At 42.8% G+C, this 248,018-nt stretch overlaps 8 protein-coding genes and 1 long non-coding RNA gene across 17 annotated transcripts; 3 read left to right on the top strand and 6 right to left on the bottom strand.

Annotated features, from left to right (window-relative positions):
* The first annotated feature begins 31,195 nt into the window (after window positions 1-31,195).
* eva1ba (eva-1 homolog Ba (C. elegans)) lies at window positions 31,196-44,645 on the top strand. Its single transcript, XM_086153709.1, has 4 exons — window positions 31,196-31,514; window positions 41,798-41,934; window positions 43,138-43,223; window positions 43,306-44,645. The coding sequence occupies exons 3-4, from the start codon at window positions 43,157-43,159 to the stop codon at window positions 43,734-43,736; spliced, it is 498 nt and encodes a 165-aa protein (XP_086009835.1). The 5' UTR covers window positions 31,196-31,514; window positions 41,798-41,934; window positions 43,138-43,156; the 3' UTR covers window positions 43,737-44,645.
* Window positions 44,646-49,067: 4,422 nt separating this feature from the next.
* Window positions 49,068-59,971, bottom strand: mnmip1 (manchette microtubule inner protein 1). Of its 3 annotated transcripts, none has more exons than XM_086153706.1 (17): window positions 59,819-59,971; window positions 59,361-59,521; window positions 59,213-59,270; window positions 58,911-59,020; window positions 57,691-57,790; window positions 57,541-57,602; window positions 57,422-57,461; window positions 56,594-56,688; window positions 56,201-56,302; window positions 55,878-55,929; window positions 53,023-53,073; window positions 52,819-52,936; window positions 51,819-51,984; window positions 50,954-51,034; window positions 50,681-50,874; window positions 49,799-49,862; window positions 49,068-49,648 (listed from the first exon to the last, which is right to left on the bottom strand). In XM_086153706.1, exons 1-17 carry the CDS (start codon window positions 59,850-59,852, stop codon window positions 49,616-49,618), a joined length of 1,521 nt encoding a protein of 506 aa, XP_086009832.1. In that variant the 5' UTR covers window positions 59,853-59,971; the 3' UTR covers window positions 49,068-49,615. The 3 variants fall into 3 exon arrangements, with proteins under 3 accessions (XP_086009832.1, XP_086009834.1, XP_086009833.1); XM_086153708.1 differs by having other exon boundaries at window positions 52,819-52,924; XM_086153707.1 differs by having other exon boundaries at window positions 59,361-59,518.
* A 3,664-nt stretch (window positions 59,972-63,635) lies between these two features.
* thrap3a (thyroid hormone receptor associated protein 3a) lies at window positions 63,636-81,614 on the bottom strand. 3 transcript variants are annotated; one of them, XM_086153703.1, is made up of 12 exons: window positions 81,477-81,614; window positions 73,815-73,894; window positions 73,568-73,729; window positions 69,547-70,425; window positions 68,493-69,173; window positions 67,895-68,067; window positions 66,617-66,728; window positions 66,286-66,370; window positions 64,737-64,918; window positions 64,477-64,642; window positions 64,249-64,389; window positions 63,636-64,158 (listed from the first exon to the last, which is right to left on the bottom strand). In XM_086153703.1, exons 3-12 carry the CDS (start codon window positions 73,699-73,701, stop codon window positions 63,925-63,927), a joined length of 2,787 nt encoding a protein of 928 aa, XP_086009829.1. In that variant the 5' UTR covers window positions 73,702-73,729; window positions 73,815-73,894; window positions 81,477-81,614; the 3' UTR covers window positions 63,636-63,924. The 3 variants fall into 3 exon arrangements, with proteins under 3 accessions (XP_086009829.1, XP_086009830.1, XP_086009831.1); XM_086153704.1 differs by lacking the exon at window positions 73,815-73,894 and having other exon boundaries at window positions 81,477-81,613; XM_086153705.1 differs by lacking the exons at window positions 73,568-73,729; window positions 73,815-73,894; window positions 81,477-81,614 and adding an exon at window positions 72,399-72,493.
* A 40,184-nt stretch (window positions 81,615-121,798) lies between these two features.
* map7d1a (MAP7 domain containing 1a) lies at window positions 121,799-167,968 on the bottom strand. Of its 4 annotated transcripts, XM_086153699.1 has the most exons (19): window positions 167,630-167,968; window positions 154,422-154,613; window positions 148,717-148,785; window positions 148,215-148,235; window positions 144,080-144,243; window positions 142,963-143,074; window positions 141,524-141,628; window positions 140,360-140,482; window positions 139,382-139,527; window positions 138,479-138,609; window positions 134,739-134,977; window positions 133,503-133,686; window positions 133,016-133,196; window positions 132,092-132,196; window positions 130,629-130,679; window positions 130,484-130,541; window positions 126,570-126,648; window positions 126,159-126,376; window positions 121,799-122,552 (listed from the first exon to the last, which is right to left on the bottom strand). In XM_086153699.1, exons 1-19 carry the CDS (start codon window positions 167,646-167,648, stop codon window positions 122,542-122,544), a joined length of 2,208 nt encoding a protein of 735 aa, XP_086009825.1. In that variant the 5' UTR covers window positions 167,649-167,968; the 3' UTR covers window positions 121,799-122,541. The 4 variants fall into 4 exon arrangements, with proteins under 4 accessions (XP_086009825.1, XP_086009827.1, XP_086009826.1 ...); XM_086153701.1 differs by lacking the exon at window positions 141,524-141,628; XM_086153700.1 differs by lacking the exon at window positions 148,215-148,235.
* Window positions 167,969-178,881: 10,913 nt separating this feature from the next.
* LOC147230362 (mitogen-activated protein kinase kinase kinase 5) lies at window positions 178,882-201,003 on the bottom strand. 2 transcript variants are annotated; one of them, XM_086153697.1, is made up of 28 exons: window positions 200,634-201,003; window positions 200,406-200,545; window positions 197,890-198,077; window positions 197,643-197,811; window positions 197,061-197,167; window positions 196,798-196,968; window positions 196,603-196,715; window positions 196,335-196,494; window positions 196,116-196,266; window positions 193,511-193,615; window positions 193,194-193,243; window positions 192,635-192,724; window positions 191,267-191,351; window positions 191,010-191,143; window positions 190,318-190,445; window positions 187,233-187,369; window positions 187,029-187,134; window positions 186,791-186,948; window positions 185,907-186,099; window positions 185,103-185,271; window positions 183,894-184,059; window positions 183,047-183,232; window positions 182,856-182,961; window positions 182,538-182,778; window positions 182,178-182,284; window positions 181,564-181,661; window positions 181,388-181,464; window positions 178,882-180,906 (listed from the first exon to the last, which is right to left on the bottom strand). In XM_086153697.1, the coding sequence occupies exons 1-28, from the start codon at window positions 200,980-200,982 to the stop codon at window positions 180,810-180,812; spliced, it is 3,981 nt and encodes a 1,326-aa protein (XP_086009823.1). In that variant the 5' UTR covers window positions 200,983-201,003; the 3' UTR covers window positions 178,882-180,809. The 2 variants fall into 2 exon arrangements, with proteins under 2 accessions (XP_086009823.1, XP_086009822.1); XM_086153696.1 differs by having other exon boundaries at window positions 197,643-198,077.
* On the top strand, window positions 189,584-196,281 carry LOC147230363 (uncharacterized). The gene is made up of 3 exons (XR_015106690.1): window positions 189,584-189,957; window positions 195,975-196,041; window positions 196,118-196,281. It is a non-coding gene; the product is annotated as an uncharacterized LOC147230363 (long non-coding RNA).
* A 2,963-nt stretch (window positions 201,004-203,966) lies between the features above and the next one.
* Window positions 203,967-206,980, bottom strand: snip1 (Smad nuclear interacting protein). Its single transcript, XM_086154372.1, has 4 exons — window positions 206,700-206,980; window positions 206,388-206,514; window positions 205,341-205,882; window positions 203,967-204,706 (listed from the first exon to the last, which is right to left on the bottom strand). The coding sequence occupies exons 1-4, from the start codon at window positions 206,843-206,845 to the stop codon at window positions 204,454-204,456; spliced, it is 1,068 nt and encodes a 355-aa protein (XP_086010498.1). The 5' UTR covers window positions 206,846-206,980; the 3' UTR covers window positions 203,967-204,453.
* Window positions 206,981-207,523: 543 nt separating this feature from the next.
* dnali1 (dynein, axonemal, light intermediate chain 1) lies at window positions 207,524-211,181 on the top strand. The gene is made up of 6 exons (XM_086153695.1): window positions 207,524-207,661; window positions 208,695-208,831; window positions 208,909-209,078; window positions 209,896-210,074; window positions 210,611-210,775; window positions 210,851-211,181. Exons 1-6 carry the CDS (start codon window positions 207,581-207,583, stop codon window positions 210,884-210,886), a joined length of 768 nt encoding a protein of 255 aa, XP_086009821.1. The 5' UTR covers window positions 207,524-207,580; the 3' UTR covers window positions 210,887-211,181.
* A 420-nt stretch (window positions 211,182-211,601) lies between these two features.
* Window positions 211,602-222,138, bottom strand: gnl2 (G protein nucleolar 2). The gene is made up of 16 exons (XM_086153694.1): window positions 221,936-222,138; window positions 221,666-221,750; window positions 220,825-220,919; window positions 219,905-220,044; window positions 217,166-217,350; window positions 216,983-217,049; window positions 216,743-216,901; window positions 216,544-216,657; window positions 215,338-215,466; window positions 214,539-214,643; window positions 214,095-214,253; window positions 213,371-213,478; window positions 212,811-213,274; window positions 212,450-212,526; window positions 212,121-212,206; window positions 211,602-212,003 (listed from the first exon to the last, which is right to left on the bottom strand). The coding sequence occupies exons 1-16, from the start codon at window positions 221,997-221,999 to the stop codon at window positions 211,863-211,865; spliced, it is 2,178 nt and encodes a 725-aa protein (XP_086009820.1). The 5' UTR covers window positions 222,000-222,138; the 3' UTR covers window positions 211,602-211,862.
* Window positions 222,139-248,018: the final 25,880 nt, after the last annotated feature.

The following is a 248,018-nucleotide window of genomic DNA, read 5'->3' as shown; positions in this document are numbered from 1 at the left end:
ATGTTTATGTGTGTATATATATACATACATACATATGTGTATGTACATACATATATGTGTATACATAAATTTGTCCATATATGTATATATTTAGATATACATGTATATATATGTATGTATGTTTGACCATATGTGTATATATTTATATGCATATGTATGTGCATATATGTATGTATACATATTTATGCATATATGTGTGAAATTATATATGATTATATGTTTATATACATATATACATGTGTTTATGTTTATACATTTTCATACATATGTATTTATTTGTGTATATATATGTATGTGTATATATATGTGAATGTATGACATGTGTTTATGTATGTATATGTTTGGGTTTTTGTACTGTATGTATGTATATACATGTGTATGTATAGGTGTAAAGAAGATATATTTTTATAGATGTGCATGTATGTATACTTACATATATGTGTGTTCATGTTGTATATATGTACACATAGATTTATGCATGTACATATATAATTATACATATAAAATATATAAGTGTATAAATACGGACATATATGTATACATATTTACATATATGTATGTTTGTTTTGATATATATATCTATGAGTATATATATATGAATATATATATGTATATATGCATATATGTATGTATTATTATGTTTTTCTATATATGTGAATTTGCATAAGTATATATAAATAGATGTGTATATAAAGATATATGTATACTTCCAAAAACAATTTCCAAAAACAGCAAATAAATCAAAATGTGTCCGAATATATATATATATATATATATATAGATACATACAGATATGCAGAAATATATATATATAAATGCATACATATGCAAATACATATATATAAATACATTTATATACACATATATATGCATACAAATTTATGTACATATGTACATAAACATATACATGTATTATCATACACGTGTATATATATTTATATATATAAGTATACATGTATATTTATATAATTGTATTTGTTAATATATATGTACATATGTTTTTATTGTTATGTATATGTGTGACGTGTATGTATGATGAGTATATGTTTGTGCATATATGTACATAAATGAATATATATTTAAGCATATATTCATACATTTATTTAAACATACAAACATACATATATTTGTAACTATATATGTTACATATAGTTTTTATATATATGAAATATATATCTACATATATGAATATATATGTACATATGTGTACACATCTATTTACATATTATACATATATACACATATATGTATGTATGTATGTATGTTTGGATCAGGCGTACATATATATATATATATAAACACAATTTCCCAAAACAACAATTTACAAAAAGAGCAAATAAATCAAAATGTGTCTGTATACACACACACACACACACACACATATATATATATATATATATATATATATATAGTCATTTACATATGTATACGTAAATATACATTTATTTATACACACACATACATATATACACACATATACATACATATATGTACATATATACATTTACGATTTTACATGTTTATATAAAAATACATATATATACATGTATTTGTGTATATATGTACATATATATGTATTTATAGTTATTAATATATTTGTATGTATGATATGTATGTTTGTGCACATATGTCTTTAAATATATATATATATATATTCATGCATATAAACATACACATATGTGTACATATCTTTGAATATATGTACAAATATTCATACATATGAATATACACGTACATATATGTATACATTTGTATAAATATTTATATACGTACTCATATATGTAAGTATGTTTGGAAACATTTGTATACCTATGTATGTATATATATATATATATATATATATGCACATAGATATGTATATTTATGTGTGCGTATATATGTGTATGTATATTTATTAATTTATAGATGTGTACATACATGTCCATATATATACATATATATATAAAATTTCCATAAACAGCAAATAAATCAAAATGTGTCTACATGTATATATATATCCATACACAATAAGTCATTTATATACACAGAAATATATATGTATACATATGCATACATATATACCGTCATTTATTTATACATGCACACATACATATACACACAAATATGCATACATATATGTACATTTATACATAAATATATACATGTATAATTTTACATGTATATATATATATATAAATATATATATATGTATTTGTGTTAGATGTACCTATATATGTATTTAGTTATTTATATATTTATATATCTGTATGTATAAGTATGTTTTTGCATATATGTACGTAAATGTATATACATTTAAGCATATATACAAACATATATATGTACATATTTATGAATATATGAACACATATTCATGCATGTGAATATATATGTACATATATGAGTACATCTACATATATATTTGTATATATGTACATTTATGTACGTATATATATGTATAACTATATATGCACATAGATATGTATTTTTGTGTGCCTATATCTGTATATGTGTGCATATATATATATATACACAATATCCAAAAACAACAATTTCCAAAAACAGCAAATAAATCAAAATGTGTCTGAATATATATATATATATATATATATATATAGATATATGCATTTAGACACATACACATGTATACATATATATACACATTTATTTATACATACACCCATACATATATATACACACACATATACATACATATATGTAAATATATATACATAAATATATAGATGTATAATTATACATGTGTCTGTATATATATATATATATATATTAAGACATATATATATATACACACATACATACACATATGTATTCTTATACATATGCATACATATATAGGTACATATACATACATATATACAAGTACACATATAAATTATATATATATGAAGGGAAAAGCTGAAAGAAGTACATGTATGTATATATGTATGTTTATATATATATATATATATATATATATATATATATATATATATACATATTTATATTATGGTTGAGATGGTTCGGTCATGTGCAAGTGAGGGATAGTGAATATATTGGTAGACAGATCCTGGAATTTTTTTATGTTCAGCCAGTATTACTAAACAAAATTCTACAATATTGGGGGCAATATTGGATAACTGACAAATTGACGAATATGTGTGGAAGTATAACCACACATATGTTACACATATGTATATATATATATATATATATATATATGTGTGTGTGTGTATGTATATATATTTATGTAATGGTGCGTGTGGCTCCAGTTTCCTCTCACAGTTCAAAAACAGGTTGGAAAAAAATTGGGAACATTTCTCCAAATGAGTGAGTGTGTGAACCCACCCCTCGCTCGATAGCATTAGGATATTATCAGGCATCCCTAGCGATACTGAGTGCAGGATATGCAACAGACAATGGATGGACTGATTGATGTTCAACCACAGTAACATACTTACCTCTAATTTTTTTTTTCTCAGTTAATTGTTGGCATGAGGTACTTAAGTTTACTTCTGAACTAAATTACCTGGAAAATCAGCAAGAAATTACCTTTTAAATTATGAAATACCCATTGTTTATATGAGAAGATGAATGTAGATAATCCAGATAGGAGACTAGTCTTAAATTGGCAAGCAGTATCAAAAAAAAACAACAAAAAAACGTAGTGCATTTTATTTTCAAAAATTTCCTCTATAACTATACCCTAGCGGCTCCCGTAGGTAGTTCTTGTTATGGTCTTAACAGGTGATGCTGCCCGCTGTCTGTTGCTTTCATCCCATCTCTACAATCCTCCCCTTAACTGGACCCCTGTCCCATGAAAGGGTTCACACAGCTGCCCTAGTGACACGACCATCAAGCCCAACTTGCCTGAGGCATGTGAGAGGACACCAAACCATTTACCTGGATGTTTTTCTTATGTCTTCTTCTTCCCATTGGCAAAAAGTATGCATTTTGATTGAATACGCTAAATTGACCCTAGGAATGAATAGTGTGAATGGCCCTGCACAATACAGGGTGGCCCGATAGGCTGAGATGGGCACTGGCCACCATTTACAAACCCTGAAAAGGGGAGGTGAAAGTGTGACTGACCCGATAGAAAAGGACCCAGGGACCCATATATTGCACTTCATTGTGTTTGACCATACACACACAAACAACACAGGCTTTAACTTGATGAAAAGCAGCTTTATTTGATTTCTTGTACTCGGCATTTCAGGTTAGACAATGAATCAGAGGCTGGTCTGAATCAGAATCTTTATTTGTCCCAAGCTGTAATTGGAGGGCATATTGGAGGGTGATGTTAGCACCCAAAGATCCACAACTGCAAAATAACTGTACATCTTTAGATGTATACTGTAGATGGACATTTACTGTATAAATGAACAAATACAAAAAATGTACACATTTTTGAGGTGCTCTTAACGTGGGTGTGATGCACACAGATGCTCCAACCACTGCAGCACATCCATAACAAATCCATAACAAGCTATCTTGAATCACTCAAGATAAGATTTTCCATTTATTATATTTTCCAATACTTTGTATGCTATTTTTTTCAACTTGTAATATTTATAACATAAGTACCTCTACTGTACTATACACTTTTAGTGTGCAAATTCAAATTTTCCCATTGTGGGAAGATTAAATGTGCATTCTATTAAAAGACCATGACAACAGGTTCAAGATGAATCTTATACAAGTCAAGAATTTTACAAGTGTGATGCAATACAATTAATGGCTGACTGAACATCAGTTGGCCCGTTTTTATCATACTTATCCAATGAAGGTGGAATATTTTAAAATGGATATATCCCCTGTGTCCGCCAGGGGAGGGCGCTAGCATGACAGCCATCAAAACAATAGACGCTCCAACCGCTGCAGCACAAATCTACACAAATCAGTTCTGTTGTGTCACTAAAGACCCTTACAGCAGGATTAAGACAAATATGCATAGTTTTACTAAAAGTATGGCCGAGGAAAGAGATATATCCTGTACACACATTGCACCCAGTTATACAGGATTATTTGTATCTGACTATCTACTATGGGGAATACATTTTTAATTATGAGGATCAAGCAAATATCTTCACATTACTCTGGTTATACTTTATACTGTTTACTATTTTTCCGTTGAATTTGAAAACAAGGCTGTTAGACGTTCTGAGAATATGTTGGTTGTGCAAATTGTAAAGATTTACGTATAAAAACGGCAGAGAACAGGTATTGGCTTTCACCCGTACACTTCAGTATTTAAAGCATTCACATTTGGCTGGGCTGTTTTTGCTGCAACGTTTGAAGATTGAAACCTCGGGCATTTTAGACAAAGCGTGTCCTGAATTGACCTGAAGGTAAAACTCAATACCTGCATGACGTCACTGGAGCTAGAGCCCGATGCTAATGCTACTTGCCGCTTACCTGCAGTCCGCCGCCGACTCACCTCTAAATTACAGTTAAAAAGTCCGCGTACTCTCTCTGAGCAATTTTGGCGAGTAGACAAAACAGTTAGGCTTTCGTCGAATTGAAGCAGTTTTCCCTGGAATGCGGTTAAATTCGTTTTTCTTCATCATTGGCGTCTCGGGTCGCGGTTGCAGGTGCTTCCGGTCCGCCCTCCCCGTTGGCCACGCCCCCTAATTTATAGATTCGGTGGGGAAATTGAAAATAAATTGAACCGATGTTTAAAATTCAAAACGTCAATGAAAAATAAGATACATATATTTTCCTTCAATACTGCCCTAACCCTGACTAATTTCACAATTTCTTTTTTTTTCCATTTTCTGTTTGCCTTCATGATTTCAGTATTTTAAATGTCACTTTTGTCATTGTTCTTCAGCAGTTTCATGGGATTTTCTTTATTGGTATACATTTAATTTAAAAAAATACCAAGAGTTAAACAGGATTAAAATATAGAATCCTTTATTATCTCAATTCAAAAAAATCGCAATTGCTTGGATAAACAATTGATATCAAGGCAAATTAACATGCATTAACTTTACAGGGAGGGGGGGCAAATCAGAAAGTAATGAGAATGCCAGAACCTGCCAAACGTTGCAGCAAATTCAGATAAATGAACTAATCCAAAAATGTGAAAAATGATTAATTGAAAATTGTCAAAAAATATTAAAACAGTATTTACATACTTTGAAAGCAGCTTAAATAATTTTGAAATTAGATAGTTGTTGTGTAGAAAGACATGACATCCTAGGAGGAAGACTTGTCAAAATGAATTGCACATTTTTCAATTCCTGATTTTCAAATTCCAGATGGCATGGCTCAAAGCGGTAATCTTGGATCCAAAAGATCCTGGTTCGATTTCAGCACTCCTCTGAGCTTTTTGAAGTCTTGTTGAGCAAGACACTGTAACCTTAACTATCCCCTATCCCTGATGATTTAAATGTAGAGGTTTAACAATTTTCTGCAAGGCATAAATAAAGTATTTACCTGCAATGTAACATTACATTGTTTGTGGAAAATAATTGACCCCAAGGGAAGCCAAGCACGCTTATCATTTTAATTTTTTCACAATTTGAAAGACTTTTGGGGCCAAAACTCATTCAACAATTCAGATTTCTTCAGGTTGATCAGGATTATTGACGTAAAGACGGTATGGAATCAGTATGCATTCCACATCACGCAGTGTGCCATAAACATCACCTCTTCGCCAAATATTTTTGTTTAGCTTTTGTTCACACATTTTCATCTGGACTGAATACTCTCATCCTCCTCTCCTCTCCTCAGTCCATCCATCACCGGCCGAAAATAGGAAATCCAAAATAGCGCATGAGAGAGTGTGTCATTCTCAAACTGTCCGCTAACTCTGAACATCTGCTTTAGGGGAGAAGAAAAGCGACCTATTGAATGGAGGCCCTTGTCTGCTCCAGCATTGCCACAACGACGGCTTGGCACAACGCTGATGGGGGAAGTGAGTGTCAATGAGTCTGGATCAACACGTGTGTTTGTGGAAGGAGCTACTGGGTGTCTGGTTTGGGACTTTCACTTCCTGGGTTTGATGATAATTTCTCATTGCCTGCCAGAGCTTTGAAAATCGAGGCCAAGAACAATAAACAATAAGTCTCATTTTTATTATTTTATTTTTTATTTTCATGCTAAAAAGATTTACCTTTAAAATTAATCTCATGCAACACATTACCACAAGATAAGTAAGACTCCCACAGAGTTGACTTAATTATAAGATAAGATTTTAGATTATAGACATAAGATTTTAGATAGGTTACTTAAAAAAATATATAAAATAAAAAAAATGTATCCATCCATCCATCCATCCATCCATCCATCCATCCAAAGACCTTAGTGTTTCCTAGAAATTTCAAGAATATATCAAAAACATATGCAACGACAAAAAGTGATGGATTAAAGTATATGAGATATCACTGAGAAAAAACAATTAGTAATATTAGTAAATAAAATTATTCAAACCAGACTCTTCATATGCATCATTTTGCAAAGCTGCATCCAAACACTCAGCACCAGAAAAACAAGAAGGGTCTTGGTTTTTTTACTCCACACACTGACGTGACAGGAATGATCCTATAACTCAAGCAGGAATGGGCTAAATCAGGTTCGTGTCATAAATCCAGCTTCACAATCAGGGCCTTCACACATTAGCTCGCCATTCCTTCTGTCTGTATTTGACTCCTTGACTGCATTCTTTCCAGCTGTAATGCAGAGAATGAAGAGACTCTGAGAATCCTTAAGGATTCTATCTGTCTGGAATAAAAGAAGAATTTTTCATTTTCCAATCTGCTTTATGGTTGTTTTTTTAAGGGCATCTAATTAAGCACGCACATCGACATACAACACACATACAAGTTGGCGACCTCTTAGCACTATGTGCCTCAGTATCCGCTGACCCCGCTCTGTCAGTTTACGTGGCCTACCACTTTCTGTCTGAGTTGCTGTCATTCCCAAACACTTCCATGATTTTATGATATGGCTGACAGTTGACTGTGGAATATTTAGGAGAGGAAATTTCACAACTGGATTTGTTGCACAGATGACAAACTATCACAGTTCCACACTGGAATTCCATGAGCTCTTGAGCATGACCCATTCTTTCAAAAAGATTTGTAAAAACAGTCTATATGCTGAGGTGCTTGATTTTATACACCTTTGGCCATGGAAGTGATTTGAACACCTTATTCCAATTATTTGGGTGGGTGAGTGAATACTTTTGGCCATATAGTGAATATACATAATCATCCACAATCTTGGGATGAATTATGTTCTGAATAAAACCATAATGTATAATAGGATACTATCGTATATTATCAGAATATATGCATGGCTGGATGCATAAATACACAGACTAATATACATACATACTTATGCACAAACTTTCATAAATACATATATTCACAGATGAAAATCCATAAAATTACAATAAATTCTAGAATATTATAAGATATGATTAGAATACATGCAAGCATACATACATAAAAATCCACCTGCTTTGGATGACAGACACATTTTTTGGAAAAAAAGACAACCTAATAAATTCTAGAATATTAAAGAATGTATACATCTAAAAAACATACTTACATACACAAAAATATACAAACCTCCATACATACGAACCTAATCCACATTCTTAGGATGAGTACAACACATTGCTCAGAATAAAACTAATCAATTGTAGAATATAATTGAATATTAGAATTTACTAATAATGTATTTAAACATACATTTTTACACCCAAACATGATGCTTAATACATTTGATGCATTTTTCATATGCATGCATACATACATACATACATACATACATACATACATACATACATACATACATACATACATACATACATACATACATACATACATACATACATACATACATACATACATAATCCACCTGCTTGGGATCAGCAAGTCACATTGATCTGAAAAACCTATGATAAATCCCAGACGATAATAGAATATTATTAGTATACATGCATGCATGCATACATACATAGATAACAATCCACTTGTCTGGGATGGGTAAGACATATTTGTCTGGATAAAACTGTGATAAATTCGTGCGTACATGACTATCACCTGCTTTTTTATGTGTAGGATCTTTTCATTTTGTGCGTCAACACAAAAAATAACACAAAAGTACCTCAGGGTTTTTTACTGACAATAAAATCAAATTCAAATAAAATTGTGTGTAACAATATACAAGTAATGCACAAAAATGACCAAGAGCAAACCAAAAGTAATACTGTAAAAAACGTACATAATTAAGAGTAAGAGTAAAGCATTGATGGTTCTAGAGAACCTTTGTCATTTGAAAAATTCATAATAAATCATTTAGAATCCTTTTTCAAACTGGAATGAGATTATCTAAAAAGTGGAAGAATATAAATAACCCTAAAAACTGACTGAATGTTTATAAAAATGTTAATAATTACCTACCCCACAAAAAATCTTTGATTTTTTTCCATTGATTCAAACCCCAAAACTTCAGTCGCTGTTCTCCACAACACAGGATTTGGAAAATCCACAGAAGAAAAGACACTGGGTTTGAATTCTGACAGCTTCTGAGGTTTAATGACATGCCTTTCATCAAAACCTTCACCAGAAAGCTTTCAGATAACAAGGACCTGACATGTACATGCTCCTCTTCTTCACAACATCCTGTATCTTCCTGTCCTTCAAAAACAGGTGGTGTTGGTGATGGTGGTGTGGGGCGGGACAATCCCAACTGAATGATCTCTAATGTCCCGGAGCCTTACTTTGTATGCATTACAGGTGCTATATCACAGATTCTGCTTGGATTTAAAGGTTGGATTATCCGACTTTTAAAGGTACACAGCAAGGTGTTGCGTCACACCCGAATTAAACCACAACACACCTGGAAAACAAACCAAGGTGCAGTGATGATCAAGGGTTAGGGTTAGGGTTTGATGATAATAATAGCAATACTAAATATGTTAGTAGATCACCATCCATCAAAGTGCTGTCCAAGTGAGAAAGGTCAGGAGTTGGACGCAAATGAACAAAAACACACATTCAACGCATTTATTTCATTTATCCTGAACTCAGACACTCAATGGGGTTAGAAGCTTCCAATGTACCTTCTTCATGGTTTTGGACTGTGGGAGGAAACCAGAGAACCCATAGGAAACCCACGGAGACAGACTCTGCACAGAAAGGCAAGCCAACCAGGGACTGTCTTGCTGTGAGGGGGAAGTGCTGATGACTGAGACACAGTTTTGAACTGCAGCCTTGATTTTGGAAAAAAACGTTTAGATTTAGCCATGAGCTAAAGTTAACAGGAAGCCTGCTTTTTCTTCAAATTCTGTCAGCTTTCTTTGCATATGTTAGATGGTCAAATGTTCATAGGTTTTTTGGGATGTTATTTGGTCACATTTGGTGAGTTTTATTTTCCAGAATTAAATAATTCTGGAAACAAACTACAGTTTAATACTTATACTTGCTGGCATCAGGAAACAATTAGCTAGACCTTGATATGTGGCTCTCAGCTTGGATACGTATGAATATTTTAAATTCTTTTTTTTTCATACAATATTCTCATGTTTGATGCTTTACCTCACATGCTCTTCAGGCCAATATTTGGACTGCACTTATGATGCCACTGGCTCACACAGGCATTTCTGCCTCTAAGAATAAGAAAAATAGAAGCATATGTGTAGAACAAGTGTAGTTTCACAATTTTATTGTGAACTGATATAATGACTGCTGCTCAGGCTGACTCTTCTCATTGTAATGAAATTTGTTTTCTTAAATCGCCACATTTAAGACTGCGTGAGTTTTAGAGTTTACTGCTTTGTTACCATAAAGCACACACATTTCTCTGCCCATTTACGGTTCGAGAGCGACGTATAAACGTAATGAAACTGCAGTCACATGTGTGACTCTGGCTCCAACGTCGGCCTTGAGCCCTGGCGCGTCCCCACAGCGCTCCTCCAAACCGCACTTGATTTAATTCCGTTGCATGATGGGAACAAAGCTAATGAAATCTGGTTTGATTTGCAGTAACATATTTGTGGGAGTATTTTCATACGCTCAGAAAAAAAAAGGATTCATAACCCCAGCTGTCAGTCAAATGTGCAGCTTTGTGTGGCTGAGACACCATATGTTGTTTTTCTTAATGTTTTCTGACAAGTTTCTGTTGAGATCTGTTTTTTGAATGTAATAAAATGCCGATACACACCACAGCCTGTGTGATATTCCTCTGCATGCACGTGGCCTGGTCACATGCATTGTTCCAATATGGTGTAACTGATGTTTAGAAGTCACTTAACATTGTTGGCAAGAGATGAGTTGCATTAATTATTTAGCACAAACAGTCCTTGTTTACATTCAGAAAATAAAGCGTCGCTCTTATCTCGGCTTCTTGACAATGGTGCCTTTGGCACAAACCCCTCGTGAAGGCAGCGGCAGCTAAGAACTCGTGACGGGAAAATATAGAACGTGTGTGTTTTTTCAAAAGTTCTCAATAATAAGACTAAAGCCTTTTACATTTGATTGAATGAGACAGTATGAACTAAGAAGGATTTGTATGCTTACAAAAACAAGGGCGCAAACAAATGTAAAACAAAGATGCAAATCCATTAAAGGAGTCACTCCATGGAAATCATTTCTCATTTCAAAATGTTATTAATTATGAACACCCGTGTGCTTTTAAATGCCTCTTTTATGTTTAAAATCCACATTTTATTATTTTTTTCTTATTTCCATATATAACTGAACTCAGCCAGTTCAGAAGCTTCAGATACAAATCTCTTCCTTTGTTCAATGATACCAGAGAGCCATTTAACTCCCTGTGCAGAGTTTTAGTGTGTAGATTGCGACGACTCTTTGTTGTGGTTTTGAAATGTTTCCAGGATCGGCAGTTACTCAATAAAGATAAAAACTGACTGCTGTCTGATGAAAACTGTTGCTCCTGACTGGATGTCTGAATATGGAATTCAATTCAATTCCATATTCAGATGTGAAACATTTCACTTTAAAAAACAAAAAAAGAACACAAAGAGCAAAGTTTAGATACTAGAAAAAAACATTTTCAATTAAAATTAAAAAGAGAGTGGTTGTGAATGGAATTGTTTTTTCTAAGAAATTAGAGTAATATTATCTTTGATGAATTGGGATGTCATATTTTAGATATAATAAATTATGTTTAATACAATAGAGCTAAAAAATGAGATTCATTGGACTTAAAAAAACATTAATTCACCCACACACATATATACACAAACACACACACGTACCAACAGACATACATGTGAATGCATACCTAAGTAACTGTAATAATTAAGACAGTCAAAATTAATTTACATTGATTAAAATGATTAATCTGGAGTCATCAAAATGAATCCAGATTAATTATTTTACATGATGGATTTGATTAGATGTCATAATGCCATCAATGCATGCACAACTCACAAAGACTCAGAATCCCACAATCCCACTCACTGTTCAGTGCTCCAAAATCATGTGGTGGCAAAAGCGACTCACAAGTACCTGTCGACCTCCCGGTGGGAGGTTTAAGACTAAAAATAACCCAAGATTGATTCCTCTGCAAGGACTTCAGTCACTTACATGTCCGGCTTGGTCAAACCCTCAGGGAACGCAGGGGCCTCGGTTGTTTCTTTCATTCAACATTTACTCCATTGTTCTAATGCACCAGTTGGGACAAAGAGCTATTGTTCACATATGAGGGCTTTTAATTACTTTCATTAAAGAGCATAATCAATTAATCATTTGGTGGAATTTCTCTCAAAAACCAAACTGAGGAATAATCTCTCTTTCAGCAATTCTTCCTTCTTCCTTTCCATTTCTTGCCAATGCATCGTCTTCATCCTTATGTTTCCGCAGATGATATCCTCCCTTGGACTGAAAGTAGGTGCTTTTGGACAGAACGGTTCTAAGAACTGAATATTGTTTCAGAAACTTCCCTCCTCCAGGGGAACCTTTAGCTTTGTATTCTCAAAGACAGTAAGGGACTACATTAGGCACCAGTGTGATGCAAGCATCTGTGACATGCATTTTAAGCATCTCGCTCACATACAAACCACTTTTAAGCCAAGGAATTCAACACGGACAATATGGAGAGCCAAGTTCAAAATGCATCCATATTCTGCATGGTGGGAGAAATAGCTACGGACTATAAAATGAGCTGAAGTGTTTTTTCCCAGCACTGCATTGCTGTGTGTAAGCCCCCGCTGTTAGCTCACGCCGACCTTATTTTGAATAAGACGTTGAAGTTCTGCTGGAAACCCTTCTTTGATGTAGCAGGCAAGAAGACCTTGGACCTTCTCGTCCATATCTCGCTGATTCTGTCCATTTTGTCGCTAGAAAAAGGCTGACCAGTGACCACAATAGTTTTGATCAACGGCGTGTCTTGAACAGCATCTGTTAATGGGTGCGGCCTCGGAGTTCCACCGATCACCAAGGACTTATGTTATGGGAGTTCCTATGGAACTGTAAAAAGACAAGTTTAAATTGTACAAGGAAATGAGGTCCATAATCCCTGATTCCTTTGTCGTCTAAATTCACCAAGACACAGCCTTGTTCTTGAAAATGTTGCAAAAAGTTCCTTAAGTGTGAAAGCTGCTAGAGCCAGAGGAGAGCCGCCACGGGCCGGGGGATAGCCCGAGGCTCGCCACGCTTGCTTCGGGGTGGCGCACACAGCAGCAGCAGCACAAGAATCTCATTCTCTCTGAGGAGGTGTTCAGTACTTTTCACCCAATAAAGCAAAAGATGTTTTCTTGGTGCGAGTGCTGCATTCGAAGCCTGGCATTCCTCTCTCTCCGCTCCCAAAGGGAGGCTGTTACATTTGATGAGGAAGTCTATCATGGACCGGGTCTTATGTGAGTCACTTAAAAAACATAGCAAGTTTGTGGAGAATGAAACGGTAATAAATAGTTACTAACTCCCCAAGTACAGACATTTTTATGCATTTAAGGCAGTTTGACATTTGGTCAAAAAAACAATATTGGGTTTCTTTGGCTCAAATGGGAATAATATCAGCTGCCCTTCCAGGAATTTCCAAACTGAGAAAATAAACAAGGAGACTCCCCCATTGGATATTTATTTTCAGCGGGGACAGATCAATATCATTTATTTCTACCAGAGTATTAAAGTGCCGTCTCTCTCATGTCAAATGAAAGCATATTTTCATGTTGAATCCTTTTGACGTTAAACTAACGTTCAATTCGGTTAATGTCATGAAATCAACACAAGCCTGACAGCTCAATTCTTTTTGCAAACGTAAACCCAAGTGTCTATCGCCTCCCGATATCCAGCATCGGTCTGGCTCTTCTTCCAGAGCCTTAACAGATGCACCATATGGGAGCCAAGTTTTTTTTTGTTCCCCTGTTTAAGATCAGCGATTTTTATCAGATCTGGTCGTCACAGAAAGAGGCTGAATAAACACGGGGAGCTCTAACAGGCACCCTGATTTATGGTTTCATGCCCGTCTTGTCCTTCGAGACCGCGGCCTCAATCTAAACACCTCCACGCCGCGCAGCCAGTTTGGGCCGAGCAGATGGATTCAGCTGTAAGGGAGTCATGTTTTTGCATTCCCCTGTCATGGGAGGGTTGAAAAATGCAATGCATCACACACACACACACACACACACACACACACGCATGCACGCGCACACACAAGCACACACACAGGCGCACACACACGCACACGCGCGCACACACAAACTCCTATGTGGGCTCAATGCGTTTTATAAGAAAGCGAATCAAAACGCCTGGTAGGTTTTTAATAGCCCGGTAATCAGTCTTCTTTTCATGACAGAGTCCACCCTTAAACCGCATTTAATAAAAGATGACGATTATAATCCTTGCCGAGGTGAATCTTTTGCACTGCGCTCACTACTTCCATATATGGTTTGAGAAACAACAGCACAGGGGGGTCAGCAAGTCATCAAATAAAAGACAGGATTCTCAAATGTTCTTCTTTTAAAATAACAATATATATTTTACCAGGCGATGTGCTAGCAGGTGAAGCAGTCCTGGGCGTGATGAGGCTCATGGAAAAAAATACAAGAAAAAATTGATGGGACATGAAGGTCAGAATAAGTGTTGCTGTCTCAGTAACCAGGACAAGAAGATAGAGGGTTGAAAACAAGAATATGCTATTCATGATCATTAAAAAAATCTGGAAAGGTTGAGGGAAAAAAGGCCTGAAAATGTGAGGCGGATGAAACGATAAATCTGATTAAAATGTAATGTTTGTTGCAATAGCAGATAACAAGGGTCAATAATTGAAAACGTAATCTATTTATTATTATCAGCAATGATAATTATAGTATTGAAATATATGATAGCATTATATGTAAGATATAATACATAAATCATTAATAATATATAGATGACATCAGTAGAAGATGTTGAAATTTGAGTCTTGAAAATTATAGCTGTCCCCCCATAAATGTGAAGAAGGTATTTATACTTGTATTCACCCTCCTTGAGTGTGATTCGATACGGAGCCTGTTCTCTGGAAAAAGATGAGGTTTTCCCCGTACGTGTTGGCTCTTGTCTCCGGCTCCTTGCCAGAGATGTTTAAATCATTAAGTCTTTTAGCCATGAACCCGAAAGGTGTGAGTTTGTGCTCTGGATATGACGCTGACGGATGGTGATGTCTGAAAGGAGACCCACTGGGTTCTGACATGCAGAGATTGGCCTCTAAAACAAAATAAAGTCCCCGCTGTTCAAAGAAGGGGGGGGTATAAAACCGGAGGGCCATCTGGGATTTGGAAAACAAACCCTGCGACAAAATTACAAGCTTTCCATCCCGTTTTGTTCTACAAAGTCTTCGGTCTGCCGACTGCGCTGTAATGTCAGAGGGCTTGTTTTCTGATAAAAGGTGGCTCAGCTTGTTGTCACAAGTGTCGGGCTGTGTTGACCAGGACGGCAGGGGTTCGTTCCGTTCCAGGGGTAAGTGACCGGCTGGCCGTGGCAGTGACCGCCGTCCACGCAGACGCCTTTGGGCCTCCCAGCTGTTGATTTAGTCCACCATGAGTCAACAGCTCCCAGCAGAGTGAAGCTGATGTGTGTTTGTGTGTGTGTGTGTGTGTGTGTGTGTGTGTGTGGAGGGGGGGGGGGCAGGATGGAGGGACACTGGACAGGAAGTGCAGTGGTGTTGAATGATTACATGGAGCTTAAGCTTCAGGGGATAGAGGGGTGGGGGATGGGGTGGGGGTACAGGAAGCAGATGCCTGAATGATTCAGCGAGTCCAAAGCAATGAGGGAGGAGAGAGCTGCAATCATTGTTTTGTACGTTTGTGTGTGTGTGTGTGTGTCTGTGTGTGTGTGTGTTTGTGTGTGTTTGTGTGAGGCCAAACAGAACAAAAGCAAGCCACGACTGCACTTAAATTTGATCTTCAATTTTTTTTTATTTTTTTTTTTACAGTCACTATGGTGGATTGGAAGTAAAGCGCAGGCATTCACTTCATGCAACACCTCATCCTCGTATGAGGCCGTCTTGAAGTCTTTGCACCTCAATTTTTATCCTGCTTGTCGCCATAGAGACCGATAACCACCTGCCACAACAGAAACAGTAAATGCAGTCCTTATAAAAAAGGTTTTTGGGGGGATTTAAACCATGTTTTTTACATGTTTGCAAGTGGAAATACATGCAAATGTCACCATTTCACCATGGTACCATCGACTAAAGATGTGCACACTTTACTTCTCTCTGGACTTCATAATTGAGATGTAGTCTGCAGGGTGTGAGTTGGAGTAGCATCAAAAGCAGAAGAATGTAATGCTCATTTCAGCAACCTGATGGCCTCATACCTTTAAGGTAAGGTAAGGTGAGGAAAGGAAAGGAAAGGAAAGGATAGGATAGGATAGGATAGGATAGGATAGGAAAGGAAAGGAAAGGAAAGGAAAGGAAAGGAAAGGAAAGGAAAGGAAAGGAAAGGAAAGGAAAGGAAAGGATAGGTAAAGTAAGGTAAGGTAAGATAAGAACCTTTACCTTTTCCTCGCATTATGTTTCAATTCATTCAGTTATTCATGTTCTTTACTGCTTATCCTGCACTCAGGATCATATCGTGCTGGGGCCTATCCCCATGCTCATTGGATGAGAGGTGGTGTTCACCCTGGACCCGTCGCCCGTCGATCACGGAGCCACCTATAGTGACATACAGCTATTCACACTTTCACTCACATGGTATACAGAGACATACAATCACTAATACTCATTCACACATCTGGGCAATTTAGGATCCTCAGTGAATCTCCTGCATGCTTTTGAACTATGGTAGGAAAACAGAGAACCTGGAGAAAACCCACGAAGACATGAGGAGAACATGGAGACTCCACAAAGAAAGGCAGGATCCGTCTTGCTAAGATGCGAAAGCACTAACCACTGCCGCCCCATGATGTCTTTTAAGTTTGAAATACCAATTTGTTTTTTACCTCATCCTTATACAGGCTGGATTCCGTCCAGATGCTGGACAGGACATACAGCGATACAATGCATCCGACATCGAAAACACTTTACAGCTGCCACATCTGCTTTCACCGGCGTCCGCTGACCTGTCTATTCCTGTCCTCAGAATGCGCGACGGGTGAACCTGCGCTCTGACTTCCGAGGGTCTCTTCCACATCCCATCAACAGCTGCTCCAGCACCGTGTTATTATCGCCATTCACATGCCTCCAGGCTCAACCTTAATAAGAGGGAGAAGGAGGTTTTCTGCCCCGCATCACTTGACACTGGATGAGAGTTTTCAGCAAGGGAAGGGGGGTATTTTCCAACCTGCATTTGACTTCATTAAGACACTAACAGAAGCTCCTAATTCTCAAATGAGGTTTCTCCCTCCTGTTTAATTTGAGGCTCCAGTCTTAAAACAGATGTTGTAGATAATCCATCATGCATGGGTTTTTAAAACAGCCCTATGTCCAGCTCATGCTTTTTTGCATTGTTTTACAAGGACCACTTACGAGTTTTAATATCAAAAAACGTCAAGATTCTTGAGGATCATCCTAAATTTGACTGCTTCTGTTCTTGTTTTATTTTTCCATCACCTAATTTCTCCGTGTTTGTATTTCTTACGAGTCACTGGAAGTTAGTTATAAAGAAACTGCCAGAAACCCACTGAAAAGTGTCCAAAGAATTGACTAAAATTTGGAAATAAATGATTGTGAATGTTTGACCTTTACGTCAATCTGAGATTACCCAAAATATGAAATCAAACTCGCGGATGAATTCATAGATTTTTTCTGCTCGATATCAGGATCAGGAACTGCGTGGATATTCGTGAAACAAACGAGCCGATGGACTAATGATTTCAATTATAACTCAATCCAATTTGTTGAACATTATCCAATCGTGGTGTGTGCGTCTGTGTGTGTTCCTATTAATGGCTGAAGCATGGGCTGACAGGGCCTTTGCTGTGGGAGCAGGGTGAATGGAAGCAGATTGTCTGTTGACATATTACTGATGCCTCTATGTCATTACATGCACGCCTCAGTGACTGTTTTTCTCCCAACTAACACAACTGCCTGCGGTTTGGTGCACAAATGCAGCTCCCCGACTCCCACCAACTCCACCAACCCCCGCCATCACTGCTTGATGTTGCACCCTTACTGGTTCTGGGTGCAATAAATACTAACGAGGCCTATTATTTTTAGTTCATGTCTGTGGGATAGTTCAAGCTCATTTCTAGAATGTCTATGACTCCGTGTTTGTGTGTGGGGGTGCGTGTTTTTTTGAATTTCATTTTTTTTTTTTACATCCATTAAATTTAGAAAGTTTGGGCGGCTGACCAGAAAACTCTTCAATTTATTCTGCTGCTTTATGGAGTTAGAGACCAAAGTCTAAATCACGCAGACAGAACGACAATTATACGGATCTTGTTTTGTCACGCTGTGAAATCATACATGAAGTAAACAAACACTTAAAATCTGTGTTTTCTTTATGAAGGTCCATATGGTGGGGAAGCAAATGCATGAATCGCAACATGCACGTAACACCTGAAGACTTGTGACTTTATTTGGGCCAATGATGCCACAGGCTGCTGCTCATTGTGCTAAGCTAACTAGCCACAGGTGGGGGTGCTCTTGGTCCTTCTCGGAGAGGGCAGAAGGGAACAAAATGAATGAAGAAAGATTAAAAAAAAAAATCAGGATCATCCTTGTAAAATAAACTAAAATAAAACAAAATCAACCAAACGTTGCAACCTCCAATCAGTCAAATCCAGTGGCTTCTGGGTTCAGGAAAAAAAGAAATTTTGACTTTACGTTTTGTCACCTGTTTGACCAACTGTGTGTCACTGCCTGGAGAAAGATTACCAAAGTTTCTTCAGAATCGCACTGCCTTTAATTTTCTGCCACGTCATCCACGTCATCCTGAACTGACTGAACTTCCTGCCTGATTAGTAATCAGGGATTGAAAAACAGCATTCTCTCGACAACAGAAACAACCAAATATCTGTTTGCGCCGTTTGATCTGCATCATCACAAGACCTCCGCAGCTGCTAGACGTTCGCTAGATTGGAGTAGTGACATATTTAGACTCTTTGAAGCCGGAGGCATGAGGAGGGCCATTGCTCAGACACAAACGACTCTTTAACTGCAAAGTCAAACAATTTGCTTGTTCCTCCAGTAAACTCCTCCACCACAACACCCTTTGATGAGACCCGGGTAAATGACTGGCGCTCCAGGCTTGAGAGTTTGAGTTAGAATGTGAGGCATGTGTGAGCCCGTGCATTAAGAAATAACACGGATTTAACAACGCCAATAAAGCACTGTAGAGAGGCACAAATATTGGGGTTTATGTAGATGCTTGTTTTCTGTGTGATTTTGGGGGTGCTGGGAATTTTGTGGGTGTGGTTTGGGGTGCAAGGAATTCTGTTTTTTGTTTTTGTTTTTTTTTTACCTGGAATTGAGCGGGAACAGTTAGTTGTATTGGAGGCTTGTGAGGCGTGGCCGTGGCCGACAACAGCTATTGCTTGTTAAATGGACGTTTAACCGTCAACCAGGTGTTTTCCCTGACTAAAACGCAGCAGTGCATTTACTTCACCAAAGGCAGAAATAGTTAAAACCAAGAACCCTGAACTGAAAATGCTATTGAAGTAAAAGAAACATACAGTACACTCAAGTCACAAAGTCATATTAGAAATTATCGGAAATTATCATGCATTAGTATCAAATACATATTAATGTGTCTGATAATAAATGTTCTCTTGGATAAATGCTTACAATTCACAATATATTTCATAAAAATGTATTATGTGTGTATTAGATACACTTGAAGCAACTTTGATACAAAGTTATAAATGACATATACAGAGGCAACTCAGCCTATGAATTTAACCGAAATGCTCGCAAACTGAATTAATTTTTCCAAATGAAAATAATGTAAATCTCATGACACAGTTCTCCAGCCCCCAAAACCTACTTTTTTAAAGTGTCTTAACCGTAGTCACTCCTTCAGCCACAGCCTTGTCATAATGCTTGGCAAAATCTGTAACATGAACACCACTCTCGTATTTAACAATTATTTCCTTCTTCAGATCTACTGTGACACATTTAAGCTTCTTAACACTACTGTCACCAGCACTTTACACTTTCTTGGGATCCATATTGAGGGCTAATTTAATGCAAAAAGCAGCAAATAAGCGTATTAAGAGGAGAACGCAGCAATGAACGATGTCAACGACATCAAGTACTAAGCGTGACTGCCACTGCACTACAACGCCATGCTGGAAAGCCCGTGAGTTGGCTTGTTTCTGTTTTTGTAGAGAAGGCTTAATTGCGGGTTGATTCAAAATTTGTTGGAAAACTCTGTCCATGTCATATTTAATTCTAAAAATTTATCAATATGAGGTGAGTGCCAAAGAGTTGTTAATATTTTTAATACATTTTTCATTTTCTTCCACGCTATCCAGGAATCCAAGAAAGACTGTTCCATAATGACACTTCCATAGTAATACCAGATTAAAAATGTATATTTTACATGAAACCTACTTATTCAATCTATGTTAGGTAATGCAGCCCCAGGGGGGCACAAGCCAGTTTCTCTCTGAGCCAAGCCTAGATAAATGCAGAAGGTTGTGTCAGGAAGGGCATCCTGCGTAAAACCTGTGCCAAAACCAAACATGCAGATTGAACCTGAGAATCTCATACTAGATCGGTTGAGACCCAGGTGAACAACAGCCACCATTGGTGCCGATAACCTACAGGGTACCAGTGTAAATTGGGCTACTGTGGGTCAAAGAAGGAGAGGATGAAGGTGTGTTCGGATGCAGAGAGAGAAGAGGAAAGGCAAGAGTCTGGGACTGAGAGTAGGGACTTTGAATATTGGGACGATGACAGGAAAAGGCATAGAGTTACTTGACATGATGCAGAGAAGGAAGGTGGATATGCTGTGTGTCCAGGAGACCAGGTGGAAAGGTAGTTAGGCTAGAAGCTTAGGAGGAGGCTTCAAGTTGTACAATCATGGTACTGACAGGAAGAGAAATTGAGTTATCTTGAAAGAGGAGTTTGTTAGGAATGTTCTGAAAATGAAAAGAATGTCAGATAGACCTATGGGTCTGAAACTTCAAATTGAAGGTGTGATGCTCAGTGTGTTAGTGGCTATGCCCCACAGGTAGGATGTGACCTGAAGCAGAAGGAGAAGTTCTGGAATGAGTTAGATAAAGCGATGCAAAATATCCCAAGAGATGAGTGAATGGTAATTGGTGTAGACTTCAGTAGACATGTTGGTGCAGGCAATAGAGGTGATGAAGAAGTGATGCACAGGTTTGCTATCCAGGATAGGAATACAGAGGGACAGATGGTGGTAGACTTTGCAAAAAGGATGGAAATGGCTGTAGTGAATACCTTTTACAGAAAAGACAGGGACATTGGGTAACTTAGAAGTCTAAGAGCAGAGGTAGGAGCTATCTTGAAAGACTACATATATCTTGTAGACTACATCTTGTATAGATGAGGTAATCTGAAGGAGAGCAGGGACTGCAAAGTAGTGGTAGGTGAGAGTATAGCCAGACAGCATAGGATGGTGGTTTGTAGGATGACTCTGGAAATGGAGGGGTATTATATGGTATTCAGAGAGGAGTTGAGAAAGGCTCTGGGTGGTCAGGGAGAGCTTCCAGAGGATTGGACAACTACAGCTGATGTTATCGGGAAGACAGGTAGGAGAGTACTTGGTGTATTATCTGGAAGGAAAGTAGATAAGGAGACTTGATGGTGGAATAAGGAAATTCAGGAGTGTATCCAGAGAAAGCACTTAGCAAAGAAGAGGTGGGACACTGAGGGGACTGAAGAGAACAGACAGGAGTACAGGGAGATACAGCATATGGTTAAGATCGAAGTAGCAAAGAAAAAACAAAGGGCCTACGATGACTTGTATGCTTGGTTGGATAGTAAGGAGGGAGAGAATGATTTATGCAGGTTGGCAAAACAGAGCGATAGAGATGGAAAGGATGTGCAGCATGCCTGGGAGATTAAGGATAGAGAGGGAAATGCAGAGTGATGGGAAGATGGAAAGAGTTCTTTGAAGAGCTGATGAGTGACAAAAATGAAAGAGAGGAACGGGTAGAAGAGGTGACTATTGTAGACCACAAAGTAGTAGAGATTAGTAAAAGTGAATTGAGGAAGGCATTGAAGAGGATGAAGAGTTGGTCCTGGTGATATACCTGTGGAGGTATGGAAGTGTCTAGAGGCAGTAGTAGAATATCTGGCTGGATTATTCAACAGGATTTTAGAGAGTGAGAAGTTTCCTAAGGAGGAACGGAGAAGAGATGTGATGGTGTCCATTTCTAAGAGTAAGATTGATGTGCAGAATTGTGATAACTGTAGAGGGACAAAATTTATTAGCCAGCATTTTTGAGTAGCAGTATGGCTTAATGTCTGGAAAGAGTACTACATATTTGCTTTGAGAATGCAAATAGAGAAGTACAGAGAAGGTCAGAGGGAGCTGCATTGCGCTTTTGTAGACCTAGAAAAAGCATACGAGAGGGTGCAGAGAAAGGAACTCGGGTATTGTATGAGAATGTCTGGCGTGACGGAGAAGTACGTTAAACTGTCGCAGGACATGTATGCTAGCTGTGAGACATGTATGAGACATGTATGCTAGTGGTGAGGTGTGCTGTAGGGGTAACAGAGAAGTTCAAGGTGGAGGTGGGACTTCATCAGGGATCGCCTTTAAGCCCCTTCTTGTTTGCAGTGATGATGGACAGGCTGACAGATGAGGTTAGACAGGAATCTCCGTGGACCATGATGTTTTCAGATGACATTGTGATCTGTAGTGAGAGCAGGGAACTGGTAGAGGAGAACTAGAGAGGTGGAGCTATGTGCTGGAAAGGAGAGGAATGAAGGTTAGTCACAGCAAGAAAGAATATATGTGTGTGAATGAGAGGATTTCTAGTACTGAGGGTCAACAGTCCCGAGCAATAGAGAAAGAGTGGAAAAAAGGTAAAGAAACGGGGTCAAGCAGGTTGGAATATTTCAAAGAATTACTTGAGTGAATTACTTTCCATAATGGCCCTTATGGGTATTAACCTCGTAAAAAAATACATAAAAACCATTTATTTCTGAACATGTAATTTTGAATTTGTGGTCATATATATATTACCAAGGTCCGTCTAATAGACAAACATTTGAAACGATTGAGTAAACTGAGGTGTGTCTTTAAGATTAGCCTCTTTGCACAAATACTAGCACAAACACAGTGCAGATGTGTAACAAATAGAACCCCCCCTTTTCTTTTCTTTACAAAAGATGATTTTTTTTTTAGCATCCAGATATTTAAACTTTTTTTTCTGCACCAGCAATAGTTAAGTGATCGTAAAATGCTGCAATTCCAGACCCGTCAGATGGCCTGGATTGTTTATGCGAATCTAAATTGGTACCTCAGGCGCCCCGAGGGGACCTGCATGGCTTTCACTCTCAACATGTGTGGCTCTCCACAGTGCTCCGTGCAGGACAGCAGGAGGCTTTTTAGAGTGTGAAGGCCGCAACCTGTCGCATCTTGACAAACAATTAAGCGCTGACGTGGAATACTGAAATACGTATTAGCCTAAACATGTATTCTTACCTCATGTGGGGCTTTAATTGCAAATAATAGACCAGCAAATCTAAACTCTTAATCTTAATGAACCCAGAGACCTGCAATGCGCAGGTCTCTGATTTGTAAACATATTGTTGGTTAGCATGCCGTTTGAATCGCAGCTGATCCACAATGTTCAAAATCTGCTACCGTAGAGACTCCAATGGTCGAATTTAAAAATCTGGATATAATGAACACAATATATATTTTACTGTAATATATGAACTATATTGTATAGGATAAAAATTATGTAGTCTGCACCTATTTCCCTCTATCATTTCATGATAGTTATCTATAATTGGTATAATGGGTTTCTGTAAATCATTTTATAGAGTGTGGTCCAGACCTGCTGTACATGGAAATTATCATCAGACAACTGTGCTGTGATTTGGTTGGTGCCATATAAATAAAATCTGACATGCCTTGACTTGACTGTATTCAATACATGCACTAAAAGCACTACAACCCAAGAAACAAATTCAAAATACTGCTCATCTGCTGTGCTGCTTTTTAAGCACTGACGTGAAGTTAGCAGAGACAGAATTGCATGTATATTGGCATTTGAGCGAAGTAGTTCAGGAAAAAAAAAACATCTGCTAAACCATTTTCCATTTAAACTTCAGAAGTGTTTTGAGGTCCGGAAACTATAACTATTCTTCTCTTAGTGTGTTTGTTCTGAAAGAGTACATCATACTTGCCATACTTTCATTCAACTTCTTATTTTTACTTACATCTATACTAATACAAGCATAGACCAAGATGAACCCATAAAAGTAGATGATTTTGCATTGCAGGGGGCCACGCTAGATATTGGGGCCAGGTAAACATGACTGCCAGCCGTCTTTTTTGGCAGCTGCTCTCTCCTTCATCCCGTATCTCTGGGTCTGAATACGTGTGAACACGCGCCAGCCGGCTCTGACTTTCCCTGGACACAATGTATTTATCAAACCATAATAGCTGCCCTTGCTGTTTTTAGTGTCAGCCTCAAATGCGATACTGTGGAAGTGTGATTGGCGGCAGAGTCGGCAGTTCCCCCATAATAATCTCCGCTGTGCTGTGAAAACATCTATAATCTTCAGAACCCCAGAACCCCCAGAACCCCTCTGCTGCTTTGGCAACACAGCTTTTAATTTGAGCGTTGTGCGACAGAGCACACAGTATGTGTCCGTGAGTATTTTCTCGCAAGCTCTTTCTCACATTATGTTTTTTCTGTTGTGATCTGTGCAAACAAATGCATTTATATTTTTAATTTAGGCCTGATGCGGCATAAACCAATGAAACCTGATCTGGTGTTTTGGGGGAATTTTATGCAGGAAGCCATAAACACAGTGCAACATTGTTCGTGCTTATTTCGGGGCATATACTTACCATCCAGTACGGCTCCCTGTAAAATACAGCCCATCATTATGCGTTATGTGTAAACAGATGGGGACTTTTTCTTTCTTTTTTGTTTTTGGTGTTGCTGGAAGCAGAGCTGCAGACTGAGGCGGACAGGAGTGGAAATAGTTGGTCCTTTTCTCACACGGTTGCTGACCATTTTGGCAGGATTCTACAGATTAATGACAACAGAGGGATTCAATCCAACGTTTTCCCATCTGAACGGACTCCTCAGTCCCGCACAGACGTGTATTGTGACATATATTAGCATTTTGCGCACTGAGAAATATGCAAAAAAGCAACAGCTGCTCCTGCCGCCGCCTCCTTTGCAATGCCGTTCAGATGTGCTCTGAGACTTCTGAGCGAAATTCCAGTCCTCTGCTGGTCCCACACATGCACTTATGTAACGTTGATCAAATTGCACGTTACATGACATTGGGCGGGATGGTAGCATCGCTCACGGAGGAGAGGGTCGAATTGTTAACGAATTGTTAAAATATATTATGTCATCGTCAAATGTGTTTTCTGTCAATATATCAAACCATGTCATCTGTGTAATTTCAATACTCTGTTCATTTATCCTAAATTGCAAAACATTATTTATGGCTAAAATCCCCTGCAATTTGATGTGGCATTTTTCAACCCATTTCCTTGTGATCAATTACTGCTAAAATTTTCCATGTACAGAATCTGAATACAGTCCACCGATGGTTACTGGAACGAATCATTGCTGTTGTGTCAAGCTGATTACGATCGATTAAACAATTGATACGTTTTAATAAGTTCCCCACTCTGTCTGCTGGCTCGCTACAGCGCGTCCAAGTATCAAAATACCATTTTTCTTAATCCAAGGAATGCAGAGCATTTCAAATAAACGAAACTTCACTTCCTTCGTTTAAAAAACGAAAAGCAGCTAACGTGACACGGGGATCATCGTGATGATAATCTGAGCAGCAGGAATGTGAGATCGACCCTTAATATGCCTGGAACCTCGTGGCTTTCGGCAGCTCACTGTCAAGACGGGGTGGGTTGGGGGGATGACTGGGTGCCGGTGGCGGTGGAAAGAGAGTTTGCAACCCAAGAGGCAGAATGAGTCACGTGGAGTTTCCTGAAGTGTAGAAATGTTTATTCGTCATTCACTCAGGTCCTTGTGCTATGCCTCTGTGTGTGTGTGTGTGTGTGTGGGGGGGGGGGCTGAACACTATAAGGCCCTGACTGTGACCCAGGAGCACTTCCTGTCCCGGCCTTCCCGCCTAACACCGAACAGACGCTGCTGGCTCAGTGTTTGTGCAGGGGCGTGCCGGACGGGAGGAAACATACCCTTTTCTTCATACTTTCATACTCAGACAGGCTTTATTTTTGTTCACTCTGTAACAAATGTACGCAGCACGCAATGTCATCCCAAGTGGCTCAGCACAGAATCAAATATAAAGTATATCAAAAGCCTCTGTACCAAACCACCAATTGTTCAACACGGCTAAACCCCTCGCAACCTGCTGTCCTCATGAGGACACTGCTACGATGACAATCTTTGGCGGCTGCTGGCGGTGGAAAAAGCAAACTATTCCATTGTTGTCGAAAAAAAACAGAATCACTCCGTAGGACATCCTGACACCCGAGTGGACGAGAACTCTTTCGGCTTGTGCTTGTTTGATGCAAACGTACATTAGAAGCTGTATTAGCATCTGTATTTGATCCAACATGGCACCGAGGATGGCTGCCTCTCGATTGGTGGCGCTGTTTTGTTTCTACAGAAGCGTTTCATGCTCTTTGCACTCTTTGCCCCTCAAGCTTTTTGAAAATTTCTAATTCTGTTTTTATTTATTTTTTTAAACTTAAAACCTTTTTATTATCATCCTGTTTGCCCGCAAAGTACCGCTACACCATAGCAAATTCCTTGTATGTGAAATACTTGACGAATAATGAATTTCTGATTCTGATGTGAAACAAGCTTCCTCAGCAATGATAAGAAGGTACCAGTTTTGACTTTTAGCACATTCAAACGTAAGGCCCCCCTTTGGACCATTTAGGCTACCCGTGCGCGTGTGTTTGTGTGTGCGACCGTCTGCATAAGCAGTGAGTCACTGGTGTTATAGTTCCAAGTCTTTTCATTTGCATGGCCCATTGAGCTCAGTTTTCACCACACAGCTACAGAGCACTCTAAATACTTTCTACCAAATATTTTGAGTAAATGAAATATGATTTATTTGCTGACAGTTAACCATTCACCTCTAGAGTAGGGGAGGCAGGGAGGGGAACATTATCTCTGGACTTTAGAAAGCTAAAACAGCCAGTTGCCACCGGAGGCAATAAAACATGGCTGTTGTTTTCTGTTGTCAGGGACAGAGATGCACAGAACATCCTCACAGAGAGGCTGAAAGGACTTATTTTGGTTTATTCCATCAAATATCCTCACGGGTGTGTTCATGCATGATGGCCAACAGGCCTTGAACCCAGCAGGGCGAGATCCCATCTGTCCCATAAAGAGGATTCTGCTGGCAGATGCCTCCAGTGCACATTTTATGGGTTAGGACACCGGGGCCAAAGAAGGAGGCATGTGTTTTCATGCAGGGTTGGGAGGGAGGGGGGGGGGGGAGCGCAAGGTGAGGAGAGAACCTGAAGGTAGAAACCCCGATTATTACCATCTGAAAGTTTTCCAACGGCTTGTGGATGCCAAACTGTTCGGACTTTGACAAACTCGAGCGAGGACAACCAGAATTTTTTTTCCCCCTCCCAAATTCCTCTGACTTCACATGCGCTTGCTGTTTTCCATGTTGCCCCCCGAAACATCTAATTGTCACTTGACGTAACTTTAAGCTCTTAGCAACATGTGTTTGCAGTTCAGTATCAGCACATGGTTTTGATTCAAGAAGGAACAATACTCATTCTCTGGGGGATTTTCATGTCAGGATGAGTCATATGTGAGAGCCTTTATTTCTCCAGGGTTGCAAGAAAGACAATTATTATGATATCATGTCAATTATCAGATTACTGTTTCTTTGGAAAAAAAAAATCTGAAAAAACGGATCATGTTTTGTTTGCGCTGTTCAAGGTTTCTTTGTGTTTTATCTCTGCCAGCCAAGCCCCACCTTTCATCAGGTTTCCACTGCACTCATTCAAACCTCCACCATCCACTGTGGGCCCTGTGTGCCAGCGTGAGGAGGACAGCTGCAAAACGCAGATATCAATCGAACTTAAAGAGCGCCGCGCTGGTTTCCTAGCCGGCCCTTTGTGAACGAGTACTATCTTGCACGGAGCTCTTCGCGGCCACCCTCCCCCACCCCTCACCTGCAGACAGACCCTCCTGGCTTATCAACATCACCCCCTCCCTCTTGCTTCCGCCTCCATGGCGGCTTATCACGATATGATACTTAAAGTGAGATCCCGGCGCCCTATAATTATAATTGTAAGCTTCAGTTTCTCCACTACTTCCTTGTTGGAAGCCACCCCCCTCCACCCCCCATCATGCAAACACGCTTATCCACCCACCTCTTACTGACCTAATGTAGGAGTATAAATCAGCCCTAGGGATAGGTGGACATCTGCCAGCCACCAGGAGGTCCAGGTGGGAAGATCTAAACTGATGCAGCTCTTGGCACTTAAGGCGAGGGGTTCTTCCTCCTCCTAAGCGAGTAAGCTCTAAAGGGGAGGGAGGAGGTGCTGGAGAGATTCCTCTTCTCCCTCCCTTCACGTTTACGTCGAGCGCAAAACTGAATCGTGAGGAATAAGCCGTGTGTGTGCGTGTGTGTATTGAAGGGGAGGGGGGGGGGGGGGTTGATTGAGAGGCAACAAGTGTTAATGAGCGAAATATGTGGGCTCGAAGCCACGATGTTCCTTCAAGTCCCAGCAGGCCGCGGTACACCAGAACGTCCACTCGCTTTCCCGAAGCTCTCCAGAGCGAGGCCAAACACTTATTCGCTATATTTTCCCACGAACGGCAGATGCAGCGCTGATGGAAAGCACCACGCTGTCCCGGGTGTCCTGTTTTGATAGTTTTGATACTGGATTTGGAAGCCGTGGAGATCTGTCCCCTCCTGAGATACTGGGATGATTCTGCAGTTGAAGACATGCGGGCAGTAAAAATGCAGGAGTTCTAGTATGGAGTGTGTCTGGGGGAGGGCGGGGGGCGACTTGAGCTGATGTAACTTGCATCGCCGCACCATCAGGGAATGATATTGCCACTCTTGCCGCCGACGTGAAACATAGTCGCGAAGATATCAAGAGGCTTTATGAAATTTGCAGCTGCGATCCTTCCGCGGGCCAGCTCCTTCAGCAGGGGACGCACATATTTTTGCAGTTACACATTGCTTTTTTTTTTTTTTTTTTTTTAGCAAGAAGCCGCTTTCTCCAAAAACCATCTCGTCATAGCCATGACGCCAGTAATAATACGCCCGTTGCTGACAAATTTGATTGATCGACGACATATTTATGAAACCCGGGGGAGACGGGCAGATATTCTTTGTGTCACGTCCTCGTTGCTGCGGCATGGCACCGTGAAAGTGAGCTGGTAAAGATGAAAATCAGTGTGGGGGGATTCCACATCACCGCATAATGGTTTTAAATTCCAGGATGACAAAAGAGGCAGCAAAAAAATGATCCGCTGGATGTAAAATGCTTCCTTTACATGGTTTTGTTTGGGCTAACAATCATCCCAATCAGCTATTTTACATCTCACATGTAAAAAAAAAAGAAAAAACACATAAAATATGCTCTACTGCTAATACTATTACCCAGAAACGGTGAAAAAAAGAGAGCTCAGGTGTTTAAAGGGTATTTTCCACAAAGTGACCAAAATTGCATGATTACAAGTGGACAGAGGTGCAGGGATATCTTTTCCAGGAGCTTCAGTTGAGAGAAAAACAGCTGCAACACCAATGGATAATCCTCAACCCTGACTTTTACTTACTGACTTTTACTTTATCTTTTAGGCCCCAAAAAACTATTTGCGTCCCTGCTTTCCCTCGCTTCTCTCCCTAAGAGCGATGAAGGAGGTCACCGTCTCTCATTCGCTTCCTCTAGGACTTTATTAAATGTCAAGCAGCAACTTCACCTCCAACGGAGGGAGGGCGGCTGTGAGGACACGCTTGTCAATCACGAGGGAGCACAACCTCATTTATGCTCCTTCGAATCCCACAGTTAAGACCATAAGCTCTAGAAGGGCCCGTGCTGCTGACAAAGCTGAGCCCTTTCTGACGGAGTTTGCCACTTTGTTTTTTTTTTGGGCGGTCACCAAGGTCAGTGTTTAAAGTTCCTGAAAGATCAAACACAATGCATGGAATTTGGATTTCAGCGCCGAAGCGATTGAACAAGATACAGCCTCAGTTTCCGATATAATGTACCTGCACTCTGACTTCTTTATTCTGAGAGTTGCCTCCTGCTGGTCAAGTGCAGAAAATGCGTGTTTCGATCGTCTCCATCCCTGCAGTTGGGGGTTTCGGTCTAACGCCGCCACTTGTATCTTCTCTTTTGTTGTTTTTCCCGTCACACCGCGCATGAAAACATTTATTGATTTGCCCCGTGTTGCCTTTTTTGCCGATATCCTGAACAAAACCATCATCATCACCCAAAACGCACACAGAAATTCATTTTCTATTGACACAGACTCAATTCCCGGGCAGTTACCCAGCCATAGCAACTACCAAGCTCAACCATGACCACTGAAGTCACACACAGTCGTGCACACGCACACGCCACTGCCTTTCTCTCTCCCTCCCTCCCGTCATGCCCATTTTTGGGTGTTCCTATTTTTTTTCCGTCTGAAAGAGGGATAGAATGACAGCTTTTCCTGCTTCTTGCAAACTGGAGCTAGGGGAGAGAGAGAGAGAGAGAGAGAGAGAGAGAGAGAGAGAGAAACTCGGTCACTTCTCCAACTTTAAGAGGAAGTTACCACCTCTTCCCCTGACTCCATATACTCACACACACTGAGACACACACACTCGCTCCTCAGGACTTGACCACAGCAACGAATGAGCAATCAACTGACACTGCTCTGGTTTGCAAAGCTGATTTTTCTCCCCCCCCCCCTCGCCGCGACTTTGGAGGGAAAAGGAGGCTGAGCTCTGCAGCCTGAAGTTGTTCGTGTGGAATGGACTTTTTCAGAGAGGCGTAGTTTGCCACTGACACACCGGTGAGTTTTACTATTTGTCTTCGGTGTTCGGCTGCTGCGGGGGAAACTCTAAAAACCGCACTCTTCTGTCGGCGCGCAACGAAACAAGACTTTACTGTTCATTTCACGGCAACTTGCACAACTCAAGCCTCGTGTTGGGATGTCTGGTCTCTATTGGTGCACATCTTGAATGCATTCAAAATGCGACTTATATCTCACTTCTCAAACAGCTGATCCAGCTTAACAAGCGCTTCTCGACCCCATCTTCTTTCCAACAGGACGGCACTGCGCTGACTGTCACAAGCCTCGATGTGTTTGCAGCGCTTTTACGCGTTACCTGGCGAACCGGCGCCAAGAGGCGCCGATGCAGCATTTACGGCCGAGGCAGGATGCATCTTTCCTGAGCAGCTGCACATTATCTCCAAACCTGGTTGTCATGGATTAGCTGTCAGTTTCGCGACTTGTGCTGTGGAAGCGGACAGCCGGCCGGTTTGTTGTGCTTTCCGCCGGGCTGCGATACGAATTAGGAGATAGATAGTGCAGGATTTTTATGAGGAGGGGAAAAGAAGTGTATGCAGCGCATGTGTTTCTGTTTCTTTTCCACATGTTCTCCTCTCTTACGGTGAAACCTTCAGAAGTATCCCAGCAGAACGGCAGCGGGTGCTTAATCTTCCATGCTACTCTCAGCTGGACATTTTAGATTAGCGCCCTCTTATCTGGCAGAAAGTGAGATGAGGGAGGAAGGAGGTGATGGGCGGAGGCATGGACTGGGCAGGGTTGTTCTCAAGGGTCTCCTTTAATTAACACTATCGCAGTGAGCTAGAGTGCACTTTAGCTATTCATCCAGCGACCAATCAGATAAGACCCCATAGGATGAGTGCTAATGTTCACCCCCTTCCAGGCTGGACCTGAAGGAGTTGACTCCTGCGTGACCCTTCGGAGTTATTCGTGCCAGCCGACCCTGCTCTTTCCCAAACCGAGTGGCTTATCACCGGGCCTTGTCTTATCCGTCCCGAAGAGGGTTGTTAACTTACTCTATTTGCCCAGAGGTCAGGGGTTAGTTTCCCAACACCCACAGCCTCAGTCTGTATGCATCGGATACAAGGACAAGTACAAAAGATTATCAGAAATCGCAAAAGGTCAAGAGCAGAGAAGCGACAAGAGCCGCTGCCGCTCAGGAGAAGCATGAGGATCATGGATATTGAGACTTTCTGATCTGCATCAGAGAGATGCTTGACTTCTTCCCTTAGACTGTGGAAAATGAAAATCGGGCCATTGATAAGAGTCCGCTTTTGGAAGTTTATCCTTTCTGATCACTTGAATATTGGCCATATGTTAGAAATTCTTGTTTTTAGAGGGTGTCGATTTTATGACAGTGTGAGAAACAATACAAAAAAAACCAAAACGCTTCACATCAGGAGTAGCATTTAGTTAGCATTGCACAAGATAAGCACATCGGGGTGAATTGGAACAGCAGATTTGAACGGTTCGGACGGAGAATGAAACTTGAAATATAAATAAATAAAAATACAGATTCAGGCCCGGGTCCGTTTGCAGTGTGAAAACACCTTTCGGAGGGTTCTGACTTGCAGACCGATTACAGGAAATTGAAGCCGTTTGGCACCGGGGAACTCGATGGCTACCGGCCAGGAAGGCGGTCCCCCCCCTTAAATCATCTATCCATGTAAAAAACAGAAGGAATAGCCAGAAAATGTTTCATTTCCTTTTGTGGAAATGTTCCCTGGGTTTGCCTGAGCGTCATTTTAAAGAGGTATTTTGGGCGACCCCCCCCGCTAACCCCCAACGTGCATATCTATTCTGCCACTCCAGGAGATGGTTTTTAGAGTATGGCTCTTCACTTATCAAACTATGCCCACATAAAAAAATAAGTTAATTCATGTCAACTAAGACAAAATCTCCGTTTGAAATGTAGCAAGACGGTATGAAATTGGTTCAGGCTTTCATATGTGAAACTGTTTTTGATCCAACCGCTTTTTAATTCCCTCAAACACTGAAGTAACAGGACCGTCATTGGGGTGAAGCAGGTTTCCAGCAAACCGTCACACAAGTTAACAGACGTTGTGTTGTGATCAGAGTTCCTCCATGTCATTAAGCTTTGTAGTTTTGCAACTCTATTGCAATCAAACAGTCATTTGTGGCACGGCTTGGATTTGAATGTTGCTGAACCGATGTCACGTCTGATGAGCGTGATGGTTTCGGGTACCAGCCGTGTGTTTAATGACACAATCTTATGACATCTAATTCCCTGAGGTTGGCACAGCATTACACTGTGTGCATTGAAAATTATACTCGTGATAAACAATATCACAGAAAAACAAAAAATTGTATACATTGGAAAAAATATTAATTTACGCCTCAGGCTGTCGCAGGGAGTCAAGAATTCAAAAAGCATCTTTTATTTCTTTGAACTTCAAAATAAACGGAGAAACCTTTTAAAATATTCCTGTTAGCTGCTTATTCAACACTCTTGCAATTGAAAAAAAAAACAAAAACATTATTCTGTACAGGTTTCAATGTCTGAACTAAACTAATTGCAGAACAGGCATTCTGACTGAATGCAAATAAAGGACAATTTACTCGTTCTCTTGCTACAAAATGTCGAAAACAATACAAAAGCGTTTACAACTGCAGGCCTCCTAAACTCAAAGGCAACGCCTTGACAACAAAACCTTGTCTTTGTCACGGCCAGATGACTCAACCTCCCAAACCCCCACGGAGTTCTACCTGGCTCATGAGTGCTAAGCGGCTTGTATGAAGCAATCACGAAAACATGTGTTTTGTGTCAGAGAATGACCGGTGTAATTGGAGCAGCATGCGGTGTCGGCACGCCGCTGGACGGCGTCCCTGATCGATGAAAAAGCTCGAGATCACTACCCTATTTTTGGATGATCTGAAGCCCCGTTGTGATCGAAGGAATCGGGGAGGAATGTTCACATGACTCGGTTTCAACATACGGCAACACACGCGGACGACTGTCAATGCATGCTGACACGCCCTCAAGCTATATCGACGAACAAACACTCCACTGTGGCTCCAGCGCCGGCGTTCTTGATGACTGGTGCCGTGGAAACAGCCGTTATAAAGATGGTACATTTGATATCTCCTTGTGATTTGAATAGCAAAGGATTCTGCCTCTGCTTCCCATCAGGAGCACATCTGTGTGTCATTACCCACTTGCCCTAACCCCCCGCACAGTCTCATATCTCCATTACCCTCCCATTACCTGCCATCGCTCACACAACACGCTCCCGGCAGAAGACGCGACGAGCTGCGGTTCACGACACAGGGATTCAGGGATTCGAGAAAAAGATATCGAACGAGAAGCTGGCTTCCATTGATAACCCCCCCTAAATGTCCAGTTTTCCCATAATTCCTTTCCTGAATGGTGACTAAATACAAACAATATCAAGCTGGCAACTCTCGACAGGCATTATTCCATGTTTACTCAGGGAAAGGTTTTGTTCTTTGTTGAATGAAGTTCATGTACAAAGCCAAGAAAGTCAACACAAATACACAAAAGGTTTTCTTTCAGCGCTATTTCAGGCCCCGAACCTCATTCAAGAGATTTGGATAAGACTGAGTTATGTAATGGAGCAAAAGATGTCAAAGTTTGAGTGTTGCAACGCTGACACAGGTTTAGATCAAATTTAGTTTCCAGTAAACCTGCACACGAGGAAATGGGGAAAAAAGAAAGTTGGACATGCTCATGTTCACGGAGAGCTCCAAGGAAAATTGGGTTTTTCAGCTCCGCCTGGCTCGCACCAGAAATACACTCTCCATTGTAAAGGCTGCGTGCTCGGAGTCAGACTGATGTTCAATCTAAATGCAAACCATGTTCATGTTAAATTCCATAGTGAGTTTGATGACAAAGCCAACGAACGGGCTTTTCTGTTGGGAAAACGCGGCACGGCGAGGCCGGGCTCAAAAAAAGGGAAACAAATTCCGTCAGGAAATGTTTCATTCGAAACACACGTATAGAACCGATCCTGGCGAAGCAGTTTGAATATATCAGAACGGGAATGCTGGCGGCACGGCAGCACAGCAAGAAGGTCCCTGGTTCGATTTTGACAGGGGGTCTTTCTGTGTAGGGTCCCCAAAGTGCAGGATAAGGGGTGTAGATAATGAATGAATGAATTAATGCAAAGTTCCGCTGTAGCAGTGCAAGATATTCTCGGCTGTTTCGACGGCGCCGTGCCTTCAGTGATACGGGACGGAAGCCTTTAGTCAGCAAGGACCATACAAAATGAAGACATGGTATTTTTGCTAACCCATGCATCCGGGGAATTAGCTCTAGGGCTGCATAGGATTATTGACAAACACTGTTGACATCAAGAATGCAAATACGCTGTGAATTTGGTTACATAATGGAATTATTTAACTTTCTGCTTATCTCTTCATGTTTACAAAGTCTGCCTCCAACTCATCATCCTGTCCCGGAGAGGAGGCTCTTAAACTTTTATTACCCCTTTCATGTGCTGCTTGATCAAGCCATGTTGTGTCCTTGAAAGTCAAAAATCCTAATTGTGTCAGAAGGTTCGACTAATCACATTCTTAGGAATGCAAGAGTTTGTAATTCATCCAAGGTTATTTGTAAATCTTCTCTGACCCGGGGTTCCTTTGGGTCAACATCGCCTCCATGTGTCCCTAATAGCAACCAAATGTGGATCCAGTTTCGAAAGGGGACAAGTTTTCCCTTCGCCGGGCCTTGGCAAGGAGGCTGGAACCTTGGAGATCGTCCGTGTTAAGCGCAAAAGCAGTGATGCGTTTTTCTACTTACTTGAGAAATGTCCTTCTTGGATGCAAACTCTTGTTTGCTGTGGCGTCCGGGGGAGGTGACCCGACCCCCGTGGACTTCTATGAACGCTTCTACAGACGTTGATTTTCGGGTCTTGACAATGTTTCTGTTTACTGTCTGGAAACAAATCGCCTCGGCTGTTCGGGGGGGGGGGGGGACAGCTTGAAGTTCCATTACATTTGAAGAATTTGAGCTTTTTCTCTGGCTTGATTACGGCATGATAAATGGCCTTCAGAGTTATCTGGCAGATATTGTTGTTATACAGTTTCAGACTTGTTGGCAGCTCATGGATGAGTTATAACTTTCAAACAGTCGCCGGGGGAAAGAAAAAAAAAAAGGATTCTTCATGAGAAAGAGAGAGAATTGCCAAAAGATGACCGAAATCATATTCGGCATATTTATTTAACAGGATCATCACGGCAGGGTGGTTTCCAATGAGCACCACGGAGGGCAAAGACAAATGATGCTAAGATTAAATCAGAAGGTTGAATGAGCTCTCATTAGAGATGCTCAAGCATGAACTTCAGTCGAATCCGGTTTCATTGGCAAGGCTTTGGAGAGTCCAACAACTACACGATCTCGGGAATAGTCCTCTCCCGTCCGCTGTTTGGAGTTTGTCTAGAAATAACACACAGGCACACTCCCCTGTGTAATCTGGCCATTTTTCTTGAACGTGTCTTCGACTCCCCCGCGTCAACTCCTGTGTTTCCTCCATTGCGAGGGAGGCTGTCAGGTGTCTTATGAACAAGTGGCCACGGCCGGTGAATTATCCAGACAGACGTAGTTCTATGAAATGAAAATAGAGTTCAAGGGGTCCATCTGGCCGACAGGAGGTCAATGAATCGCCCGGGAGACGCGCATCTACAGTAGACATCTTCGTCATTGTGTCATTTCATGCTAATTTTAGTCTGGAGATGATGCACGGGGGGTGGGGGTGGGGTTAGAACGGGATGTGGTTCTAATCTAATAATGTCTTCGTGGAAACGCTGTGGGAAGGAAGGGCCATTGTTTTGATCACCATCGACAACAAAACCATCAAGAGCCATGAAAGCTCTTCATCGCATTGTGTTTGTGACAGCTTCAGTCAAATATTATTCCTGCTTGAACGGAGGAGGATATTTTCGGAAGAGCTAGAGCACTTAACCTTTGACGCTCCGCAACGTGAATTTCCCGCTGTCCAAGTATCAACGCCAACATGTCGGTTGGAAACGGAAGTTTGGGGGGTCTTTGTGACGACAAGGATTCTGAATAAAACGCGCCATCTCATTGATAGCGGCTCAAATTTCTGTCTTAAGGTCTAGAATTAGCGGTACTGTGACAGATTTAAATACGGGCAAATTTACCTGCTTAAAATGTAATAATAATAATGGGTATTGTCTCTACCAACCAGGCGTCAGATGGTCTCTGGTCAAAAGATATTTACCATCCAGGAAAGGGACGCCTGAGTGTTTCACCTCAGGATATAAAGCCAGGAAAGAGATACGATAAGCCAGCAGAGACGAAAAATAGGACGAGACGATAACGTGACAGGAAGCCGGACTGACTGAAGCGCACACACACTCCGCGGCAGGTTTTGCCGGGTTTTTGTTGGTCGAATCTTCGCCTTCCCCTGTGGTACAAACAGCACTGGACGCTTCGTCCTGAGCAGCCCTGACGCACTTTCACTGGAGAGGAAATTTGAAGGTTTTTTTTCTTTCACCATTTCCTCATCATCATCACTTAGACAGTTTGTGGTAACCCAAATATTGCATTTTGGGCTTTTTTCTACAGCGAACCCTAATCCTCACCACGGTGATGTACAACAACAAATCTTGCGCGCACAAGTGTACTTACCGATGACTGGAACATCGGCACTTACAGACAACCATGGCTCTTTTGTTTATTACAGAGGAAACAAAAACCAAACACAAACTGAAGCAAGCTGTTTTTAAGATGAATAAACAAAATGCTTTTTGTGTCCGTGTTCTTCTCGTCCCAGAACTTGGACTTCGGTTCAAATATAACTAAAAGCTGCTTTCGGATCGGATTTTCGTTTCACTACTTCTTATGTGTTCGTGATGCAACGTGACGAGAGGCTGGCTCCCGGGCGTCACCGTGGCTGATGGGGACGTTAACTGTAGGAAAAAAAACAAATTGGGGTGACGTGGGGGAAAATGACTGAGTCGTTAGAGGCTCTGTTAATAATTTCCTCTTTTGTGGTAAGAGAAAAACACAACAAAAACAACAGGGCTGGGATGATTACAGTTTAGACGCACTTTTAAAAAGACGCTTCCAGTTGTCGTAAAAACAGCGGTAACAGACGCCCGGGTCCTGATGAAGCTCAGGTTGTCGGCGCTCTGCTGTGAGAGACCTCGCTGTTGGCGTCCAGCTAGCTTCGGCCTTGGCTCGGAAACAACTAGAGTCATTCAAGCCTGTTAACTTTATTACCCGTGAGACTAAATCCAAACATCCCATCGACGGGCTCCTTGGCTCAGCCGGGAGACCGATGGACTGACTCCACTGCTCGCTGTGGGAGGGTGGAGATGTTGGTAATTAAAAAAGCAAGCCCGACAGGGAGGCGGCTTGTAGGTCCGCATCTGAGAGCCCCTCCGTCTCTCTCCTGTGGGTGCCTGTCAGCCTGGCGATTCCATTGCCGTGGCGACCGCACTGTCACTTAGCCTCCCCCCTCATCTCTCACACACACACACACACACTGTCTCAGTGTGTAGAGTGCAGAGAATCTGCCAGGAGTCAGCAAGATCTAAATCTGCCCAGGAAAGCACACAGACTTTGCTAAACCAACGGTAGCTGGCATAGAGGTTTTTTCCCCCCCTAAAACAGGGCGACAAGTTAGGAAAAACCCCACAGTGCAGCATTTTTCCCAGCCCACCTGGCAAGAGTAGCACCAACCACCAGCAAGTTACAGGGCTTTTAGGGTGTAAAGTTATTCGTGGGATCGGAGGGGGGCTTTCTGCTGCCGGAGATGGGACAGGACCTGCAGGAATGTTAAGCGTTAACCGTGGATACAGCAGTTCTGACTGAAAGTCTTTACTCCTCAAAAAACACCAAAATAAAATAAATAGAAATAAAAAGTAACAAGGTCAAAGTGTCTTACTTTTTTAAATTTAATGCACTAAAAACAAGGATGTTAAGATTCTATAAGTGGTATTGATATATTTGTAATATTCAGAATGTGATTTGGGTTCGCAGAGGTTAGCGCTTCAGCCTCAAAGTGAGGTCCCCGGTTTTATTCCGACTTGAGGCCTTTCTGTGTGGAGACTCCATATTCTCCCCATGTCTACATGGAGTTTTTTTTTTCCCAGGTTGTCCAATTTCCTGTCACAGTCCAATCGAAATGCAGGAGGTTCATTGGAGAGTCTATATTATCTGGATGAGCGAATGATAGAGTTGTTACATGTTTCCATGTGACGTGAGAATGAGGTTCCACGTGTCTGGATGTGACCCTGTGATCGATTAGCGACCGGTCCCGGGATGAACCCAACCTTGCACCCAATGATGGCTGGGACAGACTCCAGCACCCTCCTGACCCTGATTGCAGGTTAAGCGGTAAAGAAAATGAATAAATGTTGTCAAATAAATATATCGGTCATTTGATCAGCTGAGATTATTCTTGAAACTGACTCCTGTCATTTTAGCTATTCTCTAAATTTACTCAGGTCCATCTCCTTGAACCAGTCGTATTTGTCTCTCGCCGGCGGTGACATTCCCCCAAAAACTCTGCCGTTCCAAAGCGATTCTTTCCTGTTTCAGGATTTTTATTTTTTTTCCCCATCGGCCTGTTAGCAATTAGCTGACGGCCTTATTGTCTCCCTTGAAAATGCAGATGAAAGTTCTGGAAATAAGCCAAAATTGCAGGGAACCTTGGGAACCAGACAAATCTGCTCGCTCATGCTCTATTTGCTCCGTGTTGAGCAAATAAAAAAAGGCAGTCTCACTCAGTAGCAGGTAGTTATTTGAAAAGAACAAAAAGTACCAAGCAGTTCTAAGTAGAACTACCGTCTCATAGAAATACAGTAGCTCTCAGGAAGGACCTCATTACATCAGCTCATGATTAAGAAAGAGTGCGTTTGGATGAGTCTTGCCTAAGGCATATTCTTGATTCATGTGAAACAAAACATTTCATCAGTGGGAGGGGATTACTGCCCGTCATCTCACAGACACCACTACGTACATTGTTGCCTTGACTTTTGAAACAATGTCAGAGTTGCCGGAGCCTCCAGAGGCCGAGTGGGACTTCTGAGTCACCCGGGGCCGAATAGGACGAGGGAGGAATTAAAGGACAGCGTTGTGGCTGCGGGTCCAGGGGGTTCGCATTGTTTCTCTCGCCCTGACTTTTAATTTTTCCTTCCAATTATCCCCATTAATTTCTTCAACGGTTATACTGTTCAAAATTCACGTCTATGCAATGAAACCAATGGTTTTAATTGGTTTTATTGGGGCCGCTAACACATTGGCTCGCCTTTGGACTTTTAAACAATATGGTTTTATCTACTCTGCTCTCTATCTCATTCTCCACATTAATGATATTTTCAGCTATTTATGACAAACCTGATGTCTTCCAACAATGAGGCTCTTCTTCTCAGCATATTTGAACCGAGTCCAAGCTGGAGTCCAATTAATTATTAGAAAAAAATAACAAATCCACTCAGACGTATCTGTGGATGTTCTCAGTCATCCAGTTCATGGTGAATTCTTGTCAAAATCTTTTTGTTACTGCAATGGGACTTCAATTTCTTCACTTGAAGACGTTCAAGTAAACTGCTTCAAGTGAAGAAATTCAAGTCCAGTTGCCATGCCAAGAAGAAATCCACTCAGAGTTTATTTTCTAGTTAATGTTACCTGTAGGACAAACTATCTGTATCTGATTCTGCTGGGACTTGAACAGTGAGACCACAGGGAAGCTGCTAATATGCTTTGCTGTATTAGTTAACCCTCATATTATGTTAAGGGTCAATTTGACCCATTGGGACAATGGGTGAAATGGGTCAAATTGACCCTTAACATAATATGAGGGTTAATAGGCTCAGTTACGAGCGTCCCTTGCCGAAATATCAGAGTCCAAGTTCTGGATCAGAGATGCCGAACACTATACCGATATTCTGTCCTTATCTCTCGCTTTCCTCTTCCCACTCTTTCTTCCCGGTAAAAAGGCAATATTTCCTCACGGCTGTAGCCAAGTAAATCTTCAAATCATGACAGAGTGTTGTCAGGACCTGCTGTACATGTAAAGTGTCATCGGTGTTGTAATTTAGCGTCATACAAATAAAGTCTGACTCGACCTGATTCCATCACAAACGAGTGTCTCGCCGTTTTAAACCCAGGGAGGGTTAAAGCAGGCCAGCGAACAGAGTGTTAAACGCTCTGCTCTCCTGTCGGAGTTTGCTGTAGCAGGTCTGCCTTTGTTTGCCTTTGCAGACGCCCCAGTGGATATGGATTTAATGCTGTTTGACATCTGTGAATGTGTGTGTGTGTGTGTGTTTGCCCACAGGCCAGCCAGATGAATTGTTCGGCCTGAGGACCAGAGATCGCAGGCCCCGATCCAGCGGCGAGGCAGAAGGAGAGCTAAGCACCATCGTCCGCGCAATGAACAGGAACTGAGGACTCGCTTCAGAGTTTCCTTCGATGGTAAGTCCTGCGATAAACTGCTCCGTTGATTTCATTCTGCTTTACCGGGGGAGGCATTTCATGTGTTTGTTAGTCCGCCGAGCACGGCGCACGCTGCTTAACATCCAGATGCTGGTTGGCTTGAACTAATAAGCGGCATAAATCACACTGTGACGGAAATCCTGCACCAGGGGTTATCAGAGGGAGCAATTTGGGAGTAACTGCGAACACAAACATGCGGTTTGTACAGTTTGAGGACATCCGCCTGCAAGGAAAATACGGAGACGCGTGCTCCTGCTCCGTCAGCGCCGCACTCATGCTCACGTGGGACAACCTCAGGGATCATTAGCATTTCTCTCGAACTGCGGGCTTAATTTCTACGCCACATCACGAAGCCCGTGTGCTAAAATTACGTAGAAGAATTAAAAGCACCTCCTGTTGAATTGAATGGGCCTCTTTTATGTTCCCCTCCCGATGAATTGACTCCAGGTTATCCGACATTTTTCATTTAAAAATTGCATTTAAGAAAAGAAGCTGGACTTAACAAAGAGCAGATGAAGGGAAGAGGAGGAGGATAGCAATTGCTTAAGGTTGTGATATAAAAAACAAATGGCCTTAATAAGTTAGTCATTGAAGGCAAATTCAGTGATAAAAACAAAAATGTCTGGAACGGAGGAAGTTTTAGTATCATCTGGTATCGTCTCTGGGAGCGACAATCAGCGCTTATGAAAAAGCTTGAACACAATAGGGCACTTTGGACCTACAGGACACCAGGAAGGCGGACATTTACAAAAAGTCAAGGACACATCAACATCCAAACAAGACAATGGGGCAAAGAGGTTTTCACTCTAGGCCTCACAAATCCCCGGGCGGCTGCGAGTTGGAGTCCTTCATGACTTCTTGGGAAGATTGACTCTTGACCTAGAGGTCGGTCACGGTTGAGAGAGGACGGCCGCCGCGGCGTGCCATGTGTCCGATGCGTTACGGCGGTCCAGATGAAGCTAGCACTTAGAGAAGACACAGAGGAGCTTTTGTTTGGTGCCTTGGGAGGGGGAGGGGGCATCCCACCCACTTGGAGACATATGTAAACCCTCCACGATCAGTGGGTTTGACATCCAGTGTTGGAATGTTCGAAAAAATGTTCACCGGGTGCGAGTCCTTGAGTTGCATCATTTCTGATTCATCTGATTTAACGCCTGTTTATTTTTATTTATTTTTTCAAAGCTGCAAGTTCACCGCCATCATGGACGTGAAGAAGAAAGAAATGGACCTCCTGAGTAACAGCATAGCAGCGTACGCACACATCAAGGGTATGTCCGATCCTCCGGTCACTTAAAATAAGCAAGATGATTCCAGCTAATCTGATTTGTTTCATCTTGATTCTTCCCTCAGCAAACCCGGAGAGCTTCGGTCTCTATTTTGTGCTCGGGGTGTGCTTTGGCCTGGTGCTGACACTCTGCCTCCTGGTGATCCGCATCTCCTGCAAGCCACGGACCAAAATCGCCTCGCCCTCCACGCCCGAGAAGAAGCACCCGAAGGACATCAGTGAGGAGGAGGAAGAGGAGAGCGATGACGAAGAGGACGAAGAAGGGGAAGACGTAGAGGCACCGGTCCCCTTGCCCACCACGGAAATCTCGGTGGGGAATCACACCTGCCAGCCAGATGGGACGCTGAGCGTCAACGTGTTTACTTCGGCCGAGGAGCTGGAGAGAGCACAGCGGCTCGAGGAGAGGGAGCGAATCATCCGCGAGATCTGGAGGAACGGCCAGCCCGACATCTTGGGGACGGGAACGGGGACTATTGGAAGGGTGCATTACTACTAAAGGACCCCTGGCTTCATGGAGAACCACTACGGGGACAGTGACCTTCGGGTGGCCTGGAGCCTCGACCCCAAAGCCGGAGGGCCACATTTGACAGACATGTATGCTATTGCACTTCCTGTGTAGCAATGCCATATCAAACCGACTACATGAACGGCATCTGCGGAAGAACGCAGCCAACGTCAGCCCGAAGTAAGACAGTCTGCGGCACTCACAAGATGTTCAATGTTTCTTTTTGCTTTTGCTTTTTTAACAAGGAAAGCCGAGCGTAATGTGTTCAGTGCCGAAATGAAGATGCTTGTTGTTGAGGACGTATCCTTATGTCCCCCCAGGGGATGTCTTACAGGAAATTGCAGTGCTCAAAGAACAACAGATCAATTCATTCAAGGGGAAGAGGGATTACTAACACAATATAAAGAACAAATTATTAAGTCTTAGTAAATGACACAAACTCCTGGGATAATTCCACTGAAGGAAATTATAGAATTAAAGCATTAGACTGGGATTATTGTCTCCCCCTCTTCATAGTGCTCTTAATGGCAGACAAATAAAGACCTACAACAGAGAACACCGGGCTGTGGGGTTCAGAGTAGCGGCTGCGCGGCTTGAAGGACATTGGCCGGGCCAGTAATCTCACGGATCAGATCTTCCTCGGACGCAGGCTGGCACCTTGCATGCCTGTGAATGGGTGTTTGTCAACTGATGGACAAAGCAATATCCAAACATTCATTGCTATCTGGGATAGTTAAATTTATTTAGGCACAGTATAAATACATCATCAACAGCATGAAAATGGCTTATTTTGTCAGTACGATTAACCAGCTCGTCTTTTATCACTTGTTGTGTCTGTTGTGTCTCCTGTATGTGCCTTAAATCGGTAAAGACAGTTTTATAATAAAATGTATGGAAAAATGTGTGACGGTTTCTCGACATGCATCAGATCAGTGAGAACAACGTCTCCTAGGTGAGCAGAGAGTTCTGCCATGATTCTCTTGAATTGTGGCGTAGAAGCCTACACTACCTAAACAATATCTCAGATACCTCTTGATATGCGACCTTTCACTATAAAAACAAAAAGTGGGGCGGCAGGGCAGCTCATCTATTCCTTTGTCTCCTTGCTGCTTTGATGCTCAGAAAGAAAACCTCTCATTTCTGCTTGTAAATGAAAATCCACTTTTATAGCGCCTTTAAAGCGCTTTAAACTAAACAGTGTTCACATATGTCAGATTTCAGCATATTTCCCACACTTCAACATGTAGAGAAGAGGAGCCAGGAACCAAACCACCGACCCTCCGACTAGAGGGAAGGCTACCAGCTAAGCCACAGCGGACAATGCTTCAGGCTGCAGCACCTGCAGAAATGGTTGTGTACCAAATGTCCTGTACAGCCTGAGTTTACAGATTTGATTCAATCTGTGAATTATCCTTTCGATTCACAAATACAAAAGCCATGCTTGAAAATTGGAAATGTCAAAGGCTTGATTTGTTTCTTGTGCAAGCGCTGAATGGCCAAAAATACTTTTCCTATTACAATGAGCTGTATATTGTGAAAATTCGCAGCTCGTATTCTGACAACAGCAACGGGTTGATGGTAAAAACACACTGCAGCATTAAACCACCTCAATCAGCTGAGCAGGTGGGGGGAAGAAACAAAAAACAAACTCTGAACTGGCAAAATTGAACAAGCAAGCAAACACAGATTCAACATGAGGTGCAGGAAGGCAAAGCAAACAATCCAAGACTCAGAAAACAAAAGGGAGTACTTACACAGGTGAGCGTGTGGGCAGGGCAGGGCAGGGCAGGATGAGACACGAGGCAGGCGATCGCAGGAAAAAGGAGGGAAAACACAACACCAATGCACCAAACAAAGACAGGAAGTGAAGCTAGATTAAACCAATCAGGAGTGACCTATCAACGTAAACAGGAAATACACAAAAATGAGTAAAAAAACTACTAAAAAATATTGACTGAAATACAAAACCACTTGACATTATATAAAATTATCCAGAATTATCCAAATGAAACCTAAGTAGTTTTTAATTGCCTATTTGGTGACTCAAGAAGTTTTTTATTTCATGTTATTTTTTTCTATAGCCATTTCCTATTCTAATGTCTGACTCTAAATGTCTGTGCAATCGGGGAGATCAGATTAATCTTATCAGATCACAAAAGAAAAACCCTAAGAATTCTGCTTCCAGACTGCATTCATTCATTTTAATCATTTATCCTGCAGTCAGGGTTGCAGGCGCCTGTCCCAGCTGCCATTGGGCGAGAGACAGGGTTCACTGGACCACATATAGAGACATGCAACCATTCACTCTCTCATTGTCCTGCATGTTTTTGGACTGCGGGGGGGAAACCAGAGAACCCGGAGCAAACCCTTGCAGACACATGAACAAGGAGACCCCATGCTGGAATTGAACCTGGAACCTTCTTGCTGTGAAGGAGGAACCACTGTGCCATTGCGCTGCTCCTCCAGGCTGTATATCTTTAATTATTTTTTGTTTTTTTTTCCATAGGGATTCATCTCTTCTCCTGCAACTAGCAATAAAAAAAAAATTTTAGTATTGTGTTTTGTTTAGTTCTTTTGCCAAGGGGACATAGAGCAGACAAAAAAAAAAATCTGTGGCTGAGATGCCCTGGTCAAGATCTGGTATTTCTACCCTATCATTTTAATATATAAGACAGTATGCTTCTTGTATATTTCCTGTTTGGGGTTGAAGTGTAGACTAAGGTCTCCCAAGATCCTGGTGCTCATGCCGGAGGCTGCAAGGGACACAGACGTCCAACATCAACTCTGTACATTGGCAGCCCGTGTTTACCTTCAAGATCTTTCCCAATTGAAACAACGGACCGAGACACCGCTAAGCTGCCAATAAAGACTTACAGAAAAACTGGATTGCCTGTGGTGGGTTTGTACTGGACGCTGTCATCAGTCAGTCCGAGGGAGTTTGTGGATTTAAAGGGTATGACTTTTTTTTTTTTGCTATCAAATAAAATCTCACATTACGGCCTTCTGTGGTTACTGTAAATGTTTTAGAGACATGTTATTGCCAAATGAGCCAGGAGAGATGAGCCTCTTGGAGCCCAAGCTTCTCCGTGGAGGTTTTTGGGAATGGCACGATCAAAGCCTCCCCTTTAAATCACTGGCGTTGGCAGAAGAGTCCTCTTTGAACTAGATGTGTAATTATATTGTGTAAACCTCCCCCCGACTGGCGTCTGCTTCCTCATCGTCTGATCCCGTACACGTCTTGCGTCTTTTCATTGGGCGGGATGCAAGTATTTACAGCATGTGCTGCTATGAATCAATCCATCCAAAAGATTAATGGAACATCAACATGAGGAAAATGTCCTGAGACATCATAAATCTGTCCCTCAAAGCATCAACCATCTGCTCTCAGACGTTCATTTGAAAATTTAATCCAATATATACTCAGCCTCGAACCGTACGGTTCAAAGGTTATGAGGGCGACTGCACGGCAACCGCTTTAAATTAAAATTCCATTTGGACACGTCAGCATCCGATGCGGTCCTGGGGGGGGGGGGAGACACCCTCTCTTTGTAATAAGAATTGGCTTAAAACACTTTCTTTTTGAGAAAGCGCATAGTTCGTGTTCATCTCGCCCGTTGTTCAGCTGCCACAGGCTTGCTCTGCTGAGGGATTTCTCTCATTCCCCCAACTCTTCCTATCCTGTCATCGAAGCATGATAGATACTCAGATCTACTCCTGAGTCGCCAGAATTTCCCATTTTGCAGGTTCCAAGGGGAACATGGCTTGATTTTCTGCAGCAATCCAGCCAGGCGTCCACCCTTGTCTATTTTTCTTTAATGAATTTTCTGTAATGAATATTAATATTATCATTTAAGCACTACTGTTAGCATTAATATGAGATCATTGTGCATGTCCTGTTCAGCCCTCATACTGTTGCAGACACTCAGAACAGCTGCATTCGTAATGTTTATTGGAGATTCAACAAAAACAAGCCCTTGGGATTGAAACATCAAACTGTTGCTTGAGATGCAAAATAACACTGACCACAGGTTCAAGACACCAAGAGCCCAAGGAGTCCTACCATCAAAGAGACCAGACGACTTATCTCCGTGCGAAGGGTTTTTTTCTAACAGTAGCCGTGGTGAACTGAATCAGGGAAACACAGGACAGGTGCGGGCAGTTCAACAAGGAGTCCTAATCGTCCAGGGCTGTGACTGGTGAGTGGGTGTGGACAGCCCTCTGGAGCCTCCCCCGTCTCTATCGTACCCTTGCTTTCTAGCAGTCTTGCTTTCTTTCTTTTTCTACCCCAACCGGACGAGGCAGAGGGCCGCCCACGTAGAGCTGGGAAATGTCTGAGGTTTCTGCACGCTGCTGTCGCCAAATGCTCGCTCATGGAGAATTGTTGGGTTTCTGTGAAACGTTTTCAAGAGTGCGGTCCAGACCTGCTTCACATGGAAAGAGTCAAGGGAAAACCTGTGTTATGATTAATAAATAATTGAAAAATAAAATCTGACTTGCCTTGACTTGTAACTATCATCACATTCCATGAGGTCATATGTTTTCGACTGAAGGACGTAAGCTGTTTTCTTTTTTTTTTTGGGAGACAAACCTCACAAACCTCAATTATTATTACCATTGTTCGTTTTAACCAGAACTTATCATCATAAATTCCTCCGAAGGTTGTGCGTTGCATTTGTCTGTGCCCATCAGTGCTGCATTTCTCATAAGGGGATTAAGTACGAAATGTCCTAAAAGCACTTGTCATCGCTGAGATTATTGAAAAATGTTCATGTCTCTTGGGGTAAAAAGAATCCCGTATCTGTTTCGTAGCTTTTTAAATTGCCATCGTTACTCTTTACTCGGAGGTTTATTAAAAATCACCCGATCCTTTGTTTGATTCCACTCCTTTCGCCCCTTGACATGGAGAACATGCCCCCCCATGACCATCAATCTACAGCGGTTTTAAAAATAGTACGTTCCCATGGTAGTTTCAGAAGAACCTTGCGCCTGATGGGGTCCAGATGTTCTCCAGATGTGGGCTGGTAGAATCACACATGGGACAGGCCTTGCAGCCAAAACCAAATCTGCGCCCATCCCCGATGAAGAATCCCCAAAGAGTGAATCAATATGAGAATGCCTCTTCCCACGTTCTCCACGTCCACGACAATGAGTCACTATGTTTGGAGTGGGGATCCGAGCGTGAGTCAGTTTTTCTCAACCGCCGAACTATGCAGTATCAAGCAATCTATTTTTAAACATCCCGTTGTTAAATTTTGTAATAAAGGCGGGCTTATTTGTCACTAGTCCTCACTTTAACTTATGACTTAAACACCAGAAGCTCTATAGATTCAACTGCTCTTTAATAAAAGACCTTCAGTGACCTCCAGTGGAGTATTTCAGAATCACATTCAGCCACAGTATAGAAAACCACTGATAGAAACGTAGCCCATGTTAACATTCTTACATGATTTCCCTTCTTTATGATGTAAAAATGTTCCGGAAAAAAGACATCACAATATTTTCTCCTATGTACAGTGACATATATTACATATTCTGATGAGGCAGCTTTTATGTAAAATGTTAAAAAATACAATATTATCAAAGTGGGTGAGGGACATTTCAGGGTGCACACATAATTATGCAAAACATTGATTTGCTACAACTTTGCAATATCTGAAATTTCCAGCATTCAAATATGTAAAACTTCACCAGCAAGTATGTTGGAGGGTCTGACTCCATTTGTCTTCTTTCAGGATCGTCAGGATTATCCTTTTCGAGCATCTTGTGCTTGTGCCCCGTTCAGCTTCTGCATAAAACAGATGGCGTTTTTTTTTTTGTTTGTTTAAATTTGGAGTCCACTGGGCCGGAACCGCCCCACTCCGCCACCGGTATCACTGCTTCAACTTCAAGAGCTGCACTTCTTCCTATTAGAAAAAAAAAAAACAGATATAAATAAACCGCAACTTCTCCATTTAATTTTTCCATCAGCTATTGCAGCGATATGCAATAAGTATGGATGCATTTAAAAAAAACAATAATAAAAAATGAAAGAAAAACTATGTGTGTTGTCTGACCTGCAGTGCTTCTCGTTTGTTGCTCTCCTCCCGGAGTTCTTCTTTCATTTCCTGCATATCTCGCCTGATCGAGAGATACAGAGAGGATGGTGATGACACTGCTGTGACTAACTAGGTCAAGGCATGCACAGCCAGACGGGCCCTTGAGGGGCTCGAAGGCTGAGAGGATGGTGTAAAGCATCGATAAGCCACGATCACGTTCACATTTGTAGGCGGTCACGCTCTGAGTAGATTTTATTGTTCTTATTTGTCATGTATATTTCACCTATTTCAATTTAAGCTGACCGCTGCCCATGCTAACATGCAATAAGGGGGCAATTAACCCTCTTTTAAGAAGGACTCGTACATTTTGGCATCTAGTCTTGGAAAAGTACCTTTCAGTCTGGGGAGGAGATGTAATTTAAAATATGTATATAAACTAATCACTACAATTTTTATTTTTATTTATGTACAAAAGTACAATAATGGGCGGCACATGGAGCAATGGTTAGCGCTTCTGCCTCATGGGGAAGAGCGCCCGGGTTCCATTCAGACCGGAGGTCTTTCTGTGTAGAGTTTGCACATTAGAACAGAATAAAATGGCTTTAATTGTAATTGTACTAAATCTACAATGAGATTAGAGAGTTTTCAGTGCAAACATTGAGCTATACTAGTATATACACAATAAGAAAACCTAAAAGACCGTGATGATATAGCAAAGTGAAGCCTGTGATGCAAAGCAGCCTCCGTTCTCTCTGCAGTGCAGTGGAGGAACGAGGCCAATGAAGCCAATTGACCAAATTTTCCTCATTTGTATACTAATCCTCTCAAATGTATGGAGGTTGCGGCGAATCAGTGTGATCACATGACATCCTTTCAGCCAATAGCACAAGGAAGACTCACTCGTGTCGTGCCTGCAGCAGCTCCAGAGCCGTCCTCAGCTCTTTGACCTCGGCCAGCAGGCTCTCCACGGTCGCGTCATCTTTGCGGAACACGCTTTTGCCATCCACGACCACCTTGGGCGGCGCCGGTCGCAGCGGAGGAGGCGTCTTGGGGTGAAGATCTGACTTTGTTGGAGGTGTTATGAGTTCTGTACCCTGAAATTAAGAAGTTTGTAGTTTTATACTGAAAGGTCACTGCATGTTATTCGGTAAAGTTGTCTTTTTGGCCACTGACCTTTGGCAAAGCAGGAGGCTTCTCTGCCTGGATTCTTTTTGCTGACGATTCTGGTTCTGTCTTGTCGGAGGAGTCCTGCTCCTGCAGAAAGGAGTCAGCCGTCTCAGAATAACAGGCCTTGTTAGCGTGTATCACAAATATCATTAACACAAGAGTCAGGATAAAAAAGGCCCGCCCCTGTCTTTTCCCTCCCAGAGATGAATTCTTTCAGCGTTTGTCACGACTTCTACAGATGCCCCGAGGTCGGATCAGAGCTTGTTTGCTGCCCGGGACTGCCGGCACGTGACCGCGCATCGTGTACGCTGCCGATCTTGTTTCACCCGATCTCACTATGATTTTGGTGTTTATGAGTTTTGAAACTCTTCATGTGTAAGAGTGAAATGTCTCCAAGTATTGTGAAAACATGCCTGGCCGTTTTTGCTCAAAAAGGACTTTGGAGCCAATTGTCATTGTCATGTTACGCTGCATCTTATGACTAATATACTGATCTCGGTGATCTATCACTGCGTCATCCTGAAATATGCAATTTCTATTGTTCATATCCGGTCCTTATTGCACTTTTTTCGACACACACACACTGCAAGTGAAAAATAGCTTGAAAAAGATGGTAAAGAAAGAATCCCCTGTCAAGCGTGGAACATAAACTGTGGGACCGGATATGAAGAATCAAATAGGTTTAAAAGAGAAAAAAAAATCATGCAACACATTAAATGTGAGCATATGTCTATGTTTCATATATATTTACTCTCAAGGGTGTATTAACTGAAATGGGAGAGGCCATATTGTTATAGAGCTTATCACGAATAGCAAAGGTCATGTACTGGAATTGTACTTCCTTATGCGAGTGAAGGTTTTATAATCCTACCGTCGCCGCTGTGACCGTGCCGGACGGGGGTCTCCTCTGCGGCGGTTTGGCTCGGTTCGCCGTCGGGTGGCTCAGTTTATCGGTCTGCACTTCAACACTGTCAAACAGTTCAGACTCTTTCTCCTCTGGGGGTTTTGGTGAGGGCGGAGCAGCATCGCCGTTGGTTCTGAGGGGATAGAAGCTGGGTTTTAGAAAGAATCAATTGCCCATTGTTGGATAGTGTAAAAAAGCTCGTCACAGACATCTGAATAACACCTGAGGGATTAATGCACTTTCTGCAGGTTGCAGTTCCGGAGGAGTTCAGCTGCGGTCTACATTTCTCTAACTTCTACCGTGTGCAGGAGCGGAATCTGAAAGTCTTGAAATCTCACCGCTACGTTTCATTTTTGCAGCTGCTGCTCCAAGTGCCACCTCAACATCTGCAACCCTCACACACACTGTTTTATTCTAATTTTCTTTTTTTTCTTTTGTTATTTTAGTCAAGTCTGGAAATGTAATGTTTTTAAGATTGTTAATATGATGGGTTCTTCAGGTAGCAGGAGAACCGTCCCTGGGAACCTTTGTTGTTGTTGTTGTTGTTGTTGCTGGAATAGCTTGTTTTGGTTGAGCAGTTCCCTGAAGACAAACTGTGTTTTCTAACTTGGCGGTCTGCATGTGCGCACTCAGGAAACAGGAAATGGGCTGCCCTCATCTGTTTGGGCCCCAATCTGACTCATCCCAGAGTTTCCACTTCACCGTGAAAGGTTGGGCATCCTGGCATTCTTACCCCAGGACGCCATGGCAACCAGGAGCGACAACCAAAACTTTGGACGTCTCAACGGTCTGCTGAAGATATTTTCCGACATTTCCAAATTGCCCTTTTCTCCAGAGGCAATCTAAATGAATCGCAATTTGTATTTCACTTATGGTGCTTAAGCTGATTTGTGGGAAACTTCCCCGCCAAATCCACAGCGCCGTTGCATGGATATAAACAATGCAGGGACACCATGGCAACACTCACTTGGGTAAAAGCTTGGTGGGCTTGTCTTTGATCGGAGGCGGAACGGGTTTGTTGAGAGAAGGAAGCTTGACTTTGGTTGGAGGATTGCTTCTCAAGTCCTTGGTGTCTGTTTTGTTATCTGTGAAGAAACATTTCTTCATGATTCCATTCGTGCAAAGACAAATTGACTGGATGAGATGAGAAGTCATCCAAACTCCTTCGTACCTTTTGTCTTGGTCGGACCTCCCGTCTCCATTGCGGAAGGTTCGGTCTTATCTGGTGATGTGAGAAGGAAAATTGAACAAATGTTAGTGGGCGTGCTCTTGAACTTTGTCTTCTCAATGTCACGTCATCGAAACAACAGCAGCGACATCCGTCCCCTCGATTCAAGATGCTCTCACACCAGTTCATGAATACTGTACAAATAAATAGAGGCTGAAAAACATGCTGGTCTTCAGTTTTGACATACTTATGCATGTGTATGAGTATGTGTGTGTGCGTGTGTGTGTGTACTCATCTGAGCCAATCATTCAAATCGAGTCACTGGAATGATGGGGAACCAATATCTAGTCTATTCTAGAAATCTAAAAACCCTTTCTCAATTTCATTGTTTCAACCTTGTACATTGTAATACCTGATTTCCTTCAGATGTGCTAACTAGGCCCGACTAGTCAGGAGCGAATTAGCCAACGAGCCAATACCATTGAGTTTTTGTTTCTGGCTTACATTGAAGTGTCCATCTCCAATCTGCCGTGTGGTTAAACTCATCCTTGCCCATCCCTCTCAACTGGAGCATTGACTATATTCCAAAACAATTAAATGGGGCCTTGACAAAAATATTTGTTCTTGCATTGAACACAAGCGTGTATAATTTCATTTAGTACATGGAATTACAATAAAGGGCAAGACTGAGAAATTGGGCTACTATTTCCTTGAGGAAATAGTAATTGAGGCTAACAGAACTAATCCAGACGTACGAGTTTAATGTTCTTGGGACTTTTTGCACACGGGTCTCGGATTGGGTTTGATTTTGATTTTTCTGTTTCTGTCGATGAACTCTGTCTTGACTGAGTCAGACTCGAACATCTCAGCAGGGTTTTTCCCAGGTGTCAGACAACACGGAAAAAGCTTGAGGATTTATCTTGAAGTCAAGGCGTTGAATAATGGTGACCGAATTAGAACCACCTCCGACCCCTGAGCCTGAGTCACTTCTTTGAGACAAATGCAGTTAGAAAAAACAGAAATCCAGCTGAGGAGCAGATGCATTGGGAGGCGATGACTTGCAGGATGCGGGAGCAGCCTTGGTCACAGCTGCGTCCAATAGCACTGCAGGGACGCCTCCCGAGGGTCTCAACAAGTTCCCAGGGGACTGTAACTCAGCTCAGAGAGGAAAACAAAACGAAAAATACAAACTAAGCCTCATGAACCAATAGAGCACAGCACCAGTGAGCTGGAGGCGAACGTCAAAGCAGCCACGTCGCCAATTGACCCCTTTGCTTCTTGCGAACGAGCGGTTGAGGTCCCTGGTTGAACAAACAATTGGTGTAGGCATGGAGATGCACGAGGATTGCCAAGAAAATCAAAACAGGCCGCCTGATCCTTCAAAGAACACAGAAATCTCTGAGGAGATGATGGACTAAGTGAGAACACAGGAAGCCTACCTTGAGCTCTCAGAGCATTGTGAAACATTTCCTCCCAAGCAAACCATCCACAGAGCAGCGGTACTTGCAGAGCTACTTCTTGTGCCGCTTGTGTAAATCTCTCTGACAGAGTTCTCCTCATCTCCCCCCACCCCCTTGTTTCCTCCAAGACTCCTGAAACGGGTCATGTGACCGCTCCAACCCCCCCCCCCAGCTCACTACAGACTGAGACTTCCTGTGACACTCACAGGGTGAGTGACTGTGAACAGGAAAGAAAACAGAAAACTGACTGTGAGTTTCCACCTGCTAGCTGAAATACAAATATTTTGTCAAATAATTTTCCTGGATGTTTAATCAAGCGGTTGAGTCCAACAACCTACAAAGTATTCACTGTAGCAAAGCCAGAATTGTCAAATTGCATCAAATTTTATCTGGAAAATATGAAAAAAAAATGTAAAAAGTTGTGAAATCTAGTTGCAATCAGCATGGAAAAGGATAACGTCTTGGGATCCTTTCCCTTCCTTTACAGGAGCAACGGGGGCTAATTCAAGTCAACCCCGGGACATCTGCTCTGTCTGGGCTGCCAGAGAACAAAAAAGAAACCTCCTTATCGAAATCTCTGTAGACCAAATGGAGAAGAAAACAAAGCTCGGTAGCTCGAGGCTTCGTTCTTCCTCCAGGACTGCCGGTCGGGCAGCGCCAGCCAATCCTGCAGATCAACCCCTGAGGATGACCCCTCATACTGCAATGACGCACTTCTTTAAAATGTTACTATGATTTCTGAACTCAAATACTTCCTGTTGCGAGTGTTGTGACTCTGAGAGTCTTCAAGAGAGGAAGATATTTATCTTTGGTTTTTAAGCAGACTGGGGCTTTTTGGTTATTTCTGCACCTCAGACAAGTGAAACCAATCAAGCATTTCACTTCTTCTTCGGGCACAGATTCTTGAGCAAACACACAAACAATGACAAACTTGGATAAATATGAACGCTGCTCTGTGGTTCATTAAAATGTGTGACGTGTCAGGATAAAGTAAAAGACCAGCGAATGAAGTGATTCCACAGGTAGGTCAATTATTCCCCCTGAAGACATTCACATCCTTTTCCACAGTGACAAAACAAACAGCTCGTGTCATGAAATCCAAACGGACTGCCACTGGCCGTTGTCATACGTTCCGATAAACTTTTTCACCGCAAGGATTGGCGCTGATGCTAATGTGCTGATATGTACATGTGGAGGGAGCTTCTGAAGTAAAAAAAAAAAAAAAAAAAGATGTTCTGAAGCCACATGTGGCAAAACAATCAGGGCTGCCAGGTTTTTTTTTCTTCTGCTACAACAGCAGTCCATCAGATGTCTGCCGCAGCTGAGAAATCCCGAATCAGAACCTCTAAAGCACAAGGCCTGTGGTCCATCAATGCAATGTGCACAATATCAGTTTACCTGAGGGTTCCTTGCTGATGTTGCGTGCAGGTGGCTTGTGCGTGTCGCCGGCCTGGGGAGGGAGAGAGACGGGAAAATTCAAACGGATTGTCGAGCATGTTGGTATGTGCGATGAAGACATCTCTGATCAGCAAGTTTTTTTTCCACCGAGGGAAAACTCTTGACAAGTAATTCCAAAAACAGACTCGCAAACGAGCCGGAGCAAAGCCGAAGATAAACAAACATCCAGCGCTCAGCTTCAAAATCAGATTTAGACAAAATTACTTGAAAGCACATCCACGGGTTCATGGTCAAACCTCCGCCGGCGCGTCGGACTCGCTTACTTGCAGTCGGTCCACTGACGGAATCACCATGACGAAGTTATCGGGGAAGAAGCCGCAGCGGCCTTTCAGCTCTCCCGCCCACCAGCCTTCATCCTCTGTGTCCTTCAGATGGAGATGAAAGAGTCACATAATCTCAAAGACAGAGCTGTCTCATGGGATATCAAATTGCCGGCACAGATTATCACGTCAGTACGGTATCTCAGAAATCTCACTTCTCTGCTACATGATCACAATTGTCACATGTCTGTCATCTAAATGTTTGTGTTAACCTGTGAGTCATGATTGCTCTACAGGTCACGCAACCGGTCCGGCCGGCTAAAGAATATGTTTGTGAGAGAAAAATAGCACGGTCGTCCTGTGAGAAAGCACGACGGCGACAAACTGCGTCTGAACCTTTCTCATGATCTTGACAACATCCCCGATGTTCAGGTCCAACTCGTCCTGAGCTTTGGCCTTGTAGTCAAACATAACCTGGCAGTACTCCACCTCTGAGGAACCACAGCAGAGATAACGTGATTACAAATCTCATTTGTTGTAAGCAAAATTGATATTTGAAGTCGAGCTAATTTTTCTTCCACTTCTTTTATGGCATGCGAAGCTCTGAGTGGAAAGAAGTTACGAGGAGCTTGAGATGAAGCGTTCTATTGTGCAAATCTTATATAACACTGATGTCATGCTAATATAAATATTTATATCATGCTACACCCTCAAAAGCAATGGTAAACAACAGGTCGCCTTGTCAACAGCGCGTTGACATGTAACCAGTCAGGATGCTTTTGCAATCCATGAATAACATGGCACGCCTCAAAGGAAGCTGTGAGGATAGTGGCAACTTTTAAGGAAATTTGTGCCCTGGGGGCTCAGTTTGATGAGGAGATGGAAGTAGCCTCTCTCCGCTCTACATGTTTTTGAAAAGGTTTGAAAATGATTTTTCAAAACCAATTGCAATAGATCTTTCAAAACAATGCAGAGGAAACTGCGTACTGAGGTGCAACTCGTCCTTGTTTGTCCCGTCCGATTGCAAATAAACAAGAAAAACGCTTGTTTCCTGAATGGAGTTTTACTCTGGTTGGACCAAAGTTCTGCAAACCTAGCTGTAGCTGCGCTATGAGGAGAAAAGTGCATGTCTTCTTATTAGAATAATGGCAAAAAGGTAATTTTCCGCTAAGGTTGGTGCGTTCCTTTAAGCTATTCCCCACAGGAAATGACAATTGAACTTGCCATCTTTTTCTTTGTAGCGCACACTTGCTGTCTGAGAAATCTGCAATGGGACAATAGAACACACCGTTAAGGAAACAGGACAGTGGAAAGATACGTGAAAGTATTTTGGTGCGACGTACCTCTTTAGTGAATGTTGCGTCTGTGAGTTTTGGTCTTGATTTGCCGTCATTGTGTTTGCCATCTTTAAAAAAATGTTGAAAAAAAATTAAAACTCAGCATGAAGCCAATGACGGAATTCTGAATACACACAAAATAATTGGCTTACCCACCTTTCATGCAAACAATGATTTCTTTGATTTCTTTGACAAAGTTAGATGGAAACGCTCCCACCCTGCCATTCTTCTGGCCGAGCCACCATCCGTCCTCAATCTGCATCGTGGATTGGAGTGGGGATGAGCATGGCACCAAACACAGTCCAGTTTACATTCCACAGATCACAATCTCTTATCATTTTCGACAGGCAATGACATGAATGGAAACAGGGACCCCCTCTACGAGTGTGAGGGTGGAATGTCTTTATCTGTTTACATAAAACAATCTGGATTTTTCAGCCAAACAGTAAGAGATTGGCATTTCTTGTATTGTCATAGATTGGTTTAGATGTTGAAGTTCTCTTTGGGGGTGACCAGGATGGTTAGGATCGGGAATGAGTCTATCAGAGGAACAGCACATGTTACATGTTTTGAAGAGAAGGTCAGAGAAGCCAGACTGAGATGGTTTGGTCATGTACAGAGGAGGGATAGTGAATATATTGGTAGATGGATGCTGGAATTGGAACTACCAGGCAGGAGGTCTCAAGGAAGACCAAAGAGAACATTTTTGGATGCAGTGAGAGAGGATATGACGTTAGTTGATGTGAGAGAGGAGGATACAGAGACTAGGATTAGATGGAGAAGGTTGATTCGCTGTGGCGACCCCTGTAGGGAAAGCCGAAAGGAAAAGAAAAAGAAATCATAAAACTGTTTGCCAGGGACGAGCATCTGTTACCATCTTAGTTTGCAAAGTTTTGGCATCTTTAATAGTGTTTTGTGAGAAGCACAGTTAGCCGGGTTAGCACTTCTGCCTCACAGCAAGAAGGCCCTGGTTTGATTCTGACAGCAGTTTGCATGTTCACACCATGTGTGCCGGCATATCCTTTGGTTTCCTCCCACAATCTAAGTAAATGCAGAAGCTCAGATGTGTGCACGAGAGAGCGAATAGTTGTATGCCTCTATATGTGGTCCAGCTTGAACCCCACCAAACTAATGACCAAATGTTGTTTTGATCGAGTTGCTCTCAGTAGTTAGTTGCAAAAACAGAATTCAGAGTAAGTGTTGTTTGGACAAAGTTGCTTTTGCAAAGCAGGTGGCTGAGAAAAGCATCTGTACCGATTGGACAGAGTTGATTGGCAAAATAAAACCTACAAAATATTTTTTTTTTCAACAACAGTGCGGCCATTGAAACAGTCTAATCACACACCATTACACATACGCGGTGTTTCGGTGGTTACCTCGCCGATGACTTCTACTGTCTCCCCGACGACCAGCGTCAGTTCATCTCCATTCATGGGTTCGTAAGCAAATAAGACCTCGCACTTCCTCGCCTGTTTTGCCTTTTTCGCTGGGGAGACAAAGAACCGACAGCAACATGGTAATCCCCAGATCTACAGCACCTGCGGCTTATTAGTTTTCAGACGTCCACTACTCGACTCTGCCCTCAATCACCAGCCAATCAACTCGCTGTCGATGACGTCTATGGCCACTTTCTCACATTCTGACCCGAAACAAAAAGGCAGAGGATTTTGACGAGTACTTTTTCTGATACTTCTCGGTTCCCTCTTGATGTCCCCCGTCAAAGTGGCTGGCACCTCCTGTTAGAAAATTAGACGTTTTCATCAGGTGAAGACGCAACGACAGACAGTCCCAGCTCGTCACCCGCGGCAACGGGGGGGTCGACGCACCTTGACAAAGTTGGCTGGAAAGATGCCTCTCTTCCCTCTCAGCTCCCCTGCCAGCCAGCCCTCTTCGCTGGCCATTGTGACATTTTTAACCACGTCCCCCGACCTCACCGTGAGCTCGTCCTCCATGTCGCCCTCGAAGTTGATCAGCACCAGCACCTCTGCTATGCGTCCAAAAATGGGGCGGAAAATTTGATTCAGTTCAAGGACTTGAGAAAGGCAGCGCAGGAGCCAAAGATATGTGTGACATGTAAGCTGTTTTTGTCTGTCACGATTATCATCACAAGTTCAAATGTTCTGAGCTCAATCTTTCTCGAAACATATCAGCAATTCAGGGGATAACCGTGGCAACGAGCAAATTTAAGCACAAACACATCGAGGAAAGTGTAATACTACAGTGGGATCCATATCCTGTCCTGTTGATGGCAGCAAAACAAGAAAAAGGTTTAAAGCGGACTCACCCATTGTATCAGTTTGTCTCGGCTGAACGGGCATGAATATGAGAATCCGACAGTAAAGAAAACAAAAAGCTTTGCGATTGTTACTCAAGGGAAATGGCGGTTAAAACCCCTCTTCCCTCTTATCAAACATGAACAGTCAGCAACTTTTCCTGGGGCCGGCCACGGCAAGTCGAGAACTAAGAAGTGGGATGGGTCAAACAGAAGTCGGAGGGGCTGAAAGAAGGCGAGGCAAACAGGTAAGACGGGTTCATAGTGGTGGAGAGAAAAACACGTGCGACTTGAACCGTAGAAAAACAAGATTGTTCAGATTTGATGACAAATATAATTGCACACAACTATAAAAAGGGCCAAGTCATTTCCCTTCCCAAAAAAGGAGGAAATAAAGAAGGTCCTCTCGAAAGCCAATGTGTCTGCACTTGGACAAAAGAACAACAGGTTAAGGTTCTGTAAACATGAAGGGTTAAGACAGTTCGGCACTCCCTTGACCGAACTCCAGCCTTCACACGCATCGAGCCGCTACAAAAGGATTCAATATTCAAAGTGTTCACTGTCACACATCCGGCCCGGAAGCATATTTCCCTGTACGATGATATTCTTATTTTGCTCCCCATAGTGAAGACAGATAGGTAGTAGAAAAAAAAGGAAAACAAAAAAAAAATAAAATAAGCATATTATTGCAACGAGATGTAAACAGTGCACAAACGTGTCAAATGTATTGACAGGATGTGCAAATTGAAATGTGAACAGTTGTGCTCGTGGGAGGTGCAAGTTAAGAAAGTGCGGACTAATGATTTAAAAGTTGAGTATGCAAATGCAGGTTGGGTGCAGATGGTTTTAAAGCAGTTCAAATAAGTTAAATGAAGAGGTGAGTACAGCACTGGCTTTGAATTTCTTCACTTGAAGTGAAGAAATTCAAGTCCAGTTGCCACAACAAGAAGATTACGACAAGAATTCACCATGACCTGGATGACTGAGAACTTCCGCAAACATGATAACGTCTTGCTTTTTGTAGTTGTCCTGGACAGACAGACAGGTTGCTTATTGTAATTGAATAAAATATAATAAAACATGGGGCAGACAGGCTGCTTGCAGATGTGCCGCCCTCCTGTCATGGCTGCAGCTGTTGCTTGTCCATGAAGAATGCCAGACCAGTTGATCAGGATGAAAGCGGGATCAGGGATCCATCGGATGGAGCCGTGAACAATGAACAGAGTCACAGATACCCATGTGGCCTTCGCCGCATGAGAGGAAGTGTCCTAACTTCCTGTTTTAACTCTAACAAAAAGTAAGGATTCATGGAACAGCCACTGAAGGGAAGCAAACTGAACACAAAACAGATCCGGATCCAAAACGATATAAATATCACAAGCTTGTCTTTGCCATTTTTGTTTATTCAATCATACTGTTCTAGTTTTAATGACTATCAAGTAATGTAATATCATTATTGGGTCATTTTCTCTGCGTGTCTTCAGGTTAAAATCGAATTCTTTTCATTTGATTAGTGCTTGTTTCAGTTTCTCGGGACAACGACTCGTCTGTATATCTGTCAGTCAGTGTTGTTGTCAAGGCTGTTGGTCGGGGAATGTGGGGTTCATGGGAAAGAGAATTAGCTCCACGTGGCCTGGTTCTTTCTGTACAAAGCACATAACGCTGTGTTCCGCACACGCTGCAAAAGAACATTTTCATGGATATTCTTTTTTAGATATACATTGAGACAAGTAGCGGCATTCAGCCCAAATTCACTAACTCCACCGAAGGTGCGTTCAGGAGCTGACCTCTGGCTTAACAGATCGACAGCCAGCATTTGAAAAATACAATAAGCCGCAGTTGAAATTATTAGTTGACAGCAAGCTGGAGGTTTGGATGATTGCAGGATTACAGTATGTCACTTTACAGACTTCAGGGCAATGTCGTATGCCGACCTCTAACGGCTGCACCAAAAAAAGGCAACATAGAAAAGAGAGACCTTGCAGATCATTTGATGTCTTGCAGCGGATCGTAGGTTTAGGTGAGGTTTTAAGAACAATATTTTCACCTTGAGTGGTTTCCTACATGACTGTGCTACAGAGTTGCATCTGTCTGTTCTCTTGATTTGCATTTTGGGGCTTAAAATCTTAGATTTGATCACCTTGAAAAGCTGTATGAAAGTCAAATAAGGCAAACCATAGCAAATATGATTTTAACATGTCTTTAATTTACAAACCCACTGGGAAAACAAAAACAACAAATAACACCAACAATTCAAATAGCCCTTAACAGCTTGAGTTTGGCACTTGGTTGTGAATCTCAACATGAATCCAGTTGAGAACAGCAAACCTACACGGAGAACACATTCGATTTCAGCATCATGGGCAGTTTATCAAAAAAGATTTTAGCCGCGACATTATTTTGAAGCAGCTCTGCTCCGTCCAATCTGAAAATACATATGACGAAGAGTTAAGTTGTGCTTCCCTCGACTCCAGAAAGGTCATTGTGAATCTGCCTCAGCCGTGTTTGCCAAACTATAAACACACAGGGACTGGCGTTTAGCAGCGATAGTTGTTTCTCTGAGTTGCAACGAAGACCAAAAAAAACAAAACAACAAACAAACAAGAACTGCTGTCCTTAACCGATGATAGTGAGCCTACACGGCTCTTATGGATATGTGAGCAAGCAAACTATTATGCAACAAAGCAATTACAATAAAAAGTCCTATCTGTGTTAGGGCTCTTCTGATTGTGTCACGTGACCTTTCACGCATGGCTGTGACGGCCGAGACAGGAAAGAAGTTTTAACCATTCCACAGTTGTACAAATGTAGCTAAGGTAACCCCCAGATGCAGCACAAATGCTTGCAAAGAGGTCACTGGAAGGGGGGAAACCATTGATTCGGGTCAGAAGGGTAATAATGAGTCACTGAAATGCCCTGGTTATAATGCTAGACATTCTTCAATACACCTTGGTTATACTGTTGAGGTTGAATGAGGTTGCTAAGTAATGAGGCGGCTGCAAACTAGGTTTTGTTTCTCTGAGCAAGGGGAGGTTTGCAAATGTCAACCTGAAGAAAGCGGCAAGGGGAAGACTGACATAAGTTGAGTATTGCTTTATGATTGTTGTTTATGGATTGTGCAGCCCACAAGTACACAGGAAAAAATGAATAAGGTCAATTAATGGTGACCTGACAAAAAACATTACATCTCTATATCTGGACTGAGATGTTGGCTTATGAGCTACTCGGTGCACGGTTTGAACAGTATGTGAGAAAAAACACCGTGTGGAGACATGTAAGACAAGCGACACATGAAATTCACATCCTCATCATTTTTTTCCAGCTTGAAATAAAGAGCTTTAAAAACATATCTAAATCCAGCGTGGCTCGAAATGAGAAAGTATCCCGGGGTAGAACGGGGTAAAAGTCCCGACCTGTATTTCATTGAGAAATCTTTTTTTCCGTCATCGAGCAAAAACAAAGCCACTATACAGAAAATAATGGGAAAAAAAACACGTCAGCAAAATGTTTCATGAACAAATGTACAGCTACTTTGCCACAACAGTAAGTACTTTCTGATTTTCTGATCTTAGACTGAAGAGCAACTTCTGACCCTTTTCAGTTTGGTCCCATTGTATTATAAGGGTCATATCTGGTGTTAAAATACATTAACAGTGATGTTTTTATTCCGAGTACCAGCACAAACTTACAAACAACAGTGCGATCGTTGTTACGACTTAACTATGAATAACAAGAATCTTACTTTTGGAGAAACTCAGAGTTTCTAAGTAAAAGGCACAAGCTTATCTGATCCACGAACATTATCAATCGAACACAGGTAAAGCGTGAATAGCAAACATGGTAAGAATTTATTTCCATTTATCATATAACGGCAAAAAAATAATAAAGGAACAAAGCTAAACTCTAGGAACAGCAATTCAACCTTTAACAGTGCTTTTACTCATCGTGTTGTGTCCTGATGTCAGAAAGAACCGCGTCAAATCAAAAGTAAGTGACCTAGAAACAAATAAAAGCATATTTTTAAGTTGAGACTCAAAATGTTGCGATCTGCATTTATCAAATCAGATCTCCTGCTGACACAAGAGACAGTTATGGCTCTCCGGCGTCTGATTTAACCATCAAGTATCTTTTCCATTGGTTTCTCCCACTTTATGAACCTGGTGGGTCTCCTCTCCGACGCCGGGACCCCCGTTGACCTTGAACTTATTGTGGGCCCATTTGGCATACGTGACGCTCGATCCCAAGTTGGCTTTGCGAATGATGAATCGCGCCCTTCCACGAGCGAAGCTCCCCCTTCCTCGGCCTCGGCTCTCGGCCCAGTTACCCTCCGCCTCGCCGTCTCTGTCGTCATGCTGTCAGAGAGAAAAAAATTGCGAGGGGAGGGGTTCAGCAAGGAGGCTAATCTGAAGTGAGACATTAAGAACACCGGCACCCGGTCCTACCAGATAGTATTTTTTACTCTTTGGCGTATATTCTGGGTCCCAGTCCTCATGTCTGGTTTGCACTGCCATGTCTAGGGGGTTGAATTGCGAGGAGTTCCCCTGACTGCCTCGGCTCCATCCTTTCCCGCGAATACGTACTTGCTGTGACGGAGGAAAAACAGACTGTTAGCGCTGCGCGCTGTCGATCTCCGGAGCTAAAGTTCGGACGGCTCTTTAAACACAACGCACAAATCCTCCCGACGCTCTTCCTCGTTCAGCGGGGGATTCCATTTGGCCCGGTTTGGGCCCGTCATCTTTGCAATCTGACATCTCGTCAGACAAATCTGCTTTCTGGGACTTAGAGGATGATGACGAGGATGAGGAGCTGGAACGAGAACGTTTGCTTTTCTTTTTCCTGCAAGGCCAAACGGTAGACGTAAATTTCCCCAAACTGGAACGCTAATCGATCGACGATGATGAATACAAACGCAGAAGTCAGTGACACTTACTTTGATTTCTTGGAGTGCTTGGAGGATTTCCCCGCCGATTTTTCTCTACTAACCTCCGCGGACTCTTCCATGCTACGTCCCCGATTCTGACTGAAATCTCTTTCGTTGCTGGGATATTTTTTGCGCCTCTCAATGTCCAAACGAAGATCCATTGGGTCGCCCTTGGGTTTTTCCCCGGCATCCTGAGCAGAGCCAGACAGAACACGAGATCGTGGACAGACTTTGGATTAGCACATGAATGCGAAAGGGTCGCTCTCAGCCAAGCTGCTTTTGTAAATGAAGAAAAGCCTGATAAATAACCAAATGGTATGAAAATAAAAACCATGATGTTCTCGAGGTGTTTTCTATTTCACTCTTAGGAACAAATCCAATTTTGAAGGTTTTAGGGGGAAAAAAAACAATTATTCACAGCATATTTTTAAGTTGATGTTTGACTTTATGGTATGAAAATCAACTTCAAAGAGCAAATCAATCATCACTGTCATTTAATTTTATACTTGTATTGCATGAATTGTCTAACTTTTCAAGCTTTATACCTAAACTTGGTTTGCCAAGCAGCCTCATGACCAGAATACAGCAGAACCCAAACAAAGACAAAGTGAGTGCTGATTACTTCATTCAGGAGGACAAAAAATTGACCCAAACTATTGCAGTTTGTTCATGTAATTAAAAATACTGCTTTTAGATATTTTTTTTGTTTATCACCAGAGGTAGCTTGTGTATCATTGGAGGTACTGTAGTAGTACCCAAGTTTGAGAACCACTGCGCAAGTATATTCCGACCCAAGAGGTCTTGATGATGCCCAACGACCAATATACATGGCATATTGGAGAACGATACATGGAGGAGTGATCATGGCATTTTCCATTTGTTAGGGATTTTTAAATAATTTCTTTAAGTAAGTCACTCTAAGTTGATAATCAGACCATAGAGACGTAAAATGAATGTCTGGAAGACAAGGTCTAAATACTTTAAGGCTTGTTGGTAACTAATATAGATGCACTTGTTTTTAAGATACTTAGTTACCGAGTACAAAACAATGAGTAAAGACGGACAAGATATAATGTTTATGCTGGTTTCACATACTCAGTTTAACAGTTTGCAGTAATTTGTGCCTTATTTTTGAATCATGCGTATCACTGGAAAAAAGCAGTATTGTGAGACCTGTTCAGGAAATTAAGCAAGTAAATATAAGCACAGATGCATGTATGTCTCGATGGTTGTTATTTCCGTTCCTTATTTTTTTTAAAGAATACTTACGAAGACAATAAGACTCCTGTGAACAGCTCGGGCTTCCGTTTTCTGACTGTATTTGATTCATTGGCCTCGGAGAGGCTTGTGCCCACAGTATAACCAATTCACCATTAGTTGGAGGTGGTTTATAACAAACAACAACGTCAAAGAGCCTTATTTTGCATTTCTGAGACATCTCCCTTCAAGGAAAGCCACTGCCTTCAAGTGAGTTCGGTCTAAAAGGCGTCTGTATCGATCACTGGCTTTCTGTTGTTTGTTTTTCCCAAATATTTCCTAGTGCAAAATGTTCAGTCACCTTGTAAGTGCCATCCTCTGAGCTTTTCATCGCCTCAAAAAGTTGAGAGTGTTTCTTAAAAGCACTCGGCGATACATCAATTCTCCTGTGAGAGAGAAACTCAGTTAGGTCAAAGCCACGGTGCAGACGAAATACATCCAACTCAGAGCGACACAGACAGAACGGGACAAAGGATGAGAAACTGGTGAAAAAAATGAATTCCGCCGGGCATGAGAGACGGTTTATTTTCAGGAAGGAAAGTGGAGAGAAATACCTCAAAGCTGTTAAAAGAGGAGGCGAAGCCACAGCACACTAAAGGTGGGGGGGGGGGTCACTCAATAGGCGACTCTACCTGTGTATCTCCGGGCTTTTTCTCTGCTTCATCACCTCCATCTCTGCGGCCCGTCTTTGGTACATGGTGAATCGCTCGTTTAGAGTCACTCCCGAAGACCCAAAGTGCTGCGCTGTTTGGGCGAAACAAGGAGAAACGGACGTTTTTCATCGACGGTGTCCCATCTCATTTTGTTTTCCCAATGTGAGAGTGCAACAGCACAGGGTTTTTATTTGACTCGTCACAAGACATCGCAATCCACACCGGGGCTGGAGGCCTCAAATGCAGGTTAACCTGCCTCTCTTTTTGCAGCCTCGCATCAACAACACGGTGAAACCTGGAGTCACCACGAACTCACAAGCATTATTGTGCAGATGTTTGCAATGAAACTAAAAAGCAAAGGAGGTGCGGGAAAGACTCGAATACCCCGTAACAAGCCGATCAATACATACAGTCTTTATTGAAACCTGAATATGGCTTGCGGAAAAACAAGTTGATGATAGCTCACATAAGGACTTCCTGCATCATTATAGGCATCAGATCTTGACAATTCATATCACAGGAGTACTAAATACACATTAATAAATTAATCATTCAAAATGACAAACGATTCTCATTATGATCAGCATGGGATAAGCACTATATATATATATATATATATATATATATTTATGCATACATATATATGTATTTATATATGTATGTATATATATATGTGTGTGTCACCCCCCAGTTGCTCCCAATATGTGTGTTTATATATATATATATATATATATATATATATATATATATATATATATATATATATATATATACACATACATACATACATACGCATACATATAGATGTATGCATTCATATAGATGTATCCTTATATGTATGTGTGTGTACATATATATATGTATATATATGTGTGTGTGTGTGTGTATATATATGTTTATATGTTTATATACACACACACACATTCACACCTATAAATGTTTATAAATGTATGTATTTATTTATGTATTTATTTTTTGCCTTGACGAGAGATAATCGAGATCAGCCAACCCTGTCACCCCATCCACCCTTGGGTCCTATTTCAAACACTGATACGGTCCCTTGGAAACAACAGCAGCATGATTAACATATGTTGAGTATGTTAAATGATCAGAAACATATCATGGGGTTTCTGAGGAGAATTCTAAGTTTTAACCGTTTTTGCAATTAGGTTTGGAATAATTACTTTTTGTTTCCAACACGGTCGAGGTAAATAATGATTATGATGCGATAGCATTATGGCACAGAGAAGGACTCACCTTTGGTTTGGTGAACAATGGACACAATGTGCTGAGCAAAGAGCTCAGAGGGAGTTTTCTGTGCTGGAGTCGCCTGCACGTGCTGAAAGATGGAACGGAACTCCTGGTCCTTTTTGGCAGACTGTACAAGGTCCTGGGACAACTGCCGCTCCTCCGCCAGGATATCAGAGGAGCTGGAAATGAGGAGAGCGCTGGGTTCAGTCCTCTGTTTTTATTTTGACATGAACTGGATTTTTGCAGCCGATAGTGAAAGTTGGGAGAAAAATGGTGATATCAATAAATTAAGAACCGCATTTCGACCAAATCTAAGACAGCTTTGGGGCTTAGAACAAAGAAAATACCAACACATGTGGAAAATGTAGGACTTGGGTCTGCTACTGCAGCAGTTATCTGCATCGAAGTGATTACATTTGAAGTTTTGACAAATAACATCACTTCTGATCAACCAAAAACCAAGGCTTGGTCAGACCTGTTATTTATAAGATACTGATATGTAGAGGCATCATACCAAGTAGTGATACAGATTTCTGTGAATTGGCGATATCGGCCAATTTCTTCAATAAAGAAACCGACACGAAAACCGTCACATGATACTCACCTCATCAAGCTATCTCCGAGGATGTCCATTCTGACATTAAATTTGGATTCCTGCTTCCTCGAGGACAGGAGAGCCGACTCCCCTCCCCTGATGGTAAATGTTTCCCTCTCCGGGTTCCTCCGGGGTGGCGGGGGAGATGGGTCGGAGGGGGATTTCGCCACTTTCCTGGCATTACAGCCCCTCTCTTTGGAGAGCTCCTCGAAATGTCCGAGCAATTCCCGTTTGGCAAGGGCAGCGGCAATGGCGGCCGCTCTGTCCTGATTTTGGGCAGAATAAATCTCCTCTGCCATGGCAACCAGGTGGCTGTTAGACAGCTGGGGAACGGTACCATTTTGCCATTTGCCAAAGCACTCGTCAAACAGTTCACGTGCCGAGTGCGCGACCTTGGCCTTTGGCTTGGAGGACTCATCCCCGTCTGGCCAGTCTTTGAGAAGGGACTGGGAATGAGGTTTGCTCATCAGCTCATCCTCTTCCTCCCCGTCAGCGGACAGGAAAGGAGAAGTTCTCAACAAGCTGGTTAGAGACACCTCACCGTCAACGTCCTCCCTGCACCCTCTTGAGTCTGAGACACCTGTGGATGCTTTACCGTTAACGCCCTCCTGTTCAACGTCCGTCCCTGCTGTCTCGGCCTTCTTGCCACTGTTGGCACTTTTTGCTTTTTTAGTTTGCTCCTCCAAAAACCTGAGAGAGGACAAGAAGATAAAAAGCCATATGTAAGTTGACAGCATCGGACACAAGATCAAGCTGCGCATCAGTTCTTTACACACATGATTCTTATGAGATGAGATGAGAACAACTTTATTAATCCCGAAGGAAATTGTTGTGCCAGAGTTTCGAGTAAAAAAAAAAACATAACAGTAATAGATAATAGTAGAAAGGAGGAAGAATAAGAAATATAATGAAATATGAATTGTCTTAACTGTTAGCAGTAACTACAAAGATTGAAGATTCCCTGCGGCTGAGGGAAGAGGAATTAAAAAGTGCTCATTATGGTTTGCTCATTGCAATATTGAGAATTAGTAACTGTATCAGAAGAGCATCAGGTCAGCCTTACTTTCTGAAGGCGATGGAGATTGCCGTCTTATCGCCGTCCAGATATTTGTCGCCAGCAAGGAAGTCAAAGCTGGACAGCACAGAATTCAGAGCTTCCTGCGAGGGCTTTTTAGCAGAAGGTGAGCGGCACGTCCCCGGCCGGGGGAGGGCGCTGCTGCTCTCATTGAGTTTTTCAAGGGAGGGCTGGTTGTTGGTCTGGCAGCTCTGACTGGCAGTGGCGCTGGCCGGAGGACTGGCTCTCTTTGGACTGCCGCTACATTCTGTCAGGTGTCGCCAGCTCCCCTCCGCTTTCCCACCACCTTGGCTCTCTTTGGCGTCCTCCACTTGAACCTCGGTGACCTCCGGCTGCTCCCCGTCTCCCTCCCCTCCCTTCTGGGCCTCCGCGGAGGCCGGAAGCTCCTCTTTCACATCCTTGGAGCTCTGATTAGCCAGCGACAAGGCTGGCCTGCATTTGGGAGAGGAGGAGTGCGAGGAAGCCGATGACTGCTGAGACTGTCTGGATAACGGCGAGGAGGATCGGTCAGAGCGGTGAGAGTGGGTAGGAGGGGGGCTCCCAGAGCGTTTCTGGAGGTAAGACCGTCCCCGCCAATGGTTCTGCTGAAGGTGCTGCTGCTGCTGCTGATGCTGCTGCTGCTTTTGCGGGTTCTGCTTGTAGTTCTTCCAGTTGTTGCGGAAATGATTGTTATTGTTGTACCCACCGCCGCCCCGCTGGTATCGCCCGCGTGGGAAATAGCCCCGCCCCCTTCCCCTCGAGTTGTAAGGCCTCCGGAAGCCACGGTGGAAGCCCCGGAACTCCCGGGGGTTCTGGTATCCCTTCGGGTATTTCTTGTCACGGTTATAAAACGGAGAATGGGATCTTGACCGTGACCGAGACCTAGAGCTGTGAAAGAAATTAAGGCGTAAAAAAAAAGAGAGGACATATAATCAACATAATAAATCAACATGTTTGATAAATTCAGGAAAGACTCTTTGGAACAAACCGTTGATTTTGAGAGACTTTCTTTCCGCATGATCTGATTCACGACATGCGTCTCGGAGATATTAAATAAGTCTCATTTGAGGCGGCAAATCCTGCTTCCAAAATGAAAACACCTTTGGTGGGACTTCGTATTCTGGATACAAGATGGGGCGGTCATTTCTGAGCGCTCATGAGAAAGAAATCGGACTAATAACATCCAGCATCCATGGAATGGCATTAAGTACCTCATGCAAATTCATACTGTGAGACTAAAAGGGCGAGGATGCACTACTGGGGTCAGTATGAACTCCTGCATAGTACTGGAACGTCTCCCAAACAATATAAAAAAAGCTTGTGAAAAAGTTTTCTGCTTGAAGTTACGATTACAGTCTAAAGCAGGAAACTGACAAAAATGTTAATTGATCGAATAAGAAAAAAGAATCAGATTTGGAGGAAAAAAACAGAATATAATCCAACATCCAAGTTGGTGAATCAACAAAATTGTGCACTTTTTTTTCCATCATTGACAAACTTATTTTTTCAGTGGTCTTGAAGCCAGCTAACTCAATCACAACAGCTGAAATGTAAAAAGGCATCATTGATGTGGGTGTTCCCACAAACCCCTTTCCACCGGGCATCGCATTTTTACATCATCTGCATCGATCATCTTATTGTTTCCATCCTTTCACTCATCCAGTGTCTGCTCCCCGAGCCGTCACGTTACAGTGAACAATGCGTCCCTTTCCTCGTGGACGTGCTCTGGTGCCTACAGAGCACCTTTACCGAGCGAACATTAATCTTGTTTTTTTTGTCCTTTGCCTTCAGCCATGAAGCCTAGTTCATCTTGTGGTTCTGGATGCTTCCAGAATCAAGCATGTTTAGAGAGTTTAGACAGGGGAGGGAAGTTTAGAGGACCTGTGAGACCCCAGAGATGTGAATAACATCAGGGGCTGCATGAGTGAATGAAGCTCCTGCCGTCGGCGAGGCCGGGAGGAAGATGGGTCAGAATGTGTGAATGTGTGCTCCGACTGAACGAGCAACCAGGATCTTTCTATTTTTTCCTCAATGCGATGATGCTCCTCTTAAGCTCCGTGACCCGAACGCTGAAACAGATTTTTGGACTGCGGATTTTAACGATGCAGATCACTGAGACAAGTTTTATCACACAATCGCCGTGTGTGTGTTAATAAAAATCAATCAACTATTTGTTAGTATATTTATTTATATATTATATATTATAATTGTTGTAATAATCCCTTCCAGGTACGTCACATGTGGATTTTTTGTTTGGAAATATCCAGGATGATGGGCATTACAGACTGATTTATTTATGAAGCTATTCTCAAAAGTAAGGGCGCCAACATAAGCGCCATATTTCCAGGGGTCGGGTTTCACATGGTGGTGTTGATCCAAGGTGCAGAAGCAGGTAGCTCCACAGGGTGGCGCCGCAGCTCTTCTAAGATCAAACCCAGGCGCTGCCCAGCCTGGTCATTGGACTTTTTAAGTCTTACATTTCCAGCCATGACACCATTCGTTCTACACTTTGAATCAAAATCCAAATCAGCCGCTGATGCTGACTCATATCTTCCCACCGGTAGCTTTTTGGGAATAATAAAAATCAGATTCACACATAAATGTGACATATCCTCCAAGCAGGGTTCCAATCTGTACAACAGTAAGCATAAAAGATAAAAGTAGCATCAGATTAAAACGCTACATGCTGAAATATAAGATCTAAATCTCCATTTTAGTACACAACACACTGTTTTACATGTACTCCAATCACACAGCATGACTTTATCTCTCCACAGCATAGTCGGGAGTCAAGGGTGGGGGTCGGGACTAAAAACGCTCGAAAACCGTGACGAGAAATTTTAAAAATACACAGGACTCACCTACTGCGTCTTTTCATTGGAATAGCGAGCAGCGAGAGCCGGCGGCGCACAGAGCAGCGCTGCAACACTTACTGCGCAGGCTGCAGAAACTGCATCCCTCTCCGAAACAATTTTCGGTCAAGCTGAGTCACATGGACCATATGTGGAGGGCTGGTTGAGGGGGTTGGGGGTGAGAGAGTGGGGGAGCTGTGGGGGTGGGGGGGGATCCGACTCAAATCCTTTGCCTCTACTCTTGCCAGTTGCAAAGGCTGGCCTATCAGAGCAGCCAGGATTAATCTGATGCAGATCAGCCTTATTGTAACTTAGCACTTCTCTTGTTATTATGCGGTGTAAGACCAGGGGGCAAAACTGAGCTATTTTGCCGTTGGATCATCAAAGTGCTAGAAAAATGACTATGTAAAGCAAAATATAGTATGCGTGAGCTGATTAAAAAGAAAATGGGGAAGTACCCTATCTTATGCATGTGTGGCTCTCTGAGTGCATTTGAAATACGAGCATTCGGGAAAGCACGACCACAGAGTTGTTTGCATATATGCAAGGTGGCTTCGGGAAGCTTAAACTATTAAACTTCCTGTTACCTGTTCCTTTTACGCTAATCTCGATTATCGAACCGCAAAACCGCAGAGGAAAGAGACGCCCTGCGGTCTGGTTTCCATGCGGTAGCAAACAAACAACAGATCATCCGGGCAGAGCAACCCTGTGCATATAAAGGCAGGGTTATTTTTTTATTTAAGTAAAACAGACGTCAACTGAGGCTTTCAAATGTTTCCTGGCGCAACGCAAACAATATCCGCTCTCACACAAGACAATTCCTCCAACCAGCAGCTGAACTCCTGTGTGAACGTCAGCGTCCTCCAAACACAGAAGCCTCCTCGCGTTAAACCCAAATCAGTGAATATGCCGCACCAGCTCTGACCCTTCGTCTCATCACCAAACTTACACAGTCGAGGAAAATCAACAGGGACGCAACTATCGGGAAAGTCAGATTATATGTTTCCATTTTCTTCCCGTTGCCACAAACCAAGCCAGATCTAAAGTTACATTCGGTAAACAACTAACACACAATCACAACAATGATCTCAGTGACGTTTTCATTTGAAATTCTTTCCCAATGCAAGATCAACAGTAGTTGACTCCAAGTACAACGCATGACATAGCCATGGACGTACCTGTACCGGTGTTTCCTGGACCTGGACCTGGAATGGCTCCTGGAGCGAGAGGTGGAGTGGGATCTGGATCGCGACCTTGTCCGAGACCTCGAGCGGCTCTGGGAGCGGGAAGCTGAATTTCTAGATCTGGACATTTTCTAGATCCAGATAGCCCGTCCTGAACTGTGATGGAGAAAAACAAACAATTAGGTTTGGATTTGAAGACAAAAAAAAAAAAAAGCACAGAAAATCAAAATCACTCCATCACCTTCTGAAAGAGGCAGCGTAATTCGGTGAGTATCAGCATCTGATTGGATAGGATCGACGGTGTCACGGGATAAAACGGATCTGAGGAGAGCCGAGAGCCGAACAACCGTGACATAAAAATATCCAACAGAGACAGGCCATGTGAGATGCGCTTCAAAAGCAGCCTCGATGTTGATCTGAGTGAAGAAACCCAACAGCTGAGAGGCAGAGGAAGGTAGCAGTGTAGGGCATCCACACACACACACACACACACACACACACAACCTGTTTTATTTAGTCACAGATCATTTGCATAGAGGGCCGTCTCACGTCAGTCATCTGACTGCTTACAAACGAAAGACTGATACATTCCTTTATTGCCTCCGCCGAACAACACGCCAAGAGGATCTGCATACATGCAGTAAATGACGTGACAGGATCACCGACGCCACGAGGATCAGAAAACGGACAGTTATGTTTTCTCCTGTATTCTCATCTACCGGTGCATTTCTGACCGCTTCATTCCCACACACTCACGTTTATTCCCACAGATGATCAAAACTGCAAATCCTGTGCTAAAGACGCAAAATGCAATACTCCTTCCTTTGAAAAGAGAAAGCAACCAGAAACCAAAGTATTGCAACTTGAAGAAAAAAAACAAACACGATTTAGTCAGACAGAAGACTTGTGTTCATTGGCTAGACAAATTAACTCTCTGTCCACAGAGACATTTATTTTGTTTTCTTATTTTTAGAAATTATCCTTATCAACTTTAGACTTAAAGACAACACGTTTCTTGAGCTACTTCGGCTCCTGCTGATATCCAATATCTTGGAGTAATTAAAAATGCATGCCAAAACAAAGGTGGTTAAAGGAGGTTTAAGTCATTTAAATTAAAGATAAATAGGGTCCTGTTTGGAGAGTGCGTTTAGGCACTCAAGGGAAAAAAGAAAAGTAATTAGAAATAAAACAAAAAAAAAAAAATTGTATCAAATTTGCAGTACTGATCACAATAATGGGAATTTCTCAAAAGCCATGCAGCATTGCTCATAAAATATACATCCTGCGTAAATCCACATGTTAATTTGGCAGTACTAATATAGCACCATAATGCACCACTAACCCACTGGATTGAAGGGTTGAGTGTTTTCTCTCAAGGTTCTACGCTGCTTCAAGGATCCAAACTCTTTCATCCTGGTCTCTAGATGAACTTCTCAAACTGCTAATGCGCCTCTGTAGCACCAGCGTCCAATTGGCTCAGAGGTCGGCCATGCATTATGTGTGACATACCATTCGCCTCCAGAACAGTAAATGCCTGGGGATCAAATCATTGATATTTCATTATATTGGTCTTCTTTTGGGTCTTTGGAAGGAGGAAATTGCCAACTGCATAGGATGGGGGAGGGGGGGGGGGGTCAAAACCAGCGCAAGCTATCACGTGGTGGTCGCTATGTGTATCATTGCTACTATTTCGGAAAGTATTGAAATGGATCCATCTTCCCCGCCCGCCCCATACGCCCCGTGAGTGTCCCGCTCCCCCCCTGTTCCTTGGCAGCTTGTTGTTTTTGGCTCTCTCTCCGGCTAATTTCCTGAAGGGTCCGGCCTCGACAGACTGTCAATTCAGCTTACCGTGCACTTTCGGGGGGGATGGGGGGGGGATGGCATTCGCATGTGTGTCTTTGCGGCGTGCGATAGCGAGGCGGTCGAATAAATAATGACCCCATTTTGCTTTTGATGGTGATATACATTTCAAATGGATCCATCTTGTATTGAATTTGTTTCTTCACGCATGTTAAAATTGCTTCCTCGAAGTGTAAATACAGTATCCGTGTTAAACTGTTCCATATTGCTTGAGCGTTTTCTTTTTTTTCCCCAAAGCAGAGCACGGCAATAAATGTCATCGAATAAAAAACGATCCCGCTTTGAAGATAAAGTTTTGAGTTAATCAACGCAGTTAGAAAAGCTCTTAAATTAATTATGTAATCCGGAGTGAGCTATATTTCAGACGAATTAGAAACGTATGAAAGTAACGCACATCAGTACAACAACGCAAACAATAGACATAAAGTACAAGTATTGGCATTTTAATGACTGACAAGCAGAATAATTAGCCGTATGACTCGTGTTTTGTTTTCTTCGATGACTGAGTCGATCCGTTTCGACAGGATCGATGCGGATAAGCAGCTGCAGCTGCTTCACACTCGCTGGTCAGGAGCCTAATCTCAGAGATTTCAGCCTCTCAGAAAGAGCTGTGTGAAGCCAAGTCTGTAACCACTTGCCTCTTTTTTTACTCACACAAACACACACACACACACACACACACACACACACCCATGTCTTAACCCATGAGTAATCTACTTATTACATTATACCTCATGGTGGCTTCTTCACCTTAATTTGAACTAACAACTCCCTCGCCTCCAACCTCAGTTCTAAACCCACCAACTGCAGAAATATCATGAATGTTTACACTTTGGTGTCTTATGCCGACGCCCTCTGTGTATGTTTCTTGTTCCCGAATGTCTCGAGACCTTGGATTTTATTGGCCGTTCATAAAAAAGTCTCCAGGGTTTTGGTTTTTCTTTTTTTTGGGTGGGGGGGGGGCGTAAATCCTGTGTGTTGTTTTACACATCACTGATGTGAACAATAAAGCTTTCCTCGAATGGGCTCGGCAGGTTTACAGTGCAGCTTGTGACTGAGAGCGAAGGCTTCTCGTTTTACGTTGGTGCGAGAAGATGCTTGTCCCGAGGACGAAGAGTTTCCTTTTGGCTGGATATCATCTTGTTGCTTGTTTTTCCTCATGCAATTTGCCCGTGGTCTCAACTTATAGAGCTACACAAGAAAACATTCACCCATTCATACACACTCACACAGCGAAGGCGTCAGAGCTGCCATGCAAGGCTACCAAACTGCCCAAGAGTTCAACCGGTTCCCCTGTTCTCGACAACCATAACATCATAGGATAAAAATGGAATAGCTTATCGAACATTGATCATACGCCCAAATATTTTTACAGGAATACTGTAACTACATTCCAGTTTCCCGTATTGGACTTTGCCTCAATCCCTTGGACCCTGAGAAAAACTACGTGTATTTGCTGGGATGACAACTATACTATCGAGGTACTGTGTGGGTTTCCACTGGGTTCTTCCACAGTCCAAAAACATGCAGGAGCTTCACAGGAGACCCTGTTTGTAGGTCTTAATATGACACGTGAATGACAATATGAATGGATGTGTGCCTCTACATGTGGCCCTGTGATCCACTTGCGAGCCAATGACATGGTGACCTTGAGCGGAGGATAAACGGTTTAAATGAAGGAATGAATGAATCAATCAATCATTATAATGCTGGGTCCTTCCTGACACATGGCCCTCCTTCTGACAGCATCTAACCTTCAGCCTTGTAAAAAAAAAAAAAAAAAAAAGATAAACCTGATCTTGGTAGGGTGAGGCGAAGAGGCTTAGGCAAATTCAAAGAGATGTAAATGGTCATCCCACGGATGGAACACACACACACACACACGCATCAGAAAGCTAACCCCGGATGATCCTCCTCACCTGTTTATTTCATGTAACGGCTAAAGTAGCTGTGATCAACAATAGTCCGGCAACTTGATCCGCGGCTCAAAGAGCCCGAAGACAAACGCTCATCACAATCACCTGCCGTATCATCAGGCATGGGATGCCTCCAAGGCAGCTGGAATCACACTTGCTATCTTTATGTGCCCCTGGGACGCCCCGCTTCGCTATTCAAGAAAAGCCACAGCAACTGTCACTGGCACAATCCCGCATTACTGGAATGTGACAGCACGTCTAAGTTTTCCCTTAAGACAAACTCTAAGCAGTTAATGGATGGCAAAAGCCACTGACAGCACCGTTTAAGGCGGGATAAACGGTACCACTTCCTGCTTGGATTGTGAGATCGTGCCTCTCATTAGCCACTTTTTATCCTTTTCAATCTCTCTGCTTATTGAATTTTACCGAAGTTTAAGTCTTTGTGGAAGTAATTGCGGCCAACAGCATCGGCGGGTGTCAGTAAGTCAGTCTGCTCAAATCATAATATGAAATCCTGTTTCTCCAAAATGGTTTTTGCCAATTTTGCATCAGACAGAAAGTGTATGCACCCAGCCCTTGATTGAAAGACAGCAACGTGGAGGTTTCACCATGTGCCACAAAGAAACTGAAAGTAAGGAAAACCAGCACCAAAATATGCCCACAGAGCCGAGTTCAAGCCTAAAAAAAAAAATGTTCAAGGAAAGTTTTTTGAAATCTAGTTGATGAAAACTCAGGTTGTGAACGTCACAGGAAGCTGCTGCCATAGGAATGTTGAAAATCAACTCGAGCATCAGCCCGTACCGTGTGAAGTCAAAAGTCAATAAAAGTTAAAAGTCAGTTGTCAACTTCTCTACTAGACATACAGAGGAATTGAGAAGAAGTTTCTCACTTTCCCACGGTAACATGAGATTGACAAAATAATAATAGACTGCACATTAACAGTAACTTAACAGTAACGTGCAAAATAAGCAAACAAAAATTAAACTATAGAGTATAAAGTGCATGCAGATACGATCTACAAGAACAGCTGAAAGCCGATTGTTGTTTCTGTCCACGTCTGATTCAAGTTCAGGCTGAAGGTATTTGGATTTTGTTTTGAATATGCAAAGCACCATTTTTCAATAATGGGAGTACTTGAGCCGTCATAGTAAACTTCATTTCAACACATTTGACTGCTGATTAATTAGACTATTGATATTAGGACAGATATTGGTTTAAACGCATGCTTTTCCACTACAAACCTCTTCTCTAGTATGAATGACACACTGAGACTCACTCATTTCAAATTGTCACAATCAATTTGTCTTTTTGCTGAATATAAAGCAAGGATATATAAAATGTGATGATACTTTTTCAGATAAGAAACTGAATTTTCTAATAGTCAGATCCACATCTACTCAACAGCATAAAGAAGAAGTTACAAAGACAGAGGCTTGTCAGTATGCATTAGAAAAACATTAAGAATATGTTCATTTTACTTCCACAGTCAATTACCAACTAACAACCTACATACAACCGAGTGGGAGTGGGAATTTAGAATCGAAAAGATCATGTCGTTTTTGAGTATAAAAGAGTGATCCGACAAAATATATTCCACCAGGAGCAGTTCGGAGCAAGAAGGTTTAAATTCGGACAGGGAGGGAGGAGGGGTTTTGCGGACTTTGCATGTTCTTCCCATGTTCTCCCCATCTGCATGGGGTTCCTCAGGGTTCTCCAGTGTCCTCCCACAGTCCAAAAACATGCAGTATGTTCATTGGCGACCCTAAATGATAGAGTGAATGTATATGTGGTCCTGTGACAGAGTAGCACTGACTTCCGCCCAATGACACATAGGATGGGTTGCACCACCACCCTGACTGCAGGATAGGCGGTATCAATCATGATCAAGTTAACGAATATCAACATTATGATCTCAGTTGTTGGTCCGACAAACTGTGCGTTTTTTTTTCCCCCTGCAGCGGCGCCAGAGTTTTGCACGACAGCCTGCCTTTCCGTGCTCCGTGTGACGCGCACGACACGACCGGCAACACTGAAAAATGAGTCGCAGCGCCGTGTCACCGAGGCATCTGTGCACCAACATGCCTCGGAGCGGTCTGTCATTACCACATTTGTGGAACTGCAGACATACGGGAGAACTCGCCAGCTAAAGGTCCTCTCTATTTTGGTCGGCTGGCAGCAGCCGTGAGTTACTGCTGTGTTTCCACAATGAATTTTGTTGTCATTTGTGATTTCTTGGAATCTTTGCATAAACCTGCTTTTTATGGTCTGTTTATGAGCTGGTATGAGTCCATCGGAGCGCTACTTATGTAGGAAGTGTGACGCAGGATTCAACTTGTGGAGTCTTTTAGATGCTTTCAGAACATTGGTGTGAGATGAAAAGACCAGAGGACACACGGTGGGATGGCAGCATGGTCCAACTCTGCCTCCAAAACAAACTAAATATAGTTCAACCTCGGTGCACATTCAGGTTCCTTTAATGCATGTGCAAGCGTGCACACACGCATGCACTCGCGTGCACACACACCTTTTCATTGTGTGTGTGTGTGTGTGCCCAGCTGGTGTTGGTCAAATGGGATTGACCACGGATGTGATCTTGCAGTCCAACAGGAAATTGTGGGATCATATTTTCAAACAATCCCGGAAATAGATCAAAGTTAGTTAAAGGGTTTACAGGAACCCAGCAAAATAAGAAGCAGCTTCTATGGGTGTATTGGATTTCATTTATTTTTTAAATTTCTTTCAGGGCTGCAATTGTTTACCACAGTATGTGTAACAAGTCCTTAACATGCTCTTAAATGACTGTCTCTGCACTCTACTCTGTGTTATTATAGCATAAATCCCTTTAATTGATCAGATACAGAAAACCACATCAATCCACAAATTAAAGAGGAAGTCAATAGCAGAGACAAATATCATCAAACACAAGTACTTATATTCAACTCTAGTAAAAACCATGAACTATGTACCAACAACTACTTGTGAGTTGCAAAGAACATGTATGACGGATGCCGTATTTCACTAAATATGACAAATGTCCCTCCATGCACGGCGGCTCCACCCAACCTCTTAAACACAACAATCGATGCGCGCCGATTGTATTTTTATCAGTCAGATTGCCGGAAGTCCCTCGACTGCCTAAACCAACACTGAAAAGCCGATCTGACTGAGGCATCTATCACACCGCGAACCATTCCTCCAGCTGCGATGAAGCTAGTCTATCACTCCTGCATCGCTTTTGGGCTGTAACTTTAGTAAACATATCCTGCAGCAATCGAAGTCTCGCTTTCAATTCTTAAAGATGATTTGATGTATGTCTAGGAGGCTAAAAATAACACACTCGGCTCCGTGTTTGGTGTCAAAATGTCGACGTGAGCTATAGTCCTTCGTCGGCCGCACTGTTTCGTGACATGGAAGAGACAAACATTTAAACACTTTTCTGGCTTTTCAGGGAATTGACGTCAATATTTCTCCCCATTGGTTGAGCTTTCCCCAGCAGCGGAACGTCAACATTTTAGGTAGTCACAATTCGACATGCATTGCGGGAGATGTACAACCTGGTCATTATACGTTCATATCAAAACAATCACAGATCATGTCAAATGATTTGGACGGGCGGGTTTCGGCTTGTGGGACACTCAAGGAACTTAAGCGAAACCTGCAATCACAAAAAGCCACGCTGTCATTGTGCTTCTTGCCAATATTAAATTGAAAAACAACAATAATAATATAAAGAGCCCCCCCTAGTATATCCTACAATAGATAACACACGTTTTGGCCTAAATGAGTTTTCAGACACACCACTGATGATTCGACCCATGAGGGAAACAAGGATGAGTGGCAGCAGACACTTCCTTCATCTTTGCTTTTACCCAGATTCCCTAAAATAAACAAAGTCGGTCTGTTAAGAAATCATCGAATGATTATTGGTTAAAATGTCCCTATTTGGCCGCGCCATCAATCACGTGTTCACTCAGAGCCCCCTCCTTCGTCATCTTCAAATCCACATCACAATCTGATACATGGATCCCCCGCGTGGATGAGCCGTAATCCTCGTGTCCCTCAGTGTCGCTTCCACGGGACACGTCCCCGTGAAACCCCAGGTGACATCACGGTGAAGTCCTACTCACCGGTCGTCGTTGTCCCGCAGCGGCGCCGCGTCAAGTCCAGGCGCGACGTCTCGGCACGAACGACTGCAGCGCGGAGGAGACGCAGCAGATCGGGTCTATAAGAGCGCCTGTGCATGTATGCGTGCGTGTGTTTGTGTCTGTGTGTGTAAGCGCGTGCGCGCGTGTCTGAGTGTGTATGTGTGTGGGCTGGAGAGCTGTGCTGTGGACCGGGAGGTGTGGCTGCTGTGTGTGCCTAGGACGCCTCCCCCCCCAACGCTCGCTCGCTCGCACACACACACACACACACACACACACACACACACACACACACACACACACACACTCACACTCTCTCTCTCTCAAACACACTCAACCACACTCTCTCTCTCACACACACTCACACACACACTCTCTCACACTCTCGCACACTCTCTCTGTCTCTCTCTTATCACACACACACACTCCCTCTCTCTCAAACACACACACACACACATACACACTCTCTCTCTCTTATCACACACACACACACACACACATACACACACACACGCACACACTCTTATCACACACACACTGCCTAAACACCTTCCCCCTAATCTGAGTCTCCAAATGAGTCCGACGCTAAAGAGATGACACAAGTGTCTCAAGGTTGGTTGACGGTTCCCATGGCAACTTGGACTTGAGGTGCGTCGTGTGGAAACCCTGTCCTGATTGGCACTGCAGTTCAAAAACCTCAGAGCTTTAGTTCAGAACTGCACGGCTGATGGTTTCCATTTTTTTAAACTGAAGAACAGCAGAACCTCGGCTTACGAATTTAATTTATTTTTTGACTCTGTTTCCCAATTGAATTAACGTAAATCCCATTGATCCATTCTCCAGCACCAAAAAGCATACTTTACTCCTTTGAAACTATTTTTATGGGTATATTTATGGAAAAATTTAGAGGCGAACTAAAGATAATGTGAAATATTACGGTGTTTCTGGTGTTCTTTCTCTTCATGCCAGGACTTGTACTTGACATTTCCTTCATAAAATCAGCAATAGTAGGTGCTAACGCTACCTGCTAATGCTATCTCCAGCAAGCTATTCATTAATCCAAACTAACACTGACTTTTCTACTTCTTCTAAGACTTGAGACTTTTGCTTCATCAACGTATTTGCCTCCCTTCACCACATCAGCTGTCTTTAGAGCATCTTTGTTCCTCAGGATTGTCCAGCTGGTTGACTTAGCCATGTCGTCGCGCTTGGTGAGATCCGCAACACAAACGCCGCTCTCACCTTTAGCTATCAATTGTAACGCTTACCTTCTTCTTATCACCACTATCACCAGCACCTTTAATTTTCTTGGGAGTCATAATGGGCGCTAGCTTACTGAAAAAAGCACAAACAGGGGAAAGCATTACAACGCAATAACACAACAATGAACGATGTAAATAACACGGAGTACCACGCAAGATTGTTGCAGTGCCGCAGCGTAGGCACCATTCGAATTTGTTTGTTTATGTGTTCATGTACTGAGGCTTGTTCACAGCTACCAAAACTCTGACCATAGGCCGACTTGTTCCCGATTAGGTGCATTCGTAAGCCAAGGTTCTACTGTACAAGTATTCGCTGTGTATATATTTAGAAATATCATACACAGTGAATACTTGTATACTGGTAATTACAATGGACCTGTTTGAGGACACCAGGATGTAACATGACCCGACACCTAATGACCACAGGGAGTCGATTCCGGGCCCAGGCCAGGGTGAAATTTAAGATTTTAGTTGTTTGTTAGAACTGTTTTTCAGTATTTATTCATTCATTCATCCATTCATTCTTTCATTATCTTTACTGTTTGTCTGCTGGGGCTGCTGGAGCCAATCCCAGCTGTCATCGGTTGAGAGGCGTGTTTCAGCCTGGACCGGTCGGCAGTCACATGGCCATGTACAGAGACATACAACCATTCACCCTCTCATTCACACTGATCTCCAGTGAACCTACTGCATGTTTTTTGGATCGTGAAAAGAAACCCAAGAACCCATGCAGACATGAGGAGTACATGCAAAAACAGAAAGGCCCCCTGTTGGAATTAAACCAGGGACCTCTGCTAACTCCAGCACCATACACCATTGTGCTGCCCTGTAAAATACTAAAATATACCCACCAGTCCTTTCATTGATGCTGCTTAATGATAAAGGAGGACATTTTATACCCATTCACGTACTTTTGATGTAAAATGCCTTTTAAAATTGGTGCAGGGATTCCTCCACCTCTGAACCCCCGACATTCTGCCAGTTTTTATTTTTATGGCTTTATCAAGGCTTTAGACTACCTCATCCTGCCGCACTCTCTGAACGCTGTGAAAAGGCCACTCCATTTGTTTGCGTGTCTTTCACTCCTGTTGATATTTCACGTTGTCGGTCTGTTGCTCTTGGTTATGTTTTCAGGGCCAATTTACACAAGTCCAATGTGTGTGTGTTGGGCATGAGGCTAATGAGTTTGCAGTAATACAGTACCATAAAATGTGGCTTGTTATGAAATCAGCTGAGCTTGTAGGTAACCCTATACCCTCCCCAGGATAAGCCTCCTGTACCATGCAGGGGGTTGTTGGAGCCAGACCCCGCTGACTTCGGGCCCCCAAACAGTCTGCCAATCAATCAGAGTCGTCGCACACCTCCACCTAACCAAACCTGCATGTTTTCTGCTCTGCTGAGTGAAGCCAGAGCGGCGGGGGGGTGGGGGGGTGGGGATGGCGAGGGGCCATTCAAAGGGATTCAACATCAGGATGCTGGTTTTCTTTAAAACAGATGAAAACAAGGCTGCCGGGGCCGGCGGTGAGCACAAAGAGGCTAATAAGTTGCAGTTGTTGGTTATTAAAGATCAAGTGAATGGAAACAATACATCCATTCTTTTTTTTTATCTGATGACATTATCTGATTAACATTTATGTTTCTTGCTATGAGAAAGAAGTGGTCACAGCTACATAAATAACAAAGTGGTAGTGGTAGTATTCAGGAAGTACTTGTACTGAGTTTCACTCTTGACATTGTCCAGTAGTTGAAGGATTGAAGGATCTGCCAAACCTCGATGAATTTCTTCAGATCTGCCACCGAGGCATGCCAGACTCAGCACTTCCAGGTCTCGCTGAAAAATTTGAATCGCATTCTGAGATTGAAGATGAGGCCTCGAGGCTGACGAGGATACCGGGCCACATCTCTTTGCACTGAAATGATGCCTTCCAATCACAGAGGGATTTGTTTAAGGATGTCGGGGGGAAAAAAGGATCTTTTGGCAGACGGTCAAACCTCTGATTCAAGAGGAACAATACAGATCATGTCTTTGCCATGGAAAAAAGGAGTAGGCTTTCGCCACTGCGGCTTGCGGGGGCGTCGATGAGAGTGCTAGCCACGAGAGTCATTGTTAAAAACCATCCACTAAACATGATTTCGGTCATATTTGTCTTCGTATTCTTGGTAGAAAGTCCCTTGTGACTTGTTTGTTTCTTTTTTTTTTAAATTATGTGGTTTTGTTTCCCTCATTAGACAGACCCTCCAACAGGCACAGGATTGTCTGTGTGATTGACAGGTGTGAGAATACGAGGCAGAAGCCATGATTCTCTGCCAGAAAACAGCAAGACTCTTCGTCTCCGGCATTCTGAAGGCCTTCGAGTTTAAGTTAGACGGATGGCCTTTTGCAGATCTGTCACAGCGAAGGAAGTGCTGGAGCAGAACGTTAAGTTTCCACTTTAACACAGTTATCACAGTAACTGAGAACAGCTGACGTGGGTTTCACCTTTAAAAATGTCAAGGAGCTTAGAGTCGAGTGCTCAAGACGTCGAGCGGAGTCAGGAGAAAGTGGTGAAGACAAGCGACGAAGCTGCAGCTGGTGTGAAAGGTAACCAGGGCTCGTCCACCGGGTTTAAGGCTCAAGGGTACACAACGTTAGCCGACGGGGCAACTATATATTGGCTCATCACATATACAGAAACCTCAGCTTTGTGCTCGTGCATTTTTGTTCTGTCACCATAGGATAGTGATAAATGTCTTCTCGAGTCCTCTTTATGCCAGATACATGCGGAGAAATTGACAACAAAGCTTTGACTTTGACCTTGATATTTGTCATCGCTGCGATACTCATGACACAAAGTTTAAATAAATGGGAAATGATTTCCTTTAATCTTCTCTGAAATCAATTTGCTCATGTTTGATTTGCCTATTCATTGCCGCCAGTGCACACTGGCAATCAAACTCGTAGAATATTCGTGAACATCTTTAGAATATTCGTGGACAACCGGCTCTGACTGTTCACCTTTCAATTCCCATGCTCTCTATTTGCACTTTTAAGTGAGCGCATGCTAAATTGCTAAGTTAGCACCTTTTACCCACTGCCCTTTATTGTGCTGTTCTTTATTAGTCATGTCCTTACTAAGCAACACGTTTCCTCACTGTGCATCCGACGATACACAAGATCTTGACTCCCAGCTGTGGTCACCTTGCTATGAGTGAGAAAATCAGTTCGATAAAATGTTTTAAATTGCATTGAATTGTAAAAAATGTCTGAGCAAGAGCAGCCAGTTTGCTGATTTGTTTAGAAAATAGCAAAACAGACGACGAAATGGGGTTCAGCTTTAACTTTCAAGCATTGGCTGGTACAGTCGGGCCCTTAAATCTTATTTCCGAGATCTTTCTTCCAAACATGGTCCTGTTCATTAACATATGTGTCCTTTGGATCTCAAGTTGACTACGTATAACTCAAACTGAGCGTGTGTGTGTTTGCGCAGACACACAGTCGCCACGACTCAGTGACACGGCGACCCTTTAATGCCATGTTTAGAGACAACAAATGATTCTTTTCTTAAAGGCAGGAAGCTCCTTGGCAGGGAGTCACACATGGAGTCTTTCTGGGGCTTTATGATCTGTCAGATAAAGTTTAAGATAAAGTTCAACTGGCTTCTGTGCACACGCACGTCACCTGGAATGTGCTTCCTTAAAAAGAAGTGGTTCTGGTTTTGTTTTTGTATCGGAAGCAGCTCACTTTAAAAGTGGATAATCTTGACAGAAATGAACGTTAATCTACACTGATCCTCAACGTCCATGTTAAAATATAACCAGTCAGCGACCAGCAGGACAAAATCTATTCAGCCAGGGCAGTAAATCAAACATATGGCTGGTTAGGATGTGGATGTCCAACTCTGAAACGCCATGAATCATAACCCAAACTGGGGTGACTCATAAAGCGAAACCAGGAGACAAAATATGTTTGATTTAAAAAAGGAGCCTAATCCAAAACGTATGTGTTAGTACAATCTGAGCAGTGGGTTATCTGGACCGGCCTTAATCCTTTTTTCCTCTAACTGGCTGGATGTTTTGGAGGGTTGGAATGGGAGGAGAAAATATATTGAGTTTTGCAGTTGGTATTTTTAGCCCTATGAGACGACATTTGATGAGTAAATGCACTCTGCCACAATTCACTTATAGATTCTTTTTCTCTCATCCAGCTTCAGCGATTTCACCTTTTTTTTTTTTTTTTACAAATATATATTTGATAGTTTTCACTCACAGTAAGAAGGTTTCTTACTGTGCAGTTTGAAGATATGCCATATTATCGAGAAAAAAGTTTGTAATATGAGAAAAAAAAAAAACGTTCGATTACATGGAGCCATCGATAATAACATTTACAACATGTAGCCCTGGGCTGAATGTCTGAATAAAAAGTTGCATTTTGGCTATGAGCCCCATCTAACTACCTTTTTAATTAAAACTCAGAGGTCATTATCTTTTCCGCTGAGGTCTGCTTCCCTGGAGGAGAGAACCAGAGTCTTCTAAATTCCTAAATCTAAACCGTGTTGAGAATACATTTCATTCCACGCTTTGTTGAACACAATGCGACATTGCACCAGCCCTTATTGGAGGAAAACTGGAGAGCTAAAACCCAAGTTATTCTAGGCAGACGAAGGCCGACGAAGAAGCCCAGGGTGCTTATTTAAAGCCGAGCCTTATAAGCGTGTCACTTTTATTTTTAAGGCCTGGAATAGATCAAGCAAATCAAATAGAACAATTTCGGCCTGCTTAGTAAGCCACTACTGACACGATTATGACGTCTGTTGCCACTGATGTCACAAAAATACATACACACGCACACACATGGGATTGTCTTCGAATAAAATATAATACCAGGAAATGCAGAGTACTTGTATATGCAATAATACAAAACCAATGTACAAAATGAGCAAAATAAATGGTTTTATAGAGTATTTGTTAATTGGTGTCTTTGGGTGACATTTTCGATAATTTTTTCAATTATATTCCCTTTTAAAAGTATAATCCACAGAATTTTTCTTTCCTTCTTTTTTCAAAAATCCTTCAGTGTCATGTTATTTTTTGGCACGCCCCCCTGCGAAAAACATGTTCTCCGCAACGTAACCTGCCTCTCAGCTAGTTTGCCGCCGATATAACACTCCCTGTTCACCCAGTTTTTCTTTTACCGTAGAATGTTTTATAAACTTTGACAATATTAGGGCAAAAAAGTGAAGTCACCTCTGCTCCTGCGAGACACCCCACAGCCCCTTTCCATCCATCTCCCTCGCCTAGTAACTGCACCATATCGCCCCTGTCCAGGTTATTTTGGGCAATCCCTCTGACACCACTTTCTCCCTCTGTGCCTGGATAAAAGAGTTCATACCCCTCCAACTTTAAATCCCCCTCCGCACCTGTTGGACCCATCCGTCTCCCTGCTGACATGTTTTAAAACACACTCAGCTTCCACGATACTTCTGGGTTTAAAATCCCCCGCTACAGGGTCTTCAGACATTTCTAAATACAGCTTGTTTCATACAAAATTACATTATTCCCCAGTAAATTGATTGTGTGTGTGTTTCTGTTGGCACCAATGATTCAATGACTTCAGGATTTACTGTGTTTAAACTCAGTTATATATTCGGGAGAACATCATGGACTGATGTGTTCAATTGTGGCCTCCATCACCATTAAAGTTACCGGTTTGAGCTGCATTCTAAACATGTCGCTTTTTTGGAGTCATGAAATGAGCAAAGAAATTGAACTTAAATAAAATAGTGTATTTCAAAAACGTGTCATCATACGAGGACAATGTGATTATTTTCGTGCATGAGAATTAAAAGAAAGTGTCAGTAAACTCACCTAGAATTGCAGGTGGTCAGCTGGTCAAGCAGTGCCATTTCAAAAAGGAGTGATGGTTTGCAATGTAAACAGAAAACAGATCATATGAAGATGAAAATATTTTGCATGCACTTGAATGTAGCTGCTGTAGTTTTCACTTTTCACATTTTTTCATTTTAACTTTATAGATTTTTACTTGTATTATGTAGAAAAAAATGTGGATACACCGCTTTTAAGACAGTTCTATTCAATTAGTTATTCACAATTTCAATAAGCTACTTTGAATGTCTGAGGTCCTTTGATGTGACTTGCCAGTCTGCATCATGGGATCAAAAACAATAAATTCAGAGCTATTACTTTATTATTATTTGTTTATAATAAGGCCAACACAGTGGTGCAGTGGTTAGCACTTCTGCCTCACAGCAAGGATATTAGTTCAATCCTGAAATGGGAGTTTGCATGTTCTCCTCGTGTCTGCATGGGTTTCTTCTGTGCTCTCCAGTTTCCTCCCACAGTCCAAAAACATCCATTAGGTTCACTGGACACCCAAAATTACCCAGATGTGTGAATGAAAGAATGAAGGTTCCATGTCTCTATATGTCTATATGTGGCCCCGTGATCGACTGCATCCAGTCCAGGGTGAACCCAGCCTCTCGTTCAGTCACAACTGGGATAAACTCAGCCCACTATGACTCTGGGGATAAGCTTTTGAGCATAATAACACGAAAGGCTCAGTATTATCATTATTACTCTTTTTTTTTTTTTCAAAATAATTTAAGATATACTTAACCTTCTAGACGACCGACTGACAAAAATAAATCTGAGAGGGCTCAATAACATTTCTTGGCCTGTGCCTTTTCAGCTTTTTGCTCGAGCAAAGAAACTGAATAAGGTATCTGCGCTTCTGCTGAAGTGAAGGATGCCTGCCTGCCCACCACCTCTGCCAGGGAGCGTTTGCCAGTCAAACAGCCGCCTGCAAGATGCGTCCTTGCCAGTCCTTTTTGCTCGACACAACTTCTGATATTCCATCTGGATGTGGTTACTTCTTGCAAAGAGCCAAATTTTTTTTTTTTAATTCCTTGTGCAATTCATCAGCAGGGCAACCAAGTAGCAAACAGAAAGATTGGTTGTTTTAAAAAATAAAGCTACGATTGTTCGAGAGGCAAAAAGCTGTTTTGGCTTTTGCAATTGCCAGATTTAAACAACCAAGACGTTTTCCTTTATTTTGATAAAACATCCTTGTTTGTGAATCTCCCACTGTGTAACTCAATGGAACGACTGTCGTCCGAGCCAACTTGGGGAACAGTTTACACATGGCAGTCAGGAGCCAGTTGTGGAAGATTGATTTTGCTCATCCTTTCATGGCAACCTGTTAAAAACGTGTAGGGCGATGCAAAGCCAAGACTGTGAATCCCCCAACATTCATCCAGTGTTTATGGTCAGTATTTTTGGATTTGACATCTCGTTTCCATCGCCACGGACCAGCGGATCTGCGAATCCGGCTGTCCCACTCTAAAACTGAACATATTCAGCTATAAACCTCTCCACGCTGTGACCATCTGCGTCGTCACCATAAAAGTCTGAATACATGACACCATTCAAAACTCAAGATCGACATCTCTCTCATCCACCTCTTGTCAACACAGCAGGCCCAGCTGAGTGTGAGATGATGGGAACATATGCAAGACAGCTGCCAGTTGCTCCCCAGGGCTCTGTGACCCCTGTCCCGAGGCCGTTATCACCTTCTAGAAGTTACCCCGGAGCCCAAAGGCCACCAAACTCCGTCAGCGGATGGCAAGGGCAGTTTCAGCTGGAGATGGAGCTGCGGGGGACAGTAGGGTGGGTTGGGGGGCTTGTAAGGGAGCATGTGTTAATTACATTGTTTCTGCCCCATTTAAATACATTCTCACCGTTGCTACACAACATTGGTCCTGCTGGGCGGCGCACTTCTGTCTTGTATTACTTTCAACAGCTTTGCCGAGGATTCCAAAGGCACTGACTTGTTCCCGGACTAATATAGTCGCCTGAAGTAACTGCTGATAGCCATTGGTGTCGGACGATATTATTGTTATTATGGGATTTTAGCTTATATTACCAGATCAGATAACATTACTATGTTGTGATTCCAGGACCCGATGTGTTTGCTTTGGCACAGGTCAAACTGAAGAAAGAGGCATGATGGCAGGAGAACCTTTTGGATGTATCACCATTTTTTCCAAGTATGTCCGGGGGCCACATGGAAAGTGCAACCGCCATCATCACTGGTCACATGATGCAAACTGTCCTTGTCATCAGAAAAGTAACGTATGTCAGTCAGACATGTTTTTTGAGCCCAGTGACAGACACCATACTTGTAGTTTCACAATTCTGAAACTGCGAAACTTTGCAAACATCTGTTCTAAAGTATCAAAGGATACAACAATATAAAAGCCCTTAACAATGCCTAGGTCTCCATATGCCAAGCCATGTAATTGCATCTCCTTATCAATGACCGATAATCAACCTCTCCACGGCCTGATAAATTGGCACTTACTACCACATGGAGGGAAATAAGAGGAAAATTCTCCTTTTTTTGCATCTATTTTACAAAAAGGCAAATATTCAGCTCATGTAATATAAATGGAAAGTGCAGCATAGATCGTTCCCAACAAATTTTAAACAAAGCTGTTTAAAACTCTTTAATGGTTCCATGTGTCTGCCAAAATGAGAAAAAAAAGCAATATAAATGTGTACACATATTAATACATTTATATTGCTAAAAGCTCTCTCTCTCTCTACTATACATATACATATATCTTCTTCTTCTTCTTCTTTTGGCTTTTCCCGTCAGGGGTCGCCACAACTTTCTCCATCTAACCCTATTCTCTGTATCCTCGGCTCTCACACCAACTACCTTCATATCCTCTCTCACTACGTCCATAAATCTTCTCTTTGGTCTTCCTCGAGACCCCCTGCCTGGCAGCCCCAATTCCAGCATCTGTCTACCAATATATTCACTATCCCTCCTCTGTACATGACCGAACCATCTCTGTCTGGGTTCTCTGACCTTCTTTCCAAAACATCTAACATTTGTTGTTCCACAGATAGACTCATTACTGATCCTATCCATCCTGGTCACTCCCAAAGAGAACCTTAACATCTTCATCTCTGCAACCTCTAGTTCTGCCTCCTGTCTTTTTGTCATTGTAACTTTTTCAAGGCCATATGACAATGCTGATCTCACCACTGTCTTGTACACCTTTCCTTTCATTCTGGCTGATAGTCTTCTATCACATAGTGCGTCTGACACTTTTCTCCACCCCCTCCAACATGCTTGGACCCATCTCTTCATCTCTTTTCCACACTGTCCCTTGCTCGCGACTGTTGACCCCAAGTACCTGAAATCCTCCAACGTCTTGATATCCTCTCCCTATAGCCTCACCGTTCCACTGAAGTTCTTCTCATTCAGGTGCCATATATTTGCTGTCTTGCTGCAACTAATCTTCATTCTTCTCCTTACCAGTGCATACCTCCACCTCTCTAGATTTTCCTCAATCTGTTCTCTTCTATCACTCCAGATCACAAAGTCATCTGCAAACATAGTAGTCCACAGAGATTCCCGTCTAACCTCATCTGTCAGCCTATCCATCACCGCTGCAAACAAGAAAGGGCTCAGAGCTGATCACTGATGGAGTCACACCTCCACAATGAACTTCTTTGTTACCCCTAAAGTACACCACACCACTATCTCACAGGTAGCATACATGTCCTGCGTCCATCTAACATACTTCTCAACCACTCCAGGTTTCTTCATACAATACCACAGCTCTTCTCTTGGCATCCTGTCATAGGCTTTTTCTAGGTCTACAAAAACACAATGCAGCTCCCTCTGGCCTTCTCTGTACTTCTCTATTAGCATTCTCACAGCAAATACTGCATCTGTACTACAGTTTGTGTAGTACACTTTCTAGGCATGAAGCCATACTGCTGTTCACAATTGCTGACTTCTGCTCTCAGTCTAGTTTCTACTACTCTGTCCCATAACTTCATTGTATAGCTCATCAACTTTATCCCTCTATACTGTAATTGCTGCATTTCTGCACATCCCTCTTATTTTTAAAAATGGTCACACACTTTGTCTCCATTCTTCAGGCATCTTCTCAGTCTCTAAGATCCTGTTGAATAATCGAGTCAGAAACTCTACCACTGCCTCTCCTAGACACTTCCACACCTCCACGAGTATATCATCAGGACCAACTGCTTTTCCAATCTTCATCCTCTTCAATGCCTTCCTCACTTCACTTTTACTAATCTCTGCTACTTTGTGGTCTACAATAGTCGCCCTTTCTACTTTTCCTCGCTTTCATTTTCCACATTAATCAGCTCTTCAAGGTACTCTTTCCATCTTCCCATCACTCTTTTAGCATCTGTCCTTAATTACCCAGGCCTGTTGTACATCCTTTCCATCTCCATCTTTATCTCTCTGTTTCGCCAACCTGTATAGATCATTCTCTCCCTCCTTACTGTCCAACTGAGCATACAAGTCATCATACAAGTCATTTGTTTTGTCTTTGCTACCTCTATCTTTACCTCATGTTTTATCTCCCTGAACTCCTGTCTGTTCTCTTCAGTCCTCTCAGTGTCCCACTTCTTTGCTAACCACTTTCTCTGTATAAACTCCTGCACTTTGTCATTCCACCACCAAGTCTCCTTATCTACTTCCAGATGACACACCAAGTACTCTTCTACCTGTCTCCCTGATAACACTAGCTGTTGTTGTCCAATCACATGGAAGCTCACCCTGACCACCCAGAGCCTTTCTCAACTCCCTGAACACCACCCAACACTCCTCCCTTTTCAGCTTCCACCACTTTGTCCTTTGCACTGCCTTTGTCCTCTTGATCTTCCTTGTCACCAGAGTCATCCTCCAAACCACCATACTATGCTGTCTGGCTACACTCTCCCTTACAACTACTTTGCAGTCACTGATCTCTATTTATAAGTATCTATATTTATGTCACAGAACCTTTGGTCTTGCATTCAGGCATTGTAATGAACTATAATCCTGATTTATATAACTACCAATTTAAATGTAGGTAATCACTGCCTCTTTGAATGGCTGCTCTCAAAGGGATTATTTCATTAGAGTAAATGCGTAATAATAATAATGATTATGATAATTTAAGATCTTGAAAATGCCAAGAGTCGTTCACTATTAAAATGGAATTTGAATCTACTGTTGCACTGCAAGCAAGTTCAGGTTCAATTACATGACGATTGAATGATTGTTGAAATTTGATTTTTATGAACATTATTGTCTGTTCCAGTTCAGATATTGATGTAATCCAAATCTCTGAAAAAAGTTAAGCACATGATGAGATTGTGTTTTGTAACTAAGAGTCCAGTGATTTTCAGAACAGAAATTCTGAGTGAAGCTATGGGGCAGAAAATGTTTTTATGCTTTGTCTGAACTTTAGATAGATAGATAGATAGATAGATAGATAGATAGATAGATAGATAGATAGATAGATAGATAGATAGATAGATAGATAGATAGATAGATAGATAGATAGATAGATAGATAGATAGATAGATAGATAGATAGATAGATAGATAGATAGATAAAGCACAATGTCATGCAACTCCCACTGAAAGAACACTTTGTAATTTGCAAAGCATTTCAAAGCATTTTGAAAGCTGTCAATCACTTGTTCCTGAACTTTAAGATATACTTGATTTATTTCAATGTACTTTGGAAATCTTTAGATGGATATTGTGTTTTTTTTTCTGGTCATTCTTTCATCTTATTTCCTGAGGACCCCAATTTGCACAGGCGTGTGAATGAAAGAGCTCATGGTTGTATGTTCATATAGCTGTATAGTGTAGTTTATATAAATGAGAGTGAATGGTTGTATATTATCGTGTGCCGTATGAAGGAATGAGTGAATGGTTGCATATCTCCACATGAAGTGCAAATGAGAGAGTGAATGGCTGCATGTGTCTCTATATGATGTGTGAATGAGCAAGTGAAAGGTTGCATGTCTATATGGTGTGTGAATGACAGTGAATTGTAGCATGGGTCTATATGGCCCTGAGATCTATAGGTGACTGTGCCGGGTGAATTCTGCCTCTCACCCAATAATAGTTAGGATAGCCACCCCACTTTATCCTTTGCCAGACACTCTGACGGTCTAGATGATGAATGAATGAATGAATGAATGAATGAATGAATGAATGAATGAATGAACAGTTAGGTCATTACCTCATAGGAAATCTCTGCAGAATTTTACTCTGCTGGCAGTTTGCTGCCTACTGGGCACGACTAATATAAATGTATTCATCTGGATGCTGATCTACGATTGACTGTAAAAATATCTCAGTTTTCAACGCAAAATGAAAATCAGCAATGCAGTTGGATGCTATCCGATATTCAGGCAGGATGATGGGACAGTGCTTTGTAGTGATCAGTTTCCCCCTGGAGGGCTTTTTCTCTCAACTAAATTGGGTTCTTAAGTCCCTACTTAACATGCCAGCAGTTCAGACCTAAATACAGAACCGATATGATGTGCCACAGCGACCTCATAAAAGAGGAACACCTCCTCCTTGCAAACGCAACACAGCAGCTGGGTCAGCTGGAGTTACAGCTAAGAGCACTTTGCGGCCAGTGTGTGTGTGTATATGTGTGTGTGTGTGTGTGTGTGTGTGTGTGTGTGTGTGTGTGTGTGTGTGTGCGTGCATACAGAGGGGTGACTTCTTGTTAATGTGAGGTTTTGATGAATCAGTTCATGAGGGAGCCGGGGAAACTTTATAACCGAGCCAAATACATGACCCGTGTGACTCCGATAAGAGCGAATGGATGCTCTGTGTTTTCTTTTTTTTTTCCACCACAGGATTGATGGTGACTTCTCATTTGAAAGGGCAGCAGGTGGTCCGAGGGTTGGCCGCCGCTAATGATACCTAATAAATGAACCAGAAAGTAAACTAAGCAGGGTCCTAAGGCCATGCTACACCTTTTGTGGCATCTCTCCCCCAAGAATACATCCTCTGCCGGGAAACTTGATCTCCACTTGTCAATTTTGATGTTCTCACAGCCGGTGGAGGGACAGTGAGCATGGACGTCCAGGATTATGATGCTGGCAGATGCTGCTGGGATTCAAATAATCCCCAAAGAATTTACAACTGTGAACATTTTATCCTAAATCACAGAGTGGGGAATGCGGGGAAAGCAACAAGCCATTGTCTTTCTAAACATTTAGCAGAAGTGCCGCTCTGGGTCCAAGGGGCTTCTTCCGAGATGAATGGAGATTGAGTCTCTGCAGGGCCTCCAGTCTAGAAGGTTTGAATAAGAAAGGACGTTTACAGCGCTAAGTGTACTTTACTATTCCAGCTCAGCTGCTTTGCATCAGATACGACACATCCCATAGATCTGGGTTGCTCTGATGTGTGTTTTTCTGCGATAAACTCACTGGACCAAGGGGAAAAACATTTAAGCTTCCATCCCAGCTGCACCTTCTCGAGCCCGGAGGAGGCGTCCCTCGGGGCAACCGGATGCCCGGAGGATGTTCTCCGTGATATGGAGCAGCTGAGGCCGCCACTCCTGCTCTGTCACACCGGGCTCAGAAACAAACAAATAAAATGCCAAAAACAATACAAAGCAAGTCCCCATCCCTTCAGTGGAGCGAGTAAATCACCCTCACCCGCTTCCTACAATCACACACACACTCCGTGCAGCCGCGAGTAAAATTAGTGTCAACCTTCGGTGCTCAATCTTCCCGGAGCTGCCAATCACTTTTACAGGCTGTCAACAGTTTGGCTTACAGTTAGTGTTCCAGCAGGTCACTGGTAACCCGAGAAAATAACCAGGATACATTCAGGAGAGACAAAGACAAAGAAAAAAATTATCCGGACAACGTATTCCTTTATTTTCCACCCTCTTATGGCAAGAAACAGAAAAAAAAACAAATGAACATAAATGTAACATGTATTGTACTAAGTTAATGACACTGATCTTTCATGTATATGACACTGAGCTGCACGAAGTTCAAACTGTGAATCCCACAGTCAATCGAAATTTCATTCATGTATTTATCTTCTGCCGCAAGCCTTACTGAGGCCAAAACTCGATCGCGAATCAATCACATTTCGCGATGCATCACTCCAGCACAAGAAGAAGGAAAAAAACCTATATTGTTGCTCAGAAATATGGGTCTTATTATTACCCAATTGATATTTTGTTTTGTTTTTAGACCAAACAAACCCGCTTGGGCAGGATTACATTGAATCTTTGTTCTATTAATGGGAGGCAGATGCCTACCGGAGGGTTTAACTGCCAGTGAAAGGATGGGGTGGAGGGAGGGGGGTGATTATGGGGATATATATTTAAAAAAAAGAGATATAGTTTTCAGCGGAGCCATGCTCCCATCAGAGAGACGGCCAGGAAATTGAGGGGAGTGCAGGAATGCGTTTGTAAAACCGCGACGAGTCACTGTTGGGAAAGAGAGAAATGTCGCTCGTGTGGGGAACGTGGCAACCGTCTCTTCTTCTGCAATGGGGTGTGACGTTTGCATGAATTTCTGTCAGTCATTCACTCCCACACCATGCGGCTAAAAGGAATGCTTTTAAGGCTACTGATATTCATCATGAGCACATGTTAATTTGTAAAAAGTCGCTATTTAGACAAATACTTTTGTGTTACTAACATTTGCCATTACACCAGAAGAAATTAACAAGAGCCTTTTAAGACATGCTGGAACAACTCGTTAAACTGAATGATTTAGTTTTACGAACTAGCCTGTTGCACGTGTTCCTACAGGGATGATTATCAATGAATCTTAAAATCCACTTATTGACATTTAACCATTGCGTTCTGCCTCTTCTCAAACTGAAATGGGAACAGTATTACCCGGGTGGGCAAATGTGAGAATGAATCCTTGTTTGTTTCTATATCACGTGTAAATGAGTGAATGGATTTTTGTTTGTCTCTATATCTGACTGCTGATGGATCCAGGGTGAACTCAAGCTCTCGACCAATGACAGCTGGGATCGGCTCCAGCATGCCTTAGTGTGGGAGAAGCGGTATAAATAATAAATGAATGAATAAATGAAGAAATAGTCCTCACCTTCCTGCTCCCATCAATTTAAAGTCACTACTCGTAGCCCAAATTGAATAAATATATAAGTGTCATGTGTAATTTCCAACGATTGTCCTTATATAATTGGTTTGTTTTAGCCACCTTGATAGAAAGCTGTGAGTCTCTTTACTTTCGGAGCACAAAAGGCCTACGAAAGGAAGGCTAAACTAACTATTACTCTCTATACAAATACACGTATATAAATCAACCATTGGATCATATAAAACTGTAAAGTAACTATGAGTAAAAGTGATTTTCATGGATGTTTTATTTATCACGTGATCCCATTTTCTAGAAAAACACAGGTCTGCACATAAATCTTACATGAGAAAAGTATAAAATGAGCTCTTTTCCTGCCGGTGAGCGAGATGTCAAGCTGAGATTAAACTGAAATAACATATTAATTCAAACGTAACAAGCCCCGGTGTTAGTTTTGGTCGTACAGACCCTTTCAAAATCTGGCATTTCTTCCAAATAAATACAATGGCTGGGGAAGTCATTCCTTATATAACAGTTATGTAATTGTAAAAGATAATAAATGCCCTTGTTCGGATTCTTGTTCCAGTTGATGTCCTTTTAAGGGCTTTTTCAAGGGGAGTAAAATCTTTAGATTGACAACTTGGTGATTATCAGCACTCTGTGAGACGGCGTTGAGTTTCTCCCTCCTCAAACACATAGCTTTAAAAGTAAGAATGCTTCTGCCTTCATAGACATATATGCTTATGTGAAGCAATTTGACTTCATGAGAATTGAATCATTGTTTTGAATCCCTCAGTTCCAGCCTGCTCAGAGATTGCAGAAATACTCTCGAGAAAAAAGCAGCACAGTGATTTAATGTGGACTAATGACACACTGTCTCACAATTACAGAAATTTACAGAAACCATGATTACTGCTTAAAATAAACTTCCAATGTGTCACATTCAACAGAGTTGCCATTCATGTAAAAATGAAGAGTTAATGTCTGCTAAAAAATCTACAGCACCCGTGGGCCGTTTTGTTCATAAGGGCGATTTGGGTGACGCACCACCAAAGTGCCAAAAGGAAGGAATTTTCAAAATCACACGCTACCACTGTTACAGCAGTTCTGACCATTGTAGCTGCCTCTGAATATAATGTCCAATTCGCATGCCGGGAACTGCCTCTTTTGGGACGATTTTCCGTCAGGTTAAAATCGCCCTGAGCTTTCTCATAGACTCTTATGTGAAAAAAACAAAACAAAACAAAAAAAACAGGCTCTTCAGTGGATTCCCTATGGGTTCTAGGAGGGCTAGCACATACGTGCTGTTGTCATTACATGATGTAATGGTCAGTCCACCCTGGTCAGTGTAGATAATTTCACTCGTGAACAATCTTAGATGTACCTTCCTCGTAGCTTATGTAGCTAGAGTGTTTATCTTGTCATCTAGTGGTTACAAGCTCCCCACAGGTGAACTGAAGAAGCATCTCAGACAAGGGGTGAAACATCTTCAAGTGAAGAAACTCAAGTCCAGTTGCCATGAAAAGAAGATTTCAACAAAAATCACAAGGACCTGGATGACTGACAAACTCCACAGGCATGTTTTATGGATATGTCATTGATATACAAGACAAATGTAAACGTGTCACGATTGTCTGGTCACCTGTTAATTATCCTATTCAATGGGTCACCTTAGTCATCAGTGCAAAAATTACCCACCCCCACCCCCCACCCGATAATTTCGGGTGGGGTGACAGCATTGACTCAGGATCACAGGCTGCCTGATATGAAGAGGCACAAAGTTTGTGCATGGGTATTTTCAGGGGGCGTCCGGGAAACACAAAAAAATAGAACCCAAAGAGTACAATGTACATCCAGCTAGTCTGGCTTCACCAATTCAGATAAATAAGGTTATTCAATACCATAGACTATTTTAGGAGGGATGGAGCAACACCTGGGTAACCCTGGTGATTTCTTTAATATGAAGTTGGGAGGAAAGCATCCTCTGAAAGAACACACCAAGCCTCCTATCGTTGCAGTCCCTTACCACAATGAATAGCACTGTCATCCAAAGACGTCACTGGCCCAATAATTATCATTTCCCTCCTGGCAGAGTTTTGGAGTACAACAATTTTGCAAAGAAACATTTTTTGTAAAAAAAAACAGCTTTTAGCAGCAGCCAGACTGGCACCAAGTTTAACTGATACTAGTCTGTCTATATTAAATGTCATTAACAGCATACAGATCATCTGCATATCAGTGAAAGCTGATTATAAATGAACACAGAATCTGGCCATATGGCGCCATGTAGCAAGAGAACAGCAGCAAACCAAGAAAGAACACAACCCTGTGAAACACCATACTATTAGTCCATATTGATAAGTAAAACAATCGATTTTGCAATCAGAGTCCAAAGCATTGTGTGGCATGTTTTCCTGTCGAGAATTGTATTTTATTTCATTTCCTTAAAGCTAGTTGATTAACAACGCCATTTGAGAAAAACGTTTGACACATAGAGAATATTTGAAAAACTTGAAAACACACTTGGAATGGATGCATCAAACCACTAATATAACATTTCAGTTTTTCAGACTGAAAGGTGTAAAATTGACATAGCAGAACATAAGAGTAGTCACTTGAAAATTGATTACCCTGTGTCTGCTAATGATTAAGCTCCTACTGTGGTATGTGCCTCTTGTACTGACTCAAACTCAGGGGTGAAAGTTCAGAACTGGACAGATACTCGAATACTCCTGTGACCCGGGTCAGGCCCCTTATACCCGTCTCCATATCAGAAGTCTTTATTTCAGTTAGAAACAACAGCGCCCGAGCAGATAGCAGACAGCTTCTCCCACAGAGCAGCGTCCCTTGACAGAGCTTTATCAGAAGGCGGGGATGTGATGGAGGCCACCCGGATTCATTCAGTTAAAAAAAAAGGGGGACTCGTTGTTCAAATACCAAACCAGACCTGATAATAAATCCTTTACATTTTCCCAGGATGCCCATTGCAGTAATGCCATTGTAAATTTGGCTATGTGACTGTAAATGTCAACTGCTCACAACTGTCCAATATGCTTTCACCAGGCTGCAGCGTCCCTTTCCTGCGCTGCTAATTGCATGTTAACAATGGACAGCCAGTAAAATTAAAAAAAAAAAAAAAATCAGTAATGGACACGGGGAAAAAGGCCAATCCAAATAAAACTCCAGAAAATAACCACTGGTGCAGAGCAGTGACACGGTCCAAAGGAACTGGGGGGAGATGTCCCAGAAAAACAAACGTACCCTCTGATTAGTGATACTGGAACAAGGGAGCTGAGGTGACGGCAGAAACATGCAGTCTGCTTGCTAACAAAGAGCCAGGAGCCGATCCAGGAGCTCAGGCCGTGAGACAGTCAGTTGGCAATTGGTCCGCGCTCAGGGAATTGGACCGCTCCAATTAACTTAGAGAACCAAGGAGATTAACAAGAAGAGCCTCACGGTTTGCCAAGAGTTTTCCCTTTTTTCGCCTGAGTATGTCTAGAAATATCCTGGATGTGTCGATTGACTTTTCCCCCCAGGGAAGATACATGTTCACTTTCCCTCCTCTTGGGTCCCCTTTTCTTTCGCTTTTGGAAAGTCAGCATGTACTTCCTCAGTATCTGCCTGCCCCAGCAGTTTCTGACTCCACCTGTGCCTTCGGGCACAAAAAACACCGCAGCGCAGAAGATTCTTGTCATTTGGGTGAAACAGCCCTTTAATCCTCCTGCTTCTCAGCTGACATCCAACTTTAATATTAAAATTCCAAATCATAGGCTTTATAGAAAGGTGGTGTTTTAGCTGAGTTTTGTGCGACTCAGACGTTGTTTTTTTTTTCTTTTCCGTCTTCTGATAGACTTCTGAATCGCTGTTCCATTTATTTTGGCGATGGGAATGTTGCACATCGCCACTCAGCAAGGACATATTAAAGCCTGATGATAGAACTGAGGTTTGGCTTGAACCAGAGTTGAGTCTTTTCACTATTGAGAAGCTACTTTCTGCCTTTTCACGTTCAGTCAGGTCAGTTGGAACGTATGCTTCCTCAAAGTAATGTTCTGCCCATTTACAGCCACACAATGTCACATTCAGCCGCAAGCCAAGGCCAACAAAATCCGGTTTCCTGCCGACCAGGCCTGCCAGTGCAATAAAGCTCCCCACTTGCAGGCATGTCAACGGTAGCCGGCGAAAGTTTTGCTCCCCATACGTTTACCGTCTGTATGGTTATTAAATCCAGTGTCCAGCTGTTCAAAAGCCAACATCACATGCACTGACGCCCAAAAGGGATACAGACCGACTTCATGCCAGAGCACAACTTGTAGACATTAGTTGCAGCTGAGCGGATTTGTTGACTGTGTTGCCTTCAGGCGGCTCCACGAGCACCACGTGGGAATTGACAGCTTTCTGTCTTTTTCATTCAGTGTGTTTTGTTTTTATGTCTAGCCTGGCCTGGAGTGTACCGTTAAGTAAGACATAAATAAGAATTTAGGGGAGTTGTTAAAATACGCAAGTGCTCGCGTGACTGATAAGTATATAACTAAACGATGAGTCACTAAACTCCGGTTTAAAGCTCTTTGGAAAGGCAACCCCAAGAAGATTCCCTACTCTGATGTTTCCTTCGAAAAATCCATTGAATTATGCACAAATTTATTCTCCGCTGCAAATGACTGCAGAAAAAAAATGAGACTTTCCAGAGTTTTGGTTGAAAAACCATTTTTAAATTCCATATGGTCAAGAGAGATGGTAGAGCACGTGCATGCGCATTTACATGGTGGAACATCTTCATTGGCCATCAAGATATTTTTGAAACAGAATGGACTTTTACTGCAACGCATTGAAAAAGCATTTGCCTGTGGAAGACGAGTAAAGGATTGCGCTCGTAATTGGGTTATGAATCATTTGAGATATATCATGAATTTTTCAGTGGAGCAAAGCAAGATCATCCAAAACAAACAGGGAGTATTCGGTATATTGTTGCTCTTATTTAACCCCAAAGAAAAGAGCAGCAGGGCTGAGCGGCTCGATGTCTACTGTTGAGATGCAGCGAATAGGAAATGGGGAGTGAGCTGTGCCTCCTCTTCCTCCATCTTCGTGAAACACTGGGTCATGGGAGAAGGCCAGAATAAAATTCCTTCAGGGGAAACGGATCAGGCCTAAAACACTCTGCTGCTGCAAATTATCATTCCCTCCAGAAATGACCTGTCTGAGCTACAGTGTGACGTTCCTCTGAGACGCGGATAAACGTAACAAGCTGCCACCAAATGTGGCAGTAAATCCTCCGGACACATTTTTTTCTCTCACAACCACAGGAGGAAATAGCGAAATAAGCAATCCAGGACATTTGGTCCATCATGGCAGTCCTCTCTGTTTACGATATGCCCGAGTTAGTGTTGGGCAATCCAGCTAAAATACTGGAGCCGCTGTGGATCAGTTGGTACAGCAGGGCGGCCCGTCTGTCGGAGCGCCGGCGCGTCGATCCTCGGCTCCTCCTCCCTGCGTGTTGAAGTGTCCTCTGGTGAGTTATTAAAGAACCCAGGTGGTCCCAATGATCTGGCTAGCGCCTTGCTAATTTTGTTTGTGAGTGTATGTGTGTAAATGGCTGAATGAAATCTAGTGTAGCACTTTAAAAGATCTATGTATGCAAGTGGAGACCATTTACTGTGATAATCGGTGTGATCGGTATTCATAAAAATGGCATAAAATGGGCCTGAGCCTGGCTAGGCCAGCATGGTTTCATGCTAATGGGAGTGTTTTCAAACCATGACAAAGATGGACTGTGAAGGAGATATGAATGTTGAGATTATATGCTATCATCTAAACAGCCAATGTTCTCCTCATCTGTTCTTTCAGGATTTAATCATTCACATAGTCGCCTTTGTGCGGCTTTGAATGTACCAAGATGTTTGAAGCATCGAGAGTGGTCCTGGTTTATTTGTGAAGCACTTCGGATCCAAAGTACAGGCAAATTCAACAGTGCAATTAGTGTCTGCAGGAAACAGGATCATCCTGGTTTCTTTTTTCACACCCAGACCCATCAAGATGATCAAACAAGGTCTTTTGCAACAGAATCTCGTGTTGGAGACTGTTGTCATGGACGGAGGAGAAACCCTCTGGGGAATCAAAGTGTTCACTTTGATGATCTGTCCCTTCCCTTGGAGGAGGTCCCGTCGGAAGCGAAGTGCCAGGAACCCATCTGGGGCCGATTCCCTCTCGCTGTGTTACTTAACTGGTGGTGATTGTTTCCCACAGATCGCCAGACTCTTCCAACAGTATTCACGAATAACAAAGGAGGTATTAATTGACATCAGATGACATAATGCCTGCTTTTTAGAGGGGGTCGGGGGTTTGGGCTGTAATAAATTGGAATGAGACTAATTAACACTTCATTTACCCCCCAATAATGGAACAATGGGTGCGTGTTTACAAGCAGCCAGGTTGTGTTATGGCTTTCCATCCATGTCTTGGGCTACTATTTGGCATGTTTGGCTGTTACTGTCTGCAAGGGTTGGTTGGTTTATAATTACCGCAAATCAGAGTCCAAACAAAGGTTTTACACAAACAAAGTGTCCAGTTTGGAAACTGACCGAGTGACGGGAAAGAACATTTATTTTGGAAAAGTGCTGGAAAACATTTTCAGGGGAAGCGACACGATTAACTGGGTTGGTTCCACTCAGAAGGGCGAACTGGAATAAAGCTAATTTGCTGACTTTTCTTAGAAATCTCTCAGTCAACTGCTGTCAATTACTGTGAAGAAGATTTGCTGACCTTTCGTGGAAATGTCACCACTGGCAGGAGAAAGACACTGCTTTATACAAAATCATGTCAAACCTGGAGCAGGCGGGCAAACTCCTGTCAATGAACACATGAATTTATATTTCCATTTCATATTTAAGTCTTTTTTACTAAGTTGCAAAACATCTACACACATAAGAATCATTTTATGAAAGTGAATGTTTTTTTTTTTACTGCTTGGGGAAAGTAATAAATCCAAAAGCCAAGCCGCAGAAGTACAAACCCCAAACTTAATTGTATTTGTTCAGATCTCAGCCCAAACTACACAAATTAAAACTAAAACAACAGATGCTACAAAACGACACAGCAATTTTTCAATTTATCACAACAGTGTGTCCAGTTAATCCCAATCACAGTTTGTACTGACTTGAACACACTGATAAAACTCAACAACAAACATGCAAAGTACAATTCTTTTCCAAACATGGACTTCCTCGGTCCAACAAACAAACAAATGCAGTATTTGTCCTCAACAAATGGTTAGGGAATACAAAGTGGTTAGAAATCAGCTCTGACTCATTGATTGAAAGGGTTTGTTGTCTTTCTACACTCATGCCAGAAAAGAGTTTTCAGGCGAATCCTACAAAAAAGGAATTGATCATCATTCCCACAGTGAGCTAAAATGTCATTTCGCTTTTATATTCACCTAGGATGAACCGACAACTGGTATCATTTTGTATTTCAGGGATTAAGACAATTGTTCTACTTCTCTTACTTGAATAGAAATTCCAGAAAGGCTCAATCTTCCTTTCCTTTTTGAAAACTCTAATTTAATTTCGCCGCTGGAAGCACTTTTGGGTCTTGGAAGCTGAACCACTATTGTTTACACGATCATTTCTCTCACACATTGCAGTGGTTAGGGAACAATCGGCAGCTGCGCCAGTGTGTTCCCACAGCCTTGAGAGTCCTTACTACAGTTCAATTGACAAAACAAATTCAAATTACTTTGCAGATTTTGAGAAAATCCACAGACTTCTGGATGAAGTTGAACTGATACTTCTGATTTTGAAGGTCAGTGATTATGAACGACAACGTTCTTTGTGTTTTTCCCCGCAACCGTCCCTGAATGTATCTGTCACTGTGGATACTGAATGGATGTGAGTGGGTTCTCTACATGGAACCGTCAAATCGGTATGCTGATGATGGGCTGATTTCCGTATGGGAAGCACATTTTTCATCTTTGACTTAAAGTCTCACTGTTGTTTCCCTCGATGGAACGTCATGGTATATAGTGAGTGACGTTGAAATCTGTTCTCATTTTTATGGGACTTGAGAGATGAGCACCCATACGTGTCAAGAGAATCAGTTGGAGTATGAAAAAAAAATATGAAATGAAGTTAAGCACAAACAACTGAAGACGGAAGTGGAGAAATCCGCAGGGCAACTGGAAAGAAAAAGGAGACACATGGCGGAACACACAGCAGGCAGAAAATAGATACCACATCTGGGCCTCAAACTACACACAGAGCTGAAACAGGTGGAACACGAGGCCCTCGTCCGATTGGTGGGACACAGCGGGACTGATCACGTGATGGGAGCCAAGCAAAGATGGGTAAAGTAGGAAGTCGCAACAAAAGAGAAATGACCAATAAAGGATCAACAGGAAGTCACTAAAACTGATGGAGAGAATAATACGCTCAGACAGTAACAGTAGACAAAGATGGAGGGAAAACACAACAAACAACCAGAAGTTGAAAAATGAATGCTGACAGAGCAAAACTGAAGGCCTGATAATAAACATCTAAAACTCAAGAGATATTAATATGTCTATCAGCACTGAAGGTTAAGCCAGTCGGGAGAAAACATCATTTTCCGTCCAGAAAAACCATCTGTCTTTTTTTTGTTTTGTTTTTTTGCGCCTTCCTCCAGTGAAGAAGTTCCCCATGACGGTTCCACAAGCCGTTCAATCGCAGTCCTCACACGAGACCGACACCGATTGGTTGAACTGCTTCTCAGAAAGGGAGTCCGACAGGAAGGATTCTCACAGAATCTGGCTCAACCAAGCTGATGCAAGATGAGATCAGCGTCAACATCCACGAGCTACTAGCCAGAATCCCCTGCTGCTTCTGCTGCTAACTACCAGGCATGAACCAACTTTCTGTCAAAGTCTATGCCTGCTAACTGACCAAGCCTGGCACTGGGTATTTCCTGGAATCTAACATCTGATTTTCATTAATTCATCCCAAAGAAGTTTCACTGAGAAAGTTCAATCAGTACCCCTTGATCAATATACATACATGTATGTATATTTAAACCATTGCCAGTCATTTTTCCTGAAATAGAATTTTGGTATTTGCTTAGCTTCCATCACATCAGGGGATGAGAAGAGTTGCAACCGGCTTGACGTCAATTTGCTATCCATCCATTACATCCATTGTCGATTAAAAGATTTGGTCTCACCTGTTGGTGGCGCAGTGGTTAGCGCTTTGCATCGAACAAAGAACCCATATTTGATTCAGGCAGAAAAATTGTCCAGAATGAATGAGTGAATGATTGCTTGTCATTTGTGGCTCAGTGATCGACTGGTGACCAGGCCATGGTGTACCCCGCCTCTTGCCCGATGACAGCTGGGATAGGTTCCAGCATCCCTCGCGACCATAAGTGCAGGATAAGTTGCAGATGATGGATGGATGGTTTCACCCATGTTCAGCTTTTGGTCTTTCACTCAACAGTGAATGTAATGTGCAACTAAAGTAATGGCTGGTGTGTGTGTGTGTGTGAATGCACATGATGCATTGCAGAAGTGTTTATGCACTGAAATTATAGGTGTCGTCCTTCTATCCCCTCATTCATTGCAGGCATCCGTTGCCATGTTTGCTGCCACAACAATCAAAAATGACAATGAAATAAAATCTGTGTTTGACTCTGGAGCAGCTGGACGTTAATCCATTTTTGGGTCCCGATTTGTGTCACCAAGTTTTTCCGCAGTAGGACTGTTGATCCCCTACGATGTACTTCCAAGGTTTAAGCAATGAACACAATGGTTCTGCCAAGGCTGAGAAAGGGCTGTTTGTTTTGTGCAGCACAATTCCATCATTTCCGAAATGAATTTCAAAGAACTTATTTGGATCCTTTAAAAACTGCAGCATCACCAGAGCAGTGAGATACTATAATAAATCTATCCTTAGAATACTGAAAATTATGGATCGTGAATAAAAAAATCCAGTTAAACAGACTACCAACATCCACATAATCTAAATTATTTCAAAATTAGTGTGTTCATATGTATACGTATAAACATCTTAAATAATAGTGCGGGAAAAATCATGCAATGTGCCTTTTTTGTGTCAATTTCATCCAGTAGTTGAGCAAAAATAAACCAATAGACAAAAGTTTAAAATGTAAATATTACACTTGTTTCACTTCGCTGTCAATAATGAGAATTCATAATCCATTCACACAACATCTCTCTATGTGTGGCTTTTATCCTCAAACTATTACAGAAATGCACTTTCCTGACATTCATGGACACAAAACCCAATTACATAATTCAACCACCAAGATGCACTGACAAGTCTCTGGTTGTGTGTTACATATTTATAGCTAATAATTTCTTATATAATCTATTTTCCAGATATTGTTAAAAGGACTCATCTCTCTCCTCTTCCTGTCACATCTTTATGTTTTGTATTCTTTGCGTGAACCAAATTTTTTTTTCCCCCCTGAAAGCAGATTGCATTACTTTTTGAGGTCAATAAAATGAGGTTCCCAGACAGAAGCGAATTAGCTGGCAGCCGTTTAAATCGCGGGGGTTTAAAAATAGGAGGCGACGAAGGAATTCTGGAGAAAACTGGGGTTCGACATGGACACTGTGAATTTATTGTTCTGCCTTATCCCGGTGAGGGAAACATTTCCACCCCCCTTTTTCCCTTCCTTCACTTCCGAAAAGAAAACAGCTCAAGCAGGAAAAGAGGAGGCCCCTCGTCAACTTCAACTCCTCTGTTTCATAACTCCTCCGTTCCCGTTGCGTCCCTTTGCTGTGAAACTTTGCTGCGTTCAAACGCGACGCACGTCGGGCTCAGCTGCTCTTTTGGATGACGGAAAATATTTTCCTCCCAGCCACTGCTTAATTTGCTTCTGACATTTCAGTGAAAGAAAAAAAAAAAAAAAAAAGGGGGTGATCTCATTTTATACCCATTTAGACTGATGCCAGGGAAAATCGGTTTGGGTTTGAATAGAACCACTGTTCTGCTCTGCTCTGTCCTCCTAGACGCCTCCACAGGCCCCATCCACGCTGGATCCAGAGCTACATTTGTGGCTTTTGGTTCGACTCCATACTTCGGTTAAGTGGTATTTCCCCCCTTTCTTTCTCCCCTTTTTTTTTTTTTTATTTCTCCTGCTGTCTGATCTGTGGCGCAGACACATGCAGGGGCTGCGTGCCTGCCAGACATGAGGCCTAATGTAAAGAGCAGCCATGTTGCCAGACATGTTCCGTCTCTTGTGTTGACATATCTGAGACTTCAACCCCCTCCCGCCCCGCTGCGCCTTTTTTTTTTTTTTATAAAACATGTGTGTCGGGGGGGCTTCACCGATCCCTGTGGCTTCAGCTGAGGGAGGGAGAGAGACGTCTGTCAGCGGTACTTTCAAAGCTGCAGGACCCGTGGAGCTTTCAGCTTTCAGGAATAGCGATGGCGACATACTACACCTTTGTAAGCTCAACAGGCACTCTGAGACCGTTCCTCTCATAAACAACCTAAAGCTTAGGGTGATGGTTCATTGGAAGGGCGTAAACTTTTCCTCCTCTTTAATCCCCCCCCCACTGCCGCCATCCACCAATTGCTTTCTTTCCTGTCCCTCGGACCTCGGTGCAACACTGCCAACTCCTCCCAAACTGTCCACGGAAACCTAAGTCTTCTGCAGCGGCAATTGACACACATAAAGCATGTCAATGGCCACCATGAAATTTTTGGTCCATGTTTGTTGTTCAGTGTCGAGATTATTCGGGTTCGGTGATAATTATAAAAATAAAAAATAAACAGAAAAAAAAAAGAAAAACTTGTATGAATGAACACGTTAACAGCAATTTCAACACCAGTGTTACATAAAAAATTCACAAGATGCATGTAACGGAACATGGAATAGCAGAATGGAATAGTCTTTCTGTCACTGGACAGCAAAAGTTGTACAGTTCAACGATATTTGGTTTCATCTCTGCTAAATGCTCAATATACAGTATATGTAAAAAAAAAATGCAAAATGTAATAAAGTTTTCTAACTTGTGCTGGGCTTACACCAAAAGAATTTCATGGTCATAGACTAAAAACTGGAAGTCAGAGGGAAGTTTCGATGTTTTACTGAAGTTGCGGTGCACTCCAGTCATCTCAATCATTAATTATAAAATGGTAACTTGAGCTCTTTTAGATCGGTCTTTTCTCAGTCACTGGCTTACGGCAATATCTAACGTGTTTGATATGGTCGCAAGTCTTGCAGTCCTTATGGTGGTGTAATACAATCAACAACCAATAGATGGTTGAAACAGGAAACCTGGTAGAAAAACATTCACTAGAGCACTACTGGCGGCAGAGACAGCATTTGTTGTTGGGATGGATGAATGGGAACGGCGAAGGACGTCCTGATCAGTATGGAGCATCTCGAAAGAGGAGCAGATGGTGGAGCTGTTGGTAGAACGGCCTAGCTTGAACTATGTCAACGCTCAAATGCATCATCACCAAGTGGAGAAGGAAAAGCGATGGAGTGAAATAGCAGAGGCTCTGCAGGTACCCAGGGAAAACATTGCATGGTGGGAAAAAAATCCAGAGAGAATTTGGTTGTCGTCTTGTAAATCGTGACCCTGTTAGATTTGCAGTCTTTGTAAAATCCCGGTCTGAGACTAGGCTGCGACTAAAAACTTGTCTTTAGAGGTGAGCAGGTGTGAGATGATAGTTTTCCATTCGTCTTTTCCAAATCTTTTCACAGTCTTCTCATGTATGGGTAGCTTTAGTCAGCTAGTATGACTCAGGTATAAAATATGGATTAATGTGAATGTGACATAACTGCGGAGAATAGAATATACAGGTAGTGTACAGCGTTGCGGATTATAAATATAGACATGTGCAGGCATGAATGAGGGTGATGGAATGACTGAAAACACAGATATTGTGGGAAACAGTCTGCACTTTTATCTGCGCACTCAAAGTGCTACAAGACGCTACAAATTTAAGGCTGGTTGGAAACACTGAACTCCATATTATTATTGATGTAAAACAGGGTCAGATGTTTGAGTATAATTGGGATCAAGTGGCTAAACATGTATTGAAACAATGAATGCAACTCGGTATACATTCGTTCCCCATCTGGTGAGATGAAAACACAGGATTCAGGGTGCGAAGCATGATTCTTTCCAGGTGGAGCTCACGTTGGACGGTGAATTGCTACGACAAAACGTCGCACGTGAAGGGTTTGGGAAAGTTTACGTTTACAACCTCTGTGTACGAAGTCACTCGGAGCTCCGGACGCCGGACCTCCAGGTTTCACTTTGCATCCTGAGATTTGCATCTGTTTTTATTATCCTCCCACAGCCCACTGAGACAGTCTTCTCTACATCGCGTTGATTTAGTGCCTTTCCACAGCAAATGAAGAACACATGTCCAACTCTCAGCGCTGATGTTCCTCTTTGCAGTTTATATTTATCAGATAAAGACAAAAAAAAAAAAAAAAAGGACAATTGCCTTTTGTGCAAAGTGACGCAATATTTTCGTCATTCATTTTTATAGGGGGAATAAATTATCAATACCCCTGACTGAGATTCAACTAAATGCCAATGTGGAGCAGGAATAGGAAAACCTTAAATATTATTATCCTCCAACAGTAAATCCTCATTTTATGAGTATTTCATGTCTTTCAAGGTTATCATCATACATTTAGCAATAATATTATGCTAGCTTGGCTAGCTACACACAAAGCAGATGGGGGGGGGATGTTTCACTGAACTGTCTCTTGTTCCGATTCAACCCAAAATATCAGGAAGTAAAACCCCGTGATCATTGAATTCATCATCCATCTTTCCAGGTGAGCCCAGCACACATGGGGTTCCTTCGCCGCGGCCTTCAATCTGATTCGAGCATGAAATCATCGATTTCGGCAGGGTCAGCAGAATAAACACCTGCGCCCAGTCTCGACGGCACAAAAAAAAAAAAAAAATTATATCACTCGAGAACAAGTTTCTTTGGGACATTGAAAAGTAAAAAACGGCATTCCTTGCCATGATTTTTTCCATACCCCACCCCCTTCCTCCCCAAGAGTTATGCAAGTTCATGAATTGAATCAAGACCAGAGCAATTTTGACTAACCAGGACCAGCTCGCTCTCCTCCTCGCCAACCACATGGCTCTGCTTGATGGGAACTATTTCCTTATTTGGCTGTGTCAGCGGGAGGAACTTCTGTAAGACTCGCTCAATCCAAGAAGTCTGGAGCCTCTCGATGCGATCAGGCAATATGCAACCCGACACTATCTCACCGTGCGAGGGATGGGGCCGATGGAGGCAGCGAACTCCAGGTCAGCTGCCATCCACACGAGAATCTGAGAACACGGGCCAGAGGGGAAGGGTGCTGACAGAGGCAGGGGGCATGTGATGTTTCTACGGAAACACAGGCCCTTGCCATCGTGCGCAGGAGCTTTTTCCCTTCCGTGATGGTGGAGAGCGATCCTGTGTCCTGCTCTGAGAGCCATTTGCTTAGTGTGTGTTTAGCAAACAGCTGCCGTTTATTTTTAATTAATGCTGAAGTTTCCCTGAAGTGACGCTTTGAGCTGGAGTTTCAGGCAATAAGGTCTTTTTTTTTTTTTTTTTTTTTATTTGTTATTGTTGTTTTTACCCCCTCTAAATCTCACCCCCCATTTATCTGACAGATAATCCCCTGCAGCCAGAAAGAATGAGAAAGAAATATTTAAAAAAAAAAAGACAACATATGTTCTGGATGTGGGTCTGATCTGCACCATGTGGCCAAACAAACGCATATCCAGGCCATGTGGACGGAAAGATCACCCCCTGTATTCTTCAAGACATGATCCAAGACCCTTAACCCGCTCCCACCCTCCACCCCGAGCCAGAGTGAATGTACATCTGCTCTGACTTACGTTTCACCTTAAGCCAGGGGTTCCCATAGTGGGGGTCAGGATAAGGACAGGACTGAGGGGTCCCGGGGGAATGAAAAATAAAAAGGGTAAATAAAAGAAATGACATGGAATATGGAAGTTATTTTCCCAAATATTCCAAGAACACATATATTTTGAAGTTTGTTTTTTTTTAAATTATGGATTGTGGATTTTATTTATGGATTTTACTAAATCTGCCTGACCTTAAACAGAGAAGAAAGACTTTATAAGGGACAAAGAAATTACCTTAAACCCTGGAATACGCTCCTCCTGTCTGGAATTATCTCAAAATCTGAAGCTGGGGGTTGGACGCCCTCTCTTTGTTCAAAAATAGGCTCAAAACCTTTTTGAGAAACCTTTTTTGAGTTCGCGCTAGGCTAGCCCTTAGTCTGCTGCCATAGATTAACCCTGCTAAGGGATATCCCATGATGCAATTCTCTCATTCCTCCCACTCATCCTATTCTGTCGGCACTCGTGTCCCCTCATCACCGCTTGATAGTAACCTTATATCTTCTCCCGAGTCCATTCGCTCTTTCTTTCGCAGTTCCCAGACAGGCTGTGGCCTGATCTACTGCAGCATACTTACCAGGTATCCACCATTGTTATCTCTGTCTTCTGTCTTCTATGAATATTAAAGCTATAAATGTATCATCTCAGTTATTACCATGTAACTGTCAGCACTTCTGTTATTATTAGTATTAGATCCTTTGTGCCTGTCACTCCCGAACTTCAACGCTGTCCCTCTCACTCGCCCGCTCTCTTTCTACCCCAGCCCATCGAGGCAGAGGAGCTTGGATCTGTCTGAGGTTTCAAGGTGATGTTTCCTCACCCGTGTCACCAAGAGCTGGCTCATGGGAGAATATTGGGTTTCTATTAATTTTAAAGAGTCTGGTTCAGACAACTGGGTTGTGATTTTTTGCGCTATATCAATAAAATGGGACTTGCATTTTAAGCAAAAATCAGGTAAAGATCAGCAGGTCATTGCCTTAAAAAAACAAAAAAGATAGCGAGATCAAACTCAAACTGGCACAAAATTACTTTGAAAATCTCACAATAAATCAATAAATTCCATAAAGATAACACTGAAACAAAAATCAAAATATAAAAGAAGAAAATTAAAAGGATTTCAATAAAAAGTGGGAAGAAATGCATCAAAAGTGAGTTTTCGGTGCCTTCATTTATGGATTAAGACCTGAGAACGACATGCTTTTTGCACTTTTTTCTTTTTTAAGGCGGTTTGAAAAGAAGAAAAAAAACAAAAAACAACTGAACCATCCCCTATGATCTTACGGAGGGGTTTCAGCCACGTCACAACAAGCAATAAAACAAAGTCCCAGACGCGGTTGACAGTGCTGGGGAGCTGGTTTCCTCTCGCAGGAGAGAGAGTGAGAGAGAGACATGAACATCGGGGGATGAGAGTGAAAAAAGCAAAAAAAAGGGGGGGAGGGGGTACTTTCCTTTTTCGAAGTGAGAAACAGCTGCCTGAGGTCCCCGTTGGGACGACTCAGCAAACCAGGACAGGAACATGCACAGATCAGTGAAATAAGAATAAAAGGGGTTTTTAATCCGGCTCAGAGGCGGTTTGGGTCTCTGTGAGGGTCAAACATGTCCTGACATCCAGTTGCTGCCCAGAACAATCACACACAGGTACTTCCTGTCCTTTTATGACTCAGGGTCGAACACATGGTAACAGTTAATCGTGTTTGCACGGAATGCAGTTTGGATGGCGAGGGGAAAATATTAATATTCTCCTCCTTAAAAACCCTTGTCATCCATTTTTTTTTCTTCTCATGCAGATTAGATTATAGAGAAAACCTCACGAGTGCTTCTGAACCTTTGTAGCACTTAGAGATGGCTATTAGAACTGATTCAGTTTCACGTGCAGCGGAATATTAAAAGGAGGAATATTAGTTATTTTCACAGAGATTAAAGTTGATTTTTGAAGAGATTAGATATTATAATTAATTTAGTGTCAGTGCCCTTGAAATGGCCCTGTTTTAAGGCTCGAGTTGTAATTTTGATTTTTTTTTTTCCTTTTTCTGTATGTTCCAATCACATCTGAATAGTGTCCATTTATTCACAGCCCAAACAATTTCTGTGATGATCTAACCGTTTTGGACATTTTAGAGCATGTGAGTGTCAATAAGCGTTTAATTATGGTATACTATAAAAGCTGATGAAGCACCAACAAAGAATTTTTACATTTTACAAGAAAAAAATAATAAACCGGTTCTGCAGGAATCAATTCATTTTCACACACGGCAGCGAAAACTGATGTTAATGTGAACAAATGTTTTCATTTCTTATCCATTTTTTCTCCACAAACTTTCACACAATTTATGTATATACTCACAGAATGACCAGTTGTCGGGACCATTTTTATTCTAAATATGACATCATTCCCCCAATTTAGTTTTTCCAACTCCTCATCCATGCTTTGTACCGATAGTCATTATCCCAAATGTATTTGTCAGTGTGTCAGTAACGGTGGGATCTGTAGAGGGTATTGTTTTACGCTCCTGGGAAATGAATTATGTCCGTCTCAGTTGCTAACAGCCGCACTTGATCACATTTATTACCTTTGACACAAGACCATCATTCCTGCCAGAGCAATCTCAGGGGCAACAAACTGGTGCAGAACCAATACACACTCGACAAGACGGAGGAAAACAGCCGATAGATAGGAAACACGGCTGCAGGTGTTAGTTTTGGTTGGTTATGGTCACAGATTCCCCGCCATTTCATGATCGTTTAAACAAATCTGCTGTTTCAGTCTCTCTTTCAGTGACGTGTAGCGGTGAAACAGAAGCGTGTGACTATCTTTTCTTTTCCCCTCACACACACGAAAACTATTCTTTCACGGTCAGCGCCAGAGCTGATGAACAGACAACAGTTTCACTCCCCCTTCCTTTCCACTCAACTCAACTCACGGCTGTTCTGGTGTGTCATGTAAACACCTCCCGCTGCCCCCTCTCTCTCCGGACGTGGTATGTGCACGTACACATGCATGCAGGGGTGCAAACACACACATGTGCATGTTTCTCCGTGTATTCCCATCTCACACACCTTTTAAAAAAAAATATCGACCAATCCCCAAGAGGGTTATTAAATGCAGTCTTGAAATGAGGCGAGCCTCTTCACTTCAAAATCCAACAAGTGGTCAGATCGTCTGATTGCCTTCATTGACTAAATTATACAGTCAAATATATTTTGAGATAAAACAGACTTTCCCATTGAATTTGCTAAAAATAAAAGGCATTTTTTGGCTCAACTTTTTTTCCCTCCCCAGTTTCTGCTCCGTTTTTGCTTTACCAGATTTGTAAAATGATTTTTCTATGCAGTCATGGCTTTTATATTTTTAATAAATATTTTTGCTTAAAAAATTACTCAAGTCAAATCAACATTGGCATTTTCGATTTTCAAAAAATGAAGTCAAACAGAGTCCCCATGGGAGGGATCTGGGTCAGAGCGGCCGCCTCCCATTACTCCTGGGGTTACAAGGTTCCACTGTTTCTCAGCTAGCGGCCGTATCGGGGGAACGAGGATGGACGTCACACGGAATACACAACAGGTGGTGCCGGTCTCCCCCCCGGACCAGAATCCGCCCGCAGGGGTTCTACCTTGCCGACAAAACACCACCGCAGGCCAACAACAGGAGGGGATACGCTTACTAATTCAGTCATGTTTGCCCGCCCCCTGCCTCGAAGCAGTTGCTCCTGTTTCACAGTTTTCCATCCAAACGCAACAGAAAGAGAACAGAGAGGTTCGAAGGCCTGGCTGGCAGCGAACACGCCACCGGGACCAAATCCCAACTATTCCACAAACTGAAAATAACCAGTTCCTGCAAGATGGCTAAATTGAAGCTGCTCGCTGTCTGCATGTTGATTGGCAGGGAGGCCGTCGACTGTCAGCTCCGGGGTGAGGGGAAAAGAAAACGATCTTTGAAATTAAAGCTGCGTCGCCGTCTAAATTCTGTTATAACACTTTCTACTAATGCCGGCCCTGGATGGATGGATGGATGGCAATGTCATCGGCTGGTCTTTTAGTCCACATGACGACTGAGTAAATTGCAACAATATCTGGCCGGGACATCCAATAGTCCCCAGATGATAAACCCAGAAGATGTTGGTGATTCACTGTTTTCCCGTAGCACTCCCAGGAGGACGTTGTTGCCTCCCAGAGAAACCCTAGGAAGATTGATAGCACAGTATCTGGGCTCCCCTGCGGGATTGATGAGCCGTCAAATTTGGTTTATGACCAAATATCTGCAAAAGCAATGACAATCAATCTCCGCTCCTCTTTGGGTTTTGCAGGAATCAGCAAATGTGAACAAGATGATACGAGCAGTCTGATAATAGCAAGTAGCTCCTCCCGGGGTTTGATGTGGTTCTGATCTGGGTCTCCTACTTTTTACAACCTTCCCAACAAGAGCCCTATCGATAATGTGGTTTTGGACACATTTAAATAAGTCATTTCAGCATAAAGAAGACAGGAGGTCAGATGGAAGGGGGTTGGGGGTTGTCAATATCTGAACATTAAAATGTTTTGTTTTGGTTGGTTAACTTTTAAATGTATCTGCTGTTCAGGTTCAATGAATATACAACAGCATCAAATGTCTTTACAATGACGTCACACCCAACATTCAACCAATAAACACCTTTGCCATGTTGCTGCCCAGCTGGGATGTAGCTTACGCTGGTAAACATGCATGGAGACTGAGATCAGCTAGTCTCATCTTTTCTGCCCAGGACAACCTGCTAAATGGGTAACATTTACATAGCGACTGTGGGAGGGAAACCCAGATTCTGCAATAAAAGCAGCAGTTTGTTCAGGAATGCACATCTTGGCTGAAAGTGAAAATCTCCATGGCACTGACTAACGGCGCAGATGTCTGATAAATCTGTTGTGTTTCGCAGCGGGTTATCGATCACCTCACCAGTCACTGCAGGCACTCGTGTGAATGCAAAGTGCACGTCTGAGGTCAAACCCTGGAAATACCTGGGTTAGCTGGGACATTGTCAACTGATGAGGACCCTCATTGGCAGTCAACTAGTTTAGTAGCTAGTTCTGCTCCACTACTTTCCGATGGATGGTGAGGCCTCCGGCCCAGCAGCGTGGCGTCAACCCCCCCCCCCCCACGCCTTAGGGGTCTGTTTTTAAACCCTTGCATGCCCCCCCATTGGGATAGCTGAGAGGGTATCCTGCGCTGACGGGGATCAGGAGCCAGGCGCGCCAGCCATTCCACGGCCTTCCATTAACGCACCGCCATCCGAGAGCAGCTGCGCGAAGACGGCCTGTTGCTGAGCAGATAAAAACAGTTCAGTAACAGGGGGAGGTATAAACACAGCCCATGCTTTGATAGCTCCCACCCCACCGTCCCGAGTCAGGCCCTGACCCCGCCATCTTGTTAAAAGATAGGCGCAGCGAAAGCGCTCGCCGCTCCGAAATATTTGCGAGATTCCATTTAGTCGTCGAGCGCAGAGATTTATGAGCGAAACAACGGCGTGTGCGAGTGCAGGCGGGCAGCGCGCTCAGCGCCGAGCCACTTTAACACAAAAGGCTTGACAACATTCCTGTGGCGCCCCCGGCGGCGCCCTCTCCCCCGCCACTTAGCGTTTCAATATTAACTAGAACTTATTTTTCCACACAGACAGCAGGGATGGGGACATTTAGTGGTGCCAGAGGAGATAATACACCTGCCAATCAAAAGGCACAATTCTGATGAACGGTCCAGAACTCACTTCAAAACAAAAAAAACATTCACTCCAGATTTGTAGATCACACGTCACTCTTGAAGCACTCACTATAAATGTAATAGGGTTTGGAATAGGAATAGATTTTGAGGAAGAGCAGTTAAGATGGTTAAAATCAAGAGACACCACAGACCAATAGTTAGTTTAAATGCCAGCTTGCTTATCAAAGAATTGTAGTTAGAAATAGTAATAACAAAATTGGTACCATAGACACAAAACCATTTGCATAGACATACAAATGAGTTTCAGTTCAACCTTGTTTCCCTTTAAATAAAGAAACAGGAAAGTTATTCTTCCATAGATCTAAAATTTTTTGGTTTCAGTATCTAAATTGAGCTGTTTAAATTCTGTTTCCGGTCTTTGTCCATCGTAGGTTCTTATTTGGTTCCTACAATTAAATGTTTAAGCAGTAAGTTATTTTGTTTTTACTAGTTTTCTTTTAAAATCGATACAGGCCTATTTTAAGTGTAAAGAAATACAGTAGTGGTATTACCTCCCTAATAGCAGGTTATTTCAACTATTGTAACCATTGTGTTACATTAAGCATCTCAATAAACCCAGTAGGAAATGAACACCTTCAACTGCAATAACACTTGCGATTAACAGGTCAACATGTTGAAGATATGCCACATAAAAGTGAATATACAGTTCTACAGCAAAATCTTGCTTCTTGCAACTGCTATCAGTCCTTCAGCAAGTAAATGAGAGTTAGCAAGTGAAAGCAAAGCTATCTCTTCTTACGACCGTGTTAAACTTAGCAGGAAAAGGTTTAAAGTAATCACAATCTATCAACATAGACAGAACATTAAATAAAATAGAGCTAAAATAAACGTCAGAAATACTTAATATCAGATCACTCTCTCGATCAACTTGACAGCATGACTTTCTAGATCATCTTTTTATTTTACCCCACCTCCATTCTTGTAACCTCTGAAACAAAATCGCTATCAGCGTTATGATTGGCTGATAGATCTACCACTTCTAAATGACAAAATAATTCACCAACAATAATCCTATTTATCCAATTTAGACATTTTATGAAAATGTTGAAATTCTTCAATATTTATTAACATATTGCTATCTTCACCTGGGTTACACTCTTCATCGACATTGTATTCTCGATGGTGCTCTTATCTATTCTTTTGTCCCGGGCATGATTACAAAGAAAGGCTGCCCCTCGCTTGGTGTGTAACCGTGCGCTGCCTCACTGACGCCTCCCTAAAAATAGTGCCCACTAATCCTCAAGTCACCTCTGAGAAGTACAGCACGTGCCAGGAGATTGACGGGCAGATCACCAGAACCCAGGAGCCACTTGGGGTTTTTGGGACGTGGGGGGGGGGAGGGATAAATAAAAATAAATAAAAGTAAATCCCCCCCTTTATCGTCAAACCGCAAAAAGAGGCACAGATCATTTTCCAGCCCAGAAAAAACACAGTCAGTTATCAGAGGATGGTGTCAGTCACCTCTGTGTCTCAGTGCTCCACCCTCTGGTGGCGTAGATGAGCACATTTATTCAAAGTGTACTCAAGTTTTGGGTACATGAATATTTAATCCTTATATTTTTTTATATATTTTTTTCAACAAACACCCGAAAATTAAGGACTAACCAGTTAATTATGAGCTGCTCCTCTGTAGAACCCCCTCTCAGATCCACAGGGCGCCGGAGGCCTTCCTCTAAGACGGGGGTCCGTATTGATGCCATCGGTGAGATGCCACAGACGGGGACCTCTGTGCTTCCAGAAGGTTCTCCTGACATCCTTTGACCTCGCTGTCTGCAGTCAGAGATGATCCAAGCAACTCCACGGATCACTGGATGCCGCCATCAGACAAGCCAGACGTTTCCAGGCCTCGTTTACTTTTTTCAGCAACCTTTCTTCATCATCCTGACGTTCCCTTTGCACTCGGGCAAGCGGCCTTCACCTTCTCTACCTGGCTAAACAACTTGCTCTTATGTGATTGGCTGATTTGATAATTGCATTGGAAAACAGGTGTACTTTATTAAGTGGCAAACAGTTGTTTAGATGTTGTAGATCTCCCACTGATAATCCACTCAAAAGTATCTTGCACAGGCCTCCATGTGCATTTGAATACCTTCATCGTGTATAATTAACACATGGACATTAGTGGACAGGTGATATTTTAACATTTCATTTTCTCATTTTTCATGCAAATCAGATGTTTGCAGCTACTGTGTTTAGCCACAACTACACAGCAAAATCGCACCACGCTGAACTCTTGGTAGCGTTTAAGTGTCCACAGAGGACAACAAAGTTAAACTTGAATCTTGGAAACAATGTATTGTAAAAAAAAAAAAAAGAACAAAAAAAAAACAGACTAGAAAATAAGCATGTTTTTTTGGGGGGGTTGTTTACATCATTGCATTTAGCTAACCTTCTCTACTTTCCCAGAAGTAGCATTTTAAATCCATCCAGTATTTTAGGATACGACAGTATATTTATCCTTCACTATTCTTTATCTGGTGTCGGATTATTTGCATGAAAGAGATTAAATTATAGAAGCTGTGATGCAGGGTGGCACAGCCTCACAGCAAGAATGTGCCTTATTCAATTCTGATGTTTTTTTTTTCCAGTGAGGGGTTTGCATGTTCTCCCCTGAGTCTGCATGGGTTTCCTCCGGGTTCTCCGGTTTCCACCCACAGTCCAAAAACACACAGGTTAATATGAGACCCTTAATTGCCCAGACGTGTGAATATATGATGTATGAATGAGATACCGAATGCTTGTATGTCTCTATGTTGTCCTCTGATTGACTGGCGACCAAGGTGGGGTGAGCCCCGCCTGGCCCAGTGACAGCTGAGATAGCACCCCGCGACCCCGAGTGCAGGATAAGCAGTTTAGATAATGAATGAATAAACAGTGATGCATTTGTGTCAAGCAAACCCTGTAGAAATTTTCAGCATTGGCCATATTTAGGGATAACCTACTGGACTAGTGATGCTAGAGAAGCAACACAATTCTTTCATTATGCTACTACAGTTAAGTTCACCAGTCGTGCCACGTGCATGTTGGCTCTCAATAAAAACACGTTTTGGCTTCATTCCTCCCTGCAGCAGTAAAAACCGGAGAATGTAATTAAACAAACGCACTGCCGAGAGATTTACGCTGCAAATGCGGGCCCGGTTCTCCCCCGGCGGCCGTAAGTCATTTAAATCGTATAAGTTCAACATGGCCATCAGAGCGGCATGTGTTGGCACTTGGGTCAAGGGGACATAAATAGTGTTTGTAATTAAATTCAGCTGTCTGGAAGACTGAGGAGGACAGCGTGCGAACGTGGCAGCCACTGACATGTAGTAAAAAGCAGGGGATAGGGTGGTGTGTACCCACCGGGGGGTTGCAAAGCGAGAAAAGGGCCACGGACCCAACACGTGCATCAACCGAACGGCGGCGGGACAAAATGTGCATTTTCCACACGAGAGGATTCCCAACCGCAGCTTCTGCAGCGGCGACGCTCCACACGCACGACAAAAGAAACGTCTAAGACCCCATACTGGACAGCTGCTCTTTAATGAGACATCAGATGTTCCCACTGCCCTTGAAACACGCATCAAGGTAGATTTAATAGCACATACACACACGCACACACACACACTTGCATTTCAAATATACGCAAATGCGAGAGAGGAGAGATTTGAACCCTCCCCCCCCCGTGGGCGAGTCGCTGTCACGTCCGGTTCTGCGGGGGGAACGACCGGCACGGTGCTGTTTGTGTGTTCACACAAGATAAAAGCTGCTGCGTTTTAACTTAAAATATCAGCTGGGACTTGACTTTACAAAAAAGAAAGAAAGAAAAGAGTAACAGACTGCTTTTTCTTTTTTTTTTTTTTTCCTCTCCAGACGCCAAACCCACCACCGGGGTCTCCCTTCCACACTCAATTTTTACCCCAAAAAAATGTACACTATTCACAAACGTGTGACTTGTCGTCTCTCTTGCGGTTAAATAGCTAAAAACAAAGAGAAACAGCTCATTGCGGTAATGACCTGTACAAAGGATGACGATGATGCGTGACGTAATAAGGTGCACGGAATCTGCGTCGCAGGGATCTCCGCGAGCACCGATGCTGGCGGGGCTTTCCGTCCAGTTTTCCCCCGATCCGGTCATCCCGGCGGGGAAGTGTTGCGGTTGCTTGGTGAGGAAGCAGCTGACGGGCACAAGTCGCAGCTCCATGCGTGCGGCGGTGGCGTCGGAGCCGGCCAGGATGGGAGGTTGCTCCTCACGTGGGGGAGATCGTCACAAAACCTCTGTGGACCAGAAAGGAGAGGAGGGCTCAAAGGTCAGCAGTTAACAGTAGAAGTGCAGAAATTTATTGATTCAGAGATGCATCGAGATGCTTAATCGGACAATTCAGAAATCGGTGCAGGTGACCGATTTTAAAAATCGATTTGTGACAAATTTGATGGTTCTCGTCTCCTGTTTCTGCCAGGACAATAAAATTTTAAAGTTGCATTATGGGTGAAGGAAACACGTCCCGAACGCAAGCAGTTAAAAAAACACAAAAGATGCGACACGGTGGTGGAACGAAGTAACAGCGGCCGAATCATAATAAAAAAATCCACACAACTTGGACGTGGATATTTGAGAACATGTTGCTTTTTATGAAGTTCAGAGGGGCCGTCAAGTGGACAAGACTTCGCATCATTTCCAAAACCTGCATTGTAAAAATAAATACTTCGGTTACACCACTGAAATGATCAACATTAGCCAACGGCATGCTGAGCTGATGTTAGCCTTAGCAAACAACGAAAAGGAAACTAGTGACCCGTCCCAAACAGACTGACAAGTCCACTTAATGTGACATGTGACATTTGTTTACATCTTAATTTTAACGCAGCTCTCTAAATAAAGACTTCATATTTATCTGACTGTTTGTGTTAATTTATGATTAAAGAAAATTGAGAATGTGATGCACTGGGATGCATCGAGATGCATTGTATAATCAAATCCAATCAGATCATAGACTGATGAATCACAATTGAATTCAATCATTAGGGCAGTGAAGATGCAAACCTCTACTTAACAGTTTGGTGACAGATGGAATTGAGGTGGCTTCCATTAAAAATATAATTTTCCAGGACCATCTTGGTGCCATCCAGCTTCATGGGAAATAAAATGTCACACACTTGTTTTACTGCCAAACAGGTGTAATGGGCGGATTATGTCAATAATCCCGCCTGCTATGGGATTACACTGTAACATCAGATCGGTCCACATGCTAAACTTTCCAATCATAAACCCCTTCGTCTCCGCTTTTACAACCGTGAAAGCAAGAAGCGGGGTGGGGGGTCACCGATGGTGGCAAGGGGCTGCCATCGAGCGTATGGACTTGCGTGCAACTGCAGTGACGTGATGAAGCAGGGCTCGGCTTGTACAGGGGAAGCTGATCGTCCGCTGTTTGCAATCTTGACAGGTGAGGGCTAGGATCGGGTGAGGGGGGGGTCGGGTGCTGCTGACATGGACGTCGGGAGGGGAGGTGAGTTGGGGGGGGGGGGGGGGTGAGTGTGTCTGAGTGTGTGTGTGTGTGTTGGGGGGGATGGTATGTTGCTTAATTGCTCAGAGTCCAGTTTCTCCCTCCTGGTGGGAAGGCACTTGTGGTTTGGGTCGCCTCATCACCTTTGCCATCCTAGGAATTCCTTGCTGGATGGAGACCCGAGTCGCTCAGGCTTCGCTATAAAAGCTGTCATCGGGATAAAGATACTCCACAGGCCCCGAGTAGCTCCGTCAAATCACACAAACACTTTGGGTTGTCAGAGCCACCCAGGAAGCATCTCAGACAACTCTTGTCATAATATTGACTGAAATAATCTGGATTATTGATTTGTCATGTGACAGATAGAAAGTGACATGTTTTGAGTAAATATCTGAAAATTACCTACACAGTATCATCATACTGGATAGTACTATGCAGGAGACACTTTGATACATTGTGTGTCTGAATGCTTTTGATAATGTGAAGAAATATAATGCAAATAATTTGCTTTTAATAATCTGCAGATCAACTCTAATCTGATTTATAGTCTCATGGTAAAAATAAAAAAAAAATTAAATAAATTGTGATCTACAATGGCACAGGCATGTGCCCATTGCTAACAATCTAGCAAAACACAACTGCGTTCTATATTGTTATCATTACGTGTATCTGCCTGTTAGCAGAGTGCTAAACATTGCACTATCGGTTAGCGACTAGTCACCTTGCACTAGTGGACAACAGTTTCTACGATAATGTCAAATATTCTTTTGCTCAGCAAATCGTGTGTTGGGTGTTTGTTCCCATCCTCAGTCCCTCCACCTGTTCCTCATTCCAGTCCGGTGTATAAATGTCCTGCCGGTCTCGGAACGAGGGGCCGCTGCGTACTGGTTTGCACTGGTGTCGAGCTGCTTCTGTATTTGAGTCAGATCTGCTGATTTTTGATTTCTCTGCATTTTCCTTTGCACTTCATCAAATCCTGCAAAGATGACCACCACCCCAAAGCGAAGGCGAGCCGGAGTCGACCCAAAGGGAAACAAGTGCATCCCCTTCAGGGTGCCCAAATCCAGGAACTAGCGGAATTTTTTCACAAGCTTTCTGCCGAGCCCAAGCGCCATGATGCCGAAGCAGCTCCCTGCCAAGTCACCCGAGCCGCCCTCTCCTGCCTCCCCTGCTGGTTCCCTCCACAGGGCCCCCCTTTTCCCCATCCGGTGTCATCGATAAGGGAGATGCCGACATTGGAGGGAGAAACTTTAGCGTTCCATCGGTTTTGTTTGGGATGTCGAGAGCCATCAGCAGAGGGGAGGCCATCAGCACTCTTATGCGTTCCACTTTGGTGTATATACGGTATGTCGAGGGCAGGGTGCTTCGTAATTTCCCGGTCGTGCCGTTTCCATGTCCCAGGTTCGTGTCAGTCTGATCTGAGTTTTTTTCTTTTTTTTTTTTATTTCTATGTATTGCAACATAGTCCCTTGCACTTTATTAAACACTGCTCAGATTAAAACCAGGCCAAAATCATGCATTCGGCTTCTTTTCACTCCTTTAAGTACTTACTATTTAGAAAGCAGCCCTGAGTAGTTTTGCTGAATCATATTGATGCTTAACAAATACTAGTTTTCATCCTGGCACCACATTCCTTTCCAACATATATCCGGGCCCTGTGGGCTGGGCTCTGCAAACTACCCCTTTAATTAATCGCTTGCAGGAGAGTCTTTTAGCCGAATGCGAAACCACGCCGAGCTAAAAAATTTATTTGAAGTTCTCCTTTCTGGAAACATTGAAATGGGGAAAAAAAAGAGGCTAATGAAGGCTATAAACTGTGTTTTAGGCCCTGGAAACTGAGAAGCTGCATGTGAGCCAACTGCCACGGAGGGCCGGGGGTCGAGACTGTTCCCAAAAGCCTGATTCGTGGGCCATACCAGACCCCCAATACACATCCCAGCTGCCAAATTCCCGTCACCCGTCTTCGCACCGCACTCTCTCCTTCCACCACGGAGACGCCGTCACACTTTTATGACCTCCAACCTTGTGCAATAGCATCCTCTATAGCCCTCCCAGTGTTGACCCTCAAAAAATAGACACAACTCAGCTTCCCGGTCCCTCACTTCCACCCGCTGTTTTCTATCAGCTGACTTTGACCTCCTGACCCAAAATTACCAAATAAAAACACAACCGCCCACACACTTTCACTACAAATGTCTGCTTTTTCTCAGATGCGGATAAAGTCAGCCATAGCTCCCTTTACAGACCCGTCTCTTTCCCGATAGAGGAGAAAATTAACTGGCGTGAGAAATCGCCATCCCCAGAGTCTTGTGATCTTTTGCAGCAGTCATTCTGGTGCCTTTCTTTTTCGCTGAAAGTAAGCTGTAAGGGGACACCCTACCTGCCACGTGATGGGGCTTCATGGGACCCGCTTTCTTCATGAACGACTCGTCGCTCTGGAAGGCGAGGATGGGCTCGACCGTCACACCGGGCTCAGCCTTGTTGTCGTGGTTGTTGGCGAGCTGGATGAGGTCCTCGAGGCGAGCCGCGTCTTCTTTGGTGGACAGACCGTTCTCGTGCCGGCCGATCTGGACGCCGTTAACCGCTTGGACAGGGGGGCTGTGTGTGGGGGGGGGGACATAGAAAGCAGATCCGAAAATGATGTGGTTCTGATGGTAGTTCATGACTCATCCGGGGGCAGGGAGTCATTCTGTTGACGTGTAATTACTGTCTTTACTGACATGTTCAACAAACAAGAATTATAACATTTTACTCTCAAAAACGCTTGCTAACCCAGCGCAGCAGCAGTTACCTCTCTCTGATGCTTGCCTGTCCCTCCATCTTGTTGTTGGGCTGGTTGACGTCTGATCTCGGCTGGTAGTCCACAGATGCTGCAGGAACAAGAGTGAAGCGGACACTCTCTTAGGAAACTTTTTTTCCACACATGAAACATTCAGATAGGGTAACCAGATTTTTCTGTTTTCGGTAATTCCAGGTTTGTATCTTGAAATGAATACAGCCAGTCCTCGACTGGTGAATGTAGTGAATGTAGCGTAATCCAATATGGTGTACAACCAGCGAACAGAAACAAAGCTGTCTTCCTCATATAGCGCTGCATAACGACAGATACGTCCGCTCTGCTTGCCAACTATTTCCGGCATGAATTTTATTTTAATGTTACAAATACCAGAATGACGATCAAGACTATCTTGATAAATTTATGGCAGCTGCCGACATGCATGACACGCTGTAGGTCAAGGACATCTTAGGCAGAGGGCTGGCTGTATAGACTTTTATAAGACTATGTTTTGTATTTGTTAAGTCCACCTTTTGTTTCTTTGCCATATGTTGTGGCTAATCGCCAAGTAGAGAAAATAGGAGAAAAAAAATTAGGAGAGGTAGCAGGAGTGAGGTTCTGGAGACAAAGTCAGACTGAGATTGTTAGGTGTGTGCAGAGGAGGGATGGTAAAGACCCAGGAGGAAGGTTGCTAGGGTTGGGGCTGCTGAACAAGAAGCTTTGAGGAGATTTATGGATGGAGTGAAAGAGGAAGTGAAGATAGTTGGTTTGAGAGAAGAGGGCTAGATAGAGGCAGAGGATCGGCTTTGGCAACCCCTGTAGGGAACAGCCCAAAGTAAAAGATGAGAAAAATAGGATATAAGTTGTTACAATGCTAGAAAATGAGGGTTAGCTTTTGAAGTGTAAAAGCCACAGCCTAAGGCCACAAGCAATTTCCTGTCACCATTGATGGTCCTCTGACAGTGGCACAGAAAGAAAACAACAAAACCAAAAGACCCAGGGCCAGGGCCCCCACTGGCGATCTCTGTCAAGATCTCATAACATCAGCTTTCATCGAGATCCAACCTTGACAATGTACGTTTATAGGTATCAATCAGTATCTATAAAATACATATTCACTTAGAAGTGCCTAAATGAACTCACAATGTGGGGAAATAAATAAATACATTTTATATATATAGCAAATTTCAAAACACCAGTGGAACCAGCGAGTGGGAAAAAAGGAGCGAGCAGAAATGAATATGAGGCCTTGAATTAGCATCAGTTATCTGTGACTGGTTGTAATACAGCCCCAGAGCGGCAAGGGCCAGTGTCTTCCTGAGCCAGTCCCAAGACTGGAGAAATGCAGAGGGTTGCGTAAAGAAGGGCATCTGGCGTAAAACTTTTGCCAAAACCAAACATATAAAACAAACCTAATAATCTCATACCGGATCTGTCGAGATCCGGTAACAACGACCGCCATTAGTACCGATGACCCACAGGCACCAGTGGAAATGGCTACAGCGGGAAGCATATAGACAGGATGTACAGCAGGTTTGGGTGATTAGGATAGAGAGGAAAATGTATTGACAGTTGCGAGAAGAGTGATGGGAAGATGGAAAGGGTACCTTGAAGAGCTGATGAATGAGGAAAATGAAAGAGAGGCAAGGGATGATGAGGTGACTATTGTAGACCACAAAGTAGCAGAGATTAGTAAAAGTGAGTGAGGAAGGGACTGAAGAGGATGACGAGTGGAAAAGCAGTTGGTCCCGATGATATTCCTATGGAGGTGTGGAAGTGTCTAGGAGAGGTAGAGATTTCTGACTAGATTATTCAACAGGATCTTAGAGAGTGAGAAGATGCCTGAAGAATGGAGACGAAGTGGGATGACGCCCATTTTTTTAAGAATCAGGGGGATGTGCAGAACAATAATCACTATAGAGGGATAAAGTTGATGAGCCATACAATGAAGTTATGGAAAAGAGTAGTCGAAACTAGACTGAGAGCAGAGGTCATCATTTCTGAACAGCGGTGAGGCTTCATGCCTAGAAAGAGTATTACAGATTCAGTATTTGCTTTTAGACTGCTAATAGAGAAGTACAAAGAAGGCCAGAGGGAACTGCATTGCATTTCTGTAGACCTAGCAAAAGCAAACAACAGGGTGCTAAGAGAGGAACTTTGGTATTGTATGAGAATGCCTGGAGAGGCAGAGAAGTATGTTAGACTAGTACAGGACATGTATGCTACCAGTGAGACAGTGGTGCTGTATGCTGTAGGGGTAACAGAGAAGTTCAAGGTGTGGGACTCAATCAGCTCCGAGCCCCTCCTTGTTTGCGGCTGTGATGAACGGGCTGACAGATGAGGTTAGAGAGGAATCTCCATGGACCATGATGTTTGCAGATGACATTGTGATCTGTTGTGAGAGCAGAAACTAGGTTGAGGAAAATCTCGAGGTGGAGGTATGCGCTGGAAAGGAGAGGAATGAAGGTTAGTCGCAGCAAGTATATGTGTACGAATGAGAGGAACCCGGGTAGAACAGTGAGGCTACTGGAAGTGAAGATCAAGTAGTAGGAGGATTTCAGGTACTTGGGGTCAACAGGCCAGAGCAGCGGAGAGAGTGGAAAAGAGGTGAAGAGACGGGTTCAAGTAGGTTGGAATGGGTGGAGAAAAGTGTCAGGGGTACTATGGGATAGATGACTATCAGCGAGAATGAAAGGAAGGGTGTACAAGACAGTGGTGAGACCAGCGATGCTGTATGGACTAGAAAAAGTTACAATGACAAAAAGACAGGAGGCAGAGCGAGAAGTTGCAGGGATGAAGATGCTGAGGTTCTCTTTGGGAGTGACCAGAATGGATAGGATCCGGATAGGAGTCTGTCAGAGGAACAGCACATGTTAGATGTTTTGGGGAGAAGGTCAGAGAAGCCAGACTGAGATGGTTTGGTCATGGACAGAGGAGGGATGGTGAGGATGGTAGAGGATTGATAGACGGATGCTGGAATTGGTGCTGCCAGGCAGGAGGTCGAGAGGAAGACCAAAGAGAAGATTTATGGATGTAGTGAGAGAGGATATGAAGGTAGTTGGCATGAGAGAGAAAGATACAGAGAATTGGGTTAGATGGAGAGGGTTGATTCGCAGTGGCGACCCCTGAAGGGAAACGACGAAAGGAGAAGAAGAAGATATCTGTGACTGGTTGTAATGACAAACATGGGGGGGGACCCGGTGTTCCTACAGCTTTGTTTCCTATGTGGTCCGGATCCCCGACCCACTCCCCTTACTCAGATCCGGCGAGGACCGACGAGCCTTACAGGCCTGCGACCACATCAGTAGCCCAGTGGCTTCCTAGATCGGGGGAGCTTCGCCAGAAACAGCAAAGCCCTCCGACCGCAGCCGTCCGTTCAGTCCACGGGCGGCGCAAGGAGCCCGAGCCCACCGAGGCCGAGGACCCAGCTTGAGCCGCGATCAGACACTGCGGATACACCTCTTTTGTGTTTTTCTTTTGTTTTGTTTTTTTTTTGTTTTTTTTTTAAGCCATGTGTGAAAGATAAACATCCGCCTGGCGCTCTGAGGCCACTGCAGAAGGCCCCGTTCTTCTGCGAGAGAGAGCGCAAACACACCGGTCCTTTTGTGCGGAGGAGACGCTGCAGCTGTGCAGGACATGAGGGACGGAGGATAATGTCTTTTTTATGGAATTTAATAAAAGCAGTTATGTCATCATGTCCTGGTGACGGGGGGGGTGGGAGGTAAAAACGGTCACAAACACTGCAGTTATTGTCAGATTTCACCAAAAAAAACTTGAGCTCATGTGCGGTGGCGTCAGGAAGGACTTTGCATTATCTGCTGGTGGGGGGGGGGTTAGGTAACTGACATGGTGAGATCTGCCTCGGAGGAGGTTCTGGAAACCTGCTGGCTCAATAACACATTCAGTTGGGGAAAATCCATCCTGCTCACCTTTGCTCTCATCCACCCCGTCGAGGTCCTGAAGCAAAGGGGATGACTTCGTCTCCCTCTGTGAGGACAACAAAACCACAGGGTGGGGGTCAGTGTGAAAATCCAGGTCTGGGTTAGCGAAAACAAAAACGCTGTGCGTGCGCACCTTGTCGCCCCCGTCCGACTTGCGTGTCCTCTTCATGATCTCCTCCAGACGCTGGGGGAGGGGAGGGGAAAGAAAAAGAGGAGAAAGAAAGTTTGAGGAATTAAAATCAAGAAGATCATTGCTATTCAACTGGAATCTTTTCTGATTTGAAATGTAAACCAACCTCGCCCCGTTTTCCCAGCGCCTATAAAGAAGTCATAGTTCTGATACAAGCTCCATCTAAGGACACAGCGAGCCGGAGCCGGAGCTGCAGCTGCCACTCATACAAGTACGGCATTTCTCAATCGCCCGAGTTTATCCACAAGAGAAACTGTGCACTCACGGCTTTGGCATCCGGCTAGGATGTGGAAATAAAATAAAACAGAAAAATAAGGCTTGGGATCTGACCGATATTTTCAATAAAAAAAAACTGCTGTGTTCTCGTGCCAGTCAAGACGCTGGGACCGCCGCCTTGGGTTGGAGGGTTTGTTCGGGGTCGAGGGGCAGATAAGCGACAGGCGTATTGTTCCCTTGGGGGAATGATTCCTGACTGGCGCACAAGATGTGCATAAATTCCGGCCTTATTAGAGACTAAATATGGCCTCACCTCATATACAACATTAAATCACAGGACACAGAGCTGGTCCAGGAAGTCCAAATACATCATTCTATTATATATTATTATTAAGAACAGGCTTGTAATAAGTATTATTGCCTATGGGAGTCTTACATTATCACTGTGACTGTTAATGGATTCTTAGACATTAATAGGCACATTGTATATTAGATTTCATTATTTATACTTTACCCAGCGACCCTGAGTGCAGGATAAGAGGTACAGAGAATGAATAAAAGAATTTAAATTTTAACTGCCAGTGGCGTCATTCACAGTGAGTTGTCTGAAATGGCTTGTTTTCGATGACAACCCCATAACTGAGCAATATATAACTTGAGATTTAGCAGCTGGAAAATATAATCATACATGTATATTAGGCTTAGTCCACAGCTAATCGACCAATGATCAATACTGTTGGAATCGTCAATAAAGAAAAAATGAAAGATAAAAAAACCCCTTGGTTAAGTCTTGGCAATGTTATATAAACTCAGTTAATTACACTTAATAAGCATGTTTGTTCATCATTTCTGTTGAGTGATGCTCTGCAATAGCTGATGTTATGAAGTAGTATTCTTATACTGGCTTATGGTCTTACGTGTTTCCCTTAAAACAAAAGTATATAATATTGATCAGCATTTTATAGGCAACGATTGCACCTTATTACCCATTTAATACACATATTTAAAATTAAATCTGAGTAACTTAATTGCTCTTCTTTCCAGAAGCTCTGTATGCATAACATGATACCCATGGAGTATCCGGTGTTTCCGGGGATAATTTGATTTTATTTCACTTAAAAACCTCACGTCAGGAGCCGAAGCCCCCGGCCGGAGGGGAGAGCGACGCCAGGCCTGATTCAAAGCCCTACCCTTTTCCTCTCCAGCCTCTCCTGCTCCTCCTTCTGGAAGTGCTTCTCCCTCTCCAGACGCTGTTTCGCCGCCTCCTCGCGGGCCTTCGCCTCGGCCTCCTCCTTCTGAAACACACACACGGGCGGGGAGTTTGTCCTCAGCCATGAGGCAGGAAGAAAGGGAGGGGGGGGACAGCGGCTCCAGCCCAAAATGACATTCCGTCTGCATAACAAGGGTGTGGCTTCTCCATGAAAATGTTTGTTTACAACCACAAAAGGGGATAGTTTCCGCCATCTATGTTTAAAGACTGGTGGAGGACATGCAACATAATACCTACGCCTCCGCATAATTACAGCCAATCGCGTTTGACCGCGACTGCCACTTCCGTGAGCGCCCACGAGGGGACGGCAAAGAGCAACCGGGGCCAATGCGCAGTGCAGTCACAGGACTTCAGTGTGAACTTGTTGGGTGATGAAGAGCTGAGTCACCCCATGAAAAAGCACCGCTCAGATGTCTGAAATTTAAATGAATAGACCTTTTCTCGATACCATGGTCACATTCTCTCTCTCTCAGACGTATTGGATTCCCCCCTTTGGAGCAGTTCATGATTTATGGTACAAAAACATGGGACAATTCTAATAGCTAAATGGTAATCATATGTATAACCATTTTAAAAAGCCAAAGTTTGTTTCAAATATTAGTATTTCTTGCAGGTATAAGATATGAAAAGAAAAATTTGCATTGTTGGGATAAAAAAAAAATCAATAAATAAAAAATGATGTCCAAAGTCAGTCTGTAAGAGGACTGCTTTAAAAGTTTGTTCTCTTCTGTCTTTTGTGCTCAAACTAGCAACGTCCAGTAAACATGGACACTCGTTTATGTGATTATAAAATCATAATGACATAATCTCAAACTTTTTTGCTTCTGATAGAAGTTAAACACACCTGCTTTTGCAGCCGGAGGTTCTCCTCTTCCTCGGCTTGGAGTCTCTCCTGCGCCTCCTTCATCTCCTGGAGGCGCTGGGCTTCGTCCCTCATGCGCTGCTCTTCGGCCATGGCGCGGGCCTCCTCCTCACGCCGCCTCCTCTCCTCCGCCTCCCTCACGGCACGCTCCTCTCTCAGGATCCTACCGCAAACAATGTTTCCATATTTTAAAAATCTATTCAGTTTCTTTTTTGGGGTGATGGGAAACAGGGGTGAATTCAAGTAGTCTATTTATAAGTAACAATAATATCAAGTCTCAAATGTCTGAATGACACAATTTCCTCCTCCAGTTTTTAAAATGTTCCTCCTGAGCGGACGTGAATCACAAATCAAACCCCTGGAAGGGGAAGGGAATAAAATGATAAAATTCGAAGGATGACAGGAGATAATAATAGTTTTCGGTCTGGTAGCTACACGAGTTGAAATGTGTGTGTTCAAACCCCCTGACCTTTCCTTCTCCTCCTGCTCTCGGCGCTCCTGCTCCTCCCTCTCCCGCTGCTCGCGGGCCTGCCGCCGCCGCTCTGTCAGCATGCGCGCCGCCTCCTCCGGGTTGTTGGTGCCTGCCATGGGCTTTGGCGATGGAGAGGGTGACCCCGCGTTCACTAGCTCTGGCGAGGCGGCGTTGGGCGCGGCTGAGGATTCGAGGAATACATGGGGGAAAAGAGAAATGATAACAGCTATGAGACATTGTGCAGCAGCACTTCCGTTTCCACTAAAGATGCCGTAAAACATCCTCTCAGCAGCTGGATAATGACTGATTAGCACGGTCCCTGTGCTTTGAGCGGTCGAAGACTTACGCAGTGTTACACGCCTGATAAGCAACCCTCCATACCTCCATCCCCCGCTGCTAAACGTGACCAATTGCTCTCCAAAAGAAACGCCAACTTTCTGAAACCCCATTCACTTTTTCATTTATTCCCTCCGTTCCTTTCGGTCCGGCCACAGGAATTTGGGGACAGAGAAGACGAAGAAGGAGAAGAAGCCAATGAGATGATAATGAGACTACTGTTTCCCTTTAGCCAGACCAGAGCAAAGACGCTCTAGAATCTCCTCCAAAAAGGAATAGAGTCTCAGTGTCTGTCCATTATGCCCCAGTTTTTTGGATGTCAAAGGGAAATAGATATGATATTAATTATTTATAGAGCATCTTCCATCAAAGTACTGTATGGGTGAGAAGGGTTGAGAGCTAAACAGATTGCCAAAAAAATAAATCTATAAACTACAGAGTGTACTAAGTATTAAAATGTCTTTTTTTAAATAATTGTTTTTGTTTGTTGTTCACATTTTAATTTTTTTTTTCAACAAATATTTACCTTTTTTTCCAACCAGATGTTTTACCAAAGGTGGGAAAATTCCCATAGAAGGACAAGAGTTGTATTCCTTTTTTTGGCTAAAAAGAAATGCTTTTTAAGAAGTAGTATCAGTGTAATTCTGTTTAGATTATGCATTATTACTTTTGATTCTGAAGCAAAAAGTTTGAAGTGTCTCATCTATCAAAGGTCACATCATATCAAAACAGATTGGATGTGCAATGGAAACTGTCTGATTGGAAAAAAAAAAGCAAAAACAAGATTGAATAAGGTGTTACAATTCCCCATAAAATTTGTAACTATAAGCATAGAGTGTATTTTGCTTGAAAACACAGGCAGGGTATGGAGAAAAAATTCTGAAGCGCCATACTCACCCCGCCTGTCCTCAGGGGTGCTTGGTCTGCGGGTCTCCCTCACTCTATCCAGAGGGACGGGAGAGGAGGTGCGGTGGTTTACCCTGGCTGGGGTCCTGGCTCGTTTGGGCCGGGCTTTAGGGGTTGAGGGGCTGCCGCGGCTGGATGGAGGCCTCGGGGAGACGGTGGGGCTCGGAGAGGACGTCCTGCCCTTCGGTGTGGCGGGGGAGGCAGGCCGGGGGCGTGATAGAGGACTGGGGCTGGACAAGATAGCGACAACGAAAAATGTTTTATAGTACAGGAGGCACTGTGAGAGTCACCTTCTTTGACTCCTCCAGTGCCTTCACCAGCACCCAACCCACCCTCCTCAAGCACAAGCTGCTGAATACGCAACTTCACCCTGACATCACTAGCTGGATCCTGGACTACCTCACAGGACGGCCACAGTATGTCAGGGTGGATGGCTGTGTTTCTGAGGCCAACAACCAGCCACCAGGGTGGATGGCTGTGTTTCTGAAGCCGTAACGTTCAGCACAGGAGTGCCCAAAGGTACTGTCCTGTCCCCATTCCTCTTCACCCTCCTCACCTCCGTCTTGCGGTAGAGCTCCAGTTCCTACCACCTTCAGAAATTCTCAGATGACTCTTCCATCGTTGGATACATCAACGATGATGACGACGAAGAGTAAAGTGGTCTGATAGCGAGTTTTGTTGAGTGGATCAACCAGAAACACCTCCTATTCAACATTTCAGATCCGAGACCGAGCAGGTGGCTGTGAACTTCCGGAAGAATCGGAGGAGACAGGTACCAATCACCATCCAGGGTGAAGAGACGGAGACAGTGGACTCCTATAAGTACCTTAGGGTCCACATTAACAATAAACTGGACTGGACACACAACACTGATGCACTCTACAGGAATGTTAAGAGCTGGATGTTCTTCCTGAGGAGACTGAGGTCATGAGGCGTCTCATGAGGCGTAGCAGGCTCCTCAAGACTTGCTACCAGTCTATAGTAGCACTCTTCTGAAGAAGAGTGTGCTGGTGGGGCAGTGCCAGGACTAGCAAAGTCAACAGACTCAACAAGCTCATGAGGAAAGCCCGCTCGGTGGTGGGACTGAACCTGGACCTTCTCAAATCGGTGGCAGTGAGGAGGGTAAAGGACAAACTGGGAGCCATCCTGGACAATCTTTCCCACCCCTGCATGACAAGCTGTGGCTGATGGTCAGCTCCTTCAGCCAAGGGTTCATCCGACCCGTGTGCAGAACTGAACGGTTCCGATGCTGCTTTGTGCCCACGGCCATCAGACTGTATATCAGCAGTCTGGATGGCTCACAACACTGGCTGGCCTGTTGGTGCATCTGTGTAGCTTCCACAACCTCACTACCTCACCCATTCACATGTCATGCCCTAACTCTGCTGTCTTTCTTATCCTTGTGGGTCCCAGCTCGCACATATCAAGCCTATTTTTATCTATTTTATTCTTGTCATTGCTATTGTCACTCTATTTATAGTCGTTTAGTTTTGGTTGTCTATCTTTCATACTTACTGCTCCATTATGTTGTCCATTCTTATCCCTGATGTTGTTGCTGTTGTTCTCCCTGCAGTCTATTTATTCGTGGATGTCTTGCTATCTTCTGTCTTCAAACTGTCTCTCTATTTATATTTGTATTCATATTTATTTTTGACATTAAAACTGTTATGCTGCTGTTTTAGATCAGTCTTTTCCTAGTCTTGAGCTTCCGATATCAAACCTGTTTGATAAAGATTTTCTGCTTTACACTGCTTAACACAATAAACAACCAGTAGATGAGCGCAAACAAAACCAGAAACAGTAAACCTGGTTAACAAACAATAACCAGCGCAGTACTGGCAGCAGAGATGGAATTTCTGCAAATAACCGGTGAATACATTGCATTTTGGGGAAAAAATCCAGAGTGAATCTAGCTGTAGTCTTACAAATAGTGACCCTGGAAGATTCACAGTCTTTGTGTCTGATTGGGCTGTGACTAAAAACAGGTGTTAGATGATAGTATCCATGAGTCTTTTCCAAATCTTTTCAAAGTCTTCTAATGTATCTGTAGCTTTAGACAGCTAGTGTAGCTCAGGTGTAAAATATTTATGTGAATCTGACATAACAACAGAGAATGTACAGGTAGTGCACAGTGTTGGGGATTATAAATATAGACTTACAGAACGCATTCTTACTCCCAGTGCATCAACAGCCTGACGAATGGGGAAGCCTCCCTTGGCATCACACACCAAGGTATTAAGACACCCATTTCTCGTCATATTTTGATGAACGTGGAGTGTCATGTCTACATCAACATCTGTATCTATGTCTTAACCTAAATTGAATTAAAAAGGGGAAATTGTATTTTCCACATATGAGAAATCGCGTTCCTCCCCTGAGGCTGCACCCAAAGATAGACGCTTCGCCATGTTCGAGAAAGGGGTGCCTAACGTCGGTATGTGACGCTCGCTTGAGAGCGAGACCATGTAGGTTTGATTTTATCGCAAGTCTTTCAGTCTGAACGGTGACGTTACACAACCAACGACCAATAGTTGAGCTCGACCAAACCGGAGACAGGAAACCTGGTCGACAAACAATCACCAGAACGGTTCAGGTGGCAGAGATGGTATTTTTTGGTGGTATGGGTGAGGGAGAACGGCGAAGGATGCCCTGATCAGTAGGGGGAACATCCAGAAAGAGGAGCAGATGGTGGAGCTGTGGGCAGAACAACCCGGCTTAGTCGATGTCAACTCTCCAACATACCACGACCGAGCGGAGAAGGAAAAGCGATGGACTGACACAGCAAAGGCTTTGCTAATACCCAGTGAAAACATTCCAGGGTGGGAAAAAAATTGCCGAACAAATCTAGTTGTAGTTTTGTAAATAGTGACCCCATAAGATTCACAGCCTTTCTAAAGTCTCAGTCTGAGACGAGTCTGCAACTAAAAACTAAAACCTCTTTAGATGTGAGACGATCAATGAACTGGTGTATGAAAGTAATGAAAAAAAATCGATGATACAATATTGAAGGCAATAAGAGTCTTATTTGTTGAGTTCTTCTGACGCCATTGAGGTCGACAGTGGACTGAGCACTCTAATGTTACGTCATCCCTTCAAGTGTGCGGCGGTTCAACTCATGTTACATCCTTCATGCTTAAAAAGAGCTTTTCAGCCCCCCAGCCTCCGGCTCCAACCACTCAGACTGACCCTGTCAAAGAAAACGCATCTACGCTTTTACCCCACCCGCACACACCGGTTGCGGACGTATTGCAGGGCCTGGGGGGGCAAAGAGAGGAAACAGCCACCTGACCCCCTCGGCCTCTGTGATGCGCTGCCTGTGCAAAGCGCATGCCAACCAGACCAGGTCAAACACATCTGCACACACGTGTTATTATCAAAAATACTCTTCCTATAAAGGCATTGGTTTTCGCTGATTTGCTTGGTCTTTCTATCCAGTATCGGAAAAAAAATCCTCCGTTATTTTCACCCAGGTCACAGTTGCGTCCGACGAGCCGAATCCGGGATTTACAGCAGGAGGGAGAAGGAATTCTCCCGTCTGAGATCGTAAAGAAAACAAATGCCTGTTTTAACGATGACGGATCTATCGGAGCCGCGGAGGCTGACTCATCGCCTCTGTCCTGATAATCAGACTCCCGTGGCAGCAGGAGGGAACCGCTTCATATATTTTGGGAGATTTGAAGTCCTAAATCAAAGTGAGCTCCAGGAGCCGGGGGTGAACCGACAACCCTTACCTCAGGTCAGGTCTGTGTCTCATGCTCGGCAGGGACTGCCTCTTTTTGAGGACCTTCTCTTTGCTGAGAGCGTTCCTCTCCTTCTCGTTCTCCCGTTCCTTGTCCTTCTTCTCCTTCCTGTTTTTGTCCATCTGCACAAACAACAAACTTGGTCAGCCTACGTGTGTGTGTGTGTGTGTGTGTGTGTGTGTGTGTGTGTGACCACTAGAAAGCAATGCCAAGCTATGTTAGTTTTGTCCCGTGCCTGCTGCCTGTCTTGTTGCTTCCTGATTTACCTGATCTACGTCTCCTCTCATTTCCCCACAAATAACATGCGAAAAAATCTGGGAATTTCGTGCCGTTAAAATGAAAATAATTGATTAACCTTTTAAGCTGATTTTGTCTACTCATTATTATGAAAATGAAAATAATTGCTTAACCTTTTAAGCTGATTTTGTCTACTCATTATTATGTCTGTCCTTCAAAATAACAGTCCCGTATGAGCAAACGCAATCACTGGAGAGGAGTTTTCCAAGAGCTTTAAATTTTGAATGGTTTTAAAGAGAATATGGTTATTAACACGGAATAACATCAGGTTTCCCACTTAACGGTCAATGGTTCACACACACACACACACACACACACGCAGACACACACACACACACACCAATGGCATTTGAGCTGCCAGATGCTAGTGGTGTGCAACGAGAACAATGTGGGGATCGGTGTCTCGCCAGAGGACACTTTGACATCCAAACAGCTAAGAATCGAACCCTTCCGATTGGAGGGACGTCCGCTCCGCCAACTGAGCCCCCGAGGACGTAAACTCGAGAAAATGGAACATTACAATTATAAACATGAGGGGGTGCCGCGGCTGGATGGAGGCCTCAGGGAGACATGAAAATTAATGTTGGGGAAACCTACGGGGGTTGAGCTCCGCCTATGCTGGTGCTGCATGATGTCCGGCGTGCTGGACGTCACCCTCCAGCGCTCGGAGCAGCGGCGATGGGGCTGGTGGGCGCAGAGCGTCAGGGGGCTGGCGGAGGCTGAGCGGGGGCACAGGTGGGAGTCTGGGGAGGCAGGAGGCAGAGCCTTTACTCAAAATATTCATCACAGCTGGGAAACGCCTCAATGACCAACATTGCTTCCTGATGTTTACTGCCCCATTTTTAAATTCAACTGATGGATTAGTTTTACCCTTTGCATCCAGACATTTTGAAGTAAAAACAGTTTTTGATATTTCTGATAATGACATTTTAATTGGCTTTAAATATGGGAAAAAAACAGGTTGGAAATACAATCAAATCCCTTTAAGAAAAAAGGAAAAGGAATGTTTTATAAAGTAAGTTGGGGTTTTCTTCACTGACAACCGTACATTATGATATTTTATTTTACTTCACAGGATTATATTTAAATAATATATCATATATATATAATTAAATATCTTTAAATATCAGAAGAAAAATAAATAATAATGAAAAAAACACCATTAAAATCTTGGCAAAAATCAGAAAAAGTAAAAAGAATGTAAGAAAGCAAGTTTGTTTTTTATCCCACATAACCATAATTTGTAACAAAAATAAATTTGATATATCAGTCAATGGCATTTTACTGCACAGGCTTATTTTCTTTTAATATCAGGAAAGAATTTTGTAAACACCATTTAATCACTGAAAAAGAAGAAAAAGTAAAATGAATGTAATCAAAAGTATGTTTTTTTTACTTATGACCATACTTTGTCATAATATTTTTGATATCTCTAATCAAGCTATTTTACTTAATGGGCTTTTTTTTTTTAAATAATGGAAAACAGTCGTAAACACAATTAAGTCCTTGAAAAAAAAAAAAAAAAAAAAACAAAGTAAAAGGAATATAATAGAAAGCCTTTTTTTCCCCACTTACGACCATCTTTCCCATTGTTGAGCACACTGGCGGCGCTGCGGCTCCGCGCCAGGAAGGCCAAGGTGGGCGTCATCAGTCGGTCCACGATACTGCTCTCCCACGGACTCAGCGCCAGGTTGCGGGCTGCGCACACACACACACACACACACATACACACACAAGACTAATAAGCGTGAAAGTCTCAGTGGGTGCTCTCAGTGGAACCCCTGGCGGCGTTCCCTCTGCAAACCAGCCTCAAACTGCAGCCTTCTCCCCTCGCAGCCCAGGGAACGCTGACAGCGGAGTCTGCCTTGGCGCCGGAGAGCAGGAACGGCGTCGGCTTGGCCAAAAACAATCAAACACAACCGTGCCACCCAAAGAGATTAGAGGAGGAAAGTAGGCCGGGGGCGTCCTGCAACCTTCAGCATGGATCGTACCTCCTGGGAGAGGGCGGTCTGACATGCAGGTCTAGATGGTTATTTATTTTGTACCCCACACCCCTGGGCAAATAGCAAATAAGTGAGAGATGTGACTCATCTTTTTTTTTTTTTTTTTTTTTTTTTTTTTGAAGGGCGGTTGTGTTCACCTCTCGGTGGACGATAAGAGAGATGAGGAGGAGTACGTGCTCAGGCGGGTCGAGGATGCTGACTCACTCCCTAACTTTTTTTATGCAGACTGTCTTCTGGTTTGCCCGAGCACAATGTGTCGTGATTCAGCGGTACGGGGAGCCCGATTGGGAGAGGATATGAATCACATCAATAAGGGGGGAGAGGGGGGTTAAAATGAAAATAAAACAAAAAAAAAACACACACAGGAATGAAATGATCACCACCACAAGCTGAACTGACCATAAACACAAGAGACAGCAAGAACCGAAACAAACAAATGAAATAAAGAGCAACCCTGTAACCGGAACTCATATCAGCATGTGAGCGTGCAGAAATAAATCCAGGTGTATGTCATAACCCCCCAGCTAAAAAAAAAAAAAACACCCCACGTCAGAATGGAAACCGCCAGTTTCCACCACAGCAGAGGGGCTGAAACCAGGAAGCAAGGGGGGGAGGAGACGGGAAGCTGAAAAGGTAGATGACTCTGATGGCGGGCGGAGGACTGATGGACCATGGAAAACAGGTGGGAGGGAGGTGGCAGTGGCGGTGGTGGGGGTCAATCTGGGCGTTGCCTTACTTCTGCTGGGGGAGTTCCAGAGCGTGGCTGAGGACTTGGAGAGTCGCTTGTTTAAAACAGAGTCCACGTGTTTGGGCAGGTTGACCGCCGACATTGAGCACCTGCCTGAGAAGCCAAAAGATGCCACACACACACACACAAACACACACACACATAAATAGGTGTTCACACAGGTCACCTGCCACGCCAAACACACACTGGAAAACGCTTGTGACTTGTGATCCGAAGAGAGGCGGTAGAATCCTGTTTTTTTTTTACAGCCAAGCGGGTAGAATAACATCTTCGAAAAGGGGCCAGTCCACCTAAATTACAAAAGCACATTTTCAAACGTAAACCAGCCCCTCAGAGGGGACAGAGGGGAAAAAACTCCAACATATTCTGATTCGTAACGATAAATAATCTGAACATTTGCATTAAATGACCTGCATGACAATCTGCTGGATTAATTCTAAATAGCTGAGACAGAAAATAATCCACAGAAACAAACACAGGAGACATATAATGATAGTTCAAGAAAATAAGTAGCACAAATGTCAGCAAGAAGTTCAGTGACCTGAACCAATAAAAACAAATACATTATTATGACAAATAGACAGAATAAAAATTAAATAAATAAATATATACAAAATCAAAATTATTTAATTCAGAGATTAAAGCATGCAAACAAAAGGAATCTGTCAAGACATCCCTTCATATAAGGACTTGAAATTCACCAAAGAAATGTAAGAAATTAAAATGAAAAAAAAAAAAGAATGAGCATTAAAAGCAGCCCGACTTGAGTAAGTGCTTAAAGGGAAATTGGCATGGAGTTAAAAAAAATTAAAAAAGTGTAAATTTCCAACAAAAAAAAAGTGAAAATTTCAAACAAACTTCATAATCTGAATACAGTAATGTTCATTTTAGACTGTTGTGGTTCATGGAACAGCAAACAAAAACAGACAACACAAATGTGAAATACATTAAGACACAACTCGCATGCCAAGAAACACACCGCTGAAGAGGCATACTCAAAAATTACATCAGAACCAGACAAGTGGTAAAAAGCAGCTGCCGGGAAATATTGGCCTTCTCCCTGGGCCCGAACACAGAGGGTCCTTTAGGTACTCCATGCGTGTGTGTGTATGTGTGTGTGTCGGTGTGTGTGTGTCTGTGTGTGTGTATGGACCGAACTTGTGTGAACTGTATACCTCCAATAAACATCAATCAGCGAAACGGGGCGTGAAGCTGAATTGCTGTGTCACCTGACCGAGGCCGTGACAAGAGTCACACTGTTAACTTCAGTTTACACATGCGGTCAATAAACAGGCTCACCCCATTGGCCGAAGTTCAATGTGACATTTACACGATTCTATCAAACTTCAGCAGATGGTTATTGGAATTGGGGGGATCGGTCTTCAGTTGGGCTGACTGCACTGATGGTTGAAGTCGGAGATACTCACTCTCTTTCTGACTGGAGCTCTGGCTGAGACCCCCAGCCCAGGACCACCTCTGTTGGCGAATTTCAGCCCACGTCTTCTTCGTGGACCTGTGGATGGCGGCCTCGTAGCGTTCCTGAGGAGCACATGGACCGTCACTCAGCGCAGCCTTTGCGGACGAACGAGTGGAAGCAACTTTGCGTCCGAACCGATGAACACCAAGAGCTGCACGTCAGGTGCTCCCTCTGCTGGTACGCAGAGGAATCTCAAAATAAGAGATGCTTTTTTTAAAAAAAATGATATAAACTGGTAATATATCATCAAAACACCACAAATAAAGAATAAATAAGGGTGAGTTGACAAGCAGGATTTTTAATGCTAAACTAATGGCAAAATAATAATACTCTAAAATAATAGGGCTATAATCATGGCTTCGAACAGGGAGGAGCCAGTGGACCAAAGGACAGTGTCAACAAAAACAAAAATTATGACATTTATCAAAAACTAGTCATTTTAATAGTTAATGAGGTTAAAAAAATTATAATTATATGAACACACACACACATATATATATGTGTAGATATACTTGAACTATATACATACATATAAAAAAATCAAAACCGATCAAGCGCACCTAAACTTCACTCGTTCACACTGAATTGTGCACTCGTAAACCCTAATAAATAAAGTTCAAGTACATTGAACTACATATATATATATCTATATATATATAGATATATATATATCTATATATATATATTCAGTATATGTGAGATGGCTGTTTGGTAGAGTAGTCACTTCTGTCTGACTTCCGACTACTGGTAATTCAGATCTTCGGTGACTAAATTGCACTTTTTGTAAGTCGCTTTGGATGAAAGCATCTGCCAAATGACTGTAATGTAATGTGTGTGTATATTTTTATATATATACATATATACATATACACACACACACACACACACACACACACACACACACACATTTTCATATATGTGTGTGTGTGTGTGTGTGTGTGTGTGTGTGTGTAGTGTATATATATATATATATATATATATATATATATATATATATATATATACATATACACATATATTTAGATGTATTTATGTCACTATATCACTATTTTCAACCTCACACGTACTCTGTTCTTTTCCAGCTTCTGTTTCTGCCGCTCTTCCAGGGCAGCCCGCCGCTTCTCCGCCTTGACCCGCTGTTCCTCCAGTTTGCGGCGCCGTTCCTCCAGCTGCCGCTCCCTCAGCTGCCGGGCCTTCTCCTCCTTCTCCAGCCACTGGTTCTTCTTTGCAGCTGAGAGGAGGGGGAAGGGGGACAGTCAAGGGTGGAGATTTTTCGGATCAAGAACGGCATTTAGCTTCCTGCAAAAGGTCTTTATGGGGGTTTTGGACGTTAAAGAATAATCTCCTTAAGATTTAAGACCAGCCTTCTCAGACTGACTTGGCCTCCAAAGCCCCCTGACTCCTTCAACCCTTTAGTGTTCAGAAGATAAATTCACTTAAGACTCGAATTTTCCACCGAAAGACGGAAAGATTCCACTCTAACCCTAATTCTAACCACCAATTGCATCAAGCTTCAACGTCAGATCCAATAAATGTGTGACTTTCAAATGGAAATGGCCTCTGACAGGAAGCGTTTGGCAGCATCAACTACTGAGTAAACACCACCAGCTTAATATCTCGAGACGATAAAGAAAAGGCCTCTGTGAGGAATCGGCCTCTGGGCGGAGACAGCAGCCGGTTGTGGATTCTAGAGCTCTTTCAGAAAGCAGGATGTTGTGTTTGCCAGCAGGTTGTGACAGATAAGGCAGTTGAGTAAATTAAATAATTCAATAAATAAATAGGTGAATAACTACCCCAAAAATAAGACTTTTTTAATCTTCTTTTAATCTAATTGACCTAAATTCCAATTTTTCACACTGGAATATTTTTCTTTTTATTTATTTAATAACATTTTTGCAGTTAAATCATGGCATTTCTCATAAGAGTGAGTCAATTTGTCAGGAACAATTTGCACCTGGCAAACTGACAGAACATTTATTTAACATTGCATATATATTTTTGCTGTGCACATGTATTTCATCCAATATCCAGGGCCCAGTTTCTCAATTTAGGCAAGATTTTGTGAGAAGAATATTAGAAGAAAAAAATCTAAATAATTACATACATATATATATATATACATATATATATTTTTATATATAAATATATGTAATATAATGCAATTGTATGCAATATCTACGTTATCCTGTTGAAAGAATCTTTATAGTATCTAAATCCTGTTTAAACAGCCTTATCAATCACATTCACAGATTCATACTCAATGTGATTTCAAGTTCAGTGATAGCTTTCCAGAATTTCTAGAAAAGGCAAAACCAAGGATTTGGCTGCTGGTTACCATCTCTGTGAAGGAAAATCTTGAGGGAACGTGGCTGAGTCATGCAATTTTCATTCATGTCGTTCTTTGTTAGTCATCAAATAGCAGGACTGAGGTTCTGCATGATGAGCAGAGGTCACGCAGTCAATATGCCGAGAAAACACTACTTCACAAAAACATTTCAGCATCTCATGGACGGCGCTGACGAGCCGGATAGGGGGATCCTGCTTCACCCAAGTCCTTAAATAGTCATAAACACATCAACCCACTCTTCCAACTACCGAAGTTCAGTCGATTCTCCGAGTCAAAGCAGAATCTACTTTCCAGGCAGCTGATAAGCTCAGTGTTCTTGGACAAGATCGTCCTCCAATCTGAAACACTAAACACCAGCTTTGGCGGGATTAGACGCGTGCCATCTGGCTCCAGGGTCGCGCAATTAGACCGATCCCCTGCCGCCGTCGTCGCCGGGCACATCACACCCTCTCCTCGCTTCTGGATGACAGCAGCTGGATGATACAAGAGGGATTCGCCTCAAGTACCGCCGGGATGGTTTGAAGAATCTGACTGCTGGGCGTGGGGGGATTTGCCGTGATTACAGAGACTTTCGGGATCAGCATCCAGATGTCAGGGCTCTAGGTTCCCACTGGTTTCTATGTTTGAAGATATTTAAGGCTAAATATGTGATTTAGGTAAATTTTCTTTACTTAAATGATCCCTGATCGACTGACATAATCTGGCTACTGTTTACATCCTGTGACGAAGCACCAGGTGACTGATACCAAAGGTCTTGATTATTACTTTACTACTGTAAATTAAATCGTCAGTAAGTGACTGACACTGAATGGCACTGGTGGTTATTTTGCCATTTCCTCATGATGTTATTGATCTAATCAGAATCAGAAGCGGAAAGTCTTTATCTACCAAGTAGTTTTCATGCACGAATTTGCTGTGGTTTAGGGGCAGCGTGGCACAGGAGGTAGAGATATTATCTTTGGAACCGAACATTGCTGGTCCGATTTACGGCTCCTCCTAGTGGGTTGAAATGTTGTTGAGCAAGACACTGCTCCCCTGGCGCTGGTCGATAGCATGCCTACTGCTCATGGTTCATCCATGATAGTTAATTAAAAATGGTTCCCAAGCGACAACCACGAAATGTAGTGAAGTCTAATTCTGACATTTTGTCTTATCTCCTTGGTTAAAATGGTGACTAAGCCTAAGGGATGCTAATGTTTCCTCTTTTATTTTGTTTTTTGTCCTTTTCCAATCCTGTGAACAGTTGGCATTTGGATTTTTTAGGTTGGTTGTGTGTTTCTTGCAATGTACTCCCCACTACTTATGACCTGAGAAGCTGATAAAATGTTTAAAATTTGCAAGTGGACAAAAAGGACTGCGTGCTACACTCGAAAGATCCTGTATGTCTGATTTCTTATCTCAATACGCCTATGAATATAAATATAAACAAGCTATAAATGCCACCAGTTCTGAGCTCGGAATGTCCAACAGTGATCTTGGTGAGGTGGCAGGCGTTGTGTTTGGATTCAGATTTGCAGTAAAGATAACTCTGGACGTGGGCGGCTCTAAAAATTTGTTTTCCCTCCAATGAAGTTTGTGATCACGGAGGCACCGCAGCAAGCGGTTTCCATCTGTTGTCTTTAAAAATCAAGTTTGGGAGGGCAGGCAGCGACCAGGCGAGGAGCTCAGAATCAGACCATCGTAGGCAACAATAGCTCGGCCTTCCTTTAACTCTTGATTTCTGTGGCTGTGAGTACAATCACATTCACACAGTCCAGGCTATGCTGGAAAAATGACTGATCATTAATGTTTTAAATGTTGATCGCCCACTGAAAGGGTTAACTTTCGGTTTGCATGGTCAGTCTCCGGCTAGGTGATTTATTCAGTTGAAGGATTCAGAAGAAGTAACAATTTTCTGTTTGGTTGAGAGCGACAACAACCGTCATGCAAGGAAGGGGTTAAAAGCCCGAAGCAGCTGGGCAATAAGATCAGAATAGTAGCCTGAATCATAAAAGCTGTCAATCTATAAGTTTAGGGAGAGGCTGTGATGAAAGTGTGTTTGCATTGAATTTTAAAACAGGCAGGTTGGTTAACACCCGTAACCCTGCACAAGCAAATGGTAGAGACAAACCAACTGATGGTTGGATGGTTGGAAATCTACCCGATGTGAGGCGGCATCGATCAGAGACCAGGGGGATTTCTGTTTCTGCACGGATGCCTTTACAAGTCAGATAACATCCGAAGGACAATCTGTGACTGAACTGCACCCGTTGGAGGTATATCTGAATACAGAAAGACCTGAGTCTTGATGCAAATCCCCGGTACACAAACTGTGTGTGAAACTAAACCATCCATGCATTGCCTACTGCTTATCCTGCTCAGGGTCACAGGGGATGCTGGAGTCACACCCAGGTGCAATTGGGCAAGAGGCGAGTGTCGGGCCACATATAGAGACATACAACCATTCACTCACTCTATCACACATCATATAGAGACACAATCATTCATACACTCTCATTCGGACATCTGGGCAATAAATCTACCATGTCGGAACAGAACCTTTTTTTGGGGTTTTAGTATTTCTTTTTATTGCATCGAGCGACACTGAACAGCTTTTCATCAAGGGGATCAGAGGAGCCGCCCTGATTACACTTCCCCCAGCCAAGATTCAGGTCAGATTTCGTGTGCCTGCACCTTTCATTGCCACCACTTCCTGGTTGATCCGTGTGCACTGAGTCACTCCGGCACTCCCCATTTCTCATTATTATTGCTTTATTGCCCAGCTATTGCAAAATGAACTAAAATGGATCTGAAGCATCTCAACCGAGTTGTTCCCACCACCACCACCACCACGTGCACACAGGTGAGTGACTTACCTTGTAACTTTCCGAGCTCTTCTGCAGTGGGGCGAAGGGGGTGGTGGGTGAAAGAGAAGACATAGGCAAGTGTCAATCATGCAAAGCAGTGCACAAGCAGCTCGAGGCAGACAGGTGACAGCCGGTTTTTAAAGGGAAAGGGGAAAAAAAAGGTCTTGGTCGGCAAGGTAAAATACCATCAAGCATGGGGGAGAAATTCATCAATTCATGAAATTGAGTGAATTCTTGGCAAAAAATTGAGGCCCTTAAGCAAAAAATATAAAACACTCTAAAGCATTTTATGTATTAAACATTAATGTTAATTTGTTTTATTTATTGTTAATATTTCCTATCTCAGGGGAGTGGGAGGGGCAATTAGCGTCTCAAGGTCCTCCTTGCCCCGTCTGAATGGCACGTTTGTGTTTGAGACACCCAGGAGCAACAACCTCTCTTGCCCAGTCACTAGGGGGAGCCCCCGTCCCTCTAGAAGCTTCTGTCTCCCCGCCCTGAATTTCTCACTTACCCAGATATTTGGCTTTTTCCTCTCGCCGCTCCTTGGCGAGCTGCTGCCTCTCCTCTGGTTTCATCATGTCTGCAGGAAATGAGGGGAAGAGGAAGAAGAGATGGCAGTTAGGAGCTAGGTTTTGATAAAGTGAAGTTGTGTTACAATGGGCTCAAATCCACACTTCTACCAGACAATATTTCTGATTTTATATAGGTACTCATGTAAATTCTCCAATGCGATCAATAGTTGGGTTCGGTGCAATTGATCAGAACAGTTCCATAACCCAAGCATATCCTGATGCATTTACTTGCACAATGATGAGCTTGGGCACAAGTGAAAGTTTTCTCAGAGGCTGCTGACTCAGCATGGAGAGGATTTACAACTTAATCGCCCGGCAGTGTGTGTGTGTGTGTGTGTGTGTGTCTGTGTGTGTGTGGGGGGGGGGGGGGGGTTGGAAAAGGCATTTCATAATGCACTGAGAGGGAACTAGCGACATCAACATTCAAAGTGCTTACAACCTCTGATGGCCTCCTGATGCTGGGGGGGGGTTATTCTCTCTGCGTGACGCTGCATATGTGAGGTGGCACAGTCTTTCAAATACCTCAGTGGCAAGGGATGAAAAAAAAAAAATCTGCGACACCACGGTTGGAAAATACTGCAGGACAACTCCTGCTTCATTGGAGTTCCGAGTTATAAATGTACATTTTCCCAGCTGAATGAACCTGTTTGAGGCTAATAATATCAGGAAGTGACCGAGAACAAAATCAGCTGATGTTCTTTCCATTGTCTGTGTGTCCCTACTGCTGGAAAACATGTAGCAAATTTATTGTCAAAAGTCAAAGTGAACTTTATTGTCAGTCAGACCATGCAATGAGGGAAGTAATAACATGGTGGTTCAAAATTGCATTTCCACGTACTTCAATGTGCAGTAAGATAAACGGATATAAACAACTGCACTCAAGTGGATGTATACATTATACAGAATAGATTGTTGTTTTGAAGAATTTTATTGAGATGTGATAGTGAACGGTGCAATATGCGAAAGTGCATGTGCAGAATAGCAGCATGAAGAGGCATAATATAAACATGTGTGCAGTTTGTTTGACATTCATATTTATAGATGATATAAAATACCCTAATCGGAATTCATTGCATTTTTGCATAAATGCAATGTTGCGGTCTAGTTCATTTCACCCGATGCAAAGTTTGTTTGCTCCGACGCCCAACTTCAAAACAGCACAATATCAAACTCAGCTCTCATCAGCGTCTTAGAATTATCCCACCAGACGGCAAGATGGTATTTGTGTCCGGCGCGCGTCATGTTTGACATGCAAAGTATTGATTGTGATCAATGGGCCGATGGTGAAATGTCAGCTGAGTGTTTTGAGGAAAAAGTATCCATCTCTCCAGACGCCTGCTCAGTTCACTCTGCCTGATCACAAAGATCACCAGCAAAGGTTTATTCACACGTGTTCACCCTCCCCTCCTTACGGTCCAGATGTTCCACATCAAACACAAACTTAGCATCATCTAACAGGGGTGTATGTGTGTATGAGTGTGTGTGTGCCTGTGTGGGTGTATGCTAGAGATCATAAACACGAGCGCAGCCCTTCCTCTGACCCACTTTGATATTTATAGGAAAGCCTGTGTGAACGATCCGATCTGGGGGTTGGGTGGGGGGGCTAACGTTTGCAGCTCGCTACCACGTAATCATGGTGTCACATGCCTTACAATAAGAAAAATACGCGATGTGTATACACACACACACACATCTATGAAAGTGGTCCTCTCTTGTTTGCATAAGATAAAATATAAAATACAAACACAAGGCAGCGTAAGGAAAAGTACCTTTAAAAAAGACAATAAAAGACTGAGCCTTCATCTGGGTTCCTGTCCAGCCAGAGGCGCAAAATAGGATTCTGTGCATTTTAATTGTTTGTCTCTCACGACTGTAAAGTGGCAAGACAATGAGAGATCTACACTGGGATCTGAAAGGGGAGTCCAAAAATGTGCCTAAAAATTTAAGTATTTGGACCAATGGTATTAAAGGTTAAAGGTTAAAAAGGTTGTTTTTTTCCTCTTCAACGAATGGAGCCTTCTGCTTTTACTTCCGGCGTAATCCCAGGGGAACTCACGGAGGAGTAGCCAAACGTAGCAAATGGAGCAGTACCACCGGAAGTCGTGGGGGGCATTGTTGTGTAGTATAATCAAGCGCAACAGGCAAAAGGACGATATTGCTTAATAACCATGGCAACTTAAAGCAGGCATTGGAAATATGTGGCCAGTGATTATTGACAACATTAAATTATAATGGTGCTTGTAGTGAAACACGTACCAAATTTCACAGTGCATTAACATTCGGACACCAGGGAAGCGTTCAGTTTTGGGTTTTTTTATCGGCAAAACTTGGAAACAACCCAATATCAGACTCAGCTTTGGTGTGTGTTTAAATAAAAACGGTCCAAAAGAGACACTACCTACATTCAACTCAATGCTAACAGTCCAGCTGGGAGTGGGGATACAACAATGTAGTTGATTCTCCGCATTGATACAGTGGGGCAAAGAAGTATTCAGTCAGCCACCAATAGTGCAAGTTCCCCCACTTAAAAAGATGAGAGAGGTCTGCATAATTTCAACTATAAGAGATGGAATCAGAAAAAAAAAATCCAGAAAATTACATTGTCTGATTTTTAAAGAATGTATTTTCAAATTTTGGTGGAAAATAAGTATTTGGTCAATAACAAAAGTTCATCTCTAAACTTTGTTACATACCCTTTGTTGGCAATGACAGGTCAAATGTTTTCTGTAAGTCTTCACAAGGTTTTCAAACACTGTTGCTTGTATTTTGGCCCATTCCTCCATGCAGATCTCCTTTTGAGCAGTGATGCTCTGGGGCTGTCACTGGGCAACACAGACTTTCAACTTCCTCCTCAGATTTTCTATGGAGTTTAGATCTGGAGACTGGCTAGGCCACTCCAGGACCTTGAAATGCTTCCTATGACGCCGGGCGGTTTATTTGGGATCATTGTTATGCTGAAAGATCCAGCCACGTTCATCTTCAATGCTCTTGCTGATGGAAGGAGGTTTTCACTCAAAATCTCACGATACATGGCCCCATTCATTCTTTCCCTTACACAGATCAGTCGTTCTAGTCGCTCTGCAGAAAACCAGCCTCAAAGCATGATGTTTCCACCCCCATGCTTCACAGTAAGTATGGTGCAACTCAGCATTCTTTCTCCTCCAAACACAACAAATTGAGTTTTACCAATAAGTTCTCTTTTGGTTTCATCTGACCATAGGACATTCTTCCAGTAATGTTCTGGATCATCCAAATGCTCTCGAGCAAACTTCAGAAGGACCTGGACATGTACTGTCTTAAGTAGGGGGACACGTCTGGCACTGCAGGATTTGAGTCCCTGGCTGCTTAATGTGTGACAGATGGTAACCTTTGTTACTTTGGTCCCAGCTCTCTGCAGGACAATCACTTGGTCCCCCCGTGTGGTTCTAGGATTTTTGCTCACCTTTCTTGTGATCATTTTGACCCCACGGGGTGAGATCTTGCGTGGAGCCCCAGATTGAGGGAGATTATCGGTGGTCTTGTATGTCTTCCACTTTCCAATAATTGCTCACAGTTGATTTCTTCACATCAAGCTGCCTACCTATTGCAGATTCAGCCTTCCCAGCCTGGTGCAGGTCTATAAACTTGTTTCTGGTGTAATTTGACAGCTCTTTGGTCCAATTCAAACAGGTGCCATTAATACAGGTAATGTGTGGGGGGCAGAGGCGCCACTTAGAGGAAGTTACAAGTCTGTGAGAGCCAGAAATCTTGCTTGGTTGTAGGTGAGGTGAATGCTTATTTTAAAGAGGAATTCACCAATGAATTAATTAAAAATCCTATAATGTGATTTCCTGGATTCGTCCCCCCCCCATTCTGTCTCTCATAGTTGAAGTGTACCTGTGATGAAAATGACAGGCCTCTCTCATCTTTTTAAGTGGGAGAATTTGCACAGTTGGTGGCCCCGTATACTGATTTTGTAAAAGCTGGGGCTGAGATCAGGCAAAACGTCCTTCTCTCTCATCCCCAATCCTGGGAGTATGGTCTGATCCCCGCCACGACTATTCACAAAAAACTCTGCTTTCGGGTAAAAATGTCAGAGACCAGGAAAAATGCAGTGTGCGTCAAGGCCTGCGGGACGTTTCTCAAATCCAGCCATCTCCTCGAGTGGTGGCCTGGAGGTCCGGGTGATATGTGGAAGTGTGGCTCATTTGTGGGCGCCAGGAAAGTTAGTTTTAGAAAACATTTAAATCGAGACCGAATGATTATTACCAGAACCAATGTATCATTATATTATATCTTTGTGTGATTTTCCAGACAAGGACCGGGTTCTTGTGACTGGATTTTTCCTCTGTGCTCGTTTTCTATCGAAGCACAAGAGTTAAGGGAATAAAGAGAGCAGCCACAGTGAATGGATTAATGGATAAATGGATGGAGGAGAGAGGGAAAAGAAGCTTACACTCCAAAAACCCCCTGAACATGTTCCTGAGAGTTTGCATGTGGCTGCAAGGGGCTCAAGCGGGGCATTGTGGAGAGACGGGCCGTGGCGCAACCTAAATGGATTCTTGGCATCTCTCAGCTAAATGGGATTCCCGCTCGGGTTCCCTTGGCGCACCTTTCTTTGAGCGTTGGCCGGCCTCTACCGTCCATTAACCAACAGGGGTCATTTGTCTTGATTTTAATATGGTATTAGTAGAGGAAATGAGCGAGGATAAGAAGACTCAACACTGTGTCTGGGAAAACGCTGCTCTGTACATCAGTGTACGTATAGTTTTTATTTGGAATGACTAATAATCAGTATTCATTCATTTTAATTTCATGTGTATTCCCTACAGCTGGGAATGTAACATGTTAATTTCAAATCAGATGAATAATAAAATATAATAAACAAGACGGAGGGTTTAAGGACATGAATATTGATTCATTCAAACAAACAAACTTAAATGTCTTATTTCCTGTGACAAATGTTAAAGTGCTTATAAAATACAATTCATAATTAATACCGTGATTTTTACTAAATTGAGCACACCTGAATATAAGTCGCATCCACAAAATTTGAAAAGACAAAAGATGTGTGTATATAACATATATATATGTATATATATTATATATACAAACACAGTGTGTATATTATACACATACACACATATACATAATGTAATTAGTGCCAATACTCCCTTTACATTTCTTTCTTCCTGTTGTGTATGTATGTGTGTGTGTGTGTGTGTGTGTGTGTGTGTGTGTGTGTGTGTGTGTGTCTCAAATAGTTGTGCCACTGAGTAACGTCATTCTTCCCTTTTCCTCTTTTTTTTTCTCCACCCAAAGCCAAAGTCAGCATGCACTGGACATACAGACAAATAGAGAGGATGTTTCTCAAAATCCCATGGTGAGATGATTAACAAAATAATAATAAGAGAGTGCAAACTAAACAGTAAAGTGCACTATTACATTAAATAGTAAACATTAAATTATATGATATAAAGTGCAAGCAGATACAAAGATACAACTGCTGGTAAGGTGAAACCATTTATCGCAATTATTAGAAACATTTATCGGAGTAACTGGCTGATGCCCAAACACACACACGCACGCACGCACGCACGCACGCACGCACGCACGCACGCACGCACGCACGCACGCACGCACACACTTCACAAGCTGTGCTTACCTTTTTTCGACCTGGGCGCAGGCGATGCCGGTGACGCAGGTGATTGAGGGAATTTCGCGGGGCCGGTCCGCCTGTGCTCTGGTTCTTTCTTGGCTGGAGAAGTCATTCTTTGGCTGTCGCCTAACTTCTGGGGTCCACTCTCCCCCTCCGGATCAGGCCTGGTGGGGCTGGCGACCGGAGTCGTGCCGGAAGCTGGTCATATAGAAACGCACAGGGAGAAAACGGGTGACTAACTGCGGAAGCTGGAAGGTAAAACGGCCGCAGACATGGAACCCGACCAGTCTGTCCTCATTCCATTCACCGTGAAACAGTTTTGAGTAAACTTACGATGGAAGCGTGAGAGCTGGGAAACAGGACTGACGCTGCTTGCGCCAACATCGAAACTGTCACAGGGCGGTGAAACCACCGCCCTCACCTGTGATTTCACCCCAAGCACCAGATAACGGTACTTTGGCGAATTCCACCAATGGTTGCATTCATGAAAACACCTCAGCGGCAGAAGGCTGAGACTGTCTGCTCATGTGTTGTGGCAGAGATTACCAGACGCTTATCAAAAGGATAACCGGGCCTGTTCTTGAGGACGCCAGCATCATGACTCTCATTTGGCGGTGGGGAGGGGGCTAAGAGTCTCAGACCCCGGCATTTGTTTTGCCCCAGGGGCTGTGACGGCCAAATAAAGACCCTCACAGGGAGGGACACTTGGCTTTGTCCACTCTGCACAGTAACCTCCCCCCTCTCCCTGTGTTCCCTGCTCAGCCCAGTCTCCGAAGGTAAACACTGTGGCAACAGGCTGTAAATTATTCAGATGCAGAACATCTACGAGCGCAAACACTGAATTGGGAGAAACACCGAACGGCGTGAGTGGCGCTGCGCAAATTCAATTGAAATGCGCTGCGGAGACAGGCTCCCCAAGGGAGGGAAATAACCATAAGCTGCGCACAGGAGGTTCTTACACCGCAAGCGAGACCTTAAGCCCACAGACAAAAACTGTCCGAGTTCATCTTAGCACATGGAAGAGCGATGACATCATTGTTGGAAAGAGCGTCAGTTTTGCTGATGACTGTGAGCTGGATGCACCCCCCCCCACACACACACACACACACACACACACACACACTCCCCCGCGGGCAGTGAGCGTGAAGTAGCCGTGCGAGTCTATGAAAGAGTTCAGCTGGGAGAGCGGGACATTGTGCTTCCCCTGTCAAAGCATGACACTCTTAAATAAGCATTCCTTGGGCGCTGATGCGCTCCGACAGAGAGGGGCCATTGTTGAGGCCCTCTGCCCAGCAACGCAGCCGCAGCCTAAACACTGCAGCGGCACAGAGGAGGGGAGAGGAAGGAGGGATGACGGCGGGATAAACGGAGACGGCGGGAGAAAACTGGAGGCTCGACTCCAAATGAGTGCCTCTGCAGCAGCGACGCGCAACAGTGCAAAATCAGAGTGTGGGGATGTAACTGCGAAACAGCATGAATGAATATTTTTCTACATCCTTATGTTCTAGCTGTGAATATAGACACCATATACTGTGTATACATATTTAACACACTGGTGTTAGACATCATGGAACGCCTATTCAATAGCATTACTATAGCATGACACTAATACTTGAGCGTCGACATCGCAAATTCACTTTTCAGACTTGAGCTCACAGACGTGGTCTTCACTCTTAATCGTCTAATCTCGGGTGGAAGAGGGGTTTAAACTGAGTTCACCACCTGTTGATCAAGGGTCCGTGGACGAGTGAGGAGCCTCCCGTTACACTACCTTGTAGTTTTGGATTGTTGTGTGTAGGCGTAGAACCTGGAGAACTCCAGCAGGAACGGGCGAGAGCATGAAGGCTCCTCACAGACTGAAGCTGGTAAATCAACAGCTTAAAACTGGCAACAGACTGCCAAATAATCCCTGATGTTGAGGATGAGAGCATTTGATAATAGTGACCCCTAACATTGAACAGGCGCCTTTGAGGGGAAAACCCATATCGTATTTGCTCAGATGTGCCAACGCAGTGGCGTAACGCGACAACCCCTGCTCATGACACTAATAAAAATATGACTGGGACTCTTTAACATCATTCTGTTTTCACGCGGCCAAATATGCTGAGAACACTTTCCACATATTAATAGTTTGACCTCCCAAAGGATCTTTACCCGGGAGACACTGCAGCTGAACATAACCGAACCTCCCTCTTACTACATTTCTCATTTTCTCTTCCTCAAGAACCAATAGAAGTCTTTCAGTGCGGCAGGACACGGAAAAACACTTTGGTGGCCTTTGGAGAAAGAGAAACATATGGTCGTCGTTTCGCAAGGTCAACACACACCATTAGCGCCCAAGTGCTGTGTCAGTCACCCTTGCCCTCCTTTCGAAAACCAGGTTGGCCATCATTTTCAGGGAAATGACAGCTGATCATCTCCAGGCAAAATATTTGAATGTTCCGAGTAGTTTGTTTTTGCCGATAGTTAATAAATCACTCAGAATAGAAATGTAACACAAATACTTCCTGGTTGCACCTGACTGGGCAAAATCTAGAAGAAAAAAAAAAACAGAACTGGACTTTCTCTGATAAGCCTCTTGAAATGTGGTTTGGATGACACGCAATTCAGTGATGTTTCACCTGAGCGTCTCACAATTACAACGTGTTTCTTCAGTAATGTAATGTGTATCTAATATTATTTTTAAAAAAAAAGAATACACTAGACCTTGATTTAATGCAAAGTCGAAGGTCTTAAGTCTTGGAATTTGGCACTATAGCAATAAAAAAATTAACTTGACAATATCATTGTGCGCACACCTGCCCCCCCTTCCCCTGCCCATCTGCAGCTGCCACGGACATCCCCCCTCCTCCACTACAATATCCCATCCACCCGAGAACGAACACGGCCACTACCAGACCCATCTCCCCCTGCCCACCAGGAACTTCCACACACAGTGCCCCCCAGCCCCCTCCTCAAGCCCACCAGCAGCCGCCATGGACAATCCCCCCCCCTCCACCACACCATTCCACCAGCCCCCGGCCCAGCAGAAATGTCCACAGACAGCACCCCTAGCCCCCTATTACATCCACAGGAACATTGAACAAACACATAACCACTACTCCCCCAGCCCATCAGCATTTCCCTCAGACAGTATCCCCCCCCACATCACCCCGCCATCCCACTGAATACTGACATAGACACTTCTCCTCTCCACACCCTACCACGGCCTCAGTCTCACCTCCAGCCAGGTGCAGAGCGAGTTCTCCAGTTTGAGGCAGGGCTAAGCCAGTGGACCGGACAACATCAGCCTCAGGATCCTCAAAGACCAGCACCTGAAAGACCGGCTATCTACCTCCCTGGACCCTCTGCAGTTTGCAGTACAGGCAGCACATGGGTGTGGAGGATGCAATCATCTTCCTCAGTCATCGGGCCCTATCCTGTCTGGATGCCTATTTTCACCATTACTGCCCCCCCCCCATTCTGTTGTCCATTCTTATACTTGATGTTGTTGCTGTTGTTCTTTCTGCCATCTATTTATTTGTGAATGTTTGTTTTTTTTTTGTTATTTTCTAATCGTCTCTCTATTCATATTTATTCATATTTATTTACACGTATAACTGTTACACTGCTGTGAAAAAGAATTTCCCCTGGAAGAATCGATAAAGTTTATCTTATCTTTTGGAGGGGTGGGGATTGCGGATATCTGCTACAGCCATGCAATGTTTTGTCTTACTGATAATAGCGGTATGGTTAATTTGGGTTAATTTCCTGCACTGGAAAAAGGTTGTATTTCCTCGCCGCTGTCTCCAAGTGTTTGCTTATGGGCAAGTGACAGGTTTCTGACGATCATTTTTAAGAGTGCGGTCCACATAAAAACTGTCACTACACAACTGTGTTGTGATGCCGTATAAATAAAACTCACTTGACCACTAGAACAGTTTGTGTGTGTGGGGGGATGGCATGCATGTATGCGTGCATGAGCAGTGTGGGGACAGGGCAGCAGGTGGAGACTCAGCAGGTACTTGCCTTCCACAGCAGGTACTTGCCCACCTCCCTGCACAACTTCCTGCCGCTTTTGGACTTGACCCCGTTCTTTTTGCAGCACCGGGTGTCGGTTTTGGAACAAACCTGGCCCGAGTTCATTCCCCCGCCCCGCTCCCTCCAAAGCGCATTACAAAAGGAGTTTGTCGCTTTAGCATTTGGCCGACGATAGGGAGGAAGGAGCCAAGTTAAAAACTGGGACGGCTGGTGAAACTGCCGCAGAAAATGAGATTTAACCAACTACTTAAAGCAGACAACTTTGATACAAAGCTCTGCTAATGCTACTTCACCGTGCACTGTTCCCCCACTCGCATTTACACCGACTTAAATATATCAGATGCTGCGGGGCACTAGATCCCTACCGGGTTAATAATTTAGATTTAACTAGATTTGCATATTAAATCACAGACCGATAAAGGGCAGATATGTGCCTTTTCCATAGTTATGAAAAATGATTTCCTCGAGGGTACATTTTAAAACTTTTTCACATTGTTTTGAGCTGGTCTCCCATGGCGAGTTCAATGAAAAAAAAAATTGAGTTAAATGAAATTGAAAAATCGTGCTTTTTGTTTGTGCATATCTGATTTCGAAGGCTGCGACAGAGCAGCAGCACCCGTGACTCACTGTTTGGCAGCATCGGCGGTTCACCAATACAGCTGTTTGCCCAGTGACGGCACAGAGGAGCGATAATAAGTGAACTAATGGGCGTATTTCATGTTTTCCTGATGAAACCGTGTCTGTGATGGGGTAATCGAGAAGTCGACGATGAATATGACCCATGACGACTGCGCAGACGGCATTCCCATCTCAACATCCTGAGCACTGCAGCTGATGCATTTTAAATAGAACGCAGGGTAAATTAAAAATGTAGGCCAAGACATGCAGTATGTATGAAGATGAGCACTTCAGTCTTTGAGGCAAACTCTCAGTATCGCCTACTCAGCTAGAGAAAAGGAGGGGCTGCAGTGTTGACCACCAACAAGAGTCAACATGAAGATTATGACAAAGAACTGATTATTGCAAATATACTGAAATACGGGGATATATGGATAGGAGGTCATCTGGGAGCGGGAAAATGGATCTGCATGCCGTTTAGGCCGTGAGTGACCTCATCGCTCCTGAGCGTTCTCCCCCCTTCACCCCACTGTGTCCTTTCTACACCAAATGGGGTGATGTAAGAGGGAGGGGGTGGAAGGTGGGGGTAGACACAGGAAGCGCAGTGTAAACAGCAACACTGACTATATGCCAGAGGGGCCTGTGCATGTATATCTAATGGTGTGTGTGTGTGTGTGTGTGTTGTTTGAAGGGCCTTGCTTGCAGAGTTTTCAACACATGCTGATCTCCAATCATAGCACAGCTTAAACTTGCTCACATGTCCTTAAGAGGACATGCCTTTTTACGCCTTAGACTGAATTCTCCTCAACTTTGACTAGCTGTCTTCAGATGCAGAAAGTTGGTAGCGCCTGCTAGTGGCAGCAATCAGGGTAAAAACAAAGGCAAATCAGTGCATAAGATCCTGATGATGAAGAGGACAAGATATAAAACTCAACCACTGAACATTTTTACTTTGATTTGCATGTAAGATTGAAACACACTTGGCAAACATAGAAAGCTATATTGCTGGTAATACAGTGCCCATCTGAGGACCTTAAGACTTAAGGCTCATTTATACTCAAATGTACATACAAACAGAGCCTTCTGTACATCTTCTTGGGAATGCATGGCCAAATGCATCAAACAGAGCAGTACCATCGGAAGTGGTGGTGGGGGGGTTCAGTGTAGCACGGTATGCTCAAGTGCAACCAGAAAAAGGAACGGAGGAGAAGACGACAACAAGGGATGGGCATAACCGGGGAAGAGTGCTCCGTCCACACGCCACCAAGTATTTAGTGGCCACACTGCTCACCACCATCTACTGCGCTCCCTCGATTTGTGTCTCTTTCTGTTGTCTGACAAGCAACTCCGAAACTTGGAAGTGAACTCTGCATCGCCCTCTGGTGGAGGTATTGCTCGACAACCACGGCAACGTAAAGCATGCATGGGACGGATGTAGACAATGATGTTTCACAAGCGTACCTGTTTACGTACTGTAATGTAAGTGGAACACCCGCTTGGGGGTTACCTGAGTATTTACGTTCATAGATTGGTGTAACTATGAAGCGTGAATTAAAATGCTATTATATAAAATGAATCCCTTGGCCCCATTAAAAAAATACATCATTAAGTCAATTATTTGTTTTATACTTATTTTGGTCTTAAGCCAAATAATTTGAATATTAAAAAATTCTTCTGAAAAGGGTGAAGTTTCGAGTTGTGAAATAGAAAAACAAACCTTAGAAATAACTGGCATGAGAACAGCTGGTCCCTCACATTTTGTCAGACCAAATCATCTTGGAAAGTCAGAAATTCTCAGATACTTCGGCGCAGTGCTGGGTAGCTACATCTAAACGTTGACAAGTGAGCCGCGTGTCAAAATGTTCTGCAGAACTATTTCTAACCGCATGTTGTTATTGCTGATCATGTCACAACTTGGAGGAAGAGGAGTGACTAAAGGTAATGCTGGCGTCACTCTGGCCGAAGACAGCATTGCTGTGCGCTGTGTTTAGAGCTGGTGGATGCTTATGTCCAATCACCTGGGTTGGCCTCATTCCATCTAAAACTATAGCTTTATTTGAAAAGCTCAATCTATGGGTGCCCTTGAGGGGCAGAAAAATATAGAGAGAAATGCTGCGTAACATTAACGCAATTGAAAAATGTATAACCCTGCAAACCCATTTAACTTGTGACGACCCAGATCACAAGAAATAGCTTTATAGACCATTCCATGGTCTGCACATACGATAGAGGAAAGCCTGTGAAAAACTGCAAAGCAGTATCCAAAAATATGAGGAGGATCTTAATACTCTGTGGTCTGTTTTTGTTCTGACTTTGTTTAAACATATTATTAGTCTCTATTTGCAAGGCTCACCTAGTTCAGGAGTTGTTAGGACTGACACCTCCTGTGTGTTACTCAGTGAGTGAATAAGCAGACAAGACATACATATGACATCATAATTGTACTTGTAAAAACTTACAAATGCTCACAAAAGATGCAACATGACTTCACATATTGGATAGCAATCCTGTAAATAACTTTTTGTCACCTTTTGTTTTCGATCAAGAAAATTTTTCTCAATGATTTCACTTCCTCTAAGGTCAGTTTATTGAAATTACATATTAAGAGCCAATGAGATGTGTTAGAAAAATAAATACATTTTTCATAATCTGCTGGTTTCTTGTTGCAGGTGCCCCCCACACACAAAAACCTGAAAAACATGCCCAAAACAGGCAAGTTACCCTTAATTAAAGTGTATTTAAGGGAACTTGTTGAGTATCTGAGCTGTAAATTATCTGAGCTTACGCAAACAATGAGACAAAGCTCAATTTGAAAAAAAGGGAGCTTCAACATTCCAAGTAAATTTCTGACACTGACGCTCTGGACTCTCATTATAATAACTGCTGATGTTTTCCATGAGCAACTTTTCAAAGGAGCTGAGAGTTTCTGTCATCCTCTCGAGGAGCTCACGGAAAAAATGGTTATTTACGTTGAGCATTTGAAAAAAAGATGGGCCCAAGCTGTAATTTGGTGACTCTTCAACACACAATTACAACCACTACTTATAATTATGTTTTTTGTTTTTTTGTTTTTTTGGTCCAGACACACTAAAGCTCCATTACAAGGACACAAGGAGTTTCTTCCCCCCTGTGGACACTTCCATCAGTGGCCTGAGCCGCACATTTCCATCATTGCAAACAAGAATTAATGATATTTCAAAGGATGTGAATAAAAGAGGCAAACTAGCTTGACTGGTTGTTGAGGTCGACATATGGTTAGTCCTCCGGTGAGCGTGTGTGTACATTCTGGGAAACAGGCAGAACTGGGACTGTTCTAATTTTAGCCGCCCGGGATCTGGCGACTGGAACCGTCGGGCGCCGGAAAATACAGGAGCGATGTTATTTTCAGACCCGACGGAGGTTGGGGGAAAAAGAGGAGCAGAATGGCCTGCCTAGCGTTTGTCCTTCCTCAATCGTCTCCACGAGAAGGGCGGCGTGGCTGACGGATGATAAATTTAGGCCTCCGTCCCTGCAGCAGGAGCTCCAGACAGAGTGGCGGTTTGGAGAAGATGATTCCTCACACAAATCTGCCAACGGACCTGAGAGTGGGTTCAATCGCATGTTGGGGGAAAAAAAACACTTTCATCCTTAAACGCCTCTTCGAGGTGGATTTTCAGCAAACGCTGGCCCAAAACTCATTGCTTCTCCTGTTGGACATTATTGATGTGTTCTGTCTCCGGCGGCACAACTCGTCCCTTTTTTCCTCTCCGGTCGCGTACGCAGGCTCTCGCTGGTAGGAGGATCTGCTGCGTCACACACAGGCCGACTCTGCTGGAGCACTGCAGTCAGGAGCCGGAGGTCCTGAAGCTACGCGTGTGTCCAATCCCAGCCACTTGGACACGAACAGCAAAATTGGGACAACTGAAGGCTTGTGGTGCACGCATGAAGTACTTACTGTACTTTAACAGAGAGTCCGTATATAATTATATGTATATAAATCACTGCATGGTTTCACAAGTCCTGACAAGAACGGCAGAGGTTTTCACGTAAAAATAGTAACGATCTTAAACTGCCCATGTCTCCGGTGGGGATGGGAGTTGGGCTGAATAAATCCTAAGCCTCGTATGAAATCTTGAAGCAGGCCTTTGTCAGACACAACACTGACAATAAAACCAAATACACGTAATTCCAAAGCTTCGGACTATTTCTTGCAACATTACTGATAACCATTTGGCAGCTGTCCCACACAACATTGTTTAGTCTTTACTAATCACAATGCAGTACCATAATTTCTTCCTACTCTATGCTCAGGTTTTTATAGGTATTTTCTTTTCTTACCTTGAATATTTCACATGTGGTCTAATATGCTATCAAATGTTTGTATTTTTTACTATCATTATTATTATTAAATCCACAACAAAGAGCTTTGTCATGACCAATAAGAGAAGCTACATTAAGATTCTTTATTGTCACTGTACATTCCTGTACAGAAAAATTCAAATTAGTTTATAAGAACAATGGCGTTAATAGTAATAAATTAAATAGAAATGAGTGTCCCTGAATGGAAATGTACTGTATCATTGTTAATGCTGCAAATAATGTTTTCAACTTATTTGCATATTGGGAAAGAAAAAAAATTTAACAAAATATCATGTGCCAGCGTTTACTTTTGCCACCACTTGAGGCGGCAAAAGTTGTTATGCAGAAAAAAATTGTCATGCAGAATGAAGTAGAGAGTGTAGAGAATAAAAAACATTAAGGCTTAGGTTTTGAGGAATTCCCGGTTACGTTATCTCGTCTGTAAACCGTGATATACATCAAGGGGATCTTGTTATAAGAGAAAAACACAAAGGGGGTAAAAATGCAGAGGCGTTTCTTCGGCAATCTGATCCGATTCTTGGCGTAGAAATGGGAAAAAACGCTGGATGATCCACTAGAATCGTAGCTCCGGGGTCCTCTTCAACAGCGTGACTAACAGCTCGTGTAATGAGGTCGAGGGTTAAATACACTGGAGTCTATATCCCAGTGCTGATGGAGAAATTGGAGGGTCGTGTGTTTATTTTCTATTACGGTCGCTGCAGCATGTGGGCACACAGGGACACTGAACAGATTCTCCTTTTACAAAACCCTGTTGCATGGGAGTCTTCCCTTTGATCAGGGGCTAAAATTGCATGCGTGTGTGAGTTCAACAGCCCGCCTTCAACAATGTTAGGACTCACGTGTCTGTCAAAGATAAACATGGACGGGGCAGATATTGATCCAGACTCGCTTAGCGTTTCCCAGTACAGCGTTAGTTGGTGGAAGGTTCTCTCTTTGGGAGAACGGGCCTCTTGTCACTGTCTACGTGATAAACACAGAAGGCGTGATGGTTCAACCAGAGCTACACTGGACTTTCACTTCTTTGCCAAGCTGAAAGATTTCCTGCGTCTCACTGTTGACTGGGTTTCTACAGCGGCTCACAGTTGTAGGGGACTCAAACCAAGGAGGGAAACTCCTCCAACTCAAGGACAGCAGGTGGCGTTGAGATGAAGCCAGAGGCCCAACAGCCAATAAAACCTTTCTGTCAACTAATTTTCTGGAGCTCCTCTCATAAAATTCGACATCATAAATGACACTTTACAGTGTATATTACTGGATAGATGTGCCCTTAGACTCCTGCATGCATTCAGCCAAACATTATAAAGAAAATATATAAATGGTCTCAACTCACTAGACAGCATTCATCCATTCACAAGCATACCAATGGGAGCAAAGCCACCATGTAAGGCGCTAGCAGGGAGAAACTCTGAGTTCATCGCCTTGTTCAAGGACACTGACATGCAAACGAGAGGACTCGGGAAATGAACCACCAACCCTGTGATGATCCAATCTAGAAAGACCAGCATCAGGTACAAATGTGTATTCTTGCTGGTTCTTTCCTGAAAGAAGTTAGCTTAGAGTTAGCAAACTAATTTGGCTGAAGTGACGAGGTAGAATTATAGAATTTTGCAAAAAATAATTTAAAAGGGCTCATTATCAGCATGTGATTATATTAGAATATACATCCCTAAAATCACCAGAACATGAAAAAAAAAAATATATATATATAAAAATGAAATGAAATATAGAAAAAAATTACGAAAAGAAAACTCAAAATAAACTGAATAGCAAATAAAACCCAGAAAGAAAATAGCACGAAGAAAATGTCCAGATACTGAGCTGTATAAATCTTGACGATGGCTATTTCTTTTTCAGCTAATTCTTCCTAAACAGCTGTTATTACTAAACTGACTGGGTTCTTTGGGGTTCTCGTTTCTTTCCTGACAATCAACTTTTCCTTGTTATTGGTTTTCAAGCTGACGAGGAGGGGAAAAAAAAGGAAACGACAAAGCCATGTATTGATTGTCCTATAAATGGTTGGAAAAACTAAATAGATCTGGAAAAAAAAAGATCGTAGTTTCCAGAACAATGTGAGAAAATTCAACAAGGCGTTGCACCTGAACCGCACAAAACAACATCTCCTCTGTGTCCTGGAGATACACAAACACCAACAAATTGCTTTTTTGAGTGTGTGTATGTGTGTGTGTGTGTGTGTGTGTGTGTGTGTAGGGCAGGAGTTAGTGTCCGAGATGAAGTCACAAGCAAATCGGCTGTTTGGACTTACAAATGTCAAAACATCTTTCAGTGACAGTCACTACTACGGTACAAATAGTATTACTGCAACATAAACTGATGGGGGTTTTGGCATCCAAATAAAATCAGATATCCACCCAAAATATTGCCTGTCAGATACTCATTGACAGTTTATAACTGCCGTAATTTCAGCCACCTCTCATGAACCAGTTGGTTAAATTTGGCCTTTTAAACATGTGTAACATCCATCTATCCATCCATCCATCCATCGTCTGCTGCTTTGCTTATCCTACTCAGGGACACGGGGAATCCTGGAGATTATTGTGTTACATGATAACAAACTGATAAATAAGAATTGCACCTAACTTTCTGACACTTCTCCAATGGCCATTATAAGACTACGATTCAGGAAGCTTTCAATTTCTCATTTATTATTCTTTTCTGGAACATGCAGACAATGGGATTGCTACTTTGCATGGACGGCGGGGTCACATTTGACACCACATTGCAAGACGTGCCTTGGAGATAGACAATAAAACAAATCCAACACACCTTTCAATAAAGTACCTTCGCTGAAGCCATCCGCACTTGCCTGTGGACCGAACAAATGAGTGGGCAGAAACACCGGAGCCGAAACATTATTATATGACTTTCGAATGACGTCGATGACGATAATCAGCAAGATTAACTTTCTTTCCCTGCACTCTGGGCGGGATTGGAATTCAGGGTACATTTTGAAAGAAGTCGCTGTTTCCTCGCACAGCTGGATCACCACAGAGCCCCCTCCTTTCACCCTCTCTGGCTACTTATGCATCTGAGGCCAACATTGCTGACAAAGCAGTGAAGGTGCGAGTTCTTGCTGTATCTACATTTTAGTTACTCTAGATTTCCCACAGTCCCCGGACAGAGCACCTGTTAGGTGCACCGCCAGAAGCAGGCGACCTCTCTGCCCCGTCCCCCATCAGGCAGAGGGAAGCACATATTATGAGACCCCCCCCCCCAGCTCCCCATCAGCATGTCAATCAGCAGCGTACAATCAAACAGCAAGCACAAAAATGAGGAGCGCCACAATAAAGAGCTTCGCTCGTCTTCCTTCAAAGTCGCCAGCACTTTGGATTTGACCTTTTTCCACCTGTTTTCACTCACAAAGTCCATTTCCTCCTGGCATGTCATGTCTTAATGTTCTTCTCCTTGCTCACATTTTAGATGTGCCAGATCTCCGCTGTTTTTCCAAGGGGGACTAATTTTAGCATTTTCATGTGCTTTGGGGTTAAATTTACAGAGAATATCGAACAAGAACCGAAAGAAACTCATCATTTTCGAGCTTTTAGTTCTGGCTGAGGAGTTAAACAATATAACTCGAGTTTCTAAATTTGCATTTGTTGCATCCCCGATTATTAGCAGGGGTGTCTGTTTGGTGCATCTTTGCAGCGGCTGTGAGTGGGGGCTGGGGGGGGTCACACCTGTGCCGACCCTCCCCACCCCCCCATGCAGAAAGGAAAAGTGGGGCAGGGATGGGGAAGAGGGGAGGCCTTCAGGCATGTTATCCACCGAATGGAGCGGGTGGGGAGGAGGAGGGCGAGGAGGATGAGGAAGGGGGGTCAGATTACCTCATCTCGCGATAATCGTGGCATCTCATACAGTGGGATTGAGTCGGAACTGTCAGCACGCGCACGCACACACGCACGGATACACACACACACACACTCACACACACACACGCACACACCGGTGTTGTCTAATTTGTTTGTGTGTTTGTTTATCTGTCGCGCGTCCGTCGGATTAAAACCGGTAATCTGTCACGGTTGGCCCGGATCCCCGCACCGCACCGCACCGACCCGACCCAACCCGCCCGGCCGGCCGACAGCTGCAGATTGCCGGTTCTATTTCCCGGACGTGGCCGGGGAGAGGAATGAGCCTGGATATCTTTATAAAACAAGAAATAAATGAACTGATAAATAAATCGAGAAGCAGAGGATACTCACTTGGATTACTGTCCTCCATGTCGGCGGTAATTCCACTCGTTTTTGTTGTTTTTTTGTTGTTGTTTAATTATTTTTCTTTTCCCCTTTTTTTTTTGCTCATTCAACACGGGAGTTCGGGTACTTCCTCTCTGCTGCGCTTATACCTCAGGCGGATTGGGAAGGAGATGGGGGGCGGGGAAGAAGGGTGGTCCGCTCCGGTTTTGTCCTGGCCCGGTGGCGTCCGTTCGACCGGGAATATCAAAGCTGGGGTGCGTCCTGCCGGTAGGGACCGGTACCGCCGACGGAAGTGCGGAGGGTTGCGGGAGCTGAGGAGCGGCGGGAGACTCCTCACTCCTCGGCGCTCAGCTGATTCTGAGAGAGCCTGGAAGAGCAGTGACTGCGTTCCGGATCGGACTGAACCATTATCTACCCGGAGGCGGGGGGGGAGCGTCTACTAGTTTACACGTTCACACTTTTGAAGTTATGCTAACTAGCCACACAGATGCTACCATTACAAACTATTTTTGCCGTTTAACAATCCAGAGACATATTTGCAATTTTCTCGGTGTTTTCATTTGTAATATTCCATAGGAATATATTGTTGCCTTAATGTTGATGTCATAAGGTTGATGCCTTAGTGTTGATCCTTTAATGTTGAGCCTTTAATGTTGATGATACGTATACTATATAAACGGTATCCTCCAACCGATATTGGGGCTTCTTCTTATTATTATTCTCACTCTGGAATATGCTCTGCCATTAAAGCCTACACCCGTTCTAACGTCCCAAGGATCATTCTTGTACACACGGTACATTTCTCAAACCGAGAAACATTACATGGTGTCAGAAGTGGGATTCGAACCCACGCCTCCATGTGTAGACCAGAAAATTTTCTCGGTGTTTTCATTAAAGATAAAAAAATAAAAAAAACGTCTCCCCTCTTTTTTGTTTTTGGAGTATTTGGAGGGAACGAGCTCCTTCTCCTGCAGGGTCATCATGGTTTCCCGACCTATTAAACAAGAATTTAGCCTCAGACAGCTGCAAAAAGTCCCCATTACTTGTAGCTGAAATAATATATATTTCTTTCGCTCTTAGGGATTCATGTCAAGTATAGATTTTTCATCTAGTGTGTCCGAAAACATACAAAGAGCAAGATGGTTGCATCTGGCTCCATGTGGGTTTGTGCAGAACAATGGGAGGATGGGAGAGATTAGAGAGAGGAGAGAGAACAGTCTTGCAAGTGAGGAGAAGACTTCCACCCCCAAAAACTTTTAAACCCTGCAAGGTCTCACACCCTAAAAGTGCCAAAAGTTCTCCTTTTGAATAACCATAAAACTACATGATGTAATTCCAGTCCCAGCCCGCACACATCCTGCCTATTTTTGTTTATTTATTTTATTCTTGTCATTGCTATTGTCACTATTTATATTGTTGTTTAGTTCTGGTTGTTTATTTTTCAACTTTACTGTTCCTTTAAGTTGTCCATTAATATCTCTGATGTTGTTGCTGCTGTCTATTTATTCATGGATGTCTTGCTATCTTCGGTCTTCTCTCTCTATCTATATTTATTTTACTTTTTTATTTTTAACATCACAACTGTTACACTGCTGTGACAAAGGAATTTCCCCTATGGGGATCTATAAAGTTTATCTTATCTTATCACCTACATAACAAGGGTTTCAGAAAATGTGCAGCAAAGTTTTTTCTTTTGCGCCAGCTTGAGAAAATCTGTTAGTCATTACTTTGAATTGCTACAGATGAGAATAACACTGCAGAGTGTATCAAGCACAAGATTTTCCGGTTACCCTTCTCTTTGTTTTGGATCAAAGAAGTTTGTTTGGTGAGTTACTCAACCCTCGCGTCTACAACACACATTAGAAACACAGGAAAACCGGAATGTGAATGGGTTCGTTGTAGATATTTAAAATAAAAAACAACCCTATGTGTCCTCTCATTCACCACCTGTGGATGTCTGAGCATCTGCTGAGGTGGGGGGCTGGGCCGGGGGCTGACCCGGCACGCTTGAGAGGGGACACCCGGGCAGAAAGAGACCACGGTGGGGCTCCTTTGTTGCAGCTGTTTAGCCGCGTTCCCCCAGACCCCGCGGGGCCACCTGTCACTGCAACTGGAAAGCGGGGGAAGTCGGACGAGGTTGGGGGTTGGGTGTGTTGCGGTGTCACGGGTGTTTGGCCGGAATTAAAGCCACAAGATAAGATGCTTAACATTGTCACTCCTCTCAAATGTCCCCGATGTGTTTAAATGCGACAATCAGGATGCGGTATTTCCTTTTAATTCCTTTCTCAAACATCCACAGTGCAGCTAACGTGGTTAGTGCCCACTGATCGGCGCCTATCTGTAATTGAATCACTGGCAAGGGAGGTGTTTTATTTGCTGAATAAAAATAAGCCTGTCAGACTGAGGTTTCCATTGCAGGAGCACAAAGTGCCTGTTTGCAATTATCAGTGTATATCTAAGTCAAAAAGAAATATGTGAAAGCATTCAAATTCATCTATTGTACTTACATATTCATTTTGCTTCATTTCAACATCCATCTCTTTGTAGTTCAACAACAAACCATTAAGACAGGTAAGCGAGTCTTTAATTACAGTGTTATGCTGTGTGTTACATACTTTTCAGAAGATTTGTTTAAAGCTGGGCTTACACCAAAAGATTTTCACGGTCACACACTAAAAGCTGAAAGTCAGAAGGAAATTTAGTGGAGTCTTAGTGGAGTCACAGCACACTGCGTAATACGGTAATCTGAACTGTTTTAGAACATGTCTTGTCCTAGTCGTGGCCTTTTTGTATTATCAAACGTGTTTGTTATTAACCCAAGTCTTTCACTTTTTGTGTCGAGGTAACACAATCAACAACCAATACAGATGAGCTCTAACACAACAGGAAACCAGGTGGACAAAAAAATCACCAGAACGGTATTGGCGGCAAAGATGATATTTGTTGGCGGGATGGATGAACAGGAATGACCAAGGGCGTCCCGACCAGTACGGAGTAAACAAAAAGAGGAGGGGACGGTGTTGCTGTGGGCAGAAAAGACCGACTCGTACAATGTCAACTCTCCAACGTATCACGACTTATCAGGAGTCGAGAGGGAAAAGCAATGAACCCGCTGAAAACATTGCTTGATTGGAAAAAATTGCTGAAAGAATCTAGTTGTAGTCTTGCTAATAGTGACCCTGTAAGATACACAGTCTTTGTGAAATCTCAGCCTGAGACAAGGCTGAGATTAAAAACTCTAAAAACTTGTTTTTAGATGCGAGCAGAGGTGAGATGATAATTTCCCATGAGTCTTTTCAAAGTCCTCTGATGTTTAGTTAGCATAAGACATTCGGATATGAATCATTTTAAACTGACTCAACTGAGAAACAAAACATCATAAGGTAGTTACCTGCATGAAATGACTTCATGATTTTATTATTCTTCTGACCTTTGTAACACATACTGATGGCAAGTCAGATAAACTCAACTCAGATGTTCTAACTTACTGAGGTCCTTTTACCTTTTGTCATGCTTTTCGTTCTAACGTTATATAGATTTGTTTGGGTTTGACACCTCACAGCAAGGTCACAGCCTGGTTCTGACCCTTTCCATGTTGAGTCTCCATGTGCGCTCCGTATCTGCATGGGTTTCTTTGGGTTTACTCATTTCCAAAAACATGCAGCATGTTCATTCGAGACCCACAAAAATGTGAATCACATAGTGAATGGTTGTTTGTCTATTTATGTGGCCCCGTAATCGACTGGCGATCGCTCCAGGGTGAACTCCTCCTCTCTCCCAGGCGAGTGGGGTGTAGATGATAAATTAATGAATTTGACACTGAAGCAACATAATTTCAAGTTTTTCTTATTGCAAACTCGATGTCCCCATATGTGACTTTGCTTTTTGTAAGCCTTTACACCTAACATTTAACTCTGCTTCACTCTGACCGGTCGCTTCAAGCCAGTTGGTGACAGGAAATATCAAATGGCATAAATGTGTGAAAACAATAGCAAGTCACTCTGTGATAAATCCTGATACGAAGGGGAAAAGTTACAGAAACCCATCTCTTGTTACCTTTTAATATATTTTTATATTTATATTAAAGCTTTTCATTGGATTTGTATGCAAATTTGAAACAAATTTAGAAATGATAAAAAGACGCTGATATGCTGATAGATACAAAGCACTGTTGGGAAGAATTCGGGTTGAAAATTGGGGCTTTTGTGAATGAATGCCTTTTATTGTCATTGCTTAGAAGTATATTCAAATTTTCAATGATAGAGGGGTGAGTCACAGCACCTAAACGTGCATCTTTCTCGGTAAAACAACAGGCATTTATGGATTTCACCATAATGCTGTGACAAGAGGGAAACGTTCAACTACAAAAGAAATGAATGGTCTAAAGAGAAGAGCCTGTACTATCAGCGTTCTGCTCAGAGTCTAGACATAAGCATAAAAATAAAGAAATAAAACCTGTGCAGCAAATAAAAGCTCAAGCATCGGTTTTCTACTAAAACACCTCATTAGAAAATGGGCAGTTTTCCCTTACTTTCTCTCTCTTACCAACGTTTTACAGCATCTGCCCAAACCATTTCGCATCTGGTTTCCAAAATACAGCAGGTGGTCTATCGAGATAAAGGCGGAGAATGTGAGTTATCATGCATTGCGACGGACTAATGATGGATTCAAAGCCACGTATACATGTACGGGAAAGAGAGAACTTCTCGACTGGCTTTCATTAGCTGCATCTCGGCGACTCTGGGTGCAACATGTGAAGTTGTATCGTTTCCATTAAAACCACTTGTGTTGTTGCGGTGTCTTTGCACAGAGGAAGTGGGGGTGGGGGTGGGGAGGGACCCCCGCCTCCCCACCCTCACCCTGCTCCCGCCTTTCCTTTTCACTGCGCACAAGAAAGGACTTGATGTTGGCGCTGCAGCTGCACTCCTAGATTAAAAGACAGAGGCCCACAAAGGCACACTTACGCATCTTGGTGAAGTGCGTCTGATTCAGGTGAGCGGGCCGAAAGACGGCAGACAGGACGGAAAACAAGAACAAGGACGGGATTGTATTAGTAAATACAGTGAAAATTTATTACAGGCAAAGGAAAAACCACAGGGGGAATGAGGAAGGAGAGACTCGGGGCAGTCTGCGACCACAGGAGAAAATACAAGCTTATCTGCAGAAAGATAGAGCACTGGAGAAACCACATCTCTTTTTCACTGGCCTTCTTTGAGTACTGCGCTTTTGAACGGGAGCCAGCGTGAGGCACAAAGGGACCATTTAAATCCTGAGTGGCGGGTATTACAACATCCTACGCGAGTGCGAGCAACATTACACGATTTCAATGTCAGAGTGGGCCGGCATCTCCAGAACACAGTTACAAATGTGCACCATCAATGGGTTGCAATTTGGTGTTAAGTGTGGAAAAATGGTTGAAAACAAACATTTATCTGGTGATTTAATTCATCCCATTTGTAATTCTATGGCAAATTAAATAAACCACATGTACTCATTCCTCACAGCAAGAATGGCCAGTGTCAAGAGCTGCTTTCGGAGCGAAAAGGTCTAAAAATTGTTGAGCTTAATTTGGCTGGAGGAAGACGACACTGACAACATGGAGAGCAAAGCTGCCGCAGAATTCATGTTCTGCATAGCGGGAATAATAACCAGGGGCTATCAGATGACCCAAAGTGTTTTTATTTTCACCCTGCACTGCTTTGAGAAAAGTTAGCTATCGCTGAACTTATCTTGCCCAAAATGTTAATGTTCTTCTATGAGCCCTGGAATAAGGAGCGTGGCACGAGAGGTAGAGCGATTATACTTGCAACGGAGCATTCCTTGTTCACTAGATGGCTGCCAAATGCACATCGAATTTCCTGCAAGGGATCAAAAAAATTTTAAGTTAAACCCCTTCGTGGTATAGCGGACGAGAAGAGCTTGGACCTCTTTGTAGGTCCCTTTCTCGCTGGTTCTGTCTATTCTGTTGCAAGCAAAAGCTTCGCAGTGACCACAATACATGTATAAAAAAGGCGCTTCATAGGCCGGAAGATGTATTTGGTAATGGCTGTGGCTCCAACACTCACCAAGCACCTATGTCGTGAGTTCCTATGGAACTGTAAAAAGACCCTGCCCCGGAGTGGGGACGAAAATGGTCCTTGAAACTTTCCCTATGCATGTAGAGTTCCTGAAAAGGTTCTAGGAACTGCAAAACATTCCCACAGTGTGAAAAGGGAAATGTAGTAGCGGGTTGCTGCAGTCCCTGAGACAGCAAATGGTTCTCGGACTAAAACAGCCAAGGTGGTTGCGGCAACTGGACATATTTGGGTTCTCTCTGAAAATGGGTCATAAAGGAAGGAAGGACTCTGGTCGAGTCACCTGATTTGGGGTTTGGAGCCGGTTTGTTTGGATCACGCGAGAGTCGTACCATGAGTCATCAAGGTCGCTCGGGTCTGAGATAGCACCGAGGGCCGCTTCCTCTGTCGAGTGACAGTCATTCCAGTTTGACACCGATGGTTTATTTTCCCCCTGCCTCAAACAAGGATGAGTATAAATACCCCATGTTGAGTCACGAGTATGAGTAAAGCTCAAAAAATAAGATGCCATCCTCTCCAACCAGGCGTGAAGAGACATAGTGTAGTTCATCTGGCGATGCAAACCTCCTGCGGTAAGACAACAGAGTTCTAACATGTGTCGAGAATTACAAGCTTTTCTCCTAAAAAAAAAGAAAGGAATCAGACTTCTCCTGCCAACAAAAGCAATTTGAGAACGTCACCTTCGCAAAAGAGGAGTCTGATCCCATTCGCTCGGAAGAAACGTGGTCCCCACCCTCGGTGCAGAGGTCATCCGCCGTGAAAGGCAAGTGTAACCCTCAGCCTGGTAATGAAGTAACAATGGGTGGAATGTTCAGAATGTCCCCGGAGAACGCAGACACTTGCTACGTTACAGACGGCTGAAATACAGTTTGGAGCATCAGGGGGAGGAGCGGCAGAGGCGTGAGGTGATGCTGGCTGAGAGGTGAATTAACTATGACAGACGGGTCGTGGAAATATGCGCCATAAATTACTTTGGCGACAGGGCACTGATGAAAGATATGGTGGAGGACGCATCACCACGCTGTGTTACAACATGGAGAACGATTAATGGATGTTGTTACGTCACTATTATAACTAAGATTCCATTTCTGTTTTTGAGAATTCCATTCCCAAAGCCTTGTCATTTCAAATGATTTTTAGTTGTGTTTCTTAAATGCAGCATCGATATAGGCGCATATTGTCTATTTCTGCGTCGTGTCACCTGTGCAATCACACATGTCCAGTTTGGCATTTTGAAATGCTAATGTGATTGACTATTGTTCTTTTTGTTTGTTTTTTTTCTTTTCACAAAATCTAGATGTAAATGTTATAAGGAGCGGGATAACTGAAATAAAGTTGTTAAAATCCCAGTAATTAGCCATTGTTGCTGCTGCCGCATTGTTCCCTCCAGTATGCTGGGCCAGAGATTACCTGTGGTTTACTTGATGACCCTGTTGACTTCTGCTTAGCTGCATGTTTTATCAGCCGTGTCATTCCGTGTACAGTGTTTGGAAAAGAATCCCGGGAGAAGAAGCAGCGCTCACCATCCCCTCCTTTTGTGGGCCGAAATTCATTTCGGTTCTGGGAGGTCCTGATGTATTGTGCCCTCGGCATCCGAGACTTGTTTAATTTGCGTGTTTTAAGATTGCTGAAAGTTGAGACTGGGACCGGGGATTTTTATCCGGCACATCTTTGGCTCCACTCTGCCTCAGGCCTGCTGAGATACATGACCCCAAAATAACAACCGGGATAATGGCTTTGTTTTTCACTTTCCTCTAATTCAAGAAACCCTGGAAGAATCCTGTCGCTCGCTGGGAAGAATGAAAGCGAACCGCTGCTTTTGTTTTTCAGCGGTTCTTGCAGTTTTACGTCCCGCGGATTCATCAGGTGGCCCCTGTTGTTGTGTTCCTGCAGGAATGCAGCTCCACAGCGGCGTGCAAGTGTGTGTCTGTCTGACCGACTGTGACGTAATGGTGTAAAACATGCTATCGGTTCGCAGCCGGGCCATACACGTGGCTCCTCTCTCCTCACCCTTGGGGCCCCTCTGTTCCTCCTCTATCGCTTTATCTCACCCTGCTCTTCCCCTCCATCTCGCTTCTGCTCCAGCGCACTCTCTGTGTACGAGTGCACGAAACGCTCCATTTCTCTGCGCCCGCCTCCCAGCCCACCACCAATCCCACAACCACCTCAATAATAGGAACCCCCACCGCCACCGCCGCTACCGCCACCCCGCTTGCTTTCATTTCCATGACAACTCACAATGATAAGACCAAGAGAGAGAGGGGGGGGGGGATCAGAGTTAGGAAAAAACGTGAATGAGGAGGGCGGGAGTGCCTTCCCTTGACCTCTGGTTTTTCTTAGCAGGGAAACTTTCAGGATTTTTTTTCTATTTTCTATTTTTTTTCTTAAACCTTTAACAGAGGTTAAACAGGACCATCGGCTCTGATCAGGCGCGAAGCAAAAAAAAGGGCTTTTCAAGAGGAACAACCAACAAACAAACAAGAGCAAAACAAACCAACAGCGACAAGTGGATAGTAATCGATTCGCTTTATGCTAAAGGCTTGCACGCCACGTCCATTCATATTTCATTATGACTCTAAAACAGAAGCGCTTTCATCACTGTAATACTCTAAAAGTAAAAAATAGTAAAAAACAATGCTTTAATGCTTTTGCTTGATTATCGCTTTTCTTACCAGGCTCAGATATTGTTGCAAAGATTACTTTAAAAGAAGATTTAGCAAATTCACAAGGAGTCATTGAGCAGACTTTATATAATTTTTATTAGAGTAGAACTCCGGCTTACGAGTTAAATTCGTTCTTTGACCGTTCGTGAACAGAATCAGTGTTCCCTTTTGTAAATCCCATTGATCCGTTCCAGCACCAAAAAACGTACTGCACTCTTGTGAAACTTTTTATTGGTTTATTTGTGTCAAAAATACAGACAGGAATTAAAGATAACCGTAATTATTCTGGGTTTTTGGTGTTTTCTCTTTTTTATGACATTTCCTTCACTAAATCAGCAAAAGTAGAGATTTTTCATATGAGACTCTTGCTAACGCTATCTTAGCACAAGTTACCACGCACGACCGCTGCTACGCTACAAGGCTACAAGGCACAATGTTGAAAGCCCGTGAGTTCGTTTGTCTGTGTGTTCGTGCACTTAGGCTTGTTCACAAGCTTGATTAAAAATGTGATTGAAAACTTTGTTCGTAGGCCGAATTGTTCATAATTAGGGGCATTCATAAGGTTCTGCCGTACTTGCTTTTAGTGGTTAGCGCTTCTGCTGGTTAGCGCTTCTGCCTCACAACAACAGACCCTGGTTGGATTCTGATTTCTATGTTGAGTCTCCACTAGTCTCCCCTTGTCTGCATGGGTTTCTTCCAAGTTCTCTAGTTTTCTCCCACAGACCAAGAACATAATAGAGGTTCACTGGAGACCCTAAACTGCGCATATGTGAGAATGAGAATGTGAATGTCCCTGTATGTGGCCCTGAAATCGACTGACGACTGGTCCAAAGTGAATCCCGCATCTCGCTGCTGGGATAGGTTTCAACCCCTGCAATCCTGAGTGCAGGATAAGAACGAAATAATGATTTTTTTTTTTTGTCGGGCAAAGAATTCTTCTTCGAAAACAGTTAGGGTTTTTCCCGAGTGTGCTTTTGCATGACCGCAGGCGCTCACACACACCTGCAGCTTTGTGTGTGTGTTCAGTGAAACAGTGAACCATCACATGACAGCAGGCGTGCCCTCTACACCGTGTGTTGGAATTGATGGGGATATTTCAAAATGTTGAATTTGGATGTGGGTATGAATATTATTTATAAATTTGCGAGATTCTACAAGAATTTCTGTCAATTAAATTTATCTATTATATCGCATATTTGCTGCTGCATGTATGATGAACAGATGTTGGACCCTCGGGTTATAAAAATTAATCCTAGGTGTAACCCTGAGAATGAAATAAAAGCAACTAATCTTTGTGTGTGTGTGTGTGTGTGTGTGTGTGTGTGTGTGTGTGTGTAAGAGAAAGCAGCACAGGGGTTTGACCTCGAGACCCGTCGCCATCTTTATTGCGCACTACCCGTTCTCGTGATGTTGAACTAGTTATATTGATTCCCTTGAGAGTGACCTTTGGACCCTTGGAAAGAAAAGCAAATCAAACTGTTTCTATCTTTCACAGGGCTCCTATTTACAAAAACATGAAGGCAAATGTAATTATAATTAAATTTTTAATACTATTTCTTATCTCATCTGTAAAGGGGGTTTCTCTTTCTCTGTGAGGATAGCAAGAAGTTGCAGAGGAATAATAATATAATGATATTATGTCCTCGTTTAAGGACTGGGGTTGCTAGATGTTCATCAAACATAGAAAGGATAAGCAAAATACAGATTTCAAGCATGTAAGATGTTCTGTCCATCGGGGGTCTGCTGGAAAGGGGTGAGCTCAGTAATCCCTGAGGCTCTGGGCCTCCCAGTGTGTCGTCCTCAATCCCCCCCCACCCCCCGAGACCCTGCTAAAATCCCCCCTAACACCAGCTCTCATTATTTGCCCATCAGTGTTTGAGCTCCACCTCCAGACAGAGCAGACATGAAAGGATTAAAAACAAGGGGAGGCAGTTTGGCTAAAAAAAAAAGAAGAGGAAATCTGAAGACAGTCATGATGTCACTTCCCTCTTGATATCCTGATTTTCCTTCCATTAAAATCCAATGACGAGGAAGAAGAAAAATACACAGATATGAAAATAACAGGCAACCTGTCTGACACGAGCGAGGAAACGTGACGTCTGTTCAAAGCTGACACTTTGCATCCTGTTAGCCGAATGACCCTGATGCCTTTGTGTTCTGTGTCTCGTGGGAAAAAGGGAGACTCTGGAGTTACATTCAATTACCTGCAAATAAAAATTGCTTTATGCAAACAGCCGCCTGCATTGGTGACTCACTGTTAGCTTAGCATATTTGGCTACGCGTGATATAAATGTCCGCGTCCACAGATGTGTGTTTGAGAACTAAACTATCAGGAAGTGTCGGTTTGTGCAACGATGGAAATAGCATATTCGAAGTATTGTGTCTAAAATAGAAATGTGCATGTTCCAAACGGATATTTATCTAATTCACTAATATTATTATTGAACTTGCGGTGCAGGAGTCTTAATGAAATGTCCTTATTTGATGAGTCAGAGTTGCAAAAGACTAAAATAACAAATGACACCTAAGCTGCTGTGTTTATTTGGGCGAAAAATGTAACAATGAACGTCATCTGTTTTAAAATCTCCATCAACACATCATTTTAAAATGTTAATATTTTTCCACAATACTTCAATTTCCACATAGAAACGAGCCACTTTGTGCTGAGATAACATGGAAAGCGCAGGGAGATGACCACGTGCTTGATAAACATCATCACAGACTCCAGTGTCTGGTCGTCTTTATTACCCTTCTCTCATGGTTTCATGTATTATTTTCCAGAGTAAAAGGCCGACTAAGGGAACTGTGAATGTTGGACTTTGTAACCAGATGAACCAATAAAGATCTCATTAGACCTATGAAAACACAAGTGGGTTGTTTTTTTGGACAGAAAGGTAATCTTTTATTTTTCATATCTCAAGAGTATAAGAATCAGGGGGCTGAAAATATCCCATTTGACCATTTGATAGGCTGTAATAAGTCCCTGGTTGTTTCCTCTGGTGACCCAGAGTTCGGACTGAAGTTCTCGCCACTTTAGACGTAATCGTCCCCGAACTGGTCCCCAAAGTAGAAAGATTTAAACAAACAAATCATTAACTGAATATTGCGTTGTAGGGACTTATTTGCTATGTTTGCAAGTCCCAGTTTCATACTCTTGTAAAAACTCTGCAGATTAGCCATCTAACCGTTGGAGGATACTCCGAGCTTCATTATACAACTTCCCTGCTCCCCCAGCAGACCACATGAACTGAAGTCTAATGGGGACGGGGTTGAAGGGAAAAAAACACCTAAATGGAGTAGCCACTATTCTATACTTTTAAAAATGTTGTCCCCTAATGAGGACATACTTACTTAGAGAAATCAAAAGCACCTGAAGAAATGCTGTAACCTAAGGACGATAATGCTTTTCCAGGCACATGAATAGTTTTAAAAAAACACCTCTTTTTATTGCTAGGACTGTAGGCACTCCCAGTTCTAAATTCAGCTTTACAACGGCCTGGTTAGTGTCAAATGCATCCAACACAAATCATATATATATATACACATACACATATACACACAAACATACACACATATATTATGTTATACCAGCACATTTATACTTGAACATCAAAGTTAAACAATGTGAACAGTTTGACTTGGTTCTAGTGGACTAAAAGTATATTCAATCCTGAAATTGCACATGTCAGCTTTCACAAAACATAAGAGTATGTTGATATATAAGTGTATTTTTGTGTTTGTTAACATTGAACTGACATTGAATTTGAAGACAAACACTTTGCTGTAGAAACAAGGGCTGACACGTTTTGACTGAGGTCAAAACATTTGAAAAAAACAAAAAGCCCTTCTTACCAGCAGAATCACAGCATCCACATATGAACACGCATGCGAGCGCATGCACAGGCGCACACACACACACACAAACACACTTACACAGACCCTGTTCCTAAGGAGACACGAATGTTATGAAAACAGACAAGGAGACAGGCGTAGAATTCTCACAAATATTTCACCCCGTCATCACATCGCCTTCGTCACTCCGTCAAAACATCCTTCTCCACACCGGTCGGTCTCATGGGCTCAGTTTCTACTCCTACAGATAAATTCTTAACCCCCCTCCCTAAAGCAGTAGCATTCACTTGTAATAAAATAAAACATTGATAACTTCGACCATGTTTACAAAAACACAAAAAGACAGTCAACTTGACAACAGGTTCATATACTGAAGGCAAGATTATGGTGGCGCTATAGAGGGCAAAAAAACCCACTTGCGACATTTTCCAATTAAGTGAATTGTGTTAAATACAACTTTAATATTAAATTTAAAAATGAAAAGGTACGGCCAGTTCCTTATAAACATACATAAATACATTTGGGCTTCAAGAAACCTCTGCAGTCACTTTGCATCAGTTTGCAGAGGGGGACCCGTCCAGCAGCTGGCCTTCTACGTTAAGGGGGAGTCTCCTCATCCTCCGTTTTATGTTTGCTGAGCCGGGCCTTCCTGTGAGCTGTGACGGCTGCCCAGATGCGACACAGCATGCCCCCCCTGAAACGGCAATAATGCACGGATTGGACGAACCGGTCAGACACCAGCGTGCGTTTTCGTGGCCCCTGAACAAATCATTCTGCAAATCGGCATCATTCTGAGAAATGAAGGAGCTGGTATATTGTGCGATTTTTGGACGAAGACATGCCTTAATGTCAGATTCACGCAGCATTTAAATGGTATAAAAATGAATCTAAATAAGTGTTTCTAAAATGTCAAAATCATCACACATGGCTCACACAGGTTTGCTAATTGCTAACTGTGGGAGGAAACTAGGGGACTCTGAGGAAACAAACACAGACAGAGAACCATCTTAAAGTAAGGCAAGGGCGCTGAACAACTGCATTGACAACTGATGCCGACCCAAATTTCAAAAACTACCTACATAACAAATTCAATAATGCTTTTACGTCGCTGCTTTTTTTCAAGTTACTGGAAAACAGATCTTTCACTGTTAGGATGATGAGCACAGGCAGCTCACCTGACACCACAGTACACCAAATCATCCCTGCAGGCAACAGAGAGGAGACAATCCAAGGTGAACTCGTGATAGAGAAACTGGAAAACAGGATCACACAGGTTTGGATTAATGGCAATTAAATGAGTATTAAATGACACACAGAAAAAAGGACGGAGAAAAGCTGAAAGCACAGTTACCTTATTGATAGTGTGCTGACTCACGGGGATCGCCTCCAGCCAGCTCACCATCGCTTCCACATCTGGATTTGACATTTCCCCTGTGGCCAAATAGCCATCTGCGTTGTACAGATTACGGCTCAGTTTCAACAACAACAACAATAACAACAACAAAAACACATTACGGCAAAGACTATCTCACATTATCTCACAGTGCTCATGTTACATCTATGATAAAATAAACAGTGGCTGTCGGGCTGCTGACTCGTCATTATCCAAACTGAACATGTCCAGTGTGAGCTGATGATCCCTGCCGTGCACGCCTCTGAAACCAGTCAGGCGGATATTCAGGGCCCGGAGCTGAGGCGTGGTGACGACTTACAGCCCCGGTTGTTGAGAAATAGCGTCGGGAAATTGTTTGTGTTGATAAAACAGGGCTTGGCCTCTTGATGACTGGAAATCTTAAAAATTGCTTGTCAGTCATGCAGCTGTGTGCTTGATCCAGAGGAGTAAATGGCTGTCTCAGGGGGAACTCTATATAAATGTGATTTAAGAGAGAATCTTAAACAGCTCTAAAGAAAAAATAATCTATTTGTTCCACTGAGGAGGTGCAAACAAAGTGACGGTTTCAGAACCTGCGCTATCGTTCCTCAGCGCATCAATCTGCTCCTGCTTCCTCTGGGCGGATCTCCTCAGCAGCTCCTGATACTCCCTCTCCTTCTCTGCCAGCTGACTCAGCAGTCTGAAACCAAAGGCAGCCATCATTACTCTGCAAAACGTCGCCGCGGCGCTCATTCATATTTATCGGTGCGGTCGACGGAGATGGGATGAAAGCATTGTTAGCGAGTCCGGAGGAAGTCTCAAGTGTTTCAGATGTATAAATCTGAGTCTTTGTTTAACCATTACAGCTGGATGATCTGATTCAAATTCAGTTTTTTACATCCATCTTTGGAGTATTGTGATAATTTCAACCGAGTTATGACTAAAAAGACCACCTTTTGGTCTCCTCTCGCAGGTCCCTCAGGTTGTCATTGAGAGGACAGCTGGAGCCGAGGAGGAGGTCGGAAGGGTGACCGGGGGCTTCCGCAGTCGGCGTCTTGCCGTCAGATGCCGTCTCCTGAGCGTCTGCCTGCTCCAGGCTCATATCCGAAACCATCGGGTTGGCCGGGCTGGGGGACTGCTCCTCCGGTACGCCGTCGTCCAACTCGAAAGAGGACTGCAGCTGGATTTTCAGCTCTGGCAGAAAGACGAGTGGGTTGAGAGGAAAACTATACCTTGCAAAACGGACCACTTTTTAAAAACGATGTCCCAACCTGGTAGAAGCACAGTGATGGCGTCCTGCACGGCCTGTCTCAGCAGGTTGTCCAGAGCAAACATCCAGTGAGGTTTTACCTGCTGCTGCTTCAACACCTTCTTCACCTGCGTGGACAGAAGTGTTTTCTTTTGTCTGGATTCAAAAAGTTTCAAGCCCCTGTGCAGGGAGATATGCGGATTCCAGACCTACCGCGTCTTGGAAACTGAAGAGCACCGCCTGCAGGCTGCTCCGCGGTACTGCGCTCGCAACCAGCTCCGCTCGAAGCCCCAGCAAGCTGCTCCTCAGCTGCTTGCTGTCCGGGGAGCGGATGTTGTCGCGCAGGCTGTAGATGAGCTGAGTTATGTGGTCGGTAGTGAGCCGGGATCCTTCGTCTTGCTGTTAAGAGGAAATATTAGTAGGAACAATAGGGATTAAGCCATTTTATCCTCTCTCCAGATCCTCGTCCTTGAAGTAGATTTTCAAAAAAAAGGTTTATTTGAGGGTATTTCTGAAATTTTCAGGAATGTTTGAGTAAGCTACCGATTGGAACAAGAAGGATTTTTTAACATGCAGATGTGCAATAACAGTGGAACCCCACATGTGGAGCGTGCTTGTATTATTGGTTTGATATCAATCTCCTGCATTTCACTGGCAAGAAATTATCATAACATCATGAGCTGGTGCAGGATTCAGCTGCGCCCTTTTTTTTTGATGCAATTTGAACATACGAACAGCCAACATTGCACAGATGTTGTGCTAAACCTGTTTATATCTAATTTAGTAACCTGCTTTTTTACTTTGGGAACAATACGCTGCCTGACTGGGTTTGGCAGGCTGTGCAACAAACTGTCAGTTCCTTTTTATAATTTTATTGAATCTGATGTTGCATTTGCACCCAAGCTGGAGGATTGGAAAAGTGGGTTAGGTACATTGAGAACACCTTGAATTTCTTTAAATCTGGGCCGAACTTAAAGGCCATCTCTGATGATCTTTTGTTCTCTGAGGAGCTTCTCAGACACTTCTGTGTTCTTGTCACCCGTGGGTGTTCGCCACCCACCTGAGGCACAGATTCCTGGATGTTAGAGACAACATGACTGATGTAGTCAGTCAGCACTCTATGCAGGGTGGCCCTCCTCTCGCTGTCCTTCCTCAGCATGAATAGTCCGATGTTCTCCTCTGTTGAGGCGGGACTTGCCATGTCCAACAAAGAGTCCTCTGGTATTCTGAACAGTGGGGCAGGGGGAGGCAATAAAGCGGTCAGTCATGCTGTATAAAGCAGTCCGTTATCACCTAAACTTCTACTCCTGCACGTGAGGTATCAGAGAAGGTGCAGGCTGTCTGTCATTGGTCTAGAAGTGGGGGTTCATCCTGGGCCAGTCGCCAGTCGATCACACGCCCAGGCACTGAGACATGGGACCATTTACTCAATTATTGACACGTCATATAGAGACGTACAACCATTCCCTCGCTCATTCACACTTCATATAGAAGCATACAACCATTCACTCGCTCATTCAGCCGGCGTAAAGATGCACAACCATTCACTCCTCATAAAGACGTACAACCATTCACTCGCTCATTCACAAGTCATATAGACCCATACGGCCATGCACTCGCTCTATCATCCCTCATATAAATGCACAACCCTTCGCACACGCTTGCGTCATGGAGACACGCAATCATTCACCACATCCTCGCTGTGAGTTGGAAGCGTGGCGCAGAAGGTTGAGCAATCTTCTTGGGAACCGAACCTTCCTTGTCCGATTCCCGCCTCCTCCTAAGATGTCAAAGTGTTGTTGAGCAAGACACTGAATCCCTAACTGCATCGCTGGTGGATGGCAGCCTACTGTTCATGGTTCATCCATGATGGGTTGATTGCAGAGAAGGAAATTTCCCCGCGAGGGATCAATAAAGGATAAATTATCATTATTACAACCACTGCCTTGTCAGCATGCCGCCCCCTGTATAAATCAAATTATGGTTAATCAGCTGGAGTGATCAGTCGACTGCCAGCAAACAGGGCAAAAGTGAGTAAAGCCCTGACATGGCACCATTCAAAGAATTCATTTTGAATGTGCCATCCAGTACTGTTTGCTCTAAAAGCTACTGACACAGGATGTGGCCTGAACAGACTTTCGAGATGAAGACCTCGCTGTGGTTTTTTTACTGATGTAATATCCTGCGGAACCATCCGGGAGGCAAAGACATTACAAATATGTTTCTTTTTACTAAATATGTATCTTATTTTGGGCAATCATTGACTTACGGCAGGAAGCTGCCTGTGCTGGGTGGGCTCTCTGAAATCTCATCCGCCCTCAGGGCGCGCTTAGCACTTCGGAGGTCGAGGGAGCAGGACAGGTCAATGGAATCCGAGTATGAGTCAGTGTCCTCCACGAGGATGGAGACCGGGAAGGACAGGCTGCGGTGATAGTCGCCTGGGATACACACACAAAAAAAAAACAACAATTATTATACAATTTGTAAAATCAATAAAAATGTCAGACAAAATTTGGAAAGATAAAAAAATGGGCAGAAGCAGTGATAAAGTTTCAAAATGAGACAAGAAATTATGTTAAAATATCTGGATATAAGCTCGATTTGAAATTTTTGGAGGACATAATTTTACTGAAATGATCTTAGCAATTTGGAATTTATTATTACCATCTATCATTCCTCTAAAATTTGCAATTTTTGCAAAATTTTGTGGAAATGTTTTGGTGACTTTTTAGTAAAATAGAAAAAACAAAAAACCTTGAATGTTGCAAGAAAATGCAATTTACAAATAGAAGATTATAAACAGATTTGAAATTGCAAAATGTATTTAAACATGTTTAAAAAAAGTCAGCTCAGCGATGTTGTTGCTTCAATTTGTTTCTTTTGAGTAAAACAAATATTGTAAGATGGATACCTTTAAACACAGGGCTTACTTTTCGATATTGCAAAGAAATACATGAAAAATCTTGTTATGGGGATTGTTATGTAACACCTCTGAGAGCAATTATGAGTGTGCACAAAAATGACAAGAATCCGAAATGACAGCAGTTATTGGAGCCCCGAAGCCTGAAGCCACCTGAGTGGTCTTTCGGTTCTGATTCCTGCAGCCTGGTTTTCTTCCTGGGTGAAGACCTGAGGAAGGAGTCCATCAATAGCTTGGTGGCTGTGGCCCGGTCGTCCGGGTTCGGGTCGAAACAATGCATGATGAAGCTCTTGGCCTCGTCTGACATGCACTCCGGAACCTTGGGGTGGATCTTGAACATGCCGACCTTGGAGAGGGAGTTCAAGGAGTTCATAAAATATCTCATGTTATTAAAAGCTCTGACAGAGAACCAGAAAGGTCTGTCAAACCAGACAAGTTCATTAAATTATAAGACAGTGTGAAATGATAAAAATCTGTAAACAGAAAGAGATACTAAGATAAAATAATCCACATTAATTAAGACAAACTAGAATCATATGCAAAGGGTATTTAGGAGGCTAATAAAGTTGTGATTTGTAGATCCTCTAGATTGTACAATATCTCCAAAGTCTGACTCAGACATTACAGTTTTTGCATCAGGAGAGACAGACATCATTTGCAAGAAGATTAGTTTTTTTATTTATCTATTTACATCTCACGAGCAAAGATTTCTCTGAAGGACTGACCGAAGAGTGAGAGAAATCTTTTTTTGAGATTTTGAGAAAGTTTTTTGAGCCCAATACACTGATGCTGCATCACTGATGATTATCAGAAGCAGAGTGAAGGTAGGGTAGGGACGTCCCGTGCTGCTCTTAAAACCGAATTGTAAAAGAGGAAAAAAATGATCTGTTAAAATGATTTAATCTATGTAAAAGTATGAACATCATCGGGCCGAGGAGAGAACCCTGAGTTGCGCCGTTTCAGCTACAACTATTATGCCTCTGTGACACACATTTTGATATTACTTTTAAAAACTGCAAAGGGCAATTTATCTTTACCTTGAACATGGCCGCCTGAGGACTTCCCAACTCATGGAAGGGTGTTTTACCTGTTGCCATCTCTATGATCGTGCAACCGAGGGACCATATATCAGCCGGTTTCCCGTAACCCCGAGGGCCCTGATCGATAATCTCTGGGGCCATGTACTGAAGAGTTCCTATCAGGGGGACAGGAGACAAATAAAGTGACTGGGCAGCACATTATCACACAGCGATTAAATAATTAGCTATATCTTACCTGCAAAAGTCTCAGTACACGGGTTGATCCCTGCTAACCGCTTGGAGGTTCCAAAGTCGGAGATCTTCAAAACACCACTATAAGTGTTTATCAGCACATTATCCCCCTGGAGAAAAGACAATGTTTAAATACATCATGTTCAACTGGTGCCCAAGTGTTGTTTCTGAACTGTGACAATGTAAAATAGTATAACAGAGCGCTCACTTTAATGTCTCTATGCACTATCTGATTATCATGAAGGTATTTCAGCCCCTCCAGGATCTGTTTGGTGTAGAAAATTATCGTGGCTTCGTTGTCTTTCAGAGGACCCCATTTTGAGCGCAGGAGAGATGACAAGCTTCCTGAGGGTGGAGAGTTGTGAAATTGCTTAATCCGACAGTTTAGCCCGGACCTGCAAATGTTACCGCTCAGACACTGGCGAAAGGGAGAAGTGAGAGCAACGCGTCATTTCGACCCAGTTATGCCAGTGTCAGACAAGAAGATAAAGGCGCATCGGCATGTCCGGATAAAATAACGCCATCTTTCACTGGAATGAAAACAAGAAACCTTAGTCATAAGTCCTAACCTCAGGAAACCCTTCCTACGGTTTGAAGTGTTTCCAAAGTCCCAGTGTTCATGCGCTTCCTTCACTGAACCCTGGAGGAAGTTGGGTGTTTATCTTTATGTACATATGTGTGCAACATCCACTGGAAGCCAGAAATAGGGAGAATGTACGGATTGAAGAGCTCCAGCATTGTGGAAAAAAACTTTTCGTTGAGTGACATGTTGTTGGGAGATGCTTTTCCTCAATAAAACAATAAAACTGTTCATCCTTGACAAATAAAAGTAACGAGGCAATGACCACAAGCAGATACATTCATAAAAACAATCCAAGCGTGCTGAGCACACAATAAACGCTCCGATCGCAAATCTGGTGTTTTTCTTTATTTTTGTTCTTGTAAATTGAGATGTCCAATGAAGAAATAAATCAGCCGGAACCCTGTCCAGATTTAGCCTAAGACAATAAAAAATCACCAAATAATCCTCAAGATTTGAGACTTGGTCCGGTCTAGAGTTTGGACCAGTGTGTAAAGTGCTTTAAATCAGTGCTGTGCAAATGAGAATAGTATGACACAAACAATGATTCACTCAATTTATAGCCTATCCTGTCAAATATTGTAGCCAAGGCCATGATGGGGTTTGAGATTTCCAGAGAACATTCGGCATGTTTTTGGCTGCACCCTTGTCTAGGGTGTGAAAAGGTGACTCTGGTAATCAATTTAATATGAAGGTTGAAAGAAAGTGTCCGGTCAAAGAACGCACCGAGGTTCTGAACTCCGTTACTACAGAAAACAACACTGTCCTCCAAAGAACGAGTGAAGAAATGGTTGTAAAAATGACACAGCGGTTCAATAATGATCAGTTCTGTCTTGGTAGCTAAAGTGAATCCAGTCCATTTGTACTCAATGTCATTAACAGCCGCATAACAGTTTAACTCAATTACAAATAAATGCTGAATCCGGCCCAGTGGTGCCATGTACTGTGAAAACAGCAATAGACCCAGAACAAAACTCTGCTGAAACCCGAACCAGTTAGCACAGGACTCAGCGGGGATCTGTCAGCGAGGTAGGAATGAAACCACTGGAAGATCTGATTTGAGAGGCCAAAAAGTTCTCTGCTCTGTCCAACACTAAACGAGGATGGACAAAATCAAAACCAGCTCTCGGATGTAACACTAATAAGACTAAGGAAGACACTGAGTCTGCTGCCAGTAACATATGACCATCTTTGTAATGGCTGTTTCAGTGGAGTTATTTGCTCTAAAAGTAGACTGAAGGGACTCAGAGGTTATTAGCGGACACATAAAGAATGAAGCCGATTGGGGAGTACTTGTTCAAAAACCTTTGACGAAAGGGCAAGGTTTAACAGCTGTTTTTTGCCTGCAAGTCAGCATTCAAGCCAGGTTTCTTTAATAAGGGTTTCACCAATGCAATTTCAAGACCGAGCTCAGAAAACTCCAGGAGAAAATGACAAGTGTAGAGGATTCATTGTATAAAGTCCTAATGTTGACCATAATCCCTTAACAGCCAAGCTGGCAAAAGATCCAGTTTACAACCTCAGCACGAGTTGCCAGATAGACATGTTCAAAATCATGAAAGCCCTACCTCTTATATATAAGGTTATATGTACACGTACTTTTCACAAGTACTTTTCCATGTATGAAAAAGTCGTGCGCAGACACATCAGTGTTGCCCACTGCCTGGTTCAGCTGTGTGAGCCCAGGAACTGTGTCAAATAGCCAAATAATTTGGAGTGCAGAGCAAAGAATCTGTTTGCCCTTAAAGTAGTCCTCAGTCAGTCTAGACCAGAGGTGCTCAATACGTCGATCGCGATCTACCAGTCGATCGCAAAGGTAATACTGGTAGATCGCATGACATAAAAAAAAAAAAAAGACGTCAGCCTATCATCTGTCCCGTCACTTCATTGATATACAGGGCAGCCAGTCAGATGACATCTGATTTTTTTCTGACACTGAGGTCACTGCACATGCACAAACAGCGGCGCAAAGTGCAAGTTACCTCCAACTTTTAACCTTCGTTTTTTTTCTCTGAAACTTAAGAGAGGGCGTAAAGTGAATGGGGGAGCTGGACCAAGTAAGAAGACAAAAACTTGGCACTTTCATACAGAATGGGAGGAGGACTTTTTTTTCCCGATGACATTTTCAAAGTGCGTTTGCCTCATCTGCCGGTCTAACATCGCAATGCCAAAGAAAGGTAATGTGGAGCGGCATTTTTGGACTGTACATGGAAAATACAACACGGACATCCCACCGAAAAGCGAGCTGAGAAAGAGAAAGGTGAAGGAACTAAAATCCCAGTTGTCTGGACGGCGGACACTTTTCATACAACATACTTAAAAAGCGAAAGCCGCGACCGAAGCATCGTTCCGGGTGAGTCACGTCATTGTTAATAAGGCCGGCTTTAGGCTATGCATCCCTGGCTGATTCAATTCAGTGCAAGTTATCAGAGTGAAGTTGGGTAATGACAAAAAAATGTACATAATTATTTTGAGTTGTGCAATATTGGCTCATGCAGTTATGCAAGGTACATCAACATACATTGTACATATAAAGAATGTTTTGCATTTTTGTTGTGGGTAGATCATTTTGACTTGGTTATTTTATAAGTAGCTCGCATGCTGAGTGAGCACCCCTGGTCTAGGATGACTGAGGAAGCTGGTGAGACTCCCATGGCTCCGTAATGAGCATTACATCCAGCTACTAGGAATTAGAGAGAACTTTAATTCACACCTCCTGGTACTTCTTCCATGAAGATCTTGATGAAACCATCTTGACTGACTGAGCCCAGGTACTGCACGATGTTCCTGTGCTTCAGCCTCTTGTGTAGAGCGATCTCCTCGTGGAGGGGCTGCGAGTATCTGAGGATTCGACACCAATATCACCTGGATTGAAATCCACACTCTGACTACCAAGGGTCAAAAACAGTTACTCGTAGACATGATACTAAATCTGCATATTCATGTGCAAAGGCTGCGACTGTTTATTCCCGGATAATAATTTCAATAAGCCATCAGCTTTTCATTTTACAATTATGCTTACTTGCGTTGACCCAATGTCTTTCGATTGTGCGCTGTGTCACGATCCGGATATTTGCAGTGACCAAATGTAAATCAGGGATGATTTTTGCGCTACAGCTTTCAAAGGTCCCAACAAATATGTAAACAGTCTCTAAGTGTTACGTTCCTTTTCCGACTGGATATGGGACTGATGTTTGGGGTGGATTTGGGAGCGACACATGAAATACAGTTTATCAATCTGCGCTCAGATTACTGCGCAGCACTGGGAATTCAGCCTGTCAGTGCGCCGTTCGCCAGATCTGCTCCTATTATGGCCATCGCGGACGAAAACATCTATGTGAGAAAAAATCTGCAGCCAAAGAGTCTCCGGGAGACGGGTAAATGAAAAACAGTGGATTCTCCTACGTGCTGTCCTTTTCAGGGATCTCCTTGATGGCAATGCGGACTTGGTTGCTCAAGTCCCTGCCGGCGTACACCACACCGTACGTCCCCTTCCCCAGAACGACCTTGTCACCGTTCTCATTTTTCTCGTAAATGTACTGCAAAGAGTGGATGAAAAAACAACAACGAGCAAGTATGAAGCGGCTGAAGGGTCAAGCCAAGAGAACAAGAATTGTTGAACGCGTAACCTCCTAAAATAGGAATTGATGTGTGTGGCTGACCTCGAGTATCCCTTCAGACAGAGGGTTCACCTCCTGGGTCGGGGCTTCGGCCTGCTGAAGCAGAGCGTTGACCAATTCACAGAAACTGGTGGCAGGGGAAGGTTAAAGGATATGAATCCTGGAATATTTTACCCACAAAAGGCAAACAAGCAGTATATTTACTCAGCGGCAGCTGAATAGAGCTTCGGAAAATGTTTTTGAGTATTAGCATAAGTCTTTGTAGGCTTTATTTGTTCTCTATTGAAAGTGCATTAATCAAGTTACATTTTGTGCTTTCAGGCGGGCAGTGGACTAACATGCACATTTTGCACAAACAAAACTTATGTGCACCCACATGACTGAATTGGCGTGCATGCGATGCAAACACAAGTGCAACAACTACATTAAGCAGAAATATAAGGGTTATTAAAATGTAAATCGGGGTTCACTGTTACATGGTAAAACAAATAAGAATAAGAATAAGAATAAGAACAACTTTATTAATCCCGAAGGAAATTGCTGTGCCAGAGTTACAGAAAATATAACAGTAATAAATAGTAAAAGAAAGGCAGAATTAGAAATAAAAATAAACTATAAACTATAAAGTGTATCAGTGAAACTATAAAGTGTCTTAGTAAGCAGTGATAAAACTATAAGTGTCTTAGTAACAAGTGAGGTAAGGAGTGCACAATAGTATAATAGAAGGGAACATTGTAGTGTAGCTGTTATGAGATGAGATGAAAAATTGCCCAGTGTAGCTGTTATGAGATGAAATATTGCACAGTTTCTGAATATTGCACAGAAATGAGATATTGCACATTTTTGTTTGTTTTTAGGTTAAAGATAGGTTTTTATGGTTGCCAGCGGCTGAATGGAGAGGAATTAAAAAGTCTGATCGCCTCAGGGAGGAAAGACCTCCTGTGGCATTCAGTGGAGCTCCTCGGTGGTATCAGTAATTCAGTAAATCCATTGTCTCAATACCAGGACGGACAATGACTAAAAAAAGTATATCGCATGGTCGTGTAATTTCATATTTAAAATTATTTTGTGTGATAAAAGAGGAGATATAAACATTTTGTGTGTGTGTGTGTGTGTGTGTGTGTGTGTGCGTGTGTGAGGGGGGGGGGGGGGGGGTTTAACTGATCCTTAATCTTGAATGGTGAAATTGCATCGAAAGGAAATGTGACTCATGGGGTGTGATTATGTCAGGCTTTCTGAGTAAACAGCCAGACTCCTCTGCAAGGCTGGTTTGCCTCTCTGCCGCGGACGCTAAAAACACGAACCTACTGGCGTGTCTAATTTCAAGCAGTCAGATCGCTGAGCAGATCATTTGCAAACACACGCACACACTGGCACAAGACTTTGCTTGCACATTCTCAGTTCACTCACCCCTTACAGTGGAGCTCGGTAGGGAAGCAGAGCTGGAAGTCGTCCGAGAGGACGTACAGGAAGCAACTTCGCTCGTCAATCTTTGAACAGCTTCGGAGGGGGTGGGGTGGGAAAGACGGAAAAACTAATCAAACTGTCAAATCCATTGATGGCTACACACCTGACGTGTTTGCAAATCAAATTCGGCTCATGGCAAAAGTTGGCACAGACTCGATCACTTTGCCAACGCCCTATTATTCACTTATTTAATTATTTTTCGTAGCAAGTTACTGCTCTGGGTAAATAAATACGAGTAAACTGGTGCATACCAAAAGTTCCCTTAAGGTCAATATGATTGACGTGTAAGCGCTGAATCAGCAACCCTCAGTAGCCTACAACAACCAATAAGCACACAGCGTGACAAGGAATCATATTGTCACAACAGACCCTCAGCTGACAATCATGTTTTTCTAGACGACCAATTTGCCTCGGGCAGGCTGCTCTGCTGTGGGCCGGGACACGCCTGCCAGCATGCCCCAGGTATTTGAAAGATGTCAGCACATGCTTCCCCCAGCCGTACCTTACTCCCCGGATTGCAGAAGCCGGGAAAGCCCACTGGTGTAAGCCTTTCTGTTGGGAAAAAATGCAAGCAACAAGGAAAAGCCGTCAGTCCGGATGCGGAGACAAAAGCATGGATTTCTTTTTTGCGTAAGAATGAAAAACACCCAACAAAGTGGGGCAGACAGTAACACCATCCAGATTAAACATTCACCCGAGTGGAAACCTTTTCCTACGCACTTTGTACTGCAGAACCTCTATGAAAGACAGCTACTCACTGAGGACGTGAGAGGGTATGGGGGGGTTCCAGCACTGGGGGCTTCACAATACTTTACATACCTTTAAAGGTGTGACGTGCTTCAACTGGACGGTGCGGCTTTCATCGTCCTCGCTCACCGAAACTATGGACGGCTGAAGGACTTTGCTGGGCTCCAAGATGAGAACCTGAGGAGCAAACACCGATCACATGGGATTGCATGGAAAATAAATACGTTAAAAAATTAAAATGAACAAAAATAAATATTCAGATATAGAATAAAATTGAAAAATTGTTTAATAATATTCAGTACCACGATTACATATTAAAAAACAGTATGTTTTTTGTTTTTTTTATATTTTTTTACTTCACTGATATCTGGGCAACCTTTGAATTTGCACTGAATGATAGTTTAAGGTCATGAAAGACATATAAACAGACTTGGGAAGATGGTGAAATCCAACGTTGGTTTATTTTCAAGATTATATCAGCCCCATCTATCAGTGTCTCAATCCAAAAGGGTGCATCAAACATCCCAACATCAATTTAATTAGAAATAAACCCCTAAGCAACACTAGCGCCCAGATATAGATGGAACAAGTTGTTCTAAATTTTAAGATATTCAATGGTCTTCGTCTTCTCCTTTCAGCTTTTCCCTTCAGGGGTCACCACAGCAAATCAACCTTCTCCATCTGACTCTATTCTCTGTATCCTCCCCTCTCCCGCAAACTCCCTTTATATCCTCTCTCACTACGTCCATAAATCTTGTCCTTGGTCGTTTTCAAGACCTCCTGCCTGGCAGCTCCAATTCCAGCATTCGTCGACCACTATATTCTCTATCCCTCCTCTGTACATGACCAAACCATCTCAGTCTGGCTTCTCTGACCTTCTCCACCAAAACATCTAACATGTGTTGTTCCACAGATAGACTCATTCCTGATCCTATCCATTCTGGTCACTCCCAAAGAGAACCTTAGCGTCATCATCTCTGCAACCTCTAGCTCTGTTCTCTGTCTTTTCGTCATTGTAACTGTTTGTACTTCATACAACATCGCTGGTCTCACCACTGTCTTGTACACCTTTCCTTTCATTCTGGCCGATAGTCTTCAATCACACAGTACCCCTGACACTTTTCTTCACCCATTCCAACCAGCTTAAACCCATCTTTTCACCGCTTTTCCACATTCTCCGCTGCTCCGGACTGTTGACCCCAAGTACCTGAAATCCTCCAACTTCTTGATCTCCTCTCCCTGTAGCCTCACCGTTCCACCTGGGTTCCTCTTATTCACGCACATATACTCTGTCTTGCTGCGGCTACCCTTCATTCCTCGCCTTTCCAGAGCATTCCTCCACCTCAGGTTGATTTTCCTCAACCTGTTCTCTGCTCTCACTACAGATCACAATGTCATCTGCAAACATCATGGTCCATGGAGATTCCTGTCTAACCTCATCTCAGCCTGTCTATCGCCACTGCAAACAAGAAGGGGCTCAGAGCTGATCCCCGATTGAGTCCCACCTCCACCTTGAACTTCTCTGTTACCCATAAAGCACGCCGCACTACTATCTCATACTTCTCCGCCACTCCAGACTTCCTCATACAATACCAGAGTTCCTCTCTTGGTACCCTGTCATATGCTTTTTCTAGGTCTACAAAACCCCAATGCAGCTCACTCTGGCCTTCTCTGTACTTCTCTATTAGCAGTCTCAAAGCAAATACTGCATCTATGGTACTCTTTTTAGGCATGAAGCCATACTGCTGTTCACAAATGCTGATTTCTGCTCTCAGTCTAGTTTCCACTACTCTTTCCTATAACTTTATTGTATGGCTCATCAACTTTATCCCTCTAGTTGCCACAATTCTGCACATCCCTCTTATTCTTAAAAATTGGCACAATCACACTTCATCTCCAATCTTCAGGCATCTTCTTACTGTCCAAGATCCTGTTGAATAATCCAGTCAGAAACTCCACCGTTGCCTCCCCTAGACACTTCAATAGGTATATCATCAGGACCAACTGCCTTTTCACTCTTCATCCTCTTCAATGGCTCTCTCACTTCACTTTTATTAATCTCTGCTACTTTGTGGTCGACAATAGTCACCTCTTCTTCCCTTGCCTCTCTTTCATTTTCCTCATTCATCAGCTCTTCAAAGTACTCTTTCCATCTTCCCATCACTCTTCTAGCATCTGTCAATACATTTCACTTTCTATCCTTAATCACCCAAACCTGTTGTACATCCTTTCCATCTTTATCTCTGTTTCACCAACCTGTATAGCTCATTCTCTCCCTCCTTACCGTCCAACTGAGCATACAAGTCACCGTACGCCTTTTGTTTTGCCTTTGCTACCTCTATGTTTACCTTATGCCGTATCTCCCTGTATTCCTGTCTGTTCTCTTCAGTCCCTTCAGCGTCCCACTTCGTCTTTGCTAACCGCTTTCTCTGTATATATTCCTGCACTTCCTCATTCCACCACCAAGTCTCCTTATCTACTTTCCTTCGAGATGATTCACCAAGTACTCTCCTACCTGTCTCCCTGATAACATTAGTTGGAGTTGTCCAATCATCTGGAAGCTCTCCCTGACCCCCCAGAGCCTTTCTCAACTCCTCCCTGAGGTGATATGTAACATATTAATTTCAGTATCATGTACTCATTGTACTGTATTTATAAATCACATGTGTCATCTTACAGGGCAGCGGTCGGTGGAGACGGTGGGTTTGCAGGCCTGCAGCAGCAGCTCCATCCAGAAGTCCACCGTGTCTTGTTTGAGAGACCGGACCTCGGCGGGTTTGGCAAACTGTCGGTAAAGGATGTACGTCTCCATTATGGATGCCATATACCTGGAAAAAGCGGGACACTTCAGCCATTGGTTCGTCTCTGGCAGGTTTCCTGTTCTGACCTCACCCACCAGATGGGAGGGTTGAGTTTGTAGAGTTTCTCAGAAGCCTCGATGACCTTCCTGTGTGACCCAGCAAGGGTGTTTGCACCGAGGTAGAACCCTACATCCCAATAATGGGTCATCTTCTCCAGGCTGCCCTTCCGCCCAAGCAGGGTGTTCAGTGTAACACCTAGCCACGGGAAAAAAAACAGACAGCATTGGTGAATTTGCAGATTGTATTAAAAACAGAAAGAAAATCACACAAACTGGTTAAAAATGGAGAACGAAGCTCCAGCACCTATTTTCCGCATCTCGATAGAAGTGTCAAACTCGTGTCCCGCCGCCATCAGGAGGACCATGTTGTTGATGCCCGAGTGGAGTGTGGGCTCCATCTCAAATGCCCTTCCGTACCTGGGAGAAGAGAGGTTTGATGGAATGTCTGTTTGGAGCCGAATAAACAACGTCCCAGAGCAAAGAGAGGTTCTCCCCGCACCAGTAGCAGGCTTGGTCTCTGCTGCTCTGGTCAGTGAACCCCGAGCTCATGAACATGTCCTTATAGATCCGTCCGCACAGACAGTAGACATCCGACGCCACCTTGTTCCCCGACTCCACAATGGGCAAGATGGTCTCCAGAGCCTTGGTGCGGTCTCCGGGGCGATTTCTCCTAGGTTGGGGGGGTATTCGATAACATGAGCGAAGGGCTCGTGAAGAGATTCATAAAGCAAATCTGGACACAAGCGGGTGTCGTCTTTCTACCTGTTCAGGGCAAATATGTAGTTAAACTTGACATTCTGATGCCTCGCTACTAGACACATGGGAAGGTCATTCAGCGTTTCCACCAGTTTGATGATTGCGTCATAGTCCTGACAGGAGAGGGTGCAGAATTACAATACATTATGGAATTGCTTGATCCCCTGAAGGGAAAAGCCGAAAGGAGAAGAACAAGAAGATGGAATCGCTGACTGAGGCAGTCAGGTAAACTCATACACTCTCATTCATTTTGCTAAGCTAACTAGGTTGACTATTACGATTACAATTATTGCAGAAATATAGAAAATAATCATATTTCCCATGAGGCCCTAAGCTAATCACCTTGACTATCACTATTATAAGTATTGCAAAAATATAGAAAATAATCATATTTCCCATGAGGCCCTAAGCTAACTAGCTTGACTATTACTATTCTAAGTATTGCAGAAATATAGAAAATAATCATATTTCCCATGAGGCCCTAAGCTAACTAGCCTGAATGTCACACCTTCACACCTGAATGTCCCCACACACAGACACACACACACAGACACACACACACACACACACACACACACACACACACACCTGAATGTCCCTGTAGGAGAGCAGCAGGTTCATGACTATGTCCGGTGTGAGGAGTTCCACGCTGTCCAGTCGCTGCTGAATGCGCCTCAGCTCCTCGCTCAGCGCTTGGCCGCTGAACCGCTCCCTTGCCATGCGGATCTCGTGCCTGATGGACTCCCGGAAGTACTCACTGCAAACGGGGAAGAAGGTGGCAACGTGAGCAATGCTGACATGACAAGGGACAGACAAGCGACACAGGGGTTCTGACCTGGACTGCACATGCACGTTATTAAGCAGATGCACCAGCCTGTCCACCAACGGGGACAGCAGCGGCTCTAGCTTGAAACTGGGCTGCATCAGCTCCTTGATACCCGTCATCATGGTGGCGTCGCAGGCAAAGACTTTACCCTGCGGCGACACCACGTACGGGATGAAGGTGTAGCTCCCGCACTGCTCCTGCGGGGAAAGGTCAGAGGGTCACATTCATCTGCCTGCATTTGTATGATTCCATTCAACAAGTGAAAAAGAAAATACATGAAAAAATAAAAATCAGAAACACAATTAAGAGGGATGCAAAAATGTAAACGATGCAAAATACAATGCAGAACCTTGGTTTATGAGGAGTTTTTTCGATTGAATTTCGCATCAAGGTGCAAACAGGCCCCGGTGCGCGAACACACAAACAAACAAATTCACAGGCTTTTCGTGTTGTGGGGTTGTAGTGTAGCTGCAGTCATGCATGCTACTCTGCAACGTTTACGTTATTCATTGTTGTATTCGCCTGTTATAACACTTTTTGCTTTTTTCAGTAAGCTAGCCCTCACTATGTCTGCCAAAAAGGTTAGAAATGCTAGTGAAAGTGGTGTTAAGAAGAAGTTAAGAATGACAGTCGATCTGATGAAGGAACTAATAGCTAAACGTGAGAGTGTATTGTGTTGCTGGGAGTGCTGATTATTTGCCACTGAATGACAAAATGTTTGGAGCCCCACTGAGTGTATAAATTTAACTTGCCTAACCAAAGCAGCAAGGAGACACCACACTGCTGGACACCTAAAAGCGACGGTGCTGTCCAAAACTTTTGGGGAAACTAAAGTGGATCCACATTTGAGTGAGCAAGTGCACAGGAAAACCGAACTCCACGACGTAAAGGTGAAGAAAAATAGGGAAATCTTAAAAAGACTGATAGACTATACCTTTTTCTTTTTTTTTTTTGTGCAAGCAGGAACTTTCATTTCGAGGACACAATGAAAGCGCTGGATCATGAGTTATATCTCCAGTGGAATGACTCTTTATACAGCATTTCTGCATAATGCGATGGTTTTTATAGCCATAAAACAGCTATTGTTGGGTGGATTAATAAATGGAGCGCTACTGAGGGCCTAGGTGCGGGTTGAGTGAAGTTTGAGATGTCATTAACATGACAACTGAATATATTTAATATTGTTGTAATTAGTCATTTTACATTTGTTTCATATTCATGGAAGTTTTAGAAAAGTAACTCGGGCACATCATGTTGTTCCAAATTAGTAAATATTCCTTGAGGATGCAGTGACCCCCCCCCACCCCCACCCCCCACCCCCTTCCATGGACAATTTAATAGTTTTTATACCCAATGTCAGCAATTACCATGTAACTGTTAACACTACTGATCTTACAAGATCATTTATCTCTGCCCACCCCTACCCCCCTTCCCTCGCCCCTTTCTATCTCTCCGTCCCGCCTTGCTGCTCTCTCTTTCTCTTTCTATCCCACCTGGTCACGGCAAAAGGCTGCCCTCATCGAGCTCGGATCTGTCCGTGGTTCCCACACTGGTATAAAGCTGTGTTTCTTCGCTGTCGCTTGGTGCTGCTTTTTTGTGGGGGAATGTTGGGTTTCTGTTAAACCATTTTAAAGTGTGTCATCCAGACTTATGCTGGGATTACACTGAAAGATTTTCACAGTTGCAGACTAAAAAGGGAAAGTCAGAAGGAAATGGTTCTGGAGTCCCAGCACCCTCCCATCATCTCGATCGTTAAGTATAAATTGGTAATCTGAGCTGTTTTACATCAGTCTTTTCCTTGTCTTGGACTTACGACAATATTGTGTTTGATGTTATCGCAAGGCTTGCAGTCTTTACAGTGATGTAGAAACAATAAATAATCAATAGATGAGCTCTCATAAAACCAGAAACAGGAAACCTGGTAGACCATCACCAGAGCGCTGTCGGCAGAGGAGACGGTATTTGTTAGCAGGATGGATGAGAAGGAATGGCGAAAGACTTCCCGATCAATATGGATCATCTTGACAGAGGAGTGGATGGTGGAGCTGTGGGCAGAACATTCCAGACTGTATGATGTCAACTCTCTAACATATCACCACCGAGCGGGGAAGGAAAAGTGATGGAGTGAAATAGCAGAGGCTCTGCAAATACCTGGGGAAATCACTGCAGAGTGGGAAAAAATGCTGAAAGAATCTAGTCTTAGTCTTGTAAATACTGACCCGAGAAGATTCACAGTCTTTATACAATCTCAGTCTGAGACTAGGCTGAGATTAAAAACTTGTCTTTATATGTTAGTTGATAGTTTTCCAAATCATTTCAGTCTTCTGACGCATGGGTGGCATTATTCCAAGTGTATAGTTTCACCAGACAACTAAATTGCTCTGAACTGACTTGGACTAACTCTGATAAAGCAAATTAACCCCACTGTTCTCGCTTGAGGTCTACTTTAAAATGCAAATGCAGCCACGTGTCTGACAAAAAGCAGCTTTGGAGCAAAAAGTGGATTCTCCCATTTTTTATTTTACCTTAAAGGCCTGCAGATCGCTGTCCTGCTTGTAGCAGAAGAGGACCGTGTTGTTGGTCATGCTGAAGCTCTCCCTCACACCCAGATGGTAGAAGAGTGACGGCTGGCAGAAAGTGTCGCTCATCTCCACCACTGCAACATCTGCCGTGGAGCAAATCCACAGGATCAGTACGCGTAAAACATGCGCGCACAAATATACGCGCCAGCGACTCGACGCGCCGCCACTTGCCCGCGTTGTAAAAGTGATCCAAGACGTCCGTGGTGCCCATGGAGATACTCTCGAACGGGATGGTCTGGAAGACAGCGTGGGCGTCCGCGCACGCTTCCCGGAGACACTTGAGGGACAAGTTTTCCTCGGTCTGCGGCACCGACGCGTCCTCGTTCAGGATGTACGCCACGGTAAGCGCCCTGGTGCGGCTCCGCGGGGAGACGCTCTGCTTCCCCGAGCCACCGCTGACGCCGAGCTCCGGAGGCTCCTGCCACAGGCTGCCGGCCGACACCCACACCGGCTCCCGCCTGCGCACCTCCTGCAGGCTCATCCGCCTGCCGTAGATGTTCCGCTTCGCATTACCGTTCATGTTGCGCCCTCGCAGGGGAAGTGTTCCGAACCGAAGCCGTACGGGTGAATCCCCACCCCGCCTTCCCTCCAGGTGCGCCGACGCCTCGGCTCCCAGTGGCTCCGCGTACCCGCCCCCTTTTCCCCGCCTCCTGCCCCGCCCGCGGACCGAAACTGAAACCCGCGCGGAGACGTCCACTCCGCTTGCGTGGTTCTGAGCTGAGAGGTCCACGGGGACCTGGACCGGATCTTCCAAATATGGTCAAAGGTAAGCGGGTGGCAGCGAGGGGGCGGGGCGAATAATTTGGTAAAGGATTTCAGAATTAGAATTACTTTATCATTTCCGGAGGGAAATTACTTTTTTTCACGGAAGCATCTTCTGCTGAAATGGAAAAAGATGAGAAAATATAAGAATCCATATAAAATTTATAAAAATGAACATGAAAATAAAAACACAAAATTATGTACAGCTATACACACACACACACACACACACACAAGTGATGAAACCCACAGAACCACATCATCTGCAAAAAGCAGAGACTTGATCCCGTGGCCACCAAACCACATCCCCTCTACGCCCTGGCTGCACCTAAAAAATTCTGTCTAGAAAACTTTTGAGCAGAATTTGGACAGAGGGCAGCCCTGGTGGAGTACAACTCTCACCGAAAATGAGTTCGAATGACAGCTGGCAATGTGGACGGAGTTCCAACACTGATCATTCAGGGCCCGAACAGCGAACAGCCCATTTGACGGGATTCGGTACCCCATATCCCCGGAGCACCCCCAACAGAACTGGCCACAGGACATGGTTGAATGCCTTCTCCAGATTCAAGAAACACATGCAGACCGGTTGGGTAACTCCCATGCCCCTTCGAGGACCGTTCTCAGGGTACAAAGCTGGTCCTCTGTTTCATGACCAGGATAAAAGCTGAGAGGTCCACGGGGACCTGGACCCCGTAGGGAGGGGATGTGGTTCTGCAGATGGTACAGAATGCTGCAGCACGGTTGGTATTCACTCAACCCAAAAGGGCTCATGTTACACCTCTGTTCATCCAGTTGCACTGGCTACCAGTAGCTGCCAGGATCAAGCACAAGGCCCTGACCCTGGCACTCAAAACCACCTCAGGAACAGGTCCAGCATATCTGAACGAAATGATAAGACCTTATGCTCCCGGCAGAGAGCTGCGTTCCTCTAATACAAACCTACTAGCAGTACCTCTTGCTCGCTCTAAGCGATCTCAGGCAAAACTGTTCTCAGCTCTACTACCTCAGTGGTGGAACAAACTTCCAGAAGCAATAAGACTAGCATCATCTATCTCAACCTTCAAGAAACAGGTAAAAACTTTTCTCTTTCAGGACTTTTTACTGCGCTGATGCCCCAGATCAGGTTAGGCACCAAGTTAGGCTGTGCAGTGTGTGTGTGTCTGTGTGTACGTTTGTGTATGTCTTTGTCAAAAAAGCAAACAAAAAAAAAAAAAAACCTCACTAACCCAAGCTTACTGTTCTGTATATTTCCTGTGCATCGTGTATTTGCAAGTGTATTTGCAGTCCCTATGTCCTCTATTGTAAGTCGCTTTGGATAAAAGCGTCTGCCAAATGCAATGTAATGTAATGTAATGTAATAAAAACACTGCTCCTCCTGCATCTGAGGTCCAGCCCCGCTGAATAGACCTTACCAGGAAGGCTGAAGAGTGCGATCCCCCTGTAGTTTGTGCACACCCTCTGATACCCCTATTTAAAAAGGGTGACCGCCACCCCAGTCTGCTAGTCGAGCGGTACTGTCCTCGACGTCCACGGAATGCTGCAGAGGCATATCAGCCAGAACAGCCGTACAGGGCCCTGCTACCGAAGAGCTCTTTGACCACTTCAGCAACCTCAGCCCCGGAATTAGGTGTGTCCACTCCAGAATCCCCCAGCTCTGCTTGTGATTAGAAGGCATTTCAACTGTATTGAAGAGGTCTCGGAAGTATTCCTTCCACTGATCTTCAACATCTCGAGTTGAGGTCAGCAGCGCCTCGCTCCCACTGTATACTGTTGGGACAGGGCGCTGGTGGACCAGAATCTCCTCGAAGCCCACCGGAAGTTGTTCTCCATGGTCTCCCTGAACTTCTCCCACGCCCAAGTTCCTCCACTATATCCACATCAGCCCCATGGATGGAAACCAGGATAGCAGGTGATTTGGACATTCGAAAATCCATAAGTCCTTTGTTTTAGCTACATGTTAGATGTTCTGGAGATAAAGTGAGAGTGAAATGGTTTGGACATGTATAAAGGAGGGACAGTGAAGATCTTGGTAGAAGGATGCTGAAGTTGGAATTGCCAGGCAGGAGGCTTGGAGGAAGACCCAAGGGGAGATTTGTGGATGGAGAAAGAAGACATGAAGTTGGCTGGTGTGAGAGGAGAAGATACAGAGAATAGGGTTAGATGGAGTAAGTGGATTTGCTATGGTGACGCCCCTGAAGGGAACAGCCAAGAGAATATTATGAATATCAAACTATATATATTTCATTTTTAAATTCTTATACATATTTTACAACAGCAGTATAGTCCACCATCAACCTATTTAAACTGTTTGCACCACCATCTTTAAATAACATTCATACTCATGTTTTTTTTATTTTTTGATCTCACTATCATTTTTTTTAGCTTACTGTCTTGCCTGAAATGCTGTGCATGGCTGTTTTCAGCTACTGGATACAATAATTTCCTTCAGGATCAAAAATCTGTCTTAATTAAAAATGAGCAAGTCTGAAAATCAGCAAATAATATGACATCAGTCATAGGATGACCTTGTGTATTTACACACACAAACCTTAATTTCAAATATATATGTATTTTTTACTTCTAGTTTAAAAATAACCCCTTTTCCATGAGGGTCAATGAATGACACTGAGGAACCAATGCAGAAAATCAGTTGATGCACACAAATGCATCTTAATCTTGGGTGTCTGAAAGTTACATGTGATGCATCGGCGCATAAAATAAACCCACTAAGACATTGAAAATGTTCACTGCCTTTATTTACAGTAGAAAAATGGAAATTTACTATTGACATAGTGAAGCCCGGAGAGGAAAAAATAAGCATGTCTTTGAATACACGCTGCACGCTGCGCAAGGAAAAAGCCAAAGACAAGAACAATTGACAATCGATGATGCTGAAACATTTACATTATATGTACAGTTCGATTTAAACAGCCTGGACATGTCCGTCTGGTTGAATTTTGGTCCAAAGTGCTGTGATCAGAACCTAAATAAAGACACTCTCAGGGTAATCTTTCTGTCACATGGCAGGACACTAGACGAACAACCTGAGAGTAGGAAGTCTTCTTTGAGACAGTTGTGGCAGATTACACCATAATTACACACTCCGCAACCTGGCCTTGTTCCATTACATTTTGCCATATTCAGCAGTTCAAGTAATAGTCTTGTCCTCTGCTCCCATAACTAACCACTGACCATTATTCTTAATTAGGCAGAGCACACCGGTCATTTACTCATCCACTCCTTCGTCGTCCTCCTCCAGCTTGGCGTCCACCTCACTCGTGTCTGAGAACTCGTGCAGGAGCACATACTCGCGGCTGCTGAAGCCAAACTTGAGCACGTCTTTTTCTTTCAGCTCATAGTAACGCTGCGATTCTATGCGCTGGTTGTTGAGAAATGTGCCGTTGCCAGAGCCAAGGTCGATGATGTAGGGCTTCACCCTGCGGCCTGTGGTGCCGTCGGCCCGGGTGTGCTCCACTAGTCTGGGGGGGAAACACAGTCACATGGTCATAAACATTAGAACCTCTGAGAATAATTTTACCTTTAAGTCATTAAAACATAGATATTCCTGAACAGAAATTTCGTATTTAAAGTTCAGTATAGTGATACAGAGTTTTTTTTATAAGCATATATATCTTAAAAATCAACATTCAATTTTCTTTAAAAGTCCCCATTGTGGGACAATTAAAGGCACATTCTATATAATCACAAAATGCTATGGTACACAGTGGACTCCCTCCAGATTATGCCTTGCAGGTGTACATGCGATGAATATGATCAGATGGGAGATTCCCTCTCAATTGAATAACATTTTTTTTAAAAAGTCTCTTCAGTGATAAAGAAGAAAACCTGCTGACATTAACCTTTATTCACACACAGTTAAATGCTTTGACATGTATATCATATTACACACACTGCTGACCTTGCCATCTGACACTAGCAAGTGGTAGATAGTTAAATTTATTAAAATGCAGATATCAAAAGCACAACTGGTCATGTCGTCATGAGTTTTCTGGCTTGTATGAACACATTACTTCACTGCCATCATCTGGACAGTAATTTTCTTTTTTTTTTTTTAAAACAATGACTTGATGGAAGCCATCAATGTTTAGTTACCTGTATTGGAATACCGCATGCTGCTTGGAGCAGGACGGGTGGTCGATGGGGATATCGGCGATCTTTCTCTGCCGGCCCAGCAGATAGGCACTTTGTCTATGAACGTACATGACGGGGAGTGGCTCGTCATTCTTGAAAGGGTAAAGCCGCCATCTTCGTTTAGGAATACGAGCCTCGGGCGGCTCGTTGTATTTGATCACAACTCCTCTGAATGTGTTTGTGTCTTCCGTAAGAACCCCAGACAGGCCAAAGTTGGGTTTCTCCTTCTCAGCAGGAGGTGCGTCTGGGCTGTTACTTCCTCCCCTTGGTGGCTCAAGATCCCGTCCCTGTGTTTCTTCATACCGATGGCGGTTCTCACGGCGCCGCTCATCATGCTGCTGCCTCTCAGCCTGCTGGGAGGCAAGAGCCTCTCGCTCACGGCGTCTCTCTGCACCGTGCTCTCTCTCCTGAGGCCTGTCAAGCTCCCACCTGCTCCGCCTCTCTTCTGGCGGATTGTTTCGTCGTCTCCTTTCGTTGCCACTCGACCGGGGTTCCTCCCTCTCCTGTGAAGTATTCGGTTAGATGGCAGAATATTAATTCAGAACATAAGAGAACTTACAGTTCAAATCCATGACAGTAGCGTGATAAAAATAAGACAATCAGAATGACTGTTACTTTAATCTGCTTCCCAAACTCTCAAAAGTGGCAAAAAAAAACATGTATAGTTTTGGAATGGCTTGGTTTTGGAATAGTTCAGGCATGATCAGGATTCCAAATCCAAAACGTTTCTTTTTACTAAAGATTCAAGATTAAAAAAAAAAAAAAAACGTGATTCCCTGCACAAAAGATTTCTGTCTTTGCTGTCCACCATGAGCACCTAACAGTATTATTGACGTATAAAATAAATACGAAATAATTCACAACAAAAGCAACTTAAAAAGAACAATACGTGAAAAGTACATGCTTACATATATACAGATTTACATAAATACATGTCTTACTAAACCGAAACAGGTGTGTTTCCCGAGGGGATCCTATGTTTCCCTTAAGTAAAAAGAACTTAATCACCCGTTTTACTCTGACATCGGCACCGCGGTTGGGGCTACGGCTTCTGTTCGCAGGAGACCTGCTATCTCGTCTGGCGGGAGGCGAGTCTCTTCTGGCCGGCGAGCGGTCTCTTGTTCGAACCGGTGACCTGCGCCGACAACAAAAGTGTTTTTGAACACTACAGATTATTCCGCTTTTAGTGTGGAAACGTAATGCGATATTTTATGACAGAGCTACGCCGCTAATGATGTAGTCAAGAACACAGATTATGCGGCTTTTACGTCAATAAAACCATAAATAGGTGAGAAAAACTAAGTAAATGACCATATTTACCTGCTTGCCCTCCGCCTCGGCGGGCTAGAGATTCCGCTTGGCGAGCGGCGGGATCTCTGTGGCCTAACCGGGCTAAGCTTCTCCTGTTTCACCTTAACTTTCAACTCCGGGGAGTCTCGCCTCTTATGTCGCTTTTCTTTGGCCATTTTACACAAAACAAATAGATTCAATGGCGTTATAACTTAACCGTCATCTAGTTAACTCAAATAAAAGTACGACAAAGGTAGGAACTCAAAATCGTCGCGTCCAACAAAGTTCGACTGTTGCTCTTCAATAACGCACTTCCGCTTCCGGTGGAACGCAACTTATTGAGCTCCGTCAAAAAACGCCGTCTTTCGTCATTAGTTCCACTTCAACTCAATACAGTGTCAAAAATGGCCAAGTATCGAATAGAAAGGCAAATAAGGAAAAAAAATGCAGGGGTGGGGGTAAACAACATGAACAAATTCCACAAGCTTTTTTACGATAATTCAAAAATCTAGCATAATCATTGCATGGTGATCTAAATATCAATCATGTATGTTGGAATAAGATTGCTATTTCAACTTTACCAATAGACTATTCTTCTATTTTTCGTTGTACAGTTTCTGGATTTATGAATTGACTCTTGAAAACCTGTCAGAATAAAATACTTACCACTGCCTTTTTTGTGAATGTTTTTATTGACTAAAGACGGAAGTAAGTAAAGCTATCGGTTTAACTGCACCTACTTGGTTGGCTGATTGTATCTTGACGGTTCAACTACCCGGACCAAGTGAAACGTGACGCCGTTACTACGTTGTCATAGCAACGTAAACAGTTACGCCGATATTTTAAAGGCGGAACATAATTCCTTTCTTTTTGTTTTGTTTCTCAGATTTGTTTTTCGGTTGTAAAACACAATGATTCCCCCTGCCGAGTCTCTCCTGAAATACGAGACCCCAGTTCTAATAACTACCATAACAGAGAGGAAGTCCCCGAAGGTGAGTTCATCTATTTAACCATCTTAATTTTCGCAATTTGTCTTTGAAGTTTAACCATTAGACTCCATATTTTACTCAGGACTGAATGAGCTTACAGAGAACACGATTTAACAACAAGATTGCAATAATAAAATGAGTCCCAAAACATCTATAATGCATTTAAATGTGACAAACACACATATCAGTGTTGACTAGAACTTTAGCTTTTAATTTATTATCACGTCAGGAAAATAATTTTAGCTTAGCATTAAGCTAGTTTAGCTAAATGCTAAACTAAAAGGCAACACAACTCTAACTTTCTTTCTTAGCGAGTCAAGCACAAAAACAGCTGTTACAAACTACAGCAAAGACACGCATCTAAATCTGTTCCAAGTCAAATTTTCTTTTTCATTTTTGAAGTTAGCTAAGTAACTTGAGATTCCTTTTAAATATGTTTTTATGATATCTATTTAGGCCTTTTGGAGACTCAGATAATATCTAATGGCTGGATTAGAAAGGACCATTGTGGGATTTAATTGTTGTTCAAGAGGATGCTCCAACAGTAGCTTCCTGTGGAAATCCACAAGTGGTTTTAAAGATAATCCTTTCTTTTGTCAAATGCAGTTACACATACAGCAGGTAGTTGCTTTGCATTGCGGTTAAGTGTTCAATGTCTTGCTCAACAACACTTCGAGAGGCTATTGGAGCAACAGAGAGTTGAACCCGGTCCGCTAGACCATCCTATTGGTTGAGGGGGAAAAAAACCCTCTCTTAGAACAGGAAAGTTTCTTATTTGAATTTTATGTTTTTTTTTACTTATTTGAATTTTGGGTGAACTATTTCTATTTCTTTAAACCAAGATGGAAAGATAGAAAACAAATGTCAAATTTCTAAATTTGAAAAGCCCGATGACTGAACTGTGGTGTATCCAGCGTACAATGATTAGCATTTGAAATAGATTTCTAAATTTGACAAGCATGATGTCTAAACTATGGTGTGTCCAGCATACAATGATTAGCATTTTACTCACATACGTTAAAAATCTATATTTTAGGGGCGCTCTTTAAAAGTGAGTCCTCGCCAACCTGCTGAATCTTCCCCTGTACCTCCACCTCCTAAACAAAAATCAGCCTCATCGGATCCCGCCAAGCAACAAAATGAGGAAATCCTCAACTCCATGTTCCCACCAAGGTATTATCCCCTCTCTCTTTTCAGTGCCCCCTTTCACTAACCCTGCAGTTAAACATTCTTCACCTCTACTCTGTCAGGGAATGGATGGAGGCCAACCAACTGTGGCTGCAGCAGGTGTCTACTGAACCATGCACACGCTCAGATGTAGTTCATCTAGTGGGACAGCTGGACAGGAAGCTGAAGGAAAGACACGCAATAGAGACGGGCATCTGCCCGGTTCGCAGGGAGATGTACTCACAGTGCTTTGGTAAGACCAAAACCTGGTTACCGAAAAGCAGTGCCTCAACCTCATGTTTACATTTTCCTCCACTCGGGGTGCTCTAGAGTGGCCTGATAATTCTTGGGGTAATAAAGATTGAGAAAAATAGGATAATATAAAATAGAACTTCAAGTTTCTGGAGGGACATTTTCTTCCAGATGCCCCCAAATATGGCGGGAAGAATAAAGCAGTAAATATATCTGAAATGTAAAATAATGAATGACTGTTGAAAAAAGGTCAATTGAAGCAAGTTACTGATAGAATCACACAACAGTTAAAACAAGAGAGTCATCGTGTCAATGAAATAAAGAGGTTTGATGTATGATAAAAAAGGATATTTTAAACATTTTCAAAAGTCACCCCTTAATATTGATATTAGATCAATTATGTCAAATATAAGTATTGTTTCATGTTACTGCCCTGCAGAAAACACACATTTACACAGCAAACTACAAGTTGTGCTTTGTACTCACTCTGCATGATCTAGATTTCAAAAATACTTTGCATATTAATTCCTCTAAAATAAAAAACAACTTGACAAAAATTCTGCCCATAGGGGATAAAATGAAAATGTGTTCAATATTGGTTGACTGATTTCCACCAATAACCTTGTAAAGTTCACAGTGAAGCAAATTCAGGTGAAGCTCTGAAACAGGAACACAAGAACCAAAAGTTCAAATGTGTTGCTGTCTGTTCACGAGTGATAGTTTTCTTTTTTTGCATTTCAAAGACCATCAAGTCTTAAGTTGCAAAAATGATCCTTTCCTCATGTAGTACATTTGATCCGTCTTTGTAATCCTTCTAGATGAGCTGATCAGACAGGTGACCATCAACTGTGTGGAGAGGGGTCTGTTACTGCTGCGGGTCAGAGACGAGATCCAGATGACCATCGCTGCCTACCAGACTCTGTATGAGAGCAGCGTAGCTTTCGGGGTTAGGAAAGCACTGCAGGACGGACAGGGCAAGACTGACATGGAGAAAAAGGTATGTATGGAATAGCTGATCTGATTTGCAGGGGATGCTTTATGTGATCTAACAAAAAGAAATGGGCCCTATGGCTACATTCGCAGCTGGGGCTAAAGTGTGTCATCATATTCGTATTCATGTATTTGTCACAATCCTGTCACTGGTCACTTCATAGCTATTTAATGGCTATTAGTTCAGAGTGTAAATAAAAAATAGGTCACAAAGAGGGACACTGAAAGGAGGGCAAGATGTTATTTCCAGTGACACAAACAATACTTGAGGTGAAATGAAAAAATTGTCAGATTACCTGGATGTGATACTAATTTATTACTCTTTAGTTCATGCAAGAATCTTTTTCTGGGCATATTTGAGAGCTATGAAGAGCCAAAAAATAAGGAATAAATCAAAATGTGCTTTAAAGTTGTCAGTGTGAATTAAGGTGTATTTGAGTCAAAGGTCCAGCAGGGAGCAGTATTTCCCTTCAAGACCAGGGCTGATGTGAAAGCTCAGTCCCATATCTGGTACTGACGGGAGTGGGTCTCTACTTAATGCAGATCGCACAGCTGGAGAACGAAATACACTTACTGAAAGAGCAACTGAATGAGCAGAAAAGCAAATGTGAGGCAGTGGAAAAGAGGGAAAGTGAAAGGCGTCAAATGGAGGACAAGAAGCATGCTGAGGAGGTTCAGTTCCTGAAGAAGGTCAACCAGCAGCTCAAGGTGACAAGGCAACATTAAAGAAGACATTATAAAAGTATTTTTTCTTGTTTTAATAGGGTTGTCTCGTCTTTTCAGGCCCAGCTGGAAGGCATCGTAACAGCCAAGAAATAATTTCAACAGGCAACAACTGGGAAAGGAGGGAAAATGTCCTCACATGTTTTTTTCTTCATTTTAGAAAGTTTCAAGGTGGTTGTTTATGATCATCAGTAGTTTATTGGGATTGTTAAGATCATCTTCAGTTTGGGGGCACAGAGCCATCGCTCATTTCCCGGATGATGTTGGGGCCAGGTCAGGAGACAGCCAGCCAGCCACTGTGATGTCACAATGAGAGGGGCGTGTTGAGTGTGATATCATATGGAGACTTGCGCATATGAAGCAGTGATGTCATAAGGGGAGGCTGAAGGCATTTGGTGAAAAGGGAGAAGCTGCAACGTCTGGCAAGTGAAAAATGCTGAAAGGCAGTTGCGAAAGTCAAACCGGACTTTGTCACCTCTCTCAGGTCCCAAAACAAAAAAGTCAGCTGTTCTAAGTTTTGAGTCCTGACAGCTTCTTAGAAGAAATGTCCCCTGCAACATTTTGAACCAACAGAAATAAATTGAGAAAAACAAAGAAAAACATTTACCCGTTTTTGCATTTAGCATGTATTCCAGGTCTCACTCATTGTAATAGGTCAAAGTGGAACAGGATCCATGAAAAGTATGAAGTCATGTGACCCGGGTCCTCATACTGGCAGTATAAACTGCTTGTGACATCCTGTCACAAAACCGTGACATTCCATGAAAGCGTTGCCGCTTTGGTTCTCTGATACACGTAATGTGACAATCAGTGTGGGTGATAAACATTTTATTTTCTTAAAACACCGAGGGCGGCGAGGTCTTACACGATTACTGTCAATGTCTCTCGAACGTCAAGGGTGCTGATGATTGTCATTCAAACCCAGCACGGGTTGATGAAAACCGTCATGATCGTTCCCCCAGGAGTCCGTCGAGGCTGCAGCAGGCCATCCGGTGACTGATCTAATTGGACGATGGGACGTCATTTCACGAAAAGGGGCTTCATGGCTGAGATGTTGTTTACTGACTTCGGCCTAGTGATTCGATCGCTTGCTCTTTTTGGCTGACGGCTGAGTCTCTATCTTTTTGTTCTTGTTTCTGTTTTTCACATTGTGTGTTTCGTAATAGCGATTGCCAACTTTCTTCGACTTCTTAGCGCGGTCCTGCGCTCTTTTCTGTGCAGAACAAGAGAGAATGGACAGGAGGAAAAATCCTTAAATCAGCAGCAGATCTTTTCATCCCCCACTCTGAACATCCACCTAATAAAACTCTTGGCCTGTTTGAAGTCGTACCTCTTTGGATGTTAGTTTGTGCTTCTCAGCAGACTTCTCTTCCTCAGCTTTCCTCTTCTTGCCCCTCTGGACGGCACCTGATAATACTTTTTTTTTTCCATCAGAAAAGATCAACAATGTTGAGTGATGACCAGCTGAACGTTGCCAACCTTACAGATTTAGTATGTGCTGCTGAGAGTAATGCTGTATCAGTCAATATTCATCTACTTCAGTGGAACTCTGGGATCATGAATCATCGTATTTGAGCATTTTATCTGTCTTGGTCCTGGGGAGGCACATTATATCTATCATTTCCCGCAGCATGAAACACCACATAGAGTCATGACTACCTTTCCTCTGCTTTGCGGCTGCCACTTGTTTAGTCTTCATGTCTGTGAAGACTTTCTCAGAGAGCGCCTTCGGTATCCTGTCAAGACGGAAACGAGAGTCAGGCCTCAGTTTCTAGCCGACAAAGCAAACAGTTTACTCCTGCTGGAATCACAAAACAAAGCGGGCTCATTTGACTTCGGTACGTGGAAAGAGTACAGACAATGAAAGTGATGACTGCCAGTCCTCGGAGCCACGAAATACCTAAAATGCATGACATCCCTCTGCCTGACAACCTCGTGTTATTTGACTGGATACAAGAAAATAGCCAACACACAAAACAATGAAAGTATGTGACTGAGGTTTGGGTGAGATCAGACAGACCGGATAGCAGAGAAGCGCTTCGATTTGGCCCGATCCAGGAACTGCTTGTACTTAGCGATCTTCTCATCCAGCTCACGGATCACCTCACGCGAACTCTTGCTGTTGATCGCCTTGCCGCTCTGAACAGCGGGGTTGGAGACTTTAGTCTCGCTGGCAGCTGCTTCGACACCCCCGTCGTCCTCGCCATCCTCCTCTTCCACGCCGTCCTCCTCTCCCTCGGAGCCAGAGAAGTCAGAGATGTCCAGGTCCGGCATCTCAACGGGGACCAAGTCTTCTTCGCTGAACTCTGGGGCCACGTTGATCTTGCCGAAGTTCTGCCGGACATTCGTCAAAATCTTTTGGACCTGTTCCTTCTCTCTCTGCTGCTGTTCCTCTTGATCGGTGGGAACGAGCTCGGGCTCATCCGTATGACCCTCCGGAACACTCTCTACCACTTCCGAGGGTCCCGCAACTGCCTTCATGTCCTAGAATAAGACAGAAGACACGGGCTGAAGACACGGGTCGGCGCAAACATTGCATACCTATCCAAACAATCGAAAAGGCAGAGTGGATTGTTTTACCTCATCATCTCCCTCGGGTCCTGGCGGTTTCACAAAGAAGGGGATCCGTCCCCTCTGCCAGTCGTTCAACACCATTTTGGAGACGGTGGGAAGATCTGGCTCTCCCCCCTGCACAACGCCAACATGAAACTGTCAACACGTTGAACCTGAGCTCCCCGCTGCTTTCAAGCATCTTTTTAATGAGTTTTCATCCAGCTGTCTACGCTGCACATGCACGCGCACGCGCACGCACTTCGCTCTGCATTCATTCCTGTTTGGCTTGAAGCACCAAACTGGGATTTAAAAGAAAAAGAAGAATCTTGCCCTTGTGACCTTCATCTGTGCTTGTTAAATCCTCCTTTTTAACTCTCTTTGACAGAGATATTTGAACACAACATTCTCCCCTGTGCGATTTATATTAACTAGATCTCGAGAGCGGCATGTTCGAATCTAGGCCTGTCAAAATTGGGTAAGTATCAAAAAAGGTAATTGACTGCATATGAAATGTCAGTGGCTGGTGTGAATGCATTACTCATATAAAACAGGCTTTGCAGCCTGCTACTGCCCCTGTGTTTGGGCTTCAATGTTCAGCAGGAAAACTGAATTAATGAGTTTTCATTCATCAGGGTTTTCTCTGCTCGTAAGAAAACTGTTGGGTTTTTAAGACGCACGAGTAAAAAGAAATAAAAGCCGAGGGCCTCCAGCTATCAGGTGTAAAACTTGCTAACAAATCGAACGTCAGGACCTTCAGGAGCTTCCCGGTGCGAAAGGCCAGCTTCTCCAGGAAGTCCTCGGGCGAGCTCCAGGCGGGGATGCGGTAGGTCTTCTGGATGTATTCTGGCTTGACTCGCTCTAGCACTGCCCCGATGTGATCCTCCGGGTTCCGAATCTTCTCCACTTGAACCTTGGGGAAGTGGCAAAAGCGTGTAAGTGAATGCGTGAGACTGGAGCTGAGAGGTTCAAACTTTGATCCGTGGGAAAAACTGGAGGATCACAATCTGAGACGAGGAGGCTCTTTGGGTCCAACCAATACGAAGTGCGATCCTCTTCTCTCTCTTGAATACCCCACACATTTCATGGTTTATCTTTGTGCTCCTCTCAATCATACCTTTGCTTCACTAATTTTGCTTTAAAAAAAAAAAAGACATACGCTTAAACAAGAATGAGGAAGAGAAAAAAAAAAACATACCACTCCTTTGAGAACGATATCGGATTCGCTGTCTTCCGAAGGATAGACGACACCGGGACAGTCTATGAGGAAGATGCGCCGCATCAACGTGATGTACTGCCAAACCTGGACACATGAAGGTCAATGACGAATCCTTTTTTTTTTTTGAATTCTATTTTGCACAACTTTATAGATGGATATTGATTTGGGGGACAAAAAAAAAAAGTTTAGCTTTATACAAAGTTATGTTCATCTCGCTGGAGGCTATCGAGGTCAGTGAGAAGCCCTCCAGCGGCGAATAGAGAGCAGGTTAGTTAATGTTGGAGCAGAGAGAGTCAACATGACTCATTTCCAGGGGGAAAGTTGGAAGAAGCAGCGCAAAACACTAAAATTTAGATGGCAGCTGGATTTGTGAGGTCATGTGAGGATCCGACCTGCCAGGTTTGGAGTTCTTAAGACTGTTATGTGCCAGTCGGGGTTGGTGTTAGGTGCACAGTCAGTGTGGAACGTGCTCTTTCACTGCCTAAGTCTGAAGACCGACACTGGAGGTTCTCGTTTTCCCTCTTCTACTGACAGGCTCTGAGCTCTGTGATTGACAGACGGTTAATCCAATATCCTACCAAGGATTTTTTTTCTTTTAAACTGTCCCATACGGTCTCAGTTTCTAAGGGGTCCTTTTCAGATGGCAGTGTGTCTCAGGTTAACTAAAACATCTATAAAGGAATGTGCACTTCAGAAAAAATGCATCAGGACTCTTGTTTTGCTTTTGTAGTGCTGTGAAGGAAGTGTTTGCACATTCAAGAGGACTGGCGTGACTCACCTTTGTTTCTCCGGCCACGGGGGCCACGTTGCACACCTTCTTGGACCGCAGCGTGTTGATGACGGAGCTCTTGCCCACATTCGGATACCCGATGAAACCCACGCTGATCTGCTTCTTGTCTGTGTGAAGCTGAAGAACGGCGGGAGAGAGAAGTGGTGCGGTTGTTGTTGTTGTTGAAAAAAACAAAAAAAAGGTGGAAAACGCACTTTCACCTCTTTAATGGCCTGCCCTTAAAAGTTAAAGGGTTTGACTCATGCAATGATTATCCAAAAGAAAAAAAAATACCAGGTATTTTTTTCCCCTAAAGCAGTTATATAATAGGCAGACATAAAACCATGGGTAGGAAGACAATAGCAATAAATCCCAAGCGGTTATGGAGGGTAGAAAAAAAAAACCATACTTTTAAAATACCCTGAATTGAAAAGCTGACAGTCTTACAAATTGTCCTACATGAAATGATTTGATTGGTGAGTCAAAGAAGCTGTAAAAGCAAAAAGAAACCCACGTTGCATTTCATCTGCAGAATTATCTTTGAAATAAATAGCCTTACTGCCACCAAAGTTTTTACACAGAAGAATAAGAAAACTTTCTTAAATAGGACTTCAGATGAACAATTACATTTCCTCAGTATAAATTGATCCTCACAAATTAAATGTGATGGTAATTCCCACATTATGTAACACAGATGCAAAACAACTGGTGGCCTCAAATGCCAGGCACTGCCAGGGAGGAGCTGCAGCGCACGGACTTTGGTTGTTTTTTGGGGAGGATGTTCTGCTGCTGCATAGCTTCGAGCAAGGCATCGCCAGCCTGTCCTCTTTGACCGCAAACGGTCAAAGAGGACAGGCTGGCGATGCCTTGCTCGAGGTTGACTGAAAACGAGGTTGACTGAGGTTGACTGAAACAACAACATAGAAATTTTCAAATGTTCACAGCCTGACCCTTTTATTCATCATGTTATGACACAGTACTTTAGTTAGCACAGGTTTGGCTGGGAAAGAAAGCAGCCCAGAGGGATTATAAAAAAACCTATGATGCTGCCGAAAGCAACATTATAATTCAGATTCTTACAAAATATTCATTTAAAATGGTTTAATTTTGGTAATTTTTGAATATTATTTTACAAGTGGATTTAGCTTATCGTCCCTGTGTGTGCGTTTCCTAATTTGGTGGATGCTTTGTGGACGGTGTTTTGAGTGAACCTACCTTCCCAAACTGCCGGAGCAGCTGAATGAGGGACCCCTTGCCGAAGGAGTTGGTGAGGCTGGCATGGAAGGCCAGGGTGGGATATTCGTGGGACAACAGGGCTACCCACCGTTTCTGCCTCAGATACACGGAAAAAGTAAGAGCAGAGCAGCAGCGATCCAATGTCCTGTGAACGTGGGAGCTGAGAAGAGCGTCCTACCGTGACCCAGGTGGGGATCAAGTCGCACTTGTTCAGCACAAAGATCAAATGTTTCCAGGGCTTCTCCTTCTTCAGATATGTCTCGATGCTGTGGGACCGCGTCCCCATGGGGTCTCGGGCATCTAGCACTTGGATAATGACGTCGGACGAGTCGATCACCTGCAGAAAATCATAGATGTTGATCTTAAAGTGGTAAACACTGTGCTAGATTCGCGTATCGCAGATGAACATTGTGCAGACCTTGTAAAGTTCACCCCAGATCCTTTTGGACTGGCCTTTCTTGAAGATTTCCTCACGGACTTCATTGCTGTAGCAAAATGCGAATGAACATATGAACACGTTGAGCACTACATTTGACAAATGATGCTGTTCACCTGAGGGGTGTGCCATAAAATTCATTCAGGTGTTTTCGGAGGGTCTTACCGGACCCCCGTGTCTTCAGTCACGAGGTCTCTGTCCTTTTCTGCGTCGTAGCTCATGGCCGAAGCCTCGGCTTGTTCCACCAGGTCCTTCACGCCTCCCACCAGCAGGCTGGGTCTCTTCCTCTGAGCCTTGGGGCCAAAAGTGGTTTCAAAGCCTTCGGTGTCCAGAATGTGCACCTTGGAGTTCTGCGGAGCATAAAACAATTCGTGCTTAACAACAGCAAATAGGATGTTTTTATTTGCGACAAATTTTGGTGACAAGAAGAAAAGGCAAAAAATGTCAACTGGGTACAGTGCTATTAAGCAGCACGGTGCTTTCAGACAGAATGTTTTTAAGAACTGTCCAGTTTGAATGTGGAACAAGGAACTACCCTCCTACGGGGGAACCTTTTACTTTTTGCAGAATCCTATGCTGTCCTTAGAAGGTTCTTGGAACGGCAAAAAGTTCCTACAGCATGATAGGGGTAGAGGACAGAATACACAACACACTATGCAAAAACACTTTTCTGGATAGAGGGTCCACATTGGTTAAAACACAGGGTGCGAGGGTGATTTAGTTAAGCTCAGACTCAAACTCAGACTGAAAAAATGCTATCAGCATGATTACGGCTTTTTCTGAAATAAATCATAATGGAGATGACCAAAAAATATAAAGTAGATAAAAAATGTAGGACATTTTGGCAGACAAAAGCTGTGGCTTTTGGCTGTATAGATTAACAATTAAGAATACCAACATTCATCTATGTAATACTGGTTGGGCGCATTGACCCCCAGACCCCTCCCGCCAGGAAGCAGCTTGGACCAGTCAAGTTTTATTTATGACTCCAAATTTAATAACCATAACAGGCAGCTCATTTTCAGGTTGAGGAGAAACTAGTGTAGCTGCTTTGGTTATTTGATTAATGGATAAATGCTTGACTCCGACCAAGGAACACCAGGAACTTATCAAACTGTCGAACCCTGCAGCCTTAAATCAGATTAAAATAAGTAACTGGTCAGAATTTTCTGGTAGATTAGCCGTGGAAAATGCCAGTTCTCCTTTCGTATCAAACACCAAAATTCCAACCTTTATTTAGACCTGGGGAATATACTGCAGTGGAGATCTTTATAATGTAACAAGCTTAGAAAAATACGAAACATGTGTGCCAAGAAAAAGAAAACATATTAAGACGAAAAGGGGCAAAGACAATAAAGTCAAAACAAAACAAGCTGCGAGCACAGCAACGTGATGAAAATCTACAATCAAAATGAGTCAGTAAAAACAACAACAATCCAAGGATTAAGTATTTTAGCCTGAGCCCGGGATGAAAACATCCTAAGACCTAGATTGTTCCGCAGGCTCAGTGAACCCAGTATGATCTGGACACATGGATGAGTTTGATAGGGGGACGTGTTAAATCAATAATGCAGAAGCAAATAAAACAAGCATTCGGGGGCTCTGAGGAAATTAAAAACAGATTTTCTTTCCTCAGGTTGGACCCGACAGCGAGAGACACCCTCAGCTGACAGTTCTCAATGATGAGGACTTTAATTAGAAATAAATGTGTGCTGGTGTTCAGGGTTTTGAGTCACAGCGGAGGAAAATAATTAAAGGATCTGTCTTTAATTCGGAAAATGCTGCCGTGTTATCTCAATTAAGGCAATTCTGGAGTGCGGGGGAAAAGCAGATCTGCATCACCGTGTTACAACAAAGCTGTAGCAGATGAGCTTTGGTTAGTCTGCCTCTCTGTGTCCTGCACTGGGACTGTTACACATTGAGAAGTTGATGATGTGACGATATACTGTATATTGCAGGCCAAGATTCAACCACTTTGGCACGGTATGATACGTGATGTTAAGTTGCTGTGGACATTAGGGAAAAAACAAAGCCACAGCCGAGTACGTGATCGTCTCCTTTGGGTCTTCAGGCATGATTATGGAACAAGCACACACAGCAAAACAGAACACCTAAAAATGAGGCGCAGGGAAACAGCCAAGCGCATGCCAACACTGACTGAAATATAAAAATAATCCTGCAACACTGTTGCAACACAATATTAAGTTTGCAGCTTTTATCAAAAACAATTGTTTCTCCTTTTCTTTTGGCTGCAAGTTTAAGTCTTCCACGAGAATCGTTGAAAATAGTCTTATCGCAATCAGATAGAAACAGTTTAATTCATCCTCATTTACGGTAGCCATAGATTCAAACTACTTTGCCTCTTACTTCGGTAACTACATGTATGAGAAACTGAAAATAATGGTTAAAAAAGAACAAGCCACGGTGGTTGTAAGAAAAAAGGGGTCAAAAAGTTCATAGTAATCACTGCATCATAACAACTGCAATGAACCCCAAATTGACTTAAAAATGTCTGCGGTGGATGCTCGACAGGAAAACGTGTAATTCAACATCAAGATGCTCCCGAAAAAGATTTCAAACAGTTTTATGCTCCAGGATGAAGGACCAAAGCAGAGTTGAAACGGAAAGACATAGATGTTACTTTGATTTGCTGTTTAGAGACTCTCGTCCAAGGACGCAGAGCCAGTTTGTGTCAGAGAGGAGATTCAGTTCGTCACACCTTGTAAAGCCCCAAACCTGAGCTACTGACAAGGGAAAACAGAGGCATGATTTTCATTTACACTCGCTGATCTTAACCGGGAAGACATCCGCTTTTTGCCAGGACAGCAAGACAAAGTGCTCTATACACATACACGCGCGCATGCACACACACAGAAATGAATCGTGAAAACTCTCTCCACTCACATGGGCTTTGACTCTGTCGTGCAGCAGAGACATGGGCAGTTTGCTCTGTCTCATCACTACGCGATAGGGATCCTTCTGTATGGCGCTCATCTCTTCCTGGAACTTCTGCAGGGATGATTGCTTGATCACCCGAGTATTTGCTGGAGCATGAAACATTGAGTTGAGATGGTCAAGGCGGGATCACATCTGTCCTATTCATCTTTGTCCTATTTATCTTCAGGGCAATCATACTGCTGCGTGACCTTCTGTAGGGATCCCTGATGGAAACTGGGCCCCCATTTGAAAAAAAACAGGTGGTACAATCCATGTTTTCAATCACCTCGATCTAATCTTGCCAGGCCTTCCCACCCATCATAAGAGGCCTGGCTCCCTTAGTTGAGGGCACTCCAGCAAAACACTTTTAAGCTGACACCAATTTATTTTTTCATTTTTGCAATTTATTGTTTTAACTTCTTCACTTGTTATTTTAAGTCCAAGCATGATTACCCCTCATGTTTCTAATTGTCTGCTTGATACTTTGACAACTGACTTGATGTCTTTTTTCCCCCTAGTATCATTTATTTCTCTTCTTGGGCTTTATGTATAAACAACATATGACTCTGCTTTTCAAAAGGTCTTTTTTAAACCAGACAATGGAGAAATAAAATATGTGGATGGGGAGCTCTGCAATATCAGAAATATTAGTCAACTTTAAAAATCAGCCAGACAACTTAAAAACAATCGAGAAAGTAGCTTAGGATAAATGGCAACAAATGAAGCAAAAATGATAAGGAGTGGCCCACAAAATAATAAGGGACTGGACTGAATTAGCTGAAACATTCCCAAGTCAATACATAGATCCTGATAAAATAAAAGGTGCTTTTGAATGCCATTTTTTCAACTTCTTATATGTTGTCCACACAATCAGCAGGTGTACTTACTAAACCATTTGATGTTGGGTTCAACTCTGGCAACGGTTCCCGGAGAAACTGTGGACTGGTACTGTAACGGTCTGATGACTTTTCCTCGATTGTTACTGTGAAAACATGACTGGTATCAGAAAGTCGATGGTGCTTCGAGTAAATGTTGTAAAAAGACAGATGGAAATAAAACAACTGACACACTAACGTCAGAATAAAATGAATTAAGTAAAGACAGTACTGTGGTACATCAGTACCAGAGAACCTAATGCTGACACAAATACACAATAATGATTGGAAAACACATAAATCAAAAGAGTTACTTCTTTTCCATCTTATTTATTGTGATAATCCAACTTCCCTGTCTCAACTCTGTATCCAACCATACCAGGTTGGTATGGTACCAGGTCTTGCTGCCGTGCTTCGTGACATTTAGCGTGATTCTTATTGTTGGACTGACTGCATATATTCACCTGCTATAACTGTGACATGATATTTATAAAGAAATCAAATCAATGACATAGCAGTTATGACACAAATGGCAAATGATGCAACTGTGTCACAATTTGCCGAAATCTCTAGAAAGTGATGCACTTTTGTGCAAATGTCTCATCTTATAAAAAACTTGTCTCAACTCATCCCCACCTCCTCAGTTCACAAGATGGAAAAACCAACCGTTTACATTAATGCCTTTAGAGTTAAGTTGTTCTTCCATGTGACAAGTTATTGTTGTGATGATAAACATCTTTAGTTTTCTTGCCGTCATTTCAAATACAGATTAATTTGGGTGATGACATCTTACACTGTAGTTGCTTTCTGAAACTCGATCGAAATATACTGCAAATCCCAAATTGTAACTTACCATCTCTGCTTCTGTCTGTACATATTCAGACGCTTTATTGTGGCTCGGTCTCTCATGTTGTTCCCACCCGAGCCATTGACTCGATCTGTAGGAAACCGTATAGTTAAGCAACTGATTATAAATTGACGTGTCGGTCCAACTTAAGTGTAATTCCCTCAAGAACATTCTAAGTTTGCAGTCACTGTGAGTTGTTGTTTCGATGTGATTTAAAGGCTATTCAAAAGGCTAGCAATCGCTATAAACAAACTGTGGCTAATAGAGTTAGCTCACCGGGGTTGCTGCTGGATGTCGAGGGATTTATCGAGCTTTTCCCCTTAAAACGAGGCTTCACCATCTTGACTGTTTTTGTCGGCAAAGCCCCCGACGGAAGAAAAACGTCAAAGTAGACGAGAAATACCCGGACACTAGATTTTACTTGCTGTTGTCCGCCTCGGCTCGGACTGTGCCATGTACACACGTGTCGGAGACGAGAAACCGGAAGAATGTCATCACTGAGTGACATCGACAATAGCCAATCAGAGAGCCGCAGTTCCTTTCGTGAGAGACAAATTTTTCTTCCGTTTCCCAAACACAATCAAGTTGTTAAACTCCTTTTCCCCATTAAAAAATATTTTACTCGGTCTTTTTTTCATAAGTTGTAACCGTTCTACTGTGAAGATACAGTTGCAGATATTCATAGAAATGTAATAAAGGCTTTTCTATATTTTTTTTTATTTGAAATATCTGTAACATATTAGTCAAATTCAGCTAAATGTGTTTTCACTATCAGTATTACCAAAAATCGATTTAGGAGAAAAATGACCTTAAAATTTCAATAACAGTTTGACGTATTTTATAATGTGTTTTATAAGATGCTACTTTCACAACAGCAGTCTCTCATGAATTTAAACTCGCTGAAAATAACTCCATTATTCTTTCAAGTTTATGGTGTTTTTTATCATCAAAGATTGATTTAGTCATATTAAGACTGTTCTTGATGAATGTTGATGTTCCCTTTGGGAGTTAAGAGGATGGATAGGATCAGGCATGAGTCCATCAGAGAGACGGCGCATGCTAGATGTTTTGGAGATAAAGTCAGGCTGAGATGGTTTGGACGAGTACAGGGAAGGGATAGTGAATATATTGTTAGGTTGGAACTGCAGAGCAGGAGGCCTAGAGGAAGACCACAGAGGAGATTAATAGATATGGTGAAAGACAACATGAAGTTAGGTGGTGTGAGAGAAGTGGATGGTTAGATGGAGCCAGACGATTCACCGTGGAAGGGAGCGGTCGAAAGGAAAAGAAGAACAAGAGTTTTATTGTTTTTTTTGTTGAAGGTGGACAAAATATCTGTAGAAAATAGACACATAGCATTATCCCAAAGATAGATGATTCATATATCTATCTCTTTGAAGGGGGACATGGCTAGAGAACCCTTCTTGTTTAAGTCATATACTTTCATTAATATTCAGAAAAAGAAGCACTGAAATGAAAACCCTCTGTAGTCCAGGCATGGAAATATACTATTACAGGACCCTCAGTTTCTAAGTGTTGCAGAAAAACTGCTTTCATCCGGAGACAAATTTCTGTACTTTCAGAAAATATACCAGAAGAGGGCGCAACACAGTGTGTATTATTGTCATATTAAAAGACAGCTCATCTGAGGTCTCTGTTCCTTAACTGTTTTCAGTACTTGTTAAGTGCAAACACCACAGGGTTCAAAGCGGAGTGTGTCTGCTAGGATTGAAAAGGCATGCTTGTTGAATATGTACGAAACTTCCTTGCTGATAAGATACCATCAAATACCATTAGAAATACTGATTAAGCATCACAAAATCACCAAAAAACTATGTTTCATTTTTTTACTTTTTTATTTTTCTTTTTTTAAATGTACACATCTCTTCAAATGACGACAAAATATTTTAATAACGAGTATATGATGTTGTTAAAAAACACAGACGACTGATTATTCCTTATGTCATCAAATAATCAGAAAAAAAGTAGTCAGTGACATCCAAAAAGAATTAGCCTTTAAGTTTACAAGACCCGAGCTTATAAAGTGTTATGAGGATGAGCCACTGTCTATGAATAAATATATATTTATGAATATCAAAAAAAATAGTTACAGCCTTTAAACATGATGAAGTTCTTCCCAAACTTTGGCCTCTTTGGGGGACAATGGAATAATTTTTCCTTCACTCTATGCAGTGTTAAGTATCATCGCTTGTTACAGTTGCAAACTTTTGTTTAAAATTCACATTTAACTACAAACATCATCAACTAAAAAGAGTTTTAAATGAGAAAAACAGATTAGCTCTTCTGGTGATTCTTCTTCAAAGTAATTTGCAAAATGATTCAATATTGTTCTTACAGATTTTAACGATTGCTGTTACTTGTTTTTCCTGACTCATAAAGGCGCAGGCGCATAAATGTTTCTGTCAGTAGAAACATGTTTGTGGTGTATCGGATTCAAAAATGTAATGTCCTCACATCAGGTTCAAATACATCGTTGTTAATAGTGACCCTCCAACCACATTTCTTGAGGTCACACCTCACTGTCCTGGATGGTAGCTATAGCTACCTTAATTTACGAAAATGCACACACCCAAACACACTTATTGTTGCTGTTTCAGAATGAAATTTCAAGGCGTTTTGCAATGGTGACAGTTGGATGGATTCAGGCCTTCATTTGCACTTATAATGTGTTAAGGTCTGTCCAGTTGTGATGATACTAGTTTCCCATGTTACGTTACAGGAGCGTGGCTCCACTCCAAGATACGCAAATTCGAAGAGACTCTGGTCTGGAGAGGTGCCGTGCAGTATTCCGTTTATACAGCGGGGAGAGGCAGGAATGTTCCCTGTTCAATTTCATACAAATGAAATTGGAAGTGACTGCATTAGCAATCCACTGCAAGAAATTTCTGATTAGGGGGTTGATATTTTTTAATGTTAAACGTAAAATCTGAGCACAAGAAAAACAGATCAAAAATGTGCTTTGCAAAGCATTTATTTTTTCGCTCCTCTGACAGCCCTTGTATCTCCACCTCTCAGGAGCAAATACACAGACCTGGAGGCTGCAGCCTCCTCCGGAGCTGCTCCCAGGAAAAACAACCATTTTATGATTCCCTTAAATTTTTGATTGGAATGGGCCGAAACATAAAATACACGGACTCGCTTCTTTGTCTTTTTGTCCCGCTCTAAACATTCCACTGACTGTAGGATGGAGTTTTAAAACAAATGTATGAATTTGTTTGTTATTAAAAGATCTATCTGAAAAATATTACACGCAACGAGTGCAATGCAGGTCATTTGTCTACTGTTTAAGGATATTCAAAAGGCTATAAGCGACCAACAATTACTCTCACGCAGGAATTTCCCAACACTTAACCGATCAGAAATTATTGTGGTAAAGATTTTTGAACTCAGTTTTCTGGGAAAAACAAGAAAACCCAATGGTTTATCTCTCAGAATAATTCAAAATACATTTATTAGCTTGACAAAGTCACATAAAAGTCTTGCTAAACATGTTTTGGCAACAGGCTGCTGCTGGTTGTCAGTGTTTGTTTGTCATGGATTTTTAATGTCTCCTAGCTGTTTTTGGATCAGGAGGGCCTAAACAAAATCAGATTAGCTGTGAGGGAAATACCATTTCTGTACAAACACGTGTCCTCATGTAAGGACAATTGGTTTGTTTTTACCGTATACCAGTGCCAAAGAATTATCAAAGTGGTTGTTTTAGCGTCGGCCACCCTGCCAGTGGCCTTCTGTTGAAAAGTGTGTTATGTGCTGGGGGATCAGGATGCCTCTTGCCTTGCTGTCCTGCAACTTTTGCTCCACACTATGTTGAAAATATTTGATTTAATAAATTAAAATAAAATATCAAGGCACACTGGTTAGGGCGTCGCAGCAAAAAGGTCCCGGTTTTAATTATGAAAAAGGGGCCTTTCAATGGAGCCGCCTGCAACTCTGACTGCAGGAGACGCAATATAGAAAAGGAATGAATTAATAAAATAGTTCAATGAAAATTTTAAATTATCTGGTTGCGGTTAAGGAGAACTAATCATAAGATGTAGAGAACTGATAATGTGACGTCTTCTCATGAGGCCCCTGGTTGCCAACGGCAAATTAATAAAGGCATTTAGTTGTTAAAAGCGTGCCGATTCAGTTTGTGTTTTTCCATAACCATAACTCCGGACTGATTTCCTTTACAGTGGAAAACATCGGATTAATGAGGCATATAATGATGATTTAAAACCCTGAAAATGTGCAATGGAGTGAAAAGCTGCAACAGTAAAGAGAACAGGAACACTATTTCCTCTGTAATCACTCAAGCAAGTTTAGTGAAAGCCTTTGTTTTTTCTCATACAGACCCGAAAATACTTTTAAAAAGCGTCCAGAAAATAAATCACCGGCCTCTAAAAATAATCTAGTGTCTATGTAAATACCGGTTATAAATAGCTGTACTTTTTGAAAATCAGCTAAGTGATGTTTCCGATGGGGAAAAAGAAACATTTTTTATTCTAAACCCATGAATTAAATTTAGTACTAAAGCAAAAATGATTTTCATGATCTCAATATTCTTGAAATGAGTTAAACATGATATTCATGAATGAAGTATTTATACTAATAACTGTCAAGAATTACATATTTTTACTGGGCTCCATTTTATCTATTATCATCAGATAGATAAGTGTGCAAGTTTTGATAAATAGATAATTCTTATTTTCGGTAGACTGCAATTCATTCAATTTATATGAACTGAAATCAAAGTAGAAAAATTTGCAAGTTTCATCATGCCGAGCTCACAACTTTCAAAGTGTGCTTTTTTTTCCCAGTGAAAAAAACAGAGTACAACTGGGTTCAAGTTTTTACTGAGTATAATAAATAAAAGATTTATTGAGGAACGCTTTTGTGATAAACACTATTTTGCTATACACCATATTTTATAGATGCTTCAGGAAAACTGTTGGACCCAGAGGAAGTCGGTGTTCTTTGGCTTCCCATCAAGGTGCAGATGTCAGAACACTTGACGGATGATGTGAGCGTTTCGCCCTCGACTCTTCCGTCTCCGGGCTGTTGATCACAAGACGGCAGCGCTTGTTTATTTCTAACTACTGTGCACGGAGAGGGGGGGCTTGGAGGGATGTCGGAGATCGGAAGAAACTTAAAAACCCGGTCACCTATTTTTCATGAATAGATGAAAAAAAAAACAAACGGATTCGGTTAATGTGGTAAAACATATACGGCAAAATAATTTTATCTCCAAATGTGTACACCTCTCACGTTTCAAATAAACGACGCACAGAAAAGCAGGAAGTAGATTTTCTGAAGAGTGACAATTCCTCAATAAATATCCCTCCCAACACTGAGGTTTTGTTGCTAAAACTTGCACGGGTACATAAGTTAAAAAACAAACAAACAAAACTTAAAAAAACGTCATCATCATTTTCGTCTGATTGTGGCTGTAGGATCTATACATATATACAAACAAAATAATATTCATTTTGCCCTTGATATTCATTTACATTACATTTTGAGCTCAGGTATACTGTCTACAGAATATACTAAAAAGCAATAAGGGTTAAAAAAAAAAAGAATCAGAATCCAGAATATCCCAGTTTGTTCACATTTATTCAGTCATTATATTGCTTATCCCGCACTCAGAATTGTCAATTACAGGGCCACGAATAAAGACATACAAGCATGCAGTGCTTCATATAGAGACAGTATAACCATTCACCCTGTCATTTAGTCATCTGGGCAATTTAGGGTCTCCGATTAATGCGTGCTTTTGGACTGCAGGAGGGAACCGGGAGGAAACCTTGCAGACACGGGGAGAACATGCAAACTATGCACAGAAAGACCCCCCCCCCATCGAAATCCAACCTGGGGACTGAAGCGCTAATCACCGTGCCACCCGCTTACACATATATGTTTAAGTACCTTTTAAATGTTGCAGCAGTTCACCTCAACACATGATACTGTTTAATAGTCACTTTAAAAAAAAAGCCACTAATACCCTTTTCACACTCATCAGTGTGAGACTTCCTGTTTATTGCCAGGCAATTCAGGTTCATCAGGCCTGAATGGGAGCAGCTGGGAGCTTCCCTTCCATCCCATCTGGATCAGGTGTGTTCCGCCTTCGCGTCAACCCCGAGCCGACTCGCCGTCTCATCAGAGTTCCCCGCTAAGCGGTGAGTACATTTGTTTTTCTGGGACTTCCACCATGGGTTCTTGCCTGTTCTCCCTCAAGGATTAAATTAGGATACCCACCTTGTGGTCTGCAATCCAGTCTTACTGATGTACAACAAGTTGCTTGTTAATGATTCCCTTTAACTTGGTCTTGCTGACATTCCATGAGGGTTACGATAGGAGAACCAAATGTGAGACAATAAATAGAGCCCCCCCCCCCCCAAATAAACCAACAACAATATTTTATGGAAAACTACAAATCTAGTGAGCTTAAAGCAATAACAACTTTACATTGGATCGTAAAACCCTGGCCGCCTGAAAGTACACATTCTCAGTACAATTCAACTGTAAGTCTGCTACTATTTTCCTATGTATCTACTATATTAGGAATTATAAACATTCCCTTTGAACGCGATCGTGTCCCCACATCCCCTGTGTCCTGAGCGATACCAGATGACGAAGATTTCAGGTTTTCCATTAGTCTAAAATCGATACACAATGAGACAGCGCAAAACGGGGTTAGTGTGACAAATGCCGCCGCCTGTGTCAAATCCCCATAAGTGTGCATGCGTACATTTGTGGATAATATTTCAGGGGCTGGCTCACTTGTCAAGCCTCTGTTTTAAGTCAAAATTGGAACACCAGCACAGTGACGGGTGTGTGTGTGTGTGGGGGGGGGGGGGGGGGGCGGGATGGGACAGCAGGGCTTAAACAAAATAAAGAGACAGATTGAGGAAGGCGTGAAGGTTGCTCCTGCGTCTACTTTGGCCCTCGCGATGTTTGCAATACATTTCTGGTGGCCGACCCGTTGACCTGAGAGGCTCGCTGTCAAAATTTTGTCATGATCAATTTCATGGCATTTTGCTGTATATCCAAGTGTCACAGTGCATCAAGCATGTGATACTGCAGGAACACTGCAGGGTCCAAAACCAAGTTCGGACGTTATAAAGTTACAAACTTTGTGATTGCTGAACATGTTTAGCTTGTGCCCTTGTTGTACTCTGTCAGTGCTGGTGATGTTTTTTTTCATTTTCTTGTGTGGAGTAAATTTCAGTTGGACATTCTGTTATGAATAGCTCTTCCTATCCATATCAAATACAGTTACACTTTACATTTGAGAGCGCAATTCTAAACCTGAGTGAAAAAGACAGACACTTTGCTGTAATTTAAGTGCTCTCTCCAATTCATGTCACTGATACAAGAACACTTAACAAGAAAATGTGACATGTTAGTGAGTTTTTCCCACCTGACTGTAGTCGGATACAGCTCTTGCATTATTCTATAGCCTAAAAACCCTGCTGTATTTACTTTTCAAAAGTACTGTCAGGCGACTTGGTGGTTTTTTGCACTTCCACCTCACAAGAAGGAGATCTCTGGTTTGATTCCAAAAGGGGGTCTTTATGTGTGGAGCCTCTATGTTCTTCCTGTGTCTGTGTGGGGTTCCTTCGTGTTCTCCGGTTTCCTCCCACAGTCCAAAAGCAGAGGGTTCATTGGAGACCCTAAACTGTCCAGACGTGTGAAAGAGAGGATAAATGGTTGTTTATCGTGTTGTCTCTATATGTGGCCCTGTGAACGACTGGCTGCTGGTCCAGGGTGAGCCCTGCTTCTCCCCCGGCAACAGATGGGATAAGCTCCAGTAGCCTGGTCACCCTGAGTGCAGGAAAGGCAGTATTGCGTGATTCTCAGTATTAATTCCATGTGAATAACCCCGCTACCTATGGAAATGTCTAAGATTTACCAGATGTAATATAAATGTGCACAAAAGATATAACTCAAATGCTTCTTACAGTAAATATTTCTGAAAATGTGAATTAAAAAAAACAGGAATCTTCTCCAGAGTATTTCTTATACGACTTGTCTGCCCTGATGTCTTGTATATAATAAACTACTAGGATTCACGAAAATATTTTGAAACGACCTGCCGTAGTTCACGAAAGTAAGTGATACGGATTAAATGTATCTTGGAAGATGTTTGTCTGAGAATAACCCGAGACAGAAATTGTAGATTGTGACCGAAAAGCTTTTAACATAGCGACATTGATAAAGTAATGGGGCGTTTGGTTTGGGTTCTATGATGACATTTACTCGTTGCTGATGTTTGCTCTAATTTTTCATGTCTGGGCATACAGACAACCTCCCCGAGAACACTGAGGACCACTGTGAGCAACATTAGATGTGCACGCTGTGGCCACACACCAGTATCACACCTGGGATCATAGCTTCCATTTAGTCCATATTTTTCCATCGGAAAACTCGCTTAATACTTTGGCTTCGCTGCATGTTTTGCAAAGCAGACCTTTCAAGAACCGCATTTCTTTTTTTACTTTGGTCCGGTGAGTGGATGTATCACATTCGCCGACCGCTCGTTTCGCCATGATAGGGGTTAGCATGTTAGCATTAGCGTCACTTAACCCCGCCACACTTTTATTATTGTTATATAGCTTGTACGGGCAGAGCACGTGCGCAAGTACTGTCAATGCCGTGATTGGCTGCGTAGCGTAATTGCATCGTATCGTATGATTGGCTGGATACCTTTCACTGACAGAGTTACGGAGTAAAATGATACAGAAAAAAATGTTACATATGTAATTCATTTGCATTGCGCTCACTGCGCTGGATCGGTTTTCTTGTGCGCTGAGAGTGTGCGAGCAGTGCGCAATTGTGCATTTGAGGGGGAACATTGTTCGTAGCTAAGGCGGCGCAGTGGTTAGCACTATTGCTATAGTATAGTAAAGCAACAACGTCACCTACGTCTAATATCTTCTGTGTTTATTTTTGTCCGAATTAAATCTTCACAGCTTGCCATTCCAACAATTTTCACACCACAGGAATCAGAACATAATCTTTTGCCAAAGAACTTTTGGAGGCTTTCTTAATGAATGCTGTTTATGTGTGCTAATCTAAAGCATTTAAACCACCTATATGGATCAAGATAAGTTGTAATAAGGCTTAATTTATTTATTTCTGCACGTTTGCTCAACGCTGTGGTCTTGCACTCCGAATTGATGACTGACGTTCCAGGGGGCTTTGAGGCGAGAAAATTTTGAATATTTCTTTTTCAAAATTTTTCATATGGACTAGGTGGTAAAGTGGAAATTGGCGGATAATCGTTTACAGAAAACAACTTTTAAGTGCATTTTTTTTTCTTTCAAAATACAGCAGTCAACCCCGTCTAATGTTTTTTGAAAAGGAAACATTTAGCTTTGGAAATCTCACTGCCAGTCCTCCAGGTGAACTTAATAAGTAAATGTGGTTTAATGGAAATATGAGCTTTTACAAGAAGTTGTTTGGTTCCTCGGCCCGTGTTTTTTTTGACTTTTTAGTTAGTTTTTGCCTGATAAGATACATATGGAAACCATTACGGGGAAATAGGCCTAAAAGGTCTAAATAAGCATGATTTGAAGGGATTTTAATGGAACAGCGTCACAGGCCTCTATAACAGTAAACCACAGCACATGACTGACTTAATGGCAGGCTTGTTTCACAAGTTCCATGGCAACGGGGCATCACTGACAACCACGCACACACACACGGGAGACGAGGCACAGAAGATGAATCATTCTTTCTGCGTCAGACTATATCGCGGCCTGAAATATGTGAAAAAACGGGGCGGGATTTTGGGTTATCCCGTGTTGGTTAATGGAACAATGAAATAACTACACTGTGATAAGAAACATAACGCGCTTAATGACTTTCTCAGAAATCCAATACTTATCTTAAGTAAAGTGCAAGAATGCTTCCCCACCCGTAATCTTGATGTACCAAACCCATTTAGTTACTCCCCGAGCACTTGCTCAAAGCAACTGGCAGCATGTTTGTCTCTTGTCTGTCCAACACAAACATACTCCTCCCCCTCAAAGTTTATAGATGAGCTGCCATGATGTTCAGAGCCCTCTTTGCACAATCTCTTTGCATCTGGTCCCCAGCACCAGCCTGACCTTTGCCAGCGCGTGAGCGCGGTTTGGACCTCTGTAGCCCTTGAGTGTCTGTAACTGGACTGCGGTTTGGTCGTGATGTAAACTTGAAGCGTAAGCTAAAAATAAGTGTTGCATGGCAAGTTTCAGGTGGGCTTCGTGCCTCGGCCCTCCTGCCAACAAGTTCCTCCGTCTGAATCGAAATAGTGTTCCCCGGAGGTGGGCACCGTCACTCCTTTCCCTTCTATCTGCTTGTTTTCCTGTGTCTCACCGAGGACGCTTGTCTCTAGCGTTTATCTGCTGCCCTTTCAATTAGATAGGGACAACAGAGAGCCCTGTTTGGACAGAGGTCTGTCACCCCAAGGCTATGGCTGCCATTGCTGAGGTCATGCCTTGTAAGGGAAATGAAGCACTACTGTTTCCCCTAAACACCCAGAAACACAAGCGATTACACTGACTGATCTTTCCAATGGACCCTGGTTGGAGAGGATCAAAGGGAGCTGGGAGACCACCTGGAACTTCTCTTGGCAGCCAACGTGGCCTGCAGAGGCATGAGAGGCTCTGGGAAACAGCACAGAAGCAATGCGCTTCTAATTCTCATCCAGACGAGAACACAGGCTCTTTGATTGAGGGACCTCCTTTGCATCCACTGTGTTTTGTCTATGCATTCAGTCACATTCAAATACACATGTAGATGATGTGGAAGAGGCGACAGTTTAGGCGGCTTGGCATCGGCGATCCTGGCCTTCCCTCTTGGCACGATCCAACGGGACGGATTGCCATTGCTCACAATTGGCATCTTGGTCAATTTTCATAAACCCCCACTTAATTTTAGCAAATGTTGATTTTGCACCCACATGTACAACACAGGTGTTTGAGATCTTGACCTCGCCAGATTTTCGTTCGCTCGTTTTCACTGCCAAATATCTCCTCAACAACTCTGCAGCTTCACCTCGAACCCCGTGAGACGTAGCAGATTTGGAAAAATTCTGCAAATCACTGTGGGGTGTAGTAACAAGAGCAAGTAAAGGCTGGACCATTTTGCTCCCAAATTCCCATCTATGGGCCAGTAGTGTGTTTTGGCTCATAGATAGTTTAACACAGTGCAAGGGAAAGACAGGATACATTTGGTGCGGAGTTGCAGGGGAGGTCTGCGGAGATGGCAAGAGAGTTCAACTCTATACATACAAACCGGGGAATAAAAGAGAGACAGGACTGGAATACAAAATGTGTTCCCAGTGGTCCGAAAAATATGCATACGCACAAACTGATACAGGCAATATTTTCAGCACATGGCCGTGGTGTACATTGTATTTACAGGACCATGACAAATCGATTCTGTATTTTATTAAAGACAGCCAAACATGTTGATCGTATCTTACTGCGGTTAGCCGGTTTGGTCTGCGACAACTGTGTCGAACGCACTGATCAATGAGCAGAAGTAATTTGACTATTTGAAAAAATGTAACTCGTGTCCAAGAAAACAACCTGACCACAAACTCACGATAAACATGAAATTGATCAGACCTAATGTGTGTTTTTTGTTTTTTTTTTTTGTCTCCCCTGCATTTCCAGGCCGAAGTTGCTCCTGGGTTGTGCTGAACTGTGAAAAAAAAGAAATAGCATTGACCGCAAATGTGAAAGTTGGGGCGTTTTTTTTTGTTTTTTTTCTAAGTCTGTTAATTGAGTGGCATTCTTTTTCCGTCATTACTATTTCCATCAGTTGGTAAAACTGGCATCGCTCCAATTGCACGGTTGATGGTTCAATTCCCGGATCCTCTTCTTTGCATGTTGAATTGTTCTTGGATCAGACTCGGAACTGAAAGTTGCTCCCGGTGGCCTGGTCAGTGCCTTGCACGGCACCCAGACCACCGCAGGTGTGTGAATAGGGGAATGCTTGAAACCCCAAGGTATGAAAGCCTTATGTAAGTGGAGACCATTGATTGTGGGCCAGTGTTCAAGATGTGCCTTTCACATTTTTACCTATTTATGTTGGATTTTACGTGTGAGTTACTTGTAGCCTATTCTCTAACACTCTATCATGGGGTATTTCTGTGAAGCTTGGGATGTTCCTGGTGAGTTTACTGTTGCGTACGTGATGTTTTTATTGAAATGGACCGAGTGTGAGATTTGATTGGGCTTGAAATTTTATATCTGATCTGGAAAAGCCGTCCCGCTGGCCCGTCAAGGATTTGCAGATAGCTGCAACCCCAGGATACAGTCCTTCACAGACAGTATTTCTGGGACGCTTTTTGAGAAATGAAGTGCTCCTCTTTCAGTTGTAAGTCATAAAACAAGACTACCATTGCATTGAGAAATGTTGTTATAGCATCACTAAATATTGCCAGTCAATCAATATGGCCATGAAAGAAAATCCTGATATTGTGGAGTCTTTATATAAAAAATGAACTCTAACTACTTTAAATGCTGACCCCAACAATTATAGGAGTCTTCATTTCCTCTCTGGACACACAGGTATTTGTGACTCTTCGACTGTTTCAGCGACCAAATGGCACCAGTGGAAAGCTGGACAGCAAGACCAAATTTGGACAGCATGAAAATGTTTCATCTTCTCACTTAAAATCTCAAAGTTTGAAATATTCAGAGTGGACCAGAAAGCAGTGTTGGCTCAGGGACAATCCCGAAGAGCTGCCAACATTAATAGTCCTTTTCTATTTGTACGAACATCTGAATGGCAGTTAGGTCAAATAGTAGAGGTGGAGGCCATACATGGACACAGAGAGATAAGGATTTGTTATGGTCAGTCAAGAAGTACCGGCGAGGGAATGCGTGAATAAATCATTTGAATCACATTTGAAAGCAAAGGAATTGCTGTTCATAAGCTGAAGGAAAAACACGATGGTTTTTCAGAACGGTACCGCCGGTGTCAAGGTTCAACCTTATAGGACTTGGACACCTTTACCCTAAATGAGAAACTGGTGGTTGCAAATGAGAACCAAACATCCGACCTGTGCTGCAGCGTCTGCAGCTGTAAGGGTTCTCTGAGTTTAATATTTGTTCCAGTCTTTGGAGGCCACAACTCTTCTGTCACAAAGAAGCCAGGACTGACATTTTAAATATCATAAACAGTTTCTTGGCGTTCTTTAGAGAATTGTGCACAAATATGCAAAAACAGAGATTTACGCCGCCAAAATCTGAGATCAGAGAGACTTTTTTGGCACCTATAGGTTAGCGAGACTTAATGGAAGGTCCACAGGGACAGATTTATTTCACCAAACTTGAATTTTAAGTGATTACATCAATTTTGATTCCTTTCATAGCCGTCTAAAACTGTTCTTAAGATGAAAAGCAGTTAGTCTGTGGCCCCCCTATCGAGAGCTATATGAGATCTCAAATACTGGCTTCAACAGGGGAGTTGGGATAAAGAGCCAACCTGTGTCTGTCTCCAGGAGGAACTAAACCTGAGTCTGAAGGAATGTTCCAGACCATAGAGAGTTTCTGTGGTGCAGATCAAACTCCAGATGAACAGGCTATTGTGAAGGGATTATTAGTTCCCATGTAGTCCGTATGCCCTCCAACCTCCTCATTTACTTCCCCACAATCGTCTTTGTGCCTGACTCTACTCCCCGGGTCTGCCGAGCTGAGAAAATTAGGTTCTTCTTAGAGACTTGTGTCCATTAACGGCGTGACTCAGCACCCGCCGATGCTCCGATGGTCCAATATAGGGAAGGGGTTTCTGAGACGTCGGCCTGTGGCTCCTCATCTTGTGCCGCATTGTTTTACCACTCAAGCAACACCTTTGACCTCGTCTTTTTATTGCTCTGTACCTTCTCTTTAATGGCTTCGGTTTGACCTGACCTGAAGAGAAGGAAACAATTTGCTATTGGCTGATGTTTTGGCGCTAAGGCTCCCGGAGCCAACCACAACACTCTCCACAGTGGGCCTGAGGACCTGTAAATTAGACAAACGGCCCCAAATCCGCTGTTTTTTGATTAATCGACTGTTGTGATCTAATAGTGTGTTCTAACTGGGCAGGCAAAAACAGCAGATTTGGCAACTCCCGACAGTCTCACTGTGCACGCTCCCATAAATTTCGCTCTGAATTTAGGTGTTACTGAGGTCGCACTGTCTTTTCTCTCAATCCATCTGTCTGGAGGATGAGGGGAGATGAAGACACTCAGTTTGCTCCTGTGACGTTACAAACCGGGTTAATGTTGCATTGAACCTCTCCCAAAGCCTGGGCCTGGTAGCCTATTTATGAGCTCTTTCATGCCTCACCTACTTTCAAAAACATTCCATCATTTTTGCGCCATTAAGTTCGCTGTAGATGGATGTGAGATTCCTTAGATCACTCTTTCCAGCCTCACAACCTTGGACGCAGTTTTGACACATTGGTAACGGCGTTCCTTCGTTGTGGTTGTACAGCGCGTTAGCAGGCAAACACACAGTCAACAAAACCTGCGTGAAGGACGGTGACCTCTCCTTAATGCCCAATAAAGTCGCCCTTCTCCTTTAACTGCCTTCCGCACGATACCTTGACTACCTTCAATATGATATGAAGACCGCTTTGTATAAACATCATGGCCTGTAAAAGCATAGATGTTCTTCGCTGTGTCGGGCAACGCGATTCGCCGCGTGTTCGGCTAATTCAACACGATTCTTTACAAGAGAAAAACAAATTTGCAAGGCACTGCGTCTGATTTGTATTAAAAATAAAAAAAACAATAACAAGGACACACTGCAGGCCTCGGTGTGACATTTACAAAACCAAATCACTTTGTTCAATGTTCTATGGAGTTTGAACTGGCGGGGGCTCTGGAGACAGTTGTTTTGATGTCATAATTATGGAATTTATTACCGTTCGAGTTTTTAAACCCACGCATAAGTGCTTTTATGATGATATTGTTTTTATTAGCCTGTCCCAACGTATGGTTTTAATTTTTCCAATAGCCAAATCTATCTTTTGATATTCAGAATAAATCAGGGAATATTTGGTCTTGTCCTTACTCCACGCAAAATAGCAAAATACTGTTACCTTGCATTAATCAGGTGACGGCAGAAATGTTAAATATCTTGTCAGGGAAAAAAAAATTGAGCGGAGTTGAAGGTTTGGAAAAGCATTATGTAAAATTGCATTTGAAGTCCGTAACTATCACACCACAAACATCCTGTAACTGTCCAAAACGTACTTTTGTTATTCATTTTGAATTGTGGCGTCTTGGTTCATGACTATTCCGGAGTTAGTCACAAGGAAAGAAAATATTTATTACTGGAAGAAGTTGTGATTGAGAGTAAATCCAAACAATAATAATGATAATAATGTCGAAAATGGCAGCAAAAAAGGTTGTTGATGAGTCCTGTGTCTTCATTCCAGAGCCATTTGAAACAAAATGGTTTAAGCCCTTTGGCGGATTCCCCTTGAAGTTTTCTGCGATTTATCAAGATCACTGTATTCATTGTGACAGTGACTGGCGCGGCGGCGAACTTTGCGGTCAAGCCCTTGATTTTTCCCTTTTTCCATTAGAAAAATCTCATTTAAAAACGGTGTTTATGCGGGGTTCCCATCGAAGGTCACGAGCTGAATGAAGTTCGCAGAAAAGCCGAGACGCCTCCACCTGAGGTTTGATGAAGCTCGTCAGAGCTCCTACCTCTCGACTTGAACCACATCTGGAGGGGATTGGCTTAAAGGACCGGAGACCAGTGAAAAAAAAAGAAGCTATAAAATTAAATTAAATAAAATACGGATGATATTTAAATCTAACAAGCTGATAGGAGGTGCGAACTACACCTACTGGATTCCCCAAGGCTACGGAAGGTTTAGTGCGTCACTTGATTGCTCCATCCTCGTCTCTACACCTTCACACGTCCCGTAAATCGAGTGTCTCTCACGTGCGCTCCCCTCATGTGGTCTGGGTTTTGAGCTCGGGTTTCGCGGAGCGAACGGCCCGCCTCCCGTCATTTCATAGGAATACGAACTCACAATATGTAACATGCAAAGATCTCACTTCCTTGTTTATTTTAAAGGCCCATCCTTTTCAGAGGGATTTAGAAATAAAGCGATGACCTATGTTAATAATTGTTTTCGCTTAAAGGGCAAAACATCTTGAATGGGAGTGGGTGAGATATGTAGTCTTTTTTCACCTCCAGTCGAAATGGACACGGCATCGGAGGCCGGCTACCATCCTTTTGCTTTAAAATGCCGCCTAAAATGATTTAGCCTGTGGAGACTTGAATGACGATAAAGGGATTTTAACCTTTTGACTCCTCTGGGCTGTCAGACCGCGGGGCGAACAAATCAATCGAACCTGGATAGTTAAACGGGTAATTTTGCAGCTTTTGAATCTTTCAAAAAAACCAAAACAAATTAATCGCTTTATAGCCGCTTCCTTCTCAGTCTGAGTCTTCGGGGAAGAATCAAGGACTGACGCCATTCTTTCCATTCCACGGTTTGACCACCATGAACTTTTGCAGCAACACCCTGCTCTTCCTGAATCTGGATTTATTGATATACTTCCATCAGCTCAGTTGTTCCCTCCCTCGCATGAAAACACCTCAGGAAGCTGCCGCCACTCTGCTCTGGGGACGTATGCTCATCATCTCCGAAGGTGCTGCTCTGTTCTGGCGACGCATCACCACGGGCTTGACTGTTCCCCGCCGTTTACTCAGCTCCGGTCATGGCCGACAGACCCGCTGCCTGTATGCTGTGGTGAGAAAATTGCAGATTCCACAGAACAATGGTTTCCTCTCCAGGACTGAGCCCCGCGGCCTGATGGCAAGTCTGACCGGAGCGCGGTGTGGCCTACCCACTGTTTTTTCCGTTTTTTTTTTTGGGGGGGGGGGGATTTGTAACACACCGAATCATGTTAGTCAGTTGGGGTCCACATCACAAAGACACACATATTATTGCGTAAATAACACTTGCTGTCATCAGGTTGGTGAAAACTGTGATTAAAAGCTGATGGAAGCCAAAAGGCATGCATTTGACAGGTAAATTAGTGCAGCCTGTTACAACCAGATGCTGTCTTTAGTAGCAATGCAGTGACTGTTTCATACAGCTGTGGTGAATTCTGGAGTAAACAAGATCAGTGTTCTATTTTACGTTGTGTGCATTACGTGCGCACACATGAATCGGTCGTTTTGTTTACTTACTGCATTGATCTTTATCTGATCGGTTCTCACAAAACAACCCCCCCCACCATCCCTGCTATTTCATAGACCTCAGCCCTGACGCAAACCTTATCCTACCTAATATTTGTCGTGAGTTATGCGGCCAAAGTTGTGGTGATGCAAAGCCAACTCTTTAAAAAAAAAACCAATGAAGGGGTTTGTGAGGGTCCCAGCAGCGCGTGTGTTTTGTTATTAAAATATAAGTCATACGTTGAGGAAAGGTAAGGAAATCCGAGCTGATGCGATAAAAAATAAAATAAGAGGTGAGCAGGGGCAGTAACTGTTCTTTGGGAATTGCGCAACTGAGGTCGAAAGAACAGCGATGGCTTCTGTCCTGCACCCCCCTCCCCCATGCTGAAACTTTCTTCTTTTTTTTTTTTATCTCAAAAACACAAGATTTGATTTAAAGGAATTTCCAGTCCATGCCATATATTTTGTTACACAAAGTAATCTTTTTGTTCCTCAACAAATCTTCACTGGCACCCGCACTTTCTTTCCTTAAGTAATCAGTTATTTGATCGCCCATGGGGTCTGTCTCCTACTGCAGCATTTGAACTTGATTATTGGGCTGTGAGCAATTTGTAGACAGTTTAACTGACTCATAAGCCCGTTGGGGGGAAACTGAATCTAGTCTAGATTTTTCTTTTTTTTTTTTCTTTTCAAATTTCTTTTCCTCTCTCTCGTCTGTACTTACAAACACTTCAAATCAAAGTTTGAGGGTCAATTAGGAGCTGTTAGGCCAAATGTAGCATGCTTATTAAAGCTATTGGGGGTGAAGCGGTACTGCGTGATCGGCGTTCTGAGCTCTCTGAAGTGCGGCGTCTTGATGTAAAATCGCTCACGCATTCCTGTTTAATGACAATAACCAAATCAAATACGCACGGGGCAGTTGCGCACGCTGACCCTTAAAGGACACAAAGTAGATGGAAAAGAAGAACAGTAACTGCATAGCACTTTTCAAAATAATTGCTCACTCTGTGTACATTTCACCCAAAGTACCATCTTGCACGTGTCAGAATTTGTTGTTTCAGCGTCCGCAACTCATGCAATTGTTATTTTTATATATGTATCTGTGTGTGTGTGTGTGGCGGCGCCATGATGCACTTCCTCAGATTCCTTTGTGCTTCCACCTCACTGTAAGAAGTGGTAAACAATGTAAAGATGGATTGATATATATAGATACTGTATATATAAGAAGGTCCGTTGTTTGATTCAGGGAGGGTTCTCCTGTAAAAATCCCACAGTCCACAAATGTGCAGGAGGTCCATTACTGATGTCAAATTGCCCAATTGTGTGAATGAGAGGGTGAATGGATGTATATTCCTATATGACATATTAATAATTGACTGGTTATAGGTCTCTATATGACACATGAATAAGGGAGTAAATGGTTATATGCCTTTATATGACATATTAATGATTTGCTGTGTCTATGTGGCCAAGTGACGGCCGGCCGACTGGTCCATGGTGTACCCTGCTTCTCACCCAATGACAGTTGGGATAGGCTGCAGCAATTTTGAGTGCAGGATAAGCATTATAGATAATGATTTAATGAAGATTATGAAGGTAAGAAAAGATAAAAGTGGGGCGATGCCGAGTTGGACCAAATTACAAAACGTGTAATCCCCCACAAATTTATCCAGAAAACAAAACAAAAAAAAAAGATTTAATCACAAAAGTCTTTATTGCTCACTTTAGGTGCGTAAGAGTAATTGATTTGATCCTAGAATTCAAGGCTGTTTCAGGGCATCTTGTATTTGTGGGATTTCCAAAATAGTCAAGTGGATTTCCAGGAAAAGAAAAAAAAAAGCCCCAAAAACAAGCACACAATTTATACATTGTTAGGACAAAAAAAAAAAAAAAAAAAGGCAACCCCAAACACCCTCAGAGATTAATCCAACTCTGTCACTCTGAATCTAACACAATATTGTTGGATTCAGGAGAAAAGGACTAATCCTGAGATGTTGAAAGATGAAAAATGAAACCCAATACTTGTGAAAACAGCTATTTGACAGGGCTCGTCCTAACACCTGCCCGGCAGACCAGTATTCTTCAAGGAAGACAACATTTTGATAGATGACAAAACAGAGCCGCCCCTTTCCACTTATTTTACTGTATAAAATATATAAAATAAAAGATAGATATTTATTGAGACAAAATGAGCCAGTCTGTTGTTGTTACCCATTTTGATGGGGAAAAATAAAACAGAAAATGGACCATAGGTGCTGTGTTTCTGCGAGGGTTATTGGAGCTCTGCGTAAATGACTTTCACACTTATAAATATTTGGAGAAAGGGTATTTCCATCCAGCCGACGAACGGTTAAAAAAAACTTTCAACCTGATATACATATTGAAGCTTGTAACATAGGAGTGATATTCCGTAACAGCTGGAATCGTAGACTGCAGTCAGAGGCGATGCTGTCACTCCACATGTTCTTGTTAACGAGCTGAAAGGTATATTTATTTAACTGAGGCTAATAGAGTTGTCTCAGATGGTTTGGATTCATCAGCCAGATTGGCCATCTGTTCCTCCCCCGACCAGAGAGAAAGGACTTAACTTACAGAACCTGTTTATCTTGGAGTGCAGCTTCGATGGCCTTTTCCAATCCATCAGGACTTGTCAAGTTACACGAGCGTGCAGGTATAAGGCTTCGCCCCTACCCGCCAAAGCGCGGCATGAAGAATACGTCTTCAATCGGCTTCGCGGGTTGGGGCGTTTAAAAGACATTTAGCTGCAAATGAGGTGTGCGGGAACACCGCGGAAGGGAAAACACAGGACTAGAAAGGACAACTCCGGAGATGATTGACAGAAAACGAGCTTTGCCATATTGAAAGCGCCATAGCAAAGCGATTTTTAAAACACATAAACACGACTGAAAGCAGGGAGTTGCGTGCAGGGATCACACAGGGAGTTCTCCGAAGGAGTGTGATAAGGACCATGTGGCCGGGTCAGCTTCTTGCAGGCGGTTGAAAACAGCATGTCTAGAAATGTGGCAAAGCAGTCTGACACGAAGCAGGGCACTGCACGAAGCGAAATGTCGTTCACGTGAAAAACTGGGGCTTGGAAACCGAGGGGCAAACTGTCCAAACACTCATCAAGCGCAAGAAAAGACTTACATCATTATGATACATCGGCACCTGGGAGAAAATGACAGAATATAAATACACAGGAAATAATTACTAACACCAGCACTGGGTCGCAAATCTAATCCCCGTCTTTTGCCCAATTGCAAAATAACTAAATTCACCTGCTCTTCATCATGGATCGCAATTATAGCCCTGACAAATGATCAACAGAAGAAGAGGAGCAGTAACAGTGGATGCATTTCCCGGTGTTTCTGCATGGAACGTGGATTCAGTGCACAACAGTCTCTTCACATCATGTCAAATTCAGTCGAGCTGCATATAGAGACAACCATTCGCTCTCATGTAAATTCCACACAGAAAGGCCTCCTGTTGACGTTGAACTAGGGGCCTTTTTGCTGTGAGGCAGAAGCACTAATTGCTGCCCAAAACAAACTTACATAGGAAATAAATTAATGTAGGAAATCGAAAATGGCAACACTGAGTATTGCCCTTCAACTCTGACAGATTTCACTGATAGAGTTAATTTCAGTGAGAAAAGAGGGGTTCTTTCTCTTCTTTTTTAAATTTGGAATTATAAGAGCAAAAGTAATATCGCAGGAAACTCCACATTCTTCATTTAAACTCTCTGAACTCTGGCGACGGACCTGCTTTTCCATGAGTCGGATATTATTTTTTCTTTTCCTCACAAAATAACCACATCAGTCTGTCAGCAAACTGTCATTTTGTCAATCGATTAACAGAAATGCCAAACTTTAATGACGTGGTATGACCGTATCCTCCGAACATTTGTGTTTGCACCATTAGGCCCAATGTCACACCGCTTTCTGCTACTGTAATAAATTTAAGACTCAGAATTTACTAAATGGTAATTTTTCCTCTCTTTGAGTTCAATACACCACATTATTTGTATATGTCATAATAAATATGCAAGCCAACATAATCAAAGAATAGATAGTCTCATAAAGATGGATTATGTATATCTCTATATGACGTGTGAATGAAAGGGTGAGTGGTTATATATCTCTATATGTGGCCCTGTGATTGACAGGTGATAAGTTCAGCCAATGACAGATGGACTAGTCTCCCCCTCCACCCCCCAAAGTAACCCTTACTGAAGGATCAGCAGTAGATAATGTATGAATGAGTTGTTTTTTTTAAAACTCAAAGAGCGTTTGAGTTAATATATGTTGCCTGCTTTCTGTCTGTTCACATTAAAAAGAGAGCTCTGTATTCATACCTCCTAAAATCGACAACAGCAAAGACCAAATGCAGATGAGTCGACAATTCCTGGAGGAACGTCAGCTTCATCCTCCGCTGCACTTTCACTGTTTGGCGGGGGAAATTTTGAAATTTAAATAATATTTAAATAAATTTTAAAAAAATCAGTTTTTTTTTCCCCATATGAACGAGGCCTGATATCAGAGAATATAAGAGAACCAGTTCTTTTTTCCTGCTTCATGTTACATTGTGATCTGTGTGAGAAAAACATTACAACAGAGTAAACCTTCAGGTTCACCTCAACTTATTGAACTTTTATTGTTAAAGCTTAAGTCATTTTTCGAAAGAATTTGAAAGAGCCGTAGTTTATAACGGTCTTGTTAGACTCTGGATGAGGGGAAAGTACCTGGCTCATTCAGAATATGGAGGATGTTATCCGTGATTGACATTTTGGACAGTTCCAGCAAATCTATAGGATAAGAATCAGGGTCAAGTGAAACATAAACAATATTATTCAATTTGTCAAAGGATACCTGAAGCTGGCGGTAGTTCATATCCAGCAGCCAAGCATTTTCGACAGTCTTTGTTGTGTGGACTGAGCTCTTGTTTCTACTATCTATTTTTATTTCTGATGTGGGCACATCTTAAATTCATTTACTCTCGTAAAATCTAGTCAGCTCCATGGAAGGCCCCCAATGTTAGAAATCAGGGGCTTCCTGGTTTCTCAAGAACCATCAATTCCTCATCATTCATAATTCTCTCATAATATATTTACAGGGAACATTTGCCAATGAAATGAAAGATTGTTTGTCTTGAGGCGGTCTGAAAATGGGTTTTCAATTGAACAAATAAATCCCCTCAGCTGTTTCAGTTTCAGGGGATGAAGCCTCTGGTGAAAGATTTCGGAAAGGGCTTCATGCACAGTTCAATTAGGATTGTTCTCAGGACAGATCCTTGAGGAACACCAAAGGTTAGTTAGCTGCTGAGGCATGTTCAAGTAGAAACAGGAGAAGCTGATGAATCGAACAATCGGCCAGGTGTGAACCCGGCTGTTTCAGCCGACAAGAAAGGGACATTTCATTTGTTTTGTTTTTTTCAACTGGATAATCACTATTCTAAAACCTTTCAAACAGATTTCATAACAATTTAAAAGCTATTTCAAACACTTTAATGCGACTTTGCAACTTCTTCTTGGTGTGATATGTGATTAAATACAGACTTGTTCACACACAGATGCATATATGGTTGATGGCAATCATATGTGTAATCAATGAGGAAATTGAGCTTCCTTATTTAATGAACCGCTATAATGACATCCTTTTGCTTTTCCTTTTCGGCAGATACAGAGGAGGGAAACAGTCATGAACGTTGTTTGTGGATGCTTCAGCAACGTGAGATATATGGGCCTTTAGAAGTGAATATAAATAGTGCCGAGCGGAATTTTACGTCTGTGAGAATGTTTATCTGATTATCTCGGCAAATATTTAACCCCGGCGTTTTACTTGCTGCTTGGAAAATCTCCAGGAACTTTTTCAGTATTTCAAATGAAACTGCGGGGTTATCTTTTTCCATTTCCACTTAGCCTCCTTACTAGGTTGCATAAAAGAAAAAAAAACAACAAAAAAAAAAAAATTCTGGGGGAGAGGGGGGGCGCCATGTTTGAGGGGATTTTCAGGGTCAGGGTTAGCCGATAACAAGTAACTGAAAAGGGGCATTTAATATCCTGAGCGTGATACAGGAGAATTCAAGATTAGACTACTATGTGTTTATTTTGGGGGAAAACCAAGCTTTTCCTAAAAAACCTGTCCTTTTTCACACTTTAAGGTCATGTGACCTGATGCCTGGATCCACACTGTAGTGGGATGTATTTTTTATCCACTTTAAGTGTATAAACTGACAATTTCACTGCAATAACACTGGTTTTACGTTTGGATTTACAGCTTAGCACCCGAAACTATAGCAAAGCACTTAAAAAAAAACTTGATCGATAGAGACGTAGCGACGCATGACCTTTTGGACTGACACTGACCATTACAGTTTTATGGATTTATCATTAAACAGCACAAATGCCAATTGTCTGAGTGGCTCAACACAACCACGTACATGGCTGGAATTACAATGCAAGTAGAGAGACGGGGTCAGGAAACCATTGGGCCGTCTGGTCAGTCCACAGTTAAAAGCATTACGCGGTAGGAATAAAGTGTAGCTTCAACCAGCTGATGTTGAGATTAATTCCTGAAACTGCTACAGGTCAGCTGTTGAGTAAAGCAGATCCTATGTAGCAATAATAATAAAAAAAAAATCAACATAAATACAAGAATACACACCTGATATTCATATGCTGGGTGAGGTCCTGGTAATTCCATTTTTTTTTCTTTTTTTTAATTTTTATAATTTATTTTATAAAATAAAAACATCAGTGCTTTAAACAGCCAGTGAATCAGAAGATTGAATATCTGTAGCTCCTGTGTCGTGACATATTTCCCAGGAAATGAAATATTTGATTGGTATGGAGTTACCGGCGGGATTTAATTAGAAATCCTTTTGTACAGAGATACTCAAAGTACAGTGTAATATGACAGGTGTGTCTATTTATTCGCCCAAAGTCACGTTTGTTTAACTGAACTTTTGTAAACGCACCCGAGAGCGTGATGAGTCCCTGGAACATTTAAAAGAAATTGAGAGGAAGAGAGGTGTCCGATTTATTTATTTATTTATTTATTTTTTAATATCTTTACCTATTCCAATAATTTCTACTAAACAATAGATGGAAAAACACATGGATAAAAGGTTAAAACTGCGAATATTTAAACCCTGTGGGCCTTGAAAATCATTGGGGAACACCATTTAGATGCATTTTTTTAAAATGGGGAATTTTTCTTTGCAGGTTCAGTCAAGCAGGTTCATTACCGATGTAAAGTTAAAGAATGCTAAAGTTTAATAAGACTAATTGTCACTGCAAATTATTAATTGATTTATTATCTGCACCGCTTATCCTGGTCTCTGCGTTGCTATGGCACTTGAGCCAAGTCCGGTTGCTATTGGGTGAAAAGCATGATTCACCTCGCACCAGTGTATCACGGAGCAACACATAGACTTACATCCATTCGATCTCTTATACAGACATCATATAGAGACACGCAACCATCCACACACTCTTTCACATGTCTGGGCAATTTAGGGTCTCCAATGAACCTCCTGCGTGTTTTCGGACTGCGGGAGGAAACTGGAGAACCTGAAGAAAACCCACATAGACACTGGGGAGAACATGGAAACTGCACACAGGAAGGCCTCCTGTAAAACTTCAGGAAAAAGGTTCAATGGCGTTGACACACTGTTTTCCGTATGAGCAATCAACATGATTAGCTGTAGATCTGAAAGCCTTATTAATATACCGTTTAACACCAATAAAAAGTAGTTATGAAATGATATCCCCCATTTCTGACAGGAATTCTTCCCTTATTCCACAGACAGGACCTTTAAATGTCACTTTGGTGGCTGTCATTGTCTAATTAGGATGAATTAAAAAACAAAATCATCCCAAATCTCATTTAAGAAGACGCTTTATTGCATTCAATTTAATGTGGAATAAACGGAGGAGTCTCTAGCGCAGACCGACTTTGCAGAACTCACAGTGTCGTATTATGTGTTTTCTTTTTCCTCTCCGTGTTTTGAGAGGAACTGGACTGTTTGTGCTAAATATCACTGTGCACTCAAAGTGCCTGCAAAAAATGTATTTCAGCACTGCTAATATTTCACCAGCCCTGATATAAAATAACAAACTGTTTGGTAGTTTTGGCTGTCACATTGGATTGCCACAACACTGCAGTGTCTCAAACAGTGTTTATTGATTTATCATGAATAGTGACTTTGTGGCTAGCAGTGTTGCTTCACAGCGAAAAAGGCTCTTGGACTTCACTCTCAGGTCCCATCTTTACGGAGTTCGCATGTTTTGGTGTTTGAGAGTGTGTTTCCTCTGGTCTCTGCAGTCTCTTCCCACCATCAAACAGACGTGTGTCTGGGGGGTCAGGGGTCACAGCATTCATTGCTCCTTTGCTCCTCTGCAGACCGGACAAATGTTGAGGCCCGCAGTAAATATGATCCCGGAGACTCGGTTTGTTTTTTCCCCCCTCGTGCGTCTAAAATCGAGTCAAGTGGACTGCCGAGTTGAACTGGGCCGGGGAACAAATTTTGCGAGTTTGTCTGAACACATCCAGCGTTGTTCCCTCCATATCCAAAACCACAATCATCAAGTCGAGTCAAGTCTGTTTTATTTACGTTGCCCACAATAGCAAACCCAGTTAGCCTCTAAGGGGTTTACAATCTGTCCAGAATACAGCAACCGCCGCATTTAAACCCTTGACTCCGACGAGAACAAACTGCTCAAAGAAATCTTAAAAATGATAAAATGGAGGGACAGAGGGGAGAAACAGCATAAAAAAAACACACATTTGAGGCTGTTTTCATCTTTTCGCATTGAGTTGTTGTCCACTGTTCAGCTGGAGGAAAATAAACCCGCACATCAAAATGTATTTTTACTGATACCTATCTGATGAAAAGCAGTTCGCAGTGAAGCCAGAGCTTCCTTTGGGGTGCTTTATTTTTTTTATTTTTTTCCATTTTAAAAAAAAAATAACTAAATCCAGGATTTTGACTGCCCAACTTTTCCAATTCATCCCTCATTTTTTTCTTTACATTTTCCCTTGAATTTTGTCTTTAATTTCTTCCTTCCATATTTATATTGGTCAGTTTCTTTCAGTTATTCAAATAACAGTCTATATATCTATCCATCTCTCTCTCTCTCTCTCTAGAGCTGTGAAAAATCAGTAAATTGT

Source organism: Fistularia commersonii, chromosome 10 (genome assembly GCF_037954325.1).
Source record: "Fistularia commersonii isolate RoL2024-O1a breed Wild chromosome 10, RoL_Fcom_v1.0, whole genome shotgun sequence".
NCBI lineage: Eukaryota > Metazoa > Chordata > Actinopteri > Syngnathiformes > Fistulariidae > Fistularia > Fistularia commersonii.
The sequence above is the reverse complement of the archived record's forward strand: the minus strand, read 5'-3'. Positions and strand labels throughout refer to the sequence as shown.

What these genes read in the sequence shown, in the direction of transcription:
- eva1ba (XM_086153709.1), top strand. Translation starts at nt 43,157, where the DNA reads ATGGACGTGAAGAAGAAAGAAATGGACCTCCTGAGTAACAGCATAGCA. An exon ending in AGCGTACGCACACATCAAGG is followed by an intron (nt 43,224 to 43,305) that starts GTATGTCCGATC and finishes TTCTTCCCTCAG; the next exon opens with CAAACCCGGAGAGCTTCGGT.
- mnmip1 (XM_086153706.1), bottom strand. Translation starts at nt 59,852, where the DNA reads ATGCCCGTTCAGCCGAGACAAACTGATACAATGG. An exon ending in ACCGAGAAGTATCAGAAAAA is followed by an intron (nt 59,021 to 59,212) that starts GTACTCGTCAAA and finishes TTGTCTCCCCAG; the next exon opens with CGAAAAAGGCAAAACAGGCG. An exon ending in CCCACCAAGCTTTTACCCAA is followed by an intron (nt 51,985 to 52,818) that starts GTGAGTGTTGCC and finishes CTATCCCCTCAG; the next exon opens with AACCAACGGCGATGCTGCTC.
- thrap3a (XM_086153703.1), bottom strand. Translation starts at nt 73,701, where the DNA reads ATGTCCAGATCTAGAAATTCAGCTTCCCGCTCCCAGAGCCGCTCGAGG. An exon ending in ATCTCCATCGCCTTCAGAAA is followed by an intron (nt 69,174 to 69,546) that starts GTAAGGCTGACC and finishes GTCCTCTCTCAG; the next exon opens with GTTTTTGGAGGAGCAAACTA. An exon ending in CAGAGGATGGCACTTACAAG is followed by an intron (nt 64,919 to 66,285) that starts GTGACTGAACAT and finishes GGCTCTGCTCAG; the next exon opens with GATGCCGGGGAAAAACCCAA.
- map7d1a (XM_086153699.1), bottom strand. An exon ending in CGGGGTGGATGAGAGCAAAG is followed by an intron (nt 126,649 to 130,483) that starts GTGAGCAGGATG and finishes TTGTTCCTGCAG; the next exon opens with CATCTGTGGACTACCAGCCG. An exon ending in CAGGCAAGCATCAGAGAGAG is followed by an intron (nt 126,377 to 126,569) that starts GTAACTGCTGCT and finishes CCCCACACACAG; the next exon opens with CCCCCCTGTCCAAGCGGTTA.
- LOC147230362 (XM_086153696.1), bottom strand. Translation starts at nt 200,982, where the DNA reads ATGAACGGTAATGCGAAGCGGAACATCTACGGCAGGCGGATGAGCCTG. An exon ending in CTCAGGCGGCCATGTTCAAG is followed by an intron (nt 186,100 to 186,790) that starts GTAAAGATAAAT and finishes TCCCTCTCCAAG; the next exon opens with GTCGGCATGTTCAAGATCCA. An exon ending in AGAACCGAAAGACCACTCAG is followed by an intron (nt 185,272 to 185,906) that starts GTGGCTTCAGGC and finishes TGTGTATCCCAG; the next exon opens with GCGACTATCACCGCAGCCTG.
- snip1 (XM_086154372.1), bottom strand. Translation starts at nt 206,845, where the DNA reads ATGGCCAAAGAAAAGCGACATAAGAGGCGAGACTCCCCGGAGTTGAAA. An exon ending in CCGAGGCGGAGGGCAAGCAG is followed by an intron (nt 206,515 to 206,699) that starts GTAAATATGGTC and finishes TTGTCGGCGCAG; the next exon opens with GTCACCGGTTCGAACAAGAG. An exon ending in CATGCGGTATTCCAATACAG is followed by an intron (nt 204,707 to 205,340) that starts GTAACTAAACAT and finishes TTTCCCCCCCAG; the next exon opens with ACTAGTGGAGCACACCCGGG.
- dnali1 (XM_086153695.1), top strand. Translation starts at nt 207,581, where the DNA reads ATGATTCCCCCTGCCGAGTCTCTCCTGAAATACGAGACCCCAGTTCTA. An exon ending in AACTCCATGTTCCCACCAAG is followed by an intron (nt 208,832 to 208,908) that starts GTATTATCCCCT and finishes CTACTCTGTCAG; the next exon opens with GGAATGGATGGAGGCCAACC. An exon ending in AGGTCAACCAGCAGCTCAAG is followed by an intron (nt 210,776 to 210,850) that starts GTGACAAGGCAA and finishes TCGTCTTTTCAG; the next exon opens with GCCCAGCTGGAAGGCATCGT.
- gnl2 (XM_086153694.1), bottom strand. Translation starts at nt 221,999, where the DNA reads ATGGTGAAGCCTCGTTTTAAGGGGAAAAGCTCGATAAATCCCTCGACA. An exon ending in ACGACAGAGTCAAAGCCCAT is followed by an intron (nt 217,351 to 219,904) that starts GTGAGTGGAGAG and finishes TATGCTCCGCAG; the next exon opens with AACTCCAAGGTGCACATTCT. An exon ending in ACAAACTAACATCCAAAGAG is followed by an intron (nt 212,004 to 212,120) that starts GTACGACTTCAA and finishes TGTTCTGCACAG; the next exon opens with AAAAGAGCGCAGGACCGCGC.